Source organism: Loxodonta africana, chromosome 3 (assembly GCF_030014295.1).
Source record: "Loxodonta africana isolate mLoxAfr1 chromosome 3, mLoxAfr1.hap2, whole genome shotgun sequence".
Lineage (NCBI taxonomy): Eukaryota > Metazoa > Chordata > Mammalia > Proboscidea > Elephantidae > Loxodonta > Loxodonta africana.
Genome location: NC_087344.1, coordinates 164,978,137 through 165,266,494, shown reverse-complemented (window position 1 = coordinate 165,266,494; position 288,358 = coordinate 164,978,137). Strand labels below are relative to the sequence as shown.

The 288,358-nt window shown below is 40.6% G+C and overlaps 5 protein-coding genes and 1 long non-coding RNA gene across 18 annotated transcripts; 4 read left to right on the top strand and 2 right to left on the bottom strand.

Annotated features, from left to right (window-relative positions):
• Nucleotides 1-61,868: 61,868 nt before the first annotated feature.
• Nucleotides 61,869-102,540, bottom strand: DRAM2 (DNA damage regulated autophagy modulator 2). Of its 6 annotated transcripts, none has more exons than XM_023547460.2 (11): nucleotides 102,414-102,540; nucleotides 101,350-101,417; nucleotides 100,090-100,153; nucleotides 96,068-96,156; nucleotides 94,797-94,956; nucleotides 89,435-89,502; nucleotides 88,092-88,231; nucleotides 70,420-70,597; nucleotides 69,824-69,906; nucleotides 68,463-68,555; nucleotides 61,869-67,921 (listed from the first exon to the last, which is right to left on the bottom strand). In XM_023547460.2, exons 5-11 carry the CDS (start codon nucleotides 94,925-94,927, stop codon nucleotides 67,814-67,816), a joined length of 801 nt encoding a protein of 266 aa, XP_023403228.1. In that variant the 5' UTR covers nucleotides 94,928-94,956; nucleotides 96,068-96,156; nucleotides 100,090-100,153; nucleotides 101,350-101,417; nucleotides 102,414-102,540; the 3' UTR covers nucleotides 61,869-67,813. The 6 variants fall into 6 exon arrangements, with proteins under 6 accessions (XP_023403228.1, XP_023403229.1, XP_003409618.1 ...); XM_023547461.2 differs by having other exon boundaries at nucleotides 96,072-96,156; XM_003409570.4 differs by having other exon boundaries at nucleotides 101,350-101,414; nucleotides 102,414-102,506.
• On the top strand, nucleotides 102,159-163,143 carry CEPT1 (choline/ethanolamine phosphotransferase 1). 5 transcript variants are annotated; one of them, XM_064282421.1, is made up of 9 exons: nucleotides 102,159-102,288; nucleotides 109,809-110,222; nucleotides 117,574-117,721; nucleotides 119,261-119,402; nucleotides 125,255-125,339; nucleotides 139,912-140,043; nucleotides 140,507-140,665; nucleotides 141,186-141,311; nucleotides 141,767-163,143. In XM_064282421.1, the coding sequence occupies exons 2-9, from the start codon at nucleotides 109,884-109,886 to the stop codon at nucleotides 141,884-141,886; spliced, it is 1,251 nt and encodes a 416-aa protein (XP_064138491.1). In that variant the 5' UTR covers nucleotides 102,159-102,288; nucleotides 109,809-109,883; the 3' UTR covers nucleotides 141,887-163,143. The 5 variants fall into 5 exon arrangements, with proteins under 5 accessions (XP_064138491.1, XP_023403225.2, XP_003409619.2 ...); XM_023547457.2 differs by lacking the exon at nucleotides 125,255-125,339 and adding an exon at nucleotides 134,017-134,101 and having other exon boundaries at nucleotides 102,160-102,288; XM_003409571.4 differs by lacking the exons at nucleotides 102,159-102,288; nucleotides 125,255-125,339 and adding exons at nucleotides 102,302-102,691; nucleotides 134,017-134,101.
• Nucleotides 125,346-131,536, top strand: LOC111750496 (uncharacterized). The gene is made up of 2 exons (XR_002785623.1): nucleotides 125,346-125,472; nucleotides 131,380-131,536. It is a non-coding gene; the product is annotated as an uncharacterized LOC111750496 (long non-coding RNA).
• Nucleotides 145,005-167,433, bottom strand: DENND2D (DENN domain containing 2D). Of its 3 annotated transcripts, none has more exons than XM_010589566.3 (12): nucleotides 167,214-167,433; nucleotides 161,914-162,089; nucleotides 161,055-161,167; nucleotides 160,315-160,384; nucleotides 159,523-159,600; nucleotides 157,774-157,914; nucleotides 156,376-156,524; nucleotides 153,375-153,552; nucleotides 150,149-150,190; nucleotides 149,631-149,715; nucleotides 149,060-149,299; nucleotides 145,005-145,519 (listed from the first exon to the last, which is right to left on the bottom strand). In XM_010589566.3, exons 1-12 carry the CDS (start codon nucleotides 167,269-167,271, stop codon nucleotides 145,449-145,451), a joined length of 1,401 nt encoding a protein of 466 aa, XP_010587868.2. In that variant the 5' UTR covers nucleotides 167,272-167,433; the 3' UTR covers nucleotides 145,005-145,448. The 3 variants fall into 3 exon arrangements, with proteins under 3 accessions (XP_010587868.2, XP_023403224.1, XP_064138490.1); XM_023547456.2 differs by lacking the exon at nucleotides 167,214-167,433 and adding an exon at nucleotides 162,695-162,802; XM_064282420.1 differs by lacking the exons at nucleotides 150,149-150,190; nucleotides 167,214-167,433 and adding an exon at nucleotides 162,695-162,802.
• A 26,830-nt stretch (nucleotides 167,434-194,263) lies between these two features.
• CHI3L2 (chitinase 3 like 2) lies at nucleotides 194,264-210,282 on the top strand. Of its 2 annotated transcripts, XM_003409572.4 has the most exons (11): nucleotides 194,266-194,836; nucleotides 198,536-198,565; nucleotides 199,104-199,305; nucleotides 199,608-199,664; nucleotides 202,171-202,321; nucleotides 202,882-203,006; nucleotides 203,418-203,547; nucleotides 204,778-204,960; nucleotides 206,724-206,840; nucleotides 207,644-207,783; nucleotides 209,159-210,282. In XM_003409572.4, the coding sequence occupies exons 1-10, from the start codon at nucleotides 194,797-194,799 to the stop codon at nucleotides 207,779-207,781; spliced, it is 1,173 nt and encodes a 390-aa protein (XP_003409620.2). In that variant the 5' UTR covers nucleotides 194,266-194,796; the 3' UTR covers nucleotides 207,782-207,783; nucleotides 209,159-210,282. The 2 variants fall into 2 exon arrangements, with proteins under 2 accessions (XP_023403231.2, XP_003409620.2); XM_023547463.2 differs by lacking the exon at nucleotides 199,608-199,664 and having other exon boundaries at nucleotides 194,264-194,836.
• Nucleotides 210,283-266,385: 56,103 nt separating this feature from the next.
• CHIA (chitinase acidic) lies at nucleotides 266,386-276,828 on the top strand. The gene is given in 13 exon segments (XM_064279972.1): nucleotides 266,386-266,419; nucleotides 268,698-268,727; nucleotides 269,511-269,715; nucleotides 271,228-271,281; nucleotides 272,385-272,550; nucleotides 273,583-273,707; nucleotides 273,889-274,012; nucleotides 274,306-274,491; nucleotides 275,414-275,533; nucleotides 275,620-275,765; nucleotides 276,536-276,570; nucleotides 276,573-276,596; nucleotides 276,599-276,828. Coding segments are annotated over 13 exon segments (1,479 nt in total).
• The last annotated feature ends 11,530 nt before the right edge of the window (nucleotides 276,829-288,358 follow it).

Here is a 288,358-nt window from a genome sequence, read left to right as displayed (position 1 = left end):
CCAGATACCAACCTAGTAAACGAACTCTCAAGGACTATCCAAAACCAAAGGAAAGGAATTATAACAGGGAACCAGAGAGGTTAATCTGTAAATGACAACAACATCAGAACAATAAAGGAGGGAATAAACGATGTAGTTGTAGAACTTTCCAATGGGACTGAAGGCAAGATGATACCAACTAATGATAGACTGGTTCAAACCTAGGAAGATAAGCTTAAATTTCAAGGCAACCAGAAAGAAAGTCAACAAACCTACTCATCAAAATAAGAAAAACACAAAATCCCAATAAAAACAAAATCTACAAAAACAAAAGAAATAAAAAGAAATCCACAAACAAAAGGAACTCAGCACAGGAGAGTAAGAGGAACAAAGAAAACGTCAGCACCACACACACACAAAAAAAAGCACTACAAAATGGCAGCAATAAACTCACACCTAACAATGGTTACACTGAATGTAAATTGCCTAAATGCACCCATAAAGAGACAGAGAGTGACAGAATGGATTAAAAAACAGGACCCACCCATATGCTGTCCACAAGAGACACACCTTAGAAACAAAGATGCAAATTTATTAAAAATCAAAGGATGAGAAAAAATATATCAAGCAAACAGCTATCAAAAAAGAGCAGGAGTGGCAATACTAATCTCAAATAAAATGGACTTTAAAACAAAATCCACCATAAAAGACAAAGAAGGGCACTATATAATGATTAAGAGATGATCCATCATGAAGTCTTAACCATAACAAACATCTATGCACCCGATAACAGGGCTCCAAAGACAGAAAACAAACTCTAACAGCTCTGAAAAGAGAAATTGACACTTCCACAATAATAGTAGGTGACTTCAACACACCACTCTCAGTAAAGGATAGAACATCTAGAAAGGAACTCAACAAAGATACAGAAGAGCTAAAGGGCACAATCAGCCAACTTGACCTCACAGACATATATAGAACACTCCACCCCAAAGCTGTAAAGTACACAGTCTTTTTCAATGCACATGGAATGTTCTCAAGAACAGACCACATCTTAGGCCGCAGAGCAACCCTCAACAAAATCCAAAACATTGAAATAATACAAAGTATCTTCTCTGATCACAATGCCATTTAAGTAGAAATTAACAACAGGAAGAACAAGGAAAAAATCAATTACATGGAAAGGGAATAACATCCTGCTTAAAAACCACTGAGTAATAGGAGAAATCACAGATGGAATAAAAAAAAATTCTAGAATCAAACATGAATGAAAATAAATGATACCAAAACCTTCAGGACACAGCAAAGGCAGTCCTCAGAGGTAAATTTATAGCAATAGATGCACACACCAAAAAAGAAGGGAAAAAATCAAAACTTTAGCTACACAACCTGAACAGAATAGAAAGAGAACAGCAAAAGAAGCCCACAACCACCAGAAGAAAGGAAATATTAAAGATCAGAGCAGAAATAAGTGAAACAGAGAATACAAAAACAATAGAAAGAATTAAAAAAAAAAAAGTTGGTTCTTTGAAAAGATCAACAAAATTGACAAACCACTGGCCAAAATGACAAAAGAAAAACAGAAAAGGATGCAAGTAACCCAAATAAGAAATGAAACGGGGGGACATTAAAACAGACCCAGCTGAAATAAAAAGATCATAACGGAGTATTATGAAAAACTATACCACGACAACTTTGAAAACCTAGAAGAAATGGACAAATTTCTAGAAACACACTACCTACTGAAACTAACACTAAATGATGTTGAAAATCTGAACAGACCCATAACAAGAGATCGAAAAGGTAATTTAAAAAACTCCCAAAAGAACAAAAAAAGAGCCCTGGCCCAGACGGCTTCACCAGAGAATTCTACCAAACATCCAGAGAAGAGCTTACGTCAGTACTACTCAAACTATACGTCGCTATACTTCCAAATTCAGTCTATGAAGCCAGTATAACCCCGATACCAAAACCAGGCAAAGACATCACAAAAAAAGAAAATCTCTCTCAATAACTCTCATGAATATAGATGCAAAAATTCTCAACAAAATTCTAGCCAATAGAATTCATCATCATATCAAAAAATAACACACCACAACCAAGTCACATTCATACCAGGTATGCAAGAATGGTTCCAAATTAGAAAATCAATCAGTGTAATCCACCAGATAAATAAAAGAATCACATGATTATCTCAATCGATGGAGAAAAGGTATTAGACAAAATCCAACAAATATCCCTGATGAAAAATCTCAAAATAGGTATAGAAGGGAAATTTCACAACATAATAAAGGGCATCTCTGCAAAAGAAATAGCCAACATCATTCTTAATGGAGAGAGGCTGAAAATATTCCCCTTGAGAACAGGAACAAGACAAGGATGCCCTTTATCACCACTTCTATTTAACATTGTGTTGGAAGTTCTAACTAAAGCAATAAGGCAAGAGGAGAAATAAAGGCCACCCAAATTAGTAAGGAAGAAGTTAAACTGTCCCTATTTGCAGATGATATACTATGCATAGATAACCCAAAAGACTCCACGAGAAAACTACTGGAACTAATAGAAAGATACAGCAGAGTAGCACGATACAAGATAAACACAAAAATCAGTTGGATTACTATGTACCAATAGAGAGAATGATGAAATCAGGAAACGAAACTATTTATAATAGCTCCTAAAAAAAAAATAAGATACTTAGGAATAAATCTAACCAGGAATGTAAAGGACCTATACAAAGGAAACTACAAAACACTACTGCAAGAAACCAAAAGAGATCTACATGAGAGGAAAAACATACCATGCTCATGAATAGGTAGACTTAACATTGTGAAAATAAAAATTCTACCCAAAGCGATTTACAAATACATTCCAATCTCAATTCAAATACCAACAACATCCTTTAAAGAGATGGAAAAACTTATCATTAACTTTATATGGAAAGGGAAGAAGCCCCAAATAAGTAAAGCACTATTGAAGAAGAAGAATAATGTAGGAGGACTCACACTACCTGACTTCACAACCAACTATACAGCTACAGTAGTCAAAACAGCCTTGTACTGGTATAAGGACAGATAAATTGACCAATGGAACAGAATTGAGAACCCAGATGTAAATCATTCCACTTATGGTCTCCTGAACTTCGACAAGGGCCCAAAGTCCATCAAATGGGGAAAATACAGTCTTTTTAAGAAAAAGTACTGGCAAAACTGGATGTCCACCTGCAAAAAAATGAAACAGGACCCATACCTCACACCATATACAAAAACTAACTCAAATTGGATCAAGGACCTAAATATAAAGCCCAAAACTATGAAGTTCATAGAAGAAAAAGTAGGATCACCGCTACAGGCCCTAATACATGGCATTAACAAGATATGAACCACAACTAACAAGACACAAACTCCAGAAGATAAGCTAGATAACTGTTATCTTCTAAAAATTCAACACTTATGCTCATCAAAAGGCTTCACCAAGAGTAAAAAGAGAACCTACAGATTGGGGAAAAATTTTGGCTATTACAAATCAGACAAAGGTCTAATCTCTAAAATCTACAAGAAAATCTAACACCTCTACAGCAAAAAGAAAAATAATCCAATTAAAAAATGGGCAAACCCCATTAAACAAGGTCCTCACCTACCCACATCAGGGAACTAAGGACTGGTGGCTCCACTTGGGTCGCCCAGCCACCCGCGACAGGGGTCCAGGGATAACTGGTACCTCCCAGTCCTTACAACAAAAACTTTGGGTGCCCATGGTCCCTCTGCAGAGCCCACCCACCAGCAAGCTCTAGGGAACAGAGACGCGTTTTCCTCAGAGACACTTGGGGGTCAGTTCTCAGCACCCTGCCTTGTTCAGAGCATGACCCCTGCTGCAATCAGATACAGGTATATACGCCAATCACCCCACCCCTCTAAGACTGTAGGACAGAGCCTGTACCACACACTTGATATCAGCTACCTGGAAACCTAAGCTGAATTCATACAACAAAACTGAACGGACTCCTAGACTGATATGCCTGATAACAGCGCTGGCCAGCTGGGGACAGGACACCAGAGCTCCAAAGGTGAACACAATCAAGCTAGCTCACTCAAGCAACCCATAGGGGTACACCAAAACAAAACAAAGCAAGCAGCTATGACACAGTAAGCAAGCATAAACTAAAACAATAACTTATAGATGGCTCGGAGACAACGGTCAATATCAAGTCACATAAAGAAACAGGCCATGATCACCTCAACAGGCTCTCAAAACAAAGAATCCATGGATCTTTTAGATGAAAGTGCATTCCTGGAATTACCAGATGCAGAATACAAAAGTTTAATATACAAAACCCTTCAAGACACCAGGAAGGAAATGAGGCAATACACAGAACAAGCCAAGGGGCACACAGATAAAGCAACTGAAGAAATCAGAAAGATTTTTCAGGAACATAACGAAAAGTTTAATAAGCTGGAAAAATCCATAGACAGACAGCAATCAGAAATTCAGAAGATTAACAATAAAATTACAGAATTAGGTAACTCAATAGAAAGTCAGAGGAGCAGAACTGAGCAAGTAGAAGCTAGAATTTCTGAACTTGAAGATAAATCACTTGACACTAATATATTTGAAGAAAAATCAGGTAAAAGAATTTTAAAAAATGAAGAAACCTTAAGAATCATGTGGGACTCTATCAAGAGAAATAACCTATCAGTGATTGGAGTACCAGAACAGGGAGGGATAACAGAAAATACAGAGAAAACTGTTGAGGATTTGTTGGCAGAAAACTTCCCTGATATTGTGAAAGATGAGAAGATATCTATCCAAGATGCTCATCGAACTCCACATAAGGTAGATCTTAAAAGAAAGTCACTAAGACATATTATAATCAAGCTTGCCAAAACCAAAGATAAAGAGACAATTATAAGAGCAGCAAGGGATAAAAGAAAACTCACCTACAAGGGAGAGCCAATAAGAATAAGCTCGGACTACTCCGCAGAAACCATGCAGGCAACAAGGCAATGGGATGACATATTTAAAAAATTGAAGGAAAAAAATTGCCTGCCAAGAATCATATATCCATCAAAACTGTCTCTTAAATATGAAAGTGGAATTAAGACATTTCCAGATAAACAGAAGTTTAGGGAATTCATAAAAACCAAACCAAAACTAAAGGAAATACTAAAGGGAGTTCCTTGGTTAGAAAATCAATAATATCAGGTATCAACCCAAGACTAAAACACTGGGCAGAGCAACCAGAAGTCAACCCAGACAGGGAAATCCAAAAAAAAAAACAAAGCAAGATTAAAAAAAAAAAGCCCAACACAGGGTAAAGACGATGTTATTATATAAAAGAAGACAACATTAAAATAATAAAGAGGGACTAAGAAATGTAATCATACACCTTCCATATGGAGAGCAAGATACGGCGATACAAAGAAATAAAAGTTAGTTACAAATTTAGAAAAATAGGGGTAAATAATAAGGTAACCACAAAGGAGACAAACTATCCTACTCATCAAAATAAAATACAAGGGAAAAATACAGACTCAGAAGAAACAAAATCAACAACAACAAATATGAGGAAAGGGCAACATATAAAGAAAATCTACTCAGCACATAAATACAAGTGGGAAAAAGAAGCTGTCAACACACAAGAAAAGACATCAAAATGATAGCACTAAATTCATACCTATCAATAATTACCCTGAATGTAAATGGACTAAATGCACCAATAAAGAGACAGAGAGTGGCAGAATGGATTAAAAAACAAGATCCATCTATATGCTGCCTACGAGAGACACACCTTAGACTTAGAGACACAAACTAAAACTCAAACGATGGAAAAAATATATTAAGCAAACAATAATCAAAAAAGCAGGAGTGGCAATATTAATTACTGACAAAATAGACTTTAAAGTTAAATCCATCAGAAAGGATAAGGAAGGACACTATAAAATGATTAAAGGGATAATACACCAAGAAGATATAACCAATTAAATATTTATGCACCCAATGACAGGGCTGCAAGATACATAAAACAAACTCCAGCAGCACTGAAAAGCGAGATAGACAGCTCCACAATAATAGTTGGAGACTTCAACATACCATTTTCAGTGAAGGACAGGACACCCAGAAAGAAGCTCAATAAAGACACGGAAAATCTAAATGCCACGATCAACCAACTTCACCTTGTAGACATATACAGAACACTCCACCCAACAGCAAACAACTATACTTTCTTTTCTAGTACACATGGAACATTCTCTAGACTAGACCACATATTAGGTCATGAAGTAAGCCTTAGCAGAATCCAAAACATTGAAATATTACAAAGCATCTTCTCTGACCATAAGGCCATAAAAGTGGAAATCAATAAAAGGAAAAGCAGGAAAAAGAAATCAAACACTTGGAAACTGAACAATTCCCTGCTCAAAAAAGACTGGATTATAGAAGACATTAAGGATGGAATAAAGAAATTCAGAGAATCCAATGAGAACGAAAACACTTCCTATCAGAACCTTTGGGACACAGCAAAAGCGGTGCTCAGAGGCCAATTTATATCAATAAATGCACACATCCAAAAAGAAGAAAGAGCCAAAATCAAGGAACTATCCCTACAACTTGAACAAATAGAAAGAGAGCAACAAAAGAAACCCACAGGCACCAGAAGAAAACAAAAAATAAAAATTAGAGCCGAACTAAATGAAATAGAAAACAGAAAAACAATTGAAAGAATTAACAAGACCAAAAGCTGTTTTTTTAAAAACTCAACAGAATTGATAAACCATTGGCCAAACTGACAAAAGAAAAACAGGACAGGAAGCAAATAACCCGAATAAGAAATGAGATGGGTGATATTACAACAGACCCAACTGAAATTAAAAGAATCACATCAGATTACTATGAAAAACTATACTGGAACAAATTTGAAAACCTAGAAGAAATGGATGAATTCCTAGAAACATACTACCTACCTAAACTAACACAAACAGAGGTAGAACAACTAAATAGACCCATAACAAAAGAAGAGATTGAAAAGGTAATCAAAAAACTCCCAACAAAAAAAAAGCCCTGGTTCGGATGGCTTCACTACAGTGTTCTACTAAACGCTCAGAGAAGAGTTAACACCACTACTACTAAAGGTATTTCAGAGCATAGAAAAGGATGGAATACTACCAAACTCATTCTGTGAAGCCACCATATCCCTGCTACCAAAACCAGGCAAAGACACAACAAGAAAATTATAGACCTATATCCCTCATGAATATAGATGCAAAAATCCTCAACAAAATTCTAGCTAATAGAATTCAACAACATATCAAAAAAATAATTCACCATAACCAAGTGGGACTCATACCAGGTATGAAGGGATGGTTCAACATTAGAAAAACAATGTAATCCACCACATAAATAAAACAAAAGACAAGAATCACATGATTTTATCAATTGCTGCAGAAAAGGCATTTGACAAAGTTCAATGCTCATTCATGAAAAAAACTCTCAGCAAAATAGGAATAGAAGGAAAATTTCTCAACATAATAAAGGGCATTTATACAAAGCCAATAGCCAATATCACCCTAAATGGAGAGAGCCTGAAAACATTCCCATTGAGATCGGGAACCAGACAAAGATGCCCTTTATCACCACTCTTATTTAACATTGTGCTGGAAGTCCTAGGCAGAGCAATTAGGTTAGATAAAAAAATAAAGGGCATCCAGATTGGCAAGGAAGAAGTAAAAGTATCTCTATTTGCAGATGACATCATCTTATACACAGAAAACCCTAAGGAATCCTCCAGAAAACTACTGAAACTAAAAGAAGAGTTCGGCAGAGTATCAGGATACAAGATAAACATAAAAAATCAGTTGGATTCCTCTACACCAAGAAAAGGAACATCGAAGAGGAAATCACCAAATCAATGCCATTTACAGTAGCCCCCAAGAAAATAAAATACTTAGGAATAAATCTTACCAGAGATGTAAAAGACTTATACAAAGAAAACTACAGTACACTTCTGCAAGAAACCAAAAGAGACTTACATAAGTGGAAGAACATACCTTGCTCATGGATAGGAAGACTTAACATTACAAAAATATCTATTCTACCAAAGCAATCTATACATTTAATGCAATTCCGATCCAAATTCCCAGGACATTCTTTAATGAGATGGAGAAACAAATCACCAGTTTCATATGGAAGGGAAAGAGGCCCCGGATAAATAAGGCATTACTGAAAAAGAAAAACAAAGTGGGAGGCCTTACCTTACTTGATTTTAGAATATTATATCGGCACAGTAGTCAAAACAGCCTGGTACTGGTACAACAACAGATCCATGGAACAATGGAACAGATTTGAGAATCCAGACATAAATCCATCCACATATGAGCAGTTGATATTTGACAAGGCCCCAAAACAGTTAAATGGGGAAAAGACAGTCTTTTTAACAAATGGTACTGGCAAAACTGGATATCCATCTGCAAAAAAATGAAACAAGACCCATACCTCACTCCATGCACAAAAACTAACTCAAAATGGATCAAAGACCTAAATATAAAATCTGAAACGATAAAGATAATGGAAGAAAAAATAGGGACAACCTTAGGAGCCCTAATACATGGCATAAACAGTATAGAAAACATGATAAAGAATGTAGAAGAAAAACCGATAACTGGGAGCTCCTAAAAATCAAACACTTATGCTCATCTAAAGACTTCACCAAAAGAGTAAAAAGACTACCTACAGACTGGGAAAAAGTTTTTAGCTATGACATTTCTGATCAGCACCTGATCTCTAAAATCTACATGATACTGCAAAAACTCAACTGCAAAAAGACAAATAACCCAATCAAAAAATGGGCAAAAGATATGATAGACACTTCACTAAAGAAGACATTCAGGTAGCTAACAGATATATGAGGAAATGTTCACGGTTATTAGCCATTAGAGAGATGCAGATCAAAACTACAATGAAGAGGCGGGGCCAAGATGCCGGACTAGGTGGACGCTACCGCGGATCCCTCTTGCAACAAAGACTCGGAAAAACAAGTGAATCAATCACATACATAACAATCTACGAACTCTGAACAACAAACACAGATTTAGAGACGGAGAACGAACAAATACGGGGAGACAGAGATTGTTTTCAGAGCCAGGAGCCAGAGTACCAGTAAGCGGATTTTCTGGAAAAACTAGTTTCCCAGTGATGGCTCGGAGACAGCAGTCCATATCAAACCACATAAAGAAGCAGACCATGACAGCTTCTCCAAACCCCCAAACAAAAGAATCAAAATCTTTCCCAAATGAAGATACAATCCTGGAATTATCAGATACAGAATATAAAAAACTAATTTACAGAATGCTTAAAGACATCACAAATGAAATTAGGCTAACTGCAGAAAAAGCCAAAGAACACACCGATAAAACTGTTGAAGAACTCAAAAAGATTATTCAAGAACATAGTGGAAAAATTAATAAGTTGCAAGAATCCATAGAGAGACAGCATGTAGAAATCCAAAAGATTAACAATAAAATTACAGAATTAGATAACGCAATAGGAAGTCAGAGGAGCAGACTCAAGCAATTACAATGTAGACTGGGACTTCTGGAGGACCAGGGAATCAACACCAACATAGCTGAAAAAAAATCAGATAAAAGAATTAAAAAAAATGAAGAAACCCTAAGAATCATGTGGGACTCTATCAAGAAGGATAACTTGCGAGTGATTGGAGTCCCAGAACAGGGAGGGGGGACAGAAAACACAGAGAAAATAGTTGAAGAACTCCTGACACAAAACTTTCCTGACATCATGAAAGACGAAAGGATATCTATCCAAGATGCTCATCGAACCCCATTTAAGATTGATCCAAAAAGAAAAACACCAAGACATATTATCATCAAACTTGCCAGAAACAAAGACAAACAGAAAATTTTAAAAGCAGCAAGGGAGAAAAGAAAGGTTTCCTTCAAGGGAGAATCAATAAGTTCAGACTACTGAGCAGAAACCATGCAGGCAAGAAGGGAATGGGACGACGTATACAGAGCACTGAAGGAGAAAAACTGCCAACCAAGGATCATATATCCAGCAAAACTCTCTCTGAAATATGAAGGAGAAATTAAGATATTTACAGATAAACACAAGTTTAGAGAATTCGCAAAAACCAAACCAAGGCTACCAGAAATGCTAAAGGAGATTGTTTGGTCAGATGACCAATAATACCAGGTACCAGCACAATACAAGGTCACAAAACAGAACGTCCTGATATCAACGCAACTCAAAAAGGGAAAGCACAAAAACAAACAAATTAAGATTAATTCTAATAAATAAATAAAATAATACACATAACAGGGAATCATGGAAGTCAATAGGTAAAAGATCACAATAATCAAAAAGAGGGACTAAATACAGGAGGCATTGAACTGCCAGATGGAGAGTGATACAAGGCGATATAGAACGATACAAGTTAGGTTTTTACTTAGAAAAATAGGGGTAAATAATAAGGTAACTACAAAAAGGAATATCAATTCCATAACTCAAGAAAAAAGCCAAGAAAAACGTAGCGACTCAACTAACATAAAGTTAAACATTATGAAAATGAGGATTTCACAATTTACTAAGAAAAACATCTCAGCACAAAAAAGTATGTGGAAAAATGAAATGGCCAACAACACACATGAAAAGGCATCAAAATGACAGCACTAAAAACTTATTTATCTATAATTACACTGAATGTAAATGGACTAAATGCACCAATAAAGAGACAGAGAGTCACGGACTGGATAAAGAAACACAATCCATCTATATGCTGCCTACAAGAGACACACCTTAGACTTAGAGACACAAACAAACTAAAACTCAAAGGATGGAAAAAATATATCAAGCAAACAATAAGCAAAAAAGAAGAGGAGTAGCAATATTAATTTCTGACAAAATAGACTTTAGACTTAAATCCACCACAAAGGATAAAGAAGGACACTATATAATGATAAAAGGGACAATTGATCAGGAAGACATAACCATATTAAATATTTATGCACCCAATGACAGGGCTGCAAGATACATAAATCAAATTTTAACAGAATTGAAAAGTGAGATAGACACCTCCACATTTATAGTAGGAGACTTCAACACACCACTTTCGGAAAAGGACAGGACATCCAGTAAGAAGCTCAATAGAGACACGCAAGACCTACTTACAACAATCAACCAACTTGACCTCATTGACTTATACAGAACTCTCCACCCAACTGCTGCAAAATATACTTTTTTTTCTAGCACACATGGAACATTCTCTAGAATAGACCACACATGAGGTCATAAAACAAATCTTTGCAGAGTCCAAAACATCAAAATATTACAAAGCATCTTCTCAGACCACAAGGCGATGAAACTAGAAATCAATAACAGAAAAACTAGGGAAAAGAAATCAAATACTTGGAAAATGAACAATACCCTCCTGAAAAAAGACTGGGTTATAGAAGACATCAAGGAGGGAATAAGGAAATTCATAGAATGCAATGAGATTGAAAATACTTCCTATCAAAACCTCTGGGACACAGCAAAAGCAGTGCTCAGAGGCCAATTTATATCGATAAATGCACACATACAAAAAGAAGAAAGAGCCAAAAGCAGAGAAGTGTCCCGACAACTTGAACAAATGAAAAGTGAGCAACAAAAGAACCCATCAGGCACCAGAAGAAAACAAATAATAAAAATTAGAGCTGAACTAAATAAATTAGAGAACAGAAAAACAATTGAAAGAATTAACAAAGCCAAAAGCTGGTTCTTTGAAAAAATTAACAAAATTGATAAACCATTGGCTAGACTGACTAAAGAAATACAGGAAAGGAAACAAATAACCCGAATAAGAAACGAGAAGGACCACATCACAGCAGAACCAAATGAAATGAAAAGAATCATTTCAGATTACTATGAAAAATTGTACTCTACCAATTTGAAAACCTAGAAGAAATGGATAATTTCTTGGAAAAACACTACCTACCTAAACTAACACATTCAGAAGTAGAACAACTAAATAGACCCGTAACAAAAAAAGAAATTGAAACGGTAATCAAAAAACTTCCAACAAAAAAAAGTCCTGGCCCGGACGGCTTCACTGCAGAGTTCTACCAAACCTTCAGAGAAGACTTAACACCACTACTACTGAAGGTATTTCAAAGCATAGAAAAAGACGGAATACTACCCAACTCATTCTATGAAGCTACCATCTCCCTGATACCAAAACCAGGTAAAGACTTTACAAAAAAAGAAAATTATAGACCTATATCCCTCATGAACATAGATGCAAAAATCCTCAACAAAATTCCAGCCAATAGAATCCAACAACACATCAAAAAAATAATTCACCCTGATCAAGTGGGATTTATACCAGGTATGCAAGGCTGGTTTAATATCAGAAAAACCATTAATGTAATCCATCACATAAATAAAACAAAAGACAAAAACCACATGATCTTATCAATTGATGCAGAAAAGGCATTTGACAAAGTCCAACACCCATTTATGATAAAAACTCTTACCAAAATAGGAATTGAAGGAAAATTCCTCAACATAATAAAGGGCATCTAAACAAAGCCAACAGCCAATATCACTCTAAATGGAGAGAACCTGAAAGCATTTCCCTTGAGAACGGGAACCAGACAAGGATGCCCTTTATCACCGCTCTTATTCAACATCGTACTTGAAGTCCTAGCCAGGGCAATTAGGCTAGACAAAGAAATAAAGGGTATCCGGATTGGCAAGGAGGAAGTAAAGCTATCACTATTTGCAGATGACATAATCGTATACACAGAAAACCCTAAGGAATCCTCCAGAAAACTACTGAAACTAATAGAAGAGTTTGGCAGAGTCTCAGGTAATAAAATAAACATACAAAAATCACTTGGATTCCTCTACATCAACAAAAAGAACACCGAAGAGGAAATAACCAAATCAATACCATTCACGGTAGCCCCCAAGAAGATAAAATACTTAGGCATAAATCTTACCAAGGATATAAAAGACCTATACAAAGAAAACTACAAAGCTCTACAACAAGAAATTCAAAACGACATACTTAGGTGGAAAAACATACCCTGCTCATGGATAGGAAGACTTAACATAGTAAAAATGTCTATTCTACCAAAAGCCATCTATACATATAACGCACTTCCAATCCAAATACCAATGTCATATTTTAAGGGGATAGAGAAACAAATCACTAATTTCATATGGAAGGGAAAGAACCCCCGGATAAGTAAAGCATTACTGAAGAAGAAGAAGAAAGTGGGAGGCCTCACTCTACCTGATTTCAGAACCTATTATACAGCCACAGTAGTCAAAACAGCCTGGTACTGGTACAACAACAGGCACATAGACCAATGGAACAGAATTGAGAACCCAGATATAAATCCATCCATGTATGAGCAGCTGATATTTGACAAAGGACCAGTGTCAGTTAATTGGGGAAATGATAGTCTTTTTAACAAATGGTGCTGGCATAACTGGATATCCATTTGCAAAAGAATGAAACAGGACCCATACCTCACACCATGCACAAAAACTAACTCCAAGTGGATCAAAGACCTAAACAGAAAGACTAAAACGATAAAGATCATGGAAGAAAAAATAGGGACAACCCTAGGAGCCCTAATACAGGGCATAAACAGAATACAAAACATTACCAAAAATGATGAAGACAAACCCGATAACTGGGAGCTCCTAAAAATCAAACATCTATGCTTATCTAAAGACTTCACCAAAAGAGTAAAAAGACCACCTACAGACTGGGAAAGAATTTTCAGCTATGACATCTCAGACCAGCACCTGATCTCTAAAATCTACATGATTCTGTCAAAACTCAACCACAAAAAGACAAACAACCCAATCAAGAAGTGGGCAAAGGATATGAGCACACATTTCACTAAAGAAGACATTCAGGCAGCCAACAGATACATGAGAAAATGCTCCCGATCATTAGCCATTAGAGAAATGGAAATTCAAACTACGATGAGATTCCATCTCACACCAACTAGGCTGGCATTAATCCAAAAAACACAAAATAATAAATGTTGGAGAGGCTGCGGAGAGATTGGAACTCTCATACACTGCTGGTGGGAATGTAAAATGGTACAACCACTTTGGAAATCTATCTGGCGTTATCTTAAACAGTTAGAAATAGAACTACCATACAACCCAGAAATCCCACTCCTCGGAATATACCCTAGAGATACAAGAGCCTTCACACAAACAGATATATGCACACCCATGTTTATTGCAGCCCTGTTTACAATAGCAAAAAGCTGGAAGCAACCAAGGTGTCCATCAATGGATGAATGGGTAAATAAATTGTGGTATATTCACACAATGGAATACTACGCATCCATAAAGAACAGTGACGAATCTGAAACATTTCATAACATGGAGGAATCTGGAAGGCATTATGCTGAGCGAAATGAGTCAGAGGCAAAAGGACAAATATTGTATAAGACCACTATTATAAGATCTTGAGAAATAGAAAAAACTGAGAAGAACACATACTTTTGTGCTTACGAAGGGGGGAGGGAGGGAGTGAGGGAGGGAGAGGGGTTTTTATTGATCAATCAGTAGATAAGAACTGCTTTGGGTGAAGGGAAAGACAACACTCAATACAAGGAAGGTCAGCCCAATTGGACTGGACTAAAAGCAAAGAGGTTTCCGGGATAAAATGAATGCTTCAAAGGTCAGCGGAGCAGGGGCGGGGGTCTGGGGAACATGGTTTGAGGGGACATCTAAATCAATTGGCAAAATAATTCTATTATGAAAACATTCTGCATCCCACTTTGAAATGTGGCGTCTGGGGTCTTAAATGCTAACAAGCGGCCATCTAAGAGGCATCAATTGGTCTGGAGCAAAGGAGAAGGAAGAACACCAAGGTCACACGATAACTATGAGCCCAAGAGACAGAAAGGGCCACATGAACCAGAGACCTACATCATCCTGAGACCAGAAGAACTAGTTGGTGACCGGCCACAATCGATGACTGCCCTGTCAGGGAGCACAACAGAGAACTCCTGAGGGAGCAGGAGATCAGTGGGATACAGACCCCAAATTCTCATAAAAAGACCATACTTAATGGTCTGACTGCGACTAGAGGAATCCCGGCGGCAATGGTCCCCAGACCTTCTGTTGGCCCAGGACAGGAACCATCCCCGAAGACAACTCATCAGACATGAAAGGGACTGGTCAGCGGCGGGGAGAGAGATGCTGATGAAGAGTGAGCTAATTAAATCAGGTGGACACTGGAGAGTGTGTTGGCAACTCTTGACTGGAGAGGGGATGGGAAGATAGAGAGAGAGGGAAGATGGCAAAATTGGCATGAAACGAGAGACTGAAAGGGCTGACTCAATAGAGGGAGAGCAAGTGGGAGAAGGGAGTAAGATGTTTATAAACTTACATGTGACAGACTGATTGGATTTGTAAATGTTCACTTGAAGCTTAATAAAAGTTAATTAAAAAAAAAAACTACAATGAGATTTCATCTCACTCCAACAAGGCTGGCATTAATCCAAAAAAACACAAAATAATAAATGTTGGAGAGGTTGTGGAGAGATTGGAACACTTATACACTGCTGGTGGGAATGTCAAATGGTGCAACCACTTTGGAAATTGATTTGGCATGTCCTTAAAAAGTTAGAAATAGAACTACCGTATGATCCAGCAATCCCACTCCTTGGAATATATCCCAGAGAAATAAGAGCCTTTACACGAACAGATATATGCACACCCATGTTTATTGCAGCACTTTAAAATAGCAAAAAAGATGGAAGCAACCAAGGTGCCCATCAATGGATGAATGGATAAATAAATTATAGTATATTCACACAATGGAATACTACACAGCGGTAAAGAACAGTGAGGAATCTGTGAAACATTTTATAACATGGAGGAACCTGGAAGGCATTAGGCTGAGTGAAATTAGTCAGTTGCAGGACAAATATTGTATAAGACCACTATTATAAGAACTTGAGAAATAGTTTAAACTGAGAAGAAAACATTCTTTTGTGGTTACGAGAGGGGGGAGGGAGGCAAGGTGGGAGAGCGGTATTCACTAATTAGATAGTAGATAAGATCTACTTTAGGTGAAGGGAAAGAGCACACAATACAGGGAAGGTTGGCACAATTGGACTAAACCAAAAGCAAAGAAGTTTCCTGAATAAACTGAGTGCTTCGAAGGCCAGCGTAGCAGGGGCAGGGGTCTGGGGACCATGGTTTCAGGGGACAAATAAGTCAATTGGCATAATAAAAACTATTAACAAAACATTCTGCATCCTACTTTGAAGAGTGGCGTCTGGGGTCTTAAACGCTAGCAAGCAGCCATCTAAGATGCATCAATTGGTCTCAACCCACCTGGATCAAAGGAGAATGAAGAACACCAAGGACAGAAGGTGATTACACGCCCAAGAGACAGAAAGGGCCACATGAACCAGTGACTACATCATCCTGACACCAGAAGAACTAGATGGTGCCCAGCTACAACCGATGACTGCCCTGACAGGGAACACAACAGAGAACCCCTGAGGGAGCAGGAGATCAGTGGGATGCAGACCCCAAATTCTCATAAGACCAGACTTAATGGTCTGACTGAGACTGGAAGGTCCCTGGTGGTCATGGCCCCCAGACCTTCTGTTGCCCCAGGACAGGAACCGTTCCCGAAGCCAACTCTTCAGACATGGATTGGACTGGACAATGGGTTGGAGAGGGATGCTGGTGAGGAGTGAGCTTCTTGGATCAGGTGGACACTTGAGACTATGTTGGCATCTCCTGCCTGGAGGGAAGATGAGAGGGTGGAGCGGGTTAGAAGCTGGCGAACTGGACACATAAAAAGAGAGTAGAGGGAGAGAGCAGACTGTCTCGTTAGGGGGAAAGTAATTGGGAGTGTGTAGCAAGATGTATATGGGTCTTTGTGAGAGAGACTGACTTGATTTTTAAATTTTCACTTAAAGCACAATAAAAATTATTTTTTAAAAATGGGCAAAGGAATCAAACAGACACTTCACCAAAGAAGACATTCAAGCAGCCGATAGACACACGAGGAAACACTTGCGATCACTAGCCATTAGAGAAACGCAAATCAAAACCACAAAGAGATATCATCTCACCCTGGTGTTACTGGCACAAATCAATAAAACAGGAAATAACAATGTTGGAGAGTCTGTGGGGAGACCGGAACTCTTATGCACTGCTGGTGGGAATGCAAAATGATACCATTTTGGAAAACAATATGGCACTTTCCTTAGAAATCTAGAAATAGAAATACCGTATGATCCAGAAATCCCACCCCTAGGAATATATCCTAGAGAAATGAGTCATCACACGAATAGACATGCACACACCCATGTTCACTGTAGCATTGTTCACAATAGCAAAAAGATGGAAACAACCTAGATGCCCATCAACAGATGAATGGATAATCAAACTGTGGTTCATACACACAATGGAGTGTTACACAACGATTAAGAACAACAATGAATCTGTGAAGCATCTCATAACATGGATGAATATGGAGGACATTATGCTGAGTGAAAGAAGTCAGTCACAAAAGGACAAGTATTGTATAAGATCATTACTGTAAAAACTCATGAGAAGGTTTACACACAAAAAGAAAAAATCTTTGATGGTTACGAGGGAGGGGAAGGGTGGGAATGGAAAAACACTAAATAAGACAATAGATAAGCGGTAACTTTGGTGAAGGGTAAGACAGTACACAATACTGGGTAAGCCAACACAGCTCGTACAAGGCAGGGTAATGGAAGCTCCAAAGACACATCCAAACTCCCTGAGGGACTGAATTGCTGGGCTGAGGGCTGTGGGGACCATGGTCTAGGGGAACATCAAGCTCAATTGGCATAGTTTATAAAGAAAATGTTCTACATTCTACTTTGGTGGGTAGCATATGGGGTCTTAAAAGCCTGTGAGCAGCCATCTAGGATACTCTGCTGGTGTCACCCTTTCGGGAGCAAGAAAGAATGAAGAAAACTAAAGATACAAAGGAAAGATTAGTCCAAAGGGCAATGGACCACATCTACCACAGCCTCCACCTGACTGAGTCCAGTACAACTAGATGGTGCCCGACTACCACCACTGACTGCTCTGACAAGGATCACAATAGGGGGTCCTGGAGAGAGGTGAAGAAAAATGTAGAACAAAATTCTAATTCACAAAAAAGACCAGACTTACTGGCCTGACAGAGACTGGAGAAACCCTGAAAGTATGGCCCCTGGACACCCTTTCAGCTCAGTAATGAAGGCACTCCTGAGGTTAACCCTTCAGCCGAAGATTGCTGTAAAAAAGAAATTTTTTGTTTTTTGAAGATTGGACAGGCCCATAAAACAAAATGAGACTAAAGGGGCACACCAGCCCAGGGGCAGGGACTAGGACGCAGGAGGGAAGAGGAAAGCTGGTAATAAGGAACCCAAGGTTGAGAAGGGAGAGTGTTGACATGTCGTGGCATTGTTAACCAATGTCATAGAACAATGTGTGTACTGACTGTTTAATGAGAAAGTAGTTTGTTCTGTAAACCTTCGTCTAAAATACAATAAAAAAAAATTTTTTTTAATTATCTGCCTTAAGCATTATACTCTTTTAAGATCTATCTCTATGGGATCAAATTGAAAACAGCAGCTCCGAAGATTAGATAGAAACCTTAGGGGGCAGTGAACTTATGTTAATGTTGGAGGAATAACTCAGGAAAGGAGAGAATGGTCGCACAACTTGAAGAATGTAATCGATGTCACTGAATTTTATATGCAGAAACTGTTGAATTGGTGTAGGTTTTGCTGTGTATATTCTCAACAATAAAAACCTAAAATAAACTATTAAAAAATTCAATTTCTTAACTAATATATGTTACCCTAGATTTTTTTTCCTGAGTTCCTTTTAGTAATTTTCATCTTTTGGAAATTTTTTGCCTTATATTTTAAGTCAACTTAGAGTTAATCGAAGTCATTCATTCTGAGATAAATTTGTTCATAATATTCTTTTTTTTCTCTCTTTAGGACTGTAGAATCTGTAGTGATGCCCCTCTCTTTCACTCCTAATATTTGTAATTATGCCTTCTCTATTTTTAAAAATTATTCCAGAAAAATGTTCATTTGTTTTAAAGTTTTAATTAGCTTTTGGTTTCATTGACTTTTCTACATTTTATTCATTTTCTTTATTTTTAAAAATATTTACTAGCTCTTTGAGCTTTTTTGTTCTTGCTTTCCTAACTTCCTAAGGTGGAACATAAACCACTGGTTTTAGACCTCCTCTTTTCCTAAAAGAAATATTTAAACCTATAATTTTTTTATAAATTAGCCTCTAAGCATTATTTTGGTTGTGTTTGGCTGTCTTATAGAATATATAATCCATAAATATTGATAGGTTCTTTTCATTTTCATTCAGTTTAAAATATTTTCTGATTTCCTTCGTGATATTTTCTTTGAACTATAGGTCATTTAGATGTATGTTGTTTAATTTTCATATACTTGGATATTTTCCAGCTATCTTTCTGTTACCATTTCTAATTTAGTTCCCTTGTGGTCTGATAATATATTCTGTATTACTGCAATCATTTTGAGTTTATGACTCAACATATAATCTTGTTGAATGTTCACAACTACTTGAACAGAATGTGCATTCAGCCATTATTGTTTATAATGTTCAATAGTTTTTAGTGTTGTTTGAGGCTTCTATATGCTTACTGATTTTTTGTCTCTTTGTTCTACCAATTATTTGTAAAAGGGTTGTTTAAATATTCAACTATAATTTTGAATTTGTCTCTTTCTCACTTCAGACCTGCTGGTTTTTTCTCTGTGTTTCTTTAAGCTGTGTTATTAGGTGCATACACATTTTGTATGGTTATATCTTTTTGATGAGTTGACTCTTTAAGCTTCATAAAATGTTCTTTATTTTGAATAATATCGCTTGTGCTGAAGTCTACATTATCTGATAGTATATAGCCACTCCAGAATTCTTATGATTAGTATTTTCATTGTATAATTTTTTAAAATTTTAACCTATCTGTATCTTTATATAAGGAGCCCTAGCAGTGCAATAGTTAAGTGCTTGGCTGCTAAGTGAAAGGTCAGTGGTTGGAACTCACCAGCTGCTCTGTGGGAGAAATATGTGAAAATCTGCTTCCATAAAGATCACAGCCTTGGAAACCATATGGGGGGAGCTCTACTCTGTCCTATGGGGTCACTATGAGTCAGAATCAATTTGATGTCAGCAGATTTTGTTTTGTTTTGGTGCCTTTACATATAAAGTCTATGTATTGTGAAGAGCATAAATTTGGGTATTTTTTAAAACTTGAAACTGAAAGTTGTAGTTTTTAAAAGCTGTGTTTAGACAACTTACATGTAATAAAATTATCAGGATGAGTAGGTTTAATCTATGATCTTCCAGTGTCCTTCCTATTAGTCCCACTGGTTCTGTTCAGCTATTCCTCTTTGCACTATGTTTTGTGTGCATGGTTTTTTGAGGATTGCAACATACACCCTTATATTTTCACAGTCAACTTACAGTCAATATTTTCCATGTGATATAACAATGTAGAAATTTTGCAACTATAGGTCCTTCCCCCCTCAGATATCACACAAATTGTTCTTATCCATTATAAACCTACAACATATTTTAAAGTATGGTTTACACATTCATATGTATTTTAAAGGAATTAAAAGAAAAAATCTGTATTTGCCCATATATGTATCATTTAAAACTTTCTTCATTGTTCCTGAAGATTTGAGTTTCTTTGTAGTATTATTTCCTTTCAGCCTGAATAGCATTCTTTAATATTTTTGTCTTGTTTTATTTTTAGAGTGCTTTAGGTGAACGTTTACGGCACGAATTAGTTTCTCATTCAAAATTTATACACAAATTGTTTTGTGACATTGGTACCAATCCCTGCAATGTCAGCACTTTCCCCCTTTACCTTTATACCTCAGGTTCCTAATGTCCATTCACCCAGTTTTCATGTCCCTCAATACTTTCTCATCTTTGCTTTTGGGCAAATGTTGCCCATTTGGTCTCATATATGTAATTGCACTAAGAAGCACGTTTTTTTATACACCTGTCTAAACTTTGGCTCCCCCACTCATCTGTCAGTTTGATTTACTGTGGGGGCCTGCATGTTGCTGTGATGCTGGAAGCTATGCCACTGGTATTCAACTACCAGCAGGATCACCCATAGTGGACAATTTTCAGTGGACTTCCAAACTAAGAGACATTACAAAGAAGGACCTGGCAGTCTACTTCTGAAAAAAATTGGCCAGTGAAAAACCTATGAATAGTAGCAGGACATTGATATAGTGCTGGAGGATGAGCCACTCAGGTTGGAAGGCTGGGGAAAAGCCACCTCCTCAAAGTAGGGTCGACTTCAAGGATGTGGATGGAGTCATGATTTCGGGACCTTCATTTGCTGACGTGACATGACTCAAACTGAGAGGAAATAGCTGCAACCATCCATTAAAAATTGGAATGTGGAATATAAGAAGTATGACTCTAGGAAATTTGGAAACCATAAAAAGTGAAATGCAACACATAAACATCGATACCCTAGGCATTAGTGACCTGAAATGGACTGGTATTAGCCATTGTGACTCAGACAGTCATATGGTCTACTATGCCAGGAGTAACAATTTGAAGAGGAATGCTGTTGCATTCATCATCAAAAAGAATATTTCAAGGTCTATTCTAAAGTACAACACTGTCAGTGATAGGATCATATTCATAAGCCTACAAGGAAGACCACTTAATATGACAATCACTCAAAATTACTCACCAATCACTAAGGCCAAAGATGAAGAAATTGAAGGTTTTTTACCAACTTCTGCAGTCTGAAATTGATCAAACATGCAATCAGGATGCATTAATAATTACTGATGATTGGGAGGCGGGACGAAGATGGCTGACTAGGTAGAAGCTACCTTGGATCCCTCTTGCAACAAAGACTCGGAAAAACAAGTGAATTGATCACATACATGACAATCTACTAACCCTGACCATCAAACACAGATCTAAAGAGTTGACCTGAGTGACAGAGACTGAGAACGAACAACCAAGGGGAAGCAACGACTGTGTTTGGAGCCTGGAGCCAGCGTCCCAGTCAGGAAACCTTGGCGCCGGGCTTTGGACCAGGCACAGGGGAGCTGAGCACAGCATCCTGAGACAGCGCAAACACGGGGGGCAGCCCTAGCCCCCTGAACTGACCTCAGGGGAAGCCCAGCCAGTGCATGCAGACAGCGCAGCAACGAGGCTGACAGAAGGAGAAATAACTGGGAGGCAGCGACTGGTTTTGGAGCCGGGAGTGCGGTGTCCCAGCTGGGGAACCTTGGCACTGGGCTTTGGACTGGGAGCAGAGGAACTACCGCAGCTTCTGAGACAGCGCAAGTATGGGACGCTGGCCTGACCCTCGGGGGCAATCTCTACCCAGCCAGCGCACACAGTCGACCCGCCCCTCGGGAATCTCAGATAAAACAGTGATCCCAAGCAAGATAAGTAACTTTGTTTATATTCAGGGTGCTACTCTCTCCTATTTGTCTGAACCCTCCCCTTCCCTTCCCAGGCGGCTTCATTAACCTTGGAATTTCCTGAGCCAGAGAGTGAACTGCTTGCGGTTTTTCTGTTTTTGGTCTTTTCCTAACCCATCCTCCTGGCCTGAGAGAAGCAGCTACAAAAAACCCAGGGTCCAAAAATCCTTCCCTAATTGGACTGAAAAACAGAACCAGCTCCAGCCAAGCATATGTGATCCACAGTCTTGGGCTTTCATCCTTACAGGGAACAAGGTGCCTATTATACTGCAAAGGCAATTCTGATAGGGACCTGACTACAATTGTTTTAGCGGATTACTGGAAAGACAAGTTTCCCAGGTCTGATATCTCTGCATATTCAACAGAGCCCTCACTGACCCACAACAGGGAACTGAGGGCTGAAGCTCCCCCCAGACCACCTAGCCTCCTGCCTTAGGGGTCTAAGGAAGGTGACACCTACCAATCTGTAGAGGTACTTGCATTGGGGGCCTAAGGTACAGCTGCAGAGCCCACACACCAAGTTGCTTTAGGAATAGAGACACAATACCTCACTGACACCTGGGGGAAGCCTGTCAGCATCCTGCTGCGCTTGGAGTGTGAACCCCTGCTGCTACTAGAATCTGGTGCACACAACTATCACCACTACTTCTCTAGGTGGATAGGTGACAGTCTGCTCCACATACTTGATGACCCAAAATCAGATTTTACTCAAGAATAGTGAATGGACTCAGGCTTATATATCTGGTAACAGCCCAAACCAGTTGGTAATAGGACATAAGTGAGTCAAGGGCTACAACATTCAAGACAGCGCAATCTAGTAGCCCATCTACGTATATTGAAAGAAAACAAAACAAGATAAGACTCAGTGAGCAAATATAGAATAAATCACTACAATATCTTAGAGATGGCTTGGAGACTGCAGTCAATATCAAACCACATGAAGAAGCAGACCATGATTGCTTCTACAACTCTCCAAAATAAAGAATCAAAATCTTTCCCAAATGAAGATACAATCCTGGAATTGTCAGATACAGAATATAAAAAACTAATTTACAGAATGCTTCAAGACATCAGGGATGACCTCAGAAATGAAATAAGGCAATCTACAGAAAAAGCCAAGGAACACACTGATAAAGCAGTTGAAGAACTCAAAAAGATTATTCAAGAACATAGTAGAAAAATTAATAAGTTGCAAGAATCCATAGAGAGACAGCATTCAGAAATCCTAAAGATTAACAATAAAATTACAGAATTAGACAACTCAATAGGAAGTCAGAGGAGCAGACTTGAGCAATTAGAATGCAGAGTGGGAGCTCTGGAGGACCAGGGAATTGACACAAATATAGCTGAAAAAAATCAGGTAAAAGAATTAAAAAAAATGAAGAAACCCTAAGAATCATGTGGGACTCTATCAAGAATTACTTCTGTGTGTGATTGCAGTCCCAGAACAGGGAGGGATATCAAAACACACAGAGAGAATAGTTGAAGATCTACTGGCAGAAAACTTCCCTGACATCATGAAAGACGAAAGGATATCTATCCAAGATGCTCATCGAACCCCATTTAAGATTGATCCAAAAAGAAAATCACCAAGACATATTATCATCAAGCTTGCCAAAACCAAAGATAAAGAGAATATTTTAAAAGCAGCCAGGGATAAAAGAAAGGTCTCCTACAAAGGAGAATCAATAAGAATAAGTGCAGACTACTCAGCAGAAACCATGCAGGCAAGAAGGCAATGGGATGACATATATAGAGCACTGAAGGAGAAAAACTGCCAGCCAAGGATCATATATCCGGCAAAACTCTCTCTGAAATATGAAGGCGAAATTAAGATATTTACAGATAAACACAAGCTTAGAGAATTTGCAAAAACCAAACCAAAGCTACAAGAAATACTAAAGGAAATTGTTTGGTCAGAAAACCAATAATATCAGATACCAGCACAACACAAGGCCACAGAACAGAACATCCTGATATCAACTCAAATAGGGAAATCACAAAAACAAATTAAGATTAATTAAAACAAAAAAAAAAGGCTCAAAACAGAGAATCATTGAACTCAATATGTAAAAGATCACAATAATCAAAAAGAGGGACTAAATACAGGTGGCATAGAACTGCCATATGGAGAGGGATACAAGGCGATATAGGACAATACAAGTTAGGTTTTTACTTAGAAAAATAGGGGTAAATATTAAGGTAACCACAAAGAGGTATAACAACTCCACAACTCAAAATAAAAACCAAGAAAAATGTAACGACTCAGCAAACATAAAGTCAAATACTATGAAAAAGAGGAACACACAATTTACAAAGAAAAACGTCTCAGCACAAAAAAGTAAGTGGAAAAATGAAATTGTCAACAACACACATAAAAAGGCTTCAAAATGACAGCACTAAACACATACTTATCTATAATTACGCTGAATGTAAATGGACTAAATGCACCAATAAAGAGACAGAGAGTCTCAGACTGGATAAAGAAACACGATCTGTCTATATGCTGCCTACAAGAGACACACCTTAGACTTAGAGACACAAACAAACTAAAACTCAAAGGATGGAAAAAAATATATTAAGCAAACAATAAGCAAAAAAGAGCAGGAGTAGCAATATTAATTTCTGACAAAATAGACTAAAGTTAAATTCACCACAAAGGATAAAGAAGGACACTACATAATGATAAAAGGGACAATTGACCAGGAAGATATAACCATATTAAATATTTATGCACCCAATGACAGGGCTGCAAGATACATAAAACAAACTTTAACAGAAGTGAAAAGTGAGATAGACACCTCCACAATTATAGTAGGAGACTTCAACACACCACTTTCGGAGAAGGACAGAACATCCAGTAAGAAGCTCAATAGAGGCACGGAAGACCTAATTGCTACAATCAACCAACATGACTTCATTGACTTATACAGAACTGTCCACCCAACTGCTGCAAAGTATACTTTTTTCTCTAGCACACATGGAACATTCTCTAGAATAGACCACATATTAGGTCATAAAACAAACCTTTGCAGAGTCCAAAACATCGAAATATTACAAAGCATCTTCTCAGACCACAAGGCCATAAAAGTGAAATCAATAACAGAAAAATTAGGGAAAAGAAATCAAATACTTGGAAACTGAACAATACCTTGCTGAAAAGAGATTGGGTTATAGAAGACATTAAGGAGGGAATACAGAAATTCATAGAATGCAACGACAATGAAAACACTTCCTATCAAAACCTCTGGGACACAGCAAAAGCAGTGCTCAGAGGCCAACTTATATCGATAAATGCACACATACAAAAAGAAGAAAGAGCCAAAAGCAGAGAACTGTCCCTACAACTTGAACAAATAGAAAGTGAGCAACAAAAGAATTCATCAGGCACCAGAAGAAAACAAATAATAAAAATTAGAGCTGAACTAAATGAGTTAGAGAACAGAAAAACAATTGAAAGAATTAACAAAGCCAAAAGCTGGTTCTTTGAAAAAATTAACAAAATCGATAAACCATTGGCCAGACTGACTGAAGAAATACAGGAAACAAATAACCCGAATAAGAAATGAGATGGGTCACATCACAAGAGACCCAACTGAAATTAGAAGAATCATATCAGATTATTACAAAAAAGTGTACTCTAACAAATTTGCAAACCTAGAAGAAATGGATGAATTCCTAGAAAAACACTAGCTACCTAAACTAACACAATCAGAAGTAGAACAACTAAATAGACCCATAATAAAAAAAGAGATTGAAACGGTAATCAAAAAACTCCCAACAAAAGAAAGCCCTGGCCCGGATGGCTTTACTGCAGAGTTCTACCAAACTTTCAGAGAAGAGTTAACACCACTACTACTAAAGGTATTTCAAAGCATAGAAAAAGACGGAATACTGCCTAACTCATTCTATGAAGCCACCATATCTCTGATTCCAAAATCAGGTAAAGACATCACAAAAAAAGAAAATTACAGACCTATATCCCTCGTGAAAATGGATGCAAAAATCCTCAACAAAATTCTAGCCAATAGAATTCAACAACATATCAAAAAAATAATCCACCACAACCAAGTGGGATTTATACCAGGTATGCAAGGCTGGTTTAATATTAGAAAAAACATTAATGTAATCCACCATATAAATAAAACAAAAGACAAAAACCACATGATCTTATCAATTGATGCAGAAAAGGCATTTGACAAAGTCCAACACCCATTTATGATAAAAACTCTCAGCAAAATAGGAATTGAAGGAAAATTCCTCAACATAATAAAGGGCATCTAAACAAAGCCAACAGCCAACATCCCTCTAAATGGAGAGAGCCTGAAAGCATTTCCCTTGAGAACGGGAACCAGACAAGGATGCCCCTTATCACCACTCTTATTCAACATTGTGCTAGAGGTCCTAGCCAGAGCAATTAGGCTAGACAAAGAAATAAAGGGCATCCAGATTGGCAAGAAGGAAGTAAAATTACCTCTATTTGCAGATGACATGATCTTATACACAGAAAACCCTAAGGAATCCTCCAGAAAACTACTGAAACTAACAGAAGAGTTTGGCAGAGTCTCAGGTTATAAGATAAACATACAAAAATCACTTGGATTCCTCTACATCAACAAAAAGAACATTGAAGAGGAAATCACCAAATCAATACCATTCACAGTAGCCCCCAAGAAGATAAAATACTTAGGAATAAATCTTACCAAAAATGTAAAAGACCTATATAAAGAAAACTATAAAGTACTACTACAAGAAACTAAAAAGAACCTACTTAAGTGGAAAAACATACCTTGCTCATGGATAGGAAGACTTAACACAGTAAAAACGTCTATTCTACCAAAAGCCGTGTATACATGCAATGCACTTCGGATCCAAATTCCAATGACATTTTTTAATGTGATGGAGAAACAAATCACCAACTTCATACGGAAGGGAAAGAAGCCTCGGATAAGTAAAGCACTACTGAAAAAGAAGAAGAAAGTGGGAGGCCTCACTCTACCTGATTTTAGAACCTGTTATACAGCCACAGTAGTCAAAACAGCCTGGTACTGGTATGACAACAGGCACATAGACCAATGGAACAGAATTGAGAACCCAGATATAAATCCATCCACATATGAGCAGCTGACATTTGACAAAGGCCCAGTGTCAGTTAATTGGAGAAAAGATAGTCTTTTTAACAAATGGTGCTGGCATAAATGGATATCCATTTGCAAAAAAAAGAAACAGGACCCATACCTCACACCATGCACAAAAACTAACTCCAAGTGGATCAAAGACCTAAATGTAAAGACTGAAACGATAAAGATCACGGAAGAAAAAATAGGGACAACCTTAGGAGCCCTAATACAAGGCATAAACAGAATACAAAATATTACCAAAAATGACGAAGAGAAACCAGATAACTGGGAGCTCCTAAAAATCAAACACCTATGCTCATCTAAAGACTTCACCAAAAGAGTAAAAAGACCACCTACAGATTGGGAAAGAATTTTCAGCTATGATATCTCTGAGCAGCGCCTGATCTCTAAAATCTATACGATTCTGTTAAAACTCAACCACGAAAAGACAAACAACCCAATCAAGAAGTGGGCAAAGGATATGAACACACACATCACTAAAGAAGATATTCAGGCAGCTAACAGATACATGAGAAAATGCTCTCGATCATTAGCCATTAGAGAAATGCAAATTAAAACTACGATGAGATTCCATCTCACTCCAACAAGGTTGGCATTAATCCAAAAAACACAAAAGAATAAATGTTGGAGAGGCTGCGGAGAGATTGGAACTCTTATACACTGCTAGTGGGAATGTAAAATGGTACAACCACTTTGGAAATCTATCTGGTGTTTTCTTAAAAAGTTAGAAATAGAACTACCATACAACCCAGAAATCCCACTCCTCGGAATATACCCTAGAGAAATAAGAGCCTTCACACAAACAGATATATGCACACCCATGTTTATTGCAGCTCTGTTTACAATAGCAAAAAGCTGGAAGCAACCAAGGTGTCCATCAACGGATGAATGGTTAAATAAATTGTGGTATATTCACACAATGGAATACTACGCATTGATCAAGAACAGTGACAAATCTGTGAAACATTTCATAACATGGAGGAACCTGGAAGGCATTATGCTGAGCGAAATTAGTCAGAGGCAAAAGGACAAATACTGTATAAGACCAGTAGTATAAGATCTTGAGAAATAGTATAAACTGAGAAGAACACATACTTTTGTGGTTAGGAGGAGGGGAGGGAGGGAGGGTGGGAGACGGTTATTTACTGATTAGTTAGTAGATAAGAACTACTTTAGGTGAAGGGAAGGACAATACTCCATACACGGAAGGTCAGCTCAACTGGACTGGACCAAAAGCAAGGAAGTTTCTGGGATAAACTGAATGCTTTGAAGGTCTTTGGAGCAAGGGCGGGGGTTTGGGCACTATGGCTTAAGGGGACTTCTAAGTCAATTGGCAAAATAATTCTATTATGAAAACATTCTGCATCCCACTTTGAAATGTGGCATCTGGGGTCTTAAATGCTAACAAGCGGCCATGTAAGATGCATCAATGGGTCTCAACCCACCTGGATCAAAGGAGAATGAAGAACACCAAGGTCACACGATAACTACGAGCCTAACAGACAGAAACGGCCACATGAACCAGAGACTTACATCATGAGACCAGAAGAACTAGTTGGTGCCCGGCCACAACCGATGACTGCCCTGACAGGGAGCACAACAGAGAGCCCCTGAGGGAGCAGGAGATCAGTGGGATGCAGACCCCAAATTCTCATAAAAAGACCAGACTTAATGGTCTGACTGAGACTAGAGGAATCCTGGCGGTCAGGGTCCCCAAACCTTCTGTTGGCACAGGACAGGAACCATTCCCGAAGACAACTCATCAGACATGGAAGGGACTGGACAATGTGTTGGAGAGAGATGCTGACGAAGAGTGAGCTACTTGTATCAGATGGACACTTGAGACTGTGTTGGCATCTCCTGTCTGGAGGGGAGATAGGAGGGTAGAGAGGGTTAGAAACTGGCGAAATTGTCACGAAAGGAGAGACTGGAAGGGCTGACTCATTAGGGGGAGAGTAAGTGGGAGTATGGAGTAAGGTGTATACAAGCTTATATGTGACAGACTTACTTGATTTGTAAACGTTCACTTAAAGCTCAAAAAAAATTATTAAAAAAAATTTACTGATGATTGGAATGTGAAAGTTGAAAACAAAGAAGAAGGATCAGTAGTTGGAAAACATGGCCTGGTGACAGAAATGATGCTGGAGGTAGCATGATAGAATTTTACAAGACCAATGACTTCTTCATTGCAAATAACTTTTTTCAACAACAGAAACAGTTACTATACATGTGGAACTTGCCAGACGGAATACATAGGAATCTACTACATCTGTGGAAAAAGATGGTGGAAAAATCTCAATATCATCAACCAGAACAAGGCAAGAGGCTGACTTTGGAAGACCATCAATTGCTCATATGCAAGTTCAAGTCAAAGCTGAAGAAAATTAGAACAAGTCCACAAGAGCCAAAGTACAAATGAACATATCCCATGAAAATTTAGAGACCATCTCAAGAATAGATTTGACGTGTTGAACACTAATGACCGAAGACCAGACGAGTTGTGGAACGACATCAAGGACACCATAAATGAAGAAAGCAAGAGGTCATTAAAAAGATAGGAAAGAAAGAAAAGACCAAAATGGACAACCAAAAAGACTCTAAAAGTTGTCCTTAAACATAAAGTAGCTAAAGTGAAAGGAAGAAATGATGAAGTAAAAGAGCTGAACAGAAGATTTCAAAGCGTGGGTTGAGAACACATAGTATTATAATGACACGTGCAAAGACCTAGAGTTAGAAAACCAAGAGAGAAGAACACACTCAGTGTCACGGATTGAATTGTGTCCTCCCAAAAATGTGTGTATCAGTTCGGCTAGGCCGTGATTCCCAGTATTGTGTGACTGTCCACAATTTTGTATTCTGATGTGATTTCACTATGTGTTGTAAATCTGCCTCTATGATATTAATGAGGGGGGATGGGCCGCAGTTGTGTTGATGAACTAGGACTCAAACTACAGGATTGGACTGTGTCTTCAGCCAGTTTCTTTTAGGATATAAAAGAGGGAAGCGAACAGAGAAAGAGGGGGACCTCCTACCATGAAGAAATCAGTGCCAGGAGCACAGTGTGTCCTTTGCACCCAGGGTTCCTATATGGAGAAGCTCCTAGCCCAGGGGACAATTAATGAGAAGGACCTACCTCCAGAACCAACAGAGAGAGAAAGTCTTCGCCTGGAGCTAATGCCCTAAATTTGGATTTTTAAGCTACTTTACTGTGAGGAAATAAATTTCTTTGTTAAAACCACCCACTCGTGGTATTTCTGTTTTAGCAGCACTAGATAAATAAGATACTCAGTGTTTCTGAAACTGAAAGAACTGAAGAAAAAATTTAAGTCTCGAGTTGCAGTATTGAAGGATTCTACAGGGAAAATATTAAACAATGCAAGAAACGTCAAAAAAAGATGGAAGGAATACACTATACAAAAGAAGAATATTAAATGACAAGAAGCATCAAAAGAAGATGGAAGGAGTCACTATACTAAATAGAACTAGTCGATGTTCAACCATTTCAGGAGGTAGCATATGATCAGGAACCGATGGTACTGAAGGAAGAAGTCCAAGCTGCAATGAAGACATTGGCAAAAAACAAGACTCCAGGAATTGACAGAATACCAACTAAGATGTTTCAACAAGCAGATGCAGCACTGGAAATGCTCACTCATCTATGCCAAGAAATTTGGAAGACAGAAGAGATTCATACTCATGCCTATTTAAAAGAAAGGTGATCCAACAGAATGCAGAAGTTATTGAACAACATCGTTAATATCAGACTGAAGTTAAATTTTGCTGAAGATCACTCAAAAATGGCTGTAGCAGTACTTCAACAGGGATTCCAGACAGATTAAGAACAAGATGTGTAACTAGGGATACTATTTCTGATACCAGATGGATCTTGGCCAAAAGCAGAGAATACCAGAAATATGTTTACCTGTGTTTTACTGACTATGCAAAGACATTCAACTGTGTGGATCATAACAAATTATGGATAACATTGCAAAGAATGGGAGTTGCAGAACATTAAATTGCGCTCATGAGGAAACTATCAATAGACCAAGAGGCAGTCATTCAAACAGTACAAGGGGGTACTGCATGGTTTAAAGTCAGAAAAGGTATGCGTCAGGGTTGTATTCTTTCACCACAGTTATTCAATCTGTACACTGAGAAAATAATCTGAGAAACTGGACTATATGAAGAAGAAGAAGTGGGAATCAGAATTAGAGGAAGACTCACTAACAACCTGTGTTACGCAGATGACACAACCTTGCTTGGTAAATGTGAAGACTTGAAGAACTTACTGATGAAGATCAAAGATTACAGCCTTTAGTATGGATTACACAAATTCTCACAACTGGACAAACAGGCAACATCAAGACAAATGGAGAAAAGACTGAAGCTGTGAAGGATTTCATTTTACTTGGATCAACAATCAATGGCCAAGGAAGCAGTCGTCAAGAAAACAAATGAGAGGCAGGGCCAAGATGGCAGACTACTCAGACACTTCTTGTGGTCCCTCTTACAACAAAGACCCCAAAAAACAAGTGAATCAATTATATGACAATCTAGCAGCCCTGAACATCAAAGGCAAAGTTGAGGAATCGGACTGAGCAGAAAGGGAAGGAGAGATGGTTCAGAAGCAGCAAGGAGTTGCCAGGCCTGACCCGGCAAGAACTGGCATCCTGCAGACTGGATCGGCTGTGAGCAGTGAGGCAAGCAGTGGTACGCAGGACATGTTTTCTACTTCAGGAGAGAACAAGCAGTTAGCGGAGAGTCTACTCATGCCTCCAAAACCAGTGAAAAGCAGCGCTCAATCGGCAAAAGTACATGTGTCTAAGCTACCACAGATCAAAAAACGCCCCTTTGAGTAAAACCTCTCCACCATTAACCTGACTCCTCCCTGCTCTGCACTGGGTCCCAAGCCAGCTTCAGAGATTGCTGAGTCCCCTGGGCCAGAAGTAGGACCTGTCACATGCCCAGACCCACTCTCCCAGCCGTGGAGAGGAAAAAAATGAACAAAAGGAAAAAATAATCTGTCGGTTCCCCTAAACCGGAAATTCAGGGCACAAACAGCTCCTTTCCACAGGCACAGGCATAAGGGGTCCACGGACTTTGAATGCCTTTCACACCTGCATAGACCTGTGTGGGCCCATTTCAACAGTGTAGGCCTTCATTAGCACAGTACAACAGGGTACATACCTGAAGACTAACTTCAACTGTTTCAGCTAGATGGTTGAAAGGCAGGTTTGTGACATTTGACACTGCTCTGCCTATTAAGCAGGGGCCTCACCTACCCACATCAGGGGCCTGAGAACTGGTAGCTCCATCTATGCCACCTAGGCATCCATGACAGGAGTCCAACAATAAGTGGTGCCTCCCAGTCCTTACGGCCAACAGCACTGGGTGCCCACAGCCTGGGTGCAAAACCCACCGACCTACATGCTCTAGGGGACAGGGACATGCTATCCTCTCAGACACTCAAGGGCTGCTGTCAGCCCCCCGCCTTGCTCAGCCTGTGACTCCCTACTGCATCCAGGTACCTGTGCCTACACAAATCACCCCTGCCCATCTAGGACTTTAGGTGAAAGCCTGCACCACACACTTGGTGACTGACAACCCGGGCACCTGAGCTGAATGCATACAGGAAAAGTAAAACAGACTCCTAGACTTACATACATAGTAACAGATCTAACAACCCGGTGATAGGACATTAGAACTTCAAACTAGGCCACATGAGCAGCCTATCTCGGCATATCAAAAGAAAACAAAACAAGAAGCTAGGACACAGAAAGCAAACACAAAATAAATTAATAAAATAATTTATTGATGGCTCAGAGACAACAGTCAATATGAAATCACGTAAAGAGGCAGACGATGATGGCTTCAGCAAGCTCTCAAAACAAACAATCAAGAAATCTTCCAGATGAAGAGAACTTGTTGGAATTACTGGAGATAGAATACAAAAGATTAATATATAGATGTCTTCAAGAGATCAAGGATATCAGGTCAAATGCAGAACAAGCCAAGGAACAGACAAAGCAACAGAGGAATTTAAGAAGATGACAGAAGACCATAATGACAAATTTAATAGGCTGCAAGAATACATAGACAGCAAACAGAAATCCAAAAGATTAACAATAAAATTTCAGAATTAGACAACTCACTATAAAGTCATAGTAACAAAATTGAGGCAATGGAAGTCAGAGTTGGTGAGATTGAAGATAAAGAATTTGACGCCAACTTATTTGATGAAAACTCAAATAAAAGAATGAAAAAAAATGAAGAAACCCTAAGAATTATGTGGGACTGTATCAAGAGGAATAACCTATGAGTGACTGGAGTACACGGAGGGGAGGGATAACAGAAAATACAGAGAATTTTTGAAGATTTGTTGGCAGAAAACTTCCCTGATATTGTGAAAGATGAGAAGATATCTATCCAAGATGCTCATTAAACCCAACACAAGGTAGATCCCAAAAGAAAGTCACCAAGACATATTATAATTAAATTTGCCAAAACCAAAGATAGAATTTTAAGAACAGATAGGGATAAACAAAAAGTTATCTACAAAGGAGTGTCAATAAGACTAAGCTCATACTACTCAGCAGAAACCATTCAGTAAAGAAGGCAGCGGGATGACATATTATAAAGCCTTGAAGGAAAAAATTGCCAGCCAAGAATTATATATTTAGCAAAATTGTCTCTCAAAGATGATGTTGAAATTAGAGCATTTCCAGATAAACACAAATTTAGGGAATTTGCAAAAACCAAACCAAACTTACAAGAAATACTACAGGGAATCCTCTGGTTGGAAAATCAATAACATCAGATAACCCAAGACTAGAACACAGGACTGAGCAACCAGATATTAATCCGGATAGGGAAGTCGCAATAATAAATCAAAGCTAAAACACTAAAAATAGGGAAACAGAGACATCATTATGTAAAAGACAACAATATTAAAACAAAAAAGATGGACTAAAAGATGCCAGCATAGATCTTTCATATGTAGGGGAAGTCAAGGAGATATCAAGAAATAAAAGATTGGTTTAAACTTAGAAAAATAGGAGTAAATATTAAGGTAACCACAAAAGAAACTAAGAACCCTAAATATCAAAATAAAAAACAAGAAAAACATAAAGACACAGCAATTACAAAATCAGCAATAATGAAAATGATGAAAAGAAAGTACATAAAGAAAAATGACTCGGCACAGAAAATTAAGCAGAACAAAAAAATTGTCATCAACACAAAAAAAAACATCAAAATGATAGCACTAAACTCATGCCTATCAATAATTACACTGAATGTAAATGGACTTAAATGCACCAATAAAGAGACACAGAATATCAGAATGGATTAAAAAAAAACACAATCCATCTATATTCTGCCTACAAGAGACACAAGTTAGACTTAAAAACACAAACTAAAACACAAAGGATGGAAAAAATGTATCAAACAATCAAAAAAGAGCAGGAGTGGCAATATTAATTTCTGACAAGCTAGACTTTAAAGTAAAATCCACCACAAAGGATAAGGAAGGACTCTATATAATGATTAAAGGGCCAATATACCAGGAAGATATAACCACAGAAAATATTAACACACTCAATGACAAGCCTCCATAAAACACTCTTACAGCATTGAAAGGAGACATAAACAGCTCCACAATAATAGTAGGAGACTTCAACACACCACTGTCAGTGAAGGACAGAACATCCAGAAAGAAGCTCAGTAAATACACGGAAGATCTAAAGGCCACAATCAACTAACTTGACCTCATAGACATACACAGAACACTCCACCCAACAGCATCCAAGTATACTTTCTTTTCCAACACACATGGAACATTCTCCAGAATAGGCCACACATTAGGCCATAAAGCAAGCCTTAACAGAATTCAAAGCATTGAAATATTACAAAGCATCTTTTCTTACCACAAAGCCATAAGAGTAGAAATCAATAACAGAAAAAGCAAGGAAAACAAAATCAAACATAGGGAAACTGGACAACACCTTGCTTAAAAAACTACTGGGTTATAGAAGAAATTAAGGACGGAATAAAGAAATTCACAGAATCAAATGAGAATGAAAACACATCCTATCAGAACCTTTCAGACACTGTAAAAGCAGAGCTCAGAGGTCAATTCATAACAATAAATGCACACATCTGAAAAGAAGAAAGGGCCAAAATCAAAGAATTAACCCCACAACTCAAATAGAGAGCAGCAAAAGAAGCCCTTGGGAACCAGAGAAAAGCAAATAATAAAAATTAGAGCATAATTAAATGAAATAGAGAATAGAAAAGCAATTGAAAGTGTTAACAAGACCAAAAGTGGGTTCTTTGAAAAGATCAACAAAATCAATAAACCATTGGTCAAGCTGACAAAAGAAAAACAGGAGAGGAGGCAAATAACCCAAATAAGAAATGAGATGGGCGACATCACAACAGACTCAACTGAAATTAAAAGAATCATAACAGAATACTATGAAAAATTGTACTCTAACAAATTTGAAAACGTGGAGGAAAGGGACAAACTTCTAGAAACACATTACCTACCTAAACTAACACAAACAGGTACAACAACTATCTACAGGCATATCAAAAGAAGAGATTGAAAAGGTAATTAAAAAACTCCCAACCAAAAAAAGCCCTGGCCCTGATGGCTTTGCTGGAAAATTCTGCCAAACACTCAGAGAAGAGTTAACACCACTACTACTAAAGGTATTTCATAGAATACTCCTAAACCCATTTTATGAAGCCAGCATTTCCCTGATATCAAAACCAGGTAAAGACACCAAAAAAAGAAAAAAAAATTGCAGACCAATATCCCTCATGAATTTAGACACAAAATTTTAGCCAATAGAATTCAACAACATATCAAAAAAAATAATGCACCATGACTATGTTGGATTCATACCAGGTATGCAGGGATGGTTCAACATTATAAAAACAATCAATGTAATCCACCACATAAATAAAACAAAAGATAAGAGCCACATGATCCTATCAATTGATGCAGAAAAGGCATCTGACAAAGTCCAACAAACATTCCTGATAAAAATTCTAAACAAAATAGGAATAGAAGGGAAATTCCTCAGCATAATAAAGGGCATTTCTACAAAGCCAACAGCCAGCATCATCCTAAATGGAGAGAGTCTGAAAGCATTCCTCTTGAGAACAGGAACTGGACAAGGACGCCCTTTATCACCACTCTTATTCAACACTGTGCTGAAGGTCCAAGCCAGAGCAATTAGGCTAGAAAAAGATACAAAGGGCATCTAAATTGGTAAGGAAGAAGTAAAAGTATCTCTCTCTATTCACAGATATGATCTTATACACAGAAAACCCCAAACAATTCACAAGAATACTACTAGAACTAATAGAAGAGTTCAGCAAAGTACAGGATACAAGATAAATACAAAAAAAATCAGTTGGATTGCTCTACATCAAGAGAACAAGAAGAGGAAATCACCAAATCAATACCATTTACAGTAGCCCCCAAGAAGATAAAATACTTAGGAATAAATCTAACCGGAGATAGAAAAGACCTATAAAAAGAAAACTACAACACATTACTGCAAAAAAACAAAAGAGACCTACGTAAGTGGGAAAACATACCTTGTTCATGGACAGGAAGAATCAACATTGTGAAAATGTCTATTCCACCCAAAGCATCTACAGGTAGAATACACTCTCGATCCAAATTCTGAAGGCATTTTTTAATGAGATGGAGAAACAAATCATCAACTTTATCTGGAAAGAGAAAAGTTCCCAGATAAGTAAAGTATTACTGAAAAAGAATAAAGTGGGAGACCTCACGCTGCCTGATTTTAGAACCGATTATACCTCCACGGTAGTCAAAACAGCCCAGTACTGGTAAAACAACAGATACATTGACCAATGGAACAGAATTGAGAATCCAGATGTAAATTCATCTGCATATGAGCAACTAATATTTGACAAAGCCCCAAAGTCTGTTAAATGGGGAAAAGACAGTCCTTTTAACAAATGGTGCTGGCATAACTGGATATCCACTTGCAAAAAAAATGAAACAAGACCCATACCTCACACCATGCACAAAAGTTAACTCAAAATGGATCAAATTCCTAAATATAAAATCTCAAATGATAAAGATCATGTAAGAAAAAATAGGGACAATGCTAGGAGCCCTAATACATGGCATAAGCAGAATACAAAACATTACGAACAATGTACAAACACCAGAAGAGAAACTCGATAACTGGGAGCTCCTAAAATCAAACACTTATGTTCATCCAAAGACTTCACCAAAACAGTAAAAAGGAAACCTACAGACTGGGAAAAAAAATTTTGGCTACAACTAATCCGATCAGCACATAATCTCTAAAATCCACAAGATACTGCAAAACTTCAACAACAAAAAGACAAATAACCCAATTAGAAAATGGGCAAAGTATATGAACAGGCGCTTCACCAAAGAAGACATTCTGGCAGCTAACAGATACATAAAGAAAAGCTCACTATCCCTAGCTAGGGGACAAATGCAAATCAAAACGACAATGATCTACCCTCAACAAGGCTGGTATTAATCCAAAAAACACAAAATAATAAATGTTGGGAGGTTGTGGAGAGACTGGAACACTTATACACTGCTGATGGGAATATAAAATGGTACAACCATTTTGGAAATCAACTTGGCGCTTCCTTAGGAAGCTAGAGATAAAAGTACCATATGATCCAGCAATCCCACACTTGGAATATATCCTAGAGCAATAAGGGTCCTCACATGAATAGATGTAGGCACACCCATGTTCACTGCAGCACTATTCACAATAGTAAAAAGATGGAAATGACCTAGGTGCCCATCAACACATAAACGGATAAACAAATTATGGTATATTCACACAATGGAATACTACGCAATGATAAAGAACAATGGTGAATCCCTGAAACATCTCAGGACATGGATGACTCTGGAAGACATTATGCTGAGTGAAATTAGTCGCAAAAGGACAAATATTGTATGAGACCACTATTATTGGAACGCAAGAAAAGGTTTAAACACAGAAGAAAACATTCTTTGATGGTTATGAGGGTGGGGAGGGAGAAAGAGGGGTATTCACTAACTAGATAGTAGACAAGAATTATCTTAGGTGAAGGGAAGGACAACACAATACAGCGCAAGTCAGTACAACTGGACTAAACCAAAAGCTAAGAAGTTTCCCGAATACAACCACTTTGCAGGACAGAGTAGCAGGGGTGTGGATCTGGGGGCCATGGTTTCAGGGAACATCTAAGACAATTGGCATAACAAAGTTTATTAAGAAAATGTTCTGCATCCCAGTTTGGTGAGTGGCATCTGGGGTCTTAAAATCTAGGAAGCAGCCATCTAAGATGCATCAATTTTTCCTAACCCACCTGGAGCAAAGAAGACTGAAGAACACCAAAGACACAAGGAGAATATGAACCCAAGAGACAAAAAGGGCAACATAAACCAGAGACTCCATCAGCCTGAGACCAGAAGATTTAGATGGTGTCTGGCTACCACTAATGACTGCCCTGACAGGGAACACAACAGAGAGTCCCTGATGGAGCAGGAGAAAAGCAGAATGCAGAACTCAAATTCTAGCGAAAAGACCAGACTTAATGGTCTGAGACTGAAGGCACCCTAGAAGACATGGCCCCTGGACTTTCTGTTAGCTCAAAACTAAAACCATTCCCAAAGCCAACTCTTCAAAGATAGATTGAACTATAAGACATGAAATAATACTTGCAGAGTGTGTTTCTTAGCTCATCTAGGTTCATGAGACTAAATGGGCAGGTCCTGTCCGGACATGAGATAAAAAGGCAGAAAGGGATAGTAGACCAGTTGAATGGACACGGGAAATACAGGGTGAAAAGGGGGAGTCTGTTGTCACATTATAGGGAGAGCAAATAGGGTCCCATAACAATGTGTGTATAAATTTTTGTATGAGAAACTAACTTGAACTGTAAACTTTCACTTAAAGCACAATAAAAATAAATAAATAATCACCTAAACAGTCAACGATTACTTTAAAACAAAGATGAGACTATAAGGAGGCAGGAAAACTACTTTAATGGACATGGAGCAACCAGAACGGAAATAATGAAAATGTTCACCCATTGTGATGAATGTAATGAATGTCACTGAATAATTCGTGTAGAAATTGTTGAATGGGAACCTAAACTTCTGTGTAAACCTTCACTGAAAACACAATAAAGTATTATTTTTTTTAAAAAAGAAAACATATGAAGCATCGCTTTGGGTAAATCTGCTGCAAAAGACTTCTGTAAAGTGTTAAAAATCAAAGATGTCCCCTTGAAAACTAATGTGCACCTGACCCAAGCCATAGTGTTTCAAATCGCCTCATATGCATGTGAAACCTGGACAATGAATAAGGAAGATCAAACAAGAATCAATGCCTTTGAATTATGGTGTTGGCGAAAATATTGAATATACCATGAACTGCCAAAAGAATGAACAAATCTGTCTTGGAGAAAGTACAGTCAGAATGCTCCTTAGAAGCAAGGATGGTGAGACTTCGTCTCACACACTTTGGACATGTTATCAAGAGGGGTCATTCCCTGGAGAAGGACATCATGCTAGGTAAGGTAGAGGGTCAGCAAAAAAAGAGGAAGACCCTCAACGAGGTAGATTGACACAGTGGCTCTAACAATGAGCTCAAGCATAATAATGATTGTGAAGATGGCACATGACTGTACAGCATTCTGTTGTACATAGGTCGCTATAAGTTGGAACTGACTTGATGGCACCTAACAACAGAAAAATAGTAAATGGTGGAGCCTGGTTGCACAGTGGCTAAGAGCTTAGCTGCCAACCAAAAGGTCGACAGTTCGAATCCACCAGCTGCTCCTTGGAAACCATATGGGGCAGTTCTACTCCAACCTGTAGGGTTGCTATGAGTTGGAATCAACTCAAGAGCAACAGGTTTGGTGTTGATTTGATTATAAATGGTATTCTTTTCCTGACTTCCTTTTCAAAGTTCTCTTTGTCGGTGTATGGGAATCCAACTGAATTTTGTACGTTGATCTTGTATCCTGTTACTCTGCTGAATCTTTCTGTCAGTTTCAGTGGTTTTCTTGTGGAATCTTTGGGGTTCTATATGTATAGGATCATATCACCTGGGAATAGGTATAGCTTTACTTTTTCCTTTCCAATTTGATGCCCTTTATTTCTTTTTCTTGCCTTATTGCTCTAGCTAGGACTTCAAGCACAATGTTAGATAGAAGTGATGATAAAGGGTGTCCTTCTCTTGTTCCTGTTCTCAGGGGGAATGCTTTTGGCCTCTCTCCATTGAGAATTATGTTGGCATTGGATTTGTATAGATGTCCTTTATTATGTTGAGGAATTTCCCTATTATTCATATTTTATTGAGAATTTTTATCAGGGATGGGTGTTGGGCTTTATCAAATGCCTTTTCTGCACCAGTTGAGATCATTGTGATTCTTTTGTTCTATTTATGTGGTGATTACATTGATTTTCTAATGTTGAACTATCCTTGAACACCTGTATGAATTCTGCTTGGTTGCATTTTTTTTTTTAATATGATGCTAAATTCTATTGGCTAGAATTTTGCTGAGAAATTTTGCAACTACATTCATAAGAGATATTGGCCTGTAATTTCCTTTCTTTCTTTTTTGGTGTCTTTGCCTGGCTTTGGTATCAGGGTTATGCTGGCTTCATAAAAAGAATTTGGGAGCATTCCTTCCTTTTCTATCCTCTGAAGTACTTTGAGTAGTACTGGTATGAGAACTTCTCTGAATGTTTGGTAGAATTCTCCAGCGAAGTCATTCAGGTCAGAGCTTTTTTCTGCTGGGAGTTTATTACCTCTTCAATCTCTTGTTATGGGGCTGTTCAGATTTTCTACCTCAGTTCATGTTAGTTTAGGTAGGTAGTGTGTTTCTAGAAATTTGTCCATTTCCTCTAGGTTCTAAAATATGTTGGAGTACAGTTTTTCATAGTATTCTGTTATGATCCTTTTTATTTCAGTTGGGTCTCTTGTAATGTCCCCCATTCTCATTTCTTATTTAGGTGATTTGCTTCCTCTTGTACTTTTGTTTTGTCAGTTTGGCTAATGGTTTGTCGATTTTGTTGATCTTTTCAAAGAATCAACTTTTGGTTTTGTTGATTCTAGTTTTCTGTTCTCTTTTTCATTTATTCTGCTCTAATCTGCATTACCTTCTTTCTTCTGGTGGTTGTGGGCTCCTTTTCCTGTTCTGTATTTGTTAGAGTTGTAGGGCTAACATTTTGATATTGGCCCGTTCTTATTTTTTTATGTGTGTGTTTATTACCATAAATTGACCTCTGAGCACTGCCTTTGATGTGTCCTAAAGGTTTTGGCATGATATGTTTTTATTCTCATTTGATTCTAGGAATTTTTTTTAATTCTCTCTTTGATTTCTTCTATTACCCAGTTGTTTTTAAGCAAGGTGTTATTTAGTTTCCATGTATTTTTTTTTTCCTTGCTCTTCCTTTTATTGATTTCTACTTTCATGGCATTGTATTCAGAAAGAATGCTTTGTATTATTTCAATGTTTTGGATTTTATTGAAGGTTTGTGGCCTAAAACGTGGTCTATTCTGGAGAATGTTCCAGATGTCTTGGAAAAGGATTTGCTTCTATTGCATGTTCTATATGTGTCTACGACGTCAAGACGGTTTGACTGTGGCCATAAGATCTTTTGAATCTTTGCTGAGTTTCTTTCTAGATATTCTGTCCTTTACCAAGAGTGGGGTGTTGAAGTTCCATTAATTATTATATAATGTCCTTCCTTGTCTTTGATTTGTTTTGCCTTAAAGTCTATTTTATCTGAGATTAATATTGCCACCCCTTCCATTTTTTTGGTAACTGCTTGATATATTTTTTTTCCATCCTTTGATTTTTAATATATTTGTCTTTGTTTCTAAGGTGTGTCTCTTGTGGACTGCATATTGATGGGTCATTTTTTTTTTTAATCCATTCTGCCACTCTCCTTTTTACTGATGCATTTATGCCATTTACATTCAGTGTGATTATGGACAGGTATGAGTTTATTGATGTCATATCGTTGTGCTTTTTCTTTTTTGTTTTTGTAGTACTGACATTTTCCTTATTCTTCTTAATTTTCTGTGCTGAGTTCCTCTAGTTTGAGGATTTTTCTTTTGTTATTATAGATTTTGTGTTTACTGAGTATGTTTTTCTTTTTCTGTTCTCATGAGTATGTTTATTAACTTTCTTTGTGGTTACCACAAAATTTATGCTTATCTTCCTAAGTTTGAACTTATTACTTGGTATCGCCTTGACTTCCTCTCCATTTGAAAGTTCTATACCTACACTGTTTATTCCCCCTTTTATTGTTCTGATGTTGTCATCATTTACAAATTGACATCTGTTTCCATTGTTTCAAAGTCTTTTAGCTTTGTTTTAACATCAAGAGCTCTTTTTTTTTTTTTTTTTTTTTACTTAGGTTGATATCTGGCTGACTCTGTCCTGTGTTCTAGACTCCAGTTGTTGTCTGATGTTTTTGTTTCTTTAACCAAAGGACTCTCTTTAGTAATTTTTTTTAAAGTTTAGTTTGGATTTTATGAATTCCCAGAGGTGACAGAGAAAGCCTTCCCCTGGAGCCAGCACCCTGAACTGAGACTTCTAGCCTACTGGATGGTGAGAGGATAAACTTCTCCTTGTTAAAGCCATCCACTTGTAGTATTTCTGTTACAGCCACACTAGATGACTAAGACACACCCCACTGCCTTGTTGTTTGCATAGTTTCTGCTGAGTTATGACAGCATAGTCTTATTTTTTCCCCTCAGTAAGTGACTTTTTGTTTTTCTCGTGCTGCTCTCAGGTTTCTTTGTCTTTGGTTTTGGCAAGTGTGATTATGATATGCCTCGGTGACTGTTTTGTGGCTTATCCTATATGGCGTTTGCTGAATTTGTTGGATGGTAAGCTTTTCATCTTTCATGATATTTGAGAAATTTTCTGCAAGGAAATCTTCAACAATCTTCTCTGTGCTTTCCCTTTGCTCCCTCTGTTCAGGAACCCCAACCACATGCAAATTTTTTCTCTTGATTGTATCCCACATAATTCTTATTCTTTCTTTGTTGTTGTTCTTTTCCCTGATTTATCTTCAGACAAAGTGGCATCCATGGATTTGTCTTCAGTCTTGCATATTGTCTTCCATTATTTCAAATTTTCTCCTAAAATCTTCTGTTGTGTTTTCCATTTTTGAAATTTTGTTGTTTATCTTTTGAATTTCTAGTTGCTGCTTTTGTATGATTTCTAATTATTTATTCCGATGCTTTCTTCTTGTATTATTTTCCTTAACTCTTCTATTGCTTTGTCTATGTTTTCCTTGATTTTGGCTATTTTTCACTGGTTTAGTCTGTGTTTCCTATGATTTTGTCTATTTTTTTCCTTGGTATTCTCTGTGTTTTCTTTGATCTCCTTCCAACTCTCTCAGAGAGCCTTAAATATTAATCTTTTGAATTCTATATCAGGTAGTTCCACTTCCTTTTCCTCTACTGGAGGTTATCTGAGTCTTTATTTTGGTCACTTGCTGGAGAATCTTGTCCTGCTTTTTTATGTTTTCATATTGTCTGCTGTCTCCTAGACATTAAGGTATTGTTTTCTTCATTTATTGATTGTTCATTTGTTTCATCCAGCTTTTTCATTTTGTCTTGTTAGGGTGAGCAGACCAGGTGTGCTTTGCTGCCTGTTTGTCCGTGGGCATGATGGCACTCACCACCTCGTCTGGGTGAGCAGGGCAGCAGCAGGCAGGGAGAGCCCACTTCTCTATACACTGGTTTGATGAGATGGCCGACAGTGGACTTGGTGGGGGTTGTCTGCCTCCTGATGATGGCACAACAGTATGGGAGCATCCACAGCCCTTTGCCAGATGGGTGGCAGTGTTAGATGAGGAGTGGTCTGGGCTGTCTTTCCACCATTTAGTGGCTGGTCTACTCACCAGAAAGGTGAGAGATGGGGAAGCATTTTTCTGTAATTATTGGGTGTTCTGTGTCCTGTGGTGAGCTCCATGAAGTTGCCTTCCTGTACTCCCTGTCCAGGGTCATTGTTGCCTGTGCTTCAAGATGGCAACGCTGTGCCATGTTAGTTGGCAGGGGACCTCTACTCCGTATCTCTCCTCATTCTGTTTTCTGTCAGTTTCTTCTTCTATTTGATGTTTGATCTATTTCTGTATTCCTTCATTTGATACTTACAGTTCCAGAATTGATGTTTATATCTGTTTTATTTAGTTTTTCAGGACTTTGCTGTAGAGGGATGGCATGGTGCATCTGTCTAGGGCACCAAGTTGGCTCCACCTCCAAATCCTTTAATATTATTTAGAGCAGAGGTTTGGTAGTGATAAATTCTGAGTTAACAATTAAAAAAAAAATTAAAGATGTTCCACTATCTTCTGGCCTCTATGAATTCTGATGAGAAGTCTGTAATCATTCAAACTGTTGATCGCAATGTAATGTCATTTTCTTCTTGCTTTCAAGATTTTTTACTTTGGTTTTCAGCAGGTTTACTACATTGTACCTACATATAAAAAATATATATAGATAGATATCCTCAAACTTAATCTGTTTAGTGTTCACCAAGCTTTTTGAATTTCTAATTTTGTCTTTCATCAAATTTGAGACTGTTTCTTCAAAAACTTTTTTTCTGTCCCCTTGTCCCTCTCTTTTCCTTCTGGGACTCCAATTACCCTTATATTTAATCTCTTGAAAATGCTTCACAGGTCCCCAAGACTGTTCACTTCATGTTGTTTTTTCTTTCTTCTTCAAATTGGATTTCTATTGTTTTACCTTCAAGTTCACTGACTCATCTGTCATTTCCATTCTCCTATTTTTTAAATTTTCAGATATTAATTCTATAGTTCTAAAATTTCCATTTAATTCTTTTGGTATATTTTATATTCCTTTTTTTTCATATATTTTAAGATTTTTTTCTTTTACCTAATTAAGCATAATTATAATAACTGCTTATAAATCCTTGTCTGATGAATATTATCTGGGTCATCTCAGGGTTAGCATGTGTTGATTCCAAGAGAAATACATTTTCTATTTTTTGGTATGCCAATTAAGTTTGGATTATATGCTGAACATTTTAGAAGTTATGTTCTGGAGACTCTGAACTCTGCTATATTGCTCCAAAGTGTTGATACTTTAAAAACCATGCCATTAACTTGGTTAGGCTCAAATTGTGACTGGTGTCATACCTGTGGAGGGTGGTATTTCAGCTCTCAGTGCAGAATGCCTTTAGTCTGCCCCATATATTTATCATCAAGAAGTCAACAAGGTACACAGAATTTAGGACTCCTCTTCTGTGCAGGGGCAGATTATGCAACGGTGCTTACCTTGGTAACCAGATAATCTGTAGTGAACAATTTCACATTTTTTTACTACATCTAATTCTACTTCTAGCTATGGCTGGCTTCTGTCTCTCTCGCAACGCCACAGTACTTTCCTACAAAATCAAAGCCTCCTTTCAAATTTGGAAACCTGACAAAGAGAATTCAAGTCCCTGATGTTTCACTGGTGAATTGCATCAAGTATTTTGGAAGAAAGAATTATTTTATATAACGTCTTTCAGTTAATGAAGTGGGGCCAACCTTGTTGTTGTCATTAGGTTGTTGAATCAGTTCCAACTCATAGTGACCTATGTACAACAGAATGAAACACTGCCCAATCCTGCCCCATCCTCACAACCTTTGCTATGTTCAAGCCCACTGTTGCAGCCACTGCGTCAATCCATCTCGTTTAGGGTCTTCCTCTCTTTTGCTGACCCTTTACTTTACCAAGCATGATGTCCTTCTCCAGGGACTGATCCTTCCTGATAACATTTCCAAAGTATGTGAGACAAAGTCTCACCATTCTCACTTCTAAGAAGCATTCTGGCTGTACTTCCCCCGAGACAGATTTGTTCTTTCTTTTGACAGTCCATGGTATATTCAATATTCTTTATCAACACCATAATTCAAAGGCATAAATTCTTCTTCAGTCTCCCTTATTCATTTCCCAGCTTTTGCCTGCATCTGAGGAGACTGAAAACACCATGAGTCGGGTCAGGTACACCTTAGTCCTTAAAGTGACACCTTTGCTTTTTAACTTTAAAGAAGTCTTTTGCAGCAGATTTGCCCAGTCAATGCATCATCTGATTTCTTTACTGCTGCTTCCAAGGCCATTGATTGTGGATCCAATTAAATGAAATTCTTGACAACTTAATTTTTTTCTCCATTTATCACGATGTTTATTGGTCCAGTTGTGAGGATTTTTTTTTTTTTTTTATGTTGAGGTGTAATCCACACTGAAGGCTGTGGTTTTTGATCTTCATCAGTAAGCACTTCAAGTCCTCTTCACTTTCTGCAAACAAGGTTGCCATCTACCTATCTCAGGTTGTTAATGAGTCTGTCTCCAATCCTGACGCCGAGTTCTTCTTCATATAGTCCAGCTTCTTGGACTATTTGCTCAGCATACAGATTGGATAAGTATGGTGAAAGCATAAAACCCTGATGCACACCTTTCCTGACTTCAAACTATGCAGTATCCCCTTGTTCTGTGTGAAAGACTGCCTCTTGATCTATATGCAGGTTCCTCATGAGCACAATTAAGTGTTCTGGAATTCCCATTCTTTGCAATGTTTTCCATTATTTCTTATGATCCACATAGTCGGACAACTTTGCATAGTCAATAAAACACAGGTAATCATCTTTCTGGTATTCTCTGCTTTCAGGCAAGACCCATCTGACAACAGCAATAATATCCCTCGTTCCATGTACTCTTCTGAATCTGGCTTGAATTTCAGGCAGTTCCCTGTCGATGTAGTGCTGCAAATGCTTTTGAATGATTTTCAGCAAAATTTTACTTGTGCATGATATTAATGATATTGTTCAATAATTTTCGCATTCAGGTGGATTACCATTCTTTGGAATAGGCATAAATATGGATCTCTTCCAGTCGGCCAGGTAGCTGTCTTCCAAATTTCTTGGCGTAGATGAGTGAGCACTGCCAGCATCGCATCTGTTTGTTGAACCATCTCAATTAGTATTCTGTCAATTCCTGGAGCCTTGTTGTTTTGCCAGTGTCTTCAGTACAGCTTGGACTTCTTCCTTCAGTACCACTGGTTCTTGCTACCTTCTGAAATGATTGTTGAATATTTCTTTAGATACAATGACGGTGTATTCTATTTTCTTTTTTTGCTTTCTGTGTTGTACAGTATTTTGCCCATAGAATCCTTCACTATCGCAACTCAAAGTTTGAATTTTTTCTTCATTTCTTTCAGCTTGAGAAATGATGTGTGTTCTTCCCTTTTGATTTTCTAACTCCAGGTCTTCTCACGTCATTGTAATACTTTGTCTCCTTAACCCACCCTTAGAAACCTTCTGTTCAGCTCTTTTACTTCATCATTTCTTTCTTTTGCTTTAGCTTCTCGACATTCAAGAGCAACTTTCAGGGTCCCCTCTGACATCCATTTTTTTTTAATTAATTTTTATTAAGCTTCAAGTGAACATTTACCATTCCAATCAGTCTGTCACATGTAAGTTTACATACATCTTACTCCCTCCTCCCACTTGCTCTCCCCCTATTGAGTCAGCCCTTTCAGTCTCTCGTTTCGTGCCAATTTTGCCATCTTCCCTCTCTCTCTATCTTCCCATCCCCCCTCCAGTCAAGAGTTGCCAACACACTCTCCAGTGTCCACCTGATTTAATTAGCTCACTCTTCATCAGCATCTCTCTCCCCCCCGCTGACCAGTCCTTTTCATGCCTGATGCGTTGTCTTCGGGATGGTTCCTGTCCTGTGCCATCAGAAGCTCTGGGGAGCATTGCCTCCGGGATTCCTCTAGTCGCAGTCATACCATTAAGTATGGTCTTTTTATGAGAATTTGGGGTCTGTATCCCATTGGTCTCCTGCTCCCTCAGGAGTTCTCTGTTGTGCTCCCTGACAGGGCAGACATCGATTGTGGCCAGGCACCAACTAGTTCTTCTGGTCTCAGGATAATGTAGGCCTCTGGTTCATGTGGCCCTTTCTGTCTCTTGGGTTCTTAGTTGTCGTGTGACCTTGGTGTTCTTCCTTTGCCTTTGCTCCAGGTGGGTTGAGACCAATTGATGTATCTTAGATGGCCGCTTCTTGGCATTTAGGACCCCAGACGCCACATTTCAAAGTGGGATGCAGAATGTTTTCATAATAGAATTATTTTGCCCATTGACTTAGAAGTCCCCTCAAACCATGTTCCCCAGACCCCAGCCCCTGCTCCGCTGACCTTTGAAGCTTTCATTTTATCCCGGAAACCTCTTTGCTTTTAGTCCAGTCCAATTAGGCTGACCTTCCTTGTATTGAGTGTTGTCTTTCCCTTCACCCAAAGCAGTTCTTATCTACTGATTGAGTAATAAAAACCCTCTGCCTCCCTCCCTCCCTCCCCCCTTCATAACCACAAAAGTATGTGTTCTTCTCAGTTTTTTCTATTTCTCAAGATCTTATAATAGTGGTCTTATACAATATTTGTCCTTTTGCCTCTGACTCATTTCGCTCAGCATAATGCCTTCCAGATTCCTCCATGTTATGAAATGTTTCACAGATTCGTCACTGTTCTTTATCGATGCGTAGTATTCCATTGTGTGAATATACCACAATTTATTTACCCATTCATCCATTGATGGACACCTTGGTTGCTTCCAGCTTTTTGCTATTGTAAACAGAGCTGCAATAAACATGGGTGTGCATATATCTGTTTGTGTGAAGGCTCTTATTTCTCTAGGGTATATTCCGAGGAGTGGGATTTCTGGGTTGTATGGTAGTTCTATTTCTAACTGTTTAAGATAACGCCAGATGGATTTCCAAAGTTGTTGTACCATTTTACAATCCCACCAGTAGTGTATGAGAGTTCCAATCTCTCCGCAGCCTCTCCAACATTTATTATTTTGTGTTTTTTGGATTAATGCCAGCCTTGTTGGTGTGAGATGGAATCTCATCGTAGTTTTAATTTGCATTTCTCTAATGGTTAATGATCGGGAGCATTCTCTCATGTGTCTGTTGGCTGCCTGAATATCTTCTTTAGTGAAATGTGTGTTCATATCCTTTGCCCACTTCTTGATTGGGTTGTTTGTCTTTTTGTGGTTGAGTTTTGACAGAATCATGTAGATTTTAGAGATCAGGCGCTGGTCTGAGATGTCATAGCTGAAAATTCTTTCCCAGTCTGTAGGTGGTCTTTTTACTCTTTTGGTGAAGTCTTTAGATGAGCATAGGTGTTTGATTTTTAGGAGCTCCCAGTTATCTGGTTTTTCTTCATCATTTTTGGTAATGTTTTGTATTCTGTTTATGCCCTGTATTAGGGCTCCTAGGGTTGTCCCTATTTTTTCTTCCGTGATCTTTATCGTTTTAGTCTTTATGTTTAGGTCTTTGATTCACTTGGAGTTAGTTTTTGTGCATGGTGTGAGGTATGGGTCCTGTTTCATTCTTTTGCAAATGGATATCCAGTTATGCCAGCACCATTTGTTAAAAAGACTATCATTTCCCCAATTGACTGACACTTGTCCTTTGTCAAATATCAGCTGCTCATACATGGATGGATTTATATCTGGGTTCTCAATTCTGTTCCATTGGTCTATGTGCCGGTTGTCGTACCAGTACCAGGCTGTTTTGACTACTGTGGCTGTATAATAAGTTCTGAAATCAGGTAGAGTGAGGCCTCCCACTTTCTTCTTCTTTTTCAGTAATGCTTTGCTTATCCGGGGTTTCTTTCCCTTCCATATGAAATTAGTGATTTGTTTCTCTATCCCCTTAAAATATGACATTGGTATTTGGATTGGAAGTGCGTTATATGTATAGATGGCTTTTGGTAGAATAGACATTTTTACTATGTTAAGTCTTCCTATCCATGAGCAGGGTATGTTTTTCCACTTAAGTATGTCCTTTTGAATTTCTTGTAGCAGAGTTTTATAGTTTTCTTTGTATAGGTCTTTTACACCCTTGGTAAGATTTATTCCTAAGTATTTTATCTTCTTGGGGGCTACTGTGAATGGTATTGATTTGGTGATTTCCTCTTCGGTGTTCTTTTTGTTGATGTAGAGGAATCCAAGTGATTTTTGTATGTTTATTTTATAACCTGAGACTCTGTCAAACTCTTCTATTAGTTTCAGTAGTTTTCTGGAGGATTCCTTAGGGTTTTCCATGTATACGATCATGTCATCTGCAAATAGTGATAGCTTTACTTCCTCCTTGCCAATCCGGATACCCTTTATTTCTTTGTCTAGCCTAATTGCCCTGGCTAGGACTTCAAGTACGATGTTGAATAAGAGCGGTGATAAAGGGCATCCATGTCTGGTTCCCGTTCTCAAGGGAAATGCTTTCAGGTTCTCTCCATTTAGAGTGATGTTGGCTGTTGGCTTTGTTTAGATGCCCTTTATTATGTTGAGGAATTTTCCTTCAATTCCTATTTTGGTAAGAGTTTTTATCATAAATGGGTGTTGGACTTTGTCAAATGCCTTTTCTGCATCTATTGATAAGATCGTGTGGTTTTTATCTTTTGTTTTATTTATGTGATGGATTACATTAATGGTTTTTCTGATATTAAACCAGCCTTGTATACCTGGTATAAATCCCACTTGATCAGGGTGAATTATTTTTTTCATGTGTTGTTGGATTCTATTGGCTAGAATTTTGTTGAGGATTTTTTCATCTATGTTCATGAGGGATATAGGTCTATAATTTTCTTTTTTTGTAAAGTCTTTACCTGGTTTTGGTATCAGGGAGATGGTAGCTTCATAGAATGAGTTGGGTAGTAGTCCGTCTTTTTCTATGCTTTGAAATACCTTCAGTAGTAGTGGTGTTAAGTCTTCTCTGAAGGTTTGGTAGAACTCTGCAGTGAAGCCGTCTGGGCCAGGACTTTTTTTTGTTGGAAGTTTTTTGATTACCGTTTCAATCTCTTTTTTTTGTTATGGGTCTATTTAGTTGTTCTACTTCTGAATGTGTTAGTTTAGGTAGGTAGTATTTTTCCAAGAATTTATCCATTTCTTCTAGGTTTTCAAATTTGTTAGAGTACAATTTTTCATAGTAATCTGAAATGATTCTTTTCATTTCATTTGGCTCTGTTGTGATGTGGTCCTTCTCGTTTCTTCATCGGGTAATTTGTTTCCTTTCCTGTTTTTCTTTAGTCAGTCTGGCCAATGGTTTATCAATTTTGTTAATTTTTTCAAAGAACCAGCTTTTGGCTTTGTTAATTCTTTCAATTGTTTTTCTGTTCTCTAATTCATTTAGTTCAGCTCTAATTTTTATTATTTGTTTTCTTCTGGTGCCTGATGGGTTCTTTTGTTGCTCACTTTCTATTTGTTCAAGTTGTAGGGACAGTTCTCTGATTTTGGCTCTTTCTTCTTTTTGTGTGTGTGCCTTTATCGATATAAATTGGCCTCTGAGCGCTGCTTTTGCTGTGTCCCAGAGGTTTTGATAGGAAGGATTTTCATTCTCGTTGCTTTCTAAGAATTTCCTTATTCCCTCCTTGATGTCTTCTATAACCCAGTCTTTTTTCAGGAGGGTATTGTTCATTTTCCAAGTATTTGATTTCTTTTCCCTAGTTTTTCTGTTATTGATTTCTAGCTTCATTGCCTTGTGGTCTGAGAAGATGCTTTGTAATATTTCGATGTTTTGGATTCTGCAAAGATTTTTTTTATGACCTAATATGTGGTCTATTCTAGAGAATGTTCCATGTGTGCTAGAAAAAAAAAGTATATTTTGCAGCAGTTGGGTGGAGAGTTCTGTATAAGTCAATGAGGTCAAGTTGGTTGATTGTTGTAAGTAGGTCTTCCGTGTCTCTATTGAGCTTCTTACTGGATGTCCTGTCCTTCTCCGAAAGTGGTGTGTTGAAGTCTCCTACTATAAATGTGGAGGTGTCTATCTCACGTTTCAATTCTGTCAAAATTTGATTTATGTATCTTGCAGCCCTGTCATTGGGTGCATAAATATTTAATATGGTTATGTCTTCCTGATCAATTGTCCCTTTTATCATTATATAGTGTCCTTCTTTATCCTTTGTGGCGGATTTAAGTCTAAAGTCTATTTTGTCAGAAATTAATATTGCTACTCCTCTTCTTTTTTGCTTATTGTTTGCTTGATATATTTTTTTCCATCCTTTGAGTTTTAGTTTGTTTGTGTCTCTAAGTCTAAGGTGTGTCTCTTGTAGGCAGCATATAGATGGATCGTGTTTCTTTATCCAGTCCGTGACTCTCTGTCTCTTTATTGGTGCATTTAGTCCATTTACATCCAGCGTAACTATAGATAAATAAGTTTTTCGTGCTGTCATTTTGATGCCTTTTCATGTGAGTTGTTGGCCATTTCATTTTTCCACATACTTTTTTGTGCTGAGATGTTTTTCTTAGTAGATTGTGAGATCCTCATTTTCATAATGTTTAACTTTATGTTAGTTGAGTCGTTACGTTTTTCTTGGCTTTTTTCTTGAGTTATGGAATTGATATTCCTTTTTGTGGTTACCTTATTATTTACCCCTATTTTTCTAAGTAAAAACCTAACTTGTATCCTTCTATATCACCTTGTATCACTCTCCATCTGGCGGTTCAATGCCTCCTGTATTTAGTCCCTCTTTTTGATTATTGTGATCTTTTACCTATTGACTTCCATGATTCCCTGTTATGTATATTATTTTGTTGATTTATTTATTTTTTTAGAATTAATCTTAATTTGTTTGTTTTTGTGCTTTCCCTATTTGAGTTGCGTTGATATCAGGACGTTCTGTTTTGTGACCTTGTATTGTGCTGGTACCTGATATTATTGCTCATCGGGCCAAACAATCTCCTTTAGCATTTCTTGCAGTCTTGGTTTAGTTTTTGCAAATTCTCTAAACTTGTGTTTATCTGTAAATATCTTAATTTCTCCTTCATATTTCAGAGAGAGTTTTGCTGGATATATGATCCTTGGTTGGCAGTTTTTCTCCTTCAGTGCTCTGTATACGTCGTCCCATTCCCTTCTTGCCTGCATGGTTTCTGCTCAGTAGTCTGAACTTATTGATTCTCCCTTGAAGGAAACCTTTCTTTTCTCCCTTGCTGCTTTTAAAATTTTCTGTTTGTCTTTGTTTCTGGCAAGTTTGATGATAATATGTCTTGGTGTTTTTCTTTTTGGATCAATCTTAAATGGGGTTCGATGAGCATCTTGGATAGATATCCTTTCGTCTTTCATGATGTCAGGGAACTTTTCTGCCAACAGATCTTCAACTATTCTCTCTGTGTTTTCTGTCCCCCCTCCCTGTTCTGGGACTCCAATCACTCCCAAGTTATCCTTCTTGATAGAGTCCCACATGATTCTTAGGGTTTCTTCATTTTTTTTAATTCTTTTATCTGATTTTTTTTCAGCTATGTTGGTGTTGATTCCCTGGTCCTCCAGAAGTCCCAGTCTACATTGTAATTGCTTGAGTCTGCTCCTCTGACTTCCTACTGCGTTGTCTAATTCTGTAATTTTATTGTTAATCTTTTGGATTTCTACATGCTGTCTCTCTGTGGATTCTTGCAACTTATTAATTTTTCCACTATGTTCTTGAATAATCTTTTTGAGTTCTTCAACAGTTTTATTGGTGTGTTCCTTGGCTTTTTCTGCAGTTAGCCTAATTTCATTTGTGATGTCTTTAAGCATTCTGTAAATTAGTTTTTTATATTCTGTATCTGATAATTCCAGGATTGCATCTTCATTTGGGAAAGATTTTGATTCTTTTGTTTGGGGGGTTGGAGAAGCTGTCATGGTCTGTTTCTTTATGTGGTTTGATATGGACTGCTGTCTCCAAGCCATCACTGGGAAACTAGTTTTTCCAGGTAATCAGCTAAAAAAAAATGCAGTCAGATCCCTATCTGAATTCTCCCTCTGGCTCAGGGTATTCGGATGTTAATGGAGCCGCCTGGGGAGGGTGGGGGAGGGATCAGAGAGCTAGGAGTGTAGCACCTCAGAATATAGAGCTGATCCCCACGTTCACGCTCCACCCGCGCCCGCCAAAATCCCGGCGGGACGGCTCCCCAGCTGGGACGCTGCACTCCCCACTCCAAGACCCGTCACTTCCTCCCAGGGACTTCTCCCTCCGGTGCGCCACGCCGCTCGCGCAAACTGGGTGGGCGTCGCCCACACGAACGCCTGGGCCCTCCCCCGGGGTCAATTCTGAGGAATATAACTGGTCCCCGTGCTCACGCCCCGCCCACACCCGCCAAAATCCCAGCGGGACGGCTCCCCGGCTGAGACGCTGCTCTCCCCGCTCCGAGACCAGTCACTTCCTCCCGGGGACGTCTTCCTCCTGTGCTCCGCGCCGCATGCGCGAACTGGGCGGGTGTTGCCTGCACGAACGTCTGGGCCCCCCCGTGTCGCTTTAGGGAAATATAGCTGATCCCCACGCTCGCGCCACGCCCGCTTCCCACCAAACTCTCGGCGGGACGGCTCCCTGGCTGGGACGCTGCTCTCCCCGCTCCAAGATCAGTCACTGCCTCCCGGGTGCTTCTCCCTCCGGCTGCGCCACTACGCCGCCCACGTCAACAGGCTAGGCTCCCTCCCGGAATGAGTTCCGGGGGTAGGGCTGGGCCCCTTGTCTGTGCCTTCTGCCCCCCTGGGCTCAGCCCCAGATTGGGCTCCGAAGGTCACCTGCCTGGTACACTGGCTCCTGGTTCTGAAATCGATCGCTGTCTGCCCGTATTTGTTCATTCTCCGTCTCTAAGTCTGTGTTTTTTGTTCAGAGTTCGTAGATTGTTATGTATGTGATCGATTCACTTGTTTTTCTGAGTCTTTGTTGGAAGAGGGATCCGCGGTAGCGTCCACCTAGTCTGCCATCTTCGCCCCGCCGTCCCGACATCCATTTTTATATTTTCTTTCTTTCCTGTCTTTTTAATGACCTCTTGCTTTTTTCATGTATGATCTCCTTGATGTCACTACACAACTCATCTGGCCTTCAGTCATTAGGGTTTGATGTGTCAAATCTATTCTTGAGATGGTCTCTAAATTCAGGTGGGATATACTCAAGGCCATACTTTGTCTCTCATGGACTTGTTCTACTTTTCTTCAACTTGAACTTGCATATGAGCAATTGATGGCCCCTGGTCTTGTTCTGACTTATGATAGTGAGCATTTCCATTATCTCTTTCCATAGATGTAGTGAATTTGATTTCTATGTATTGGATCTGGTGAGGTCCATGTGTATAGTCACCATTTATGTTGTTGAAAAAAGGTATTTACAGTGAAGAAGTCACTGGTCTTGCAAAATTCTATCATGTGATCCCCAGCATCATTTCTATCACCAAGGCCATATTTTCCAACTACCAATCCTTCATCTTTGTTTCCAACTTTCTCATTCCAATTACCAGTAATTATCAATGCATCCTGATTGCATGTTCGATCCATTTCAGACTGCAGAAGTTGGTAAAAATCTTCAATTTTCTCATCTTTAGCCTTAATGGTTGGTGTATAGATTTGGATAACACTTGTATTAACTGGTCTTCCTTGCAGGCATATGGATATTATTCTATCACTGACAGCACTGTACCTCAGGATAGATCCTGAAATGTTCTTTTTGATGATGAGTGCAACCATTCTTCTTTGTCATTCCCAGCATAACAGACCATATGATTGTCCAATTCAAAATGGCCAATACCAGTCCGTTTCAGCTCACTAATTCCTGGGATAGAGCCCTGGTGGTGCAGTGGCTAAGAGCTATAGTTGCTAACCAAAAGATCAGCAGTTCAAATCCACCACCCGCTCCTTGGAAACCCTATGGGGCAGTTCTACTGTGTCCTATAGTATAGGATCACTATGAGTCAGAACTGACTTGATGGCAATGGGGTTAATGCCTAGGATATCGATGTTTATGTATTCCATTTCATTTTTGAAGATTTCCAATTTTCCCAGATTCATAATGGAATCGACTCAATGGCAGTGGGATACTTTGTAAATTCCACGTTCCAATTATTAATGGATGTCTGCAGTTGTTTCTTCACATTTTGAGTCATGCCACATCAGCAAATGAGGGTTCCAAAAGCTTGCCTCCATCCACATCATTAAGGTTGACTCTACTTTGAGGAGGCAGCTCTTCTCCAGTGATCTTTTGAGCGCCTTCCAACCTGAGTGGCTCATCTTCTGGCGCTATATAAGACAATGTTCCGCTACTATTCATAAGTTTTTCACTGGTCAATTTTTTTCAGAAGTAGACTGCCAGGTCCTTCTTCCTAGTGTGTATTAGTTTGGAAGCTCCACTGCAACCATGGGTGATTCTGCTGGTATTTGAATACTGGTGGCATAGCTTCCAGCATCACAGCAACATATGCCATAGTACAGTTTTAGTACTAAATATCCTACTTAGGTTTGAGATTCTTGGGTCTCTGAATTTATTGCTTTAACAATATTAGAAAATTATTGCCTCTTATTTAACAACTTCTCTCCCCTAACTCCTCTCCTTCTGTGACTACAATTGTACTTATATTAGAATGCTTGATATTATACCAGAAGTCACTGAGACTGGTTATTTCAGCATTTTTTCTCTGTGCTTCAGTTTGGATAGTTTCTATTGCTATGCTTTCAAGTTCACTAATCTTTCTTATTATTTTTCTGCAGTGTCTAATCTACATTTATGCCCATTCAGTAGAATTTTCATTTCAAATGTTTTATTTCTCATCTCTAGAATTTCCATTTGTCTTTTTGGTATTTTCCGTTTCTCTCATGATCCAATTTTGGAGCAAGTATAAGTGAAAAAGTAAGTACAGGTGTTGCCTTAGCCATCTAATGCTTCCATAACAGAAATAGCACAAGTGGATGGCATTAACAAAGAGAAATTAATTTCCTCACAGTAAAGTAGGCTAAGAGTCCAAATTCAATGCGTCAGCTCCAGGGGAAGGCTTTCTCTCTCTGTTGGCTCTGGAAGAAGGTCCTTGTCCTCAATCTTGTCCTGACTGAGGAGCTTTTCAGGCACAGGCACTGAGGTCCCCAACTCTCTCCTGTGCTGGAACAAATGGCTAATTGTAAAGAAAAAATTACCATGCACTCTTATTTCACAGAATACAAAAAATGCATTCTAAACAGAGACAGACCTAATAAAAGCTAAAACTCTGAAACTTTTGGAAGAGACCGTACGAGACAATATTTGCAAACTTAACAAAAAACAAAATCAGTTCCTTTTGCATTGACTCCAACTTATGGCAACCCCATGTTGTGTCCAAGTAGAACAGTGCTCATTTGAGTTTTCAATGGCTGATTTTTTGTAAGTAGATTCCCAGGCCTTTCTTCTGAGGCATCTCTGCATAGACTCAAACCTCCAATAGTTGAGTTAGCAGCCAAATGCCTTAACCACTTGCAAAGCAACAACAACAGATATTGTTTACTATGATGAGCTGACAACTGTATATACGTGTTACCCACATTCTATTCAAGATGGAGAATATTTGAACATCCCCAGAAAGGTCCTCCATGCTCCTTTCCAGTCAATTCCTCCCATGAAGGAACCAGTGTATGACTTCTATAACCCTTGTTTTGTCTGTTCTTATGCTAAAATATCAACATAGAGTATGTATTTGTGTGTATAGTGTCTTTTGCTCAATACAATGCTTCTGTAATTCATCCATGTTGTTGTGCATATATGTAGTTCATTTCTTTCTATTGTCAAGTAGTAAGCTATTGCATAAATACCTCAACTTGTTTATCCATTCTCTTATTGATTGACGTTAGGATTATTGCCAAATTAGGGCTATAATGAATATGGCTGCTGTGAACAGTTTTGTTAGTCTTTTTGTGGAAATGTTTTCATTTCTTTTAGGTAAATTCCCGTGAATGGTTTTTGCAGGGTCACTGAGTAGACGTATGCTTATTTTTATGAGAAACTGTTGAACAGTTCTTCAACTTTGGTTCAACAGCAACATAAGAGTTCCAGGTGCTCCTCATTTTCATCAACATTTTGTGTTCAGTCTTTTTGATTATAGCCATAGTAGTGGGTATGTGGGAGCCCTGGTGGTGCAGTGGTTAAGGACCCAGCTGCTAACTGAAAGGCCGGCAGTTCAAACCCACCAACAGCTCTGAGGGAGAAAGATGTGGCAGTCTGCTTCTGTAAAGGTTTACAGCCTTGGAAACCCTACGTGGCAGTTGTACTCTGTCCTATAGGGTCATTATGAGTCAGAATTGACTCGATGGCAATGGATTTGGTTTTGGTTAGTGGGTATGTAGTGGTATCTCGTTGCAGCATTTCCATTACTCTGATGTTGCACATCTTTTTATGTGCAATCTGTCCACTTGCGTATCTTCTTTTGTGAAATACCTGTTCAAGTCCTTTGTCCATTTTTTTAAATTTAGTTTATCTTTATTAGTTGCAATTCTTTATATATTACAAGTCCTCTCTGTAAGAGATAGGTACTATGAGTACTGGTTTGGCTGTTTATATTCTGAAGTGTATCTTTTGATGAGCAGAAATCTTTAATTTTTATAAAGTCCTGTTTATCATCTTTTTCTTTTGTGTGCCTGCTTAAGAAAACTTTATCTTCCTCAGGGTCAGAAATATAGTCTAGATTTTCTTCTAGAAGATTTATGGTTTAGGCTCTTTACTTCAGATCCACGATGCATCTCAAAATTTTGTAGAGCAGTGAGATAGGGGTTGGGTTTCTTGTTTTTCCGCTATATGCATGCCCTGTTGTAACAGCATCATTCGTTGAAAATACTTTCCTTTTCTCACTGAATTGTCTCAACTCTATGGTTGAAAAATGAATTGACTATGCATGCATGTATCTGTTTCAGGATTCTCTATTATGTGCCACTGGTCTATTTGTCTATATTGCAATATTACACTGTTTTTATTTAACATTATAATACATCTTGAAATCAGGCAGTTAGATTGTTTCGGGTATTCTAGATTCCTTGAATTTCTGAATTTTAGAATCAGCTTATTTATTCAAAAATTCATGCTGGAGTTTTCATAGTTTACATTTAATGTATAGATCCTTAGGAGATAGAATATCTTAATATTGATTCTTCTAATCCACGAATAAGACCTAACTTTCTATGAATTTAAGCATTTAAATTTTTTTCTTGCCCTTCTGTTCTGGCTAAGACTTCTATTACAATGTTGTACAGAGGTGATGAGAACAGGTATCTCTGCCTTTTTTCCAATCTTAGGGAAAAATAATTTAATGTTGTTGTCATTAGGTGCCATTGAGTCGGTTCCAACTCATAGCAACCCTATGCACAACAGAACGAAACACTGCCCGGTCCTGCGCCATCCTCACAATCGGTGCTATGCTTGAGCTCATTGTTGCAGCCACTGTGTCAATCCACCATGTTGAAGGTCTTTCTATTTTCTGCTGACCCTGTACTCTGCCAAGCATGATGTCCTTCTCCAGGGACTGATCCCTCCTGACGTGTCCCAAGTATGTAAGACACAGTCTCACCATCCTTGCCTCTAAGGAGCATTCTGGCTGCACTTCTTCCAAGACAGATCCATTTGTTCTTTTGGCAGTCCATGGTATATTCAATATTCTTCACCAACACCACAATTCAAAGGCGTCAATTGTTCTTCAGTCTTCCTTATTCATTGTCCAGCTTTCACATGCATATGATGCAACTCAAAACACCATGGCTTGGATCAGGCGCACCTTAGCCTTCAGGATGACATCTTTGCTCTTCAACACTTCGAAGAGGTCCTTTGCAGCAGATTTACCCAATGCAATGAAGAAGTCGTTGGTCTTGCAAAATTCTATCATTCAATCTCTGGCATTGTTTCTAGCACCAAGGCCATATTTTCCAACTACTGATCCTTCTTCGTTTCCAGCTTTTGCATTCCAATCACCAGTAATTATCAATGCATCTTGATTGCATGTTCGATCAATTTCAGACTGCAGCAGCTGATAAAAATCTTCTATTTCTTCATCTTTGGCCCTAGTGGTTGGTGGGTAAATTTGAATAATAGTCCTATTAACTGGTCTTCCTTGTAGGCGTATGGACATTATCCTATCACTGACAGCGTTGTACTTCAAGATAGATCTTGAAACGTTCTTTTTGACGATGAATGCAACACCATTCCTCTTCAAGCTGTCATTCCCAGCGTAGTAGACCGTATGATTGTCTGATTCAAAATGACCAATACCAGTCCATTTCAGCTCACTAATGCCTAGGATATCGATGTTTATGCATTCCATTCCATTTTTGACAATTTCCAATTTTTCTAGATTCATACTTCATGCATTCCAGGTTCTGATTATTAGTGGATGTTTGTAGCTGTTTCTTCTCATTTTGAGTCATGCCACATCAGCAAATGAAGGTCATGAACGCTTTACTCCATCCACATCATTAAGGTTGACTCTACTTTGAGGAAGCAGCTCTTCCCTAGTCATCTTCTGAGTGCCTTCCAACCTGGGGGGCTCATCTTTCAGCACTATATCAGACAATGTTCTGCTGCTATTCATAAGGTTTTCACTGGCTAATGCTTTTCAGAAGTAGACTGCCGGGTCCTTCTTCCTAGTCTGTCTTAGTCTGGAAGCTCAGCTGAAACCTGTCCTCCATGGGTGACTCTGCTGGTATCTGAATACTGGTGGCATAGCTTCCAGCATCACAGCAACATGCAAGCCCCACAGTACAACAGAAACGTGGGGGAATTTAATATTTAAATCAGTATTTATATTAGCTGTTGGATTTTCATAGATATCCTTTAAGAAATGGAAGAAATGTCTTCTATTCCTGGTTTGCTGGGAGTTTTTATCATAAATGTGTCCATTTTGTCAAATTACTTATATGTATCTTTTCATATATTCATGTGGTTCTCCTCCATTGTGTGAATTTGGTAAATTATATTGCTGGGATAAACTCTACTTGGTCATGGTAAGTCATCCTTTTTTATATATTGCTGAGTTCTATTTCCTAATATTTTATTAAGTATTTTTGCATTCATACTTATGAGGGTTATTTTTATTTCCTTGTAACATCTTTGTCAAGTTTTGTTATTGGGATTACACTGGTCTTACACGAGAAGTTGGAAATTGTTCTTTACCTTTTCAAAGTTTGTGTAGAGTTTAATACTAATTTTAACCTAATATTTGATTGATCCTTCACGACCAGAGCCTATAGTTTTCTTTGCGGCAGTTTTTCTTTTTTTAATTACAAATTCAACACTTTAATAAATATGGGGCTTTTTTTTTTTGAAGTTTCTACTTCTAGCATCATTTATAAGTTGATTTTTCACAGGCATTTGTCCATTCCATTTAAGTTGTTGAATTTATTGACACGAAGATTACTTTTTCTTTCTTTTTTTTTTTTTTAGGGAAAAAGAAAAAAACTAAGGTTTTTATTTTAAGATCTTTGGTTAAATAACAATTGTTTCTTGATAACTTGTGTTGTAGGGGGAAAAAACATCTCAAAGTTTAGTAAAGCAAAAATAAAGTGTTATTCAGCGTATATTCAAAAAGACAAAAGTTGAGAAGCGGACAAACATGTTGCCAGAGCTATGTCTGCCCGAGTCCAAGGAAATATTACAGAGTAAGCAAGAATGGGAAAACGGGCAAACACGTTTCACAGCCATGTCTGCCTAGAGTCCAAAGAGTATTACAGAGGAGACAAAAGTGGGGAAATGGACAAGCATGTTGCCACAGCCATGTCTGCCCTAGTCCAAGGCATATTACAGAATAAACAAGAATGGGAAAATGGACAAGCATGCTGCCAGACATGTCTGTCTGAGTCTAGAGAATATTACATAATAAACAGGAATGGGAAAACAGACAAGTATGCTGCCACAGCCACGTCTGTCTGAGTCCAAGGAAGGTTGCAGAATCATCGGTATATATTAACATTACAAATGGGCAAAGCCATTTGAAAGCTTCTCTTTTTCAAAGATTGGCTATAAACTGTCACCATACATTTTGAATTGTCTTTCTTAAAGATCATTGGTACAGGTTTCAGTAATGAGTCAGGAGGGTCTTCATTGGTCCAACAAATTTCTGTTCACTAAATGTTAATAGAAAAAGATAACAGTGGAAAGTCTTTTGTGTTCTGGCTTACGTGAAAGTTTCCCTAAAAGATATTTCCAAGATTATTCTATTGTCTTTATACCTCCGGGCCCAGTTGCTGTGTCCTTGTGAGTCCAGCTGGGTCACATTCTGTATGCTCAAGGACAGGGTGTAATAACTGCAGTACTATTTCCTAAATCACTTGTGATAAACTTCTGACAAGTCTGAAAAGCAAGAAAATTTTTTATAAAAGAAAGAGTGCTAAAAAAGGTTTATTTAACATGATGTAAATTACATGGAACATGTTGTTAAAATCAAGAGAAGCGCCTGATTCTCTTTGGGTTAAAATTTCTATGTTAGTATTCCCTCTTGTGTTTTGTCTCATATTACGTAGCAAATGATTGCTGACTTGGTTGAAACTTTATTTTTAGAATCTAGCAACATCAAAGCCAATGGATTAGTTGAAGAATTACTATTCAGGTATATAGAGACTTCATAATCTTAGAATGTTCTTGATATATCCTGACTACATGGCATCATAGCTCAAGATTATTATGTTACATCTGAAGTTCTTTAAAAATATGGTTAATGGTTATTATTGAAAATATTTTCATCTAAAGTTTCTTTTAACTTTTATTTAGCTTCAAGTGAACGTTTACAAATCAAGTCAAACTGTCACATATAAGTTCATATACACCCTACTCCGTGCTCCCACTTGCTCTCCCCCTAGTAAGTCAGCCCTTCCAGTCTCTCCTTTCATGACATTTTTGCCAGCTTCCAACTCTCTCTATCCTCCCATCCCCGCTCCAGACAGGAGATGCCAACACAGTCTCAAGTGTCCACCTGATACAAATAGCTCACTCTTCATCAGCATCTCTCTCCTACCCACTGTCCAGTCCCTTTCATGTCTGATGAGTTGTCTTCGGGAATGGTTCCTGTCCTGGGCCAACAGGAGGTTTGGGGACCATGACTGCCGGGATTCCTCTAGTCTCAGTCAGACCATTAAGTATGGTCTTTTTGTGAGAATTTGGGGTCTGCATCCCACTGATCTCCTGCTCCCTCAGGGGCTCTCTGTTGTGCTCCCTGTCAGGGCAGTCATCAATTGTGGCTGGGCACCAACTAGTTCTTCTGGTCTCAGTACTTTTTCATTCTTGATGTTAAATTTTGCTTTCTCTTTTTTACTTGATCAGTCTTGCTAGGTGTTTTCTCAATTTCAATTATAAAAAAAACTTTTGAGTTTGTTATTTTCACTATTGTTCATGTATTCATGTCCATCACCAATTGCAGAAAAGTTCTCAGTCATTATCTCATCAAAGATTTCTTTTGTATCATTCTACCTTCCTCTGGGACTTCAATTACAAGAATGTTAGGTCATTTGATTTTGCTTTCACATCAGAGATTCTATTTGCTTTTTTCATTCTTTTTTCCTGTCTTTCAGTTTGTGTACTTTCAATTGGCCTGCCTTAAAACTTACTGTTCTCCTCTATGTGCATTCATAAATCATATTCCAGATTTTTCTTGTTCCTAGTAGTTTCCATTTCTCTGCTGAAATTTTCCATCTCTTTATGCATGTTTTCAATTTGATGCTTCAGCATATTTATCATAGTTATCAGTCTGATGATTCCAAAATCTGAGTCATTTCCTGAATTTCCTTCTGTTGACTCTTCTGTATGTGAACATTTTGTACCAAAGAACAGTATGGATCACAGTAAATAATAGTTTGCCAGAAAAGAGTACACCTCTTTCTTTGTCAGGCTCCTGAATGGAAGGGTGAATTAATCTGATCTGTAGTAGCTGAGCTGGAGGTGGCCTTTTTGCAGCTTTAGTTTGATTAACTTTATCACTGGCTTCAACTATTTTGAGTGAATGATCAGGATTTCTTTTCAACAGGCTTGTGACCTAAGCATTGGCAAAATTCTAGTAAAACCTCTATGCTTTTTAGCTGAGCTGCCAGCTTTCCAAACAATGAGGTATTTCTTGTACAACATCCTAATTGCGTATTTTAGCCCTGGTAGTGCAGTCGTTAAGAGCTTGACTGCTAAGCAAAAGGTCAGCAGTTCAAATCCGCGAGGTGCTCCTTGGCAGTTCTACTCTGTCCTATAGGTTCAGTTAGTTGGAATTGACTAGACGGCAACAGGTTTTGTTTTTGGTTGGTAGCATTCTGAAGGAGCCCTGTTGGCACAGTGGTTAAGCACTCAGCTGCTAATGAAAAGGTTGGCAATTTGAACCCGCCAACTGCTCTGCAGGAGAAAGATGTGGCAGTCTGCTTCCATGAGGATTTACAAACTTAGAAACCCTATAGGGCAGTTCTTTGTGCTATAGGGGCACTATGAGTTGGAATCGACAGGACAGCAGTGGGTTTTGGTGTGGGTGGAGCATTCTCTTTATAATCTACTCATGCCCTCAGCTTTCTGTGCTTCAGTTGAACTCTGTCATATTACCAAGCCCTTTGGAGTACACAGTTGCTTACATTGTTAAGACCTAGAACGCCTCAAAAAGATTTTACCTTTGTCTTAGGTCTGTTCTATATTCTTACCTTCCTAATATGTAAATACATTTTTTCTAAAACCAGCACCCTGGCTAGTTAAGAAGCAAGATGAACAGCATGAGACATACAAAGGCACTAATAAGCTGATATTTATTCAACTTTGATTTTGCACTGAGTCTGTACTGGGTACTACAGAAGAGATAAGAAAAGGTATCTTTCTCACAAATTTATTGAGCATTTACAACATGAGATATCATTCTAGGAATCTACAGTATAATCTTACTAATGGGAGTGAATAAAAACAGAGTTTCTTCCTGTGTACCCAGGACAAAAAGGAAATGAGTTTTTCATTAGCAGATAGCAGTATCTGAGAATTTTGATAGTTTAAGACCTCTTATTCTAAAAGGTAAACATTCAACACAAAAATGCTGATTGAATTAGAAATGCCTTATCAGTCCATCAGAGCTTCTGTATCTGATGCTGGAAGAAAGGCACAACCTGAGGGAGGGCATGGCTATCTTCCACTACTTTAGCCTTAGGTAACGGATGAACACACATTCCAAATTTCTCTTTAACTTATTATGAGTAGCTATCTTACTTCTTGGAGTCCCTGGGTGGTGCAAATGGTTAACATGATCAGCTGCTAAGAGAAAGGCTGGAGGTTTGAGTCCACCCAGAGATACCTTGGAAGAAAGGCCTGTTGATCTACTTCCCAACAATCAGCTGGAGTGGGGCACAGTTCTGCTCTACACATGCAGTCACCATGAGTTGACTTGACAACTGGTTTTTACTGGTATCTACCGCTTCTTGAACCTATGAATATTTTCAGTCTGTATTATTTCTGAGGGTAAAAGTTAACTAAATGAATTCAAATACTATCAAAGTAGCATTTTTTTTGTCTTAAAAAGAATTTCTTCACTGTGCTAGTGTATATCTCTAAGACTAATATTCTGGAATGGATAAACTAATTCATGCTCATCCCTACACCTCCTTTCCCACACGTAACTTACAATATTATGTACTTTGATTGTATTTTCCTCTCAGTCATCAGTCTTTACAGGCTGAGGAATATTTCACTTCCCCACCATACTGTGGTCCTTCACAGCTTCAGTTACAGCTTTCTTGATACACAGCAATCGGGACTAAATGCTGTTTCACAGGTGTGGCTGCACCATGATTTTTGGGGACATTAAGTGATGAACCATTCAATCTACCATTGTTTAGTGAAATATCTCCCATATGTTCACTGTCTTTTGATGTAAGTAAACAACATTTATTTTATCCTGTTTTCTATCTTATTAGTCTAGAATGTATTCAGAAATATTACTAACTCCTATATCAACAATTTACTCATAATTGAGAACTCAAGTTCCATTATTTAAGCATTTTTCCTTAAATTGTTCCCTCATACACTTCACACTTGCCCTTGCCACTTTTTCTTTTGGTCACAGACCCATCTCTTCTAAAAAAGACGAACCCTGTTAATCTTTTTGGAAGATTCTTTTGCAAACCAGTTTGCCAGTAAGCACCTTCTAGATGAGCATTTTCTTCTTTTCAATCTTATCAGGGATCTGTAAAGAATTCTTTGCTTGCACAGCCAAGGATTTAAGTAAAATCTATCCAGCCACTTCCACGACCAGAGAATATTGTTTTGGTAGATGAATTCATCATAATTATTTTGAACCTAGTTTTTCTCAACTGCTGAGTTTGTTCTTTAGAATTTAGAGCCTATAAAAATCAATTCCCTTAAAAAGGCTCAAAAATTGCACATTTAAGACTACCTCTACAAGTTTTTTTTTTTTTTTAAAGTAACTATAATTTGCAGTGAAGGAAAACCTAAGAAGCACTTGATTGCAGTTCGAGGTGACTTTTGTTTGATATTGCTCTATCTGCTGTTATTCACAAACTTCTCGGTTGTGTTTATGAATACGAATCCTTATTTCGTGTAACCTATGGTTGGAATAAATCTTTTACCTATAGCTACATCTCCTTCATTGATGATTAAAATCTCATACTAGAGACTACACTTCATGAACCTATTGCAAGCATGTGTGACAGACGAGCTAGAGCCTCTTGTACAAAGCTTATGCAAAGAATGAGCTCATGTGAGTTCCGGTCTGCTTCCCTTTATAGGTGGATTCCAGAGCAAAAATATAAAAAAGACTATAAAACATGTATTCTATGATTTCTGGGGAAGTAAAGAACCTAGAAATATAGTCTTCACTATTTTTATACTAAAGAAGTTTTCAAATCCACAGAGTTCCAGACTGTGCTGATAAAGAAATATAATTAATATGACATAGCTGTTGCTTCAAAACCCAATTTTAAAGGAGTTACCAATGCTGATTACTGCAGGTCCTGGAAAATGTCTCTGATATATGTGCTCCAGACAAAACATGCTTTATAATGATTTACAGAATGTGAAATGCTGGGTTTTGCAGCCTGCTTGATGTCCTTCTGGTTGTTTCTCTTCAATTAAGTAGAAAACTACAATGTTGTAGTCCTTTGATTTTATTTTCTAGGATAAAAAAGCATAGGCATAAATGTTTTAAATGGTCCTCTTGATGATATCCTTTAAAATAACTTATCAAATGGCTTATTTCATGTCTCTTGATTATCAGTATTCATAAATGTCACTGTCAGCCTTGATTAATTGGTTGAAAATTACACAGCAGAGTAAGTGGCGTTTGTGAATGTTTCCTCAATCCCTGAGAATCATAATCATCACAGAAAGATTTTATCCTTTTCATCATAAGTCTCTGGAAAGTAGTCGTGTTCGTTCATTGTTAACTGGGCAAGGAACAGTGTCATACAGTGTTAATCCTTGTAAATTGGCTTCCACCCGTAAAGAAATTTTCTGCAACAGAAAAGAAAATTATACATAGAAGCTTGCCTCTTGAAGACAGACCATATCTTAATTGTGTTCTGTAGACTATCTTTTGTAATTAGGAATGTAAATCAATTCTAACAGGAAACATGCGTGAGACAGCTGTTGTACGGTCAAAGGTATCCCCTTCCTCTCTAGTACCAATTGTTCTGGGAACACCAGCTTTTTCTGATTCAAAAAGTTCCTTGTTTTTCCTTGGTTTCCATTAAGAATCAGCAAACAGTAAATATGAGGAAAACTTATAGAAATGTAGAAAGGACTGATGAAAATCTGTGAAAGAATTTCTCCAAATTAATTGTTTCACAATCCTATTTTCAAGGCTGAACCTTTCTAGCAACTCACTGCTTCTCTCAAAAACAGAAATAATTCACCTGAGAGATTACTCTTCTGGAATCACTGCTCATGGTACCAAATTTTAAACAAAACTGATTTTTGAAAAAGGTTGGAGATTTCCTTCTTGCTCCACCTGAGGGAGAACTGACTGCATAAATCTAATTCTGTGTTTTCTTACCTGAAAATCACGAATATAAGTCAGAAAAAAGCCAACGAAGGAAAATGACATGGACCATTCTGCTGCAGTAGTTATCATGTGAAGCACATAACCCTTGAGTGATACGGGGGAAAAAAAATAATAATTCTGTAAATTTCATTCTAATGATGTACAATTTCTCTCAAGTAAAAAAAGTCAACTATTTATTCAACATAACTGAAGAATTAAAGGGAAGAGGAAAATCCTCCTAAGTGTTAAAAGCTGTATTGGTTTCATCTAGAGTAAATAAAATTTGCATTTGAGTAACTAAGATGAAACAGAAGAGTTCCTATTCTACAATCAAGGAGCTATTGCCTTTCCCAAAGCCACCATGTTCATAAGATACCATTAAAAGACTAATTATGCTCATGATAAACTTAGTAACTGCTATTTTTAGAATATTAAATACATGGATTTATAATTAGAAGAACCTAGTAAATCATTTCATTCATTCATCCTCACAAACATGTCCTATTCAGAGCCGATTCTTAAAAGTTGATTTAAAATAGAATGCCACTGAGTGGTTAGCGAAAATAGATGAACTCATTTTAATATCTGTCCCTCCTCTTTTATTCTCAGAATCAAAGATGTTATTTCCATTCAGAAATCCTCTACATTGGAACCAAAAAAAACCAAACCCATTGCTGTCGAGTTGATTCCAACTCATCACAACCCTATAGGACGGAGTAGGACTGCCTCATACAGTTTCCAATGAGTGCCTGGTAGATTCAAACTTGCCGACCTTTTGGTTGGCAGCAGTAGCTCTTAACCACTATGCCACCAGGGTTTCCAGAACCCAAATGCACAGTCTTTTTAAACTTCCAGGTAACAAAAAAGTGGGAGAAGACAACTTTTCAACGTAGAAAATGAGTATTCTAATGATAAAAGGTCTTAGCTGGATAGACTGTAGACTATATCCACATTTGTTGTTACGTGCTGTCGAGTAGGTTCCAACTCATAGCAACCCTATAGGACAGAGTAGAACTGCCCCCATAGGGTTTCCAAGGAGTGGCTGGTGGATTTAAACTGCTGACGTTTTGGTTAGCGGCCAAGCTCTTAACCACCGTGCCACCAGGGCTCCATATCCAATTTAGAAGGGTGAATTTCTGAAAAAATTCTTGGTCATCACAATTCTCTTCATGCCTTGAAAATGTCCAAGAATCACAGGTGACAGGAGAATATGGATGGTTCTAAATAAACTCTATAATGTCTAGAAAATAATCACAATATACAACTGAAATTCTACTGAAAAAGTTGCATTGCGAGTTTGAAATGAAAAATAAATCAAAATCCATTGCAATAGTCATCTTTAACACAACGTTGTATAGACACTAAGTTCTTACTTTTTCCTCAGGGTTCCAATGGAGTTTCTGTACTATATCAGTGCCAAAATTGCCACTGTACAAAAGGGATGAGCAAGTCAGCACTATAAAGAAATAAGTTACGGAAAAATCTCAGAGATGACCTGTAAATTTAAATTAGACTCAAAACAAAAGATCACTTCAAAGGTCCAGAATGATTCCTCATACATTTGTTGCAAAGGTCCAAACCAATTTTCTCACACACTTAATATTGTAAGCACTTGTAAAATTAAAAATATGACCAGAGGATCACTATAAGATGGTTCTCATAGTCAACTCCCTCCTCTCTGCTCAGTAATTTAGCAATTCTATTATAAGCTCTGCTGGATAGGGCATTAACTCATCCTTCATTTCTTTGAAGTGAGTATGCTCAAGCTGAATATTATCTTTGTTCCTGGCTTAGTTACTAAGGTTCTAGGTACAATTTGAATTCTGTATTTCAGACCCTTTAATTTAGGATTAGCAACCCAAGAATCGCTCCCACAAAAAGGCTGCTTGCAATGTGCCAAGAGTGCCCACTTTAATTTTGTTATTCCATTCTCTTCCAAGTGTAGCCACATTTTTACAGCAAAGGATACTGCTAAACGCACTGACCGCACACCAGATAACCACCAGGAGTCTGATCCAGAAGACTTGCTTGCCATGAATTCTGGGCTGCATTTGGTAGGAAAGGATAGTCTGGACAAACATATATAATGAGCCCAGACCAAAGGTGAGCACAGCTCCACTTACATGTGCGAGAAAAAGGGTTGTTTTCTGAAATAGAAAGAATGAATAAATAAATGAAACTCAGAACACACTGACAACATACTACGTAAAAGCACAAGTCAGAGATTTCAACAGGGCATTCACTGAGTGGAGAAGCTCTGCAGATTCTACAAACAAATAAATCACTTCCTGAAATAATTTTCTGTCATAATACTCAGTATAAATCTGAGGATTACAGTAAAACCAAACTATTTCATATGCCACTACTGAAAATTGATAGCACATACTCATTTATTCTTTTACTCATTTAGTAAAATACTTACTAGGTGCCTGTTATGTGCCAGGCATTGTTCTAAGTCCTTGGATGCATAAGCACTGGTGAATGAAACCAAAACTCCTGCTCACTTACGAGTTTAGTGAGAGAGCACAAACAATAAATAATAAATGTAAAAAATAAGTAAACTACATAGTATGCTAGGTGGTGATAAGAGTTATAAAAAGTAAACAGCTCAAGCTAAGAAGGATTAGCATGGCCAGGAGTGCTGGGGGTAGCGAGTTACAATGTAAATATAAAGACTCAAGAAATTAAAACGCTCTCCCTATGGCTCTAGTTTGACAGGTTTCTGATAAACTATACAGTAAGGGATTATAATAAATTATAATTTTTTTCTCCTTTACCTTACTCTTGTCAGTATCCATTTACATTTTACTTTTTAATATTAAATATGGCTTCTGCTTGTAAGTGGCAACAGCAGCTCTCTAAAAATTCCACATATAAAGATTTTCTGTTCAATCACTGTATTTCACTTGGTTGAGAAGGTACTATACAGCTCTTAGCCCAGAGGGTTCTCAATGACTAAAGTAACGAGAAAGGTTAGGGTTTGGTTCCCTCCTTTTATAATCCGCTGTGCTAATTTACAAACACTACTGCTAGTTCTGAGTCCAATTTTCTTAGTTCAAGGTTACATGGGGTTTCTACTATGTAGAGGTAAAAAATTACAGTTTGTTTTCCAATGGTGTTGGTTTCTTTTTGGAGAGAAGGACTACTTCTATAGGTCTGGGGTATAGTAATCGGCAACAGAAAGGAGCCCTGTTGGGAAGGAGCCCTGGTGGCACAACAGTTAAAGTGCTCAGGTGTGAACTGAAAGGTCCGCAGTTCAAACCCACCGGCTGCTACATGGGAGAAAGATGTGGCAGTCTGCTTCCGTAAAGATTCACATCGCTGTAGAGTCGATTCCAACTCATATCGACCCTATAAGGTCAGAGTAGAACTGCCCCATAGAGTTTCCGAGGCGCACCTGGTAGATTTGAACTGTCGACCTTTTGGTTAGCAGCTGTAGCACTTAACCACTACACCACCAGGGTTTCCTCTGTAAAGATTACAGCCTTGGAAATCCTACCAGGCAGTTCTACTCTGTTTTACAGGGTCGCTATAAGTTGGAATTTGACTTGAAGGCAATGGGTTTGGTTTTTGTTTTTGGTAATTAGCAATAACTATTGGAAAGGGGAAAAAAAATCCACTGTTGCTACTACTATGGGTTAAAAAAGAGACAAAAACAAATATTCAGTATCCACAAAACCTACCACAAAATTATAATATCTTCATTCAAAGTTGTGTGAATTTCTCTATGCATACGGATAAAGGCAGGAAAGATACAGGCAAAAATAAAAACAACTATTTTAGGGCTGGGGGGCACAAGGGAGAATCTTTTCCTTTAAAGGTATTCTCATATATATTGATCGAGCTAAATATAGATACAGTCTGATCAATTCCCACTGCGGCCTGTACACAGTTCCATTAACAAAATTCTATGATTAGAAAGCAAAAATAAAGAATAAAGAGAGAGCATTTACTATATTTTTAAAACTGAAACTGAGGTATAAAAAAACAGTGGTTTTATCCAGCAGTACATCCAATGAATGAATTTAACTTCGTCATTTTAGAAATTGTAGGAAGAAGTATAAAAGCCTGAAATACGAACAGAGCCTCTGAGGATTCCAATTCTATTGGTGCACCCCTTTGACCAAGCCATTTTAGAGAGAAAAATTCTGTAATGATAGAAGTTATGTGTAGAGACAGAAGTGTAACTTAATGATTATCACCCTGTGGATACTGACTAGTTCTGCTAATTTTACATCCATTTGTAAATTAATCCCAACATCCCTCATCAACCATAAACGTGTGGTACTTTGACTTCTCTTTTTGAATTCATTTGTACTATCTACCAGTTCCTTCGTTACGCTAATAAACTAAATAAACTCTTTGGAGTCGTTCTGCTCTGTCCTATAGGGTCGCTATGACTCGGAATCAACTCGACAGAGGCGGGTACTACATTTTTAGAGGCTTGGAGAACACAAAAAAGAAAATCTGAAATATACTGGAGTAATGCTCACAGAAAAGACTTCCCTGAGGAAGTACAGTCTGCATGCCATCTTAAAGATTTAGGCTTGGGGGATGAAGCATGTCCAAGAGGAGACAGCATACGAAATGGAGTTACATTAGCTCATCCTATTGAAGAAAAAAACAACAACAAATAGCCAGTGTACGTACAACAGAGACATCAGGAAGGAGAATGATGCAGAACGAGGCTGCAGAGGCAAACAGCAGCCAGATCATATAAGACCACTGAGCTAATTATGCAGTTTAGCAGTTTATCAATTTTTTTTCCTCTCTTGATTATATCTTTTCATGCAACTTTGGACCTGTACAGCTTTAAGCAGGGGTGCAGGGAAAGTGACAGGCATATTTACTTCCAAAAGATCACTTTGGCTGCACTATGAAGAAATGATTAGAAGGATATAAGCGTGATTACAGAGAAACCACTGAGGAGGCTCTGGCAGTAATCCAGATGAGAGATGATGAAATCTCATTGGCTAAGAAGGAGATGGTACAGAGGGAAATGGACAGATGCAGACGCAATCACAAAATATTTAAGAGGTAAAACCACTAAGTTCTTACTCTATTTAAAACACAGTGCCAGCCTCTCTTCTAAGTCAAACCCTATAACTACAGCACATTTATAGACCTAGTTTGTTCACAATTCATTCTATATGAATCAACTGAAGTTTGTCTCTAGAAGAGAAAGGAAGGACGGAGACGAAGAGGCAATGCACCCACTACTTTAAATAAAAGAGTAAATGTTTACATTTAGAAAGAAAGGAGAACTATTTGATACTGGGGTTATGCTACAGGGTCTGCTTTATAGACAGGGCCCAGAAATGAGGCCATCCATGAAAGAAAGATGAAGAGGACATTCCAAAACTTCAAGAAAAGAGATGCAATCAAGAAAGACAAAGTAATCTGATTCAAAAAAAAGCAATGGGACTCCTGTGGTGAAGGCAAACTGGAATGAAAGCTGAAAATAAAACAACTAAGTATATAATTACAAACAGTCTTAGCAGATAAGTGAAATAAAGATAGAAGACAACTTGGGTAGATGCTATCAGGATAGAAATTTACTGGGTTGTGTAAATGTACCAATTGTTAATGTAAGTAGCATAAAAAATGCCATCGCTGCTGGCACAGTGGTTAAGTGCTCAGCTGCTAACAAAGAGGTCATCGATTAGAACACACTAGCCACCCCACAGAAGAAAGATGTGGCAGTGTGCTTCCATAAAGATTACTGCCTTGGAAACCCTATGGGGCAGTTCTACTCTGTCCTATAGGGTCACTATGAGTCAGAATCAACTCGGCAGCAATGGGTTTGGGTTTTTTTTTTTGGTAGGGGGGTAGGAAAAATATGGCGGTAACTTTGGGATTCATTTTTAGCATACAGATGATGATAATGTTAAATGGTTCCAAGGACAACTGGAGATTTAACTAGGGAACATAACTCTATAGACAGAAGCACCATGCCGTCCCTCTGCAGAAAAGACCCAAAAAACTAAGTAAAACCGATACAAACATCAATCCTGGAACCCTAGGCATCAAATGAAGGAATAAAGAACTTGATCAGGCACCAAATGGAATAAGAAACTAACAGAGAACACAGAACAAGGAGAGCTACGGAGTGGAGGTCCCCTACCAACTAACATGGTATGGATTTGCCATCTTGGACTTCAACCACCAGGAAAAGCAGACAGGGAGTACAGAAAGGCAACTTCACAGAGCTCCCAACAAGAGACAGAGCACCTGGTAACCAGGGATACATGCTTTCCCACTCCCCACTCTTCTTTCCTTACACGGTCTCCACTGTTTTCCAACAGGCCACGGTCACTTGGCCAGAGAGACATCAGCTTACTGCTTCCCAGGTCTGCCCCACCCCCAAAGGCTGGTTCCCCTAGTGCTATTTTTACATTTTTTATTACTGTTTTCTTGGCTTTTTTGTTTCTTCTCTCTCTCTCTCTCCCCCCCCCCCTTCCTTCCTTTCCTTTCTCCTGCCCATCTAGCCCTGTATGCTGTCTCTGTCCCTTCTTGACGGGCTGCACTGAACTGCTTAGCTAGAGCGCCAACAGCATGGCCTCCCTGATTCCGTGCCTCGCCCACCAGCAGGTTCCCTCAGCACCATTATTTTTTCTGTTTCTTCTCTCTCTCCCTCCCTCCCTTCTTTTCCTTTCTCCCACCCACCTCACCGAATATGCTGCCCCTGCCCCTTCTTGACAGGCTGTGTTGTACCACTCAGACTGAGAGCCAATGGTATACGGCCTCCCTGGGTCCGTGCCACCCCACAGGTCAGCTCCTTCAGCACCATATTATTTTGTTCTGTTTTTGTTTCTTCTCCCACTACCCCTTCCTTCCTTTTTATTTCTCCTGCCCAGCTAACCCCCTGTGCCATCCTTGTCCCTTTTAGATGGACTGTGCCACACTGCTTAGCTAAAGAGCAACCAGCATACGGCCTCCCTAAGTCTGTGCTGTTCTCACCTGCCAGGTCCCTTAGTGCCATATTTTGTTGCCGTTGTTTCTTCTCTCTCTCTACCTTCCTTCTTTCCTGTCTCCTGCCCACATAGCCCCATGTGCCTTCTCAAAGGGCCGTGCCATACCACTCAGCTAGAGAGACACTGACAGTCTTTCCAGGATGCACTACCCTCACTGGCTGGCTCCCGCAGAACAATGCCATTTTACTTTGTTTGCTTTGTTCTTTTTGTTTCTTTTTGTCTGCCTTCTTTTTGTTTCTCCCGTCCACCTAGTCCCGTTTGCTGTCCCCTCTTCTATACAGGCTGTGCTGCGCCACTCGGCTAGAGAATAACTGGCACATGGCCTCCCCAGATCTGCAATGCCACACAGGACAGCTCCCTCGGTGTCATATTTTTTATTTTTCTTTATCTTTCCCCTTCTCCCTTTTCCTTCTCCCTCCCACCTAGGCTCTGGGCTGCCTCCACCCCTTCCTGAGGGAATGTGGCAGCTGCGCCACCCAGGGAAAGAGACACCAGCTCACTGCTATCCCGATTCTACCCCACCCCAACAGCTGGCAACCTCATCTCCATATTTTCTTGTTGCTGCTGTTGTTGTTTTTGTTGCTTCACTTTCTCTCCCATCTTTCCTTTCCTATCTCCCACCCACCTAGCACCGTGCGCCACCCACACCCCTTCTCAACAGGCTGAGCCATATTACTCAGCTAGAGAACCACCAGCACATGGTCTCTCCAAGTCTGCCCCACCCCAACGTGCATAGTCTCACCACGTAGACATTTTATTTACTTTTATTTTCCTTCTTTTTTCCTTTTTTTTTGTGCTGTTTTTTCACTCCTGTTTCTCTCCCTACTTTCTCGTAACCACTTAACTACACACATCACATCGTCTCCTTTACCTCCTGCCTATCTGCACTGCATGTGGAGCTCCATGTCCCCGAACACCACAGGAGTGAATTCTGGGACCCCGCCCCACACTCCTCCTTGGCCTCACCCTGCTGGACCTAGTGGTGCCACAAACGACCCATCCCTGAGCCTCACCTGCCACTGGACCTGCCCTACTGCACCATTGCTGAGTGACCCTTCCTGCCCACCTGTACAAGGTGGTGAGAAGTATCATGCCCACAGAAAAGCAAGCAACAAAACATGCCAGCCCGCCTGCCCAGACATAACCAAATAAAGTTTTAAAAAGGACAAAAAAAAAAAACAAAAACAAATCTACAATCAATAAACAAAGAAAATAATTCCTAAATGTCCCGAAGGCAGCAGATAATATCAAAACACAGTTAAAAAAAAAAAAAAGGACAGGATGGCTCCAGTAAGTGACCAAAACAAAATACCAGATGAACTTCCATTAGAAGAAAAGGCACTGGAACTACCTGATAGGAAATTCAAAAGTCTAATATTCAGGGGTCCCCAAGAGATTAGAAAGAGCTGAAGGAAAAAATAGACAAAACCATGGAAAATACAGATAAAATCTGGGAAAACACAGACAAAGCATTCAGAATTCAGAAAAATAATACACGAACAAAATCGTCAAAATAAATAAGCAACTAGAAATCACAAAAAGAAAACTGCAATTAAAAATCAAGACGTCAACAAAATTTCAGAAATGGACAGTACAAAAGAACATTTTAGGAGCAAATTTGAAACAATGGAAAACTAGATCAATGAAACCGAAGACAATTACTTGGATACCATTTTGTTTCAGGAAAAATCAGAGAAAAGAATGAAGAAAAATGAAGAAAATCTGAGAGCAATGCAGGATACAATCAAGAGAAAAAAATTGCATTTGATAAGAGTTCCAGAATACGGGGAGAAAATGAAAAACACAGAGTGGATCACTGAAGATTTGCTGACCGAAAAGTTCCCTAATATCATGAAAGACGAAAAGGTGCCCACGCAAGAATCTCAACGAAATCCAAACAGCACAGAACCCAAAAGAAAGTCACCAAGGCATATTATAATCACACCTGCCAAAAACAAAGGCAAAGAAAGAATTCTGAGGGCAGCTCAAGAAAAATAAAAAGTCACATACAAAGGGGAAACAATAAGACTAAACTCCAATTACTCGGCAGAAACCGTGCAAGCAAGAAGGCAATGAGATGACATACACAAAACTTCGAAAGAAAAAACTGTCAACCAAGAATAATATAGCCTGCAAAACTCTCTCTCAAATACAATGGCAAATTAGGACATTTCCAGACAAACAGAAATTAAGGGGCTTTGTAAAAACCAAACCAAACTTGTAAGAATAATTAAAGAGAGACCGTCAGTCAGAGAACCAACAACATTAGACAACAGCATCAGCCAGAAGCCAACATAAGTAATGAACTCTAATGGATGTAACAAAACTAAAAGATTTACAACAGGGAACTAGAAAGGTCAATCTGTAAATGATAACCATGTAAGAACACTAAGAGGAAATAAATAGTATAGGTACAGAACTTTCAAATGGAGAGGAAGTCAAGGCATTATCAAGTAATAATAGGCTGGTTTAAACTCAGGAAGATGGGGTAAATTTCAATCTAACCACAAAGAAAGTTAACAAACCTACACATCAAAGTAAAGAAGAAAAACAAAGTCTCAGTACACACAAAATCTACAAAAATGAAAGAAACAAAAAAATTCACAAACAAATATAATTTAGCTCAGGAAGGTAAGAGGAACAGAGAAAAAATCAGCACCACAAAAAAAAGGGCACTAAAAAATGACAGCAGTAAACTCACATCTATCTATCAATAATCACGCTGAACATAAATGAATTCAATACAACCATAAAGAGGCAGGGAGTGACAGAACAGACTAAAAAAAAAGAACCCATCAATGTGCTGTCTACAAGAGACATACTTAGAAACAAAGACATAAATATATTAAAAATCAAAGGATGGAAAAACTATGAAGCAAACAGCAATGAAAAAAGAGCCGAAGTGCAATACTAATCTCAGATTAAATAGACATTAAAACAAAATTCACCATCAAAGACAAGGAAAGACATTATATAATGATTAAAGGGACAATCCACCATGAGGACATAACCATAATAAATATCTATGCACCCAATGACAGGGTTCCAAAATACATAAAACAAACTCTAACAGCACTGAAAAGAAAAACCGACAGTGTTACAATAATAGTAGGAGACTTCAACATATCACTCTCGGTAGAGGACGGAACATCTAGAAAGAAATTCAACAAAGATACAAAAGATCTACAGGCTACAATCAATGAACCTGACTGCACAGACATACGTAGAACACTCCTCCCAAAAGCAGCAAAGTATACTTTCTTTTCCAAGGCACATGGAACTTTCTCCAAAATGGACCACAACTTAGGCCACAAAGCAACCCTCAACAAAATCCAAAACACTGACACAATACCATCTATCTTCTCTGGTTACAACACCATAAAACTGAATAACACCTTTAGGGTTGCTATAGGAAACACTGGTAGTGCAGTGCTTAAGACCTATGGCTGCTAACCAAAAGGTCTGCAGTTCAAATTCATCAGGTTTTCCTTAGAAATGCTATGGGGCAGTTCTACTCTGTCTATAGGGTCACTATGACTCGGAATCAACTCAACACAATGGGGTAATGGGGTAGGGTCACTATAAGCTGGAAGTGACGTGATGGCAATGAGTTTTGGTTTTGGTAAAAAATCGCTGAGTAATAAAACAAATCAAAGAGGGAATCAAAAAATTCCTAGAATCAAATGAGAATGAAAACACATCATACCAGAACCTCTGGGACACAGGAAGCAGGTGCTAAGAAGTCAATTTATAGCTGCGGACACAAACATCAGAACAGAAGAAAAGGACAAAATCAAAATGTTAGCTACACAACTCGAACATACAGAAAGAGAACAGCAATAGAAGCCCACAGCCACCAGAAGAAAGGAAATAATAAAGGGCAAAGCAAAAAAAGGAAATAGAGAACAGAAAAATAATAGACACAATCAATAAAACCAAAAGTTGGTTCTTCGAAAGGATCAACAAAATCTCGACAAACCACTGGCCAAACTGACAAAAGAAAAACAGGAGAGGAAGCACATAGCCCAAATAAGAAATGAAATGGGAGAAATTACAACAGACCCAACTGAAATAAAAAGGATCAAAACAAAGTACTATAAAAAGCCATAATCCAACAAATTTGAAAACCTAGAGAACATGGACAATTTTTAGAAACACGCTACCAAACTAAAGTAGCACAAACTGAGGTAAAAAATATGAACAGACCCATAACAAGATAAGAGATTGAAAGGTAATACAAAAACCTCCCACTAAAAGAAAGTCCAGGCCCAGATGGCTTCACTGAAAGTTTCTATCAAACATTCAGAGATCTCACACCAGTACTACTCAAATTATTTCAGAATATAAGAAAGGATGGGATACTTTAAAATTCATTCTGTGAAGCCAGCATAACCCCGATACCAAAACCAAGCAAAGAAACCACACACAAAAAAGAAAATTACATACCAATATCTCTCATGAATATAGATGAAAAAATTCTCAACAAACTTCTAGCCAATGGAATTCAATGGCATACCAAAAAAAATAATACACCATGACCAAGTAGGACTCATACCAGATATAGCAAGAACGGCTCGACATTAGAAAATCAATCAACGTAATCCACCATATAAATAAAGAGAAAGAAAAGAATCGCATGATCATCTCAATCGATGCTGAAAAAGCATTCAACAAAGTCCAACAAACATTCCTGATAAAAACTCTAAATAGGTATAAAAAGAAAATTTCTCAATATAATAAAGGGCATACATGCAACACAAACGGCCAACATCATTCTTAATGGGGAGAGGCTGAAAACATTCTTCTTGAGAACAGGAACGAGGATGCCCTTTATCGCCACCTATTTAACATTGTGTTGGAAGTCCTAGCTAGAGCAAAAAGGCAAGAACAGAAATAAAGGGCATCTAAATTGGTAATGAAGAAGTTAAATTCTCCCTATTTGCAGATGATATGATACTACACATAGAAAACCCAAAAGACTGCACGAAAAAACTACTGGAACTAACAGAAAGATTCAGTAGAGTAGCCGGATACAAGATAAACATAAAAAAATCAGTGGGATTCCTGTACACTAATAAAGAGAACGATGAAAAGGAAATCAGGAAAACAATACCATTTATAATAGCCCCTAAAAAAATAAAATACTTTGGAATAAATCTAACCTGGGATATAAAAACCTATACAAAGAAAACTACAAAACCATACTGCAAGAAACCAAAAGGGATCTACATAAATGGAAAAACATACCATGCTCACAGATAGGTAGACTCAACATTATGAAAATGACAATTCTACCCAAAGAGATTTACAAATACAATGCAATACCGATCAAAATACCAACAACATTCTTTAAAGAGATAGAAAAACTTATCATTAACTTTATATGGAAAGGGAAGAACCCCGGATAAGTAAAGCACTACTGAAAAAGAATAAAGTAGGAGGACTCGCACTACCTGACCTCAGAACCTATTATACAGCTACAGTAGTCAAAACAGTCTGGTACTGGTAAATGACACATACATTGACCAGTGGAATAGAACTGAGAACCCAGATGTAAATCCATCCACCTACAGTCAACTGATCTTCAAGAAGGGCCCAAAGTCCTTCAAGTAGGGAAAAGACAATCTTTTTAACAAATGGTGTTGGCAAAGCTGGATGTCCATCTTCAAAAATATGAAACAGGACCCATATCTCACACCATATACAAAAACTAACTCAAAATAGATCAAAGACCTAAATATAAAGCCAAAAACCATGATGTTCATAGAAGAAAAAACAGAGGCCCTAATACACAGACTAACAGGATACAAACCACAACCAACAACACAGAAGCTCCAGAGGATAAGCTATGTAACTTGGATCTTCTAAAAATTAAATGCTTATGCTCATCAAAAGGCTTCAGAAAAGTGTAAAAAAGGAGCTACAGACTGGGAAAAAAAACTTTGGCTATTATAAATCAGACAAAGTTCTAATTTCTAAAATCGACAAGAAAATCCAACACCTCTACAACTAAAAGACAAATAATCCAATTAAAAAATGGGCAAAGGGAGTGAACAGACACTTCACCAAAGAAGACATTCAAACGGCCAACAGACACGTGAGGAAATGCTCACGATCTCCAGCCATGAGAGAAATGCAAATCAAAACCACAATGAGATACCATCTCACCTGGCATCACTGGCACAAATCAATAAAACAGGCAATAACAGATGTTGGAGAGGCTACAGGGAGACTGGAACTCTTATGCACTGCTGGTGAGAATGCAAAATGATAAAACCACTTTGGAAAATGATATGGTGCTTCCTTAGAAAGCTAGAAACAGAAATATCATACGATTCAGTAATCCCACTCCTAGGAATATATCCTTGAAAAATAAGAGTAGTCACACGGACAGACATATGTACACCCATGTTCACTGCAGCACTGTTCACAATAGCAAAAAGATGGAAACATTCTAGATGCCCATCAATAGATGGATGGATAAACAAACTATGGTACACACACAGTGTAGTATTATACAACAATAAAGAACAGTGACAAATCTGTGAAGTATCTCATAACATGGATGAATCTGGAGGACATTATGCTGAGTGAAATAAGTCAATCACAAAAGGGCAAATATTGTATGAGATCACTACTGTAAATACTTATGAAAAGGTTTATACAAAAAGAAACAATCTTTGATGGTTACAAGCGATGGGAGGGCTGGGGTTGGAAAAACACGTAATAGACAACAGGTAAGTGGAGGGTGAAGGGTAAGACACTATACAATACTGGGGAAGCCAGCACAACCTGTACAAGCAAGGTCATGTTAGCTCCACAGACACATCCAAACTCTCTGAGGGACTGAACTGCTCGGCTGAGGGCTGTGGGGACCATGATCTCGGGGAATATCTAGCTCAACTGGCATAACATAGTTTATAAAGAATATGTTCTACATTCTACTTTGATGAGTAGCATTTGGGGTCTTAAAAGCCTGTGAGTAGCCATCTAGGATACTCCGCTGGGCTCACCCCTTCAGGAGCAAAGAAGAATGAAGAAAACTAAAGATATAAGGGGAAGATTAGTCCAAAGGACTAACGAACCACATCTACCACGGCCTCCACCAGACTGAGTCCAGAACAATGAGATGGTGCCCGGCTACCACGACTGGCTGCTCTGACAGGGATCACAATACAGGGTTCCGGACAGAGCCAGAGAAAAATGTAGAACAAAATTCTAACTCAAAAAAAAAGACCAGACTTGCTGGCCTGACCAAGACTGGAAAAACCCTGAGAGTATGGCCCCCAGACACCCTTTCAGCTCAGTCATGAGACCATTCCCGAGGCTCATCTTTCAGCCAAAGATTTAACAGGCCCAAGGAGCAAAACAAGACTAAAGGGGCGTACCAGCCCTGGGGCAGGGACTGGAAGGTAGGAGGAACAGGAAAGCTGGTAACAGAGATCCCAGGGCAGAGAAGGCAGAGTGTTGACATGTCGTGGGGTTGTTAACCAACATCATAGAGCAACGTGCATACTAACTATTTGATGAGAAACGAGTTTGTTCTGTAAACCTTCGACTAAAGTACAATAAAAAATAAAAAAAGAAAATCAATCACAGAATCCCCCACATAAATAAAAGAATCACCTGATCACCTCAAATGAAGCAGAAAAGGTATTTGGTAAGGTCCAAGACCCATTCCTGATAAAAATTCTCAATAATATACGAATAGAAGGGAAATTCGTCAACACAATAAAGGGCATCTATACAAAACCAAGGAAACCCTAGTGGTGTAATGGTTACGTGCTATGGCTGCTAACCAAAACATTGGCAGTTTGAATCCACCAGGCGCCTCCTTGGAAACCCTATGGGGCAGTTCTACCCTGTCGTATAGGGTCGCTATGAGTTGGAATAGACTTGACGGCAATGGGTTTGGTTTTTTGGTTATATACAAAACCAACAGCCAACATCATTCTCAATGGAGAGATGCTGAAAACATTTCCCTTGAGACCAGGAACAAGACAAGGATGTCCTTTATCATCATTCTTATTTAACATTGCACTGAAAGTACTAGCTAGAGCAATAAAGCAACAAAAACAAATAAAGGGCATCCAAATTGGTAAGGAAGAAGTAAAACCATCTCTATTTGCAGAAGATATGATACTATACAAAGAGAACCCTAGAAACTCCCAAAGAAAACTGCTGGAACTAACACAAATTTTCAGAAGAGTGCCTGGATACATGACAAACATATGAAAATCAGTTCTATTCCTATAAACCAATAAAGAGAACTATGAAAAGGAAATCAGGAAAGCAATGCCATTTACAATAGCCCCTAAAAAAATAAAATACTTAGGAATAAATCTAACCAGGGATGTAAAAGATCTATATAAAAAAAACTACAAAACACTATATAAATGGAAAAACACACCATGCTCATGAATAGGTAGATTCAAAATTGTGAAAATGTCAATTCTACCCAACCAAACCCACTGCCATTGAGTCGATTCCGACTCACAGCACCCCGGAAAGCAATCTACAAATACGATGCAATCCTGATCCAAATACCAACAGCGTTCTTTAAGGAGATGGAAAAACTAATCACTACCATGATGTGGAAAGGAAAGAGGCCCTGGAGAAGTAAAGCACTACTGAAAAAGAAGAATAAAGTAGGAGGCCTCACAGTACCTGACCTATTATACAGCTCTGGTAGTCAAAACATTCCGGTACTGGTATGACAGATACATTGACCAATGGAACAGAATAGAGAACCCAGATGTAAATTCATCCACCTAAGGTCACCTGATCTTTGACAAAGGCCAGAAGTCCATTAAATGGGGAAAAGACAGTCTTTTTAAACAAATGGTGTAGTGGTTAAGTGTTACAGCTGCTAACCAAAGGGTCAGCAGTTCAAATCCACCAGGCACTCCTTGGAAACTCTGTGGGGCAGTTCTACTCTATCCTATAGGGTCGCTATGAGTCAGAATCAACTTGACGGCACTGGGTTTGGTATTGGCAAAACTGGATTTACATCTGTAAAAAAAAATGAAACAAGACCCATGCCTCACACCCTACCCAAAAACTAATTCAAAATGGATCAAAGGCCTAAGTATAAAAACAAAAATTATAAAGATTATAGAAAAAAAAAATAGGGTCAATGCTAGGGTCCCAAACACATGGCATGAACAGGGTAAAACCATAACTAACAAAACACAAACACCAGAAGATGGAGTAGATAACCGGGATCTTCTAAAAATTAAACATTTATGGTTCATCAAAAGACTTCACCAAAAAAGTAAAAAGAGAACCTACAGACTGGGAAAAATATTTTGGCTATGACAAACCTGACAAAGGTCTAATCTCTGAAATCTATAGGAAAATCCAATATCTCTACAACAAAAAGACAAATAATCCAATTAAAAAATGGGCAAAGGATATGAACAGACACTTCACCAAAGAAGACACTCAGGCGGCTAACAGACACAGGAGGAAATACTCTTGATTACTAGCCATTAGACAAATGCAAATCAAAACTAAAATGAGATACCTTCTCACTCTGACATTACTGGTATGAATCAAAAAAACAGACAATAACAAATGATGGAGAGGCTGTGGGAAGACTAGAACTCTTATGTACACACTATCATTTTTGAAAACGATACAGTGCTTCTTTAAAAAGCTAGAAACAGAAATACCGTAAGATCCAGCAATCCCACTAACAGGAATATACCCTAGAGAAATAAGAGCTATCACACAAATAGACATGTGCACACCCATATTCACTGCAGCATTATTTACGATAGCAAAAAGATGGAAACAACCTAAGGGCCCATCAGATGAGTGGATAAACAAACTGTGGTACACACACACAATGGCATACTATGCAATGATAAAGAACAATGACGAATCTGTGAAACATGTCACGACATGGATGAATCTGGACGGCATTATGCCAAGTAAAATAAGTCAATCACTAAAGGACAAATACTGTATGACCACTATTATAAACATTCATGAAAAGGTTTACACAGAGAAAGAAACAATTTTTGATGGTTACGAGTGAGGCGAGGAGTGAGAAGGGAAAAACACAACACTAACTAGACAACAGATAAGTGGAAACTTTGGTGAAGGGTAAGACAGTACACAACACTGGGGAAGTCAGCACAACTTGATGAAGGCAAAGTCACAGAAGCTTCATAGACACTTTCAAACTCCCTGAAGGGACCAAATTACTGGGCTGAGGGCTAGGGACCATGGTCCCAGGGGATATCTAGTTCAATTGGCATAACACAGTTTATGAAGAAAATGTTCTACATTCTACTTTCGTGAGTAGCATCCGGGATCTTAAAAGCTTGTGAGCAGTCATCTCAGATACTCCACTGGTCCCAGCCCATCTGAAGCAAGAGAGAATGAAGAAAACCAGAGGCACAGGGGAAAGATATGTCCAAAGGACTAATGGAGTACAACTACCACAGCCTCCACCAACTGAGTCTAACATAACTAGATGATGCCCAGCTACCACCACCAACTGCTCTGACAGAGACCACAAAAGAGGGTTCCGGACAGAGCTGGAGAAAAACTCAGAACAAAAGTCAAACTCACACACACAAAAAAGACCAGACTCACTGGTCTGATGGAGACTGAAAACACCTGAGAGCATGGCCCCTAGACACCCTTGTAACTCAGCAGTGAAGTCACTCTTCCAGTTCACCCTTCAACCAAAGATTAGATAAGCCCATAAAACAAAACAAGACTAAATGGGTGCATAAGCCCAGGGGCAAGGATGAGAAGGCTGAGGGGACAGGAAAGCTGGATGAATGGAAATGGGGAATCCAGGGTCGACAAGAGCATTGACATGTCGTGGGGTCAGCAACTAATGCAATGAAACAATATACGTATTGTTTAATGAGAAACTAATTTGCTCTGAAAACTTTCATCTAATGCACAATAAGGAAAAAAAAAGGACAATTGGAGTAGAAAATCACTATCTGTATACTAAAAATTCCAAGGAATCTATTTTTTAATACTGATTAGGCAAGGCAGGATCCCATTTGTGGCATAGACAGCTAGCTAGCTGTCCACCAAAATTTCTCCCCTTCCATAGTACACAGCTGTCCCTGGGAACTAATGTCCAATAAGACTACATCTCCCTGCCTTGCTAACGGTTAGCATATGCATGTCAGTGGAATGCTGTGAATTACTTCCAGGCCCAGGCTTTTAAGAAGCCGGTGTGCTTTCTGTATGCTCTCTTTTACAGTTTCAGCCAGCTGGATGCAGAAGACAAAAGGCCTTAGGGAATGACAGGAACTGCCTGTGCCTTAAATCACTGTGGGAGGAAAGCCACCTGCTCACCACAAACACTTGCACTGGATTCGTGTAAGAAAAACTGGTGTTACGTGACTGAAATTTTGGGCTTTCTTTTTTTTTTTTTAATGTGTTACAACAGTAAGCATTCCCCTAATTAATATTCACGTAGACCATACTTATAGAGACTACTAGTATTAACCGTTACTAAAAAACTATGAAAAATAGGGACCAATCTGAAGTATTATAGACAAAAACCGAATATATCTACATATGTGTATTTGTACAGTGGGTGTATTGTTTGTAGTTACATGTCTGAATGGTTATCCAATGTCTAAAAATGTAATCAAATGTCTACATTGAAACTATAAAGGCTCCATAGAGATTAGTTGAAAAGCACCATATGCCAGGATGCAGCCCGAAATATCAGAAATTCATCTGAAAGAATACCAACAGAATGTGAGAGCTTGCAAATACAGTGAAACCTGTGAGAGATGGAACACAACGAGACTGCCTTGTTTTGCCAGGTTTTGCAAATTTTCCCCCTTTGACAGGATGCAGTCTTACCACTTTTCTATGGCTCATTTTAGTGGAAAATATTTCCTTCTCTGACAGGTTTCTGCCTTACATAGGTTATAGCTTTCACAGGTTTTACTATACTTGTTGAAGGCTGACTGCTACTTGAATGTCAAGATGTACTTGAGAAAAAGGGGGAGGCGTTACAGATTATCCCTTTACTTCTTCATATATAGGGCTGGGCACCTAAGAACGCAGGCGACCAATGGTAATATGTAAACAAACCTCTAAACCCACTGCCATCGAGTTGATTCTGACTCATAGTGGCCCTAGAGGACAGAGTTGAACTGCCTGAGAGGGTTTCCCAGGAGCGGCTGGTGGATTTGAACTACTGACCTTCTGGTTAGCAGCTAAGTTCTCAACCACTACGCCACCAGGGCTCCAATATCTAAACAAGTATGTCAAATAGGTAAAGGACTACACATAATTTATTAAGCATATTTTTTAAAAAACTCAAAAATATTGACAACTGAAATCATATCAGTTATAATCTACATAAATTCTCTGTGTGGTCTTGCAGTAATCCTCAAGTGAGTTGTAATCAAGAGTCTGATAACTGTCCTGTGGATCCTAGAAAAAAGTTGAAATAATTTATAGTTGTTCAAGAGATTAACATTATTATTGGGAATGCCTTTTTCTAATTATGAATGTGGTTCTTTTCTAAGAGGGTCAAATAATTTAAAGGGAATGGAATCTATTTTGTTAAACGAAAAAAACAATAGCAGCATGAAATTGTTTCCAGTTTCCTCTTTTAACGTGTGTATTTATATACTTCAGGAAAATATCTATGCTGGGCTAAAACACAAACCTGGAAGTTTGCCACAATAGAAAGTCCTAAGCAACTGAATAATCCAAGTACAAGGCCAGCTTTGTTTAATCTGATGATACGGTTCTCGTCAGGATTCAGAGCATGGACTTGCTTGTAACGAACATAAATGGTAGCAACGCCTGGAGGAGATAATCCAAAAACAACAAAGTAATGGCCGAGGAGAAAGCTGCCAAGAGAGGGCTCACAGAGGTCACAAATCTAAAGAAACACAGATTTTCCTTTTAAAGTTAACCTCGGAGAAGAAAAACACCTGTAGATTTTAAAGAACTTTTAAAGTTCCATTATATACCTATTGATATCACTGCCTGACTGAACAAGTCATTTGAATCGTTTTAACATTTAGGACAAAACTTAAGAGATAAGTTCGATGTTTTCTGAAAATCTCTTAATGATATGTGCTACATAAAACAAAAAATATTTTATATGATCATCAAAGTCAAAAGTGACTAGTTCTAGAATATGGATAAAATGGTCATCGACAAAAAAGATAGCTCAAAAGATCATTACTTCACTCATATCATTCTCTTTCAAATTTACTACAACTTGGCTCAATCAGATACAGCATTCAATTAGACACAGTGCCCAATTATAGAGGGGAAAAAAGCCACTTTACCATCTTATTAGTCAAGGAAGGGCCAAAATGAACTTTCCATTGCAAAAATATTGCCCAAGAACTCAGCAGTGTAGAAAAAGTAATAAAGATACGCTTTAAGTAGTCAACATGTTCATGAAAAGTCAGAGTCATGAGACAAAATTTCTGTAAATTTAATCATTTTCCTGACATTTACTTCGGACCCAAGCAAATAATGGAAAAAAAAAATATTTTAACAAACCATTAATAAAAATTCAGTTCAGGATATAAATACTAAACAGAAATGAAAAGTACTATCACAGGAACTTCATCCCTCTGGAGTTAACACATCACTCAGAAATCAAAACATGCTTCCACCTCTACTCCTAAACTTCTAATTGTCCTAAAGGAATTTAGTTCAGGTTAGTGTGGTCAGTTGCATCTATGGCTCTTTTTCCCCTACTGATTACTTAAGAAGAAGAAGGCTTCGAAGAATATTTGCTTATACTTTACAACTTCTACGTGGATGAACACCTAAGTAGCCCTATAGATGAATAAAGATCTATTTCCATAATTTATAATTTCTAGAAATTGTTCTTTTTAAAGTAGCATACCTGTGATCAATAATTTAGTGATGACATTCCCTCAGGTATAACTAAAAAGTACAAGCAGTGTAAGACAATAAGCTTTAAAAAGGAAAATAGCAATTTAGCTATTATTTTTAATCCTTGAGATCGCTCTCATTACTTACATAAAACTGCAGTAACATTTAACATTGCCCCAAACAAGCATTTTTCTGGAGCTACTGTACCAGTGTCACTGAAAGAAAAAGAAGAAGGAATGTAGATTTCTCACGTAAGATATACAGGGGTATTTCTTCTGAGCAACAAGAAGTAACAGGAATTACTTCAAACCCTATGTCTCTTATCGGTCCAAAAGTTCAATTCTTACATCATTTTATGAAGAGAACATGGAAACTTGCGCTCACAGATATTTGCCTACTTCACTTTCTTCTCACATTGCTTAAAGGTTATTTCTTTCCCACATAACAGAAATCAATATAAATTGATAAAACAAAAAAGTTATACTTGGTGTGTTACGATTATGTTACTGACTTACCATCAGTCAGGCAGGAGTGTTTATCTGTCTCACCAAAAGATTCCCTAAAGATCACAGGCCCTTTCACAATTCTACCTTTTTGTACCTGCGCTGACTCTTTTTTTTGACTCTGCCTAGAATTCAATTAACACCTAATCATTATTCAAAGATTAATTAAAATAAAAATACTAACCAAGCACTTACCATATGCCAGGCACATTTATGGACAGAAATACAGTGGCAAGTAAAATGGACAAAGCCCCTGCCCTCATGGAGCTTACGTTCAAGACCAGTTCTGAGTCCCCTCTTTTCTACTGTCTTTACCACCTCCTCTAGCAGACAATTAATGACTACCACAGCATTCTGTCCACCCATTGCTGTCGAATCGATTCTGACTCATAGCAACCCTATAGGGCAGAGTCGAACTGCCCCATAAGGTTTTCAAGGAGTGGCTGGTGGACCCTCCCAGTTCACAGGATCAACAAAACAATGAAATGAAGCATGGAGTAATACATGAAAAGTTCTAGCATAGTAGCAGGCACATGAGAGACACCCAGTGAATGATAGTGCTTTTCCTTTCCCTCAACCTACTACAAAAATTAAAAAGACAAAAGCTTGGGCCTTCAATAGAGTAGTAAAGAACTAATAAGGATTCTCAGCTAAGGCAATGTAATGGAAATAAAAAAGAAATAGTCATGGCTGCTAAGGAATCCGTAAGGTCTGGTGAACATGTGGATTGGGGGTTTTAAGAAAAGGAAAGTATCAAACATAAATTTTAAGGATTGGTTCTTTGAGCTCTAAAGTTCTAGGAGTCTTTTTCTTAATAAAAATCTGCAATTAAAAAAAAATTCTCTTTAATGAAAATAGAAAAAGAAACAAAAACAATGTATTTGTGAAGGAAAAACAATAAAAGAATAATAAATGATATAAATGATTTTGTTACTCTTTGATTCTCTTCAGAGTGTGGGATTATGGGTTGTTCTTTTTTTCTTCTGCCTTCCAAATGTCCACAAGGTATGAATTTTTCTTTTAATCGGAAAAAAAAAATCCATAATTTTAATAGTTGTACTCCAAATGATGTTCCCATTTTAGATTGTCCCATAAATAAGTAAAAGCACACATTTCCAAGATGGCTGGTTAAGGGTGCCCCATCTTTTGGCCCTGAAACAAAGACATAAATTGGCCAACAAATTAAAACAGCCATGTCCATGACTTCATCAGCATGGTACTTCATTCAACCCAATGGCTACTAAACTGCTTTGATCACAGACCATCAGAAAAATGTCTGAGCATGTCATCTCAAAATACATGTATTTGTTATATTACCATTCCATATATTAAAAGTTGTTATGTATATATACTTTTTTTATATTAAAAGTTGTTGTTGTTGTTGTTGTGTGCCATCGAGTCGATTCTGACTTATAGCGACTCTACACGGCACAGGAGAACTGACCCATAGCGTTTCCAAGGAGCAGCTGGTAGATTCCAACGGCCAACCTTCTGGTTAGTAGCCTGAGCTCTTAACCACTTTGCCACTGGGGTTCCATATTAAATATTAGTCAATTTTAAATATCTTTTTTTAATTAAAAAATACATGAAGAGGTTTCGATATTTTCTTCTTGCACCCAGCGGATAGTCATGCACTTCACTGGGGCACCTGCTTGTAGTCCAGTTGCCTTTGAAGTGAAATTTACATTTGGTCATGCCTTTCGGAAACCCTGGTGGTGTAGTGGCTAAGTGCTACGGCTGCTAACCAAAAGGTCGGCAGTTCAAATCCACCAGGTGCTCCTTGGAAACCCTGTGGGGCCATTCTACTCTGTCCGGTAGGGTCGCTATGAGTCAGAATTGACTCAACGGCAATAGGTTTGGTTAACAGGTTTTTTGGGCTATAACAACTAAATCCTTTGGATAGGGTCTAGTAACAGAAAAGGAACCTTGGAGACCATCTCCTTGTTGCTGTTAGGTGCCATCAAGTCGGTTCTGACTCATAGCTACCCTATGCACAACAGAAAGAAACACTGCCTGGTCCTGAGCCATCCTTACAATCATTGTTATGCTTCAGCCCATTGTTGCTGCCACTGTGTCAGTCCACCTTGTTGAGGGTCTTCTTCTTTTCCACTGACCCTGTACTCTGCCAAGCATGATGTCCTTCTCCAGGGGCAGATCCCTCCTGACAACATGTCCAAAGTATGTAAGACGCAGTCTCGCCATCCTTGCTTCTAAGGAGCATTCTGGTTGCACTTCTTCCAAGACAGGAGACTATCTAGTGTAATTTAATCATTTGGCAGATGAAGGAAATGAGCCTAAGTAAAAATGACTGCTATTGAGTTTAAACATATTAGATTGTTGGAGAAAGATTCCTGGGTAATACTAAGCTCATAAGCGGGGAAAAAAAAAAGGCAAAAGGGCTGGGCAGAAAAGGAAGTGTCTAGGGTGTCATCAGATAATCACATGCAATACCATCAAAGAACTGAAACTCTGAAAAAGAACCCAACAGCCTTTTAAGCAAATTATTAAAAGTTCTTTAAAATGGAAACAGACAAGGTCTCAGAAGGGGAAAAAATAATGAAGAACCCTCGTGAATCTTAAGTATGTATCTTTTCTCAGAGTTACTGAAGAATGGACTGGCTCCTTAAGTACTTATTTCTCTAGCAAAGTAATAAACAGTGATTATTTGCCAAATTATTCCTAGAATCAGGACATTAAATTCTAAAACATTTTTGGGTTTTATAAATCTTCCCAAAGTGTACCTAATTTGTTTATGTTCTTTGTGCCATACCATTGTGGAAACAAATGTAGGTGGTGGAAAGGTTATTTTACAGAGGGTGAAAAATGAATAAATGAAACTGCAACAACAACAAGCTAAAGCATTAGATAGATATACAGATGTAGATATATATACACATATATATACATATGAACCAAACCAAACCCCTTTCCATCGAGTCAATTTCGACTCACAGTGACCCTATAGGAGAGAGCAGAACTGCCCCATAGGGTTTCCAAGGAGCAGCTGGTGGATTTGAACTGCTAACCTTTTGGTTAGCAGCCATAGCGCTTAACCACTGCACCACCAGGGCTCCGTATATGTATATGTATTTACATATTTTTATACAAATGTATACATTTAAAAGAACATACATATATATATATTTCATTTGGTAGTTCCATGGAGACAGGATGTTTCAAAGGCCTCATACAGAAGATGAATACTTTTTTTGGACCTAACCATACCCCAGGTGAAATCATTTTGAAGAGAAAGCTGTAATTGCTAAATCATATTCAATTATGGTATTTTAAAGACGACATTTTCGGAACCTCCCCTCCTTACATAATTCTTTTAACTTTTATATAAAAGTTTAAACTTTAGTTAACTGCAGAAACCGTTTATAATGATCCTGGTTTTTCTTATGTTGCTTGTAAGAACATAAATTGATGCAACCAGTTTAGCAGGGTATCTGGCAAGCACCAAATTAAAAATGATGATGTCATATTACCTATTCAGCAATTCTACTCCTAGGAACCTATGTCACATAAATATAAACACAAGTATGTAAAGTTACAGGCAATGGTATCTTCAATACAGCATTTTGTAACAGAAAAAAATAAATAAAAATAAGCGATTTGTCTATGTCATTTTTTAAAAATGAAACAAAACCAAAAAATTCAAAAAAAGTAAAAGGTGAAGAAAAGAAGAGAGGTAAAGGAAAAGGAGAGGGAGAGAGAAAGAGTTTTGTAAAAACACACATGACAAATCAAACCCAACTCTGGAAGGAGACTGACCAAACCATGAATCATCTCTGGGCAGCAGGCACTGGAAGGGTGTGGGAAAGGACTTTCACTTTTTATTTTATAATCACTCTGATATTGCTTATATTTGTTATAATGTCCACATGTTGCTTTTTTAACTAGAGAAAAAGGGAGTTATGAACATAGCATATGCAACTGAGTAGCCATGCTTCCATCATTAGCAGTTTTGAAATTTCAAATACACTACTGATAAACTTTGAATAGTTAATCTGTCAGAAAGGCCAAGGCAAAATATAAAGAGAAAGAACGCAGTCTCTAGGGTCAAATTACCTGGGTTCGAATCCTGGCTTCTAACAAATCAGCCACTGAAAACCCTATTGAGCACAGTTCTGCTGTGATACACATGGGGTCACCGTGAATGGGCATAGACTGTACAGCAAATGGTAGTTTGGAATCTTGGCTCAAACGTTTACAAGTTCTATGCTCTTAGGCAAATAACCTCTCTGGACCTCATTTCCTCCTCTCTAAAATGAGGATAACAGTTCCTACTTCAAAAAGTTGTTGTAAAGTTTCAATTATTGACGACATAAGAATTCTTAGAACATTATTTGGCACATAGTAAGCAGACCAATAAATATTTATCATTATCAGTATCTTTTAAAATTATTGGTATTGTTTGCAGCATTTTTTAATTTTCAGAGGAGAATAATTCCAATTCTTTCTTCTGAGATAACCTCAAATATTTATTTGGAAGACAAGGCACTAAAGGTGTCACAATTCACTAACTGAATCTTATCCCTCTGTCTCCATATTTCTCTACTACATAAAAAACTACATAGAAAGAGCCAAATATAAGCTCCTTTTTAAGTTCTCTTTATTTTCACAATGCCAACAGAAAATCTGAATTTTAAAATATCAACATTAAACACTGGCTTCTTACAGGTGAAGAGTGAGCTTCTTGGATCAAGTAGACACATGAGACTATGTGGCCAGCTCCTGTCTGGAGAGGAGACGAGAGGGCAGAAGGGGTCAGAAGCTGGCCGAATGAACACGAAAATAGAGTGGAGGGAAGGAGTGTGCTGTCTCACCAGGGGGAGAACAACTAGAAATATACAGCAAGGCATATATACATTTTTGTATGAGGCTGACTTGATTTGTAAACTTTGACTTAAAGCACAATTAAAAAAAAAAATTGGCTTCTATTTAAAATATGAATGAGACGTAAAATAAGGATTTTTCCCATAAAAATAATACATTTCACTCACCTGATATAAGGCAAAACAGGGTCGACATGATGGAGTGTTATTGCAGTAATGTATGAAAAGATGAAAGCTGCAGCAGTCCAGATTACAAGAGCTGAAGGGAGAAAACTGAGGCCTTGCTGAAACCACCACATCTCAAACAGGTCTTCTGAAGCAGAAAAGTCTAGAAAAGATAATTTGCAAGGGTTTCCTCTGTTCCACATTAGCCATCCATTCCCACTATCTTGGCAGTTAACACGCTGAACTGTCCACTTCTGAAATCATCCCGCACACCATCCCCCAACCCTGTTCTCCCTCCCTTTCTCAGTAAGCAAAATCAGGATTCACTCACTTCCCCCAGTCTGAACCTTCTGTCTTCCTCATCTTCCCACATGTAAGCAAGCACCAAATAATGTTTGTTCTATCTTCTAAATTTCTATCCCTTCTATCTTCACTACCACTTATCTATCTAAACCACCATCATCTCTTGGCCAGATTTAATAATCTCCTAAATTGTCCTCCTCCAGTCTTGACCACAACCAGTCTAGGCTCCGCTCTAAAACCACGTGATACTTCTAAAATACCAATCTGACTACATTACTTTCCTATGAAGGATCCCTAGGCTCCACTCTAAAACCATGTGATACTTCTAAAATGCCAATCTGACTACATTACTTTCCTATGAAGAATCCTTCAACACCGTCCCTGTGCCCATACAAGTCATTTTTCCTCCTTAATATGGTCTACAAAATCCTGGCATCACCTGGTCTCTATCTTTCTATATTCATCTTCGGCCACTCTGTTTGCTCCCAATTCCTTGCTCTAGCCATTTTACCATTATAAAGGCAAACATTTAGTGTTTACTATGTGTCAACAATTAAGCATTTTAAACACTTCATTTATAATTAAAAAAAAAAAATTACAAGCATATAATTCAAAAGAATTATAAAGATGCTAAGAGAATTGCCTAAGGTCACAGGGCTAGAAAGTAGTAGACAAAGGATTCAAACCCAGGCTCTTTAATTGCAAATTATTATGCTATACTGCCAGACCAAACTTCTTTCAGATCTTCAAACGGGCCATGCTCTCTTGCAAACCTTTAGATCTCCATATATTGCCATTTCTGTCTGCATGATAGAGTACAATGCTACCACCCTCCCTCCCCCCACTACCACCGGTTAACTCCTATGCATCTTTTAGGTCCCAATCCTTCTAGCTTCAGCTCAGAGTCCCTTTGTTTGCACTAGCTCCATTTATCTGCCCAACTGAGACACTTATCACATTTAACTGTTTACTTGCTTGTTTGGTTTTCTCTTCCTCACTGAATTTTAAGTTCTGTGACAGCAGGAATCAACTGTTTTGTTCACCATTATATTTCCAGCTCCTACATGAGAAGAAAAAAAAAGGTCGAAATACGTACATACATACATGTATATATGTATATATACATGCACATACATAGAGATACATATACACACACACTCCACACATCACTGCTTTCTTCCTTAAATCCCAGGCTGATGTTGTTGTTAAGTAATAAGGAGCCAATAATGTGAATTTTAGAAAACAGTAACATCTTTTTTACTTTTTTTAATTTGTTTTACTTTTGTTGTTGTTGAGAATATACACAGCAGAACATACACTAATTCAACAATTTCTACACATACAACTTAGTGACTTTGATTACATTCTCGGAGTCACGTAACCATTTTCACCCTCCTTTTCCAAGTTTTTCTTCCCTATTAACTCACTGCCCCCTAAGGTTCCTGGCTAATTTTTCAAGTTGTTGTCAATTTGATCCATACAGATAGATATTCATAAGAGTATAATGTTCAAGGCTGACATTCTTTACTAGTTAAGCTAAACTATTGCTTGGTTTTAAGAAGACTTCAGGGGACACTTTTGGTTTAAGGTTTAAAGATTATCTCAGGGCAACAGTTTCAGGGGTTCGTCCAGCTGCCATGAGTTTTTGAAATTCTGTTCTGCATTCCCCCCCTTTTGATTCTACTACAGAATTAACGTATCTTTACACAATTAATTTTTAAAAAATGAATTCAGTTTTAAAAATTACAGCAAATTATTTCTAGGCACATGCAAATAATTTCATGTTTGGAGGAGCATCTTCTCATGGTTTGATGAACTAAAATTATTTGCCATGAAGTTTATAAAAATTCACAGCTCTTACTGTCACAATCCTCCACTGTGCTCAGCTTCCTCATCACAGACGGACCTTCCAAATAATGAAATTTCAATCGCTTTTGACTTTTACTTGTCACTTAGCCTGGTCATCTGATTTGTTACTAAATCTGTACATTCACATCTTGCTAAATAAGTTCCTTTTCCTTTATTCCTAAAGTCACCATTTTAGGCTTGAGTTGAGTCATTTCCTGCCTGAATTATCACAATCTCCTCTTTTCCTATACACTTCTTTTCTTTGTTAGTCCTTAACACTTCATCTACTTTTCCCCCTTTATTTATTTAGTTACCACAATTTCTTGCCAAGATTCCATAATGGTTTCCTTAACATAGGTTTCTAAGACAATAATTCTTACTTTCCATATTTTTTAATTACTTCTCAAATCTTGTTTTTAATTGTTTATGTTTTATTTCTGTAAACATCAATTTGTTTCTGATAACCCCAGTCTAAAGTTCTCAGGAGTCGCGTTCCATTATTTGTCAGTTCGGCCAACCCTTGCACATGTGTTTTATGGTTTCTGACCATGAGTTTGTATTTAGATGATATTAATTTAGATGTATTCTAAAAAGTTTAGATTAATGGTGAGTCATTCCATAGAGGGTTTGTGTTTATTTTTTTCAGGCACCCTGGCATATTACCAACTGAGCCAACTTTTGACCCCTTGGGTTTCCAGTTTTTTTGGAACATGTAGGTATGGAAATTTTAACCTTGAATCTGAGTGATGGCACACCCGAGTTTCAAGTTCTCAGCTGGTGTCTTTATTCCCCCACCTGGAACTGAGGCAAAAAAATGAACACATTTCTTTACCATCTCCTTTGCCAGGAGGGAGATATTTTTCTAACCCACCTCTCACTGAGTAGGTAGACTTTTGAGGGTCCCGGCTCAACTTGGAGGAGGTAGTTTTCCAAGGCCATAAGTTATACAATTTCAAGCAAAAACATTTATATTTTATGAAAATATCACCCTGAAACACAGGTACCATTTACACAGATGACCATGTGAATGGTACCATGTAGAGCTGTGTACCTGGGAGGTTCAGCCATCTGAAGCCTATCTCTCTATCTTGGGTGCTTTATTTCTGCTATCAGCCAAATGCCCCAAAAGGAGCCACAATGCCAGTTTACCACTCTGGTTTAGCTTTCTCTCTGGGTTTTCAGTCCTGGGAATTTCCCTTTCTTTCCCACAACATAAGCGATGCATTTAAAAAGCTAATATACTTTATTCAGCATTTAAGTGTTTTGGCAAAAGAGATTTTCAAAACATTCTGTCCACTCCTTTGCCAAAAACATAGTTTCCCATCCCCCAACCCCTTTTATTGCTTTTGTAGGTCCAAATTCTTCCTACTCATCAAACCAAACTAGAGACTATAAAGGACAGAGCAGAAGTGCCCTACATGGTTTCCAAGGAGCTGCTGGCGGATTCAAACTGTCAACCTTTTTAGTTAGCAGTTGTCATTCTTTACCACTGTGCCACCAAGGCTCCCTACTCATCAACATCGAGCTCAAATGCCATCTTCTGCACACCAAAACCCAAAACCGACCGCCGTCAAATCGATTTCAACTCATAGCGACCCTACAGGACAGAGTAGAACTGTCCCATAGAGTTTCCAAGGAGCGCCTGGCGGATTTGAACTGCAGACCTCTAGGTTAGCAGCTGTAGGTGCACTTAACCACTATGCCACCAGGGTTTCCCTTCTGCACACAATCTTCTCTAATTCTTTTGCTTCTGGAAATTAGCATTCCTTCCTCTGAGAATATTTGACTGTGCACATCACTTACAGCTCATTATATTCTAAACCAAAACAAAAAACCAAATCCAGTGCCGTCAAGTCGATTCCAACTCATAGTGACCCTAAAGGACAGAGTAGAACTGCCCCGTAGAGTTTCCAAGGAGCGCCTGTTGGATGTGAACTGCCGACCCTTTGGTTAGCAGCCGTAGGACTTAACCACTACGTCACCAGGGTTTCCCACTATATTCTACTGCATAAAAATTTATGAGAGTGCCTTAAGTGGATAATATCCTTGATAAGGGACTCCATTTCTCCACATAAGCCTAGCAGAGGGTTTACTCATAGTAATCACTCAATAAATCTTTCTTGAAAGAACAGCCAGAAACAAATCCCCTTCATTCCCAAAACAGCTCATGACTGTTCTATATCAATAAACAGTATTACCATTTTTCTAGCTTATCTAGAGTAACCTTAGGTTCTCTCTTCCAAAGCCTTCACATGATGTCACTAAGGGATGGTAATTCTACCTCTGTAAGTCATTTGCAACCATCTCTTCCAGTTCCCACTGGAATCACTCGATTCAGATTTTTAGTTCTTTCAGCCAAAGTGCTTTTTTTCTTCCCATCTATCCATCCTATATACATTGCCAAATTAATATTTCTAAAGCATTTCTCTGCTCAAAAACTTTTTTTTTACAAAGTTGTGTGACCTTAGACAAGTTTCAGAACTCTCTGTGCCAGTTTCTCCTTTGAAAAATGGAAATAATATCATCAGTACAGGCTGTACTGTCCAATATAGTAGCCATAAGCCATACATGACCATTTAAATTTATTAAAATTAAATAAAATTTAAAAATTCAGTTCCTCAGTTGCACTAGTCACATTGCAAGTGCTCAGTAGCCAGCCAAATGTGCCTAATGTTACTACATAGGATAGTGAAGACACAGAATATTTCCATCATGTGGAAAAGTTCTATTGGACTGAGCTGGACAGTATTATAGGGATTCCACTTCCGTAGCACAAGCAAAACACTAAACACATCGCTGATGCATAATAAATGGTAGGTTTTATTAATATCATCTGTTAAATGGTCTAAAATAGCCCCCTCATAGAGGTTTACTCAAGTACTAAATGAGATGATATATGTAAGGTACTACATACAAAAAAAAGAAAAACCCCATTGCCGTCAAGTCTATTCCAACTCTTAGCAACCCTATAGGACAGAGTAGAACTGCCCCATATGGTTTCCAAGGAGCAGCTGGTAGATTCGAACTGCCGACCTTTTGGTTAGCAGCCATAGCTCTCAACCACTACGTCACCAGGGTTTCCAAGGTACTATCATAGGTGGTCAATAAATGTTTGTTCCCCTTTAGAAAGTGAAAGATGAATTACCTGTTGTACGAGTTTACACAATGTCAGTCTTCAGATCTGCCCAAATCTGCACCTTCTGTAAGCTCTGAAAGTCCCATACAAAGAAAAAAAGAGGTTGCTGTTTCAATCCACATGATCTTAAACATATGCACAACTTCAAGTTCATGCACCAATATTGCTCATGGGCAGAACACTATGCTACAGCATTGTCTGTAGGTTATTCTCCTTAAAGAGTTGATACTTTTTTGTTTTAATAATGATATTGTACTACATGGAATTGAGTAATATTTTAATTCCAGAATATCAAATTATCCTTTCTCACATCAGACACCTTTCACTGGTCTCAAAAGGATAAAAGAAAAACACTGGGTTTCCTTCGACAGAAGAAGTGGCAAAAATGAGGGGGAAATGGTAGCTTACAAGTTTAAGCAAAATAAAATGCTTAAATAGCTAGTGTGTGATCCAATGGAAAGAATACAAGCTGATATCGCGTTTATCTAAATGCAAATCCTAGCTTTACCACTTCCCACTTGTATGATTTCAAGCAAGTTAACTTCTCTAAACTGTGGTAGTCTAATCTGTAAAGCAGGCATCTCAAAGGGTGATTCTGCACAATGAAACAGGATAAGCATATAATAAATACCAGCGGATTTAATTAATTTGGTACAGCTGTAACTAGTCATAGGTATGAGAATGACAATGCTTAATTCTTTTTCTGAATGCATCATCTTGGATTTGTATCTCCTTTGGCTTTAAAGATTCCAGTTGTTTAAACTGACAGTTTAGAGGAGAAAATCAAAAAACCAAACCCAATATCGAGTTGATTCTGACTCATAGTGACCCTTCAGGACAGAGTAGAACTGTCCAATAGTTTCCAAGTAGTGGCTACTGGATTTGAACTGCTGACTTTTTGGTTAGCAGCTGAGCTCTTAACCACTGCACCACCAGGGCTCCATTTAGGGATTCCACTTCCGCAGGGCTTAAAACGCATTACCAGATTGCTAAAGAAAACTGTGAAATTTAAGTGCTTGAACCAGGAAAAGAAGACTGCTACTGCTCATGTCTTTTCACCTTGCAAAGCTGGAAGTCTGGCTGGGTAACTGCTAAACAAGCAAAATTAGAGCTTTAATGGTTAATAGCTCAAGAAACCTTTCAAATTGTTCGAAAATATGCAGGAATAACCTCCACACAGGAGCAAGTTTGTTTTAACGAAAGGTTCCTGCATCTCTCACTTATCATCTATGCTTTCTTTGAAGTTGTAGGAATCAGAAATGCACTTACAGTTTTTAAATTTCACAAATGTTTAAATCCCAGGAATTCCTTTTGCTGCCTCCTTTCAGTAATCACTGCTGAAAAATAATAAGAAGATAGATTCTGGATATTCCAAGTGAACAAGAGAGGAAGCCCCAAAGCTTCTTTTAGAGGTACACAAAACTATCAGGTCCAAAGCAAAGAAAACGGTGATTTTTCTAAAATGTAACTTAGCCGCTTGACAAATGTAATCTTGTTATGGTTAAATCCTAACAAATCTACAAAGTTAAGCAAGTTTTCTTTTATAAACTGGATCAAATGCTACACGGAGAAATGGGGAGAATCCAAATTACAGAGCTCCATTTGGGTACTAATTTACAAATTAAAATTTGAGAGAATAGGGAAAATTATTTCTGGGGTGTGTTTCCTGTGTTTTACCAATGTATCGTAATGTAAAGCACGGTTTTGAGGAAACCCAGGGCTTTCTGTATGAGGCCCAACCACGGCGACAGAACTGCATGCATTAGACTGAGCTCCGTGTAAACACAAGGTCACCAAGGATCTCAATTTCAGACACCTCACGCCTCATGCAATCTGTGTCCCGGTGCGACAATAGGAACGTGACCTCAGTCCCAGTTTTTATGAGACTGGGGCAAAGGTTCTGGGAAACGAGATAAAGGCTAGTTGCCGATTTAAACAAATACAGAGGATTTATTTAGACCACTGCCTTTTTCCGGAGGCGGGAAGCACCCGGGCGAGGACCTAGGCTCCACTTTGCCTGGGGCGGAGATAAAATGCGGGAGGCGGAGCATGGCTGGGCTTGGGACTTATGGAGAAAGGAGGAGGGAAAGGGAGGCTCGCGAAGGGGTGCACAAGACCAGAGACCAGCCTACACCGCCGCCTCTCTCCCGGCCCCCCACGCCCGACCACCTGGCCCCTCTCCGGGGCCTCGCGGTGTCGCCTCTGGAGGTAGAGTTAGCCCGCACGCGACTCGCGCGACCGCCACGGAGATGGGGGGCTCCGGTCTGCGCCCACTTCCCCTACCCACCAGATTCCATCCTCTGACGCACCCCCTTACGCCTCTTTCGGCCTACCTTGCCCGGATAACCCAGCCAGTGCCGGCAGCGGACTCCCGAGCCTGCCCGCAGGATGGAGAAGGGGCGGAGCCCTGGAGCGCGCTCCCGAGCAGCCAGGCCAGCCCCGGGGCGCGCTCACTGCCCGGAGGTGCGCGCTCGCGCTGCAGCTCGTTCTGATCCTGTCTCCCTTTACGGCAACCGCGAAAGTGTCGTGAGCGTGCTGCCGCGGATCGCAGTCACTCAGTCGGCTGGAGCCGGAGGTTCTTATTTCTAGGGGTGTGCCTTTCGGGGTCAGGGTAAGGATGCGGGGCTCCGTACTGGGAAAACTGCGGGGGTGTGAAGGACGTTCTGAGGAGCACAACTCCCAGGAAGGGTGGAGAGAGGGCTGGATGCTCTGGGGTGGGCATTGGTACGTAGCTGTGTACTCCCGCGAAACGAACGCCGCCCTTCTCGCCGGCGCAGGGTGGCCTCGCGCGCGTAGTCTGCCCTCTGGTATCATATAGAGCGATTGATGTGGCGAAGCGTCTGCGCGGGTCCCCGGAGGCTGATGTATGGGAGCCGGGGGGTGGAGGTGGAGACAGCCTGGGCGGGCCGAGGGCTGGGGGCGCTGCCATCGCGGAACCGACCTTGCCTGTCAGGTCCACACCCTCCTGCCCCGGTGCTGCCAAGTCCACAAACCGCCTTGCACACTTTGCTGGGGTTGCCTTCTCTTTGGAGTGTGGTGCTGGTATTTCGCGTCTGGGCCACGCTCCTTGGTCAGCAACTTTTCTACAAATTTTCGCTTATATTGACAGGCTCTGAAATTGCCGGCTTAGGTTTATTTCAGCAGTATTCTTGGAAGGAGAAAGGACACGAAAGTTGCTACTATTTGGTGGTGTTCCCGGGAACACTGGATGAATGGAATTTTTCCACTTAGCAAACGTGTTTAACTTGTTTTTTTGCAGTTCGGTGCTCAGCGTTTTTGTGGCATTTTACCATTTTGCATCATTAGTATTGAATGTACTGTATAATATGGCTTAAAGTCTCTTAGTTGGTCAATAAATCCATGTTTAGTAAGTTCATAATTGTATTTTAACAAACATTTGTGTCTTCTCTTGTACGGGATCAAAGAATATAGATTCACTTCTTACTCTCAAACTAGTAGGAGTGAGTTCAGTAAGTGTGTAAGGAATTGATGAACTTACAAGACAAGTTAGACTGTGGTAACTCTAAAAAAAGGGAGCTTAAAAAAAAAAGCTAAACCCATTACGGTCCAGTCGATTCCCACTCATAGCGATCCTATAGGACAGAGTAGAACTGCCCCATAGAGTCTCCAAGGAGCGCCTGGTGGATTGGAACTGCCGACCTTTTGGTTACCAGCTGTAGCTCTTAACCACTACAGGGTACTTAAAGCATTACTAATTTAGAACCATTGGCGGTCACATAAAGTTCCAGAGTTTGAAGTTCTAAAAGCATTTTGTTGCATGTTTCTTCTGTGCTGAGAAAAAAAAATTGTCGTATCCACTTGTTTATATCTTGTCTTTACAGCCTTTCCACTTAAGAAGTAAATTGGATAAATCTGCCTCTAGTATTATCCTGTCCATTCTTTCGACGAAGGCTTCTTTATTTGTTGTCCAGTTGATAGATTATTACTGAGTATTTACAACTATGGTTTCATAAACTCATTCTCCTTCATGTCTCACCCCCAGTCTCTTTAAAAATTTACATTCTAAATATTAAATATTTAGAATATTACCTCAAACTTTTTTTAATAACCCCAATTACATTTTATTGCATTGTCAGTTTCTTTGTTCCCCGGGCAGCAGTGATTTGTCCTTCCAAGCTGGATAAAGGTATTGGTGATGTTCTTTTTGAGGGTCATGCTGTCCTGTCTTTTTTAAGGGCACAGGAAAATAAGCTATGAAATGCCACACTTTTTCCTGTGCCTTTGAGGCCGTTGTTTTATTTCCTTTTTTAAGGAATGCAAGATTTCACTTGAGCAGTATAGTAAATCTAAGTTGTATTACAGTTTTTGCTTCCAAGTATGCTGAAAAGGCTTTTGTTTTTGTAAACTTGCTCTGTGTATCACTTGTTGAATAATGCTGAACTTAGTCCTGTGAGCCTGTTTCCTTTTTCTATCTTTTTCACTTGCTCTTTATCGTTTGCTCTGCCTCCCTGATAGTGTTGGCCATTAGTATTTTCCTTCGGTGCTGCCACAAAGATTGGGGAGATCTGTGAGCATACTGCCAATTCTGTATAGCTCAAAACTTGGCATCCAGAGACATGGGGTGGGTAGGAGACATTGGGTGTTCGGAATTTCTCACAAGTTAGATACTGTGTGTGCTTATCTTAGGCTCCGCTCAGCTGTTGAAGTTTTTTTTTTTTTTTTAAAGTGGGATACTTGTCCCATGTTCCCCAATCCTGAAATCTACACAGAAATAACATAGGCAGCATGCCATTATCCTCAGCTTCTGTAAGCTTAGGTGTGTTTTAAGGTCCCCAAGTTATGCGTAATTTTCATAAAGGTAATATCTTTGATTATATTTTTGGACCTTTGTTGGACTTTTCAGATAAATATTCATGCCTGCACAAAGAAAATTCTTCATCAGACCATATGTGTTCTACTTGGACTCCCACAAGTTTATTCACAGCGTGTTATAACTTAGCTGTTTACAATACTGCCCCCTTCCCTTTTTGAGGCTCTTGAGGGTATGGATGGCATATTTTAATCTTTCTGTTTCCTCAGGGTCTAGAACAACTAGTTATTCATTAAATACTAGGTGGATCATATTTGTTCATTGCTCACTACATAAATATTGATTACCTACTAAGTGCTAAGTGCTAGGTGTGATAAAAGATCCTGGAAAATAGAATGTTAGCAAGATAGCCATGGCCTCTGACCTCGTGGAGTTTATAGACCACTGTGGGGAACACCCACTCCCCACCAAAGAAAAATTATCAAACAAAAAAAGTTCACCTAAAGGACTGTGATCAGTATTATAGTAAACTGAATTATAGATGGGAATTTTTTATAGTTTAAAATACTCACTTTTACTATTGTGATTTATAGAAACATACCCTTAATTAACAAATAGCTTGTGCTGCAAAATTATAGGTTTCTTTATAGGCTCATAGGTGGCTTCCCTTTACATTCAAAATAAAATCTCAACCCCATGCCATGGCCTAATAAACCTCTGTATTGTCTGGCTCTTCAAACCTCATTCTACCCCACTGTTCATCTGGTTTACTACTGTCCAGCCATCATGATCTCTCAAGTACCTGAACAAGAAAAGCTCTTTCTTGCCTCAGGGCCTGTTCCCTTTTCTTGAAATTTTCTTCCTCGTGCTCTTGGAACGGCTATCTCCTTCTTTTCTACTGGTTTTGGTATAAATGCCATCTCTTCAGAGACTTCATCCACCCTATTTAAAATATGTACCTCCAACTGCTTTCTGGTTTGGCACTTTGTTTTCTTAACAGCATCTGTCACAGTGTGTAATGTTATTCGCTTGTTTACCTGTGTTTGATTGTTTTCCCAGCAGACGTGAGAGCTGCGACCATGTCTGTTCTTGTTCACTGCACTCAGATGTTGGTTGAATGGTTTTGGAGTTTGGAATCCATTTTCCCATAAAAACTGTAAATGACTGGTGGCTAGATTCCTAAGCTAGCCAGCAATAATTTTAATTTCTTACATAAATTTTTTTTTTTTTTTTTTAGTTTCTTGTAGTGCGGTAAGAAAGGGATGTTCTCTCCTTACCTTTAGAGAATAGGCCTGACGCCAGATAAAATAATCTTTATGATATTTGTACCTCCTTTCCATTTTCATGCCCCACATTCTTTTTTCCCTTCACTACATGTAGTTCTGATCCTCCTATTGCAGCTCCCTTGAGATATGCTTGCTTTTTACCTGCTGAATTTCAGAAGCTCTTTTTTCTTCTTCCTGAAGTGGTTTTCATAGCAATAACCTCTGGATCTCAGGTGTGATGGGGAAGAAGGAAGATTGGATTTGGACCTGTGGTAGTGACAGCAACCTCTGTGGCCCTCTGTATGTGTGGAAAGCAGAGTAATCATCTGTATGTCAGGGCTTACCCCATCTGAATTTTTATTTGCAATGTTGTTGCTAATAGTTTCACAGAGACAATGTTGCCAAATTGAAATGTTGGCAAAGAAAACCTTCAAAAAGCTCATAGGCCCTTTTCATATATAAATTATATAATGTCTAGACCTTGAAAGGTTTGTCAAAATGTAGGTTTTTCTAAAAGAAAAATAGAAGAAAAAAAATCGAGGTCGAAGGGGGGAAAAACTCAGAAGGAAAGTATCAGTTTATCAAATAGTCCTGCCAAATGTTCAAACTTAAAACCACTAGGATCAGTTCCTTGTAGCTGTTTAGTGCCAGGAACAGGCCGACACCCTCAATATATCACCTTTAAAAAAAAAAAAAAAAAACAGTAGAAGAATGGAACACTGCAGTAATAAAATACAAATTGGGTTGACCGAACTTTTTATTACTGTTTCCAGTGGAATTCCATAAGAGCCAATTATAGCTCACCAATATGAAAATACGTTACCCGTTTTGACTGTAGAAAGTTTGGCTACTATAAAACAAAGTGTTTTGGTGATTATTGGTGTGTCATCTAAAGCAAGAAGGTTGCCAATTGTTCAATGTTACATAAACATAGTTAGAGGGCAGTGGTGGATCAGTGGTAGAATTCTAGCCTTCCATACGGAGACCTGGGTTTAGTTCCCAGCCTGTGCTCTTCGTGCACCACCACCACCCATCTGCCAGTGGAGGCTTGCATATTGCTGTGACGTTGAACAGATTTCAATGGCTCTTCCAGACTAGGATGGACTAGGAAGAGAGGTTTGAGGATCTGCTTCTGAAAATCAGCCAGTGAAAACCCGTGTGCATCAGCATAGACCAATCTGTAACTGGTCATGTCATGGCACAGAACTGGGCAGCGTCTTATTCCCTTGTTCATGGGGTCTCCATGAGTGAGGCCCAACTTGACAGCAGCTAACCACAAGAATAACAGATATCGTTTAAAAAGAGTTTTAATCAATAGCTTTTTGTTACAGTTGGGGGTGTGTGGAGGAAATTCTTTGAAATAGTAAGAAATGAGTGTTGATTTGCCCTCTTGGTTTGAAAATTATTTTAATATTTTTATTTCAGAGCACTTCAGTTGGTTAAATTGTGGCACTCATGATTTTTTGTTGTTTGAGATTTTTGAATATTTAAGCAAGTTGACAATGGCTATTTTCTGAATCAAGTATTGAAATACACGATCTGGCAGAGAATTTGGATACCACTTTAAACTGTTAATGATTCTGAAATTTTGGAATTTGATATTTATGAGGAGAGGGAAGAAGTATTATAAATCCTGGGCATGGTGATACTAGGTCCATTGTTGAGATGCCCTAGACCCTGTATCACATTCTGTGGTCCCATAGTACTGTGTTCCTGGGAACTTTATATTGCTTTCTGAATAGAAGCATTATGACCAGACAATCAAAGAATACCTCTCTTCGTTCAATGCCACTACCCTTTTAGTTCTTCTAAAATTATTTCATCTTTTTTCTTTCTTTCCTTCCCCATCCCCCCTCCCCCAAATCCTCTTAGGGTTTCTCTTCTTCCTCTTAGCCACTAGCTATGGATTTCCCAGAAGATTCTTTTTTCTTTTTCTATATTTAATCCCTTCAAGAACTCTTCTACTTTCTAATCTTTAGCTTCTAAATTGATGACCTGGAATTGTCATATCATACACAGACTCCAGTGCCAAGTAGAGAATCATCTTGCTGAAAGCAATTTTTGGCCTTATGTCTTGGTTCTTTCCAGCAGTACCAGTACCTGAGGCTAATGAATGGTAGCTGACCAGATCATGAGGGGACTACCTGGGGGCCTGATGCTGACTACTAAGCATCATGAGGCATGATGTATTTATCATGGCCATGTGGTGAGGCCAGTAAGAGCCCTGAGTCCGGAGGCTTAGATGAAGCTTTCTGGTACACAGGAGAGGGTAACATGTCCCCTTTGGGGACATGAAAACTCTGCTCTGGGACCCCTCCACAACCTCACCCTGTATGTTTCATCTTTTGTATACTTTTTTGTTATATTAAAGCTCTTGTCACAGGTATGGTGTTTCCCATTGAGCTCTGTGAGTCCTTTCAGCAAATTATCAGACCCAAGGAAGAAGGGAGAGCTGGCTGGTCTGAAGTGGAAGGAGTTATGTGGACTCCCAGGTCAGCAGCCAGTACCCTCAGGAGGTAGAGGAAAACCCCAAATTTGGGGCCAACAGGCCTGAAGTGGAGGAAATCATGTGGACTCCCAAGCTTGCACCTGGTACCTACTGACCTCGCCTTGGGTAGCTGGGGATGAGAGAGAGAGAGCTGTGAGGGCAGCTGGGGTCTGCACTGAACAGGGAAGGGAAGCTGAGATTTCTGTAGGATGCAGCTGGCATGTGGAGTGGGATTTGTTATCTACCACACAATTTGGTATCAGAGGCGGGTGATCTTAGTCTCACTGGACTGGTTTGCACAATTGGTACAGCAAGCAGGGTTCACCTGAGCGGTCCCTGGCATTGCACAGTCTTTTGTTTTCGTTTCAAACATCTCTGCTTAAAAAGCCCTTGTATGTCTTCCATCTTACCCTCATCTCCAGATCCCCTCACCCTACTTCAAAGTCACCAGAATAACAGATTGATTTTTCTCCAACTTTATCTTGACAGTACCACTGGTGTCTACCTGTTGACTCCTTTTTTCTTCTCCTTTACCCCTCATATTTAATCCGTAAGCCCTTCCTGCTAATTCTTCCTCCTAAAGTAGAAATTACTTACAGATTTGACTTTCTTATTTCCATTGTTACTACCCTACTTTAGGTCCTCACCACTTGCAAACCACTGAGATCTCCATACTAGTTAAGTCCTTTGGCTACTTTCTCCATTCATCTGATGAATACATGCAAATACCCTATTAATCTTGAAATATTGTCATTTTCTTATGCTGCTTAATAACCTATAGTAATTATGGTGTCATTAATGTTTTCTAAAGTGCAAGTACTTCAGGGATTAAATTCAAGGTCCTTTACCAACAATCATCACTTAACCAACTTACAGTTTTTTCTTACTACTTCTTCAGCTCATCAGCCCACTCTGCTAATACATATATACTGTTCTCTTAAAGTTAATGTTTTGTGTTGTTGTTTATCCTCACTTGGAATACTACTTAAAAAAAAAAAAGGTGAGGTTATATGACTTTTTTGGCTCACACCATCAATAGAACTAGACCCAAAAACAGGTCCCTGGTTTTCTGATCTCTAGTTAACATACATAAGCCTATTAGCAGTTTGAAGATTTTTGTTGTTGTTTTTGTTTTTAATGCACTGGTAATTATATAAAATGTAAATTCTGGTTGACAAATGTATTTTATTTTTTATTTTTACAGGTAAAGACCAGCTATAAAAAAAGTTATAAAACTTAAGACAAATTATTGTCTTGAGATAAAAGAAAACCAAGACCCATGAGTGGGCATCGGTCAACAAGGAAACGATGTGGAGATTTTCACCCAGAGTCTCCTGTGGGCTTCGGGCATATGAGTACTACAGGATGCGTATTAAATAAATTGTTTCAGTTACCTACACCACCATTGTCAAGACACCAGCTAAAACGGCTAGAGGAACACAGATATCAGAGTGCCGGACGGTCTCTGCTTGAACCCTTAATGCAAGGATATTGGGAATGGCTAGTTGGTAGAGTTCCTTCCTGGATTGCCCCAAATCTCATCACCATCATTGGACTGTCAATAAACATCTGTACAACTGTTTTATTAGTCTACTACTGCCCTACAGCTACAGAACAGGTAAGAACAGATTTCTTAACAATACGTATCAACATTTGTTAAATGCCAAAACGGTTTAGTTGGGATTACGGGTCATTTTAGCTAAAGAGAAGATAATATGACATCTGTTGTCAACTATTTAAAAATATCCTAGAGCCCTGGTAGTACAGTGGTTAAGAGCTCAGCTGCTAGCCAAAAGGTCAGCGATTTGAATCTATCAGGCGTTTCTTTGAAACCCTATGGGGCAGTTCTGCTGTAGCCTATGGGGTCACTATGAGTCAGAATTGACTCAGCAACGGATTTGGTTTGGCTTTTTGGTTTCACATCCACTGTTGATAAAGCATGTACTGCTCCTCATAACTGCAACCAACCTTATCCTACTTTATCCATTATTAGAAACCAGAAGCAGAGGGTGGGCTCTCATCCTAGTAGGTAAATTAATGTTATCAGGGATTTAACTGTTGCTTTTAAAATCAGAAAATCTGATTTCTTTATATAAAAGATTTATCCCATTTTTTGAAATGGCTGAATAAATTCTTAGCAAAGTTTAAAATGAGAAAAGTCTCTGGCATTTGAGATGGCTATAAATCAATTTTATCAAGTGTTGTCCCCTTCATTCTGTTGAGAATTGTAGAATATCCCTTTGCTCTTGCCGTAAACATGTGTAACAGATAGACCTCAGCTGTATCTCATATTATTTTAGCAAAGCAAAGGTAGTATAAGAAAAAGTCAATATAATGTATTTCTTGTTCCACATCCTGCTTTGTCTGACATTAAGAAAGGAAGCACGCTATTGCTTATGAAGACTCTTTCCCTAAGCCTTCTCAAATCCAAGCCTCTCTACTACTTTTACTATATATAAACCAGAACTAAGCAAAACCAGTTGCCATTGAGTTGATTTCAACTCATGGCAATCCCATGTGTTGCAGAGTAAAACTGTGCTCCGTAGGGTTTTCAGTGGCTGTGACCTTTTGGAATTAAATCACCAGGGCTTTCATCCAAGGTGCTTCTGGGTGAATTTGAACCACCAACCTTTCAGTTAGTAGCTGAGCACTTAACTGTTTGCACCACCCAAGGACTTCTGTTATTATCTATACCCATTACTTAAAACCAAAAACAAAACTGTAACCCTTGATCAGAATGGGTAAATCGATGTTTATCTCTTGTTTTAAACTTTCCTTGTTAAAAAATGAACTAAAGTAGTTAGGTAATGAAAGAGAATTAGATACATTTGTTGTGCCTGTATCACTCAGAATGGTCCAAGACTACAGAAGGCGACCCTCAACTAAGGTTGTTGAAAGTAACTCTTTGAACCATATGGAATTAGAATGGCCACGTGATTCCTTGTTTTGTTTTTAACTTGAAGTAATTAAAAAAAAAAAAAAATAGTGTGTTCAGATGATTTGTCCTTTGAGATATAAAATTACCACCATCCAACCCTCTGTGCCTTTCTGTTTTCATCAGTTCATATCCACATATATCTCTTGAAGTGAATGGCTATCTACAGTTGCAGTTACCTATAAAATATGTTATTTTTGTCTTTCAGATCCTCATTTCCCCCCACTGTTGAATACAATTTCTCATTTACTATACAAATTCAGTCCATACAATTTGTATGGATATATTTCTGGTTTTCCTTCACTTTCTTAACTATCTTGCTTTATATTGATCAGGAAACTTAAACAAAAAACAATATGATTGCTTATGTATGTCTGGGATCCTTTATTACCTGCCCTTTGAGCTGTTTCACCTGGCACTTATGTAAGCCCCTGGTAGAAGAGTTTGGTCTGGATCTCACATGTCCTTAGAGATATAGAACAGCAGGGAGATTCGTTGGTTCCAGTGGAAGCCCTCCAGTGGTCCTAAGCCAGTTCCAGGATGGGGATCGGGGAGTAAGAGCAGGTTCAAAGGTAGCTCAGCCACTGACAGTCATTTATTGAGCACCCAGAGTATACCAGGCACCGTGTTCCCTATAATACTTTTCCTCAGCCTCTGTCCTGAACCGTTTTGGAATTACTAGAATTAATTTTTTGCGGGGGAGACTTCCAGAATGGCAACTACCCTGATCACAGAGAACTTTTCAGAATTATTGCTGGGAGGAATCAAGGTGGAACATGACTGAGCTGCTCTTTGGTACTCTGCAAGGGAAGGCAGTGTCTAACAAAGGATACATCTAGATTTCTTTACAGCTACATGGCAGAAATCCTTGTCAGGCTCAGATCAGAATTACTGAGGTAGGCCGTGGCTGTCTTCCAGGATACACTGTTCCCATCTCTGTGATCTTGAGTAACTTAGGTAAGTTCTCTAAGTCACATTTGACTTGTCTTTTTTAAGCCTTACCTTGTAGTACTGTTACGAGGATTAAGTTGAGGTTACCAGCCACGTAGTGTGTTTAGCAGAGTGCCGAGCATATAATGCTCAATAAAGTCGGTGATTATTTGGAATTTGTCTTGCAGCTTGATATATGTGGCATATGCTTTTGAGTTACCTTTGCCAAATAGGACAGATAAAGTTGTTATCTATTTGAAACAGATGAAAACTAAGCGACCCTGTTACCAGTAAGAGTTCTACCAGATTTAAGTGTAACTTTTTGGAATGTGATCTTAAGAGTTTTTTGTCTTAGTGCTTATTTATTTTTTGTTTGTTTTTATATTGCAGTTTAATGCTTTTGATTTAACTTATTAAAAAATAACTTGTTACATTTTTTTAATAATGAAAAAATGGAAAGAGAAAGTGGCACATTGGTCCATCATCCCACTGCCCAATTAACTCCTATCGATATTAAAAGAGAAAGGGAAAAAATAACAGAAAATTTCACAGAAAGGTATAAAACAAAAAGTAGAATCTTCCCCTTTTTGCCTGCCCATCCATCCCACTCCTACCCTCAGTCACTTTCCTTAAACGTAACAACGTTTAATAAGCTTTTGGTGTGTATATTCACCTGCGGAAAAAAAATCATTCTTGCATCAGCATGCATGTATGTTTATATGTATGTAAACCCCTCAACTCTGTTTCAAAAGCTCAGTAAAACCACATTTCTTAGACTCTTTCATCTGAGTTAACTCACATAAGAACATCTCTGTAAGATCTTGCAAGTTAGTTAATTGTCATATTGTGATGTGATTATTTGCTTTGGCCAGTTCTTTTCCACTCACCCCTCATGGTGTAATGGTTTCCTGACTGATGAGTTCATTCATTCATTCAATGTCTCTTCTAGGCTCTTAACCCAAATAAGACCATACTTATCTCTGAATTAGACGGCTTTCTCCTTGAAACACATCTGAGAATTGTGAAATAATGGAAATAGGAGCAAGTATATGATATTATCGTAGTGTTCTACAGATTCACAGGAAGAGGGAAAAATCCGAAGAACACAAGAAAGTTTTTTTCTCTTTTTAACTATATAATTATTATCTTGCTGTTTTCTGAGATTCTGTGTATACTGTTAATTGAAGTTGTCTCTGTTCTGAAGTAACTCTTTTCCCTATTAGAATCCTAAGTTTAGACTCTAAGAAGTCCCTTGTCTTCTCTAGCAGTGTTATTCAATACAGCTTTCCGTGATGATGACAGTGTTCTCTGTATGATCCAATTTGGTAGCCATAGCCACGTGTAGTTATTGAACACTTGATGTATGGTTAGTGCAACTGAGGAACTGAATTTTTAATTTTATTTCATTTTAATTAATATAAATTTAAATAGCCACACATGACTAATGGCTACTGTATAGACAACACAGAGTTACGGGAACAAGAAGCAGTAGATCCAAAGTCCAGAAGATGGAGTTCTTAGTCACACAGGATTAATTACCCATCAATATGCTTCCATATAAAATGTGGTTACATAACCCCAGGTAGCACATTCAGGATTTGTAACTCTGGCTTTCCAGTCTTCTAATTGCCATTGAGTTGACTCTGACTCATGGTGACCTCATGTTGTGTCACAATAGAAATGTGCTCCATGGACTGATGTTTTTGAAAGTAGATCACCAGGCCTTTCTTCCAAGGCACCTCTGGGTGGACTCCTTTCACTTAGTAGCCGAGCACATTAACAATTTTTACCACCCAGGGACTCTGGCTTAGAAGAGGTGTATGTTGTTGTTAGGTGCTGTCGTTCTTAGGTGCCATCGAGTCGGTTCCAACTCATATGACCCTATGTACAACAGAGCAAAACACGCCCTGGTCCTATGCCATCCTCACAATTGTCGTTATGCTTAAGCCCATTGTTGCAGCCACTGTGTCAGTCCATCTCATTGAGGGTCTTCCTCTTTTTTGCTGACCCTCTGCCTTACCAAGCATGATAACCCTCTCCAGGGACTGGTCTCTCCTGACAACATGTCCAAAGCATGTGAGACAAAGTCTTGTCATCCTTGCTTCTGAAGAACATTCTGTCTGTACTTCTTCCAAGACAGATTTCTTTGTTCTTCTGACAGTCCATAGTATTCAGTATTCTTTGCCAACACCATGATTCAAAGTCTTCAATTCTTTTTTGGTCTTCCTTATTCATTGTCCAACTTTCACATGCATGTAGGCAATTGAGAATACCAGGGCTTGAGTCAGGCACACCTTCATATTCAATGTGACATCTCTGCTTTTTTAACACTTTAAAAAGAGGTATTTTGCAGCCAGTTTGCCAAATGGAATATGTCATTTGATTTCTTGACTGCTGCTTCCATGGGCATTGATTGTGAATCCAGATAAAATGAAATCCTTGACAATTTCAGTCTTTTTTTTCCATTTATTATAATGTTGCTTATTGGTCCAGTTGTGATGATTTTGTTTTCTTGAGGTTGAGGTTCAGTTCGCACTGAAGGCTGTATAGTCTTTAATCTTTTTCAGTAAGTGCTTCAAGTTCTTTTCACTTGCAGCAAGGAAGGTTGTCCGTCTGCATATCCTAGGTTGTTAATGAGTCTTCCTCCAATCCTGATGCCACATTCTTTTTCATATAGTATAGAGGTGTATACTGTGGTCCTTTTAATAGCCTCAATGTCCTAAATTGTGGAACTCTAAGAAAATGTTTAAGAGAAGATCCTTGCCTTTTAATAACTGAGAACTAAATACATCTGTAGCAGAGAAACCCATTCCTATTGCAGGAACCCTTTACAATGCAGAATATACTAAATATTATCTGGAGCTCTGAGTAGTTTTAATTTGCAACTCTGAGAATTTAATACAGTTTAACTTGATAACTGATATCTGGTAACATATCTGTTTTTGTAAAATTTTTTTCATGGCCTGGGTATGGGAAGCTCTGAAAAGTAATTCAAAATTCTCCTCTTCACTCTTAGAGATAACAAACCAGATAAAAGCTCTCCTTTTTTAATGTACAACATTTAAAGTCAGTACCAACAGTTCAATTTCTAGCCAGGAAAAGAGAAATTATGACCATAAATATTGGAAAAATAATGTTCTAAGCACTAACTAACAGCTATGGAAGCAGCAGTCAAGAAATCAAAAGACGCATTGCATTGGGCAAATCTGCTGCAAAGGACCTCTGCAAAGTGTTGAAGAGCAAAGATGTCACCCTGAAGACTAAGGTGCGCCTGACCCAAGCCATGGTATTTTCAATCACCTCATACGCATGTGAAAGCTGGACAATGAATAAGGAAGACCGAAGAACAATTGACGCCTTTGAATTGTGGTGTTGGCGAAGAATATTGTGTATACCACGGACTGCCAAAAGAACGAATAAATCTGTCTTAGAAGAAGTGCAGCCAGAATGCTCCTTAGAGGCAAGGATGGCAAGACTGCGTCTTACATACCTTGGACATGTTGTCAGGAGGGACCAGTCTCTGGAGAAGGACATCATGCTTGGCAGAGTACAGGGTCAGCGGAAAAGAGGAAGGCCCTCAACGAGGTGGACTGACACAGCGGCTGCAACAATGAGCTCAAACGTAACAACGATTGTAAGGATGGTGCAGGACCGGGTGGTGTTTCGTTCTGTTGTGCAAAATGTTGCTATGAGTCGGAAGCGACTCAACGGCACCTAATAACAACAACAACAAGCACTTTGTATACTAGATCATAATTTTCCAAAGTGTTGTTCCATGGAACTTTGAAGAGGTGTATTTAAAAATACATCCTATCCGTGGTCTCATGAGACAGTTCAGTCAGTTGGCATAACATAGTTCACAAAAATCATGATCTGCATCTTAGTGAAGTGAGTAGTGTTGAAGGTCTTAAAAGTTTGCAAGCAGCCATCTAAGACACAACTACAGGTCCTACTTGCGAGGAGCAAAACGGTAAGAAGGTAGCCAAACGCTCAGAGGAGAAACAAGTCTACATACATGAGTGACAACCTTATCTGCCGTGAGACTGGAAGAACTAGACGGTGCCTGGCACTGCCACCGACCGTTCTGACCAGAGTCACAATAGACAATCCTGGAAACAATAGGAAAAAAATATGGAGCAGAACTCAATTCTTATTAAAAAAAAAAAAAACAGACAAACTGAAACAGTGGAGAACAGAGGACTTGCCAGAGACTATCACCCTGAGACACTCTTTAAACCTAGAACGGAGCCTATCCCCTGAGATTACCTTTTAGTGAAATAGAGTGGCACAGAAAGTGTGGGTGCTCTACTTAAAAACCATCTGAATGAGACCAGAAGTTCAATGATTACTCAAAAGCAAAGGTGAAAAGATAAGGAGGCAGGGAAGTTAGAGCACTAGACGTGAAAGAAACAATACAATTAAAGAGGGTGTTGACACATTGTGGTAGATGTAACTGGTGTTACTGAACAATTTGCACAGATTGTCAAATGGGAACCTAACTTGCTGTGTAGACTTCAACCAAAAACTCAATAAAGTAAATAAAAATATGTACCATGCTCTGAAAAATTTGGGAAATGGCAGCATATTGTGTCCCCCTTTTTGGAGAGTCACAGTATGTTTTAGCAGCATTAAGGACTGGAAGAAGTCCTACAGTAGAGAAAGCTGTTTAACATTGCTTAACCCATTGTTTCTCAAATGATTTTAGTCTGGAATATTTTTTTTTTTTTCTTCATGTAATACCTATAAACATCCTGAAGAACACAATTTGGGAAATACTATACTACATTATTCATTAATCGACTTTTAAATCTAAATGTTTGGAGGAATATTATAGAAATCCCCTAGTCTAATCTCTCATGGGATTTTTGTAATATCCCTGTGAAGTACTTATCCAGCATCTACTTGAGCACCCTATAAGACAGAGAATTTAATTCTCTTGAAATTCTAATTGTTTCAAGAAGTGCTTCATTTTGTAACTCTTGGATCTTCTCTTGTGTAACTTCCAGCCAGCATACTTCTCTAGAGAATGATCTGCAGGTAAAAATATGTTAACGTAGTAGCTAATATGTCTTAATGCTCTTGCTTTTCTTATTTTCTTCCACAGGCACCTCTGTGGGCATATGTTGCTTGTGCATGTGGCCTTTTCATTTACCAGTCTTTGGACGCTATAGATGGGAAACAAGCCAGAAGAACCAATAGTAGCTCTCCTCTGGGAGAACTTTTCGATCATGGTTGTGATTCACTGTCAACAGGTACTGTTGTTTTTTAATGTTAACGATGATTGACAGTAGTGAAAGCAAAGTGATAAACAGTGTTAGACTAAATAAGAGGTTGGTGGTGTTATTATAGTTATCAGAATAAATGATTTTGTATTAAATTTTAGTATTTTCAAAAGACTGAACCTGATTAATATTTTTTCATTATTGGCATTATCAGGAAATTTAGGAATTAAGTTCATTTCTGTGTAAGTTATTTTTAATGCTAAATATTGTTTTGTCGTGTTTGTTTTCAAAGTCTTAGGGCATAATTGTCATCATAAAGTACACGGCAGTACAATAGTGGGAGACTAATTAGATAATTTGTGGTCTTTATGTTTAAGTGGCTACATTGTAGGCATTTAAAACTATGTTATAAAGACTTTGTTTATAACTGATAATGTGTTTGGATAGAAAACACTGGGGAAAAAATACATAAAAGTACTAATAACAGATGAGTCACTATGGTTAGGTGATATGCCTTTACTTGCACTATTTGGCAAATTTTTAAAATAATACTTCTGCATATCTTTAGAGGGAAAAAGGAAATTTAGAAATGAAACGATAATTTCTAACAAGTTTTCCTGACAGGAACTTCCCACCTTATGTTTAATTTAGTCCTTCAGTTGGTTTCTTATCATTGGACATGCCTTTTAAAATATTTAGAGAGAAAGAAGTGAAAACTCTAGTTTTACCTCCTGAACCCGGATTTACAAATGTAGATGCATGTTAAAATCATCGTCTCAATATCCAGTCAGCAGTTTGCTTAGTAGAAGGGGAGCAACTAAGCTCTGAGTAAAGGCTAGTTTGGTATCTTAAACCAAAAAAAAAACCAAACCCAGTGCCGTCGAGTCGATTCCGACTCATAGCGACCCCATAGGACAGAGTAGAACTGCCCCATAGAGTTTCCAAGGAGCGCCTGGCGGATTCAAACTGCCGACCCTTTGGTTAGCAGCCGTAGCACTTAACCACTACACCACCAGGGTTTCCAAGGTATCTTAAAAGGTGTTATAATATAACTAGGTGACTGTAGAATGACAGGTATCCTATTTTTTATTTTAAGGGACGGTCATGTTTGCACTATAGTTTGAGTTTCAAACTTTTATGGAAGTCTTTTTGTGTGTCACCCATAATGGTATCTGCTACATAAGAAACAGCAGCTATCAATCTAAAACAAGTAGGTCACTTTATGGATTATCCATGCCTTTCTTCTTGCCTTCAGGCTCTCTGCCTTTTAACTTCTTACTGCTCATTATTACCACTATCACTAAATTGGGAAAGTACTCCGAAAAATAACTATTTTAGTTGCTTTCAAGAACTTTGGTTCCACTAAGTGGTTTAGTGAAAGAGAAGATTTAAATTATGAGGAAAAAAGATAGCGTCGGGATTATGTCTGACTTTCCTGTTACCATAGATAACTGAGAGCAGATTTACATTCTTAGCCTATTTCTTCTTTGTCTTACCTGAAATCATTTCCAGCTCAGTCAAGGTTTGGTATTCAGATTGTTCAGTTTCACTGTGATCTTTTTTCTGCAGTTTTTGTGGTTCTTGGAACTTGCATTGCGGTGCAACTGGGGACAAATCCTGACTGGATGTTTTTTTGTTGTTTTGCTGGGACGTTCATGTTCTATTGCGCACACTGGCAGACATATGTTTCTGGAACATTGCGGTTTGGAATGTAAGTAACAATGATGTTTGCTCGTTCTAATGTGGAGGATGTTGCTTGTAGATATTTGAATATTAGGGGTAGATCAAATTACTAAATTAGTTTGATTAATAAAAGAATCTTAAACTAATTATTATAGTTGTTGCCTAATAATCTTTGCCATATGCCTTTCTGTCATACCTTTTAAAAGGAAATATCAGAACCTTCCAACCAATACTTTTAAAGCAATCTGAAAAACAGTAGCCTCTCCTCACTCACCTCTATTTCTCTCTCTGACAGTAAAATTCAATCTTTTTTTCCCTGCTGTCATTTGCCCTAATACCATGCTTTATTTTACATATAGAAGTGCATTTTTCAGGAAAGATAAATCGTTTCTAAGAGCAAAGATCAACTGTTGTCTTTAAATATCATGGCCTTTATATACTAGGTTTTATTCCTTTCAGATTGTTTTATTAATTAATCTAAAAAAAAAAAGAAAACCAAGCGCTTGATAATTCAGTTCACATGAGAACACCATATAGATTATTTTTGCCAGTGAAATGTCAGAGATTTTCAAAATGAAATACAGACTCATTTCTTTGAATAGTTCCTACCTGATGATCGGTACTTTTCCGTAAATATTCATTAGTAAACCGGTCTCGGAACAAGGTTAAGGATGGTATTCATCAACCAACTGGTATTTAAGTTAGTATCACAGATCCTATTTACACTGCTTAGGTTGTTCTTTTTTTTTTTTTTTTTCATGGTGTAGGATTCAAAGAGAAAGGGCTTGAGAAAACACTGTCTACGCCGTGAAATGTCAAAATGAAAATCTCTGATGGCAGATGACGGGGAACATCTTAACCTAGTCTGCACTGAAGATGAATCATTAGTAGATTTTTAATTTTAGATCTCTAGTAAAGTTAGTTTTCTAGGCTTTGAAAAAGCAGAACGCATAGAAATCCAGCTGTTCACTACAAGTTCAGTTCAGCTGACTTTAGCTAAGCTTGTTTCAATAGAATTTAAGATGTTCTGATAGCAGTAAGTGAACAGTTAATACTTTGAATGTTAACTGTTTAAGAAGCGTGTCTTACAATACTGTCAAAAAAGGGTTTAGAGAATATGTTTAAGGCACATCTCAGTGTGGTACTTGCATTGGAGACGGCAGTGGACGTGAGTGCCCATTTGAAAACTATATGCCTGTGCATTCATCAGTAGTTTATAAAATGATCTCAGTACTCAGAAGATATTGAAGATGTCTGATACCAAAAAAAAGCAGTAATTGAAAATATGCACAGGTGTTTTTTCTCAATGATTCATGTTTTTACAATCTTTCTCTACACTAGGTAAAGCCATAAAATGTGATGGACTTCTAAGAACAGACTTCTAAGATCACTTGATTTGCCCTAATTCAGTTTTAATTTTTAATGACGTTACTGTTTTCAAAAATAGTAAAATTCGTGATACATGAATTTCACGTAGTTTATATTTCATTGATTATTATCTTGCCAGTTAACTTCTAAGCCCTTATTTTGAAAGCCTAGTCATCATCCAGCCCTAACTCATTCTTTCCCTTTCAATAAAGCAGCACCAGTCATATGGGTGGGAACTGGAGGAAGGAGAAAGAACAAAACCATGGAAGTAGGGGAAGAGTAAATAGACAGTGTTTTTAGGAGTGATTTTATATCATAGCTTTCTATTTGCCAGTCTTTGAGTTTTCCTCGTGGTGTATTTCCATTGATGAGCTACGTATTTGGAGAACTGCAAACAGTTGCGTATGGTTGCTTCATAAGATGCCTATAGGGGAGTGGCAGGAGAAAAGGCTGGAGAAGATCCAGATATACTCTGTGATGCCAAAAACGTTTTATCCTAATTCTGTGGGGAAGTTTTACAGGACCTAAGGAAAGGAGATGACAAAAATGCCTTTTAGAAAAGTCAGTTTGGCAGCATTGTAGAGGATGAATTAGAATGAGCTGTGACAGAAGCAGGGAGATCAGGAACAAGTGTCACTGTGATTAAGGTGAAGAGTTGAAGAGTGGCAGCCTCAGCTAGATAGTGACAGTGTTTCTGGAGAGAATGGGACGGGTTGGAGAGAGATATGAGGAAAAACTATAGGACATAGCCTATATTTGAATGTGGGGAATGAATGAGAGGGCTGAGGCTGGAATGCTCCCAGTTTTCTGGCTTGGGTGGTTGCATGGAAGGTGGAGAAAAGGCACTAAAGAAAGAGGAAAAGGATCCTATTTGAAGAGAGAGTTCTATTTAGGATGTGAACATTAGGGGTTTTAGGCATCCAAATAGAGTGAGAATAACAGAAACTTAGAGAGCAAGCCTAGAAAGAAGCTCGTAAAAATTATTGAAAGTAACAGCCAGAGTAAAAAAAAAAATGAGAGCTAAAAGCCAAGAGAGGAAGGAATTTCAAAAAACAATTCTAAATGCTGCCAGGGCTCAAAATAAGGACAGAAATGGGTACATTGAATTTGGCAGTATAAGGCCATCCCAAGTAGTTTCTATATAGTGGTGGGGTAGAAGCCAGATTATGAATGGGAAGTAAATAAGTGGAGACGGTACAGGTTGGAGGAGAGGACACAGGCTTAAAGGAAGGAGGGGTTTTGTATTTCAAATAAAAGAAATCCAGCAGAAAAGGGATTGTAGATACCTGAAAAAAGAGAGTATTATTTATGTAGTAAGATTGCTGAAAATGTAGGACCAGACACGTTCTAGGGTGACAGGACTAGATCACGAAGATGCTCTTCCACTGGGACTGGAGTGCTTACTGATAAATGGCATAAAAAAAATTTTTTTTTTTTTTTTAGAAATATTGAGGCCGGTTTGAATTTAACATCTAAATTTAAATATTAGTACTTTAAGGAGTTGGTTTTGATGTGGGAAAATTGTGCAAAGTTTTCCGAAATACCTCAATTACATTAAAACAACTTTTTTTTAAAATTAAAAACAGGCTACAATATTCATGGAAATACGCTGCTAACGCTTTACATTTAAGGAGATGATTACCAAAATACCAGTATACAGAAACATGTAGAATAATACATTGCGTGCATATCCCTAAAGAAGTCTTTAAATTGCCCTTTTTCAAGAGTGAATAGAATAGGCAAGTGTATAATAGGTTAAATATTGAAATAAAGTTTGTATATGTGAAGGAGAATGTCCAAATTTTATTTTGCTTAATTAGGAAAGAACAAGTTCAACTTTCAAATGTAGTTTGACTAAAGAAATTTTTTAAAAAATCACTTACTTTTTCTTACCTCTTAGAGGAAAGGAAAAGCAGCCTTAGGTACATTTGGAATCTCATTTTAAAACATTTTTATTTGAATTGTTTTATTTTGATATGCTTACACATGACTAAAAAAATTCACGAGGATTTCTCTTTTATATGTAAATAAATTCAAGTTGTTACACTTTTACTGTTGTTGGCTGCCATCGAGTCTGCCCTCAACTCATGGCAACCCCATGCATAACAATGCTGACTGGTCGTGCACCACCCTGTGATCAGCTGCAAATTGGGCTGTTGTGAACAGCAGGGTTTTTTTCATTGCCTGATTTTCAGATGTAAATTGCCAGGCCTTTCTTCCTAGTTCATCTTGGTTTGGAAGCTCTGCTGAAACTTGTTCAGAATCATAGCAACACACAAGCCTCTGCTGACAGACAGGCTGTGCATGGGGTGCGCTGGCTGAGAATCAAACCCAGGTCTCCCACATAAAAAAAAAAAAAAATAGAAGGCGAGAATTCTACTACCTAACCACTAATGCCTTTTAATAACCTTAAAATGTAGAATGTTTGCCAAATAAGAAATTTTTATTTCATCTCCTTAGTCTTTTTAATGCAACTGTTTTTAGTTGCTGTTCAGTTTGTTTATAATATATTGAACAAAAAAGAGGCACAGTAACGTTTGAAACTGTTTTATTCAGAGTAGAAGTCTAGCTTTGTGAGAAGAGAAAAGAAATCCTCCCCGAAATTGTGACTTGTATCTTCCAGCATTTTGCTCTGATGGCAGCTAAAAGCTGCCTGGCACACAGGATATTAATCTGTTCTTATCTAAACACACCCCTGTCCTAACTGCTTCTGGATGACAAGCAGAGACTGACAGTGACAAGTACTACCTATTGGGACCCTTCCAGGTCCAGTTTAGCACTGTAGGATTTTTACCAGCCTGATATGAAAGACAGGGGAGGAAAATGGGGTTTGAAGCTAAAATATGTATATAGGGTTGCTATGAGTTGGAATCAACTCGACAGGTTTGGTGTGGGGTTTTTATGTACTTTTTAGCTTCGGCAAAGCCCATCATGTCCGTGGATTACGTAAGGGATCTCTGAGATTCCTCTGAGGAAGTCTCTGATTCTGTTGATTTTACAGACATTATTTCTCATGACTTACTGCGTATAATTACAGCAAGCAGAATGTCAGTCTTTGCTTCCATTCATTTTTAATTTATGCTTCTAAGATTCTACATTTAAATTCATTAAAAACCCTGCCACCAAAAGTTTATTCCTATGTAAGTAACTTCTGTAATCACTTCCCACTTTTTCTTTTCTGTAGTTAGTTTAAAAAAAAGTTAATAGGCTATGTATTCTATTGGTAGTCTGTCAAATTTAGTTCATCTCTTTATCCAAGGTGAACCAAAAACCAAACCCATTGCCATCAAGTTGGTTTCATCTCATAGCAACCCTAAAAACATACTTATTTGAAGACTTCCTAGTAATTAAAACTGATTCTGTTAATGTATAACCCACTTTCTCTTAGGAAACTTCCTATCGAATACCTGTATATGACCTGCATATCTTTACATGGTTAAGATTGATCACATTAATTATTAAATGCCAGACATTTTCCTTTTAGTTTCTGTATGTATTTTTCTCTCAGAAGTGATGCATTCATTTGAACCCCAGCTCCGCCCATTTAATTCTGTCTCATTGTTATAGATAATGTTGATAGAACAAGCAACTCTCAGTTATTGTAGTAATGTAAAACCCAGATTGCAATTTGGGCTTTCATAAAGTTATTTTTGTTGTTAGGTGCCATCGAGTCAATTCTCACTCATAGCAACCCTGTAGGACAGAATAAAGCTGCCCCTTAGGGTTTCCTAGGCTGAAATCTTTACAGAAGCGGAGCGCTAGTCTTTTCTCCTGTGGAGCCACTGGTGGGTTTGAACCACTGACCTTCTGGTTAGCAGTGCTTAACCACTGCACCACCAGGGCTCCTATATCTCATTCCTCTGTTCTTAATTTTCATTAGTAATGTAGTTTTTATTTAAAGCCTATTCTATATACTGCTACCCTTTTCTGTCACCATCTGTGTTATACTTCTCTAGTGATTCAACTGGGTGTTTTACCACTAATAAACTAATCCAATCTAGTAGAGCATTATAATGCTGGTATGGAGTTAAGGGAAGAGAAAAGGAGAAGATGCTAAACCAGAGATTTTCAGGGAACAAGACAAAGAGATGGCTAATTTGACTTCTGTCCTAATATCCAAAGAAAAGTCACTCTTAACTAGATTCTTTCCCACTTGCACACGTATTTAAGAGACCTATGTCACAAACTATTTACCAAGTAGTTTTATTTCACTTCTGGGTAATTGAGAGTTGACTGCATGTTTTTAGTGCTGATGTTTCCAACTTCGGGTTTACAAGTCATTTATTTGGTGTTAGTTTTAATTTTTTAAACTTTTCTATTTTGACTTGAGTTGAAATACATGTGTATGTATAAGGATATCAATAGTACTGTATAAATTGTATCATTGAATCTTTAGTGTCTTTATAAGGAGAATGCTACATTTGAATCTGTTTTTGCTACCTGTTTTTGTGGGGCTCTTTAGCAGAATCTCTGAGTAAAGTTATTTTGAAATGTTTGTTTCCCTATGCATAGATTCGATGTTACAGAGTCCCAGATCATAATTATAATATGCCAGCTTCTCACAGGAACCCTGGGACCTTGGTTCTGGAACTTCACGGTAACTGCTAGAATACTCATGCTGCCAGTGAACAATGGCGTGAAATCTATAAAGACAGCACCTTTGTCATGCACAGAGTAATTAAAAAATGAAAAATCAAAAGTCTTCCTGGTGGTATTTCACAGACAAACAGGTTATTAGAAAACAATTACTTTTCTAACATAATAGGGCAATAAAAATCCACCCTATTAAACAAATCTTTTTTTAAAGAGTTCTCTTTCCCATTTACTTACAGTGCCTAATAATCGTTTTTGCCCTGTGTAATATTTTTTTAAAACAAATACATACCTTTCCACCCATTAAATAGTCTTTTTTTAGTGTTTATTTTTGAAAACAATAAAGCAAGCAGAGTTTTCCTTAGATAAGTAAGTTGAAAGGACCCTTTTTATTAAGTAGGAAAGATTCTGCTTATTCTCAACTTTTTTAGCATATCTATAAGCAATCTAGTACTGGTTTTTCTGCTTGGATTTTTAATGATTTTGGTTTGAAAAAATATTAATGCTAGAAGCTCTTCTCATTTATATTTGTTTTTTGTTTTGCTCTATGCCGTGCTTTCAAAACAGTATTTCAGCTATTCATGTCACTGTAATCATGTTTTAAACACTCCTTTTTCAGTTTCTTTTTAAGTTAATACATATTCCCTTAATATAATATTAAGTGTAAGTAATAAATCTTTTTCCTCTCAGATTAGAATTGTAATTTGACCTTATGACTTTTTAAAGTTCATAATAATTATGAGATAATGAATAGTCCATTTGGATAGTCCAGAATTCTTAACACTTTAATATGAAATGGTTTATTTATAAGAACGGTAGAGCTTAGATTCAGTTTATTTCGCAGTTCAGGCAGTTCGGGGAGCATATGGAAACCTGACAGATAATTCTAGCAATACAAGCTGCATTAAGTTTCCTGAATTTAAGTCCTCTGCCCCTCTCCAAAAAGAAATTTTTAATATTTTACCATTGCTTCAGTAACACGATAGAAACAGTGAATCTCTTGGTAGCAGAGTACATATTCTTTCTGAAGGGTGAATTGCAGAGTTGTAAATCCATTTATTCAGTAGCAGTAATGTTGACTTTGGGAACAAATTAATAGTGTGAGGTTAATTTTTTTTTTAATAATCAAATTTTCAAAACAAACTTGGAATGTGGAGAATACTGGGAAGTAATATAGATATTGTTTTAGGAGCAAAACTAAAGCATTTTTCAATTGAATTTACAACGTGTTTGCATAATTATTTGTGGAACTCCTTCCTAAAGTAGAATAATATACATAGTTCAAGCTTCTTAGCACCCTTCTACCCTTACCCTGGAGCCCTGGTGGCACAGTGGTTTAGAGCTACGGTGAGCCACAGCTGCTAACCAAAATGTCAGTTTGAATCCACCAGCTGCTCCTTGAAAATCATATGGGACAGTTCTACACTGTCCTATAGAGCCACTGTGAGTTGGAATCAACTCAGCGGCAATGGGTAAGGTAAGAGTACCCTTACCCTGTCTTCTGGTACTTTCTCCAAAGACCTGTAGTTTTATACTCACTGTAATTGTCTAAATTTATAATTTTTGATACTCATTTTTTATTGTTAATTATACTCACCAAAGGTCCTCTCCACCAATGTTCTTAATGAATTTAACAGTCAGAATATTGACTGTAGTGCTTAGTTTTACCTTGTTTGTCTGTAATAACAAACTACCTCATAGAGCCCTTTCTATTAAAATGTTCTGGCAATGAATGCATTTTACATCATGAAAAATGTTTTGGAAAGACATTCTCTTTTCTCCAGATATACTGTCTTCACTTGTATAAGATGCTAACTTGCAGAGATTTTCTTTTGCTTTTAATAATTGCTGGTTTTAATGGATTTGGTCATTGAAATGAAATTATCAGACATACTTTTTTTTTTTTTTTTTAACAAAGTTCAGAAGAAAATAAGCTTCAGAAACAGTTGTTCTCCCTAAATTGTTCCCGGGTGAATGTATTAGCATCTAAACTCCCTGTGCCAACTATTGCCTGATACGTTCTAGCATTTTAAGTAAAATTGTGTTACAGTGTTAAAAGTGCCATCCTGAAATGTGTAGACATCTTAGTGACAGCAAGTTAAAGACTTACGGAGGCAAGGCCAAGATGGCAGAGTAGTCAGACACTTCCTGTGACTAGAAAAAATAAGAGAATCGATTATATATGACAGTCTAGGAGCCCTCAACGTCAAAGACAAAGTTGAGGAGTCAGACTGAGCAGCAGAGGGAGGGACAGTTGAGAAGTAGCGAGGATTTGCCAGACCTGATGTGGCCAGCGCCCTACAGGCTGGATCAGCCGGCGTGCACAGGCTGGGGCAAGCACTAGCAATCGGGATGCGTATTCCACACCAGGAGAGACCGAGCGGCGGAGAGGCTGCACAGGCCTGCGGAACCAGGGGAAGGCAGCACTGAATTTGAGGAAGTTAAGTGTAAGCGTCTAACCTACTGTGCAGGATCGAAAAACCCCTTCTCTACTCTGGGAAGTACCTCTCTTCCATTTACCTGCCCCCTTCCCCATTCTGCTCCGGCTTCAGCGATTACCGTGCCCTCGGGGCCAAAAGTGGGACCTGTCACATACCCTAAGCCATTCTCCCAGCTTTGGAGAGGGAACAAATTAACAAACAGGAGAAAATAATCTGCCAGCTCCCCTAAGCCAGGAACTCAGGACAGGCACAGGCCTTTGCCTAGGCACAGGCATACAGGGTCCATGGACTTTGAATGCCTTTCACCCCTGTCTAACTAGACCTGTGTGGGGCTATTTCAAAAGCAGAAAAAAAAGAGGCCCTCGTTAACATGGTACAATAGGGTACATACGTGAAGCCTATTTTCAGCTGTGACAGCTGAGGGGGAGTGGCAGATTCGTGACATTTGACATCATCCTGCCCATTAAGCTGGGTCCTGACCTACCCACATCAGGGGCCTGAGGACTGATGGCTCTGCCCACTCCACCTAGCCCCCCGTGACAGGGGTCTGAGAATAAGTGGTGCCTCCCAGTCCTTACAGCCAACAGCACTGGGTGCTCAGAGTCCAGCTACAAAACCCACCCACCTACGCACCCTGGGGAACAGCAACACGCCTTCTACTCAGACACTCAGGGACAGCTGTCAGCCCCTACCTTGCTCAGCACATAACCCCCTACCACAGCCAGATACCTGGGCCTACTCCAATCACCCCTACGTAGCTCTGCCTGTCTATGACTATAGGTGAGAGCCTGCACTACACACTTGGTAACTGATGACCTGAATACCTGAGCTGAATCCACACAAGAAGAGTAAACGGACTCCTGGTCTTACATACCTAGTAACAGCTCTAACCACCTGTTGACAGAACGTGAGAGCTTCAAAGACACTAGTAATCAAAGTAGCTCACATGACCACGCTCTTTGGGCATATGAAAACGAGAAGGTAAGACACAGCAAGCAAACATAAAATAAATTAATAACTTATTGATGGCTTGGAGACAACAGTCAATATCAAATCACGTAAAGAGGCAGACCATGATGGCTTCAGCAAGTGACCAAAACAAAGAACAAACCTCCTGGAGGAAGAGAAAGCCTTGGAATTACCAAGATAGAATTCAAAAGATGAATATACAGAGCTCTTCAAGAGATCATAAAGGAGATCAGACAAAATGCAGACCAAGCCAAGGAACACACAAAGCAACAGAGGAATTTAAAAAGGTTATACAGGAGCATAATGACAAATCTACAGGCTACGAGAATCCATAGAGAGACAGCAAACAGAAATCCAAAAGATGAATAAAATTTCAGAATTAGCCCAGTAGAAAGTCATAGGAGCAGAATTGAGGCAATGGAAGTCAGCATTAGTGAGATCGAAGATAAAGTACTTGACACCAATTTATTTGAGGCAAAATCAGATAAAAGAATTTTTTTTAAAGAAACCATAATTATGTGGAACTGTAGTTGGAGAGGAAGAATAGGCCAGTGATACCTTTATTTAACTGCAAGATTTTACTACATGAAGTGAAAAGACTCTCCTTTTAATTCTTTTCTACTTTTTCCAGAGGTTATGAGGGTAGGCCACCCCTTCAATTTGAGACTTAAATTTTATTTCCTCTTATCCTAGGGAACTTGTTCTATTCTAGCCTTGGGCTATATGTTTCTCCTCTTTCTCAGCCACTCGATGAGCTTTTTCTTTTTAGTCCACTCAGGTAATTTAAAGATCATATGGTAGGTAATACTGTTTTAAATAATTTAGCTTATCTCAGAAATAAATGCTTGTACTTGTCTAACACTTAAAAATACTCATGGTTATCTCAGCTGTATTGCTAATGTTATTTAACATTAATCTAAGCTTGCTGTGCCCATTTTGCCCCTTATCAAGGGTAGAAAAGTAAAATATTGGAAGGCAATTCGTTGACTTTCTAGGCTAATCTTCATTCTAGTCCATCTACACCTCACCCCCACCCCCCACCTGGTTTTTCTGGTAAAGCATTTAGTGAATGCCATGCTCTGGTTATACATAATTTCTTTAGAACTTCAGATACACTTACAAATAATTGTTGATCTGTAGTTATCTAGCAATTGCTGTAGGGTTCAAAACACCTTCATATGGATGACTTTTTAAACAAAATGCTTCTTTTTAAATAACAGCTCACAAGTCAAATTGTACAAATCAGAGTTTCTTTGACATGAATTTATCCCTAGTGCATATTTTGTGAGCCAAGCTAGTACAAAAAAAAAAAAAAGCCCGGTGCCATCGAGTTGTTTTCGACTCATAGCAATCCTATAGGACAGAGTAGAACTACCTCATAGGGTTTTCAAGGCTGTAATCTTTACAGAAGCAGACTGCCCGGTCTTTCTCCCACTGAGCAGCTGGTGAGTCCATACCATCAACCTTTTGGTTAGCATGAAAGCGCTTTAACCAGTGCACCCCATGGGCTCCTTAGCCAAACTAATAGCCGGCCTAAAATTACAACATAATTATATTTACTATTTGTAGTTTAACAAAAACATGTTTACAAATTAACTACAGGTATGTCTTTGAAATGGATATGTCACATGTAGAAGAAAAACAGAATAAATTGTCTTTTTTCTGATTTTAGAGAGGAAAGACACAAAAATTGCTGGGGAAAAATGATTAACATGCTTATCAGCTCTTACAGAATATCAGCTGAAATCTCTTTGCATCCCTCAATTAATACTGAGTCTTCTTGTATTCAAACCAAATATACTTGTTAAGTATGTCTCTGAACACTGAGAAATAAAAGTGAAACTTTGAAAATAGAAAGTTTCCTCACAGTTAGGTATCATAGAGTTTGGAGTTGTCATACCCTTTTATCACTTTTAAAAGCCATTTTGCCCTTCTGAGGTAATAATTGCTCTGATCAGGGAGTTTCTGAGCTGCCTTTTTGTGGTGATAAAGGAGCCTTGAGATCCTCACTCCCACTGAAGACATGCTCTGTTCCCTTCCCTGTTCAGAAGTTCAGATTACTCATGTTTACTTAGGACACCTTCTTCTCTGCTGCTTAATAAATTGACCATTAGAGCGTTGTAAGGAATGATTGACCCGAGAGGTTTGTTGTGGGTGTTAAAGGTTATTTTGACCTTGGACTGCCATGTTGATAGTCTTGCCACCCACATCAGACAAATGGGGGAGGTTAGACTCCACAACTGGTTTGCTCTTTTCCATTTTTCTTGTGTGACAACCAGCAGAACATTGGTTTGTTGCTGCCTTGTAGTAACTTAAGTGTGTTCTGACCAGAGTGCTCATTATGGGTTATCCACAGCAATTGGAGGAATTCTTTCTGTCCTCTGACCACATGTACTAAAATAAAAGTAGAAACGCAAAATTATTTTAAAGCAGTACCGGTCAAGGTATTCAAATACCTTCATGGTTCGACAAAAAATTATGTTTTTAGTGTTGCCTCATTTTTCCCCTTTGAAACTTTTAGGCTGTGGACATGTAATGCTATAGATATGAGATTTGTTTTTTCATATATATATATATGTGTGTGTGTATATATATATATTTTTAATCACTCTGATATTCCTTTTCCACTCTCAGTCCCTTGTGTCTTGAAGGACTTTTTGTGATGGTGGCAGATGTTTTGTTCAGTGCCAACATTTGGAAATATTATCACCCATTATTCTCCATTTGAAAAATAATAATTTTAAAAGGTAGTTATTACAGAAATGCCACATTCCTACTTTTGTATAGTATGCTGCTTTCTAGATAACTGTTTCTTTCTTGCATGGCCAAAAGAGATTACAGTGAGCCCTCTCCTAATGTGTTAGAGTCAGTTCAGCCCCTAGTAGAGACCTGTTAGTGGAAGGGGGGAGAAATGATCGATCATGTAACTAGTGCTCTTCTAAACAGAATCATTAACCCGTTTGTTCACTGTTAATCATTTCTGCCCCGTGTCCCTCCTAGCTTGCTTTAGTTTCCATACCTGGGAATGGCCTTGCACCCACACCGTTTTTCATTGAGATTCAGGATTAGAACCACATCTCTAGGATTGATGATAGGCAGTTCTCATGATTCAGCTTCATGAGAGCAGGAGGGGCTGATCCTGGAGTACTGAGCTTTACTCTAAATAGATAAGCAAACAGAAGAATATATTCCCAGCTAGCTACCAACTGGTAAGTTTTCCCTGGCCTCCTCCCCTAACATTAAGGTAGTGTTGGTAAAAATACGACAGTTATCTGAATGGTTTAGAAAATTCTGTCTTCCAAATTTTCCAAACAAGATATTTCATAAAACTTTTCTAGGAAACCCAATTTGGAGCTTTTTAAGGGTTTTTCATGTTTCCTGTTCTCTTTTACATTCACCCCAAGGTACAAAGATTAATTGCATGAGGTTCCCTCCATTTTTATTTTGTAATTCTATACTTCTGGCCCTTCCCCTTCCAAAAGGCTACTTCATATATCCAGCAAAATGTTGTAAGATGTCTACCCTCCTCCACCCAAGACAGAGTCGATCATCTCTGACACCTGCTTAGTCTCCTGAGTCTGCTACTGAGTCTAATTCCCCTTATTGGCAACGCCATTCACCAGGTCAGCTCTACAGATTCTTTTTAGCCTAATTCAGTCCATTTTTTTTTTTTTTTTTAGTAAATGTGTATATGAGGATAACTGCATCACTATATGCTTGCAGCTTAAAAAGCTTCTGTTTTAAAAACATTCTTGGAGCAAACAAAGACCAGTTTTTTTAGTTGTGAGAGACTGGTTTCAACCCAGTTATTTATTACAGGCATGAGAGTCACATATCTTAAGCTCACATTATAGATTATCTGCTTTAAGTATCAGCATTAGAAATGGGGGCTCTATTCTGCTGTAGGAAGTGAACCCCCTTGCTACTGTTGACATCTGTCTTTTTTAGACTGATTACTTTTTTTTGTTGTTTTTAATTTACCTTCTTGGATAAACTATTCACTTTATTCAAAAACTACCGTTATAAAAAAAGATAAGTAGTGAAAAGTTGTCTTCCTATCCTTATCCCCCAGTTTCCCAGTTTCCATACTGTCTTCCCCAATAGGTGACCACTTAGTTTGTAATGTATCCTTCCAGAAATTTGTTATGCAATTACTGGCAAAAATAAAAATATTATTTTTCTTTTTTACACAAAAAGTAGCATATACACCATTCTGCAACATTTTTTTTTTTTCACTTAATGTATTTTGGATATTTTTCCATATCAGTATTTAGGGGAGTTGCCTCACTTTTTTTTTCTTAAGCTGCAAAATATTTCATTTTTTATAGAAGTACCATAATTTATGTGGTTACACTTCCTCATTGAGGGATTTTTTAAAAAAATGTTGCTGTTATAAATAATACTACAATGAAGAACCTTGTACAAATATTTTGTGCAAGCATATCTGTAGGATAAATTCTCAGAATCAAAATGCATTTGGATCCAGTAATCTGAGAATGATAACCACAAGATTATACGAAGTACTAGTCTACAGAAGGAAAGGAATACCAGTTTATGCTTTGCTTTGCTCCTCAATCTTTTTGCTGATACTCTTTTTTTCAGACTTTCAGACTTCTAGTTTCTGCTGCCCCGTTTTTGCATCAGGTTTATCTCTTCTCGACTGTGAGATAATGTTCAGCAACCCCAAAGCTAATTCCTGGCTTCTTCCAGGTTATTCTTTCCAGAAATCTTAGGGTAGTTGACCTAGTAAGGATAATAATTTGATTAAGAATTGGGTGAAATTTTCACACATACACCATAGCAAGATATCTAAAGGGCAGTCAGTTTTGCAAGGTCTCAGTCATTTATGTTACTTTAGTGAAAGCTCACCACTCTTTCCACCTAATACTACAAAGCACTTGTTTCCAGATTTCATATTATACAGCAGTGCAGTGTAATCCTCTGCTTGACATTCGAAATTTATCTCCAGCTCCCATTTGTTTGGTGGGAAAGGTTAAGCTGTAGTTTCAGCCCAAGTTCAATGAGTCAGAAATTTCCTTTGGAAAGGAGGGGTTTTTATTGCTCTGTGAAATTCATCAAATTAAAAGGCTCTGGATTTTACTTGATTTTGTTCATAACAAATTTTTGATGCCTCCTTTCCCCCTTTCCTCAATATTTGAGATTTTTTTTCTATTGTGCATGATAGAGGAATGCTGCTAAGCTTGAAATAATTAACTTGAAGTTGTTTTGAGTAATTCTGCTTTTTTTTTTTGGCTTTTTGTACCTAATCAGAATTGATGTGACTGAAGTGCAAATCTTCATAATAATCATGCATTTGCTGGCGGTGATTGGAGGACCACCTTTTTGGCAATCTATGGTAACTGTTCACATTGCGTACCCATGTAATGCATGTTGTCTTTTGCTTGTCTTTTCTAATATAGTATAATCCAGTTAAAGGATAATATGTAATTATTTTATTCTTTCTGAAGGTGAAAAGTCACAGCAATGGTAGGACATAAACTTCTCTTTAGGGCATGATACATTTTACTGCGTGGAGTTATGTGGTGCATTAGATCCATTCCAGGACTATTGTTTTTGAAGGCTATTGAGAATCTGAGTTATTATTGTCATCTTGTCTAACAGATAAGGAAACAGCAGATGGTACAAAAGTTGACAAACCAGTGACCAGATTAAGTCAGATCTTTCATTCTCCTTCTGGACTACATGAGCCTACTAGTTTTTCTGTCGTATACTTAAAGCTACGTAACAAATTTGGGGTACTAAATTAACCCTGACCCCAAAACAGCATTAATGCTTATTGAAACCAGTCCCATGGGATTATTTTAATAAGTCAGAACCTTGGTTTTCAACCTGACCTGTAATATAGTTACCCCTCCCTGGCACAAAATTTTTCCCACAAAATTCTGAGAGGGATAATATAACATGGGAGCCAAGAGTACAAGGTCTGGAACCAGGCTGGCTGAGTTTGATCCAGGCTGCACTGCCTACTGTGGACTTAATCTGTTATTTAATTCTCTGTGGCTTAGTTTCCTCCTTTGTAAAATGAGGACAATAATGCAGTGAAACCTGTGAGAGCTGGAACTTGTCGAGACTGCCTTGGTTTTCTGAGTCTCACAAGTTTTCCATCTTTGATAAGGTGCAGTCTTACCACTTTTCCATCTGTCCTTTCAGTGGAAAACATTTGAATTTTCCTTCTCTGGCAAGTTTCTGCCTTACACAGGTTCCAGCTTCCACAGGTTTTACTGTAGTACCTATCTCATAAGGTTATTTTGTGAATTGAATGAGGTAATATGTGTAAAGCACTTAGAACAGTGCTTATCAAATAGTAGGCACTCAGTAAAAGCTGTTGCTGCTTTTATAATTGGAACGTATTCTTCTACATTTGAGTCTAAGTAGTTTCTACTCCTTGGTCATCAGTTAACTGCTGATTGCCACCACCACCCCTTCAGAATACAGTATCCATAATTCATTTGATGGAATCAAGTATAAGGGAAATTTACTGAGCCAAAAATTCCTCTTACATAACTCATTTTATGCCAGTAAATTAGGTACTTGAGGATGTGTAATTAACACATTTCCTTAATGCCTTTTGTTAGGGAGGTGGCCATGAGGAAGGAGATGAAGGAATAAAAATAATCTACAGTCAACCTGGAAATTCTGAAACTATTCTGCTATGTACATAGTATATATTTCTCTAGAGACCCTATTGACTTTTGAGACTAATATATAGGAGAGATGAGAATTTTATTACTTTTGCTCGCTAATAGATTAAATAGTCTTATTTTAACAATTTAGCCTTATAGGCAGGAAAGAAAACATAATCCCAAAACCAGATCATAAAACCTAAAGGATCCTACCCACACTCAAATTTTTTATATCCCTGGACTGTATTAACCATTATTTGCATAGGTCTTAATGTCTTCCACCAAAATTTTCTCCATAAAAGTTATTTTGAATATTTTTAACATACATGAATTACCTGTGAAGTTTCAGGATACCACTATCAAAAAAGTGAAATTTCTTGATTATCTGAAAACAAGTCAGAATCTGGTTTATGTATTTAATTATCCTTTTAAATGTGGAGATGCATAAAACATTGTTGTGAATGAAATTATGCATATACATATGTTATACACGTATCTTTATTTCTTAGGTGGTGCCTGGCAATGAATTTACTAAAGGTTGCAGTTAGTTTATGTTGAGTTTTTTGTTTGTTTTCATTTTTTTAAAGACATTTTCATGCACAAAAATTGGTGCATGGTTTATACATTGCAAGAAACAAACAAAAAACCATTTTGTATATTACTTCCCCAAAAGAATATTACCTTTGGAATGTCTTGGAAGTATATTCAATCATATCATTCTTTTTTAAAAAAAGGAGACTGTCATCACTTTGGAAGAGACCCACGTATAATCCACTCATGATTACTTTCACTGGCATTTGAGTCTTTTAAATCTAGTAGTTGGTAAAATATATATCAAACTATCAGATTCCAGTTTAGGCAACTGAATGAGGTGAGGTTTCAGGATTCATTAGGTAGGACTTCACGAACATGTAGTTTAACTTTTATTTCCTCTCATTCTTAAAATGTGCCCTTTAAAAAGTATCTTACACCTAAATAATTCAAGCATGTTGATTTTCCATGAACACTTGGTGGAGACTAGTATCTGTGTTAACATTTGCTATATTTTGGTGGAATTTATTTATACTAAATTTACAAAGAGGCTTTCCTATACTGTTTGGAAGAAAGTCACTAATCTCAAAATAATACTTTCTATTTCTGCTTAAATTTACAAACCCTATAAAAAAATATGCCCATAAGAAAACTAGTCTACCAGCTTAATAATTATTAATAATTGGTTAATTCTGTATTAACCCAAATGACTGAACCAAAACATATATCCCTTATAATCTGGTGAAGGTGTTGAGAATTTAAGATAGTATTTTTCCACCTCTAACCTTTTTGAAAATTAGATTAGACTGATACTATTTGGGTGCATTATTTCATACCATGAATCCCGAGGGTTTTCCTCTGGCTTATAGGGCAGACTCCGTGACCTACCAAAACCAAGCCCATTTTCATCAAGTCAATTCCAATTCATAGTGACCCTATAGGACAGCATAGAACTGGCCCATAGGGTTTTTAAGGTTGTAAATCTTTACAGAAGCAGACTGTAAAGCAGACTTTCTCCCACAGAAAGATGGGTTTGAACCCTCACCATTTGGTTGGCAACTGAGTGCCTCAACCACTGTGCCACTAGGGCTCTTTCCATGACCTAAGAGAGCTCTTACTCTTCCCAGGTCTGGAAGACTGCAGAAACTCTGGGTAGGTCTTAGGTGAATGTGTTTTCAATATGGCTGTCTGGCTATTTCTATAGAGTGGGTGCACTTTGGCCACCATGGATGAGTTCCACAAAATAATGCCAAAAAGAGCACGATCGGGAAAAACAGAATGTGCCCACCTGCCTTGATTTTGAGTGTGGGGTGAAAATGGCAATACTTTAGTGCTTTTTAGTTGTGGTTTCAGTTGGCACCAATATTTAAGGGATTAGCTGATGAGGCTTGGGATTCCTCTGCAACTCTCCCTTCACTTTGCCTCATATTTTCTTGTAGCTAGCTTCCTTTATTGTGGGGACAAGATATTTCTTCATACTCTCAAAACAGTAATTCTCAAGAGAAAGTACAAGAAAAGGAAAAGATCTTAATATTCCTTCAACAAATGTATATTGAGCACCTGCAATATCCAGGGCTCTGCATAGAAAACAAAAATCAATCAAACAAAATCCTATACTCAGGAGCATTTGTTTTGATGTATGTAACTTGCATAGGACAGAACCGATGAGAGCCTAAGAGTGTTTATGGTAATTTGCTTGTAGGTCTATAGCTTGCTTACTTGCTTTGTGGTCCAAGCCACATACTAATTGCCTGGCTTTTTTAATGTTCTCTATTTCTTCTTTCAAAGGGCAACAGTTTCCATGACCCTAAAGCAGTTTCCCCAGATTCCAGATATAGTTGTGATGCCCGTTCAGTTCAATGTGCCACAGATTACTGTTACCCAGAGCTGGCACTCATTCAGTACCTGGCTCTAATACCGGGATGGCCCCTGTACTAGATTGATGCTTCTTTTGGAATCTAGGGGAGTATAGTATTTCTCCCTTTGCCAGAGAGGTCCTTTGTCTCTGTGGAGGGAAGAGGGAGGGGAGAGGACCAGGAAACTGGCCAGAATATTGAATATCAGTCAGGTGCATCAGATTTAGATTGTAATATCCCTGGTTTCCTGAACTAGAGCAGAAAAAATGTCTTGGAGCCCAAAGCAACCATAGTGTTAGTTTTCTCGTCTGTTGAAAACAAGTTTTGAATTTGGGGTGTAAGCACTGGAGATGATTAGGGAAGGAGGAAGGCCATTTAGGATACTCCATAAAGTACTGGACTTGATTTTTAAGTTGACCTGTTTCATTTTAGAAAATTAAATACTACCACAGTACAACTTGAATTTGAGCAGTCTCAATTTCAGTTTTTTGTTTTTTTTTTTAAGAGTTGCAGTTTTGTAAGAGGTCATAGAGTTATGTAAACAAGCTGAGTTCTTCAGAGTTTTGAAGAATTGGAGTATCTAAACATTAAGATTATTGTTTGCCAAAAATCCCCTAAAGCTGAAGTTTTATGCATGCATGAAAAAAGGATATGTCACATTTCCTACTTGATTTTTAAACTGTAGACAGATGACAGTCATAGAAAGTAAGCAGCCCTAGTTAAAATGTTTTTATTTTAAGAACTCATGGCCTGCGTTGTGGGCTTTTGCTATCTTGTTCCTATAGGATTTGTATCTAATACTAGAATATATATTGAATTTACTGTTGTTTCCTTATCCATCCATATTGGACAAAATTTGAAACTTTAGAAAGGCTAAAACCAAAAAAAAAAAAAAAAAGAACCCATTGCCATCAAGTCAATTCCAACTCATAGCAACCCTGTAGGACAAAGTAGAACTGCCCCATAGGGTTTCCAAGAAGTGCCTGGTGGATTCGAGCTGCCAACCTTTTGGTTAGCAGCCGTAGTTCTTAACCACTACACCACCAGAGTTTCCCAGAAAGGCTGAAGGGAGGTACAAAAGGAAGAAAATCTTAAATGATTTTTAAAAATTTAGTACAAGTGTATTTCCTTTTAAATGTTAAGATATCGTGCTTTCAAGATTAAATACCTGATCTTGATGCACTCAGCCGGCCTTACTTTTAAGTAATCAATCCATATTTTTGGTATAAAAAATCAAAAACCAAACCCATCGTTGTGGAGTCAATTCTGACTCATAACGGCTCTATAGGACAGAGTAGAACTGCCCCCTAGGTTTTCCAAGGCTAAGGGATTTGAACTGCCAACCTTTTGACCTTTCATTTACAAGCAAGCTCTTAACAACTGCTCCACCAGGGCTCTGTTATTTTCAGTATAGGACTCTACAACTGAGTAGCCAAAATGTTTACATGCGAGTTTTCCAAAGTAATATATTCCCATGCTGAAAATAGGAATATATTATTTACTTCTGAAAAGTTACATGTTAACATTTTGGCTACTGAGTTGTAGAGCTGTGTTTGAATGTGCTTGATGTGTTTTTTCTCATATATGAGTGCCTTCTCAGTTGCCCTCTGCTTTTGCCCTAACAATTTGGAATTGGGAAGTCTTTGGAGTAGAACTGTTCCATTCTCTAGTTTGTAAATTTTCTAGTCTAATTGCAAATATTTTTTTTATTTTATGCTCCATACTTTCACAATTAGTAATAAACCACAGATTTCGAGGTAGAATTCAAAAAATGCAGAAAGAAAAAGACAAGGTACATTCCTTCTACAAAAAGGTCAGAAGACAACTTGGTTCACTGTTGCCAGACCTCTGGGATACATTAGGTGATCCTTACATAGCTGCTGGTACACAAATTAATAAAGTTGGGTCAGTTAATTTGTAAAGGTTGGTGTCAGGAGAAGTGAGATGAATTTCTACGTTGCCTCATGTCTTGAGACTTGTTATGTACTTATAATGGAAAGGAGAGGGAAATTTTTTATGTATTTACTAAACTAGAGGGAAGGGAGAATATTTGGGAATATGAATGAAATATTTGAGAGTACTGTCTTATGTTAATTTGAATATATTTTAATTGTTCTCTCTCTCTACCATTAAAGATTCCAGTGCTGAATATTGAAGTGAAAATTTTTCCTGCGCTTTGTACTGTAGCAGGGACTATATTTTCTTGTACAAATTACTTCCGTGTAATCTTCACAGGTGGTGTTGGCAAAAATGGATCAACGATAGCAGTAAGTATATCTTTAAGATTTCTAATGATTGTTTATGCTAAGACTTGATTTTGTGGTGGCTTTGTTTATTCATTTGAAATGTATAAAATCATCTGTTAGAGTTTCTGCCTGGCCAAAAAAAAAAAAGTCCAAAACTTCTCAGGTTTATTTGTCCGTGCGTACATTTATATGTTTATATATGCATATATTTGTGCACACACACACACATACACTTATATACATATATATGAAAAAAGTATGAATGCTTTATAAAATAAGCCTGGTCTATTGAGTGAAATCCTCAGTTTGTGCCTAACCTGTCCATGCTGCTACTTTTCTCTAGCTGTTCTGGTGCTCACTGATAGAAACTGCTGGCTGTTAGGCACCATGCAGTTCTCCACGGTCTGAGTTGAGCTGCCTTTCAGCAGATCCATGTAGTAACTGATGAGTGGATACTATTATCTCTTCTCTTTTCACTGTACAGGGAACAAGTGTCCTTTCTCCTTTTCTCCATATTGGATCAGTGATTACATTAGCTGCAATGATCTACAAGAAATCAGCAGTTCAGCTTTTTGAAAAGCATCCCTGTCTTTATATACTGACATTTGGTTTTGTATCTGCTAAAATCACCAATAAGCTTGTGGTAAGCATCCAGGTTTTGTTTTGTTTTTAACTTTTGTCTGATTTTGGTTTTATGGCCGTAGTTTTCATTCCGTAGCATCTGAGCAGTCCTGAAGTTTGCTCTCCTGCAATCAGAATCTCTTCCCATCAAGGTGGGAACTGTTTCTGCTCTTTTGTGACACTACAGCTCAAGGTTACCAGAAGCTCCTTGAGTGTCTACAGTTTTTCTCCCTTGTATCCACAGTTTAATTTGGTCATTTAGTTTTATCTGCTGTCTCCAGCCTCATTGTGGACACTCAAATTAAAGCTCCTGGTGAAAAGCATCTTTTGGAGGCTTATTTGACATGGTGTATATCCCTTTCTATGGGGCATATAACTCACACATATACTTCATGTTGTCGACAAATTTTTAGTTGTAGGAATTCAGATATTGCTAACTAATTCTTAAAACTTGATATTTGAGCACAATACTGATTTACTCTGTAGCTTACAATTTTTCTAATATGAAAATGCGTACATCGGTGATTCTGTTTTATTCATAGGTTGCACATATGACGAAAAGTGAAATGCATTTGCATGACACAGCATTCATAGGTCCAGCACTTTTGTTTCTGGACCAATATTTTAACAGCTTTATTGATGAATATATTGTACTTTGGATTGCTCTGGTAAGTATTATACTATGTCTTATTTCATGATCAGTAGGCTACTTGTTTTCTTGTTTCAGTGCGTCAGTCGTGAGAGATAGATAATATAAAGATTTGGAATGTCAGTCTTGCCTACCTCAAGGCTCATAAATTCCAAATTTCGGACAGTGTGGGCCAATGGCCTATTTCCATAAATGACCTTTTATTGGAACACAGCCATGGCCATTCATCTATGTATTATCTGTGGCTGCTTTCTTGCTATAATGGCAGAGTTGAGCAGTTGTAACGCCTACTGTTTCTCAAAGAGTTTGTTGACCTTTGGTGTAAAGGAAAGATCCATGAGGAAATTCAGTCATTAAATTGTATTTAATTGAAGGTGAATCTGGAGAGAGAAGAAGAAAGTTAGAGGCCATTCTTCTTTACTTTCAGCAAGGGTCTAAGCAGGTCCTGAGAATCTAATTGTATTTTTTTTCCAGGTCTTCTCATTCTTTGATTTGATCCGCTATTGTGTCAGTGTCTGCAATCAAATTGCGTCTCACCTTCACATACATGTCTTCAGGATCAAGGTCTCTACAGCTCATTCTAATCATCATTAATGACGTAATTGGTGTTGTATAGGAAACTTGTGTTTTTTGAAGGAAAGAATCTGAACATATTAAGGAGAATGGGGTGGATAAGAACAAATATAATTTATAATAATCAATGTTGTATAACTTTTATTCTTTGTTACTGGTAACACTCCTTAACTATGCTCTGTGAGAATGGGAATTTCAAGTCCCATCCTGTAAATTGTACATGTGGTCTTACAGGGTTTGGCCCAAGAAAGCATGCAGGAAAAAAATGCCATGTGTTTGTAATTATCCTGGATTCATCATAATATTGTCATGGGGAACCAGATCTCCAGAGGTGGAGATTTCTAATGTAGAATATTTGCAGGTCAAAAGATGGTTGCTTTACAATTTTAACAAATCATCATCTCTTATTGACATCCTTGTTTAGTGTCTTCTCAAGCTTTCTTTTATTAAGCAGCTCAGCTTGTGGCACAGAGATATTCCACTAGCTTGTGAGATGGAACTAGTGATAAAGACTTTGAATTTGGATTGAAAGATTTCCTGTCTTTACCTTGTTGAGGAAGTCATTTTAATTGCTCAAGAAGTAATATCTTTCATGGGCTTGGGAAATCCTGTCAGCATGCAGAAAAATGTGGTAACTTTGTCGATCCATTTTATTTTTTTAAATAAATACATAATCTGAAAGCCAGCTTTCTTCTCAGTGTTATTCAGTGGAAAGATAAACTAAGTTTTAAGGTCTTTTTTTTTTTTTAAAGCAAAATTTATTTCTATTTTTTAATAAATAAGGAAATTCAGTCAGCTGCATTGTCATGATGTGTCCTATGACGTTTCTATTTTGTGTAAACTGTTTAACGTAAAAAAGAAGAACTATGTTTATTTTCCTTCTGAATAAGTTTTTGTTGTATTTGTCACCCTTGCAATTATCGGTCACATAGGACTCTCAAACTTTCCTCCCAGACTTTCACTAATTGCCTGGGCCTCATGATGGGTCACTTTGCATTGTCCTTTTCTGGCTACTCAGTGTCTATACTACAGTTTGAAATGGGAAGCAGGTGTCCTCAATAACTATGAGCCAGATCTGTTTTCAGTATATAGATGGTTGAGTTGCTTGAATGAAGAAGACCATAGAAAAGGTTTAAACTACTGGCTAAAATGAAGTATCTTACTAGTTTTTATTTATACCTGTCTCCATATATTGCATCGTGGATAAATGATAATTGTACCGCCTTGCCTGGCAGCCAGAACTCCCCTTGCTTGCCCTTTTGATGGTTCGCATGATCCCATGTGGATCTGGACTCGCAGTGACAGTTCAGCCCTCAATTTCTCTGTTAGACTGTACAGGAAAGGGGAATCTCTTCTCACCTTTGCTCACTAGCAACTTGTCCAGCATCTAGGGTAGAGAAGCACACATAGAGAAATGCTAAAGTAGATCAAGTTTTAAAAGGTAGGGCAAAGCAGAGAAAAGAAAAATGGTTCATTCTACTTTGTTGGTACATTTGCATCTACTGTCTTATTTCATTATTAGTTGCTAATAACCTACAATGGAAACTGAGGCCTGAAGAGGCTGAATGGCATGCCAGTGTCACATAATGGCTACTTTTCAGAACAGGTTCTAGAATCCAGGTCTTCTGAATCCTGGTACAGTGTTCTCTCCTGCGCCATACTGGGTCTTGAAAGGCTAAAGCTAAACTGAGATGTTGAGGGCTAAGTGAAATATGTATATTCTCCTAGAACCTTTTTCAGCCATTAGGGAATCTGAAACGTGCTCACATACCTGGTGTGTGCTTTCTTCATCCCATCAGATCAAGAGTGCTTTTGTAGTAAACCTCAGCTGGCCCCAGCTCTTCTTGCATATTCAGATACAGTAAAACCTGTGAAAGCCGGAACTTGTGTAAGGTGGAAGCCTGTCAGAGAAGGAATGTGCAGATATTTTCCACTAATAGAGAGCAATAGAAAAGTGGTAAGATTGTACCCTGTCAAAGGCGGGAAATGTGAGACCTGGAAAAATAAGGCAGTCCCGTCGAGTTCAGCTTTCACAGGTTTCACTGTACATTGACTTAGTTTGTTACCTGGTTTTTAGTGCCCTATACCAAATGGTTCCCAAACCTGCTTGGACATCAACATCACTTGAAGGAACTCCTACAGATTGCCAGGCCCTATCCCTGGAGATGATCCAATAGATTTGGGATAGGCCCTCAGAAAATATTTTCATAAGCTTGTAAGGATTTTAGGCCCAGTTCTGAAACCCTTTGAGGTGCAGTTAGGTTTAGGAAACACTGCCTTAAACTACCTTAAAAAATGCAGGTATTCTTACAAGCTGTGAAGAGTAGCAGTGTAGTTAGGGTGGTGTTTATCAGTAGTGGAACATCTGCTCCCTGCAGGAGGCCCCTGTGCCCCCAATGAGATTACACTGGCTTTAACTCCACCTTCCAAAAGCATTTATGTTCTTTATATAGAATTCAGGGACCTCTGAGGGCCACAATCACATATGTAAAAAAGGTAGAATTTTTGAAAGACACTTCTAAATAAGTTTCCCATCTCCTGCAGTGTTTAAACAGAAGCTGTCAGTAGAGGTAGAGAAGGAGGATGGAGCAGGTGACCACTAAACCCCTTGGACCCTTACGATTGTGATCTCTTTTCTTAAAGGGAAAAAAATGTTAATGCAGAGATCCTGTCACTTTTAGCTAAAGAGCTAAAGTGGGCTTCTTGGAACCCTAAATGTGTACAACTGGAGGTAAAAGACAAATCCAAATGAAGTGATAGACAAGTAGGCCTGTTTATGGAAGGGATATAGTGCTCTTTACTTCTCTTGCCTGAAATTCCTACCCTCAAGTTGCTCCTGGACAGCAGTCACTTCCCTGTCGCTAGCAGCCTCTCCTCCCAGGATTCTGAAGAACACACCTGAGTTGAACCAAGGTTCATCTGCCCTGTCCTCCAGTGCTATTGCTCTCACCCATACCTTCTGCCCCTCCTATTAGAAGAGGAAGAACTCCTGAGCCCTGTAATTCTACCACTGCAAACACAGCCCCAGGGTACAGGACCACCAAAACCAGGTCCTCTGCTTTTAGTCCAGTTTATCCTCACATCTATTGCCTTGTTCTTCTGTTCTCCTCCCATAGTGGAAGCCATAGATGCACACAAATAGCAAGAAGGTTTTCATCTTTATTCTCATTCTCACATGTCCACAGACCATTTTCGTATTGAAGAGCTGAGCCTTGGGGCCACAACTGCTTTCTCTGCTTGAGGGTTTTGTACTAGTGGTTCCTGGGAGAGGCCAGTTGCAACAACTTCTAACCAAGCCTCTATAACATCTGTACTACTGTCTCCTTGCTGTGTCACCTCTGCAAAAAACGCAGCTTTCAGTCCAGCTCTGTAAGCACAGGGGCCAGAGCCCTCCAAAGTCCTGAGAAAGTTAATTCCAGGGATCCCAAACTCTGACACCAGCTTGAAGCAAGACCTGGTTACCAGGACTCGGAGGCTGTGGACACTGGGGTGGAGAGCATCACTGAGCCTGCCATGCTAGCAGGGGCCCGAGTCCAGAAATGGCCTGTAGGTCTCTTCACACCTGTTCACCACAGTTCTTATTTCACAACCTTTTCCCTGGTTTCTTCTGTTTCTTTTGTTCCTCATATTCAAGTATTTTCCGCTGGAAATAGCCTGTGGGTTCAGATACAGGTTTTAGAATCAGCTAATCTGCCAGACTATGATGAGCTCAGGCATGAGGGTCAGAAATACTCTCTTTCTAATTCCACCCCACACAAACACACACACTCCCATCCCTGCCAGGATTCCCACACCTACACAGGTGTCTGGAGAGCCAAGGTATTCAATTTGGCCCCCAAAAAGGGGCCCTCAAACAAAGGATAATTAACAGGAATTAGCTCCAGATTAAAACAAAGAGGAAATAATACAGTCCAGGTGGCTGCAGAATATAGCACCTTCTACAAAATGTCAGCCCCCTAAGCATTTTCTTAGGTTTCATGGTATTTCCTTCCAATCCCACTGATACAATTACAGCTATTCTGTGGGCCCCTAGAGGGAAATACTCCCTCCTCCCCTCCTCTTCATCCTTCATACAGTTGCACCTAACCTGAAGGACCCCCCCATGTGTCTGTCAGTTTGTCATAGTGTGGGGGCTTGTGAGCTGAGCTTCCAGACTAAGACTAGGAAGAAGGACCCAGCAGTCTACTTCTGAAAAGATTTAACTAGTGAAAACCTTATGAATACCAGCAGAACATTGATAGCGTGCCAGATGATGAGCCCCTCAGGTTGGAAGGCACTCAAAAGACAACTGGGGAAGAACTGCCTCCTCAAAGTGAGTCAGCCTTAATGATGTGGACGGAATCAAGCTTTTGGGACCTTCATTTGCTGAAGTGGCATGACTCAAAATGAGAACAAACAGCTGCAAACATCCATTAATAATTGGAACCTGGAATGTATGAAGTATGAATTTAGGAAAATTGGAAGCTGTCAAAAATGGAATGCATAAACATTGATACCCAAGGCATTAGTGAGCTGAAATGGACTGGTATTGGCCATTTTGAATCACACAATTATATGGTCTACTACGCCAGGAATGAAAAGTTGAAGAGGAATGGCATTCCATTCATCGTCAAAAAGAACATTTCAAGATCTATCCTGAAGTACAATGTGGTCAGTGATAGGATAATATCTATACGCCTGCAAGGAAGGCTGGTAATATGACTACTATTCAAATTTACACACGAACCACTAAGGCCAAAGATGAAGAAATTGAAGATTTTTACCAATTTATGCAGTCTGAAATTGATCAAATATGCAATCAGGACACATTGATAGTTACTGGAGATTGGAATGCGAAAGTTGGAAACAGAAGGACTGGTAGTTGGAAAATATGGCCTTGGTGATAGAAATGATGCCGGAGATCGCATAATAGAATTTTGCAAGATCAACGACTTTTTTTTCCACCAGTGTAAACATCAACTATACACATGACCTTGCCAGATCGAATACACAGGAATCAAATCGACTACATCTGTGAGAAGAGAAAATGGAAAAGCTCAATATCAGTCAGAACAAGGCCAGGGGCTGACTGTGGAACAGACCAATTGCTCATATGCAAGTTCAAACTGAAACTGAAGAAAATTAGAACAAGTCCACAAGAGCCAAAGAACAACCTTGAGTATATCTCACCTGAATTTAGAGACCATCTCAAGAATAGATTTGATGCATTGAACACTAATGATTGAAGACCAGAGGAATTGTGGAATGACATCAAAGACATCGTAATGAAGAAGGCATGAGGTCATTAAAAAGACAGGAAAGAAAGGCCAAAATGGATGTCAGAAGAGACTTTGAAACTTATTCGTGAACGTCAAATAGCTAAAGTGAAAGGAAGAAATGATGAAGTAAAAGAGTTGAACAGAAGATTTCAAAGAGCGGCTCAAGAAGACAAAGTAAAGTATTATATAATGACATGTGTAAAGACCTAGAGATGGAAAACCAAAAGGAAAGAACATGCTCTGCATTTCTCAAGCTGAAAGAACTGAAGAAAGCCTTGAGTTGCAATATTGAAGGATTCTATGGGGAAAATATTAGATGACTCAGGAAGCATGAAAAGAAGATGGAAAGAATATACAGAGTTACTATACCAACAACATTAGTCAACATTCAACCACTTCGGGAGATACCGTGTGAGCAGGAACCAATGGTACTGAAGGAAAAGTCCAAGCTGCACTGAAAGTATTGTGGCGAAAAACAAGTCTCCAGGAATTGACAGAATGCCAACTGAGATGTTTCAAAAAATGGATGCAGCGCTGGAAGTACTCATTTATGCCGAGAAATCTGGAAGACTACCTGGCCAACCGACTGGAAGAGATCTGTATGTATGCCTATTCCCAAGAAAGGTGATCTCACTGAATGCAGAAATTATCATACAATATCATCAACACCACACGAAAGTAAAATTTTGCTGAAGATCATTCAAAAGTCGCTGCAGCAATATATTGACAGGGAACTTTCAAAAATTCAAGCTGGATTCAGAAAAGGACGTGGAACCAGGAATATCATTGTTGATGTCAGATGGATCCTGGCTGAAAGCAGAGAATATCGGAAAAATGTTTATCTGTATTTTACTGACTATGCAAAGGCATTTGACTGTGTGGATCATAAATTATGGATAACATTGTGAAGAATGGGAATACCAGAACACTTAATTGTGCTCACATGGATCAAGAGGCAGTCATTCGAACTGAACAAGGGGATACTGCGTGGTTTAAAGTCAGGAAAGGCATGAATCAGGGCTGTATCCTTTCACCATACCTGTTCAACCTGTATGCTGAGCAAATAATTGGAGAAGCTGGACTCTATGAAGAAGAACGGGGCATCAGGATTGGAGGAAGACTCGTTAACAATCTGTATTATGCAGATGACACAGCCTTCCTTGCTGAAAGTGAAGAGGACTTGAAGCACTTACTAATGAAGATCAAAGACCACAGCCTTCAGTATGGATTACACCTCAACATAAAGAAAACAAAAATCCTCACAACTGGACCAATGAGCGACATCATGATAAACGGAGAAAAGATTGAAGTTGTCAAGGATTTCATTTTACTTGGATCCACAATCAACATCCATGGAAGCAATGGTAAAGAAATCAAAGGACGCACTGCATTGGGCAAATCTGCTGCAAAAGACCTCTTTAAAGTGTTGAAAAGCAGAGATGTCACCTTGAAGACTAAGATGCGCCTGACCCAAGCCATGGTGTTTTTTCAGTTGCCTCCTATGCATGTGAAAGCTGGACGATGAATAAGGAAGACCAAAGAAGAATTGACGCCTTTGAATTTTGGTGTTGGAGAAGAATATTGAATATACCATGGACTGCCAAAAGAACAAAAAAATCTGCCTTGGAAGAAGTACAACCAGAATCCTCCTTAGAAGCAAGGATGGCAAGACTACATCTCACATACTTTGGACATGTTGCCAGGAGGGATCATTCCCTAGAGAAGGAAATCATGCTTGGTAAAGTAGACAGCGAAAAAGCGGAAGACCCTCAATGAGATCGGTCAACACAGTGGCTGCAACCATGGGCTCAAGCATAGCAACCGGGCAGTGTTTCGTTCTGTTGTACATGGGGTCGCCATGAGTCGGAACTGACTCAATGGCACCTAACAACAACAACCTGGAGGTGGTGACCCTCTCTGGGCTTAGACTGTGTACCTGCAGGAGGTTTCTTGCTGTTTTCAGCTTCTTGGATGAACAGGGAGAAGAGCTGTGTCTTCACAAACTTCTTCACGAATCGGCGGCTGGCCTTGGAGGTCAGAGCCTTATAGAATGACCGTTCTTGGAAGGAGCCATGCCCATTTGCCTCCCGCTTGATATAGGAAGCATAGTGGCCCACCGTCTTGACAAAGAACTGCACAAACGGGCCTGAAACATGTTCATTGATTTGTTCTGAAGCTGTAGGGGACATATAGAGGCCATGTCAGAGGGTAGTAGAAGGAGGAAATTACTCAAACTCTCAGCTCCAATTATGGCTTTCATTGTAAGCTGAAAATTCCTGGGGAAATGGGTGGGTGGGTTTATAATTCCCACTGACTGATTGAAGGGAGAGACTACCATTGCTTAGGAAGAATAAAATCTCATATTCTGACTTCCCTTCGGATCTAGGCCTCTGGGGCTGGCCCAAGGCTCTGCTGTAAAAGTTGATCTTAGTTCTGGAAGGGAATGGTTGGGAATCATGCCCTTGAGCTCCCTGGAGAAAAGCAAATAAGAGGGGCATAGGACTTACTCTGTAACTCTTCGGTCTTCTGACCAAGAGAGTCTAAGATGTCATCCTGAAGTTTGGGTGGTAAAATGTCTTTTTCATCACCAACCTAAGAGAGGACAGGGTTAGCTCAGAGGTTAAGCAATACAGGAGGAAGTGTGGAGCAAAGGAGGCTGGCCTGATAAGGGCATGAATTCTCTACCTCACCCCACCCCCAAGAATCTGTCACATAGGAGAGAAACAACAGAAGCTGTTTCTTGGTCTTCAGCTTGTCTCCAAACATTAGCAATATTCTCTTCTCTTGATGCCTAATGGTACTTGGTTTATATCCTTCGCTCTGAAGTTACTAACAATGATTGCCTTATAGTGAAAGTGTCTGTGTCCTTGTCTATCTGTGAGCTCCCTGAGAGAAGGGAAGTCTAATTAGTGCAGATTCTAGCTCAATAAAGCACTTAATATCCATTGAAATAAATGGAATATGGATGAAGCTAGAGTGATCGAGTTGGTGGTGGGCCTGCATGGGATGGAACCCAGACACTTACCGACATTAAAAAGGTTCCTTCACAAAGATTGACCAGCAGGACCTGAAATCAACACAGAATAGCTTTATCTCTTCCCCTTTTGTCATAGACCTCAGAAGGACTTACCATCTGCATATCTGTGGCTGTACTTTTCAGCCCAGGTAATGACAAAATCAGCATCTTCAATTCCCATTTCCTTTCTGCCACTTTCCCTCACATTCCCCTCTTTGGAAACCTCAATTCCCTCCCTAAAACTCAGAAGCTAGGAAAGGAGTGTTAGGAAGAGAGCCAAGGTAGAAGGGGAATGCAATATGGGGAAACCATAGCCAGTCACTGCCTTAGTAAACATGGATCACAGTCATTATTTCCATATATGGGGCATTTAGTACATGGCACACACGATAAGTGCTTTACAGATATGATCTCATTTAACCCTCCAATAGTCCTGTGAGACAGGTACTACCCCCAGTTTGCAGGTGAGAAAACAGACTCAGAGAAGTTTTGCTAACAAAGAGCAGAACCAGTTTCAAGCCTAGATTGTGCTGTCCCAGGAACTACATTCCTCTCCTCACAGCCTTCAACTCCCTGCCCTCTGATCAACTCAAACAAACGAGAAAAAAAAAAAAAAAAAACAATGCTGGCGAGTTGATTCTGACTCATATCATCCCTATAAGACAGAGTAGAACTGCCCCATACAGTTTCCAAGGAGCGGCTAGTGACTTCAAATGCCGGCCTTTTGGTTAGCAGCCAAGCTCTTAACCACTGTGAAGGACCCTTTAATGCTTGCAACGGCTTTATGTACAATTGCCTGGAGCACTATCTAAAAAAAAAAAAAAACCCTCAGAGCTTTCAGCCTTGTAGCAGGAAACTCAGGAAGAGAGGAAATGGCCCAGGGTCAACAGGAGGAGGAAAGAAAGGATGTGAAGAGACCACTTGTCTATAGGCTGCAGGTGAGCACAGGGCTGGAGTTTGGGGTACCTGAGTACTAATACTGCTAGCTCCAGCACAGCCTGAAGGGCCTTAACTCCACACCAGTGGTTACAAATAGGCAGCCTGCTAACTGATTCCAACTTACAGATCTCTTTCATTGATCCATACAGTATTTCTAAATAATTGAAGTAATTTCCAGTATTAAAATGGGATAATTTAATGTAACATTTGGATTTCTGGCTTCTCCTGAAAAATCAGGAGCTCTAATAACAGTGGTCCACCTCTCTTAAGGACGGTATTCAGATGGAACTGAGTAGCAGCCTTCAAGCAGGGCACAGGCTCCCCAGTTTACCACAACCCCCAAAGGCTGTGTTGGTCACTTAAATGCCTGCTAGGCCCCTCTAGGCTTTTTTGGTTTGTGACCCTTGGTCTTGACAATCAAGTGAATGATCCCTCCATTCTCGCTTCTAAGTGAAAGAGAGTGACTGAAAATATGCCAAAAGACAGAGCAGGCACTGTAATTATCCGTCATCAGGGGAGAAACATTGAACTAGTCCAGGCCTGAAACCACACGTATACGTAGGCTCAGGCTTCATGAAGGAAAGACTGTTCATTTGGGACATTTGAGGAAAGAGTACATGTAAAGAATTTTTTGTGTGAGATTGTTCCCACAGAGCTTTCCCATATTGGAGTACACTACCATCTGTGGAGAAATCCCTTCCAGAGAGCTTCTGTGGGGAGTCAGAGAATCTCCCCAACACCCATCCTCACCTTATGTCCCTCCCCCTTTCCTATCCCTTGCTTATTCACAAAGCAGTTGCTGAGGAATAAAATAGGCCAGAACTCCTGAAGAGCGGGGGTCCCACTGGCCTTCAGGTGTCTCTCCACCTGGCAGTCGGGGGAATAGCTGCAGCTTCTGAGGAGCTGTAGCTGCAGAGTCAGGAAGTTTCATAACTTCCTAGTTGGGACATTTTTAAGTCTTATTGCTAAACACGGGGCTACTACTGTGTCCCACTTAGTCACAAGACTAAGGCAGGTTCAAAGGGCATGTGTACTAAGCAGTTCTGAGAAGGGCGGGAGGGCCAGGGGAACAAGGAAGGAAAACAGCCTTCTTCTTTACTTCCCAGCAATACTCCTGGGAAATGGAATTGCTGCTTTATTAGAGGGGTTTCGGGTTTATCTGTGCTAGGTTCCATTACTGATTGTGTGGCCTCAGAGAAGTCAAGTCAGTTCTCTGGGCCTCAGTTTTCTCTTTAAGTAAAATGGGGAAGACCATACCATTTTAGTATCTACTTCTAGACCCTCCTTTTCCCTTGGTAGGTGCTCTGTCTGAACAGAGTAAGTCAACCATTAGCCAGTATAGACATACCGAAGTAGCTCCTCTGGCTAAGGATATAGTAATACGCTATCCTTTGAAGGTCCTACTGACCTCTTCCTACCCGCAACTCAAAGCACAGCACATGTTTTGAGTTGTTTTTAAACATTACTAAACCAAACCCGTTGCTGTCGATTCCAACTCATAGCAACCCTACAGGACAGAGTAGAACTGCCCTATAGGTTTCCAAGAAGCACCTGGTGGATTCGAACTGCCGAACTCTTGGTTAGCTGCCATAGCTCTTAACCACTATGCCACTGGGGTTTCCTTTTTAAACACTGGGGATACATTTATGCTATTAATGCCCATTTTTACAACAGAGCCCTCTGCTATATCTGGGGCAGAGCCTACAGTCAATAAACAAGAAGCTAATGGACTCAAAGGGGATTTGGACCCATGTCCTCATTAGCCAACTGAGCTCTGAGCAGCTGGGCTAATCAGCAAGATGGCTTTTGCTATAAAAATTTGTATTTTCAAGATTAGACATCAACCAAGACAGTTTGTAGGAAGAAGCCATCAGCTCTCTTCCAAGACACCTGAAGGAACTCCAGTGAGGTGTGTGTTGTATAAACCAGCTGTGATGACCCATTCAGATGGGAGAGGGCACACCCCAGGGACTGCTCATGGAACCTGCTGGGTATAGGTCAGTCTGATGACCTCACAATAAACTGTGTGCTCTTTCTTAAGCCCAAAGGGAAATCATTCAAGAGAGAGGAGCAAACACTTAGCACCAACTATGTGTCAGGCACTGGGCTAGGGGCTTTACAGAGGTTATTTCCCCCGAATCCCTATGAACTGAACAGTTATCCCTATTTCACAAACAAGGAGGCTAAGACCTAGAGAGGTTAAGTGACTTGGCCAGAATCACACAGCTGTTAGTAGCAGAGCTGGGATTCAAATCCAGGTCTGCCTGGCTCTGAATCATTCACCCTTGCTGCATACCTCTTCCATGGGGCTGTCCATAACCTCCTGCTGAAACCGCATTTGCACTCCAACCATGAATGGGGTGGGGCTGCAGACGGTGGCCAGAAGGCTCTCGGGGACGACAGGGATGTAGGTGTGCGCCCAGCTGAAGGGGTAGAGCAGCGCAGCAGTGGCGTGGATGCACTGGGAGAGGGTGCTGGGGACAGAGCACAGGGAACGAGAGTCAGGGGCCCCCAGCACCCAGCAGAGCCACTGCGAGGAGTCTCCCTGTGCCTGCACCCCATCCCCCTACAGAGCCTGCTGCCCACAGCACAGCAGCTGCTACATGTCTGCCTGTTTAGATACACAAAAGCAAATCCGAGAGCGTGTGATGACTTGTTGCTGGAGGGGCAGAAACCAGGAGAGGCTGAGGCTCCACTAATCAAGGATGGGCCTCTACTTGACCCTTATCCTCCCGGTTAGTTTTCTCAACTCTCTACTGGGCAAAAACAAAAGCAAACAAAAAAAGAACCTGTTGCTGTCAAGCTGATTCCGACTCATAGCAACCTATAGGATAGAGTAGAACCACCCCATAGGGTTTCCAAGGAACAGCTGGTGGATCGGAACTGCCGACCTTTTGGTTAGCAGCCAAGCTTTTAACCACTTTACCACCAGAGGCTCTAAAGAGGCAAAGGAAGGAGAGATGTCTTCATTCCAACAGATAACTGATTGAGCCTCTGTGTGCTCAGGACTGTGTTAAGGATACAGCTGCTAGGAAGAACAAGACACTGTCCCTGCTGTCAAGCAACTCAGAAGGTAAAGATGGACACAAACATGGAAACCAACCATTATACTACAGTGTGAAGGAAGTGCATATGGTGTGCCTTGGGGGCATAGCAAGACCTTTTTTCCTTAAGTCTATACATCCTTTATGTATAGATGGCTCCCTCTGGCTACTCTACCAGTACCAGTTGTCATGGAGTCGATTCCAACTCATAGTGACCTAAAATGACCAGGTTGGTGCCTGAGTTAGCTTGGGAAATTCCTAGGTTCCTGGAAGCTCTGCATAGCAGTTCCTACGTGGAAAGTCCCACAGAGGTGGCTCCAATGAAGCATTCCCATGTTATTACTGCCAAAGTCACAACCCAGTCCCGGTCCACCCCACACACAACCCCACTCTCTGTCTTATTTATTCTCCATTAGCTTTCATGGCTCTTCATTTCTTCAGCCAAATTGCCCCCAAGCCAAGCCCAATAAAAACATAGACGCGGAAACCTTGTTTCAATTCCTGGTATCAAGCTAGCACTTCCTGAGTTAGAAACATTGAGTCTCTGACAGTCTAGCCAAGGCCCAGTCTGACTGGAAGTTCCCTCCCTGCCCAAGCTTCAGAGATAGCAAAACAGTGTGAGAAGGAACTGGGGAGTGAGGGATCTCTCCAGGGAATGTTCGTGCCTGGTATTTAAGCCCTGCCAGCTTTTGCCCAAGCCCGAATTACCTAAGAAGTGAAGTCACCTGCACTTCCTGGAAGGCCCAGAATCCCAGCCCCAGCCACAAGAGAAACTTCTCATTTCTGTACAGGGCTGGGCGCGGATGAGGTATTTCTAAAGCAAAAGATTATGCCACTTCCCTCAAGGGTGAGCCTATGACCAGTTCCTATTTGGTTATCACTCTGATTTTTACACAGTTTTCAATTCACAAGTCCCATTCCCTGCCCAAGCTTCCTTTCCTCTGAAACCCATGACATTCAGCCAACCCACTGACCTCTGTTGTTTGAGTCTCTAATATACGTTTTTTCTTTTCTTCCCTAAAATGTAGAACGAGAATTGTGAGCCCAATATCCGTAGCTCTCTCCTACAGGTATCGATAGAAGGCCTGACCCCTACTGCTTTATGATTTTTTTTTTCCTTCTTAAAAAAAATTTTTTTTATTCTGTCATATGCCTCACTGTGTCTCTTTCACAGTTGAAGCACCTCAGAGATGGAGACCACGTTCTGACAGTACCCTGCTTTGGCTACACACAGAGAGTCACTGAACTATGAACATATTATTAACAATGTATTACTAAGCTGCTAGCCTCTGTGTGCCCAGCAGTGTGTTAGGACCTGATGTGCACTAGCTTATTTAATCCTCAGAGTCACTGAGTGGTGCGAACGGTTAACCTCTAACGAAAAAGTTGGAGGTTTGAGTTCACCCAGAGGTACCCTGGAAGAAAGGCCTGGTGATCCAGTTCCCCAAAAATCAGCCATTGAAAACCCTATGGAGCCCAGTTCTGCTCTGACACACCTGCATTACCAAGAGTGGGAATCGACTCCACAGCAGCTGGTTTCATTTAATCCTCACAACCTTATGAGATAGTACAATCGTTATTTCCATTTTATAGATGAGGAGGCCACGACTTCCAGAAGTTACGAAATTAACCTAAGAAGAACCACACAGCTAAAAGTGGAGGAATAGGATTTGAAGCTTCTGTTAATTTTAAACTCTATGCTTTCAACTATTACATTAATTCTGTATTTCCTTAAAGTCAAGGGCTATATTATTTGTATTTATCTTCCTGAGGCTGGACACCTGGCAAACAGCTGACATGCCATAAATGTTTGCTGAATGAGTGAATACATGGATAGATGAAATATGTTTGTCATTAGGATGATGGCTTAACCTCCATACCATTATACGCCTTCCTGCTCTGTCCTCCACCCTCCTTGCCTCCCACAGCTTTTCAAAGGCAGAATCAGATCTGCATCCACCCGAAATGGTCCCCACCTGGGCTGTCCCAGGAAAACTTAATGCTCCTCTCAGAGCTAAATCAAGAGCCTTCTTCAGGCCTGGGCAGCAATCAAGTCTGGAGGCAGGAGCCGGAGAGCTACAGCAGCTGTTTCTCTAGGCTTAATATGCAGGTCAAGGAGCTGGAAGGGCAGTGAGCACAAGGGTCCTACAGCCTGATCTCCTCTGAGAACCGTCTGGTCTGTTCCCTTGAGCCCAGGGCTGCCGGCCAGCTCAGGGGAGCAGTTCAGGGGAGCCATTCAGTGGCTGGGCCTACCTGAGGCCTTCTGCCAGGAAAATGATTCTTCTCTCAAACACCGCAGAGGCAAAGATCTGCAGAATCTGCTCAAAACTGAGACACTGTAACAGAGAACTGAAGTCCACGTGCTCTAGGTGGGAATCCAGGGGCCGTGTCAGGGAGATGAACTGTGGGGAAACCAGAGAGGAAGGGTCACACTGCACAGTCACACAGACCCCAGAACCTGGGTCTTGCTGGCCTCTACTCCATTCTCCCTCATGGGAATGAACCTGCTACTGTCTCCCTGCAAAAATCTGTTGATGGGATTCCCTCTGTTCTAAGGATAACATCGATTTAATCCTTAGCATGGCTACAAGGTCCTGTCTCCCTCTCTGGTCCTACTGAGCACACCCCACCTCCCTCACTATGCCTCGGCCATGTTGGCTTCTTTCTGTCCCTGGGATTTCTCTTCTCCCTTCAGTCTCATTCTCATTCAGGTCTCAGAGGACTTTTTGGCCACCTAAAAGCACATGTGTTTCCCCACTATTTTCTCATGTACTACCCTATTTTCTTTTTTCATCACAATTACACAGTTTGTAATTTAAATGGACTTTAAATGAGGTCAAAGGCCATGTTCATTTTGTTCACCTCTTTATACCCAGAAAATAGTATAGTGCTTGGCCCTGGAGGCACATCGGTTAAGAGCTCAGCTACTAACCAAAAGGTCAGCAGTTTGAATCTACCAGCTACTCCTTGGAAACCCTATGGGGCAGTTCTACTCTGTCCTATAGGGTCACTATGAGTTGGAATCAACTCAATGGCAACAGGGTTTTTTTTTTTTTTGGGAGGGGGTGGGAGAGGATGGCACATAATAAGTATTCAATACTTATTTTCTAAGTGAATGAAAAAAATCTAGTCCCTCCTCTTATTTTTATATGAGGAAACCAAGACTCAGAAGGGCACACAAACTTATCTAGAATACCAGGAGTCTGGGCTAAGTGGCCTTAAAACAATAGCATCCCCACATGGAATGGGTGGAACTCAGGGCATGGGGATGGGTGATGAGAAATAGACATGAACACTAGAAGGTATAAGACAGAGACAAGAGGATAAGGTGGGTGGAAGAGTAAGTGGCAGTTTGAAGTCTGGGGACAAAGTATTTTCTGGCATCATAGGTCTCAACTTCCGTGATAGCTTTATTATAAATAGGAATCTTGGTGGCTTGAACAGTAACTAGGTCCGTGTGGACACCAAGTTGGGAGGATCAGAAAATCTGGGTTTGGTTTTCAGCTCTGCCAGTAATTCTAAGCAAGTCCAGTCCTGCCTGCCTCAGTTTCTCTGTATATTAACCTGGTGAATGTAAGAACAGTGGGAAGAAGTGCCACAGAGGCCTGCTCTCTCTAGCCATGGAGGGTCCCCCCTGTCTTGCTAACCCACCTCAGTGCCTGAGTCAGGGATGAAGCTCTTGAGGGTGACAGTCTTCCCAGGAGCAGGGAAGGCCGCCTCTCGGAGGCCCTGCATGAACGGGTAGATGACCGCCGTGGAGATCTGATGCCGCTTCTCCACTTCATCCAGGATCTGCACAGAAAAGGGCCACAAGAGACATAGCTCAAAGAGGTGCACCGGGTGGGGGGCAGAGATCCGACATGTCCCATGATGAGGGATCTGGCACAGTGAAGCTCCCGTGCTGGTCCAGCTAATCCTCATCAATTCTTGAGGCTTCTCCACCAACTGGTTCTCTCCCTCCCTAGCAGAAACTGGTCTCAAGCCAAATAATCTGCTGTTTATCTCCTACATAAGACCTGCTTTTGCCTAGCCTTCTTTCCCTCTCTCCACCAATCCGCGTCCCTCCCTTCTTACCACCCTTGGTGGGACCGTGTTCATTTGTACTGGTTGAAGTGGGGCCTAGAAGTCTAAGCCTTTTGGGTGTCACTCTGTCCTCCAACTTTCATTGGAGACTCCCAGGGTCGGTTCAACTTCCATCCCTCAGATCACAGCACAGATGAACACTCCCCCTAAGCAAAGGCTGACAGAGTATCCATCCCCCTCCTCCAAGGGTACAGAGTGTACGGAAGCCCTTTTGTGGCCACCAAGACTTGCCCCATCCTATTGGAGGAAATTCTCTTTCATCCTAACTCAAGTATACTGACACTCGTATTAGCTCCAGCAGAAGTCCTGGGAACCTCAACTTCTCTTCTACCCCTCAACTAGTCAGAGGGGATCTTGGGAGGGCCAGAGTCATATCTAAGGCATGGCACATGCCCTGGGCACCACTGAAGGGGGGGCGCTACTGAGCAGTTTCTATTAACCCGGTTCTGCCCAACGTCCTTCCTCAAGTATGGCAGAAACAGAGGCATAGGGGGAGAGGGGCAGTTTCCCCCCGGGCACAAATTCAAGGGGGCACCAGACAAGGCAAGGAATGATATTCCAAGGTGCCACAAACATGAAAGGCACATGAGGCAGCCAGACAAGAAGTGGAAGGTGTTCGCTCGCTGACAAGTCTCCACTATCAATATCTATCTGTTCATCTTGAAACTGAGGGGAGGGGGAGGCGCAACTTAGAGATTGCTCCTAAAACCCCGTGTACTCACCTGAATTGTGGAGGCATGCAATTTAAAGATTTCCCCTACGTGCTGATTACCCTCCCTACGCCCCAGAAGGGGCGCTTTTTCAGTGCTTGCCATTGGTGCTATTGCCTGTAGATACACCTCTGCTTGGGACCCTTATTCTATAATAATTCTCTTCATATTAATTTGGTGCTCTGCATTGTATAACTTCTCATATATCTCCTTATTTGAACCTAACACTAGCCTGTGAGGTATGAGGGTGAGGGGTTATTATATCCATTTCACAGAGGGAGAAATTAAACTCCAGACAGAAGAGTCCTGGCCTGGGGCTCCTCCCATTGTCCTGCTTCAATTCCCTTCTTACCTCCTACAATGGGGAAAATGGCTCTCTCTTCAGGTCAAACGCCCCCCCTCGTTTCAGTTCCCATTTTTTCCCTAAAAGCAATCAAGCCCAAGCCCCTCTCTGCCTCAGTTTCCCCAAGTGGGCCTCAATGCTGAGTCCAGCTGTGGGGGAGAAGCTCCCCTAAGGGCTCAGGGGGCACAGTGAGAGGCGGGGAGCCAGGCTGAGCCTGGAAGGGGAGCAGGACTAACGGGCCCCGAGGAATCCTGTCCACCCTACCTTGGAGAACAAGCCGAAGCAGCCGATGCAGCTGAGGATGCAGTACACTTTGGGAAGGCGAGGGCCGCGGCCAGCAGGCTGGGGAGGGCAGAGAGGTGCCTTCAGTGCTGTGGCTTCCCCAGCTGGGGCTGGAGGGGCTCAAGGACAATGGATGGAGTGCAGGGAATTTATGGTGAATGGTGGGCCACGGGGAGAAAGGCCTGGCTGTGCAGAGGTCCTGCTCATGGACAGGCAGTAGAGAGGCCAGAGTGACCACCAAGGTCAAAGGAAGATGGCCTTGATGGGGCTGGGAGCTCACAGGCAAGCAATGCTGCCTGCAGTGCCATTACCACCTGGGGTCAGCTCAGAGAGGGGGAAAGTGTGTTTTAGATGAGGAAATGGCTAGGAGGAATGCATTGTGGAGGTGACTTGGAGAATCCTCCTGAGACTGAAGAATTGAACCGAGTTGTCCAAATCTTAGCCTATGTTCTGGGAGGCCCAGGAGCCAAGGCCACTCAACCTGGACAGAGAGGGCAGAGAGAGGTACAGGTTGCAGCCCCCCACAATGAGAGAGGCTGTTGACAGCTGGGGAGAGCAAAGACCAGGCATGACTAGCAAAGCTCCCTAGAGGGGTGGGAAGGGGCACTATGCCTCATTCTTGCAGGGGTACACAATGGACACCAACATGGCTGCAGGCGCTGGGCTTTGCTCTCTCTAAACCACCCTTGGTTTTTGCAGCTGAGGCTTGAGCAAGGCCAGCTGTGGAGATGAGCAGTTTGCAGAGAGGAGGGGGCAGTTCTGAGCTGCACAGACCAAGACGCGCCTGCAGTATCCAATCTTCCTGCTCCCGTCCACGTTGGTCAGAACGAAGGAGAATGTCTCCCTGGGAAAGAGCAAATAAGGCTTGGTTTGCATTTGCCCACTGGATTATAAAGCAGAAAGGTGGCCAGCATCAGAGGGGTGGTGAGGGGGTGGGGAGAAGGGCAGAGAGCTGCTACTGAATCAAGGCAGTAGAAGTCCTTACTGGGGGGCCAAGCTCTAAGCATATCATCTCATTTAATTCTCAATCAAAACCACCCTATGAGGTAGGTACAATTATTGTCCCCAGTTAAAAGATAAAGGGATTGAGGCTCTGAGCGGGCATTTGTTACCCAAGGTCGCTCAACTTGTAAGTGGTTGGGCCAAAATTCTAACTCAGGGAACCAAATCCCAGGACTCATGCTGTAAGAGACATTGCTATATTGCCTCCTTAGAGGTCTTCAGCTGAGTCCAGCTTCTGCCCATGGCAGAGCAAAACAGTAGAAGGAGAGAGAGCAGTCAGGATGTCTCCTAGGACAAGTGAAAGGACCTCATCTTCCTCTGGAAGGAGATGACTCCTCTGGAAGGAGATGGCTTATACCCTTGGCCTTGAGAGACCCCAGGCAAGACGTTTTATAAATGAGTCAACCCCAGTCCCCCCCTCCCCCACAGGGGTGACGGGTGCACAGGGGCCACATGGCTCTAGCATTACTCACAGTCTCCACAATCCCAGACTCCCCTGTCCCAAGGCTGACCTGGGATACTCAGTGAGAGGTGCCCACTCATTCCCATCTGGGAAGCAGAACAAGGGGATGGCACTGAGCAGCCGTTCCTCCTCCTCCTGTTGGCCCCGTAGCAGGTTCTCCCGCTATAAGGAGAAGAAAAAGAGGTAAGTGGATTGTGGAGTTGAGGGGAGGAGAGGTTTGAGGGCTGGAAGCTTCTTCTAGGCTCTAAGCTTTCCCTCTGGGATGGGGCCCAAAGGGTCCCTTCACCTGTCACTCTGCACCAGGACTTCATTTTGGGTCTGGCCAGAATGCCCCCAAAATTGAGACAGCCCCTCCCTGGCCAAGTCCACAGGAATTTCAGTATGCCAAAGATCAACCCAGTCAGGAACGGGGATGCACTGTCCCCAACCCCTCACCCAGCGCAGATCAGACAAGCAGGAGCCTGATGCTTGGGCTGTGACCAGAGTGCTGGGCCTTCCTACCAGCTGTGCCTGCCCCACCCATCCCAGGGAGGGGATCCTCATCAAGGTCTGGCAGGAGGTAAGCTTCTCTCCAGAGAAGGGTGACTGAAGACTGAATTTGAAAGAACTGGGAGGTCCCAGAAGGGACTAAAGAGCTACCCCAGTTTCCCGGCTAGGGAACAAGCTGAGGCAGTGCTGGGTGCCTCACTCAATCAGCTCCTCACAAAGCAGTCAGACCTAGATTCTATCGGCGATAACAGAAAACAAGGCCGGGCTAAGAAGGAAATAGAGGGCAGCAGCTCAGGGCAGCTCCAGGCTCAGCACTGGCAGGGTGGGGAGAGGGAAATGGTACCCCCACCACCGCCATTCACATCACCCAATCCTCTGTCTCCCCTCTCACACACCTGCCTCTTGCCATGAGTCCTTACCTTGGGAAACTGGTAGGTGATTGTAGGCTCATAATCATCCCCGGAACGCTTTTGTTTGAGAGAAACCACAAGAAGGTACTCAAAGAAGTGCTGTCCTCCAAAGGGCTTGGGTGGAGGGAGCTCCTGGGCCCTTTCCAGTTCCTTTACAGCTTCCCCTGTATTGTCCTGGGAAGATTCTAAAACCGAGACAAGATAACAGGGCCCAATCTGTATCTCATCTGTCCACGCCTGAGGTGAAGTCTGTGAGAAGCCAGGCACCTTCTGCTGCCTTGCCAGCCCTGAGGCACCTGGAACCTGGCTGCCCGGCACACAGCATCTCAGGTCGCAGAACAGGATCAGACTCAGCTGGGCAGTTTCTAAACCTGCCTTGGAGACTTGAAACCACTGGGCACCCAGAGGTGGAAAGAAACCACTGACTTGGAAACCGAGGACATGTACTGGGGAGGCCACATGGGTGGCCCTATGCTCCAAGGTACTGCAGCAAGTCTGCCTACCTGCGGGTTGCCCAGGTCCTAGCCCAGTGCCTGAAACACAGCATGTCCTGAGTAGATATGTAATAAATAAATCACAACAGGGCCATGTGACTGTGACCCCACAACCCCTACAGAGGGCATGGCTGGCTCTAAAACCAACAGAGGAAACCTCCCAGCCCGGTCACATGGGGGGCCATGTGGAAGTAGAGATATAAAAGCAAGAGGAGAAAGGAGCATTTCAAGGAAGAAACACAGCCCCTCTAAGAGGGTCACCCTGGAAAAAAGGAAGTGGGCTCTCCAGTCCAGACCTGCTCGGAGCCGGGGCAGCCGGTTGCGGAAGAGCCTGAGAGCCCGGCCTACCACTTGTCCTTCCATCTTCCAGGGCCTGAGGGGCATGGAGTGCTTCCCTTTCCTCCAACACAGCCTGGCTACAGAAAGTCTGAGAAAGGGGATCCCGCTTCCGTCGCCAACCACAATTCTGCCATGCTGAGCCACAAACTGCCTTCCAAATAGAGGAGAGCAGCTTCCATGCTGTGTACCCAATGGCTGAGTGAGGAGGATGTGACAGGACCCAGGAAGGCAGCAGGACGCCCAGCACCAACAGAGGCAGCATCCTGGCACAGCAGCTCAGACCTCAGCTCCTCCCAAAAGCCTCAGGGTGTGGTGAGAGAAAAGGTCATGAGCAAACACCTCTAAGGCCCAGCTGCTTCTGGGCTAAAAAAAAAAAAAAAAAAACCGTTGCTGTTAAGTCGATTCCGACTCATAGCGACCCTAAAAAAAAACCTAAGCATTCTGAATTCCTGTCTCCAGGTTGTGTAATGGTTTATTTACAAGCTCAGGATAGAGAAGAATGCTCCATAGCAGATAACATTGGACTGTGGGGAGTGAACAGGGCAGGTCCCAGGGCAAGGATCTTATACCCCCGTAACTTCCTGACCTTTCACTTCTCAATGTATCCAACCAAAAAAACACCCCATTGCCATCGAGTCGATTCAGACTCATAGCGACCCTGTAGGACAGAGTAGAACTGCCCAATAGGGTTTCCAAGAAGCAGCTGGTGGATCCGAACACCCGACCTTTTGGTTAGCAGCCAAGCTCTTAACCACTGCACCACGAGGTCTCTAACACAGTCAATAGCAACTGAAAATCCCCATGCAAGGCCACTTGCTGCTCTCTGGAACTTCCAGGACTTCGAGGCTGCAACCCCGCCCACATGACCAGAGGCTCCCTGCAGGATGCCAGCTGCCTGCCCCTGATTAAGATAAATAGGCTTGGCCCAATAATTATCTAAATGGATACATTGTTCCAGTGAGAGAAGGGAGTCCTATAAATCAATACAGATCTAAAAGTCTCCTCTCCTAGTGGTGGGAGCTAGAGCAAAGTCCACCTCTGAGCTGGAGAGTTACTGATATTTCAGGAATTTCTACAACAAAGTATCTCTCACCCCCTGCAGCACTTCCTAGACTAAGACGGAGAGTTTCCACACTGGGAACTGTTCCAGGGCTCCAGCAAAGGATCCGTTTTCCCTAATAGGAAGCACTGACTCAAGAGATTCTCCCTGGCCCTGAGTGGGAACTATTGTATTTTAGCAGCCTGAGGGTCACCCAGTGGCTATGGAAACCATCCAGGTGATCTCCATCTCCACCCCTACTCCTGCTCAGCCTTTTCCCTGTTGGGTCAGCTGAAAGCAGAGCATGGCCCCTGGGGTTCAGTTGGGAGCCAGTCCTCAGCTGTGTCTGGAGAGAATGGCAATACCTCACCTAGGACTCTCATATAAGCCCTTGAATGAGTAAATGCCTGAGGTAGGAGATAAGGGCTTTTCCTAGGAAGCTGCCTCAAGGAGAAGGCAGGGGTTAAATTGGTTGGTTCCAGCGTCTGCCGCTCCCTCAAAGAATTAGCAGTCCTCTGGGAGGAGGAGGTCTCTGGTGGTACAAGTGGTTTGCACTGGACTACTAACCTAAAGGTTGGCAGTGCAAACCCACCCAGCAGCACCATGGAAGAAAGTCCTGGCAGTCTGGTTCTGTAAAGTTTATAGCCAAGAAAACACTATGGAGTACAGTTCTACTCTATAACACATGGGATCACCGCGAGTCAGAATTGACTTCAAGGCAATGGGTTTGGTTTTTTGTTGGAAGGGAGGGAGGTATTTACTGGAGGAGGGGAGATCGCTAACGTGCTCCTAAGACCACCAGACCAGTTTTTGTGGGACTAGTAAAAACTAAGACTCAGTGTGGGTCTTTCAGTGTCCCAGCCAGGACTCCTAGGAGGAAGCCCCAATCACAGTAAATAATGTTATAAATGCTATAATGGGGGAAAAGGGTGAACGGGGACACTTGGAGTTGTCACCACAGCCATCACCATGCCTTACTCCCAACCTTCAGACTTGCTGCCTAATCCTCACCACCTGTCTGAGCAATAAGCATCTTTCCGACACAGATGGGGAAACTGAGGCACAGAGTAATTCAGGACTTAGTGAGGGCGGGGAAACCCTGGTGGTGGAGTGGTTAAGAGCTATGGCTGCTAACCAAGAGGCTGGCAGTTCGAATCCACCACGTGCTCCTTGGAAACCCTAAGGGGACAGTTCCACTCTGTCCTTAGGGTCGCTATGGGTCAGAATTGAATCGCTGGCAATGGGTTTGGTTTTTTTGGTTAGTGAGGGTGGGGGATTATGAGATGCCCTGCCTTCTGGAAGCATGACACACAAAACATTCCACAGAGGTCTTTGAGAACCAGAATCTTCTAACTGGTCCTTCCAGAACCTTAGGAAACTAGCTCTTTCTCTAAATCCTTTGGGCTTCATTTTTAGCCCATTTCCTCTTGCTTTATCAGGAGAGCCAAGACAGCCGCAAAACTCCTTGATAGAAGAAGTAAAGAAACTTGAGGGCCGAAGCCAAGAAATCCAGAAAAAGAATGTGTTCTCCCCTCTTTCACAGGGGGTTACAACAGGAGAGAAAACTAATATCCATCAAACCCGTATGTTTCATATAATCATCTCTTTTAGTCCCCAGTGCCCTAGAAAGGAATTGTTATCCTGAGTTTTTAGTTGAGGAGGGAGCCACCCTTCCTAGGTAAGCCAGGAGTCTGGTTACACTTGTTCTTCCACTAGGGAGCCCCTCCCACAGTCACTTCAGACATCTCAGAACTGTCTGGAATATAGGTGAGGGGACTTTCTGGGACCTTGATTTGGACAGCTGGCCTTTCCTCCCAGCTTGCCTCTTCTCAACCTAGGACCACTGCCACCACCACCCCCACCAGGATGTTATACACACATACACTTATCTCACCCTCCTACCACAGAACTGTCCTGAGGCCAAAAGGCAAAAGAGGGGGTGTAATATCCCCAGGAAGGTAGAAGACAGTATAGAAGATGGGGTGAAAAGGGCACACTCTCCTGGCCTGAGACGTGCCAGACCACAGGACAGGTAATACTGGGAGCTGGTCTTACAATTCCTCCACTTCCAGGAAGCTCCTACAGGTACCCTCATCAGCCTTGTGTTGGTGCTGGGGTGGGTGAGGACAACTGGATTGTTTTGTCTGGGCTGTGGGAACAGACCTTATCCATTCACACAGACTTCTGAGGATCAGGGGAGGACAGAAAAGACCTGACCAGTGAGCCCCTAGGAAGAGAGTACAACAGCTCCAACCTGCATTCTGCTCCAGTCACTTACAGTCATTCCAGAACCCAGGAACCCAGTGGTCTCTGATCTTTCCCCTTTGATGGAAGTGGAATGACCAGACACTAGGGACCTGTTTTTATGGAGAACAAGTGTTGGAGGAGGAGTGGGGGAGGAGATTCGCAGAAGAAAGGGGAACAGGACAAAAACCAGATGACTCAGAGGTTGCTTCAGTTCAGAGCAGGGAGCATTGACTTTCACCCCCTGGGGTATCCCAGATCTATGGTTTGGAGGGGGGCTCACTCCTCCTCTTGACTTGCCAAAGTTGGAAGGGGTGGGCTGTCTGGAAAGGGCACCTCTTCACTTTTTAATCTGCTCTTATCTCCCGCAGAATGCAGGATCTCTGGGCAAAGTATCTAGGGGTTATGGCCACTCAGCCATAGGGCTGGTTAGTGGTAAGCAGCAATGAATGCTTGTTGAATGAATGAATTCCTAATTGCCTTCCTGCAACAGTCCAGTCCTCCTACTAAGGAGGAAGAAAAGAAATTAATATTGACTTTAAATATAATCCCCACAACACTGGACAGGAAGAATTATCCCCCATTTCTCTGATGAGGGGTTGGGGAATTGGATAAGTGTGATTTATCAAGATCGCACATTTTAAGGAAGTAGCTGAGCCAGGCTCTACCAGCAGGTCTGCCCGGGGCCACACTCTGACCTCACTGCCCCTGGGTGGAGGTGATTTCTGTGGTTGGTAGCTATTTGTGGGGCAGGGGCTTGCATCAGCTCTTAGGAACAGCGAAAAGACCACAGCAGGGTCCAGAGTTACGAGGTAGGGCGGAGCAGCAGGCAGACTTGGGGGTAAGGCGGCGTCTCCCAGGAGGACACCGCTGCGGTTGCACCACAAGCTTCCTGGTTGGAAGGACACGTGGCCCCGAGGCCCCACAACGGTTTCCTCGGATCCGGATCCGCTGCCTCCCCCTTACTCCCTTAGACCTCACCACCCCACTGACCTCCGACCCCGCCCCGCCCCGCCCCCACCTGGCCATTTTCTCTCTGTACCTGCGCCCCGTCTCCAGCCCTTCTGAATCCCCCTCAAACTGTTCCCGATCCCCACCCTCAGTGCCCCCCTCCCCTGGCTCTCCACCCCTGTCAGCATCCAGTCCTTGCCCCCGGCTTCCGCACTGCCCCGGCGCCCCTGCCCGGCACTAACCCCCACGGCCGCGCTTCAGTCTCAGGCTGGCTCGGAGGCGGCGGCCGAGCCCATCCATGGCCCCTCCGGTGCCCGGCGCCCGCTCCAGGGTCCGCGGCGGCCCCGCCCCCCAATCCTCTACCTCCGCTGGCCCCGACACTTTCACTTTCACGCGAGGGTAGGTCGAGGAGACATGCCCGGGGCGGGGCGGCGCACCTTCCGGGCTCCAGCCCAACCCCCGGCGCACCTGGGCAGGCCTGCTCATCTCTGGGTCTCCAGCTGGGCAGCGTAGGGTGACAGAGGGCGCTCGACGCGCGTCCGGGAGGGGGCGGTGCCACCTCGTTCCCACCTCCGTGGGGCACCCCAGGAAGCTTGACTTTTCGAACCCTGCAGTCCTGGCCAGACTTGCGGAGTCGCGGCCAATATCACCCTACTCCTGAGGCAAAGACTGGGAGTGTCCTGTGGACCTCGGTGCGCCTTTCCAGATGGCTCTGAACTAAAGCCAAAGGGGACAGAGTTTTGCTTTAGTTACAACTTCCAATCTCTCCCTCTCTTCCCTTGACATTGCTTTAGCCTCTGGCCATTTCCAGGTCCCTTGTCATATTTGTCCTCCAGCCTTGGGGAGGGGGGGAGCTGAAGGCTGGGAAGGGGCATCTGTCCCTGCGTTGCTCTTTTCTCTATTCCACTATGCTCAAGGAACAGGACCTGAGTTTGTGGCTCCTGAGAACTGGGGCTGTGGCTTAGGGTCCTGATGGTACTTTCCGTCCAACTGTGTTCTTGGGCATATCAGCAAAATGGGGATAGTATCTGTCCTGCCTTGCCCACCCCACAGAGGCGGGGAAGTTAAGGATATGGAAACTCTCTGTAAATTGTCATGTGATGCAAATGTAAGGAATAGGGCAATATATTGGTTGAATATTGTTGTGCCTTTATTGTCCCAACCTATTTTTATTATTTTTACCGCTGTAGCTATCCTCTTCTTTTAATCCCAGTACTGCCTCTCAGCTCCGCCTTCCCCCTTTCTCACTTACCCTGACTTTCAAAAAGCCCAGACTTCAAACTTAAGTTGTTAACCATGACCTTTTGCATCTGCTAAGCCTCTCACTTGCTCTTGGAGGGGTCTTCTCTGGCTCCTCTTTCCCTCCTAGGATATGTATCTGTAGGGGTCAGAAGAGAGGAGGGAGTCAGAGCCGATCTGAAATTCCTCCACTCACGAAAGTTTTAGCCTTAGTTTCAGGGGTGGGAGACAGAGGAAGAAGAGGAGACTAGCAAAAACATGCCTGGGGTCTAAGGCAATGAGCCCAGACCTACAGCCCCCTTCCTCTCCCCATGCATGTCCTCCAGAGGACTCTCTAGTCACGGAGTCTGGGTGAGCAGGAGGGGTGAATCCAGCCCTAGTATTAAACTGTCTAGCTTTATTTAGCCTAGAATTTCTAAAAGTTGCTTCTACCCTGGGCGTGTGCAATTTTGTACTTAATTACACAGCCTGTTTCTGTTCCGTTTCTCTGTGTATTTCCACACCCACACACAAGGGCACATCTCTTCCCCAAGTACTTTCTCTTGGCTGAACCCATGTCTTACACATTTCTGTGTGAGCACGGTAGTTGTTCATGATAAACTTGTCCAGTTGGTTGACAGGTGCCTTTATTGTCCTTACCCATTTTGTAGTGCTCTCAACCAAACTGCTTCCTTCCCTTAAAAACGGATCAAGAAATGTGTGTACATGTGCACCCGAAAGACAAGTACAAGAATGTTCATGGCAGCTTATTCTGGATAGCCTCAAACTGGAAATAACTGCAAATGTCCATCAGCAGTAAAACGGAGAAATTGCGATATAGTCTTACAATTCTTACAATATATTCTTACTATATGGCAGTAAAAACAAATAACCCACTGCTACACGCAATAAGATGGCTACACTTCCACAAACACAATGTCGAGAAAAAGAAGCCAGACACAAAAAAGTACATAATGTTCTACTTACATGGAATTAAAAACAGGCAAAATGAATCTATGATGAGTCAAGATGGTTTTACCTTTAGGGAGAAGGAGGAATTAATGATTGGGAAAAAGCCACAGAGTTTCTGGGGTGCTGGTAATGTCCTGTTTCTTAACCTGGGTGGTGGATGCATAGGCGTGCTCACTACGTGATCATTCTTTGCACTATACGGTATACGCCTACGCACTGTGTGTGCATGAGCCTTTAATTAAAAAAGTTTGGTTTTGTTTTTTAAGTGTTCAGTAGGGCATTTAAAACCAGTTGACATCGAGTTGATTCTGAGTCATGGCACCCCAGTGTGTTTCAGAGTAGAACTGTGCTCCATAGGGTTTTCAATGGCTGTGATCTTTCTTCTGAGGCACTCTGGGTAGATTTGAATCATCATAGCTGAGTGCTTAATCACTCGTGCTACCCAGCAACTCCTACTAGGACATTAAAAAAAAAACAAAAAACAACACCCATTGCTGTTGAGTTGATTCTGACTCATAGCGACCCTATAGGGCAGAGTAGAACTGCCCCATAGAGTTTCCAAGGAGCGCCTGGTGGATTTGAACTGCCGACCTTTTGGTTGGCAGCCGTAGCTCTTTAACCACTACGCCATCAGGGTTTCCATTAGGATGACATTAATGAGGACAGTGAAATGTAGAGGCACAAGCTAGCTGAGTATTAATGGATAAATTGTAGGAAAGTGAGGAAGCGGAGTTAAGAAGTACAATCTACATTTTTGAGAAGCTTGGATAACAATGGGGAAGAGGAAATTGGTCCATAGAGGGACATTTGGATTTAAGGTGGTAGGTTAAGATGGAAGAGAGTAGAACATATTTATGGGCATAAGGGTAGGAACCAACAAGAGAAGAGATTTAAAGACAAGGAAGAGAGTAGTAGATGGAACAAGGCCTGAGAGGAGGGGGTAAGGTGGCAGTCACCGGCTTAGGTAGACATTTTGGCATTAAGTGGGAAAAGAAGACTTCACCTGAGGAAAAGCAAAAGAGATGGGCATAGATGTTGATATGTTTGCAGATGAGGAAGTAGAAGTGAAAGGATACAAGAGGCCTCAGTTTCTACTAAAAGAAAAGGATTTTCTTCCTCTTTTCTTCTAGTAGCTGCCATTCCCCACCCCATCTCTGTCTCCCAGAACCTGGCTGCAAAGTGGAAGAAAATATTCCCAGCCTTCCTTTCTGTGGTGCAGTGAATTACTTAATATGGCCTTAGCCATAGCCTTTGTAACTCCCACCAAATGACTGGATGAGAACTATGCAAATAAGGTGCTTGTGGACCACCAAGAGGATTGGATAGCTTGCTAATAATGTAAATAAGATGCATGGCACCCTTATGGGGGTTGTTATTGTTATTATGTGCCATTGAGTCAGTTCCGACTCATAGAGACCCTACACACAACAGAAAGAAACACTACCCCGTCCTGTACCACCCCTACAATCATTACTTTGCTTGAGCCCATTGTTGTAGCCACTGTTTCAATCCATCTCATTGACACTCTTTTTCACTGACTCTCTCCTCTACCAAGCATGATATCCTTCTCCAGGGACTGATCCCTCCTGATAACATGTCCAAAGTATGTGAGACAGAGTCTCACCATTCTTGCTTTTAAGGAGCATTCTGGTTGGACTTCTTCTAACACAAATTTGTTTGTTCTTTTGGCGGTTCATGATATACTCAATATTCTTCTCCAGTACCACAATTCAAAGGCATCAATTCTTCCGTCTTCCTTATTCATTGTCCAGCTTTCTCATGCATATGAGGCTATTGAAAACACCGTGGCCTACGTTAGTCTTCAAGGTGACATCTTTGTATTTCAACACTGTAAAAGGTCTTTTGGAGCTGATTTGCCCAATGCAATGTGTCTTTTGATGCATTGGGAGTGAGGCCATGCAAATAAAGTGTACAGAACCCTAATGAGAAATTGGTCAGTTTTGCCATCCTTCTAGGCTTAAAAGAGCAGGCAATCCCAGAGCAAAGGGGACTTGACTACCATCAAGAAGAAGAGACAGGAGTGAATCATACTCTTTGGACCTGGATCCCTATGCTGAGACCCTCCTTGACCCAGGAGACAGAGAGAGAGCCGTAATGCCAAAGACAGCAAGAGATGGCAAGAAGCGGCAGCAGAGAAATGGCAGCAGCAGAGACAGCCGGCAGAAGACAGTGCAGTGGGCTCGCTGGCCCACGGAGCAAAGTGGTTACAGTGGATGGGCTGACTCCTTGAGTGAGAGAGCTGAGTGCCTTTGGTCAACAGGCTTACTGGTGTAGTGGGGTGCCTCTGGTCACAGCTTCTCCTCAGCCATCCCTGCAAGCTGATCTCTTTCTGGCCCTTGGCTCCTCAGCCTGGCTTCTGTCCTTCTTGGGCAAGTGTTACTAAGTTCTTTTAGCTCTTCCGATAAGTACCCAGAAGCACCCCACTCTATCAGTAAGCCTTGCCCAAAGGCCCTCAGCTCTAGCTCTGTGGGTTAGCAAGTCTAGCTCTACCAAGTGCCCAGAGGCACCCGACTTCACCAGCAAGCCTCCTGCCTAAAGACACTCAGCTCTCTCACTCTGTGGGCCAGGAAGCCCACAGCACCATCTCCTGCCTGTCTCCGACCTCTGCTGCTGTCGTTTCTCTGCTGCCACTGCTTGCTGTTTTTGGTATTACACCTCACTCTGTCTCTCTCTCCCTGTCTCCTTGTTCCAGAAGATTCTCAGCACAGAGATCCTAGGTCCACCCTTGGCTCTTCTTTCTTGGTGGTGGTGAGATTCTCCCTTCCTGCCTCTGGGATGACTCATTTTAAGCCTAGCAAGTTGGCAAAACTGACCAATCCCTTGTTAGCATTCAGTATACCTTATTTGCATGGTTCCACTCCCACAAGGGTGTCATGCATCTTATTTACATTATTAGCAAGCTATCTAATCCCCTTAGTGGGTCACAAATACCTCATTTGCGTAGTCCCACCCAGGCATTTGGTGGGGAGTTACAAAGGCTATGGCTAGAAGGGTCATATTACGTAATTCACTGCAGCACAGATGGGAAGCCATTGAGAGGTTCTGAAATTTGACATGATCACACAAAGACGAATAAGGCATGATCCCTGCCCTCACAGAGTTTACATTCTTGTGGAAAGATATTACAGTGAAACCTGTGATAGCCGGAACTTGGTGGGCTGCCTTGTTTTTCCAGGTCTTGCAAGTTTTCTGCCTTTGACATGGTGTATACCACATTTCTACCATTGCTTTCTATTAGTGGAAAATATTTGAGTATTCCTTCTCTGACAGGTTTCTGCCTTACACACATTCCAGCTTTCACAGGTTTTACTGTATAATGTGGGATTAAGATAAGCACAGAGGACTCCAGGAATGTGAAGAAGAAACATGCATTCCAGCCTGAAGAATCAAGTCTGCTCTCCAGGAGACAAGACTGGGAGACAAAATGAAATGCGAAAATTGAAATTAATTTTTTTTTTTTCTGAATACAGAACACATTCATAAGAAAAAGAACAAAAAGAATTTAAAAGTGTCTTTTCAGCCCTATTCAGGGCTCTAACCAAACAGTAAACCAGTTGCTATTGAGTCGATTCTGACTCACGGCAACCCAACAGGTCTCAGAGTAAAACTGTACTCCGCAGGGTTTTCAGTGGCTGTGATCTTCCAGAAGTAGATCACCAGTCTTTTCTTCCAAGGTGCTTGTGGGTGGATTTGAACCACCAACTTTTCAGTTTATAGCCAAGTGCTTAATTGTTTGTGCCACCTAGGGACTCCATGACCGACCAACCAATAGGTATACCAATTTCTTTAACAAGCTTAATAAATATTGTTAAACAAATGAATGAATCCCCAGCACAATCTCTACAACATGAGGAAATGTCGATGCATATTTGTTGAATTTAACTATTGTTCTCACACTTTGATTGTACTCAGGGATTTTCCTGTCCTTGTCCATCCACTTAATAGGAACAGATGAAACAAACAAACAAACAGTTGCCGTGGGGTTGATTCTGATTCATAATGACCCTACAGGGCAGAGTAGAACCGCCCCATAGGGTTTTCAAAGCTGTAAATCTTTAGGTTTTTTAAAAATTTTTACTTATTTATTTTACTGTACTTTAGATGAAGGTTTACAAAGCAAACTAGCTTCTCATTAAACAATTAATATACATATCGTTTTGTGATATTGATTGCCAACCCCACGACATGTCAACATTCTTCCCTTCTTGAACTTAGGGTCCCCATTACTAGCTTTCCTGTCTTCTCCTGCCTTCTAGTCCTTGCCCCCGGGCTGGTGTGTCCATTTAGCCTCATTTTGTTTTATGGGCCTGTCTAATCTTTGGCTGAAGGGCCAATCTCAGGAATGACTTCATTACTGAGCTAAAAGGGCATTCAGGGGCCATACTCTTGGGGTTTATCCAGTCTGTCAGACCAGTAAGTCTGGTCTTTTTGTGTGTATGTGTGAGTTAGAATTTTGTTCTATATTTTTCTCCACCCCTGTCCAGGACCTTTCATTGTGATCCTTGTCAGAGCAGTCAGTGGTGATAGCTGGGTACAATCCAGTTGTGCTGGACTCAGTCTGGTGGACGCTATGGTAGCTGTGGCCCATTAGTCCTTTGAACAAATCTTTCCCTTGTGTCTTTGGTTTTCTTCATTCTCCCTTGATCCAGTTGGGGTGAGACCAGTGGACTATTTTAGATGGCCACTCACAAGTTTTAAAACTCGGACACACTCATCAAAGTAGAATGTAGAACATTTTCTTTATAAACTATGTTATGCCGGTTGAGCTAGATGTCCCCCAAGACCATGGTCCCCACAGCCCTCAGTCCAGTAATTTGGTCCCTCAGGGAGTTTGGGTGTGTCTATGGAGCTTCCATGAACTTGCCCAAGCCTATAAATCTTTTTTTTTTTAATTGAACTTTAGATGAAGGTTTACAGAACAAACTAGTTTCTCACCAAACAGTACACACACTGTTGTATGACATTGGTTAGCAACCCCATGACATGTCAACACTCTCCCTTCTCAATCCTAGGTTCCCTGTTACCAGCTGTCCTGTTCCCTCCTACCTTCCAGTCCCTGCCCCAGAGCTGGTGCACCCCTTTATTCCTGTTTTATTCCATGGCACTATTCAATCTTTGGCTGAAGGGTGAAGCTTTGGAGTAGCCTCATTGCTGAGCTGAAAGTGTGTCCCGTGGCCATACTCTCAGGGTTTCTCCAGCCTCTGTCAGGCCAGCAAGTCTGGTCTTCCTTTTTGAGTTAGGATTTTGTTCTACATTTCTCTCCAGCTCTGTTGGGGACCCTCTATTGTGATCCCTGTCAGAGCAGTCAGTGGTGGTAGCCAGGCAGCATCTAGTTGTACTGGACTCAGTCTGGTGGAGGCCGTGGTAGATGTGGTCCATTAGTCCTTTGGACTAATCTTTCCCCTATGTCTTTAGTTTTCTTCATTCTTCCTTGTTCCCCGAAGGGATGAGACCAGTGGAGCATCCTAGACGTCTGCTTGCAGGCTATTAAGACTCCAGATGCTATTCACCAAAGTAGAATACAGAACATATTCTTTATCAACTCTGTTATGCCAATTGAAGTAGACCCTGAGACCATGGTCCCCACACCAAGGCTGTAAATCTTTGCCTTAGCAGACTGCCACATTGTTCTCCCACAGAGCAGCTGATGGGTTTAAACCAACGATCTTTTGGTTAACAGCCGAGTGCTTAACTACTGATCCACCAGAGCTCCTGGTGAAATCTGCACACTGCTCCCAAAAAGCACTGTCCATTCATACCTTTGACACTTTGTTCTACACTAAGTAATTCCCTGAAGTGGGTTTTTTTTTTTTTTCCTTCCTACATGGGGCAAAGGCTTATCATAGTAGGTGTTACAACTAGTGTAAGTCCCCAGGGATATTATTGACTCACTGGAGGTAAGACAGACCTATAGTTCTACCTTAATGCTGAGAAGAGAGGCCTTTTGGAAGACAGGGATGAGCACATAATTCGTCATTGTAGCGGGAGAAGAGGAGGTCACAAGATAATGCAGAACTTTGCAATTCATCAACGATCTGTAGATATTTTTACCTACGATTAGAAATTTAAAAAACCTGATCTTCTGCAAAACTTCAGACTCCCGACAGGGAAGACTTACAATGCTAACAAGCAAAATCTTTCTAAGCATGCAAACAAATCTTATAAATCAAACATACTGAGCTTCTAAATGTAGTGAGCAGACAAAGCATAACCAAGTCAGCTAATGAGAACAAATTATTTTACCCGAATGAACACATTTTACCAAAAATGTTTACCCTGCATGCATGCCTTTATTATCTCTCTGTGTATTTGTGCAGTTTCCCAGAGCTACACATTTTTTTTTTCACTCAACCAAGGAAAACTTAAAAACCAGAATCAGGGCTTGGTCTGAGACTCTGGATGGGAACACAAGGCTTCAGCATTAATTCCAGGATCATTCTAGATGAGCCGTAAATTAATAAGACACATTCTTCTTATAGTAAGAAGACTTTTCAATCTCACATTTTTTATTGTTATGTAGTGCATCCTCTGTCCCCATTTTTATTTTGTGAACAGTAACCTTTTCTAACACTTTTACCAAGATGCCTCCTACAGGAATTTTAATTGATGACTTTGAATTGAATTTCTCTTCTTGCCAGAATTTTAATTGACTAACTTAAACTGAAATTCTCTTCTTACCTAAATTGTGATGAAATCTCTTCGTTGCCTGCTTGTAGTCTGCATCCTCTTTGTACCTCTATGTCTTATTAACTGCCGTACTCAGTTATTTATTGACAGAAAGAGCCTAGAACTGTAGAACGTCAAGTCAGAAGGGGAGGTATGAGAAGCATTAGCATGCTCCAGGCTGTACCAGAGTGCTGGAGCCTCGGCGGGCACGGTCTGAGTAGTGGGAAAATCATCACCTAGAGTACTCGGAGCCTGCCAGTCAGTGAGTGAAGCCTGATCATCATATAGCTGGTTAGTGGCTGTCAGGATCAGAACCCAGGCAGTAGGTGTCCAAGCACCTCCGTTCAGCCTAGGGAGGTTGTCTTAGTTATCTAGTGCTACTGTAACAGAAATACCACAAGTGGGTGCCTTTAATGAACAGAAATTAATTTTCTCACAGTTCAGGAGGCTATCCAAATTCAGTGCGCTGGCTCTAGGGGAAGGCCCTTTCTCTGTGGGCCTGGGGGAAGATCCTTGTCTCAGCTTCTGTAGCTGCTCCATCCATCTGTTCCTTGCTGATCCTCACAAGACATCTCCCCCTACCCCACCCCATATGTGCTTTCTGGTCTCTGTGTCTGTGTCGCTCCTTATGACTCAGAAGTGATTAGGTCTGGGGAACACCTTACACTGATGGGGTCTTTTTCACATAAAAAAAGAAAACATTATTCCCAAATGGGATTACATCCACAGGTATAAGGGTTAGGATTCCAACACATTTGTGTTGGGAATACAATTTAATCACTAAGAGAAGGGATCCATCTGAGGGATAAGTCTTCATTTGTTTACTTATTTTTCCTGTTTTTTTGTTTGTTTTTTTTCACTTAATGAGCGGAGACAACAGACAGCAGTGAGCACTTAGCACTGGGGAGCACATGAGAGATCAGTCAACACTCATTAATTGACTGATTAATGCCACCAACCCCCAAATGTCCACAGCCACCCTGATAATAAAGCCCAAGAAGGTATGACTGCCGTGCCCCATCATTTCCCTTCTCTTCTCTTGCCCCTGCCCAGCCCCGAAAGGAGCAGTGCTGAACAACCTTGTTATACAACAGGGCTGTCTGCTTAGTGACCACGGCATGTAGGGGAAGCCAAGGAAATGTGAAAGAAGGGTCATGGTCACAGTGGGCAGAAGTCTGGAGGGAAGTGAGACAGGTGGTTGGCAGGATTGGCATCATGCTCACAACCATGCCCCCTACTTGGGTTTCAGGGGCTGCCCTCCTTTTCTTTCATTTTGGCTCCTGCAGAGAATATCCTTTTGTATTATGTCTCATGTCTTATTTAAAAAGATGGATGAACACACGTGTGTACATACATATACATACTCACATAGATGCTTGCATGTCTATTTAATTATATGCACCATATTAACACCTGACTTGAAACTGAACACTGCAGAATAGAGCCACTCAAATCCAGTGCCCTCAGGGAGCTTGTACTCTTGGAATTACACACTCATTGAGGTAAGGGCCTGTGTCAACCTCACGTGGATGCCTGTCTTAGTGTCTGTGTGCTGCCATAACACAAATACCACAAGTGAGTGTCTTTAAAGAACAGAAATGTATATTCTTCCAGTTCTGGAGGCTAAAAGTCCAAATCAGGATCTCAGCTATGTCGGTTCCTTCTATGCAGCAGCTGTCTTAGTTTCTGGTGTCTCCCAGCAATCATTGGCATTGTTTTGCTTGTAGAAAGGTCCTTATGTGGCATCTGTCTGCCCCCTGTTTGTATATCTCTGTGCCTTTTCTGCTTTTTTAATGACACCACTTAGAAGTGCTTAGGTTTAGGACCCATTCTACTTTGGTATGACCTCGTTAACATAAAAAAGAAAACCCCTATTTCCAAGCAGGATCATATTTACAGGTACAGGGGTTAGGACTACAACACACACATATATATATTTTTTTAATTTTTATTGTGCTTTAAGGGAAAGTTTACAAATCAAGTCGGACTCTCATACAAAAACTTATATACACCTTGCTATATACTCTTAATTGTTCTCGCCTTAATGAGACAGCACACTCCTTCCCTCCTCTTTTTCTTTTCGTGTCCAATTGGCCAGCTTCTGACCCTCTCTATCCTCTCATCTCCCCTTCAGACAGGAGATGCCAACATAGTCTCCTGTGTCTACTTGATCCAAGAAACTCATTCTTTACCAGTATCACTGTGTATCCCATAGTCTAGTCCAATCCCTGTCTGAAGAGTTAGCTTTAGGAATGGTTCCTGTCTTGGGCTAACAGAAGGTTTGGGGACCATGACCTCTGGGGTCATTCTAATCTCAGTCAGATCATTAAGTCTGGTCTTTTTATGAGAATTTGGGGGTCTGCATCCCACTGCTTTCCTGCTCCCTCGGGGGTGCTTTTTTGTGTTCCCTGTCAGGGCAGTCATTGATTATAGCTGGGCACCATCTAGTTCTTCTGGTCTCAGGCTAATGTAGTCTCTGGTTTTTGTAGCTCTTTCTGTCTCTTGGGCTCATAATTACACTGTGTCTTTGATGTTCTTCATTCTCCTTTGCTCCAGGTGGGTTGAGACCAATTGATGCATCTTAGATGGCCACTTGCTGGAGTTTAAGACCCCAGACTCCACTCTCCAAAGTGGGATGCAGAATGTTTTCTTAATGGATTTTATTATGCCAATTGACTTAGATGTCCCTGAAACCATGGTCCCCAAACCCCTACCCCTGCTATGCTGGCCTTCAATGTATACAGTTTATTCAGGAAACTTCTTTGCTTTTGGTTTAGTCCAGTTGTGTTGACCTCTCCTATACTGTGACTAAAACACATATTTTTAGGAGACACAATTCAGTCAATAATAATGCTCTTATCGGACTTTTCTAAGAGCCAAAAGGGCTCCAACCTACTTCATCATTTCTCTACCTCTCATCCACCTTTAAGTCTCTCTAACGAGCCTTCATACTTGTTAGAGATACCACCTCAGCCTGCAGGGGCATTTTCACACCCTACATGCCTGTAGGGTTCTTTTGAAGATCAAAGGAGAAGTTAAATATGAAAATATTTTGGATAATTTGAGTATTTGAGCTAATATTATTGCTTCATACTCCAATGGGTATATGTAATAGAGTTCACTGGCATCCTTGCAGCTGAGAGGAAGCAGAATTCAGTAGTAATCGGCACCTGATGAACCACATGAGAAGTATGAGGGCTGAGCAGCAATCACATTATAAAAACATGAGAAACCATGAGCATCAGATTCCCAGAGTGAATGTGGCTATGTGACTAAAAACTGCTCTGTTTTGCTTTCTTTCCTTTTTTGGTAATATATGAAGGAAACCACATGCAAATTGGTATTTATTCTGTAGGCCCAGGTACCCATTCTCTTCTTATCAGGAAGTTGAAAGTATTGGTTGTCCTAGCAACAGAGGCCTGGTTGCAGAATGAGTGGGAGGTTAAGGTTGTTTACCAGCTTGTTCTGGGGAAGGGTAAAACAGCCACCCACAGCACTAACCAGAGGAAACTGCCTGTTCCCTAAGGTCGCTGTGGGGTTTCCTGTCAGAGCACCTGGTACCCCAGTTCACGACAGGGGCCCTCACCTCAAAGTCTTTCCATAGACGGAGATGAGAGGGTTTGTAAATGACCGACCAACCACCTCCCAGGTCAAATCCAGACTCCTTCTTGTTGAGTCTAGGGAACAGACCGTAGGCAACAACAACACTGGACATTGAGTCAGGAATTTCTGCATTTAAATCCTACCCCTACCACTTGAAAGCTGTGTGGCTTCTTCTCTGCAAAGTGGAGAGAGGCTGTAATGCTCCCTGTTTGTGAGGACCCATCCATTTTAATTTTTTTCCTTTCCTTCCCAGTTCCCTGGGACCCTTCACTACTCCTCTTTTACCCCCAGCTGAATCTCAAAACTTTTCTTACTTTATTTTGGAGAGCAATTTAGTTTTGTTTCATTTTTTATTCTCTAGACCAGTTCCTAGGACCTAACCTTTCAGAACCGACAATCCAAGTGTTTTATTAAAAAAAAAAAAAGTTCTCCAAGAGGAATTCTGCCTCTAGCTTTAAAATATCATGCTTTCTTTTTTTCCCTCAGTGATATATTCGTTTTTTCACTCCATACTTCCCTTGTTTCTCAAAATGCCATATATGAATGAGACAGCCAGTCAGGCCCGTCATGTTCAGCACAGACTTCACTGGTCTCCATTGCACTGCTTCCCTCACAGACCATTATTTATGACCTGAAACTGTGACCTCCGCCCCATATTCCTTTATGCCCTTTTATCAATCAGCTTATTTATGAAGTCTTCCATAACCACAGTGTCATTGTGTCAGCATCACGTCAATACATATTTATCATATATACCTCAGGACAAACATTAGGCACAGTGGAAAAGGGAAAGAGGGGATTACTTTGCAACAAAATTCCAAATAACAATAAACCTCAATGCCCATCACCAATCCACCACCATGCCACTTCTTCCCTGCTAAAAGAATTCCAATTTTTTCAAGTACCAGTAAAAATCTTCTGACTTTAGAAAGGGGAGACCCCTTACCCTGGCCATAAGAAATGAATTGTAATTTACCTATATAAGAATATAGTAATCTCATTCTTCTAAATTTGGTCACATGACCTAATCCTGGCCAATGAGGTATAAGGGGAAGTTTGCTGGATGTAGCTTCTAGGAAAGCTTTTGCTTACTGGGTAAAAAGAGATAAAAACTGGCAGGGCGCCTTTTGTCTCTTTGCCATTTTTTCTTATCTGGAATACAGTGACATGATGCCTGGAAGTACAGCAGCCGTCTTGGGACCATGAGACAAAAGAAAAAGGACAAAGAAACAATCTGTTAAAGTATGGTTTAACAGAAAGATAGCAAGAGTCTAGAATACTAGTGGCAACCTTCAGCAGCTGACCAGTCTTGGTCTAACCAGTTATGTGAAACAAATAAACCTCCATTTGTTTGCGTTTTCTGTTATGCATGCCTAAATGTAGTCCTAACTGATACTTAGTTCTTGCCCTCAGGAAACAGTTAATGGCTCAGTTCACACATCTTAGTATCACTCTTGATTCCAACTCTGGTGCCTCAACAAATGTAGCCCATTCTTTCATCGAAATATGATCTATATTTCAACCACTTCTCACTTTTCCTCCCGTCATTAAAAAAAAAAAAAAAAAAACTGTCATTAGTCTGGTCTAAAGCATCGTTATCTCCCACCCAGAATATTGCAGTATTGTCCTAATGGACCACCTGTGTCTACCCTTTCCCCCCTTCTGCCTATTCTCAACACAACAGCCAGAATGATCTAATTAAAATCTAAGTCAGATAGTATCAGTTCTCTGATCAAAACTCTACAATGTTTTCCCATGCTACTCAGAGGTAGAAGCCAAAGTCTTTAAAATGAGTTATAGGGCACCTATGTGATTTAGCTCCACAGTGGATTCAAATCCTGGCCTTGCCATTTATTATTTATACAATAACCTTTCTGAGTCTCAGATTTTTCCCTTGTAAAAGGACAATAATATTAGCACCTACCTTATAGAGTTGTTGTGAGGATTAAGGGAAGTGATACACTTTCAGTTCCAAAAATTTTTTCTGGGGCTCCAGTGATGCAAGTATATTGGGCCTCCTGATATTGCCCTGAAGATCACTAAGCTTCTGTTCATTTTTTCTTTTCTAGCTTTTTATTCCTCTCTTTTTCTTTGGTTTAGATAGTTTCTATTATTCTGTCTTCAAGTTCACTGATATATTCTTCTGCAGGATTTAATCTGTTTTTCAACCCATCCAGTAAATTTTTCATTTTAAATATTGGGTTTTTCAGCTCTCGAAGCTCCATTTTTTTAAATTTTATGTATTTTGTTGTTGTTAAGAATATACACAACAAAACATAAACCAATTCAACAGTTTCTACATGTATTATTTAGTGACACTGATTACATTCTTCAAGTTGTATAATCATTCTGATTCTCTTTTTCTGAGGTGTTCCTCCCTCAGTAAAATAAATTCACTGCCCCCTACTTTTTTTTGTCTAATCTTTCCGGTTGCTGTTGTCAATATGATCCCATTAGATAGTTCTTAAAAGAGCATAATGCTCAACACAGACACTTTTTACTAGTTAAGCTAAACTATTGTTTGGTTTTAAGAAAACTTTAGGGGATATTTTTGGTCTGAGGTTTAAAAATGATCTCAGTTCAATGGTTTCAGGGGTTCATCCAAACTTCAGGGCTCCAGGAAGTCTGGAGTCTATGAGAATTTCAAATTCTGTTCTGTATTTTCTACCTTTCAGTCAGGATTCTTCTATGGAACGCTTGATCAAAACGTTTAGTAACGGTAGCTGGGCACCATCCAGTTCTTCTGGTTTCATGGCAGAGGATGAAGTTGTTCATGGAAGCAATTATCCATGCATTCCATATCCTTCTTCTATTCCTGACCCTTTTTCTTCCTCTGTTGTTCCATGTGAATAGGGGCCAATTGTGCCTTGGATGGCTGCTTGCAAGCTTTTAAGACCCCAGGCTGTACGCAATGAACTAGGAGGTAGAACAGAAGCACCAAACATGTTATTAAGCCAATTAATTGGGATGTCCCATGAAACTATGACCCTAACCCTCCAAACCAAGAAGCTAAATCCCTTGAGGTTTTTAGTTGTAAACAAGCAGCCCCAACAGCTACTCTTTTTCTTGTCATTGTCGTAAATATATCTATCACACAACTTTTGCCAATTCAACCTTATACAGGTGTACAATTTTTTGTTTTTAATTGTACTTTGGATGAAGGTTTACAGAGTTAACAAGTTTTTCATTAAACGATTAATACACATATTGTTTTGTGACATTGTTTGCCCACCCCACGACATGTCAACTCTCTGCCCTCTCTACCCTGTGTTCCACATTACCAGCCTTTCTGTCCCCTTTTGTCTTCTTGTCCTTGTTCCCGGGCTGCCATACCCATTTTGTTTTATGGGCCTGTCTAATCTTTGGCTGAAGGGTGAACCTCAGGAGTGACTTCATTACTGAGCTAAAAGGAAGCTCCATTTTTCTACAGTTTTTCTTAGTTCATTCATGTTTTCTTTTGCTTTGGACATATTTATAATAGCTGCTTCAAAACCCTTATATGTTAATTTTTGTCATTCTGGATCTGTTTTTATCGACACATTATTCTCCTAGTTATGGGTCACATTTTCCTGTTTCTTTGCATATCCAGTAATTTTTTTATTGGATGTTGAACATGGTGATTGTTATTTATGAAATGTTTAGATGTTGTTGTTATCTGTCTTATCTGTTGTTGTTAGGTGCCATCAAGTCGGTTCCGACTGAGAGTGACCTATGCATAGCAGAACGACACACTGCCCAGTCCTGAGCCATCCTTACAATTGTTGCTACGCTTGAGCTCATTGTTGCAGTCACTGTGTCAATCCACCTCGTTGAGGGTCTTCCTCTTTTCCGCTGACCTTGTACTCTGCCAAGCGTGATGTCTTTCTCCAGGGACTGATCCCTCCTTACAACATGTCCAAAGTATGTAAGACGCAGTCTTGCCATCCTTGCCTCTAAGGAGCATTCTGGTTGTACTTCTTCTAAGACAGATTTGTTTGTTCTTTTGGCAGTATATTCAACATTCTTCACCAACACCACAATTCAAAGGCTTCAATTCTCCTTCGGTCTTTCTTATTCATTGTCCAGCTTTCACATGCATACGATGTGATTGAAAATACCATGGTTTGGGTCAGGTGCACCTTAGTCTTTAAGGTGACATCTTTGCTTTTCAAAACTTTAAAGAGGTCCTTTGCAGCAGATTTACCCAATACAATGCGTCTTTTGATTTCTTGACTGCTACTACCATGGCTGTTGATTGTGGGTCTAAGTAAAATGAAATCCTTGACAACTTCAATCTTTTCTCCATTTATCATGATGTTTGTCTGTCAGTTTCTTGTACTGTGGGGGCTTGCGTGTTGCTGTGAAGCTGGAAGCTATGCCAATGGTATTCAGATGCCAGCAGGGTCACCCATGGAGGACAGGTTTCAGCTGAGCTTCCAGACAAAGACAGACTAGGAAGAAGGACCCGACAGTCTACTTCTGAAAAGCATTAGCCAGTGAAAACCTTATGAATAGCGGCGGAACATTGTCTGATATAGTGCTGGAAGATGAGCCCCCCAGTTTGGAAGGCACTCAAAAGATGACTGGGGAAGTGCTGCCTCCTCAAAGTAGAGTCGACCTTAATGATATGGATGGAGTAAAGCTTTTGGGACCTTCATTTGCTGATGTGGCACAACTCAAAATGAGAAGAAACAGCTGCAAGCATCCATTAATAATCGGAACCTGCAATGTATGAAGTATGAATCTAGGAAAATTGGAAATCATCAAAAATGAAATGGAACGCATAAACATCGATATCCTAGGCATTAGTGAGCTGAAATAGACTGGTATTGGCCATTTTGAATTGGACAATCATACAGTCTACTATGCTGGGAATGACAACTTGAAGAGGAATGGTGCTGCATTCATCGTCAAAAAGAATGTTTCAAGATGTATCCGGAAGTATAACGCTGTCAGTGATAGGAAAATATCCATACGCCTACAAGGAAGACCAGTTAATACGACCATTATTCAAATTTATGCACCAACCACTAGAGCCAAAGATGTAGAAATAGAAGATTTTTATCAGCTGCTGCAGTCTGAAATTGATCGAACATGCAATCAAGATGCATTGATAATTACTGGCAATTGGAATGCGAAAGTTGGAAACAAAGAAGAAGGATCAGTAGTTGGAAAATATGGCCTTGGTGATAGAAACAATGCCGGAGGTTGAATGATATTGAATGATAGAATTTTGCAAGACCAACGACTTCTTCATTGCAGATACCTTCTTTCACCAACATAAATGGCCACTGTACACATGGACCTCACCAGATGGAGCACACAGAAATCAAATTGACTACATCTGTGGAAAGAGACGATGGAAAAGCTCCATATCATCAGTCAGAACAAGGCCAGGGACAGACTGCGGAACAGACCATCAATTGCTCATATTTAAGTTCAAGTTGAAACTGAAGAGAATCAGAGCAAGTCCACGAGAGCCAAAATAGGACCTTGAGTATATTCCACCTGAATTTAGAGACCATCTGAAGAACAGATTTGACCCACTGAACACTGGAGACCGAAGACCAGTCGAGTTGTGGAATGACGTCAGGACATCATACATGAAGAAAGCAAAAGGTCATTGAAAAGACAGGAAAGAAAGAAAAGACGAAGATGAATGTCAGAGGAGACTCTGAAACTTGCTATCAAACGTCAAGCAGCTAAAGCAAAAGGAAGAATTGATGACGTAAAAGAACTGTCTTATCTAGTGCTGCTATAATAGAAATACCACAAGCGGATGACTTTAACAAACAGAAGTTTATTCTCTCACAGTCTAGAAGGCTAGAAGCCTGAATTCAGGGTGCCTACTCCAGGGGAAGTCTGTCTCTGTCTGTGGACTCTTTAGAAAGGTCCTTGTCATCAATCTTTGCCTCGTCTAGGAGCTTTGCAGAACAGGGAACTGGAGTCCAAAGGACATGTTCCCTCCTGGCACTTCTTTCTTGGTGGCAAGAGGTTCCTTGTCTCTCTGCTCACTTCTCTCTCTTTTTATCTCTCGTAAGATAAAAGATGATACAGGCCACACCCCAGGGAAACTCCCCTTACATCTGATCAGGACTGTGACCTGAGTAAGGGTGTTGCATCCCACCCTAATCCTCTTTAACATAACCTAATCTTACCTCATTAACACAGGCAGAGATGAGGATTTACAACACACAGGAAAATTACATCAGGTCACAAAATGGAGGATAAACAAACAATACTGGAAATCATAGCCTAGCTAAGTTGACACACATTTTGGGGGGACACAATTCAATCCATAACGTTGTCCTTTAAAGAGTGATAAAGTTTTTCCTAGCAGGCAGTTAATATACTTGCAGATCAACAGATCAACTTGAGCATTTGTGTGTGTGTGTGTGTGCGTGTGTGTGTGCTTTAGGTGAAAATTTATAGTGCAAATTAGTTTTTAACGTCAGCATTTTGAAGCCAGTGTTTGAGCTTTGTTAGGCAGGTCTAGAGTTCTCTTTACTCTAGGGGTGTTGTAAGAGTAAATTCCGTCTCATGGTGACGCCATGTGTGTCGCAGTAGTCTTGTGCTCCATAGAGTTTTCAATGGCAGACTTTTTGAACTAGTCACCAGGCTTTCCTCTAAGGTGACTCTGGGTGGACCTGAACCTCCAAACTTTCAGTTAGCAGTCAAGTGTGTCAATTGTTTGTATGACCCAGGGACTTCTCTACTAAGGTTTAATCCTCCTGAGGTCCTGCTTAAATTTCTTAGTTTCTCAACCAGGACTTTCCCCTCCGACTGGTCTTAAACTGAATATCTCCCAGCGCTGTGAAAGCTCTAGTGGTTGTTCAGCTTTCAGATCTCTCATGGTGCTTTATTCTTTGGTAATTGTTCTCGGCAAAGGATAATTATATCCTCTGGGTAAAGAATCTCACTCTATATAGGCACAAATTAGTATTTAGTCGAAGACTCAAGTAAACCCCTGCATATTTCGGAAGCTGTTGTTCTGCATTGTTCTTTCATCTGGTATTCTGTTGCACAATTTCTATACACCTCAGCTTCTTCAAACTCTAATCGTGTCTCCTTAGCTCAGTGAGATTCATGCTTTCGGATCCCCCTCTTCATGCAGAAGTTTGGAAACTCTTCCCAGGCAGAAATATGGGGTAGCAGTAGGGTCTATTTCATTTGCTTTTCTTCTTTCAGGGATCACTGTCCTGCACTGCATGTTACCTTATGTCCAAAACCAATTTTTTTTTTCATATATTTAATCTAGTTTTGTAGTTTATGGTGTGAGACTTCTGGTTGAACCTGGTACCGGTTACTCTGTCATGACTGAGAGTAGCCACAAACACTAAATGTGTAATGCATTTCAGCCTCCATGCTAGTTACTACGAAGCCAAAATAAGTTAGAGTACATTAGCATGTGGTAGAGGAATTGAAACTCAGAGTAAGGAAATAATTTGACCAAGACAAAGCTGTCTTTAGAGCTAGGAGGAGAATCCAGGTGTTTTGCCTTCTCAAGCTGTTCTTTCACTTTCAAGCCACATCTTCCCTCCCCCAATTTAACTCCTCTGAGCAATTCCTTTCCCCAGTTATCTACTCCTCTTCAGTTCCAGCCTTCTAGCACTTGGGACTCTGATCTCTTCAGCCAACTTCTTTCTGATACCTCCATTTGCTCCATTCAGACTAGCTGGAAAGGGTCTTTCAGACCCAAATACACCAGACATTTAAGAGGGAATGAGACCCCCTCTGGAAGAAAGATGTAGCAGTCTGCTTCCATAAAGATTTATAGCCTTGGAAACCCTACAGGGTCGCTATGAGTCAGAATCAACGTGACGGCAGTGGTTTTGGTTTTGAAGACCCACTCACCCTGTCAGGAGCCAGTGAGATGGGCTTTCTGATTCTCTCCACTCTGACATCTGCTTTAGATTGGTCCCAATGGTCCTTCCACAGCATGCAATAAGATGGGCCCATGTCTGTGAAAGTGTGTCGTGAACAGCAGCACCTAAGCAAATGGGATTCATAAAAACATAGAGCACTAAGCATCTGCCTCTGTGTGCTTCTGTTAAAGGAGAATAATAATAGCATCTACCTTATAGAGTTGTTGTGAGGATTAAATGCAGTGATAAGCTGTGTTAGGGGCTGAGGATCACCAATAAAAGGTCTTTCTTCTCTCAAGGAGCACTCGTTCTAGGGACCTGCTGCCCAGCTGCATGGGTGAAATTAGTAGACAGCCTTCTGCTGCCAGTTTTTCTGAGTCTGCCACAGATGCAGAAGTCCTTGGGTGATACAAACAGTTAAGTGCTCAGCTACTAATGGAAAGGTTGGCAGTTTGAATCCACCCAGAGGCATCTTGGAAGAAAGAGCTAGCCATCTGCTTGTGAAAGATCATAGCCACTGAAAACCCTACAGAGCTGCAGTGCAGTGAATTACTTAATATGGCCTTTCTAACCATAGTCTTTGTTACTCCCACACAATGATTGGGTGGAATTATGCAGATAAGTTGCTTGTGGTCCACCAAGTGGATTGGACTGCTTGCTAATAATGCAAATAAGGTGCATAGAACTGTGAGGGGTGGAACCATACAAATAAGGCATATGTAACTCCAGCAATGGGTTGGTCAGTTTTGTTGTCCCTCTAGGCTTAAAATGAACCATCCCAGAGGTGGAAGGGGACCTCCACCACCACCAAGAAGAAGAAATGAGAGTGGAGTGAGTCCTTTGGACCTGGGACTGAGATCCTCCTGGACCCAGGAGACAGAGAGATAGAAAACTGTAACACTGGAGAGAGCACAAGACAGCAAGAAGCAGCAGCAGAGAAATGGTGGCAGCAGAGGGAGCAGAACCAGGAGACTGATAGGAGACAACATGGTGGGCTTCCCAGCTCATGGAGTGAGAGAGCTGAGTGCCTTCGGGCAGGAGGCTTGTGGAGGAGTGGGATGCCTCAGGGCACTTATTGGTGGAGTTAAAGAGCTTTGTAACACTTGTCTGAGCAGGACAGAGGCTGGGCCAGAGAGAGAGGCCCCCCTGCAGGCATGGCTGAAAAGAGGCTGTCCTGATCAAAGAACTGTATCCTGAATGCTCCCTAATCCTGAATTGTAACCTGTTACTTCCTTAATAAACACCATAATGGTGAGTATTGTTTGTGAGTTTTATGTGGCCACTGCAATGAATTATCGAACACAGCAGTGAAGTAGAGAGTACTGTGAGAGGGACGGCTGGTGTCAGAACTGGTAAAAAGGTCGGAGAGAAGAGGTATGTCTGACCTCCGCCTCATAGGAATCAGCCTTGGGCTGTTGATGTTGATAATGGTTCTCCTTCCCCCTTGTGAAGTTAGAGAAGATGAGGCACCCCCACCACAGGATTTTCTACTCTGAAACACAAGAGGTTACCATGAGCGAGAATCAGCTTGATGACAACTGGGTTTTGTTTTGTTTTTGGCCTCAGATACAGACACCCTCTCTTGCCCAAGGTCAAGTATTTGGTGACTAAGCGAAGTAGGGGTATAAACCCCCAGGCATTTTGCTGAAGTGGGGCAACACTGATGGACAGCACTTATTCTAGAGCTCCCCACCAGATTGGCCGAAGTTTTGTTAGCGCTGCATCATGATTCAGCTCCCTCTGCCCAATTTTGCTCCCTCCCTCTTCCTTTTTCAGGTGTTGATTTCTGATAAACGACTTGTGCCTGAACTCTGACTCAAGTCAGCTTCTGCATGACCCAATCTGTGACATAGGGAATAGCCACTGGGCTTTGGCAGCTACCATCTAGTCCGGATTCCTTGCAGCTAGGGCCTCAAGGTCAGGCAGAGGATGGTGCCTAGGGAAAGGTCACACTGCTACCACAGGTTTCGGCTCTTCACAACTCTCTACCTCCCTTCTTTATCAATGTGAAAGAAAATTGAAATAAACATCAAGGAAGTATTGGAAAACAATAGATAATATTTACTGAATGTACACTGTGAGCCAGGCACTATGCTAAGTGCTTCAAATGCATTGTGACATTTAATACCTGCAGACAATCTGACATGTGAGGTTCGTGGGTAGATGGCGTGTGATCATCTCAGGCCTCTTCCAGGATCCTGGCCCCATCTTCTGCAGCATGAGCCCTTGAGGACAGCTTTGTTCTCATCTCTGGCTACTGCTCACCTCCTCTCTCTCTCCTTCCTCCTCCAACTCTCATTTCTGTAGGTCGGGCAGTTCCTGCTCAGGCCTGACTAGCAAATCAGATGCACTTTCAGTCCCCAACCCCCATCCTTGAAAAAAGGAAGGTCAGAAGCTCTCAGCCCACATCCTGTATTTGAGCAAAGTTCCCACAGGTGGTTCAACCCAGACAAGCCTTTATGCAAGATCTTTCAGCTTGCAGCCAACCTAGCAACCACCAATCTGGGCTTCCACGAAGTCATTCAATCGCTCATCAAAGATCGACTGAGTTCCGATGGTACACAGGGGCCATAACAGGTGCGGAAGTACAGATGAATCATCCGTCCATTAATCCTTGCACTTGTTCATGTAAAAAAAAGAAAAATCAAATCCACTGCCATCGAGTCAATTCCAACTCACAAGGGTTTAATAAGCTTCTATTTTGTTTGAAGCACAAGTCCTGAAGATATGGTGAGCAGCAAGAAATAGTCTTGACCTCATATCCCACGTAGTGGAAGGGTGAAAGGTCAGTTCATTATGAAACCACTTCATTACAGGGCAGTCTCTCACACAAAGTCCGGAAGAATGTACAAAACAGTTTTTTAGTTTAGGTTTAATAATATCTTCTCATGCAAAAAGGGTTCCTAGCTTGTTTTCTTCCTTCTTAGTTCTTCACTGGAGTCCCTGGGTGATGCAAATAGTTAAGGTGCTCCTCTGCTAACTGAAAGGTTGGCAGTTCAAGTTCACCAAGGTGCCTCAGAAGAAAGGTCTGGAGATACGCTTCAAAAAAATCGGCCATTGAAAACCCTATGGAGCACAGTTGTGCTCTGACACACATGGGATTGCTATGAGTAGACTCGGCAGCAACGGTAGTTCTTCACTAGGCCTGGGTCTTTCTGTGTAGACTCCCTGTGTCCCTCACAGATTCACTGCTTTCACTGGGGAGCAAATACCTCTCTCAGGACCTACCCATGCTTCTCTCTCCCCCATGAACACTTGACCTCTTTTAAGGTCCTTCCCCTTCCTGCCTTGTCTCTGTAGATGGGCCTCTCTTAGCACAGATCTCTCTGTTCTTATGCTGAGATACGTTAAGAGAGCCTGCCTCCTTCTCTACCTTGAGGCCCATTAACAAAAGTCCTGTTCTGCTACATCAAGTTTAGACCTGAACCAGGCTGCAGGAATAGAGGTCGGGGGTGCCAAGCCGCAGAAATATGAGCGTGTATGCGTGTTGGGGCAAACAAGAAAAACCCATTTGGCCATATTTAAAACAGAGAATCTCATTCCTTTTCCTGCATTTTCCCCTTTGGCCTTCCCTGGTGTTCTCCCTCTGCTTCCTCCTTCTGGGGCCATTCCTCTTTCCACAGTCAGAAAGGTCACGACATCATCCCTCTCTCCCTACCCATCCTCCCAACTTCTCTGAGACTTCTGAAACCCAAGAAACCAGAGGTTGCAGAAGACGGTACCTACCCAGCAAGTGCAGCGCCGCCTGCCAGCCACCACCAGAGGGAGCTACTTTCCTGGCCTCCTGCTGTGGGGGCCCGTTCCCTAGTCCCAAATCCAGGCTTGGTGCTTGGGAAGCACTGCAGGGACCTGGACCCAGGATTTTATCTGGACCTGTGACAGTGTCTCAGTTTAATAACCATCCTTCATGTGCATTGCCTTCTTCTGGCGGAACTGGGATCTACAGTTCCTCCTCAAGCAAGTCCCTAAAGCACATTTCTGACCCAACATTGGGTTAGTAACTGTTTGTTTTCCCTCCTTCAGAAACTATTGAAATCCTACCCTGAGTATTGTAGTAAGCCTCCTGGTTTACCAAGCTCTAACTCAGCAAATGTGATTATCTCAGAATAGCCTCAAACTTTAGCTAATCCCAGGGGTTCCTACCTCTGACTGCAGCTGGTGTTTTGACACTGGTCCAAGGACCACTATTTGGGAACCATTGCCCTATAGGGTATACCCTCTCCTTTTCTCCAAAGTGGCCTGATGAACTCTAAGGTTATTATCAGCTTTAGTATTCTGTGATTAGGTAATCACACCAAATGACTTAATTAAACAGTTTATTTTATTTTATTATTTTGAGGCTATAAGGAGCCCTGGTAGTGAAGTGGTTAAGCAGCTCAGCTGCAAACTGGAAGGTTGGCGGTTTGAATCCACCAACTGCTCCACGGGAGAAAGATACTTTTGTACAGATTACAGTCTTGGAAACCCTATGGGGCAGTTCTACTCTGTCCTATTAAGACAGGGAACAGAAAACAGGGAACAGAGGGGCCCCCAAATACGCAAACGAAGTAACAGGAAATGGCCCAGAGCCCAGAAACAAAGCCATTCCCCAGAACAGTGGGGCAGGGTATCTAAAAACAGCCCACAAACTTCTTTAAAGTTGACTTTCAGAAACAGCTGGAGAAAACTAGCCCCAGGGACATGCGCAGAACATCCACCTGTGACCGCTGTGTGATCTTCCACCAGGGGCAGTGAGGGGCTGCAGCAGCAGCTGAGAATCGAACGGGGAGAGAGACAGCGTAGGCGCGATACCCCATAATAAGTCCTGCTACGAATCCCAGAGGCCTCCGGGACAGGCGCCATCTTAGAAAGCCGCTGTGTGAGCACTGCAGTTAACATATCCCCACCTATGCCTGTGAATAAACATGAATCTTTTCCCACCCAAGAATTTTTAAAAACCTGGGTGGGTTTTTTGTTCTGTGAGACAGGGGTAAGCATTGCTTTAGGCCCTCCTTGTCTTTGCTTTCAAGCCTCTTCGATAAAGCTTTGACCAGTAAGAGGCAAGAACCTTATTCCGGTAACACTATAGGTTGCTGTGAGTTGGAATCCACTCAATGGCAATGTTTTTTTGTTTTGTTTTGTTTTTTTTATGTCACATGTAACGCATCTGGGAGGACCCTTTTAGATATGGTCCTATGCAAAAGAAAATGTTCTCAGGAAATGTGTGCGATATAATACAATGTTAAAAATTTAACAAACAGAAACAAAATTATATATACAATGTAAAGCATTGTATACAATGTAAAGTATGTATACAATTAAAATGCACCTATAATCAATGAATGGAATATAGAGGCAGAGAATTAAAAAAAAAAAAACTAACCTGAGTACATATGGGAATCTGTAGCATTGAATGTGGCTTTTCACATTGGTAGGGAAAAGATGAACATCTAATAAGTGATGCTGAGACATCTAGATAGCTATTTATTAAAAAAAAAAAAAGCTGGATCCACTTGCACTTTTAAAAATTAATTCCACATAGGTCAAAGATTAAAACGTAAAAAATAAATCAGAAAATATTAGGTGGAATCACAAGTTAAAAAATAATACATATATGTATATATACACACACATATATATAAAATCTTGGACCAAGACACCAAAGCCTGAAGCCATGAAGAAAAAGACTAATTATTAACTATATACAAGTTAAAAATGCTATGGCCACGAATACCAAAACCAAAAGGTAAAGACAACCTGGGAATCTATATTTGCATCATGTTTGACAAGTTTTATTTAATATATAAAGCAGGGCTAATTTATTTATTGTATTAAGATCTCTTCCAAATAAAGAAAAGAGGAGAAAAATCCAATAGAAAAAGGGGCAAAGAATATACGAAGGTAAGTGCCCTGACAAAGAAATGACGCATCAACATAAATGATCACACTTACTCAAAGAATGCAAATTAAAACAATGAGGCAACACTTCACCTGTCAGATTGGCCAAGATAGCAAAGTTGAATGCTGTACAACTTCTTTGGAAGGCAGTTTTGCAGTAGCTATGAAAATTAAAAGGAGTCCTTGTGGGAAGTGGTTGAAACAATTGGCTGCTAACTTAAAGGTTGGTGGCTCAAACTCACCAGCTGCTCAGTGGGAGAAAAATGAGGCAGTCTGCTTCTTTAAAGATTACAGCGTTGGAAATCCTATGGGGCAGTTCTACTCTGGCCTATAGAGTCGCTGAGTTGGAATTGCCTTGACAGCAGTGGATTTTGTTTAGGTTTTTTTTTTTTTAGTAAAATTAAAAAAGGCAAAGGCTCTTTAATCCATCAATTCCATTGTTAGGGATTTGTCCTATAGAGAGGCTCATACATATGTAAAGGATAGATATTTTCAACGATGTTCATTTTAGCATTGTTAAATAACAACAACACAGAAAATCTAAAAATAACCAGCCACAGCTCCCCCATAAGCCCCTGTTTTTTCTGGTCTGTGCCTCCGAACGGCAAACTTTCAATGCTGGGGACACCTTGCTCTTCCCTGGGCAGGATTTAAAACAGATCTAGGTCATTTTTCTCTCTCAAGTTGACAGACAACTGGTAATGGGAAACCAAATGTGGGAAGGTTCGTTAGACTAGCGTATAGCGTGAGAACAAAAACAGAGAGACAGAGACACACAGACACACACACACAGACACACACACAGAGACACACACACACACAGACACACACACAAAGAAAGAGAGCCAATTTAAGAGGAGATTGGAGAGGGCTAGGCATGGACCAGAACATGCAGGGCCTTGAGAATCTGAATCTTTGAATCTGGAGTACGATTCAATTCTAACAACTTAAGGAGTGTCCTCAATAAACGTTTGTCGAGGATACCCCACCCTACCCCACCCCCACTCGTTGTACTTAATTGCACAATCAGGTGGGGAAATAGACATAAACACCAATACAATGTAGTAAATGTTAGAATGAAGATACGAAAAGAAATCTCTCTGAGTAGAGGAACCAGTTAACTCTGCCTGGGTGAGAAGCCTAAAAGGCTACACAGAGAAGGTGATAAAAGGAGGTGGTAGGCGAATAGCTGCTGGGCTAGACCATCTAGGCTGATAAGATGTCTGACTAAATAACCGAGAATAAGCAGGCCAGAGGTGATGTGAATGCAGAGGGAGGAGAAGGAAAGAGGACAGATCCTGGATGATAGGGAAGGTAGGTTTGAGGGCATGAGGGTGATACAAGGAAGAAGGGCCATGAGTGCGAGTGCGACTAGCTACCTTTCAGGGTGGGACCGGATGAAAGGGCCCTTCAATGGCCGCCCCCATCGCATCTTTCTGACAGGTAAAATTTGATCTGCTCAAACCTGGGTCTCATTGCCAGGAAGTTGCACAAGGCAGCTGTGCTTTGGGAAGTCCCTGCAATCTCCTGCACTTCTTGCTTGCTTCCCATAGAACAGGCTGTGGCAACCTCAGAGCATAAAAGGCCCAGGGTATGTGCATCCCAGAGGCAGCTGGCCAGGAATATGGAGGCAATCAGCATGGACCAAAAGTCTCTCTGGGCAGGTGAGCATGGGGACGGACGTTAGTGAAGAGGCAAGGGGTAGATAGACCCTCTGGAAGAAGTGATCTTGTTCCTCTTCTGAGAATTCAGCCTCTCTGTTTACCTCCTACCCAAAACTATTGAGTTAGTGCAACTGTCCTAGGTGAACCATCGGATCTTTCCTAAATGGATAAAGGATCAGCAGCAGTGAGCAGAGTTCCCTGGGGCACCTGAGATGAGCTCATTTTCACTGAAGTGCCTCTTGACCAAACTGGAGCTCAAGTCAGGACAGAGACCAAGCTCTCTTGATGTATGAGTATTGTCTTGGGAGTCACATTGTTATTGCAATTTCGCAAGTTAGAGTCGCCAGCTGCAAACAGCCAATTCTTGAAACGGGTGAGGTGGGTAGCAAGAGCTTTGTTATATATAGATATATGGAGACAGAGGGGAATGATCTCCTCCTAAACCTGTCTCAAGAAACTGGAGGCCAGCTGGGGTTTTATAGGGAAAAGGGGAAATGGGTTTTAGGAACTTATGGAATGTCCATTCTCTTTCTGTGCAGTTTCAGTGGTCACATCTCAAACATGTTGATCTTTTCCTGCCAGTATCCCATCAGCCCAGGTGGTGACTGGCGCCATCCTAGTGAGCATCGTCCTGTTTGACAGGCTTAGATCTATATCACTTGTTTTTCCATGGTCCTAGGGGAAACATTGGTTAACTTTTAACTTTTAGATGAGCTAACAGCAAAATCGTACTTGGAGACAGAGACAGGCTAGGGAAGGGAAAAAAAAATGGCACAGGTACTGTTCAAGATATGGCTGAGCAGCCTGTTCCAACATCTTTCCTGTGTGCTTTGGGTACATTTTAGAGCTTTAGGGGAGCCCCATATTTCTCATCAGCTAATGGTTTGTTGGATTAAATGTTTTCTAAAATCCCCTTTTTGGTTCAAAAGTTCTGATCCCAAACTCTCTGGCTTACAGAATGGCTGAGAATTTGGATGAAGGTGGGGATGAGGTTGTAAATAAACAGAGCTGGGAGCTCTACTGGCAATGATTAAAGTGCTTGGCCACTAACTCAAAGGTCGGAGCTTTGAACCCAACAGCCACTCTGCAGGAGAAAGATGCAGAAGTCTGCTTTCATAAATATTTACAGCCTTGGAAACCCTATGGGAGAGTTCTACTCTGCTCTATAAGGTCACTATAAGTCAGAATAGACTCCGTGGCAATGGGTTTGGGTTTTGGTTATGGGTAAATAAGAGAAATTAACAAGGAGGGAAAGAGATGTGTCTAATAGAGGAAAAAAAAAAAAAAAAACCCGTTGCTGTCAAGTCGATTCCGACTCATAGCAACCCTATAGGACAGACTAGAACTGCCTCACAGGGTTTCCAAGGAGTGCCTGGTGGATTCCAACTGCCGACCTCTTGTTTAGCAGTCGTAGCTCTTAACCACTACGCCACCAGTAGAGACAAAGGAGCCATTTTTTTTTTTTTTTTTTTACCACAAATTGCGGGTTCAAGCCACCTGCCGCAAAGACAATACTGAGACAGGAGGAGGTAAGCAGTAAGAGTTTTACTGAATACGGGTATTGAAGAGACGGAGGGGGTTAAATTTCTCCCAAATTCTGTCTAGTTCTAAAGAGCTAGTGGAAGAGTTTCATAGGGAAAAGGTCAGGGTTACCTAATGTTTTGAGCACGTAGTCCACAGATGGTATTATACATCACAAAACAACTACAAGAAACTCTTTATTAAACTAAAGATATGCATGTCAGGCATCTGGACTCTAATCAGTATGTTTGTTACAAGCTGAAAAAACTCATAAGAATCTCTCAGTTAGTGGAACTGTTCTGCCAAGTCCACTCTGGCTGAGATAGGGAGCAAGAAAGAAAGATGTAGATTAAAAATGTCAGGCAGCTTTCCTAGCTGCCGTCTTATAGGCTGAAGGCCATTTCTCAAGAGAAGAAAAAAAGGAGAGAGACCAAGGCCACAGGAGCTGAGAGAGCTCCGCACCCCTTTGGAAGAGACCGGCGCAGCAGGTGTAATAAAAAAATGTTTAGAGATTACTTACAGCATCATTACGTTAGTCATGTCAAGCTCTCAATCACCCATTTTGAATAGGAGAAAACATGTTGTAAGGTATTAGGGTTTTTCTTATGTTTAAGAGTGGAACAGGCTGCTCAGCTATATCTTGAACAGAACCTGCGCCATTTTTTAAAAGCTAGAGATTAATCACAGCTTATACAGCTATACTAAAACAAACTAGAAAATATATTCCCCCCTTTTTTTTTTTAATATTTAAAACACTAGAGAAAATGTATTTTCTCTACTTCAGTTTAATTTGCCCTTACCTCTTTCTTCTTTCACTTTGTCTTATACTCTCACGCCATGAGAGGCCCACTTGGTAGTGGCAAGAGCCTTTGGTGTTCCTGTCGATGCGTTCAGCCCTGTACAGAGGCGGCACTTTTGGGAAGGGTTCTAAAAGCTGGCTCAAGAGCAGATTTTGCAATCAGAATTTTTCCTGATCACTTAACGGGTGCATGGAGAACCAGCTTTGTGCCTATTCTGGCCTCTGCCTGAAAAACAAAACAAACTAGTTGCCATCTAGTCAATTCTGACTCATGGAGATCCCATGTGTGTCAGAGTAGAACTGTGCTCCACAGGGTTTTCAATGACTGTGATCTTTTGGAGGTAGACTGCCAGGACTTTTTTCCAAGATGCCTTTGGGTGGATCTGAACCACTGACCTTTCAGTTAGTAGCTAAGCTCTTAATCATTTGTGCCACCCAGAGATTCCTGCCTTTGCCTAAAAGGGATGTGAATTGGCAGGAGAGAAGCCTGGATCCCTGTTTCCCAGCCCCGTGCTCTGGGAAGGAGACACCAGTTCCAGCAACTGTGTCAAGTGAAGTTCTCTCTCCTTTTTAACTGCCATTTTCTCCATTTTCAGACCCCCAAGTTGTCTTAGTATGAGTAAGTCTGAACAATGTTCCCATTAAAGGAACCACAGTTCAAGGAGTCGTGCCCCTTGGGTGAAGTGTCCAGGACTCAGAGTCCTGCTCTTTCTCTCCATTTAGGAGGGTAAATTAAGGATAGAATGATCTCACTGGTCCTTCTAGGAGAGGTGTCCTGTGGGGAAGAGGCTGGGTATGACCTCAAACATGTTAGCTTAGAACACTACTAGAGCTGGCTCACACATCTCAATTCATCTTGCCTTGTTTTGAGTTAGTTGCCTATACGCAGGTTGACCATTCATCTCAATTTGCCTAAAACACTCCTGGCTTAAGCTATTGCCCCAGGGTAATTGTTAATAATGTCCTTTTTACTCTCCAGAGTGTTCCAGTGGACAGTAAACCGTAAGATCACTTTACCTATACACCTATCCAGCTCCTCACTAGACTGTGAGCTCATTGACTGCAGGATGGCATCAACTTCATTTTAACTTCCTCAATGCCCAGGACCACACACAGGGCACATGATTCAATAAATGTTTGTTGGTTAAATAAGTGAATGAGCAAATTAGATAACAGTTTGGAAAATGTTTCTGCCTAGGATCTCAGGAAAGGCACCTAAGGGCTGGGGACCTCATGGCCCTGTAAAAAGACCACAGCAGCTGTGTCTGAAAAGCCCAGAGGAAATTAGGCTGGGCACACCCATGTGCCCACCACCATTGTCTGGGAGAGAAGAACCAGATATAACTCAACAGATTTCCCTTTCTACCCATCTCCTACAGGTATAGTGGTCTTGCTGCTGCTTCAAGGGGGTGAGTAGCCTATGAGTCACTACTGCTTGGGTCCCCTTACCATTTCTGATGTTTGGTTTCTGTCTCTGCTTTGTTCTGTTTTTCTCTTGATCACTCTCTGACACTAATATATTTATGCCTCTGAGATTTTGTTACTTCTTGTGCATTTGTGGTTCTGGTTCAATTTTTGAGTCTGTTTTTCTCTTTGTCTCTCTCTTCCCTGTATATATAACTTTAATGTTGTATGTGTATGTGTGTGTACACACATACACAGCATAGATCCTCTCTGTTTCTCTGCTTATCTTTGTGTCATTCATCCAAACGTACACACCGAAACTTAGTGCTCCGTGGTGGTTTACATATTGAAGGTATCTCTATCTCTCAATGTATTTCTTAACTGGAGTTTGAGAGCCAGTACTAACGGCTCAGGTTGAATGACCATCAGAGGCTCTGGCTGAATGAACAAAGGAAACAATGGCTGTTTTGGAGAGAAGCTTGTGGTTTTCTGGGCTCTAAGGCAACAGCGCTAGAATCTCTGGCTCTCTTCACTTTACTCCAGGATCTGCCTACCGACTGGTTTGCTACTTTACCAGTTGGTCCCAGGACCGGCAGGAACCAGGAAAGTTCACCCCTGAGAACATTGATCCCTTCCTATGCTCTCACCTCATCTACTCGTTTGCGGGAGTCAGTAACAACAAGATCGTCATCACCAGCAAGAACGATGCAGTGCTTTACCAGACCATCAACAGTGTCAAAACTGAGTCAGTAGGCTGGGGGTGGGAGCATCTAGGGTGGGTTTTGGGGGAGGGGAGTCAGTTTTACACCAGTGCCTAAGGCCAACCCACCAACCACCTTATTTATTCATTCATTTAAATGTATTTCCTTGGGTGTAATCCTGATTCTACCTAGTCTTTTCTTCTCCCCAATGCTCCATTCTTTCACTGAACTTAGCTGCTAAGCAGCCACATTTTTCACTTCAGGAACTCAAACCTCTAGGCAAAGGTTTCCCTGTCAGTAAAAAAATAGTAATGATAATAATAATCAGCTTATTCTTCTGCTGCAGGAATCCCAAACTGAAAATTCTCTTGTCTATTGGGGGGTACGAATTTGGTTCTAAAAGGTAAGACTGCAATCTCTGTTTTTTTTGTTCATTCTCCTGGGTAATTCTTATCATCACCACTTTTCCTCCTCTGGAAAAGAGACATTGAACTAGGCACTGAGGGGTCTTCCCTTGGCCCAGGTGGTAAAACTGGTCCGAGTTCTGTCACCACGCTGAGGCACAACACTAGGTTTTCTGGTGTCTATATTAAAAAAAAAAAAAAAATTTTTTTTTTTTTTTTTTTATAATAACTCTGCAGGAGTTTAGCACATGCCCAGACACTTATGGCCTGGGGAAAACTGAATGGTGAGCAGAATTCAGTAAACTCTCAGTAATTTATATGAAGGTTTTTTTTTTTTTTTTTACCTTGTGAATTATAGGGAAATTACTTTAATTGAGAAATGCGATTTTTTAAATTACTTAAGGGTTTCACTGCACCATGGAGGTGGAAGGGGGTAGGATATTTTCACTTAAAAACTGGGCCTTGGCCAGCAGGAGCCTATGGCCCTTGAAGCTCTAGGTCATGGTCGTGTGGCCCAATGGCCAGAAAGAGCACAGAATGGCATACCAGACAATCAAGTCCACTTTGCTTAAAAGTAAATAGCCATTAACATGAAACAAACATTGTAAATTATAGTTCCTAACATATGGAAATGATACTCCATTTACATCAACAGCTAAATAAATACAAGTACCTAAGGATAAGGAGGAAACCCGGTGGCGTAGTGGTTAAGTGCTATGGCTACTAACGAAAGTGTTGGCAGTTCAAATCTGCCAGGCGCTTCTTGGAAACTCTATGGGGCAGTTCTACTCTGTCCTGTAGGGTAGCTGTGAGTTGTAATCCACTCAACAGCACTGGGTTTGGTTTTGGTTTTTTGGTTAAGAATAAGGAGACCTGGTGGCACAGTGGTTTAGAGCTCGGCTGTTCATCAAAGCGTCAGCAGTTCGAATCCACCAGCTGCTCCTTGGAAACCATATGGGGCAGTTTTACTCTGTCCTATAGGTTTGAGCTGGAATCTACTCAACAGCAACACGTTTGGTTTTTTGATTTACAGAAGGATGAAAGGCAACGTTTTTGCACCCTTCAACAACAGTTAATCTAATTTAAAATTTTTCTGCTTTAATTTAAAAAAAGGTGCAAATGTTTTAAAAAATCCAGGCATCTTAAATTCAGCCACCCGAGGCTTTCAGATTTCAAAAGTAGCCTTCTGATAGTACAACTTCCTCACGGGGCTTGTCAGTATTCAGTTACAACAGGAGTAGGCAGAAAAAAGAACTAGGTGCTATAAAACCTATTTAGATGGTTGACCTAGGGAAAGTTACCAAACCTCTCTGAGCTCAGTTTATCCATCTGCAAAATGTATATAACAGTAACTACTTCATAAGGTGGTTATAAGAATTTCTAATGAGATAATACTTGGCGTGTGCCCGGCTCAGTGTTACCATTCAATGAGTATCAACTCTTCTTCCTTTTTCTTTTCCTTCTTTGGTCCTGAATATTTGTATCTATGAAATAACGGATGGTATTAGAAATTGTAGTAGTATTTCTGAAGTCTCTACCAGTTCTCAGATTATGGAATGCTTAGCAACTCAATTTCCGCAGCAGAAAGAAGAAAGACGAGGTTACCTGACTTACTTGGGACTGCATCAACCATATCATGAACTCCTTTCAATTATGAGTGGGTTTCAATGGCAATGATCCTTCTAATTCTCAAATTTTTCCCTGTTATAATACTTGCTTAATTTGTTATTCAATTAAAAAAAGTCTTCATCATTCATTCTTACATGCATGCATCAATGCATTCATTCAATAGATGATTTATTGATAAATTGAGTGCCAGTTTAGTAATTAAAGCCAGATTTAGACTTTGTAGATAGACAAATCTGGTTTGGGTTTCCCTTTAGCCATATATGCAAGCCATATGACCGCAAGCAAGTTCTTTAAAGTTTCTAAGTCTCAGTTTTCTTTAACTATGCAATAGGAATAGTAATAGAAACTACCTTAGGGTAATGTTGTGAGGCCAGGCAACACATATAAACTGTTCAGCATAGTGCTGGTATGCAATAAGGTCTCAATAGTTGGAATAACTGTGGTTATATTATTGCTAAAACCAAGCTTTGTGGTGGGTGGTATGCAGAATATAAAAAATGTATAACACACAGAAGTGATTAGGTTTAGGGCTCACCCTAATCTGGTATGACCTCATTAACATAACAGAAGAAATTAAGATTTCCAAACAGATCGCACCCACAGGTACAGAGTCCAGAGCTTCAATACAACTTTTGGGGGACACAATTCAATCCACAACATGACCTAATCAATTATCAGTCCCAAGAATCATCCATAAGCCCATAATGCTTGCCTTTGTCTCCCCATCTGTATCAAAAGGATAAGGAGAGAGATGGGATAGACAAACGGTGAGAGGATATTGGGGAAGGAAAGACTATTTTAGAATTTCTGTGAAAATTGTTTTGCTAGAGGTATTGCCTATTCTTTCCAAAGAACACCTTTATTGCTTCTACACAGATTCCACCCCATGGTTGATTCTTCTGCATCACGCTTGGAATTTATCAACTCTGTAATTCCATTCCTAAGGAGCCATAACTTTGATGGGCTGGACATAAGCTGGATCTACCCAGGTCTGAGAGACAGCACTCGTTTCACTGAGCTGATTCATGTAAGCCAAATTCATGTAAAGGTACATTCAGTGCCTTTAATATGAACACACCAGGAGAGGGGAAAAGAAGAGCTTGAGCATTGTGGGAAGACACAGCCTCTGCCTTCAAGAAGCCCCCACTGATGAGGAAAAGCCCTTGGTCCCAGTTTAGAGACAACACGAAATAACAGAGTCCCCTTCTATAATGACAAAACAACACCCATATAAGAGTATGGGGCCATAGAATGAATTCCCGGGGTGCTGAGATAGCCTCATAGAAGAGGGTTCGCTTCAGCAGATTTATCAGAAGACCCAGACAGTTCTTTCTTGGGTGTCCTCACTTTTCTGGATACAGTGAGGCTGGGGCATCCTCCTCCCTCCCTCTGCCTGAGGTGTCCTCTTCCACACTCTCCAATATGGAGCATTCCTGGGCAGATACAGGCACAAGGCATCACCATCTGGGGGTAGGGGGGAAATGGTTGACCCCTTATGTCTAATGAGGTTTGAGAAACTTCATAATCCCACACAAGAATGTTAGCCCTGTACTCTGGGAGGGGGATCTGATGCCTTGTTTTTCACAGGAGTTAGCAGAGGCCTTTCAGAAGGACTTCATAAAATCCAGAAAAGAGAGGCTTCTCTTGACTGCAGGAGTATCTGCAGGGAGGCAGGAGATTGATAACAGCTATCAAATAGAGAAACTGGCAAAGTAAGTATGTAGGAACACCTCCATCCCTTTGTCTCCAGCCTGGTCCATGCAAGTGATGCTCATTGGTATGCCTGAGGAATGGGAGGAGGAGGGGGAGCATGAAGGTCACTGCCCTAATCCCACACTATTCAGTCAGGAAGTTCTTCTTCGTGACTACTTTCAGTCCTCTAGCTGTGGCACAGTGGTTAAAAGCTGGGCTGCTAACCAAAAAATTGGCAGTCCGAGTCCACCAGCCACTCCTCGGAAACCCTATAAGACAGTTCTCTGCTGTTCTGTAGGGTCACTATGAGTTGGAATCAACTTCACAGCAACGAGTTTGATTTTGGTTTAACTGCACTCGAAACCTGTTGTGTAAAATTGTTTCTAGCTCTGCTCATCACAACATCTCCTCCTTTGCTTTCGGCACTTCAGAGAACTAGATTTCATCAACCTCCTGTCCTTTGACTTCCATGGATCTTGGGAAAAGCCCCTCGTCACTGGCCACAACAGCCCTCTGAGAAAGGGGCAGCTAGACAGAGGGACAAGCTCCTACTACAATGTGGTGAGTTGTGCAGAGGAAGCATAGTGGGATCCTGGGTGCTCAGGAGGAGTTGAGGAGAGCTTTGTACATCTAGAGTCATGTTCCTCTCAAACTGAGGAAGTGCCCAGGAGGGACTCAGGTGACCCTGAGGACTAGTACGTACAGGAGACATGCTTTAACCAGATGCCATTAAAATGCCACCCAGAAAATGTCAGAAGACTTGGTAGTTGCCATAAGTTCTGTGTCTGGCTCAGTGTGTCACCCATCCCAGTCTTCTCTGAGTTCTGATTCTTCAGTACATTTCCTGGTCCTACACAGATGTACAGAACTTGGTACCCTTCAGTGCCTGTCCATATTCCCCATTTAATTTGATCTTCAGAATAACTCTGTGAGGCCAAGTGGGCAGAAAATGTTACTCCCACTCACAGACGATGAAAAGGAAGCCTAGCACATTCAGTGACAGCTCAAGGTCACCCATACAGCCACGAAGGTCCCAGAAAGTGATGGGAAATGGAAAGTCTAAGCAAAAAATTTCACCCTCAGCAATTTTTAGTGTTGCTGTTGTTTTGGTACATATATATGGTTGTGTGTTTCTAAAATTTTGGGAGGAAAAATGTTTTCTGAGTTGCATTTTTCCTGGCCTTCACATTTACAGTGACAGAATTGGTCAGTCCAGAAGTGGATCTTCTGATTTCTAGTTTGGGTTTTTTAGGACTCCACATGGTGAAATCACATCAGCCTCTCTCACTCCTTCCTCAATATTGGGCTATTTTTAAACATCGAGAGAGATCATTGTCTAGCACCTTATTTTGTTCTTGAGGGCAAGATGGCCAAAGCTAGTCTTTTACTTCCTGATCTGACCCCTTGGGTCCAAGGTCTTTGTGAGGCCTCACAGGCTAAGAGTCTGACAGTCATCTTACCCCATCTTTCTCAGTAAGCACCATTAGCCACAGTATAGGCAAATTCCATGGCAATTGACACGAAGGAGAAAGACAGACAGTTGACAACCTTGATTTCATGTTTTCTAGGTCACTTGCCTAATTTTTTTTTTTGTGATCCACTGTTCAGCTTTCTTTCATGACCTAGAAAAAGCTGAACTAGTCTTTTAGTGCCAGCAAACCTTAAATCATTAGAATAAAGCACTCTGGTCCTGGTGGGACTGTCTACACTCTACTGATGCAGAAGGAATTTGGAGGGGGGGTTAAGAATGGACACTCACACCCTGTGCCTCAGTTTATCTTCCTTTTCTAGGCATATGCTGTGGGATATTGGATAAATAAAGGAATGCCATCAGAGAAGGTGGTCATGGGCATCCCCACGTATGGACGCACCTTCACACTGGCCTCTGCAGAAAACTCTGTGGGGGCCTCTGCTTCCGGGCCTGGAGCTGCTGGCCCCATCACTAAGTCTCCAGGCTTCCTAGCCTATTACGAGGTACCTGAAAGCTCCCTGGGCCCTCAGCAATCTGGATCAGATTCTGCCCAGTAGGCAGATAGATTTGGCATCACTGAGATTGTTGTCAAAATTGCTCAGTCTGTTAGACCATCTCCTCATTCTAAGGAAATAAATAAAAGGCACAGGGAATACTGGAAATCAACCAACAATTCAATCAACAGACACCCTGGGAGTGCTCTTATATCCCAAATACTGGGTACTGTGAAAGCTAGAGATAAGTAATTCTCCATTCTTGTCTCAAAGGGCTGACCGTCAACGTGGGAAGAATGCAGAATATAAATATAACTAGTCAAACAAGAATTTAAAAACAAGATAACTATAATGTTTAATAAAATTACAGAAGTATTTCAGAATAAGATGTGATTAAGTGGCCAATGAGTGGCACACACGGCTAGGAGTTCAGTGATGGGTGACTGGGGAAGGGTCCATGGAGGAGGAGGTATTTGTGCTGGGCCTTGAAGGATGCGTAGGAGTTGATTGGGCAGATAAAAGGATATCATCCTACATCCAAGGATCCTTTCTTGTCTCCCCTTGCAGCCCTAACTTGACCTGTCATCATGGGTGTGGATATACCACGAGCCCATGTTGAGTGACTTGGCACCCACTCAAGGACTCAGTCATTGTACTGTTCGGTCTTTCACTTCACCATTCACATGGAAGACTGAGGCACCATCAGTTCATTTGGCAAAGGGGAAAGGGACATGGGTCATCATGAAAGTCCTCAGTGAATCTGAGGCTCCCTGACAGATTGGAGGGAGGGAAGGAGAGAGAATGACCCACCCCTAGGTAGTTCTAAGTTGATAGTGGTAACATTCTTAATATAAAGGTCAAGAACGGTCATTGGTCACAATCTGTTGGTAGAGTTTTACCATGGACCACTGGATATGCACTTCCCCATCCCACAGAAAGTTTAATTGTATTGCTCAGTTTATCACTTTAGGTCTTAATTATAACTTTGATAAATTGATATTTATGTAAGTATTCAACTGTCTATTTCCACCCTAACTAAGGTAAGCACAGTATAAAAAACAAAAAACCCAGTGCTGTGGAGTCGATTCCGACTCATAGTGACCCTATAGGACAGACAATCTAAAAACATTCCAAAATGAATTCTCTATGTCACATGGGGATATATTTTTTTTTTCACTGAAGATTTATCCTTTTTAGTTGTTTTTACTTATGCTATTAGAAAGAGAAAGTGGCTGATGATGGAAGGAGGTATCCCAGGATAGGGGAGATTGGGAATGGGACAGAGTGGTTGGGATTAAAATGAGGATAATCTACAAGGTGGGAACTGATGTTTATGGTCATCATAATACTTCACATATGTACAGCACTTCACTGTATTCGAAGTTTTGTGTGTGTGTGTTTAACATGTATTAGTTCATTTGATCCCAATAGCAATACTATAAGGAGACATTATTATAATTATTCCCATTTTGCAAACAAAAAAATGAGATGGTTGATTGGTCAGTGCTAGAACCTGATCTGGAACTCAAGTATTTTCTGATTTTTAGCTGCTCATGATTCTTCCTGATGAGGCCTTAGCATAAGCAATTAATGGTGGTTCACCTCGAACCATTCATTCTGTACAGTGTATGGGGTCATTTCCTTCATTGTCTGGTCCTTGGGATAAAGGTTCTGATATTTTCCACAGCCCCCTAGTGGCTTACCTGCCCTTTCTACCTCAGTAAGTTTCAAGAAGAGCCCATCACGGACCCCTTTCTTTCCCCACTCCTCAGATTTGCCAGTTCCTGCAAGGAGCCAACATCACAAGAATGCAGGATCAGCAAGTTCCCTATGCAGTTAAAGGAAACCAGTGGGTCGGCTATGATGATGTGGAGAGTGTGGAGACCAAGGTAGGTAGGCAAGAGGCTCTGGGGGTGGGAGAATAGTCTTTTGAGTGGGGAATGGGATGCTTGGTGAAATGCCCTGGTACTCTGTGTTGAGAGAAGAATCTGGGACCCCAGTCTCTAGGAAAGGAACTAGTAGGCTCCGTAGCCCAAGTTGAGTGGTGACGCTAAGCCATACCTTAGTGTGGAGCTGCGGTACAGGCAGGGTAGGTAGAAGGGATGCCAGAAATAATTGGAGCTTGAGAACAAATGGAGAAGTGAGGGGTGGAGAAAAGTGAGGAGTGAAAGGAATGAAGGAGACAATGCTGTCTATACAGAGTGGTTATCTACCTTGTCAGTCATCTGAGGACAAGCCCTTTAGTCCTCATGGACTACCTACAAGGAGTCTTCAGCTTTCTGAACCTACCAGTTCTTAGACCTTTCTAAGACACTTGTTTGCCTTCTAATCTTGGGGCAGGCAGGTGTTATCAGTGTAATTGACAAATACAGCTCTCTTGTCTCAATCGTGGCTTCTGGTTTTTACCTCTGATCCTGGAGGGTTTTCAGACATTCCGAGAATGCTGGACCTGGGGTGTGGTGGCTCCATGGGCCATGACAAGAGGTCATTAATAGTGGATGGCTCTCTCATGCTCTCATAAGCAACCCTGAGCAACCTGAGCTCACCCTTCCCTTCAGGAAGTCCCCAAGTCCATCTAACCTATAAGTCTATTGTTGAACTCTAATCTCAGACCCTTTTCTGAACCTGACTTGGGTTATGGGCCTTTAAGGGCCTCTTCTAACCTCCTGATGTATGTCTATGCTTCCCTCAGGTTCAGTTTCTAAAGAATTTAAACCTGGGAGGGGCCATGATCTGGTCTATTGACATGGATGACTTCACTGGCAAGTCCTGCAGCCAGGGTCACTACCCTCTTGTCCAGGCTGTCAAAAGAAGCCTTGGCTCTCTATGAAGGTAACTGAGTTGGGGCTGGGGCTGGGAGTGGTCAGAGAGGTGGCGAGAAGGGAGTACAGGAGATTGGGGGAGATCATCTACACATATTTAGGCCAGCCCTTTCTTATGCCATCTTGGACCTTTAGCCTTATTTTCTGATCAACTAAGCTGGCTCTGTCTGTTTGGTATGCTTCCCGTAGACATTTTTTAAAATTTCTTTTTTAAAAAAATTTTATTTTTGGTGAGAATATACTCAACCAAACATACATTCATTCACAATTTTCATGAACAGTTCAATAAGATGGTTACATACTTCACATGGTGTCACCATTCTATCTCTACCCATATTGTTAAAAAAAAAAAATTTTTTTTTTTACATCACCATTAATTTAGGCTCTCTGCCCTTAAAGTTCTCTTCTGTACTTTAGGTTAACTGTTGTCAGTTTATACTCACATAGATAATTCTTCATAAGAGTGCTATGCTTGAGGCAAACATTCTTTATTAACTGGGCTAAATTGTTATTTAACTTAATGATGGCTTCATGGGAAAGTTTCAGTAAAGGTTTAAAGATTATTTCCAGGCATTAGGTTCAGAGGTTCCCCTGTCTCAATGGATCCAGTAAGTTTGGTTTCCATTTGAGTTTTAAGTTCTGTTCTGTGCTTTTCCTCCTTTTGATCAGGATTCATCTATTGAGTTCTTGATCAAAACATTCAGTAATGGTAGTCAGGCACCATCCATTTTTTCTGGTCTCATGGTAATGGAGGTATTCCACAGACTTTTTGAATATTAACAAAAATAAATTGAGCTATCACTTATTGAGCATATACTTGAGCTAAGGACTTTGTTTACATGTGTAGTGGGGGTAAACGTTGATTCCACCACAATTCTGGTTACAAAAACATCAGTCTGTTTTAATTTTCTAAATTAAAATGAATCTGCCACCATTTCCTCAATTGGCTGGACTAATGAGGAGCCCAGTCTCAGTCACTACGAATGCTCCCTCCCCTCATCCACAGTTGTTCTTACTTAGTCTTATGTTTGCAAGGTCATTATTGATATGCTCTTGCTCAAGCCTACCCGTTACCTTGAGGAAGGTGACTTTGCTGCTCCTCCAAACCTGGGCTCCATGTTCCCTGGGTGCACTGTGTATCCTTCTTGTGGAGAATATACCCATTCTTGTGACGGGAAGAGCTATTGTTAACCAGCTAGCCTTTGTGAGATCCATTGTTCCAGCACAGGAGCTTTTCCTGGAAAAGGGCCCAGGACAGCAAGGAAACTCCTTGTCTAGATGACTGAGCTGCTCCTTTCTAACTCTGATCATCTGTGGTTCAGTAACTTGATTCAGGCCTCAGGTTACTGACTTGGCCTTTGAAGTATTCTTCCTTTTGTTTCTAGGCTTCATCTACAGATGAGCAGGCAAGGTGACCTTGTTGCCTACTCATTCTCCAGGAATTCTCGTGTGGGGTTCACCTTGCCAGACTGACCTCAAGATCTCTGTTCTCCGAGCTTTCCCCTGACTTTCTCCCAGACCAAAAACTGGGCCTGGCTTTGGACTCCGGCAGCTACTGACTTGTCCTGAGGCACAATAAGAAAATATTTGTGCTCCAGCAAGTGTGGCTTCGTTTGTGCAATCCTTTACCGTGTGGGGAAACCCTGGTTAAGAGCTACGACTGCTAACCAAAAGGTTGGCAGTTTGAATCCACCAGCTGCTCCTTGGAAAACTTACGGGGCAGTTCTACTCTGTCCTATAGGGTTGCTGTGAGCCGAACTCAACAGCAATGGGTTTGGTTTTTTTTTTTTTTTTTGGTTTACCCTGTGGTGTAAGGCAGTCCTACCCCTACCGTTCGTGGAACCCAAGGCTAGAGTACAAGTGGAGTCTTGTATGTCGTATGTCTAAATATTTAAAAGAGCTAATGAGCTGTTAAAATATTATTTATATTTTAACATTGACAAATATGCCTTCATAACAGCCTAAAAGATCTGATTTGAATTTAGAATTCTCAGTCTTCTCAGAATTCTGCACCAGAATTCCCTTCGTTCATGGATTGAATTGTGTCTTCCAGAAACATGTGTTTCAATCTGGCTAGGCCACGATTCCCAGTATTGTGTGATTGTCCACCATTTTGTCATCTGATTTGATTTTCCTATGTGTTGTAAATCCTACCTCTATGATGTTAATGAGGCAGGATTACAGGCTGTTATGTTAATGAGGCAGAACTCAATCTACAAGATTAGGTTATGTCTTAAATCAGTATCTTTTGAGATATAAAAGAGACAAGTAAGCAGAGAGATAGGGAACTCTCATACCACCAAGAGACAAGAGCCAGGAGAATAGCCCATCCTTTGGACCTGAGGTCCCTGCACTGAGAAAGAAGCTCCTCAACCAGGGGAAGATTGATGACAAGGACCTTCCTCCAGAGCCAACAAAGAGAGAAAGCCTTCTCCTGGAGCTGACACCCTGAATTTGGATTTGTAACCTACTAGACAGGGAGAGAGTAAATTTCTCTTTGTTAAAGCCATCCACTTGTGGTATTTCTTTTATAGGAGCACTAGATAACTGGGACACCTTCCTTCTTCCAGCTCTGACTTGCAGAGCAGGGATCTCACATACACACACTGTGGACATCTCAGCCTTTGCATCGCACTTTGTCTATACCCCTGACAAAGAGCCTCAGGGCTGGGTCTGTGCCCGCCAGTGGTGTGCTCCACCCTCAGGATGAACCCAGGGAAAATCCTGTGTAGGTCCTGAAAGTGGGCATGGGCTGTCTGGGCAGGGAGTTCTGGGTATCTGGATCGCGTTTTAGAAGGGGATGGATGTGAGTTCCAGGTGGATATGCCCCAGCCCCGAAGTCTCCCCACCTCATGAGGAGGGTGCAGCTGGAGGAGGACCACAGTGGAACCCTCTAAGGCAAAGGTCCACAAACTATGCCCTGGGCCAAATTCAGCCCACTGCCAGTTATTGTAAATAAAACCTTATTGGAACCCAGCCACACCCAATTTGTTTACATAATGTATATGGGTGCTTTCCTACTACCGAGTTGAGAACTTGCAGGTCATATGGCCCTCAAAGCCTAAATTATTTACTCTCTGGCCCTTTATAGAAAAGTTCACCAACCCCTGATCTAAAGTATGGTGCCCAAGATAGGGATTCCTCTTGCTCAGGCATAAGGCTGTTTCTGGGTTCAGACGCTCTAATTTCAGGATGATCTGTGTTTTTCCCATCCTCTCCTTTCCCTTCCAATCCTTTCCTTGTTAAAAAATCATTTTTATCCTAATGACTGAAACAACACTTTCATGCGTATATTTGATCCTCATGATTTGTGAACTAGGTTATGTAACCCCCATGCAGATGAGCTAACTGGGGTTCAGGAAATGTAAGATCACATGTCTAATAAGCAGTGGCAACTAAATCAAATCTCAGAACATGGCAGCACCATGTTCTGTGGAAGACAGGCTTAGAGGCGGTGACCTGATCTGAAATAGAGGGTAAGAATACTAGAGAATTAGTTCTAAAATGGCTTTTGAATGGCCCCATACTTTTTTTTTTAATTGTACTTTAGGTAAAGGTTTACAGAACAAACTAGTTTATCATAAAACAGTTAGTACACACAGTGTTCTATGACATGCCAACACTTTCCCTTCTCAACCCTGGGTTCCCTATTATCAGCTTTCCTGTTCCCTTCTGACTTCCAGTCCCTGTCCCAGGGCTACTGTGCCCCTTTCATCTTGTTTTGTTCCGTAAGCCTGTTCAATCTTTGGCTGAAGGGTGAACCTCAGAAATGACCTCATTACTGAACTGAAAGGGTGTCTGGGGGCCATACTCTCAGGGTTTCTCCAGTCTCGGTCAGGCCAGCAAGTCTGGTCTTTCTTTTTGAGTTAGAATTTTGTTCTGCATTTTTCTCCAGCTCTGACTGGTACCCTCTATTGTGATCATTGTCAAAGCAGTCAGTGGTGGTAGCCGGGCACCATCTAGTTGTACTGGACTCAGTCAGGTGGAGGCCATGGAAGATGTGGTTCATTAGCCCTTTGGGCTAATCTTTCCCTTGTGTCTTTAGTTTTCTTCATTATTCCTTGCTCCCAAAGGAGTGAGACCAGTGAAGTATCCTACATGGCCACTCACAGGCTTTTAAGACCCCAGATGCTATTCACCAAAGTAGAATGTAGAACATATTCTTTATAAACTATGTTATGCCAGTTGAGCTAGATATTCCCCAATATCATGGTCCCCACAGCCCTCAGTCCAATAGTTTGTTCCCTCAGGGAGTTTGGATGTGCCTATGGAACTATCATGACCTTGCCTTGTACAGGTTGTGCTGGCTTCCCTAGTATGGTGTACTGTCTTACCCTTCACCAAAGTTACCACTTATGTATTGTCTATTAAATGTTTTTCCATCCCACCCCTTCCCTCCCTTGTAACCATCAAAGATTGTTTCTTTATGTATGGAAACCTTTCCATGAGTTTTTACAGTTGTGGTTTCATGCAATATTTGTCCTTTTGTGATTGACTTATTTCACTGAGCGTAATACCCTCCACATTCATCCATGTTATGAGATGCTTCACAGCTTCATCTTTGTTCTTTATTATTGTGTAATACTCCATTGTGTGTATGTACCACAGTTTGTTTACCCATTCATCTGTTGATGGGCATCTAGGTTGTTTCCATCTTTTTGCTGTTGTGAACAATGCTGCAGTGAACATGGGTGTGCATATGTCCATTCTTGTGATGACTCTTATTTCTCTAGGATATATTCCTAGCAGTGGGATTACTGGATCCTATGGTATTTCTATTTCTAGCTTTCTAAGGAAGCACCATATCATTTTCCAAAATTGTTGTGTCGTTTTGTGTTCCCACCCACAGTGCATAAGAGTTCTAATCTCCCCAGAGCCTCTCCAACATTTGTCATTTCCTGTTTTATTAATTTGTGCCAGTAATGCCGTGTGAGATGGTATCTCATTGTGGTTTTGATTAGTGTTTCTCTACTGGCTAGAGATTGTGAGCATTTCCTCATGTGTCTGTTGGCCGCCTGAGTATCTTCTTTGGTGAAGTTTCTGTTCATTTCCTTTGCCCATTTTTTAATTGGATTATTTGTCTTTTTGTTGGAAAGGTGTTGGATTTTCTTGTAGATTTTAGAGATTAGACCTTTGATTTGTAACAGCCAAAATTTTTTTCCCAATCTGTAGGTTCTCTTTTTACTCTTTTGGTGAAGTCTTTTGATGAGCATAAGCAATTTTTTGAAGGTCCCAGTTATCTAGCTTATCTTCTGGAGCTTGTGTGTTGGTTGTGGTTTGTAGTCTGTTAATGCCATGTATTAGGGCCTCTAGTGTTGATCCTACTTTTTCTTCTATGAACTACCCCGTTTTTGGCTTTATATTTAGGTCTTTGATCCATTTTGAATTAGTTTTTTATGAGGTGTGAGGTATGGGTCCTGTTTCATTTTTTGCAGATGGACATCCTGTTTAGCCAGCATCATTTGTTAAAAAAGGCTGTCTTTTCCCCATTGGATGGACTTTGGGCCCTTGTGGAAGATCAGGTGACCATAGGTGGATAGATTTACATCTGGGTTCTCAATTCTGTTCCATTGGTCAATATACCTGTCATTATACCAGTACCAGGCTGTTTTGACTACCATAGCTGTATAGTAGGTTCTGAGGTCAGGTAGCATAAGTCCTCCAACTTTATTCTTCTTTTTCAATAGTGCTTTACTTATCCAGAGTTCTTCCCTTTCCATACAAAGTTAACGATAAGTTTTTCCATCTCTTTAAAGAATGTTGTTGGTATTTGGATTGGTATTGCATTGTATTTGTAAATCATTTTGAGTAGAATTGTCATTTTCACAATTTTGAGTCTATCTATCCATGAGCATGGTATGTTTTTCCATTTATGTAGATCTCTTTTGGTTTCTTGCAGTAGTGTTGTAGTTTTCTTTGTACAGGTCTTTTACATCTCTTGTTAAATTTATTCCCAAGTATTTTATTTTTTGGGGGGCTTGAATAGCCCCTTCCTTCTGGCTGAAAAAATATCGGTTGTACATAAAAAGGAGTGGGGGTGGCAAGCCTGGTGGAGACTGAGAGAAGTTAGCCTCCAAAGTCCTCCTAAATGCCACCCCAGTTTCAAGATAGGCATTACTTTGCTTGAGGCACCTCTCTGATCCCTAACTCTTGGGTCAATCCTTTAAGTTCCTTGGTAATCCAGGATCTCAAGAAGAGGAAGAGTGAAGTCATTAAGAGCATAGTCTGGAATCAGACTCCCTGGGTTCACATTCTGGCTTTGACACTAACTTACTGGCTGCATGACTTTGGGCAAGTTATTCATGATATTTTTATGCAAATAACTTGCACTTTCTACATTTGTTTGCCAGCAGTGCCCCCCTCCCCAGGGGTAAGCACTCTTTGCTAATTTCTTTACAGCAACCTGTAAAAAAAAAGATGGCATAGCAATGCTTACTAAAATGCTTCGCAGGGGGAGGGCACAGTTGGCAAATAAACTAAAAGGTGCATGTTATTTGCATAAAAATGGTAACTTCTCTGGCCCCCATTTTCTCATCTGTAAAATGAGGGTAGTAAGAATACCTACCTCCCAGAGCTGTGAGGGTTAATTAAGTTGGTTAATATTTGTAAAACATTTAGGCATTTACTGCTAGCACATCATGAACATTATTGGGGTGTTTATAGTTACTCCTATTATCCTGCTGTTGCACTGGGGCACAAGATAGAGTATAGACAACTGTTCAGCACGTTACCCTTGGCCTTTCATGAAGCCTAAGAGCCCGTTGAAGAAAGGTCTGTGTCTTGGGCTCCAAGCCCTGAACTCTACGGAACCTCCTTGTATACCTACTATGAGGAGAGAACCATTTGCTTTGCAAACATCCGGGAGAAGATTAAGGCAAGTAGGGCCTCTTGTTTGCCTGGAATTGGGAAGGGACCCTGCTCAGCAGTCTCCCCCAAACAACCCCTTTGAGGAGACCTCTCAGTGGAGATCTCTAAGTGGAAGGTATTGCTACACTTCCTCTCGGGTGTACTGGGAGTGGAGCCAGCAGCACCACCCTCTCCTGGATGGGATTCCATCAATATGGGTAATGCCCTGTGGCTGGTGTCAATGCCAGAGGTAAATCCAGGCCTCCTTGGAGGAATGCAGCCTGCTCCTTTGCTCCTCTCACTGCCGACTGGGACTAGGGTACCTTAGACATGGTCTGAAAACCTGTTATGTAGTGTCCTGGTGGGCTGCCTGTAGGGGGCTTCCCTTTCTGTGTGGGTAGCAAAGTCAGAAGCTGGGTAAGGGGAGGCAGATCCTAAACTACCCTAATTCTCCAAGCCTTGATTCATGTGCATTTTTGTACTGGTATTTCTGATTTATATGACTCCTGACTTTCTCCCAGGTCTTATTGCTTCTTCCTTCTGAATCAAAGCCTAATTAGAAATGTCTTTATCCCTGGAGAATTTTTCCCATCCTATGTGAACTGGGTGGTGTCCTTGTTTGCTGCAAATGGTTAGGTTAAGTGCTTATCAACTAAATAAAGATTGGCATTTTGAATCTACCCAGGGACACTTCAGAAGAAAGGCCTGGCGATCTGTATCCAAAAGGTCACAGCAATTGAATATGTGTGGAACACAGTTCTAATCTGACACACATGGGGTTGCCATTAGTCAGAATCAACTTTATGGGAACTGGTTTGGTTATTGGTTTTATTTGAACTGGGCAATCATCAGTTAAACAGAAATCTCAAACCAAAACTTTGCTCTTGAGTCAATTCTGACTCATAGTGACCCTATAGACAGAGTAGAACTTCTGTATAGTGTTTCCAAGGCTGTAAATCTTTTTTAAATTTTTACTGTGCTTTTTTAAGTGAAAGTTTACAAATCAAGTCAGTCTGTCATACAAAAACTTACATGCATCTTACTATATACTCCTACTCGTTCTCCCCCTAATGAGACAGCACACTCTTTCTTTCCACCCTGTATTCCTGCACCCATTCACCCAGCCTCTGCCTCCCTCTACTATCTCATCTCGCCTCCAGACGGGAGCTGCCCACATAGTCTCATGTGTCTACTTGAGCCAAGAAGCTCACTCCTCACCAGTATCATTTTCTCTCTTATAGTCCAGTCCAATCCCTGTCTGAAGAGTTGGCTTTGCGAATGGTTCCAGTCTTGGGCTAATGGAAGGTCTGGAGACCATGGCTTCCAGGGTCCTTCTAGTCTCAGTCAGACCATTAAGTCTGGTCTTTTTATGAGAATTTGAGGTCTGCATCCCACTGCTCTCCCACTTCATCAGGGGTTCTGTGTTATGTTCCCTGTCAGGGCAGTCATCAGTTGTAGCCAGGCACCATATAGTTCTCCTGCTCTCAGGCTGATGTAGTCTCTGGTTTCAGTGGCCCTTTGTGTCTCTTGGGCTCATAATTACCTTGTGTCTTTGGTGTTCTTCATTCTCCTTTGCTCCAGGTGGGTTGAGACCAATTGATGCATCTTAGGTGGCTGCTTGCTAGTGTTTAAGACCCCAAACGACCAGGGCTTTTTTTAATTAAATAGAAGCAGCTTGAAAAATAATGCTTTATTACTCCAAACTTCTTGGAACCTTACAAACTTCTAGCTACTACCCAAGATCTATTGCTGTTATCGAGTCAAGGAGGAGAGAGGTAGGCAGGGGCTCCCCACTATTGTCCCCCTAGGGATAAACCACGGAATGGTGGCTGCCTGACTTCCATTGCCCATACTCCTCCCCAAGGATCCAGCTAGTCTCTTTTGACGTGTGGGGCCTGTTCTGACCCTGCAGTGACTTTGAACCCCAGGCCAGCCTCATTTGTGTGCCAGCTATGCCATTTGCTAAATGTACCTTTAGTCAATAGCCAGTTCACTTTTGAGGTTGTTCTCATGGAGTCTCCATTGTGTCATTGGGTTGATTACCCAAGATGGGAAACACAGATAAGATTCAGAGGGTGAAGGAAAGTTGAACGTTACCCCCTGCCTGTTTGTTCCTAAGTCTTTACCTTGCCTGCTGTAGGGGGCCAGGTACAGGGCAGGAGCGCTTGGTGTGCTCCCTGTAAAAAGCTAGTGAGATCTCAGACAGACCTGGAACTCAGGTTCAGGACATACCACCAAAATGGGCAAGCAGTTGATCCTTGTGGTGAGCCTTTCCCAGGAAAACCTAGTTGAGCTTTCAGGGCAGCTACTTTTTCTCCTTTTATTCACTGTCCCCTTTCCCACTCCTTGTGCTCCAAAGCCTCTTGCGTTGTCTCCTTCTTCTCTCCAGCCTCCTTGGCTTCATAACATCGTAGGTATGCTACTTTCCTAGGACTGTCATAACAAAACCCCACTAATTGGGTGACTTATAAGAACAGAAATTTATTCTTTCACAGCTTTAGAGGCTAGAAGTCCAAGTCAAGGTGTCAGCAGGGCCAAGCTCTCTCCAAAGTCTCTGGAGGAGGATCATTTCTTTCTCTCCCAGCTTCTGGTAGCCCCTCCCATTTCCTGGCATGTAGATGCATCTTCACATAGCTGTACTTCCTCTGTCTGTCTCTGTGTTTTCTCCTCTTTTATAAAAACACCACTCAAATGAATTAAGAACCACCTTACTCCAGTATGAACCCATGTTAACTTACTACATTTTCAAAGACCTTATTTTCAAACAAGGTCACATTCACAGGTACCAGATGTTAGGACTTTAACATATCTTTTGGGGGGACACAATTCCATTCATAACAGTGGGGGAGGAAGGAAGACCCACTGAGCATCTGAAGACTCCATAATGGAGGAAAAGTAGATAACTCTGATGGACCAAGACAAAGCCATTTCCCCATTTGTAAAATGATGGAAGACTTGGGCTTGCCCTTTCCATTCTAACATTCTGTGATTCCTCTTCAGTGTTAGCCACAGAGCAGGAACCCAATGCATGGACTTGATCAAAGATCAATCAACTAACAGATGCAATTAGTAGAAAAAATTATAAGGTTGAGATTTTTTTACATGTGGTAGTCTGGGGGTGAGTCCAAGGGATTGGGGAGGGATGAAGAGAAGACCTTAAAGAGTTAATTGCTGTTTCCCAAGGGCTAACTTTTTTCCAGGAACCAAGCTGTGGCTAGGAGCCCAATGAGAACAATCGCTGGGCTGGGCACAACAGCACATGCTGGTTGTGGCTGGGTGGCTAGGAAGGGAATAAAATTTAGAGGCATCATCTAAGCTGAGAAGCAGAGTGATGTTGGTTCTGGAAATGGTGAGTTCTAGATCTCAGTGTGAAGAGACCACTATGGGAAAGTGCCATCTGCCCAAAACCTCCGTTCTCCACCTTCAATGCCTTCTTTGTCCTTTCCCACCAATTTGCCCAATCTTTAAAAAAAAAAAAAAAATGAGCCCATTAATTCAACAAATACTGATGGAGTGTTGGCTATATGCCAGGCACTGTCCTGGATAGTGGGAACTCAAAAGTAAATCATAGTCCCTGCCCACAAGAAGCTCACTCTCTAGTGGGCAAAACTGTAAACAATTATTTTTCAATGTGTCAGGTGCTGTTATAGAGATAAGGAAGCCCAAATACCAGAAGAACCGAGAGGGAGAACAGGAAACCCAGTCCAAACATCACCTGTCTCGGGAAGTCTTCCATGATCTCTTTTTTCCATGATAACTCTGTGCATCGCACAATTTTATCACTTGTGATTGCATTGCACCTATTTGCTTATAGACTTAACTTCTCCACTAGGCATTGATTTCCTTGAGGACAGGAACTCTGCCTAGTCTTTCTTTTTGCCTCCAGAGCCCAGTACTTAATATGGGTTTGTTGGAAGGATAACAACAAATCCTCCTGGTTCCTGAGCTGCCCGTCATCATCAGAGCTGCCTACATTCACTGAATGCCTACACTAGCCACTTTCTTCAAAAGTGTCACGTGGGGGCCCATGTTGGAAAATGATTTATACAACACAGTGGCCATCAGGCCCCATCTACTGGCCAGTGATGCCCAAGGCCTACTCCTTCCCAGTCAGGGAAAGGGTGGTCCTGGCACCCTCTGACTAAGGTCTCTTTTCCTCTGTAGGGTTGGCCCTCCTGCTGCAGCTGGGTAAGTGCCCCATGTGAGGGTGGGAATGCCAGGGTAACTTGGGGGTTGGAGAAATGGTTCAGAGCAGGGCCCATCTCTGACTTCTCTGACATTTCAGGCACAGCAACCAAAATTGTCAGTTATTTCATTAACTGGAGCCAGTACCACCCTGGGATTATACACTACATGCCTGAGAATGTAGACCCTTGCCTCTGCACACATATCATCTATGCCTTTGCTGGCATGGCCAGCAACCAGTCAAGACCATTGAGTTGAATGATGAGGTCCTCTATGCTGGCATCAGTAGCCTCAAGAACTAGTGAGTTCTGGGCTTGGACTCCATGCTGAGTTGGAGGCTCTCAGTTGGGCATTTCAGAAGTTCCCTGAGACACATGGACATCAGAAACCTTAGCCTTTGAGTGCTGTCAGCAATCACTCTTGTGCCTGGTTGGCAGAGCTGTCAGCATTGTTATCCACAGAGCAGACAGGTTGCTGTCATTTTTCTGGATTATTTTCTCACCAAGTCCTCAGCACTGTATTTTCTGTGTCAAGAAGGTACCATCCACAAGGGATTCATTGTGAATAGCGCCCCCTGAAGTTTGTCAGGCTGAAATACATGCCCTCCAGCAACCTATAAGTTAGCTACTAATTGAAGAAAAACCTAAAATATCCCTTGTGCTAGTAAAAACCTTGGCATATTAATTAGATGGTTACTATGTGCCTGGCATTTTTTTTTTAAGTGCCTGGCATTAGGCTAGGTGCTTTTCATTTATTATTTTACTTAACCCTCACAATAAGTCGTATGAGTTAGGCATATTAAAACCATTTTTTAGTTGAGGAAATAGTTATAGAGAGGTTAAAAGCTTTCCCTAGTCCACAAAACTAGTAGGTAGGAGAACCCAGGAGTATCTGATCAGTTCATCAGACAGGTTAACTGAAACTTTGGTTCATCTGGGAATCTAATGGGTAGGTTTTATGGTCAAGCTGACAGGACGTGGGTGCCTGCCAGGAGATACCATGGCATAAAGGAGGTTTGAATCCCGCCTCTGCTATCTTACTAGCTAGGTCATCTTGGGCAAGTTACTTAACCTTTCCGAGTCTCACTTAAAGGTAAAATGAGATTAATAGTTCATGCCTTATAGGATTGTAAGGATTACAGGGACAAAGCATGCAAAATTCTTGACATTTAGTAGGCACTCAGAAAATGTGAACACTTCCATTGCCTCTACTCCTTGCTCTTTCCTTTGAGGGACTCAGATTTTCTGCTTTCTTTGCTCTAGCTCCAGCTCACATATGTTTATGCTAAGGAACTGTTTTTAGGTTCCACATCCTCCTGGGTATACTGCCTCTTTTTCCCCAGAAGCTCACTGCTACACCAGGATCAATCAGCCCATTGGCAGAGTTGGAAATCCACTCAATGAGCATTTATAATGTGCCCTAGAGGTACCCATGGCAAGAGGGCATTTCACTCCTATAGAAAGCTTTGTTCCCAAGACAAAGTAACAGACCTTGGGGCATCACTGGGCTTGGGTGTGGGATGTGAGGGCAGAGAGACTAACATCTCCTAGCCAGTGGAATTCCATTCATATTGGTACTTTTCTCACTCCAGCAGCATGGAACTGAAAACCCTGCTGTCTGTTGGTGGCTGGAATTTTGGAACCCAGGGGTAAGACCTTGTTTTAGTGGCTGAATCAGCCCCAGGTTACTCAGTCTTTTCTAAATTCCAAGGGCTCTGAGTTTCTCTGAAGTGGATGGCCCCTGGCTCTCAGACCTCAGTTTAGACATTTCAAAAATCCTTCTCTGATCAGCTCTTCCTGAACTCTGACTCACCTCCATCATACCTGTTGTTGTATGCTGTCGAGTTGATACCAATTCAGAGTGACCCTACAGGACAGAGCAGAGCTGTCCCTTAGGCTTTCCAAGGCTGTAATCTTTATGGAAGACTGTCACATCTTTCTCCCTTGGAGCGCGTGGTGGATTTGAACAACTGACCTTTCAGTTAGCAGATGAGTGCTTAACCATTGGGCTATCAGAGCTCCTACATCGTAGCTCTTACCACACTGTACTTTAATTGCCTCTTTACCTTCCTCTGTATGAGCTCTTCCAGGGCAGAAACTCTATTTTATTCTCCACTGTCACTACATCACTCACTAAATGTTGAATGAATGACTGAATAACTGAATGTGTGTCCAGGCAAATAGTCAGAAAGCTAAATGACAAGGCAGGGTCTTGAAGGAATTAGTACACTATTTTTTTCTCAAAAAGTGCCCTGTGTGAGAATTTCATTCTTGGGAGAGTCCATGTCAAAACCCATCACTGCCACTAAGATCATGACTCATTAATTCCAGATTCTCTAACAGGGTGACCACTGCTGAGAGCCAATAGACCTACATCCAGTGGGCCATACAGTTTCTGAGGAAGTACAACTTCGATGGGCTGGACATTGATTGGGAGTATCCTAGCAATCATGGCAGCCCAGCAGACACACAGCAACTCTTTACTATCCTGTTGAAGGTGACTCCCTCTCCTCTTAGTCCAAAGAACTTAGGACCTGGCCCACAATGTGCTAGGGATAAAGTCTCTTTCTATCTGGCGAGAGGTTCTGAGAGAGGCTGAATACACCTCAGCCCAGAGTGTGGCCCTCATCCTTCCTGGCCCAAAGCCTGATTTCTTTAGTACAAGATCAGATCATTCTTTCAGGGAAAACTTACATTGGGCAAGTTAGAGAGACTGGTGCACGATAACATGTTGACAGTTAATAGATTTACAGTGAGAAATATAACTGACAAAGGGACTGAAACATTCATACCCTCTCTATCTCTAGGCACAGATCCACATGGGAAGTAAGATATCCCTCAAATATTTCCTTGGTGAATGACATCTACACATGTTGCTCCAGGCTCTGATAAAATCCAGTTGCTATTCAGTTGACTCTGGCTCATGGTGACCCCCCATGTGTCAGAGTAGAACTGTGCTCCATAGAATTTTCCATAGCGGTTTTTTTTGGAAGTTGATTGCTAGGCTTTTCTTCTGAGGTACCTGAGGGTAGACTCTCACCTCCAATCTTTTGGTTAGCAGCCAGGCATATTAATCATTTGCCCCACCCAGGGACTCCTCCAGACTCAGATAGATAGGTGGATGTGTGTATTGCCAGGGTAGGGGTACTCCTGTTGCCAGGACCAGATGTAAAATTATTGGGTCTGAGTGCCCTCTTCTCTGGGCAGAACCTGACTAAGCAGAGATGTTTACTTTGATACTCTTTTATATCCTCTTCTTCCATGACTGGTTTCTAATTATTAAGTTAATCATGCACATTTTGAAGGGCTGGGAGCAATTTTTATCTTATAATATAATCTTTTTTCTGCTCTGGCTATTATTTGTTAATTTTCAAGTTTAGCTCTTGGAGGATAACCAAATTCTCCACATTTCCAGGTTCCTGGGAGACAGCTCTCTGTTGTCCACAGGGACCAACAACAGCTGATAAGAACAAAGAATTCTAAACTGAGCACTCTGAAGCTTTCTTCATAAGAATCGTGACCCTGTCACCTGCTTGCTGGGAACCTCCAACCTGAATCCAGTGTCCTCCATTTCACAGGAAATGTATGAGGCTTTTGAACAAGAGGCTTTCCAGAGGAGCAAGCCCAGGCTGCTGATTTCTGCTGCTGTGTTGGCTGGCAAAGGTACCATTGAGACTGCCTACCAGATCCCTGAGATGTCTAAGTAAGTAAACCCCAAGCCAGGGATCCTAGGCTCAGAGTTCAGCAAACCCGAGACCCTCCCCATAGAGTGACTGGAGCCCAGATACCACTGGCCAATGCTCAGGTACTCAGGATGGAGATGGCTCTACCCCAAAGGAGTAAGATGACCCCAGAGACTGAGGGAGAGGCATGGTAAGCCAGCATGAACCCTGACCTTGTTTCTAAGTCTGTTTCCAAGGCTCTCTGTGGTGAAAGGCTATTTGGAGAAGGTTAGATTTTACACGTCTACAAATCTTGAAGGTCTGAGTGCAGGTATTGATTATGGATTGAGTGCCTTTTATGTACAAGTTGTTGTTGGAATAAGGGTAAGGGTTAATGGAATAAAGAATAATAATACATCTCCCTATGGCATAATCACAAACAACACATTTTGTAGGTTCAGAAGCTTTAGTGGCACAGTGGTTAAGTGATACAGCTGCTATCCAAAAGGTCGGCTGTTCAAATCCACCAGCCGCTCCTTGGAAACCCTCTGGGGTGGTTCTACTCTGTCCTATACGATCTCTATGGATTGAAGTTGACTTGACCTCAATAGGTTAAAAGCTTTTGTGGGGAGTAGGATGGAAAGCCTTATTTCCTTTGGGTCATTTCTCTCCTCCTCTCTCCTTCTCTCCAACTGCCCAAGGTATGCGGACCTCATCAACGCAATGACCTAAGGGGCTCCTGAAAAGCCTTCACGGGAGAGGACAGCCTCCTGTTTGCAGAACTCAATGACTAGGGAGTCTACAAATACTTTAATGTGGTGAGTGAGGAAAATAGGTTCAAGACAGCAAGTCCTAGCAGATATCTTCAAAGCAAGTCATGAAACCTCTAATCCAGGACTAAAGGGGAAGCCAAGGAAGTTGGATGGGCTGAATGAAGAAGACAAGTGTTGATCAGAGAGAAAACTAAGAGGCCTGGTTCTTCTCCTCTCTCTTAACCTAGCTCATTTTACCTACTTCCCTGTTCCTATGATTAAGTGTATCAATTTATCTTTTACACCAAAGGAAGTAGAATAGTATTTGGGATAATCCCAAATATTGGAGAAGTTTTTAAGAATATGATTGTCATTTGTGCTAAAAGTACATTTTATAATCCATTCTATTCCCACTCTTTTTCCTGTTCTCTCCACCATTTTTTTTTATCCCATGAGGTTTATATTTCTAATCTGTATGGCTTAGCCAGCTGTAACAATGTCTGCCTAATGATTAGTAGGTGGTTAAGAGGACTGGATATGATTTCAGTAAAGAATTCAAACAGAGATTTAAAAATTGAAATAGAAAAATCTCCCAGGTGGGCATCTCATGCTCAAATAACTCTGAGCTGTGGCTTTCAGCCAAGTAGGGAGACAAATGATACATGGCTGAATTCCAGTCATGCTCCAAATGCTAAGTCCAGTATGAGGGGAGGAAAGATATGAGAGAACAATTCATTCCCAGTTGACACTGGGCTCTGCTACCTAAACAATGGGCCTATTGACTGAGGATGCCTCTGACACCCATTCTAGAAGGGGGGTGGTGCTCCTTTCCTTTCTGCTGGGTTGGATTGTGGAAGGAGCTTGACAGGATGATGTATCCGCATTTGTCAGGAAATTGTGTAGAAAACCCAGGCTATTCTACCAGCCTTTGGGCATGTGCTAAACTGCTTCCTCATGGTATCACCTCACCTCCTTAACTTGCTTCCAGGAATATGCAATGAACTACTGGAAGAACCAAGGTGTCCCTGCTGAGAAGCTGATGGTGGGCTTTGGTGCTTATGCCCGCACCTTCACTCTCATAAACCCTGCCAACCACATGGCCTGGATGCTCCCACTTCTGGCCCCTGAACAGCCAGGCCATATACCGAAGTAGGAACTCTCACCTACTTTGAGGTAAGGGCCTCAGAAGGCCCAGGGAACCAGGGAGATCCATTCTCTCTGTTCCAAAGGATTGAAGACACTTCCATGGAGAAAGAATCCAGACTCTGATTTCTAATAGAGGGTACCCTTTTGATTGGCTGCTTTGAGTGTGTTACTGTGCTTGAGTATGTGGTAGGGATAAAACGTCTTGAAGATCAGCCTTTCAAAGTCTATGTGCATTTTTAATACTAGTGGTAGTTCATATTTACTGAGTGGAAATGGAGAGCCAGGCTCTGTTGTAAAGTGATTTTTATATATCATCTCATTTGCCCTCAAGGTGTTCAAGGTCACAGAGCTAGTAAGAGGCAGAACTGAGTTGAAACCTAAGTTGTCCAGGTTCAGAATCTCAGATCTCAACCATTATGCTCTGCTATCCCCTTGTTAACTCTTCTGAGACAAAAACTCTCTCAAATAAGAACATTTCAAAGGGAAACTGGGCACAAGGCACAAAGAGACTGCTTTGTCCATTGTCACACAGAAGGCTATTGGCAGACACAGGACTGGATTTCATGGATCGACTCTCCATCCAGCCCACACTGCACTGGCTCGCTAGACTGAAAATCAGGGTGAGGAGCTGGATGAAACTGGAATGATGTGTTCTTAATCCCAGCAAAGGGTGTGGTGGCAGCGGTGTATCCCAGGAAGGAAAGGGAGTGTCTTAATCATCTAGTGCTTCTGTAACAGAAATACCACAAGTGGGTGGCTTTAGCAAAAAGAAATTTATTCTCTCACAATCTAGTAGGCTACAAGTCCAAATTCGGGGGTCAGCTCCAGAAGAAGGCTTTCTCTGTCGGCTCTGGAGGTAGATCCTTGTCATCCATCTTCCCTTGTTCTGGGAGAATTTCAGCTCAGGAACCTCAGGTCCAAAGGGCGTGCTCTGCTCCCAGTGCTGCTTCCTTGGTGGTATGGGGTTCCAAACTCTCTGCTTGCTTCCCTTTCCTTTAATCTCTTAGGAGATAAAAGATGGTGCAGGCCACACCCCAGAGAAACTCCCTTTACATTGGTTCAGGGATGTGACCCGGTAAGGGTGTTACGATTCCACCCTAATCCTCTTTAACATAAAATTACAATCACAAAATGGAGGACAACCACGGAACACTGGGAATCATGGCCTAACCAAGTTAATACACACATTTTTGGGAGGAACATAATTCAGTTCATGACAGGGAGGGAAGAGGGAACAGTGACCAGAGCAGAGAGGGGCCCACCTGCGTCATGACTGATTCTCTTTCACTTGCCCCAGATCTGCTCATTCCTGAAAGTAACCAGTGACATGTGGAACACCCCTCAGGAGGTCCCCTACGCCTACAAGGGGAACGAGTGGATTCAGTATGACAACCCCAAGAGCTTTACCCTTAAGGTAAGGCCCTCCACGCCCTTTGTCTGCATGGCTGGGGAGAGGGTTAGGGACCTGCCCTCATGATGCCCTTGAGCTGCAAGGCACAAAGAGGCTGTTTTGTCCATTGTCACACAGATGGCTACTGGCAGACACAGGGTTGGAATTCCTGGCTCATCTTTCCGTCCAGTGCATGCTGCACTGGCTCACTAGACTGAAAATCAGGTCAGAAGAGCTGGGGTGAAACTCAAACTATGTTTTCTTATTCCTAGCAAAGGGGGTGGTGGCCTTGGTATATAGCAGGAAGGAAAGGGAGGGAAGAGGGAGAGACAGGTTACCAGAGCAGAGAGGGGCCTATCTGAGTCAAGACTGCTCCTCTTGTACCTGCCCCAGGTCTGCTCATTCCTAGAAGACATCTAAGAGAGGCATGGTGAGGTAAGCCAAGGCCCAGGATCCAATGGCCCAGCTACAGAGCCTGGAAATTGGAGCAGCCCCTCCTGTCCTATTTGGTAGCAGTTGGCTTCCTTCCTTCCTTCCCTTCGCTCCTGCACCTTCTCCTCCTCCCATTCCCTGAGACTCTCCTTTGGCTCCCTCACCTGCTCCGTTCTGGTCTTATTCCAACCCTCCTATTTGTCCTTCCTCAGGCATGCATTCTTTCTCCTGCCAAAGGCCACTGCGTAGATCACAGTGTTTCCTTGTTTGCTTACAGCAAATTCCTACGGGTTGTCAAGGAAAGTCAGGAGGCAGATATCCCCTGCGTCTTGAGGCTTCTGCCCACTGGTCTTTACATATTCATGTCTGGAGAGGATATGACTACTGCTTACAAACCTCAGGGCCCTTTCCATCTATGCCTTCATGTCTGGAATCCTCTCTCTTTGCGCAGACACTTTGCTGTGTAAAGTGTTCTATATCTCTTATGACATCACAGCCAACCCAAGCCCCAGCTCAGACAAGCCTTTTCAGAAGGTTGTTTGTGATTTCAGAGGGCAAAGAAAAAAGGCTGATTGGAGCTCAAGGCCTTCTTTCCCCCTGACTTCTAGTACTAAAATCTTCTGTTGTATAAAAATATGTCCATTGATCCCTGAAAGTTGCTCAGGAAAGCCACTCGCTTTCCCTTCTCCCCATGAGTGGTCATGATCCTTGTCAGCCTGCTGCAGTCACTCACTGCACCTGTGCAAGGACACCTCACAGCCCCCCACCCCTCTCCCCCATGGTGAGTGGTTGCTAAAAAACAGCTTTGGAGGGGTCATTGTCTGGGCCATTGACCCAAATGATTTCATGGGCACTTTCTGTAGACAAGGCAAATACCCTCTCATGAATGCCATCAAATCTGCCCTTGGTGTCTCCACTCCCAGTAAGTAGTGATTGCTGCCTACCAGCCATGACATAACACATCAGATATGGTTAAGAAAGAGGAAAAGACAATCCAGAGCTCCTCCCAGCCTGGCTTCAAGGAATTCTCCCTGCAGATCTTCCACCCATCCAACATGACTGTGGGGGCTGCATTTAGGATCCAGAAAGACAGACCCAGGTAGCCTGCCTCGGGCAGCTGTTGGGTGATGGCCCTACTGAGAGAGGGAGGACCTATCAATATTCCTGAGGGTTGTCCTCTGGGGACCTGCCCAGCGGAGCCTCAATAAAGTGGTCTGAACAGATTAGAGCCTGGGGAGGGGGAGAAAAAACAAATCCATTGCCATTGAGTCGATTCCGATTCATAGCGACCCTATAGGACCTAGTAGAACTGGCTCCTAGGGTTTCCAAAGAGCGCCAGGTGGATTCGAACTGCCGACCTTTTGGTGAACAGCCGTAGCTCTTAACCACTGCGCCACCAGGGTTCAGAAGTGCCTTGTCTCCTATTCCCTACCCGCCCAGTTTCAGCCATTATAAACTTTGCAGAGCGAAGAGGACAAAGCAAGCGAGGGATTAAAAAGTTAAGAGGTGAGGAAAGGGATGGGAAGAAGGAAAAACCTGAAGGTGTCCATCTTGTACCTGCCCAGAAGCAGGAAGCAGAGTTACAGCTGATTTCAGCACACAATTCTGCCCTAGTCCCAAGGGCCAGGGCAAGGGGTGCTGGAAAGCTGGGGAAAAGCTAGTGCTGACCATTGGGCCTTTGTATCAGGTCTGCAGGTTCTTTTAGACTCTGTGTAATCTTCACAGGCACTTTGGGAGACAGATGTTACTAGTCTATTTAAAAAGAATAACATAATTATGCAGCAATTACTATGTTATGTATCATGCACATTGTTATGTATCATGCACATTGTTATATATCTCACACCTACCATCTCCAGGAGACCACGGCCCACTCTTCCTCAAAACAGTCACACTGCTAAAGACGCTGAGCAAGACTGTAGCTCTCAGAGCAAGAAAGCTATGCCCGCTTATTGGGGGAAGTCTGAATTGCACCTTTTCTACAAAACTGGCACAAACAGTGAGCAGAACCTCTGGAGGCTAATCGCCCTTCCTCCTGTCTCACTAGTTGAAGTATGAGGAGGGTGTCTGTAACATCTCAGACAGTCCCGGTTTTCAACTGTTGTTTCCACTATCCCTGTCATTTAGCAACTTTGCTGGTTTTTAAATTTTATTATCAAATGTTTTTATTCTCAGGTGTATTAAAGTTATGTAGAATGGGGTTGGTACACCTGCACTTTATGCTTTCAGTTTCTGCCATGGTCTGTACACAGAATTTTTACTTTAGCACATGGTTAAATCTGAACGTTCACCAGGGTTACGGACTGAATTGTGTCCCTCAAAAATACGTGTTGGAATCTTAATGTCATACCTGTGGATGTACTCCCATTTGGGAATAGGGTTTTCTGTGTTATGTTAAGGAGGCTATATCAGTGAAGGATGTGTCCTAAACCTAATCACTTCTGAGGAATACAAGGAGCAGCGTAGACACAGGGGAAACTCTAGTGGTGCAGTGGCTAACTGCAAAAACTTCTAACCAAAGGATTGGCGGTTCAAATCCACCAGGCCCTCCTTGGAAACTCTATGGGGCAGTTCTACTCTGACCTATAGGGTTGCTATGAGTCGGAATTGACTTGACAGCAATGGGTTTGATATAGACACAGGGATGAGCCAGCATAGAATGGAAAAGATAGAAGTACACGTGAGGATTGCCAAGAAGCGAAGGAACACTGGGGCTATAGAAGCTGAGACAAGGATCTTGTTCCAGAGACAACAGAGAGCTTTCTCCTAGACCCAGTGCCCTGAGTTTTGACTTCTAGCCTCCTAAATTGTGAGAAAATAAATTTCCGTTCCTTATGGTCACTCACTTGTGGTATTTCTGACACAGTAGCACTAGGAAACTAAGACAACCAATGATAAGCTATCTCTCTTTTCCTGGCCTTTTCTGAGAACGCTTAAGTTACAGTTCCCTCTCAATGACTGCTTATAGGGTGCTCACTGATAAGCTGAAGTGTGCTGTAATAGAAGCAGCTAGGGACAGCTATCTCCTCTCGTCTCTAGTACTACAAGGGTGGTATTGATGATGCTTCCCCTGCCAGTCCCTTGGCGGACCAACCAGTTGTGCCATGGGCTGAACCATAGCCTGCGAGATGCACAAAACCATCAGGCTACCAGTCAGAGGGCCCAGCAGGATGTGTGGGAAATTATGGGTTAGGAGTATGTGAAACTTGTTCGGGGAATTGGAAGCCAAACAGGCCTACCGCTGAGCTTATAGAGGGTAGTCTGAATGTACTTGGTACAAGAGTTTTGTCATTTATTGTGTGGTTCAAATCTGCCACCCCTTATTTTATTGTTTGGCAACACTTCTTATTTTTTAAGTGTACTCTTGTCAGCAATGAGCTCAAGAAAATAAAAGTGCCTACACAATGAAAAATTAAGCACACTGACTTCCCATTTTCCGAGAAAGTTGATAATGAATGTGTAAGTTTCATGAGATATATACCACTCCCCATGGGCACTGTTTGATGCTACGTGAAAACCAGACAACACAAATCTGCTGAATAAACATCGCATCTACTTCAAAAGCAGTAATTATTTTAAGTGGATTTTGCCTAAAGAGGATGATTTAAGAAAGGTGGGTGCCAAAGGTGTTCTTCATATCACTCAGTGAAGCGTGAATTTCATTTAGATAGATCAAATGGCTGACGTTCCAAATGAATTTCTCTCTTTTTCTTTTCCAAGTTTTGTGTATGGGTGTGTTTGTGTATAGGAACAAAACTGAAGCAATAGCCAACTTCACAAGCTTTTAAATAATATCAAATGTATATCCATGTCATCGGATGCTTCAGACAGAATATCAGATAAGTTCATTCTAATCATGGTTGGATTTTTTTATCCAGTTCGTGAAATTGAAGCAAAGCTTTTGGTGGTTTATTCCATCAAAAATGAAACATTTGATATTGTCATAAATGATACTGTAAATTCAGTAAGAAAGCACAACATTGAAAATTAAAAATTACTTTTGAGATGATAGTATGAATTCAAATATTGATGGGGCACAATATGTCAAAACAGTGTTTTTTCCAAATTAAAAAAAAAAAAACTTACAAAGCAGAAATGTCCTTGGAATTGATTGTGGGTCACAAATCATTCACGAATACATGCAAAGAAATTGTGATATTCTATTATTCAAAATAAAGGCTGTTAAAATTTTAAATATTTTTATATACACAGGGTAACTAATGTATGTAACTTTTTTGACAAAGCTGATGTTGACTATTACGTGTATATAAAAATATTCTGTAATGAATCTGAGTGTCTCATTATGATATTAAATTTTTTTAAAAATACATACATCTTCTAAATTTTGGTTGAATTTTATTCAAAATCCATTGTAAATCTTTAGTCAAAATATTCAATGAATGAAGCATGAAAAAATTTTAACTTTTGAAATGTTTGTAAGAGAAGAACTTTTAAACATTTCCTTTGGAAAGAATTGAGCAAATCAAGGGAGGAGAGCTCAAATACTATACAATATAATTTTGAAATTCTGTAATTGTACTTTGGAATATTTCAATTTGTGGGAAGAATTTTTTCAGCTACAATTTTAATTGGATAAATTTATTTTCTATCTCAGAATGGAAAGAAACTGAAGAGTTCTCTGATTTAGCACCATCTTAATTTGATGAAGCATTCAAAAGAGTCATAAACTCAGTTAACTTGATAAATTTTGCCTCATGAAGGTTATTTGATTAAAAAAATGTGCTCTGGGTAGAGGCAAAAAGACAGAATCTGTGAAAATACTTGAGTTGAAATATTTAAACATTTTAATAGAAGAAAATCAGAATCAAAGATATCCCCCACTTAGCAGAATTTGCTCTGAACATTTGTAGGGAAAGTATTTCCCAATTAAAATTTCTCCATGAAAAGTTTCTGATCTACAAAGAAAAATCAGTAGAAGATATCAGCCCTTTTAAATTGATTAACCATGAAAAACAGCTTAGAAAATTGCAGACACTATTATGAAAATAATATCAAAAAATAAAAACACATTGAAAAAACTCCATTCTTGAGAAAACTGTCAGTGGCATAGTTGTAGAAATACGGCCAAGAAACTGATTAAAGTATATGAATATATAGCAAGAATAATTATTCAGAATTATTTTATTTTGCTTAGTGTACAGGTATATATTTTATACGTCATAAAAATATTTTTGAAAATACTTTTAATAGTACTATTTTATAAATCCATTAGTATAATAAAAGTTAGTCAATAAAAAATAAATACTTCCAAAATGAAAAACTTTATTTTTGATGCACTTTTTTACTCTCACATGTGTCCAGGTTTTGGAGAAGGGGCCCTCAGCTGTGATCAAATATTTCATTATATATTCAATGTTCTCATAAACAGTCAGCATAAAACAGGAACCCAGATTTGCACGAAGTGCTGGCCCAGTCATTTTGTAAGCTAGCTACAAAAAGAGAACTTGAACTTAGCTTCTTGTGGATTTTTACCTATTTTGCATATCTGGCCCTAGAACAGGAGCCTGCCTAGCTCCTCCACCCTGGGTTTCCCCAGATTGCACTGTGACCCATGTGGCTTGCATGTTAGTTATTTGTACAAGTGTCTGGGCCATTAACGTCTTCATCTTGAGTCTCCTGCCACCGCGGTGAGGGCTCCTTATCTCATTTCCTTGGCTGGGCAGGAAAGAAGACTGGCAAGATCACCTTTGTTATTCCCCCAGTCCCCTTTCTGTGAATATATTTATTTAACAAGCAAATACACAGCTCCTCTATGAGCAGTCCAGTCCTGGGCACTTTATAATCAACAACTCATTGAATATTTGTAACCGTTCCATGAGGTAGTCATGGTTATTACGTCCACTTTGTTGTTGTTCCTTTCTGTGGAGTCACTTCCAACTCATGGTGACCCCATGTGTCAAAGTAGAACTGTGCTCCATAGGGTTTTCAAGGCTGTGACCTTTCGGTAGCAGATTGCCAAGCCTATCTTCCGAGGTGCCTCTGGGTGTGCTCCCAACATCAGTCTTTGGACTAGTAGTCCTGGAGTGCTTAACCGTTTTCCCCACCCAGGGACTCCTTCACAGATGAGGAAATTGTGGCATAGAAAGCCTAAGAGACTCGCCAAGGGTCATACAGCTCGAAAATTGAGACTCAAAGCAGGGAGTCTGGTTCCAGGTGTCTGTGATCTTATCCCACACTCTGCTGTTCTCTGAGCCCAACTACACCAGATCACTCCTCATACCCAGCCCAGTCACTAGCCTTTGGATCTTACTCTGAAGGGAGAGGAAAGGAGAGTGAAGCAGGACAGATGGCACCATCTGATGTTTTAAGAGCCCCTCTGTGACTTCAATACCCACTCCATCCAAGACCTTGGAGCCAGGACGCCGTCCCTAATGTCTGGTTCACCCACCGCGGCCCAGAGGCGGTGCGGAGAGGACAGAGCATTGCCCGCAGGTGGCGACAGACCCGCGCGTCCCAGGAGGGCCAGGGCAGGAAGGTCCTGGAACCATTCGCACCCGTACCCTCTGTGCGGGACCGCGACTGCGACTGTAGCTGACTGGAGGCAACCCCTTTCCCCCAGTGGGACTGGTCCTCAGCCAGCGCGACGCCACGCAGGTGCAGGGCGAGCGCGCGCGCTGGAGCCTCGGCGCTCCCTCCCGTTTCCGCCCCTTTTCATCCTTCTTCCCTGGTGGCGTAATGGTTAAGTGCTATGGATGCTAACCAAAGGATCGCAGTTCGAATCCGCTAGGCGCTCCTTGGAAACTCTGTGGGGCAGTTATATTCTGTCCTATAGGGTCGCTATGAGTCGGAATCGACTCGATGGCACTGGGTTTGGCTTGGTTTGGTTTGGTTTCCCTCTCTTAGGCGGCGCTATGGATGGCCAGGTGGAGGAGAGCAGAGCTGAAGTGACCAGAAAGAGGCGCCGAAATCTCCAATTAGGTGATGAGGGGAACGCAGGCCGCCTGTTTACTGGCTCTCAAGGACAGGATCCGACCGAGTGGGGCGGGCCCAGGGAGGAAACCCCCAGCCTGTTTCCCTGAAGGAGGGACTTACTCTCGGGGCGATTGACGGTCAAGTGATACTCAGCGCGTTGGAGATGTCCGGGATCAGCGCCTTCTGCAATCTACGATTCTCATAACTACGCCCTTCCCTCACCGCTGAAGGTTGTCAGAGACTTTCAAAAACTGGCTCTGGCGGGGCATGTGACATCCCTCAGGCGCTTTGAGCTGTTAAGAAAGACAAATACAGGCCAGAATCCAACGGAAAGAGTGCATAGGATCCTTCAGGCACAGAGCCGGCTAGACGGAGCGCTCCATTCAGGACTGGGAAACTCGCCAGGGGAGTGCAGGCCGCCACAGGCACCGGCTGCTTCCCCCCAACTCACTTTCTCCACCAGGCTGTGGCCAGGGACAGGGGATGGGGAAGGCTCCACCATTCCCAGCAACACGGGGCAGATGGGTGATGCCCAGGGTCTTCAAACCTCCCCTTCAAGAAGCTCTAGATGCCCATATGGCAGGTGGGCAAGTCTTTGGAACCGGACATCCAGAATTAGCCCACTATTTTCTCACATTGAAGGTCACTTCTCCACTCTCGTTCTATATCTTTTTTTATTGCTCTGGGAGTCACCGTTTGGATCTGACTGGTGGCTCCTCCATCAGCTAGGGCAACATTTCTCAAAACGAGTTCCAAGTAATACTAGTGTTCCACAAGCTAGTAATACATCAAAGAGATTTTGGGAAATGCTATCCTATACTGTACTCTTGCTATGTATGGGCCACAAATTTGGTTCTATATTTCTGGTAGCCAATGACAAATGGGAAATGAAATTAGTCACACAATTTATAATGTCCAGAAAATCAGAACAAATAAGACACGTACAAATCTTCTAGACTCTAAGACCAGAAATATACTCCCCTCCAGGACTTTCATAAAGAGAACACTGTAATGTAAGAATCACCATCCTTACAGTAGACACAAAGACCTATTTCATAAGGATGTTCCCTATAACATCCCTCAAAAGAAAGAAAGAGTGTTTTAAGTCCAAAACGCAATCAGTCAGAGCAATCCATGGGGAACCCGTAAAATAAGATACGGTTTTTAGCTCTCTGCTGGCCTCTCTAGAGCTGTGCTGTCCAGTACAGTAGCCACTAGCCACAGATGGCTACTGAGCATTTGAAAGGTGGCCAGTACAAACTGAAATGTGTTCTAAGTGTTGAAATACATACAAGATTTTGAAGACTTAGAAAGAAAGAAAAAAAAAAATACCTGGATAGTTTTATACAGATTGCGTGTTGAAATGATATTTTAGATAGATCAGGTTAAATTAAAAATATTAATTTTACCTGTTTCTGTTTTTTACTTGGCCATTAAAAAATTTAGGTTACATATGTGACTCACATTACCTTTCTCTTGGACAGGGCTGCAATGTTTCCTGCACTGTATACTCTAAGATATGAATAAATATACATATCAATAGTTCAAGAATTTGAGAAACATTGCCTACTATAGCTCCTTCCAGGAGTGTTTTGCAGGATGGTAATACGAGAGCCTTGGAAAAAATTTCCTGCATTAAACATAATTGGGAAATGCCAGGTTAAGCATAAAGGACTTCTCAGAACTCTCAATATAAGGTAAATTATGATTTTCCAAGAAAGCATTTCTCCAACATATTCAACCAGGGAACCCTTTTCGTAATGAAGACCCATTAACACAATTCTGAAGGACAGTTTAGGGAGCACTGGACTAGGGGATAAAGCTTGCAGGCCTTACTCTGGCACATAAATCTCATCGCGCTCTGGTTGTGGTTTAGCGCTCCAGCCTTTTCTCTTGCCTTTTCGCTCCAACTAATATCTAGACTAGTATTTCACCAGTAAGGCCTTACCCAGACTTATAAATCAAATCCCTTGAAGCCACCTTTTTGTGTCAGTTAATTTTTGTTCCTAAAAAACAGCCCTGAGATACAGTGGCTTAAAACAACAACAATTTATTTAGCTCACCATTCTGCAGCCCAGCAACTTGGGCTGAGATTAGCTGGTACGTCTTGGCGGGGCTTACTCTTGCATAGAGATGCATACATACAGATCAACCAGATGACTCTGCTTTTGGGGATTGCCTGGCTGTGAGGTAGGGCCATATGTTTCTCGTCATTCAGCAGACTGCCCCGTTTACTTGGCAGTCAGCATTCCAAGAGTGTGAGAGCAAAAGCTTGGAACTTACACATTCTATTAGTTAAGCAAGGAGCCCTGGTGGTTCAGCGGTTAAGCCTTGACTGCTACACGAAAAGTTGATGGTTCAAACCCACTAGCCGCTCTGCGGGAGAAAAATGTGGCAGTCCGCTTGCTCCGTAGGGTTTCCAAGGCTATAATCTTTATGGAAGCAGGCTGCCACATCTTTCTTCTGTGCCATAAAGATTACAGCCTTGGAAAGCATGTGGGACAGTTCTACTCTGTCCTATAGGGTCACTATGAGTAGGAATCAACTCCATGGCAATGGGTTATAAGCAAATAACAAGGCCATTTCAGATCCAAGGGGTGGAGAGCCTCCACCTCTTGATGTAAGAAGCTAAAAAGTATTATGGCCATTTTTACAAGCTTCCACATTTGTCCTGTAGTCTCATTTTCAAAATAACCCCGTTTCTTGTATTTTACATGCACAGAAGCACAGTTTTGTATCTTGCTTTCTTTCACTTTCTCAGATACCTTCCTATCTTATCAACGTATCAGAGCTACTTTATTCTCTTTTATGGTGACTCTTCACATTATCACTTTGCTGAACTTCCCTTGCTCCCCTCTCTCCATTGTTTTTACCATACCTCAACATTAAATGTTGGCTATTCTGGAAACAATCTTTTCCAATTAAAAAAAAAAAATGTTCTCCCTATCTCTGATCATCTATTTCCTTTGGAATCCATAAATCCAGATGCATTGCTGCCCACTTCTCAAGCAGGATTCCTTTTCTACTTGCTTTAATAGTTACTCTGGACTAACTTCTCCTAGAGTACTTAATTCACCAGATCATAATTTTCTATTTGTTTATCTGTTTTCACCAATGATGGTGAGCCCTATGTCTTATTTACTCATGCAGCTAAGCAACCACACTGTTCCTAACACAAGGTAGACATTCATTAGGTAATTGTCAAATAAACAAATGAACATTAATGAATAAATTGTTTGATATAGATGCATTTCCATGGTATTTACTGTAGGCTATAGCATCTGGTGGAAACCCTGGTGGTGTAGCAGTTAAGTGCTATGGCTGCTAACCAAGAGATCGGCAGTTCAAATCTGCCAGGCGCTCCTTGGAAACTCTATGGGGCAGTTCTACTCTGTTCTATAGGGTCACTATGAGTTGGAATTGACTCCATGGCAGTGGGTATAGCATCTGGCTGTAAGTTTACAGCGGACAAGGACTTTGCCTCCTCCCTTCCAGCTTCTGACATACCTCTTACTGGAAGGATGCCTCCTTTTAATACCTCCTACCTGGTTGGTTTTTAAAGGAAGTATCCTTCCAGTAAAAGGTGAGTCACAGCTGGAAGGAAGAAAGGGAGAGGGCGAAGTCCCTGTCCCCTGTAAGCTTATGGTCAGATGCTGTTGCCTATGGTAAATATTATGGGAGTGTAACTGTATCAAACTATTTATTCATTAATCTTCATTCATTTATTTAACAATCACCTAATGAATGCCTACCTTGTGTTAGGAACCATGTGGGTGCTCCTACCTGGTTTCCTGAGGAGCCCTGGGTAGTGCAGTGGTTAAAGCACTCAGCTGCTAACTGAAAGGTTGGCTGTTCAAACCCACCAGCCACTCTCTGAAAGAAAGATGTGGCAGTTTGCTTTCATAAAGATTGTTGTTGTTTGATGCCGTCGAGTCAGTTCCAACTCATAGCAATCCTATGTACCACAGAACGAAACACTGCCCCGTCCCGTGCCATCCTCACAATAGTTGTTATATTTGAGCCCATTGTTGCAGCCACTGCTTTAATGCATCTCATCGAGGGTGTTCCTCTTTTCCACTGACCCTCTACTTTACCAAGCATGATGTCCTTCTCCAGGGACTTGTCCCTCCTGATAACATGTCCAAATTACGCGAGATGAAGTCTCACCATACTCGCTACCAAGGAGCACTCTGGCTATATTTCTTCCAAGACAGACTTGTTTGTTCTTCTGGCCGTCTACGGTATATTCAATATTCTTTGCTAACACTGTAATTCAAAGGCATCAGTTCTTTTGTCTTCCTTATTTGTTGTCAGCTTTCACATGCATATGAGGTGATTGAAAATATCATGGCTTGGGTCAGGCACACCTTAATCCTCAAGGTGACATCTTTGCTTTCTAACACTTCAAAGAGGTCTTTTGCAGCAAATTTGGCCAATGCAATGCATCATTTGATTTCCTGACTGCTGCTTCCATGGGTGTTGATTGTGGATCCAAGTAAAATGAAACCCTTGGCAACTTCAGTCTTTTCTCCATTTAGCATGATGTTGCTTGTTGGTCCAGTTGTGATGATTTTTATATTCTTATGTTGAGGTGCAATTCATACTGAAGGTTGTTGTCTTTGGGCTTCATCAGTAAGTACTTCAAGTCCTCTTTGCTTTCAGCAAGCAAGGTAGTGTCATCTACATATCGAAGGTTGTTACGAGTCTTCTACCAATTCTGGTGTCATATTCCTCTTCATATAGTCCAACTTCTTGGATTATTTTCTCAGCCTACAGTTTGGATAAGTAAGGTGAAAGAATGCAACCTGACTCACACATTTCTTGATCGAAACCATGCAGTGTCCACTTGTCTGTTAAAATAACTGCCTCTTGGCCCATGTACAGGTTCCATGTGAACACAATTAAGTGTTCTAGAATTCCCATTCTTCGCAATGTTGTCCATAATTTGTTATGATCCACTGAGTCTAATGCCTTTGCACAGTCAGTAAAACACAGGTCAACATCTTCCTGGTAGTCTCTGTTTTAGCCAAGGTCCATCTGACATAGGCAATGATATTCCTGGTTCCAGTACTCTTCTGAATCTGGCTTGAATTTCTGGCAGTTCCCTGCCAATGTACTGCTGTAACTGCTTTTGAATGATCTACAGCAAAATTTACTTGTGTGTGATACTAATGATATAGTTCAATAATTTCCGTATTCTATTGGATCACCTTTCTTTGGAATGGGCACAAATTTCTTGGCACAGAAAAGTGAGTACCTCCAGTGCCGCATCCGTTTATTGAAACATGTCAGTTGGTATTCCGTCAATTCCTGGAGGCTTGTTTTTCATCAATGCCTTCAGTGCAGCTTGGACTTTTCCTTCAATAACATCAGTTCTTGATCATATGCTACCTCCAGAAATGGTTGAACGTTGACCAATTCTTTTTGTTGTAGTGACTATGTATTCCTTCCATCTACTTTTTGATGCTCCCAGTGTCGTTCAGTATTTTGTCCACATAATCCTTCAAAATTGCAACTTGAGGCTTGAATCTTTTCTTCATTTCTTTCAGCTTCAAAAATGCTGAGCATGCTCTTCCCTTTTGGTTTTCTAACTCCAGGTCTTTGCACATTTCTTTACAATATTTTGCTTTGTCTTCTTGAGCCACCCTTTGAAATCTTCTGTTTGGCTCTTTTACTTCATCATTTCCTTCATTCTCTTTAGCTACTCTACATTCAAAAGCAAGTTTCAGAGTCTCCTCTGCTATCCACTTTCATTTTTTCTTTCTTTTTAAAGACCTTTTGCTTTCTTCATGTATGCAGTCCTTGATGTCTTCCCACAACTTGTCTGGTCTTTGGTCATTAGTGTTCAATGCATCAAATCTATTCTTGATATGGTCTTGAAATGCAGGTGGGATATGCTCAAGTTTGTATCTTGACTCTCGTGTACTTGTTTTAATTTTCTTTAACTTCAACCTGAACTTGCATATGAACAATTGATTGTCCGTTCTACAGTCAGCCTCTGGCCATGTTCTGACTGATGATATCGAGCTTTTCCATCCTGTCTTTCCACAAATGTAGTCAATTTTATTCCTGTGTTTCCCATCCAGTGAAGCCCACATATATAGTAGCCATTTATGTTGTTGAAAAAAGGTATTTGCAACAAAGAAGTCATTGGTCTTGCAAAATTCTATCATGCGATCTCTGGCATAGTTTCTATCACCGAGGCTATATTTTCCAACTATCAACCCTTCTGCATTTTCAACTCTCACATTTCAATCACCAGTAATTATCAATGCATCTTGATTGTGCGTTTGGTTAATTTCAGACTACAGAAGTTGGAAAAATCTTCAATTGCCTTATCTTTGGCATTAGAGGTTGGTGCGTAAATTTGAGTAATAGTCTTATTAACTGGTCTTCCTTGTAGCTGTATGGATATTATCCTATCACTGGCAGCATTGTACTTCAGTATAGATCTCAAAATGTTCTTTTTGACGATGAACACAACACCATTCCTCTTCAGTTTTTCATCCCAGTGCAGTAGGTATGATTACTAATTCAAAATGGCCAATACCAGTCCATTTCAGCTCACTAATGCCTAGGATATCAATCTCTCTTAGTTATATAGTGTAGCTATAGCAGAAATACCGCAAGCGGATGGTTTTAACAAACAGAAGTTTATTCCCTCTAGGAGGCTGGAAGTCTGAATTCAGGGCACCAGCTCCAGGAGGAAGGCTTTCTCTCTCTGTTGGCTCTGGAGGAAGGTCCTTGTCATAAATCTTCATCTGGTCTAGAAGCTTCTCAACACAGGGACTTCAGGTCCAAAGGATGTGCTCTGTTCTTGGCACTACTTTCTTGGTGGTATGAGGTGTCTCTGTCTTTCAGCTTGACTCTCTCTTTTATATGTCAAAAGAAACTGATTCAAGATACAACCTAATCTTATAGATTGAGTCCTGCTCTATTAACAGCATAGAAGTTTGGATTTACAACATGTAGAATAATCACATCAGATGACAAAATGGTGGACAATCACAATACTGGGAATCATGGCCTAGCCAAGTTGACACATTTTGGGGGGACACAGTTCAATCTATAGCATGATATAACATTATATCAGACAGTGTTCTGCTATTGATAAGGTTTTTACTGGCCAATTTTTTTCAGAAGTAGACTGCCAGGACCTTCTTCCCATTCTGTCTCAGCTTGGAAGCTCAGCTGAAACCTGTCCATCAAATGTGACCCTGCTAGTATTTGAAATACCGGTGGCAAAGCTTCCAGAATCACAGCAACATGCAAGCCACCACAGTATGACAAACAGACGGGTCTGTAAAGATGACAGCCTTGGAAATGCTATGGAGCAGTTCTACTCCGTCATATAGGGTTGCCTGAGTCAAATGGGTTTTGCTTGACTTTTTTTGGACTTTATTTCCTATGTGCTAATTCCTACAGCTCTCAGCTTTCTTGTGTGTATATCTATGAGTTCCACCTGTTAGAAGCTGTCTCTTCATTAGAGTATTTCTCTTTTGTATGTACTTTATGTGATGAGAGCTTTCTGGAAACAAGGGCTGCTGCCTCTTCACTCCTTCATGTACATTTGAAAAGAATGTGGTTGTGCAACTGTAGCTACATTGTTTAGTATGTCAATTAGGTCAAATTTATTAATAATGTGCTCAGATCTAGACAGTAACTGAAAATTCTCTTTGTTCTATCTGTTACTGCAGAGATACTCTAATGTCCCTTTTTTATCTTTAGTGACGCTTCTTATCTTGAAGTCAACTTTGTCTGATATTAGTATAGCTACCCAAACTTCCTTTAGATTACTGCTTGGGTGATGTATTTTTTCCATTCTTTTACTTCTGTCTTTATATATCCTAGTGGTATATTTCTTATAAGCAACAAATAATAGAGTGCTTTTTAAAAAATATAAAAATTTGGCAATCTTTGGCTTAAAACTAGACCATTTAGCCCATTTGGATTTAATGTAATTACTGGTATAATTGGGTTTAAATGTACATTCCTATGATGTGCTTCCTTTTTGTCCAACGTGGCTTATATTACGTTTTGTCCCCTTTTTTAAAAGAGAAGCAATTGTGAAAGAGAAGGAAAGGAGAATCTTTAAATTGCAGACTAGTTTTCAGCCACATAAATTCTAGCAAAGAATACTTACAAGCTTTGAGAATCTGAACATTTATTCTATTTATTATCTATTTGTTATTTATTATTTATTAAAATCATCCATGTGTTCGCATACCCCTTGGAAATTCTCTTGTATCCCTCCCTATCGCCAGTTGCTATTGAGTTGACTGACTTGTTGTGACCTCACATGTTTCAAAGCAGAATTGAGCTCCATGGGATTTTCAATGACTGTGATCTTTCAGAAGTAGATGACAAAGGCTCTCTTCTGAATGCCTCTGGGTGGATTCAAACTGTCAACCTTTCCATTAGTAGCCAAGTGATTAACAGTTTACACGGCCCAAGGACTTCTTCGTATCCACAGAGGTCAAGTAAACCCCAGATTAGACTATAAGGATTCAAATGAGAATGGTAATCAAGTGAGGTCTGAGATATAAAGCCAAATCATGTAGGGCCTCATTCGATGTGAAACAGAGTATGGACTCAATTCCAAACCCAAAGGAAAGCCTGGGGAAAATTTTAAGCTGAAGAGTGACAATCTGATTTACTGTTTTAAAAGATGCCTTTGAAATTGAGAAAATGTCAATACTACTCCAAACAATCTAAAGATACAATGCAATCTCCATCCAAATTTCAAAGGCATGCTTCAACAAGATAGAGAAACTAATCAGTTGTTTTATGTGGAAAGGGAAGAGGCCTTGATTAAGTAAAGCATTACTGAAGAAGAAGAACAAACAGGGAAGCCTCACACTACCTGATCTTAGAACATACTATACAGCCACGGTAGTCAAAACAGCCTTGTACTGGTACAATGATAGACAGACCAATTCAACACAACTGAGAACCTAGACATAAATTCACCCACGGACAGAAAGGTGATATTTGGCAAAAGCCAAAGTCCATTAAATGGGGAAAAGATAGTCTCTTTAACAAATGGTGCTATCATAACCATCTGCAAAAAAGTGAAACAAGACGCATACCTAATACATACAAAAAACTAACTCAAAATGGGTCAAAAACCTAAATATAAAACCTGAAATGATAAAGACCATGGAAGAAAAAATAGCAACAATGCTAGAGGCCCCAAAACATAGCATAAATATAACACAAACTATAACTAAAAATGCACAAACACCAGAAGCTTCTAAAAATTAAACATTTATGCTCATCAAAAGACTTTAACAAAAGAATAAAAAGAACCTACAGACAGGGAAAAAAAAATTGGCTATGACGTATCCAATAAGAGTCTGCTTGGATACCTCAACAACAAAAAGACAAACAATCCAACTAAAAAATGGGCAAAAGATATGAACAGACACTTCACCAAAAAAGACATTCAGGTGGCTAACAGATACTTAAAGAAATGCTCATGATCATTAGCCGTTACAGAAATGGAAATCAAAACTACAACGAGATACTGTCTCACCCCAACATTGCTGGTACTAATCCAAAAAACACAAAATAACCAATATTGGAGAGGTGTGGGAAGATTGGAACTCTTCTGAACTGCTGGTGGAAATGTAAAATGGTACAACCACTTCAGAAAATGATATGGTTCTTCCTTTAAGAGCTAGAGATAGAGATACCGTATGATCCAGCAATCCCACTGCTAAGAATATACCCTAGAGAAATAAGAGCCATCACATGAGTAGATATATGCACTCTGATGTTCATTCCATTTGCAGCTGTTACTTCTCATTTTGAGTCATGCCCATCAGCAAATGAAGGTCCCGAAAGCTTGATTCCATCCATGTCATTAAGGTCGACTCTATTTCGAGGAGGCAGCTCCTCCTCAGTCATCTTTTGAGTGCCTTCCAACCTGGGGGGCTTATCTTATGGCACTATATCAGACAAAGTTCTGCTAGCATTCACAAGGCTTTCACTGGTTAATTCTTTTCAGAAGTAGACTGCCAGGTCCTTCTTCCTAGTCTGTCTCAGTCTGGAAGCTCAGCTGAAACATGTCCCCCATGGGTAACCCTGCTGGGATCTGAATACTGGTGCCATAGCCCCTACAGTACGACAAACTGACAGACACGTTGGGGGAAGAAGGATTGGTAGTTGGAAAATACGGCCTTGGTGATAGAAATGATGCCAGAGATCGCATGATAGAATTTTGCAAGATCAACAACTTTTTCATTGCAAATACCTTTTATCACCAAACTAAACAGAGGCTATACATATAGACCTTGCCAGATGGAATACATAGGAATCAAATCAACTACATTTGTGGAAAAAGACGATGGAAAAGCTCAATATAATCAGTCAGAACAAGGCCAGGAGCTGACTGTGGAACAGACCATCAGTTGCTCATATGTAAGGTCAAGTTGAAGGTGAAGAAAACTAGAACAAGTCTACAAGAGCCAAAATACTATCTTGAGTATATCCCACCTGAATTCAGAGACCATCTCAAGAATAGATTTGATGCATTGAACACTAATGACCAAAGACCAGTCAAGTTGTGGAATGACATCAAAGACTTCATACATGAAGAAAGTAAGAGGTCATTAAAAAGGCAAGAAAGAAAGAAAAGACCAAAATGGATGTCAGAAGAGACTCTGAAACTTACTTTTGAACGTCGAGCAGCTAAAGCAAAAGGAAGAAGTGATGAGGCAAAAGAACTGAGCAGATTTCAAAGGGCAGCAAGAGAAGAGAAAGTAAAGTATTATAATGACATGTGCAAAGACCTGGAGATAGAAAAGGGAAGAATACGCTCTTCATTTCTCAAACTGAAAGAACTGAAGAAAAAGTTCAAGGCCTGAGTTACCATAGTGAAGGATTCTGCGGGGAAAACATTAAACGAAGCAGGAAGCATCAAAAGAAGACAGAAGGAAGACGTGGAGTCATTATACCAAAAAGAATTGGTCAATGTTCAACCATTTCAAGAGGTAGCATATGATCAGGAACTGATGGTGCTGAAGGAAGAGGTTCAAGCTGCACTGAAGGCACTGGCGAAAAACAAGACTCCAGGAATTGATGGAATATCAACTGAGATGTTTCAATAAACAGATGCAACGCTGGAAGTGCTTACTCATCTACGCCAAGAAATTTGGAAGACAGCTACCAGGCCAACTGACTGTAAGAGATCCATATTTATGCCTATTCCCAAGAAAGGTGATCCAACTGAATGCCGAAATTACCAAACAATATCATTAATACGACATGCAAGCCAAATTTTGCTGTAGATCATTCAAAAGCGGCTGCAGCAGTATATCGACAGGGAACTGCCAGAATTTCAGGCCAAATTCAGAAGAGGTCATGGAACAAAGGATATCATTGCTGATGTCAGGTGGATCCTGGCTGAAAGCAGAGAATATCAGAAGGATGTTTACCTGTGTTTTATAGGCTGTGCAAAGGCATTCGACTGTGTGGATCATAACAAATCATGGGTAACATTGTAAAGAATGGGAATTCCAGAACACTTAATTGTGTTCATGAGGAACCTGTACTTAGACCAAGAGGCAGTCTTTCAAACTGAACAAGGGGAAACTGTGTGGTTTAAAGTCAAGAAAGGTGTGCATCATGGTTGCATCCATTCACCTGACCTATTCAACCTGTATGCTTAGCAAATAATCTGAGAAGCTGGACTATATGAAGAAGAATGGGCGAAGACTCATTAACAAACCTGTGTTATGCAGATGACACAACCTTCCTTGCTGAAAGTGAAGAGGACTTGAAGCATTTACTGATGAAGGTCAAAGACCACAGCCTTCAGTGTGCATTACACCTCAACATAAAGAAAACAAAAATCCTCACAAATGGACCAATAAGCTATATCGTGATAAATGGAGAAAAGATTGAAGTTGTCAAGGATTTCATTTTACTTGAATCCACAATCAACACCCATGGAAGCAGCAGTCGAGACATTAAAAGACTCGTTGCATTGGGCAAATCTGCTGAAAAGGACTTCTTTAAAGTGTTGAAAAGCAAAGATGTCACCTTGAAGACTAAAGTGAGCCTGACCCAAGCCATGGTGTTTTCAATCGCATAATATGCATGCTAAAGCTGGACAATGAATAAAGAAGACCAAAAAAGAATTGACACTTTTGAATTGCGGTGTTCATGAAGAATATTGAATATACCATGGACTGCCAAAAGAATGAACAAATATGTCTTGGAAGAAGTACAACCAGAATGCTCCTTAGAAGCAAGGATGGCGAGACTGCATCTTACATACTTTGGACATGTTGTCAGGAGGGATCATTCCCTGGAGAAGGACATCATGCTTGGCAAAGTACAGGGTCAGCGGAAAAGAGGAAGACCCTCAACGAGCTGGATTGACACAGTGGCTTCAACAATGGACTCAAGCATAACAATGGGTGTGAGCATGGTGAGGACTGGGAGGTGTTTCTTTCTGTGGTACATAGGGTCGCTATGAGTCTGAAACAACTCAATGGCACCCACAACAACAACATGTTCATTGCAGCACTATTCACAATAGCAAAAAGATAGGAACAAACTAAGTGTGCATCAACAGATGAATGGATAAACACACCATGGTACATACACACACTGGAATACTACTCAACTATGAAGAACCAAGATGAATCTGAGAAACATAACATGGATGAATCTGGAGGGCATTATGCTGAGTGAAATGAGTCAGTCACAAAAGGACAAATATTGTATGAGGCCGCTACTATAAGAATTCAAGAAAAGCTTTAAACACAGAAAAAAAAGCATTCTTCGATGGTTACGAGAGTGTGGATGGAGGAGGAGGGGAAACCACTAACTAGATAGTAGACAGGTGCCAACTTTGGCGAAAGGAAGGACAACACACAATATGGAGAAAGTCAACACAACTGGACCAAAGAACAGCATAGAAGTTTCCTAGGCACACTAAATACTTTTAAGGGACTGAGTAGCTGGGGCTGGGGCCTGGGGACCATAGTCTTGGGGGACACCTAGGTCAACTGGTATCACATAGCTCATAAAGAAAATGTTCTACAATCTACTTTGCTGAGTAGTACCTGGGGCCTTAAAAGCTTTTGAGAGGCCATCTAAGGTACATTATTGGTCCCATCGTACCCAGAGCAAAGGTGAATGAAGAAAACTGAAGACACAAAGCACTAAAGGAGCATATGAACTAGAGGCTTCACCAGCCTGAGACCAGAAGAATTAGACGGTGTGCAGCTACCACCAACAACCATCCCACCAGGGCTCACAACAGAGAGTCCTGGACAGAGCAGGAGAAAAATGTAGAACAGAATTCAAATTCACTTAAAAAGGTCAGGCTTACTGATCTGACAGAGATTGGAGGAGGCCCCGAAAATATGGCCCTGAACACTCTGCTAACCCAGAACTGAAAACTTTCCCAAAGCCGACTTTTCAGACAAAAATTAGACAAGCCTATAAAACAAAAAATAGCACATGTGAGGAACGTGTTTCTTAGTTCAATCAAATGTATGAGACCAAATGGCAGCTCATGTCCACAAGCAGGATAAGGTAGGAAGGGACAGGAATTGGATGAATGGACACAGAACCAGGGGTGGAAAAGGGGAGTGTGCTTTCACATTGTGGGGATCGCAACCAATGTCACAAAACAATAAGTGTATACATTTTTGAATGAGAAATTAACGTGAGCTGTAAACTTTCACCTAAAGCACAATTAAAAAAAAAAGTACTCCTTGCCTTGGAGTTGATTCTGATTCATAGCGACCCTATAGGACAGAGTAGAACTTTCCCATAGGGTTTCCCAAGGGGCGGCTGGTGGATTGGAACTGCCGATCTTTGGGTCAGCAGCCATAACTCTTACCCACTGTGCCACCAGGACTCCTGTGCAAAGATGTTGGATGGCCACAAATGACAAACACAAACTATAGCTGTAAAAGGTTTGGAGTTAATAGGTGTGTTTCAAATAAAGAGTACACTTTCTTACTCCAGCAAAATTAAACTCAGTGTAGATATTATAGCTCATGCGGTAGCAAGAGTCATTAGATAGACTGCACATCTGACAAGACCGAAATTGCACCAGAGTTACAAAATTTTTGCACCAAAGAGCATACCCAGAAAGGGATAAACTCAATAAGACAGGATTAGAGATGAAGCACTGCATTTCTAATTTTGTCCATGTTTACCGCCAATATTACATCTCTAATAATCAAGAACGGTGCACGTGGTCTGAATAGCTTTATCTTAGGGGTTTCGAAGACAAGAAGAAGATTTATTAAAGTTTATGTCAATTTAATCATTGTTACATTTCTCCCCTTCTTTAGTAACTTTTACTATTTTGTTTTCACACTTGATGTTCTACAGTTCTATTATTTTAGTTTGTGTTTAGTTTAATGTCTACGTGTGGTTTGTTTCTCTTTAACCTGCTTGGTACTCAATGTACACTTTTCATCCGAAGACTCATCTTTTTTCAACTCTCCGCCTTTATCTCTTTTTAAATTTAAATTTTAGTTTTGGTCAAAATAATTAATAAGTCAAATAAGACTACAAGATTACAAAATTAAAACCGCAGTTCCCTAAAGGATTGATCTTATTAGATATATTTCTTAGCGTCATTAATATTATGTAGCCATTAGCCATTACTACATTTTTATGCAAATAACACCAACCTTCTACATTTGTCAACGGCCCCCTCTTCCTTTGAGGTATTTTTATAAGTGCCACTATGCCCGTTTTTTTTACTTGCTGCTGTTTAAAAAAAATTAGCGTAGCCTGCTTAGGAAAATACCTCAGGCAGAGGGAGGGATTGATTGGTAAACAAACATAGAAGGCGTGCATTATTTGTATAAAAATGTCATATATATGTATATATACACACACACACACATAAATGAAAGAATAGACAGCCAGAGAGAAATGATTTTGTAAATCTAGGGTCATAGGAGAGATGCTATTTTTAACAAAAAAAAGTATATTTAATTTTATTTGAATTTAAAGCTAGAAAATAATAGATCAATTGCTGAGTTGCATATACTTTTTGCAGCAATATTTATTCGACAAATACTTACTGAGCACCTACTATATTCCAGGCACCGTTCTCTGTACCTGGGATACAGCAGTCAACAAAACAGAGAAAGATCCTCATCCACATGTAGCTTGCATTTTAGTGGGAGAGAGAGATATTAAAAAATAAATATCATAAATACATAAATCATGTACTATGTTGGAATCTGGAAGTGTTGTGTAAAAAAGTAGAGGAGAGTAAGGAGGCCTGGGGACTGATGGTGGGGGCTTGCACTTTTAAATTAGGAAGTCAGGTATCCAGTGACAAGAGAAGGTATGTATGTATGAGCAGGACTAGTTTGAGGTGCAGAAAATCTGTGCACTCAGTTTAATGCCCTGCTGTTGCTGTTTAGGAATTCTTAATTTTTGAACACAAGGTCTCACATTTTCACTTTGCAGTGGGCCCCACAAATTGCATGAGTAAATACATGAATGGAGTGAAGAGACCAGTGGTGTGGATATCTAGGGGATGGTGTCAGCAGAGGGAAGTACAAGATGAATTCTCCCTAAGGACGGAGAATTTCTGGCATATTAGAGGAATAACAGGAGGCCAGTATGGTTGGAGAAAAGGGAACAAGGACAGAGGAATAGTGGGAAAAGTTACAGGAGATGTGATCAGAAGGGGGTAGATTGTTTATGGCAGGGATCTGCAAATTTTTTTTTGTAAAGGGCCAGATAGTAAATATTCAGGTTTTGTGGGCCATATCCCCTCTGTCAAAAGTACTCAACACTGCCATCAAAGTATGAAAGCAGCCAGAGATAATAGTTAAATGAATAAGCATGGCTGTGCTCCAATAAAACTTTACGCATTCTGAAATTTGAATTTTATATAATTTTCAGACATAATGAGATATGTTCTTCTTTTGATTTTTAACCTATTTAAAAAAGTGAAAACCATTCTTAGTGTACAGGCTGTACAAAAACAAGTGGTGGTTGGTTTGGGCCCATGGGCTATAGTTTGTTGATCCCTGATTAGGGACTTGGGTAGTATAAAGACTTTTGCTTACTTTTACTTTGAAAGAACAAGGAGACTTTGGAAGTTTTTAAGTAGACAAATGATTTGATTTGACATCTGTCTTAGGATGGGTTCTCTAGAGAAGCAAAACCAATAAAGTATGTATATATACATACATATATATATAAAGAGAGGTTTATATCAAGGAAATGGCTCACACGGTTTTTAGAGGCTGTTAGTCCCAAGTCCAGAGGTAGGAAAGAGAATTCTCCTGATTTACATAACCACAAGGGCTAGTGAATCCAAGACTGGCAGGCCAGACAGCAGTGCTGCCACAGCCTGTGGACAGATGATCAGCAGGTAAGACCACTGGCAAGCTGCTAGCCCAAGTCCCAAGAACAGGAGGCCTGACAAATGGGAGCCAGCTGCAGGGTTCAGAACAAGCAAAAGCCCCGGCAAGGCGATCAGGAAGGAAGTAGGCGGAGGAGGGTGGTGAGATGAAGGCTGAGGGGATGGTGAACTGCCACAGGCCCCACCCCCACCAGTACCACTTAATAGATTCCATCATGAGGGTGATCATGTATCAGATTTCAACAGGGAGGTGATCGCGACGTTATACAACTGCCAAAACAATGAGAATCATGGCCCAGACAAGTTGACACACAATCTTAACCATCACAGTCCACCTATTGTCAACCTGGCACCTGTAGACATCTCCCCAAATTGTACATAATCTCTAAATAAAGAAAAAGTCATACTTGCACCTAACATGATATAATTAACACGTGTATAACTGAAAACGCACTAGCCCCGTTTACATCTTATATTTTATAAGTGAAGAAAACAAAAATATTTGATGCACACATACAAAGCAGAAATACTCATAACAATTACAGTCCTTGTTTCTGCAACTGGTCACATGACTGTAGCTGGTATTTAGAACCACCTTCTTCCACCACCCACTCTTTGCCCCCAGCAAGCACCTCAGCTGATTGTGGTTCTTGTGGTTCTTTGCCTTGTGGGGTGACCCAAACCTTCATTCTGAGCAATGAGTAGTCATGTTGGAATTGGGTTGCTGTAGTTTTCCATTGACTGTAATCACAGGGCATGGTAGTACAAAGAGACGCCCTGAGGAATCTCCTGCATTCCGAACATACTCTTCTTTACCTCCATTGTGTAATATCAGTCTGATTTCCTCTTGGTAGTCAGGATCAATCACACCAGCCAGCATGGTAACTCCCTTCTTTGCCTGTTGATCCAGAGGCATAAGGAGTCCAAGGTGGCCAGGTGGCATTTTTAGCTTTTAGTTCAATGGAATCAGTGATGTGTCTCCAGGTGGGAATATTCCTCTCTTTGGAACTAAGACATCTAGACCTGCAGAACATAAGGTTGTGGGGACAGGAAGCAAAAATCTTGCGAGTGGGTCACAAAGGGTAATAGTGAGTGGTGCCCCTCCCATTTCCACCCCTTGACTCCTGGACCTATGAATCCTGGCTATGGGGGATACAGCACCGTATACTGGATGCTGGTTTAGAGTGTATACAGCCTCCTGGAGAATATTGCCCCAACCCTGCAAGGTATTGCCACCTGCCTGGCACCATGATTGTATCTTCAGGAGGCCATTCGATGGTTCCATCAAGTCAGCTGCTTCAGGATGATGGGGAACAGGGCAAGACCAGAGAATTCCATGAGCACGGGCCCACCGCTGCAGATTCCATCATGGGGGTGATCATGTATCAGACTTTAATGGGGATGTGATCACAGCATTATACAACTGCCAAAACACTGAGAATCATGGCCCAGCCAAGTTGACACACAATCTTAACCATCACAACATCTGTTTTTAAATGATCAATTTGAGTGCTTTGTTAAGAATATTCAGTTAGGAGGCTATTAGAATGATCAGGAGAGAGAAGAAGGCCCAGAAAGGATGGCAGCAGTAGAGATGGTCAGAAGAGATTTAATTTAGGCTATGTTTTTTAGATTTTTTTTTTACAGGTGGTAGGATTTTTTTTAATGGATTGGTTGTTGTTATTGTTGGTTGCCGTCAAGTCAGTTCCAGCTCATGGTGACCCCATGTGTTATAAAGTAGGTTTCCTTGGCTGTAGTCTTTTTTTTTTTTTTAATTGTTGTTGAAAATATACAATATATTTGTTGCAAAACATACACCAACTCAACAATTCCTACATGTACAATTCAGTGACATTGATTACATCCTTTAGGTTGTGCAACCATTCTCATCCTCCTTGTCCAAATTGTTCCTCCCTCATTAACATAAGCTCCCTGCCCCTAAGCTTTCTATCTGACCTTTCAAAGTACTGTTGTTAAATTGAATCCATATGTATAGTTCTTCACAAGAGCATGATGCTCAAGGCAAATATTCTTTACTAATTAAACTAACCTATTGTTTTGTTTAAAGAAGACTTCAAGTGGTATTTTTGGTTTATGATTTAAAGTTTAAAGATTATCTCAGGGTAACAGTTTAGGGAGTTATCCAGCCTCAATGGCTCCAGAAAATCTGGATTCCATGAGAATTTGGACTCTGTCCTATATCCCTTGCCGCCTTTTGATCAGAATTCTTTTGTAGAATCTTTGATCAAAATGTTCAATAATGGTAATCAGGCACCATTCAGTCCTTCCGGTCTCATAGCAAAGGAGGCATTTGTTCATGGAGGCAATTAGCCATACACTCCATTTCCTCCTTCCTACTCCTGACTCTCCCTCGGCTGCTCCAAGTGAATAGAGACTAATTGTCGTGCCTTGCTTGGATGGCCAGCCATTCGAAAGCTCTTAAGACTCCAGGCACTACACAATGAACTAGGACATAGAACAGAAGCACTAAACACATTACTAGGCCAATTAACTGGGATGTCCCATAAAACCATGACCCTAGCACTCCAAACCAAGAAACCAAATTCCATGAGGTGATTGGTTGTACATTCTTAGCTGAAATCTTAATGAAAGCAGATCACCAGGCCTTTTCTTCCATGATACTGCTGTGTGGGTGCGAACCACCAATCTTTAGGTTAGTAGCTGAGTGCAAACCGTTTGTATCACCTAGGAATCTCAAATTGTATGTAGGATGTGGAAAAATTAAAAAGCAGTTCAACATTATGGCCTAAGAAATTAAAACACAGAGTTGTTCTCAACTGAAATGGGAAAGGTGATGGATAGAGTGGGGTTTTGGTGGGAAAGAGCAGGAGTTTGGTTTTGGACATGTTGAATTTAAGATTTTTAGTGAATTTCTAAGTAGGGATGTTGAGTAGGCAGCTGGACACAAAATTTTTGGAGGTAGTTGGTATTTAAAGTTAATAGATTGGATGTGATCACTAAGGAAGGGGAGACATATAGAGAAAGGAGAGAGTCTAAGGACTGAGCCCTGGGCATTCCAACATTCAGAGGCTGGGAAAAAGAGGAGGAAGAAGGAAGACTACAGAAGGAGGGATGAGTGAGATAGAAGGAAAATAGAGTCTAGTGTCCTGAGAGCAAAGGAAAGAAAGGCAAGGAGGAGGAAGTGATCAACTGTGTCAAATACTGCTGCTAAGTCAAATAAGATGGGGTGTGAGACTTGACCATTAGATTTAGCAACTTGTAGGTTATCAATGGCTTTGACAAGAGTAGTTTTAATACATGGCTTGGTGGCAAAAGACCAACTGGGATATGTTTAAGAGAGAAGGGAAGGAAAAGAATTGAATGTGGTAGGAATACACAACCGTTTTGGAATGTTGCAAAGTAAAGCAAAGAAATCAGGTTAAGAAAAAAAGATTATGGAAAAGAGGCTGAATTTATGTTTAAAAGCTCATATTTCAAGAGGTATGAAAGAAAATTTAACTTTCTAGTTTTTATGTTAATATTTTGTTATTTTCACTGATTCAAGATTTTTATTTCCCTTTGTTTTATAGTAGAGCTAAATTCTTATATTTAAAGTAATGCAATATACATCACCAGGATTTATACTGCAGCTTCTGTACTACTGTATTCTTTAATTCATCTCCTTGTTTGTCTTCCAGAAAGGACCCTGCAATTGTTGTCTTCCATTTTCTTGCATATATGAGAATGCTTTGCTGTTGCCTTTATACTTGATCAGCAACTTGTTGGACATAAAATTTTTGGCTCAGCGTGTTCCTCAAAATTTTGTAAACATTTTTTCTTTTTATTCCGGCATCAAACATTGAGCTAGTTCTTTTCCTATGACTTTCATTTACTTTTCTTTCTTTTTTGGTTGGTTGATTTTGTAGTTGAATAGTTTTTTCAAGTACTGCTGTGGCTGCTATAATCTTTGAGTTCCTTCATCTTTGAATGTCTGTTTATTCCCTTTCTACTTGAAAAATAACTTGGCAGAGTATATGATTGGCTCATAATTTCTTTTCTCAGAACTTCGTAGGTGTCGCCATCACCCATCTTTCAGTTTGTTGTGCTGTTGTTTGCTTGCATGTTGTTCTTATGCTAGAAGCTATGCCACTGGTATTTCAAATACCAGTAGGGTCACCCATGGTGGACAGGTTTCAGTGAAGCTTCCAGACTGAGGTAGACTGGAGATCTACTTCTGAAAATTAGTCATTTAAAATGCTATGGACCACAACAGAATATTGTCTGATAGAGTGCTGGTAGATGAAACCCCTAGATTGGAAGACGCTCAAAATACGCCATGGCTGCAACAATGGACTCAATCATACCAATGATCATGAAGATAGTGCAAGACCAGATAGCATTTAGTTCTACTGTACGTGGGGCCACCATGAGTCAGAGTCAACTAACAGGGTGACAACAGCAACAATTGTAGGTGTAGACAAAACCTCTTATATACCATTTCTAATTCTTTCTACCTTACCCTGTAATTCCAGCTCCAGCAACCACTTCTGCGTAAGCCTCTATCACCTTCATGGAGTTGTAGTACCTTGCCTCAAATCTGAGCCATGCACTTCTTGCTTCCTGTGTTGTGGCTTCTCTGCTTAAGCTTTCCACTTATGTAGGTGCAACCTAGACATGCAGAGAGGTTAATGTAAACAATGGAGTCGAAGGTCTCATGGTGTTTCCACCTTTCTTCCCTGATGGCTCAAAAACACATTTCATAAGACTTCTAAGGCAATCCCAAAGGATTGAGCTCCCAGTTGCTCCTAGAATTGGCCAACTTGATAAAGCATTCTTGTATCAGACCCTCCTTTCTTCCCTCTTTCACTACTTGATCTCTTACTCCTGGTTCCTGGATTTCATTCCCAAAGGAATCACTCTCAGTCTCTGCTTCCAGGTAAACTTAGCCTTAGATAGTAGGCATTGCTCCACTGTGTTTTGGCATTGAATATTGTCTTGGGGTATTTGGGACCAGCAAGCACTCACTCCTCTTTGATCAACTCATATCTTCTAAGTTATTTGATTTTTTTTCTTTCTGATGCCTGAAGAATTCAATAACTTCACCAGGGTATACCCTGATTATGATGGTTCTTTATCAGTTTCTCCTGGAAGACCATTAGTAAGGGCTAACTTGACTGATGCCTTGCAGGCTGGTCTCTTGGAAAGGAAGGTAGCCTGCTGCAGAACACTGTAGAAATCAGCCATAGCCTTCAGCCTAGGGCTTAATACAACCAATTCTGGCAGAGAGCTAAGCCAATGGGTCAAGTCTTCAGCCCAGTTTCCACCAAGGAATAGAGCTGTCACAGTAAGAGTTGGATCACATCAGGGAAGGGTTAAGTATTCTCTCAATTGAAGATAGTGAATACGGATGAAGGCCAAGGTTCTGATATATCATACTGCTGTAGATCCCTTGCCTTAATCTAACTAATGAAGATTTTTGTTCCTGAATAAAGAAGCTTAAAATTCCCAACATCAAAGGCCCACGGTCATTCTCTCAGAACTAGATGCTGTCTCTACTAGATTGTGGTGTGCTGATTAAAAATAAGATGATGACTAGAGGATCATGCACCTGCTATTTCTTCAATCTTCCCCCCACCCCACCACTAATAGACACTGTTCTAGAATGCCTAGCATGCACGCTGTTTACCCATTTGCCCTTATGAATGACACTTGGTACAGGGAGTTGGAAGTTGGGCGTGGGGCATCCATCATAGCCTTGAAGTGAACCAAGGTGCCAGAGATCAAAGACTCACACTGAGGATTAGAAAGCTCTTCCTGGGGCCTTGTGGCCTGTCACTTTCAAAAATTGGTATGGCAGTCATGGAGACTAGCCCCCTAAATTCCTGCAGATCCAGAAAAATGAAAGGAGACTGAGTGGTTAAGGTTACCAAGTCTACTATTCCATGATTGTATTAGTGGCCTTGGAGGAAGCTGTGTAAAGGGACAAGGCTCCACTGAGGGAAATCTGAATCAGCATCTCTGATGAAATTACAATTTGAAAACTCTTATTGGTTTAATGTCAAGTGATTTTTACACAATCTTATTCAAGCAGGATCAAATAAGTCACTTCTCTGACTCTGTCCTTATGAGTGGTAAGGTCACAGGTTGTCAGGATGTTAGGCTACTATGTGCCCCAGTTAAATGGGGAGGCTAGGGACAGAAAGGTTTAAAGCATCTTTAAATCTTACTAGTCCCCCCACAATGGGTAAATAAGATAACCCCAAATAGGGCCAAGTGAACCAACAGAATTGCTAGCTGGACTCCCATTGAGGATCCCTCTTAGAAGTCTGTGTGATCATGGATTTTAGATAAAGGGCTCAGACATGATGAATTGTTGGTAGTCTCTATCCTTATGTAGGGGAAAAATACTAGCTTGTGGGTGCCCGCCCAATGACTGCCAAAGGGATAGGTGCAACTGCATGAATAACTTAGTGTATAAGATAGAGGGAAGATTAAGGGACAGCATATCCAGAACACATGATGATAAGGAACTACAAAGTGGACCCCCTTTCTATAAGACTGGGAGAAAAGTGGTTGTTCAAATGGGGTAGCACGGAAGAGTAGACATACGCAACCATCCTACAGGACCCCCTAACTTGATGAGTTATAGGCATTGACTGTTCAACTGGAGATACCTTCCACATAAGCAAAGCATTGGAGGGATAATTCTATTCATTGTTGTAATGCCCAAACCTAATTTTATGGCTATTTCATGTCTTCTATCACTCACAGAGGATGGGAGCAAGAGACTGCTGGAGTAGCCAACTCAAAGACAAACAGTTTAAGCCCGGTGCTCAGTTCCAGCTGGTAGGCTGACTGAGGATTGCTTGCACAGTGCTATAAATGACCTGAAGACAGTCATTCCCAGCAGTAGTCCATCTGTTCTCAGCCATCTGTTAGGAACTTAGGAGCCTGAGGACAGGAAGCTTTCTGGTGCTAAACAACTGTGATTCAGGAACTCAAGCCTAGGTATCCCTTCCCACACCTTTCTTGCTTTTTTTTGTATCTCTCAGCTCTGACTCTCTTGGCAACTGTAAAATCAGGACCCCGCCCTGTACTAAGGAATAGGTAGATATTTATCAGGGTCACAGCTCTCTCTACCTAGTTGTTGATGCCACATGGACACTGAATATCAATTCTTACCCTGGTATTGGCACAAATGAAGTGCTGTGACTATCACATGACCATGGAATGAGACAGTGGTAGTGCCGGATTTTCACCTAGGTGATGCCCCCAGGTTTGGGCAAAATACCATGGATACTTCTGGAAAGAGAAAAAAAACCTTTGCTTGGTAGGAAGTAAACACCTGAAACCATGGGAGGTGAGGTGATGATGCATTCTCATTGTCTTACACTTAGACTCCAGCCCCCCAGGAGAATTATCACTCAAGCTGCCCAAGTTCTTAGATGCAACTCTCACAGATAGTGGCCTCCTCTGATAATCTGTCATGATGCTGACTCTACCATTCAGAATTGATGCAGTTGGGTGAGAGCCAGTGACCATTCTTGTGTTTCTTAATATCACTATCCTCCTAGCATATTCCATTGAGTTACACTACCCAGTAATTGCCAATGTAACTGTCCATGAAAGTTCGTAGGTCTCAAAGCCTAGCAGGCCATGCAGAAGAGCTTTTCTTCCCTCTGAGATGGCACATGTCCCATGGTCATTGGAGTATGCTTGGGAACAAAATTACAATCAATAGCCAGTAGTTTCTTGACACTCATGCTGCAACCCCCAGTGATGTCTTTGTTCAACTCTATATAATGCTCATACCTGTAAGTATGAAGAACAGCCACTGACTGTCTGACCCTGACTACACATAATACTTTCTGTTTTGGATAATGTGCCCCTCAAGGTTTTTCTTTCTGTAGACAAGCATCTTTCTTTTGGTTGCCTCATATGAACAGGTCCTGCGATCTGCAGAAGGTTGACCCAGTTATTTTGAACTTTCTAGGACCGCCTTCCAGGACCTTAAGGCCATTATTTACCCTGGATACAAAGAAGTCACGTTTCTGTGGGGTAGGACTCATAGCACTCTACAGCCTCACTTGTAGCCTTATCTTTGAATGATAGAAAGCAGAAGAGTTCACTTAATATGATGGATGACAGTAAAAATTCCAAAAGATATTAATAAGATAGAACAAAGGACCATGAAATTAAACTAAATTAAGTAGATAGACATCAGCTCTTGAATTTAATTTCAACTAAATTAAAAGTATAACATATTTGTTAACACTTTAAAGAGGACTTTTGCCACAGATTTGAAGAATTCAACACATTGTTTGATTTCTTGACTGCTGCTTCATGGTCATTGATTATAAATCCAAGAAGAATAAAATCACTGACAACTTCAATTTCTTCTTCTTCATTTATCATGATGGTGTTTATTGGTCTACTTGTAAGGATTTTCATTTTCTTCATGTTCAGATGTAATCCATTCTGAAGGCTGTAGTCTTTTACCTTCATCAGTAAATGCTTCATTTTTGCTTTCAGCAAGCAAGGTTGTGTCATCTGCATATCTCAGATTGTTAGTGAATCTTCCTCCAATCCTGATGCTGCATTCTTCTTCATATAGCCTAGCTTCTTGGATTATTTGTTCAGCATATAATAAAAAAAAATTTTTTTTTAATAGCTTGAATACATAAGATGAAAGAATACAACCCAGTTGCACATCTTTTCCAATTTTAAATCACACAGGATTCCCTTGTTGGTTCGAATGACTGCTTCTCGATTCATGTATAGGTTCTGCATGAGCACAACTAAGTGTTCTGGAATTTCCCTCCTTTGTATGTTATCCGTAATTTGTTATTATGCCAGTCACGTCCCTCACTGTACATAAATAACTTGGCATTCTGACTTGGATTGATTGCATGGGTCAGTCACCCAGTCATTTTACATGGAGCTCCTTTAAGCCATGCATGTTGGAAATGAAGAAGTAAAGCTGCCATTATTCTCAGATGATATGACTGACTACTTAGGAAACCAAACAAATGTATATAAAATTACTTGAATTAATAAGAGTATTTAGTAGTGTTTCAGGAATTAAGGTTCTTACATAAAATTTATTTACACAATAAAAAATTAATTACATATATACACAAGCAATAAACAGAAAATACTGTTTAAAATAATTTCACTCATAATAGAGGCAAAGTGAAAACTTTACAAGGATGTGAAAGACAGTTATGGAGAAATGTAAATAATTTTTTCCATGATTTTATTTATTTATATTTAATTGTACTTTAGATGAAGGTTTGTAGAACAAACTAGTTTCTCATCAAACAGTACATACATTGTTCTGTGACATTGGTTAACAACCTCACAACATGTCAGCACTCTCCCTTCTCAATCCTGGGTTCCCTATTACCAGCTTTCCTGTTCCCTCCTGCCTTCCAGTCCCTGGCCTAGGCCTGGTGCACCGCTTTAGCCCTGTTTTGTTCCATGGGCCTGTTCAATCTTTGGCTGAAGGGTGAATCTCAGGAATGACCTCATTACTGAGCTGAAAGAGTGTCCAGGGGCCATACTCTCAGGATTTCTCCAGTCTCTGTCAGGCCAGCAAGTCTGCTCTTTCTTTTTGAGTTAGAATTTTGTTCTACATTTTTCTCCAGCTCTGTCTGGCACCCTCTGTCGTGATCCCTGTCAGAGCAATCAGTGGTGGTAGCTAGGCACCATCTAGTTATACTGGACTCAGTCTGGTGGAGGCAGTAGTATATGTGGTCCATTAGTCCTTTGGACCAATCTTTCCCTCGTATTTTTAGTTTTCTTCATTATTCCTTGCTCCCAAAGGGGTGAGACGAGTGAAGTATCCTAAATGGCCACTCACATGCTTTTTAAGACCCCAGATGCTACTCACCAAATAGAATGTAGAACATATTCTTTATGAACTATGTTATGCCAATTGAGCTAGACTTTCCCCAAGATCATGGTCCCCACAGCCCTCAGCCCAGCAATTTGATCCCTCAGGGAGTGTGAATGTGCCTGTGGAGCTACCATGACCTTCCCTTGTACAGGTTGTGCTGACTTTCCCATTATTGTGTACTCTTACCCTTCACCAAAGTTTCCACTTGAAACTTATATAACTTTATTAAGAAATATTTTGAAAGGCCTAAGTAACTTGAGAAAAGCAACCCAAGTTCTTGGATAGAAAGACTGAATACTACGAAGATCTCAGTCCTCTCCAGATTCATCTATAGAGTCTATATAATTTCAATCAAAATTCCAATAGGGTTTCTCATGAAAATTAACAAGTGAATTATAAAATTGCAATGAAAATGTAAAGGACCAAAATGGCTAAGACATCTCTAAGGACAAAGAGCAGTGGGGGGTGGAGGACAGGAAGCCATTACATATGACAGGTCTGATGTATGATAGAAATGGTATTTTAGATAAGTATGGAAAAGATGGATTCTTCATAAATGATGCTGGGATAATTAGTTATCAATATGGAAAAATAAAATCACATCAAGTTCACATACTATACACAAAAATGTATTTTATTAAGAAGTTAAATTAGAAAGGTGACATTTAAAATTTTAGAAGAAAATTTAAAAGAATATTTATGTCTTCAGGGTAGGAAAGGATTTCTTTCAAACAAGAAACCAAAAAAGAAGTAAGAAAAACTTATATATGTTTTACTACAATAAAATTAGGAATTTCTTTTCATTATAAGGTGCCATAAAGAGTGAAAGGACGAGCCATAGAGTGGGAGAAGATATTTTCAATGCATATAATAGACAAAGAGTTAAAATCCAGAATCCAGAAGGAACACCTATAAAAGACTAATAAATTTGTGAACCACCCAATTAAAAAAATGAGCAAAAGACATGAGCAGACACTTTACAGAAAGCGAAACAAAAATGGCTAATAAATGTTTTAAAAATATTCCATTTAATTAAGATTCTGAGTGGTTGTTTTTGTTGTAAAGTACCGTTGAGTCTGTTCCAACTCATAGCGACCGTATGCACAACAGGACAAAACACTGCCTGATCCTGCACCACCCTTACAATCATTATGCTTGAGCCCATTGTTGCAGCTACTGTGTCAGTCCACCTCACTGAAGGTCTTCCTCTTTTCCACTGACCCTGTACTTTGCCAAACATGATGTCCTTCTCCAGGGAATGATCCCTCCTGACAACGTGTCCAAAGTAAGTAGGAAACAGTCTCTCCATCCTTGCTTCTAAGGAGCTTTCTGGCTGTACTTCTTCCAAGACAGATTTGTTCATTCTTTTGGTAGTCCATGGTATATTTAATATCCTTCACCAACACCACAATTCAAAGGTGTCAATTCTTCTTCCGTCTTCCTTATTCATTGTCCAGCTTTTCTGTGCGTATGATGCGATTGAAAATACCATAGCTTGGGTCAGGTGCACCTTAGTCTTCAAAGTGACATCTTTGCTTTTCAACACTTTAAAGAGGTCTTTTGCACCAGATTTATCCAATGCAATGCATCGTTTGATTTCTTAACTGCTGCTTCCATGGGTGTTGATTGTGGATCCAAGTAAAATGAAATCCCTGCCAACTTCAATCTTTTCTCTGTTTATCATGATGTTGCTCATTGGTCCACTTGTGAGGATTTTTGTTTTCTTTATGTTGAGGTGTAATCCATACTGAAGGCTGTGGTCTTTGATCTTCATTAGTAACTGCTTCAAGTCCTCTTTACTTTCAGCAAGCAAGATTGTGTCATCTGCATAATGTAGGTTGTTAATGAGTCTTTCTCCAATCCTGATGCCCTGTTCTTCTTCATGTAGTCTACTTCTTGGATTATTTGCTCAGGATACAGATTGAATAGGTATGGTGAAAGGATACTACCCTGATGCACACCTTTCCTGACTTTAAACCAATCAGTATCCCCTTGTTCTGTCTGAACAACTGTCTCTTAATCTATGTAAAGGTTTCTCGTGAGCACAATTAAGTGTTTTGGAATTCCCATTCTTCGCAATGTTATCCGTAGTTTGTTATGATCCACACAGTCGAATGCCTTTGCATAGTCAATAAAACACAGCTAAACATCCTTCTGGAATTCTCTGCTTTCAGCCAGGGTCCATCTGACATTGGCAATTATATTCCTGGTTCCACGTCCTCTTCTGAAACCGGCCTGAATTTCTGGCAGTTCCCTGTCAATATACTGCTGCAGCCACTTTTGAATGATTTTCAGCAAAATTTTGCTTGCGTGTGATATTAATGATATTGTTCTATAATTTTTGTAATCTGAGAGATTTAACTAAACCTACACACTGAGATGACACAAATTTGGGAGTCCAATGATTACCAAGTTTGGGCAAGAATGTAGAATAATAGGAATTCTCATCTATTACTGTTGGTAGTGCAAATTGACACAACTACTTTGGAAAGTAAAAATGTCCAGCTAAGTAGTAAATTTTAATATGCATATCCCAGCAATCTCATTCCTAGGCATAACATTGGAGAGACTCTTGTACGTGTGCACAAAGACACATGTGAAAAAGAGTTGTAGTAGTATATAGGGGAGAAAACTGGAATGAATCACATGTTGTCCTATGCAGAATGGATAAGTAAATCACAGTATATTTATATGATAGAATACCATACAGCTGTGAAAATAACCTAACAGAGGTTACTTGTAACAATTTCAATGTTCTCAAGAACAATGCTAACCTAAAAAAGAAATAGTATATATAGTATTTTATTTATTTGCATAAAAGTCAAAACTAATGAATAGTAAAACTAATATACTGATCCATTTATATGAAACTAATATAAAACTAATGAATATATTATTTAGGGATACAGACATTTGTGATAAAATTATAAATAAAGCAAGGGATTCGCTAGCTAGAAATTAGGGATAGTGAATTTCACTCCAGGGAATTGAGGAGCTACAACCCTTGGGGAGGCTTACAGGGTGCTTCAAAGGTAATACTCTTTTTCTTAAGCTGGGTGATGGGCCAGGAGTTTTCGTTTTAACCTTATCTTTTCATGTATTATCCAAATTCATGTGTGTGATAAATTTCACAATAAAACTGAAGGGTACCAAAAATAATACAGGCTTAGTGAAAAAAATTAAACAATATAGAAGGATACACAATGCTGATGATTTTCAATCTTATTCTATGAATGCTTGGATGGGAGGCAAGTTTGATGAACTCAACTGGAACCCATAAGGAGCTCATAAGAAGGAATGCTTTATCTGCAGGTCATTTATTTTGGATTGGGGCGCCAAATTCAATAGAAAATACCTTACCAAATATAAACAGCACCTGGAGCTGATAGAGTTGAATAGGACAAATCTGGGGCTACTGGTCTAGCTGTTTGTTTTGACATATCCTTGATTTAAACCTTGATTTTACACCACCCTGGTTCTTTGTCCCAACCATATTCTCCTGGATACCCCAGGGGAATGCCTCTCCCAGTTCAACCTGTACCACAAACTGGCCTACTTATAGGGAGGCAGTGCAGTGCAAACATTAGATTTCCATTCTGGAAGCAGCTTGTCTTAGGATTAAATTCTGGATCTGGTGATTAATAACATAGATCAATTTTCTAAACTGCCAGATTGGAATGATAGTAATAATCCTCTTTATAGGCTAAATGAAATGATCAAGTAGAGTCTTCTGATGAGCATTCATTGTTTTTTTGCTCACCCAGCATTCACTCTCCATTCTTTTAAAATTTTATCCAGGTGCCCTGTCCTTTCCCCAGTCAAGGGTCTGATACAAAGCTAACAGAACCAGAATATTTCTCTCAGGACTTTGATTCATTTGTGCAGTGATGTATGGATGGAAAATTGGAGTTTATTTATCCTAAAGCACCCTCTCCACCGCCCCACCCCTGCCTCCCCCCCCCAACACACACTTCTCACTCCCAAGAAATGTTTGATCTCTTTCATTTCAGAGACAGGTTCTATAGTCTTACCTTTGACTCTGTGAGCTTTCTCATATCTTTTCAACATATTGATTTGTACTTGTAGCCAGAGCTGGTTTTGGTTGCTTTAAAAAATTAATCCCAAGTGATGAAAGCACCCAGTACAATCTACCACGTAATAAATAGGTGCTTGTAGGAATACACAGAGTCACTGTACCAAAAAGAATTGGTTTACGTTCAACTATTTCAGGAGGTAGCAGATGAGCAGGAACCGATGGTACTGAAGGAAGAAGTCTAAGCTGCACTGAAGGCACTAGTGAAAAACAAGGCTCCAGAGATTGACAGAATACCAATTAAGATGTTTCAACTAAAGGATGCAGCGCTGGGAGTGCTCATTCATCTAAGCCAAGAAATTTGGGAGACAGCTACTGGCTAACTGACTGGAAGAGATCCATATTTATGCCTATTCCAAAGAAAGGTGATCCAACCAAGTGTGGAAATTATTGAACAATATCATTAATATCACACGCAAATAAAATCTTGCTGAAGATCATTCAAAAGTGGCTGCAGCAGTGCATTGACAAGGAACTGCAAGAAATTCAAGCTGGATTCAGAAGAGGATGTGGAACCAGGGTTATCATTGCTGATATCAGATGAATCCTGGCTGAAAGCAGAGAATACCAGAAAGATGTTTACCTGTGTTTTACTGCCTATGCAAAGACATTTGACTGCGTGGATAATAACAAACTATGGATGACACTGTGAAGAATGGGAATTCCAGAAAACTTACTTGTGCTCATGAGGAATCTGTACACTGATCAAGAGTCAGTCGTTCAAACAGAACAGGATGATACTTCATGGTTTAAAGTCAGGAAAGGTGTATATCAGAATTGTATCCTTTCGCTATACTTATTCAATCTGTATGCTGAGCAAATAATCCAAGAACCTGGACTATACGAAGAAGAAGGGGGCATCAGGATTGGAGGAAGACACATTAACAACCTACATCATGCAGATGACACAGCCTTGCTTGCTGAAAGTGAAGAGGACTTGAAGCAGTTACTGATGAAGATCAAAGACCACAGCCTTCAGTATGGATTACACCTCAACATGAAGAAAACAAAAATCCTCACAACTGGACCCATAAGCAACCTCACGATAAACGGAGAAAAGATTGAATTTGTCAAAGATTTCATTTTACTTGGATCCATAATCAACACTCATGAAAGCAGCAGTCAAGAAATCAAACAAGGCATTGCACTGGGCAAATCTGCTGGAAAAGGCCTTTTTAAAGTGTTAAAAAGCAAAGATGTCATCTTGAAGACTAAGGCGTGCCTGACTCAAGCCAGGGTGTTTTCAATCACCTCATTCATATTCATGTGAAAGCTGGACAATGAATAAGAAAGACTGAAGAAGAATTGATGCCTTTAAATTATGGTGTTGGGGAAGAATATTAAACATACCATGGACTGCCAGAAGAATGAACAAATCTGTCTTGGAAGAAGTACAGCCAGAATGCTCCTTAGAAGCAAAAATGGTGAAACCACATCTCATATACTTTGGACACATTCTTAGGAGGGATCAGTCCCTGGAGAAGGAGATCATACTTGGTAAAGTAAAGGGTCAGTGAAAAAGAGGGAGACCCTCAACAAGGTGGATGGACACAGTGGCTGCCACAACGAGCTCAGTCATAACAACGATTGTGAGGATGGCACAGGATCAGGCAGTGTTTCATTCTGTTGTACATTGAGTAGCTATGAGTCAGAACTGACTTGATGGCACCTAACAGCAACAACAGTGTTTGTTGGCAGAATTATTTTCAGAATTGAGGTTCCCCCTCATCCCCCATAGAATTTCATCTAGATTCTCTCTAGTCCTGAGAGTGGGAACCAAATGGCCAGGACCTAATTACCACTGGGCGAATGGATACACTTAGCTTTCAAATGAAGCATGCAGAATCCATATGCTCACCAACGGCATTCCAGACGTTGTCACAAGCAGTGCCATATAAGTAGCACAGGCAATAATGACCAGAGTAATTCAGATGAAGGAGAGATCATTGTGATTCAAAGAGAGGATCTGAGCTGACTTTTGAAGGATAGCTAGGATTGGGATAGGCAGTTAGGAAAAAAGGAAGACATTACAGGCAAGGGATGGAAGGATAGCATGAGCAAAGGGCATGCAAGGCGCGTTTAGGAACAATGAAGAGACCATTTTGGGTGAAGAAGACATTTATTATAGCATAGTGGTAATGGATAATGTTTGAAAAGGTAGAGCGGAATTAATTTCAAACAAGTAATTCTAGAAATGGTCCAGTTGCAAATATTTCTATGAAAAGAGATTCTTTTCAATATCACCACTTCATCTCTGTCCATCAGGGACAAGAAATATTTTTTAGCATCTCTTGGATGTAATTTGAAACTATGGAACACTACAGAGTTAGTTCTCGGTGACCTTCGGAGTGAACATTTTGGGAACCACACATTTTTAGATAAAATTATTATATAATCCTGAGTTGATGTCATTCCAAGCCACAGGTGTGCGTAGAGTGCTCAGGCAAGTAGCACCTAAAGAGGAACAGTTTCTTAGGCACTGATTGTACAAATTGCATATGAATAGTTCTATGAAGAAAAAGTATTTAAGAACCACTAAGAACTTCAAAGAGATTTTATTACTTACTTTTCAATAAAGACTGATGCCAGGCATGAAAAACCCACAACATAAAACTTATCCACAGTCTCTAAGTAGATGCTTATCAGCCCTGGTAGTCGTCAAAAGGGCTGTCAAGATGGTCCTTTCCATGCTGATGGTCTCCACCACCCTTTTCAGAGACATCACATTGCTTTGTCTTTGTTGAGCAGGGAGTGTGGTGATGGGAGTGGGAGGGTATGAGTTACAGGCCCTAGGAGTTGAAGAACTCTTGGGCAGGAGCTCTGTTGATTTATTAATTAGCTATGTACACATCTGGGTTAAATGTTTTTCCACTTGGAAGCCCTCATGATAACCAGGAACTCAGATGGTAGGCATAAAAAGCAAATGCAGGCTCTGCTGGTCTGGTTCAGATGGCAACCACGGCAAAGCTTATTCTCCTCACAGGTGAGTTTGTATTCAGAGACAAAGCCTCATTCTCACCTTATTTCTTTTTCTCTCTGGATCTGACATCGTGAAGCAGTGTTCACACTGCAGCTCCGTGCCCTTCTATTCTCTTTCATTGTCATATAGGATTTTGATTTTAATCTTAGAAATCAATAGAGAGATACTCAGGTTTGTTACACATAAACTAATTTAGTTTATTGCAAGATAATCACTGTAAGGCACAAAAGTAAGACCTTAGGACATTCTTTTTAGAGCCGGAGAGTCAGAATTAACAATTATAATTGTGATGTTAGTTCAATGGTTAGAGTTCAAATCTTTAGATTTCAGGCATGTACCTTTTACATGTGGTCTTGAGAGGAAGGCTTGACCATGGTTCAAATTTGGCAGAGGTCTTTTGTAGCTAGGGTCCGAAGTCAGCAGCAGTGGGCAAAATTTCAGCCTACGCCTCTGGCAGGATCTCAGAGTCCAGAGGGTGATATTTTGTCTCTGCCTTCTAACAGTGAGTGAGCAGAAATTCAGGGTTTATATGTGAATTTCTCATCTTGGCTTCATACGATAAGGCCCATTCATGTCTTCCTGCTACATCAAAGACTATTATGTTATATCTTCTCTCCAGGGTTAGAGATTCACCAAATGTCACTTCCTTTCTTCAAGGTTAGAGATAGGGAGGTTGTTTAGATTTACGTATTAAGGTTAGTTTATGAAGATGAACTGTGCTATGTTTTCTTTTATCAAAGCATACTTGGCAAAGTCAACTTTAAGTTTGTTTACATTCTTCATGTGCTTCTATGTCTAAGTTCAGGAATTTTCTAAATAACTTTCTATTGACTTTTTGTGGTTATTGTTAGCTGCTGCTGAGTTGACTTTTAATTCATAGTGACAAAGTAGAACTGCCCCATAGGGTTTTCTAGGCTGTAATCTTTACAGGAACAGATCACCAAGTCTTTCTCCTGTGGAGCCATTGGGTGCATTTGAACTGCCAACTTTTTGGTTAGCAGCCGAGACCTTAACCGTTGAGCTACCAGGGCTCCTTTTCTAATTACCTACAGGTTTTTGATAACTTATAGTTAACGTTAGAAAGCCTCACAAAGGTAGACATATTTCTATTTCTAAGTTCATATTATGAGTGCTTAATAATACATATTTTGCGAGCATAGTAGTGTCTTATGCCTTATGTGATTTGAGAGCATCATAGAAACATACAGAACATTAATCATTTCAAATTTTCAAGAGAATCCTGACATAAACAAATCAGTCTGCCTCTTGCTCTCTTAACATCAGTGAATTCTACTATCATTTCTGCCTTCATTGATCCCACTGGCATCGTCTTAAAAGAAAGGCTAGTTTTCTTCCAGAACTTGTCTTCTGTCTTCTCTTGTTGGGTTGTTCCTTTTTCTCCATTCATCTCTTTCTGCTACACCTCATTTTAGTTTATATTATTTTTATTTACATGTTTGTGCCTTTGGTCTATCTTTTTCAGATATAAAAATCAATAGGAACTGAGATAGTTATTTATATAAGTTATCTTTGTTTTCAGAATTATTTCTCTTTCAACTTCTATTGTCCCACTAAGTTGATAATGTACTATAAAAATGTCCCTGTTAGAAGTTCAAACGTTGATTCTGTAAATGATTTAGAGCCAAATAGTACCCAGAGTTTATTCTTTGCTCTAGAGCTGTAATTTACAAACTTTTTTTAAGCTTCAGAGCCTTTTCCAAATGAAACTTCAAGTTCAATGTGTAAAACATTCAGAGCAGAAATACTCTAGTAGAAACCAGGAAGAGGCCTCTGGACGCTTACCTCATAGCTCCTAGCTCTTCTCTCTCTAAAGGCTCCAGAAGAGTAGTTCAAAAAGGAAGAAAAAAAACTCCTAAAACTGCAGGAGATACTGAATTCATTGCTTTAGAGAATGCTTTGTCGTTTGGAAGGTTGGGCTTGTCCCAGTTCAGGGAGGTAAAGGGTGGATGGATGCATATTCACTGAGTAGAGTGAATTTGGAATAGTTTCAGTAAGTAGATCTTCCATAGACAGTAGACTTCTGACTTTGCATCAATGACATTTCTTTCTGACTTGGAAGGTGGAAGAAGAGGGTGCCCATTTTTGACTAAGAGAAAGGAAGACCATTTACTGAAAAGCCTGCTTTCTGTCATAACCCAAAGTGCCACTGGAGTTGTAACAGTCTATGCCCAAATAGACTGTTATCCAAGGTCTCAGAATTAGATTCCACAGGTTATAGACAATTGACACAGAGTATATGCTTTTTTTCTCTCTCTCTTAGGTCTGGCCCTTCTGCTGAATTGTCAGCTGGGTAAGTCATGGGCTCTATGTTTGACCTCTGACATAATCTTTTCCCACCGTAAACCTCAATACCCTATAAATTACTTCTGTGAAAAATCTCTGCTTTATATATCGCATGAGATTGATTTATATTCCAATACTATTTGCAAAATAACTATTTGTTGTTGTTGTTGTTAGGTGCCGTCGAGTCAGTTCCGACTCATAGCGACCCTATGCACAACAGAACGAAACACTGCCTGGTCCTGCTCCATCCTTACAGTTGTTGTTATGCTTGGGCTCATTGTGGCAGCCACTGTGTCAATCCACCTCGTTGAGGGTCTTCCTCTTTTCCACTCACCCAGTACTTTGCCAAGCATGAAGTCCTTCTCCAGGGACTGATAAATATATCAAGAGATAAACCATACCAGTGAAAGAGAGATAGGTTTAACTTTGGGGGAATCTACTGTTTTAGATTGGGTGTCACTGCTGTCCTCTTCTGTGTGACCATCTGGGAGTTATAAACTTGTGTTAATTGAACTTCACAGGACTACTGGGCATCTTTTCTCAGAAAGTTCCTAGGCTTATCCAAGATCCCCAAATAAATCTGTCATTAAAAATAATCCATCCCAGGTCATTGACCAGTCATCAAGTTAAAATCTTGAAACTTTTCTGCAAGGCTGTTCATACTAACAATTCCCACACAGAGATCAGGCACCAGAGACACAGGGAGGGAAACAAGGGCAGGGCCAAAATTTGCAGCACATTTCAGTGGCTTTTAAATCAGGCCACTGTCCTTCCTCCTTACTCTCCACAGGTTCTGCCTACCTGCTAACATGCTACTTCACCAACTGGGCCCAGTACCGGCCAGGCCTGGGGCGCTTCAAGCCCGATGGCATCGACCCCCACCTCTGTACTCACCTGATCTATGCCTTTGCTGGGATGAGCAACAATGAGATCACAACCATTGAGTGGAATGACGTGACTCTCTATCAAGCTTTCAAAGGTCTGAAAAACAGTAAGAGAAGAGGGAGACATCTAATTTGGTATCTCCTAGGTCAGGACTTCAGAAACATTAATGTGTAAACCAATCACCTGGGGATTTTCTTAAAATGCAAATTCAGATACAGAGGGTCTGAGGTAAAGAAAAAAGCTGCATTTTTAACAAGCTCTGAGGTGGTGCTGTTGCTCCTGGTTCAGGAGTCACACTTGAAGTGGCAAGGATATAGGTAACATAGCATTGTTGTTATTAGGTGCTGTCGAGTCTTTTCCGACTCATAGTGACCCTATGTACAACAAAATGAAACACTGTCTGGTCCTGTGCCATCCTCACCAATGTTGTTTGCTTTTCCCACCACAGATCTCAGATTCCTGTAAGTTATGCATATACAAATTATCTGCTTCATATATAATATGTAATTTATTTATATTCTAATACTACTTTTTGAAAAAATATACCGAGATAAACCGTAGTACCAAAGGAGATTTGCTATCTACTTTACAGACAGATGGGTTTCACTTTGGGGGAATCTACTGTTTTGGATTAGTAGATATTAAAAAATATACATTGGTTCTATTTCTTCCTTTCTGTGTAAATATCTTTTTTGTGACCTAGGAAATTATAAGCCATCATAGCTTCTCCCTGCAGGGAGTAGGAGGCAGAGAATATTAAAAATCACACACAATTTAACCCAAATAAAAAAAAAAATTTTTTTTTTTTTTATCAGAAGGGTTTCATCTATTTTAACAGAGTTTTATTTTCATGTTAAAAAAAAAAGGGCATCTGGTATTCTTTAATTTCTGGTGTTATTCAGGTTAGTCATATCTAGGAGAATGAGGCTACAATCCATTGTTATCCTCAGTAGTGACGTTATCTTGAATGCAGCTACTGGGATTTAAGTTATGATACCTAATAGGATACAAACCCCTTTAAAGTGGTGCTTCTTGAAGAATGGTTATTTGACCACTTGCGTTGGAATCACATGGGGCACCTGAAAAAAATGCCAGTCCTTCTGTCCAACTGAACCAGAATCTCTGGGGGAAGGGCTATAAACCTGAACTCTAAATGTCCTCCTGCCACTGTGACCCTTGCACTTAATTCTTACATACACTGATGTTTAAAACCATTATTCCAGAAAGAGTGTGTAAGTCCAAGCCAATTAGTATTTGTCAATTGTCACAGCAGTTGAGAAAGTAATTATGCTCAAGCAACATTTACCATTTCAACTGATGAAATAGAATAAAAGGCAATTATGCTTAAGTTATATGTATCAAAAATATTGTCAATCATTCATTAAAAAAGAAGTTCCATAATGTAAATTTCCCTAAGAAACCTTGAGTGCTTTTATGATAATGACACAAAGACCTTATGAAGAAAATTTTCAGCAGTTGAGAAAAATTGTTCTATGGCCCGCCCTATCAAGGCAGCAGCAAAATGTATGACCAGGCCTGATTCTAAAGCAATGTTATTTTAAACAGACGAACTTATATAAAATTTGAAACTTCCGTTATATAAAACCTCTATTTTACAGGAGTAACCAGCTGAAAACTCTCTTGGCCATTGAAGGCTGGAACTTTGGAACTGCCCCGTAAGTCCTCTAGCAGAGAGCCATTTGCAAGAGCCCATTGTGAACGCTGTCCCTTTAGGCTTCACAGTCTAAGAGCATTAAGGGTGTGCATTAAGCAAATATGCTAATTTCTGTTTAATATAAACCTTAGTATGCAATAGAATAGGTCGTCAATATGAAATAGAACATAATTTATTTTATATGTTTAAATTTCGATAGATATTCTGGGATCTCATCCACAGAGATTTAGTTACTGAGATTCCAAAGCAACCTCTTCTTAACGTATTTCAAAAGCACAAACCCTGAAGAGGGTGTAGTAGAGCTCCTATCTATTTACATTTTGGGAGAAGAAAAACTCACATAGACCTTTTGGAGGGTACATGAACTTGGGAGATTATTTGGAGAGAGAACACAGAGAGCTGAGTTAATCAAGTGTTCAAAGCAACAAGTGAAACTTGGGAGAAAGATCAGAGTTGGTTGGATAACAAAATAGAGGGAACATAAGGTAGCATGGCTGGGAAGAGTAGTGTTACAAAGTAAGGACAGGAGAAACCAAGAACATGCTTTAGTCTGAGCTGTGGGTCCCAGTGAAGAACTCCAAGGCAGAAATTGCAGAGTTTGAGCTAGAGCCATGGCTCAGAAAATGTGTGTGGTGCCTGGAGGATATCTACTACAGGGGCCAGTGAGGGAGACACATGTCTCGGGAGGGCTGATTATAGAGCATTGGGCCTGGAAGATAAAGAAGAAGGGATGCCTCTGGACAGACCATGCAGCAAGAGAGCAAGATCTGAAAATAAAGTGAGAGGATGAGTGACAATGATGAATTCACAATGAGCTGAAGGTTTCTAGATCAAAAGAAGTAATACAGTTACTTGATTCTCTGAGAACCCTGAACATGCAGCCTCGTGGGAATGTAATGAAGTGAGGAGGCCAGTGGTCTCACCAAGCTTAGCATCAGCTTGAGATGGGGCACATGACAGCATATCAATAGAGAGTGACCTGGGTCCCCAGCGGAAGGTCAGAGGCACAGGCAGGTGTGTGCCATGAACATATGGATAATGTCAACAGTGACAAGACACCTGGCTGCCCTGAGCTTCTCTTCCCCCCTCCTATCTTTTCCCCAGATTCACTGCCATGGTTTCCACTCCTGAAAACCACAAGACTTTCATTGCCTCAGTCATCAAATTCCTTCGTCAGTATGAGTTTGACAGGCTGGACTTTGACTGGGAGTATCCTGGCTCTCGTGGGAGCACTGCTCAGGACAAGTACCTCTTCACCATCCTGGTGCAGGTGAGGAGGGAAGTAACAATCTTTAGGCCACAAAAATCCATGACCCATTCTTTTCAAGAAGCATCTGGGGGTTTCCAGAGTAAAACTAAACCATAATTTAGAATTATAGAATCCTAGCATTGCAAAGATTTTTAGAGATCATGCATTCATTCAACAAGCCTTTAACAATGACAGTGATAGTGATAACTGGCAAATGTTTACTCTGTGCCAGGCAGTATATTCCATGATATTTTACAAACCATAACTCATTTCATCTTCACATAACTCTATGATATATGTACTATAGTTATCATATTTATTTTACAGGTGAAGAAACTAGGTATAGAGAAGTTAAGTAACTTGCCCAACATCACTTAACTAGTATGTGTCAGAACTACCCATTCAGTCTGATTACAGAGTCCATTACTTCTAACCATTACACTAGACTATTATTACTTAGTGCTTACTCTTCACCAGACACTGGGTTAGGTGTGGAGGTAAAGATAAGAATAAGACACACAGTCCTTGGCTTTCAGGAACACACAATCTAAAGGTGGAAGACTGAAAAACAACCAGTACCTTTTGATAAGTGCCGTGATAGAGGTGTCCACAGAGTACAAAAGTGGCACAGACAGAAGGCACCTCATGCTGCTCTAGGGCAGGATCAGAAAGGGCTTCCTAGAGAAAGCGATGCTTGAGCCCAGTTTTGAAAGAAGTTGTGTTAACCAACTAAGTGAAGGAAGGGACTGGCACAAATGACTTATAGACATATATGGGCCAGTAGATGAGTGATGGATGATGAGGCTCCATAGGTGGCTGGAATCAGATCATGTGGGGTCTTGTATATTATGTTACGAAACCTGCATATTAGGTAGCTGTAAAACTGATTCATATTATCTATCCTATCTGCTTTGTAAGATGTCGAGATACTAAGGTAAGATAAACGTGTGAAAGTACTTTGAAAAAGAAAACATCATACGAGCATACATTTACTATTATTTAGGGAGTTGAAAGCAGCTTCTTAGGTGTCCTACTGTGTTTATTACTCTATAGGAAATGCATGAAGCTTTTGAGCAGGAAGCCAAGCAGGCCAATAAGTCCAGGCTGATGATCACCAGTGCGGTAGCTGCTGGTATCTCCAACATCCAGCCTGGCTACGAGATCCCCCAGCTGTCCCAGTGAGTGATGCACCTTATCTTCAAACTCCTGGAGGCATCGCCTATGCAGGGCATACTTGTCCTTGTTCTGTCTTGCTGTTTACAGACCTTGCTTAGGAGGCTTTGGAAGTGGTATCTTTTGCCTGAATGGGTGTAGGAAATGACCATCACAAATAATTTTTAATCCTTTATCCCACTTCAGATACCTGGACTACATCCATGTCATGACCTATGACTTCCATGGCTCCTGGGAGAGCTACACTGGAGAGAACAGCCCCCTCTACAAGTATCCCAGTGACACTCGCACCAACGCTTACCTCAGTGTGGTGAGCCCCTGCCCAGATTCACATGCAGGCCAAGGATGATGTTGTAAATTATGTGGAGATTCAGGGACAAAAATCAACAGAAATTCTGCAAATGTCTCATTTGGACAACTGTCCTTTTAAGTGGCCTATCATATCACATTAACTATAATTTTACCAAAATATTTGGAAAAAACTCTAATTATTCCACCTGTCATTAGCATCTTCAATTTCACCAGTTAGCACAGGGGAATAGTATAACTAAGCATTGGGCCATCAGCTTGGTGAGGCCTCTAGCTGACCTGCTTCCATTGCAGGAATATGCCATGAATTACTGGAAGGATAATGGGGCACCAGCTGAGAAACTCATCGTTGGATTCCCAACCTATGGACACACCTTCATCCTGAGCAACCCCTCCAACACCAGCATTGGTGCCCCCACCTCCAGTGCTGGTCCTGCTGGGCTCTACACCAGGCAGGCTGGATTCTGGGCATACTATGAGGTAGGTGAAAGAACCCTGGTGGTGCAACAGTTAAGTGCTTGGCTACTAAACAAAAGGTTGGAGGTTTGAACTAACCCAGTGACTCCATGAGAGAAAGATCTAGAGATCTGTTCCCATAAAGATTACAGCCTAGGAAGCCCTATGGGGCAGTTCTACTCTATTATGTGGGATCTCTATAAGTCAAAATCAACTCAACAGCCCTAACAACATCAACAACATGAGGTAGGTAGATTGGGCTGCACGGTGTTCTGTGAATTTCATGCCTGGTGCTGGCCAGTAGGCTTATAGTGAGAATTTGCAGAAATCTTGAATGCTCATTCTGTCTCCTATCTACTTTCTTTAAACCCAGAGCATGACTACACTAAGAAACCCTGGTGGTTAAGTGCTTAGTTGCTAACTGAAAAGTCAACGGTTTGAACTCACCAGCCACTCTGTGGGGGAAAGATGTGGCAGTCTGTTTCTGTAAAGATTGCAGCCTTGGAAACCCTATGGGTGATTCTACTCTGTCCTATAGGGTCACTATGAGTTGGAATGGACTCGACTGAAATGGGAGGAGGATCACTCCAATGCTTAAATTGTTTAAATAACTTGTTCATTTACCTAATTCAATACGAAAAGCACTTAATAATGTGCAATATCCCTTCAAGGATAAGAGCACACACTTGAAGTCATTTATATTAGCACACAAGGGAATAAACTAAATATATCTCTCACATTACTGTGGGCTTCAAAGATCAAACACTAAAAGTAGGGACAACATGAGAGTATATGAAAAGCAAATTGACCTCCTTTGCTGCAGATAAAAACTCAATCAGAAAACCTCAATTGGAGACATGAAAGAAAAAAAAATCAAAGAGCAAGTGTATGTTTTTCTTTCATAGCAGTTATATTTAACAGATTTTAATTTGTTGACTTTTTAAAGATCTGTACCTTTCTGAAAAATGGAGCCACTCAGGAATGGGAGGCCTCTCAGGAGGTGCCTTACACCTATCAGGGCAACAAGTGGGTTGGCTATGACAACATCAAGAGCTTCAATATCAAGGTAAAGTCAGCCCCTCAGGCATGGTGAGGTCCCAGCTCTGAGCCCCAGGAAATAAAATGACTTCTGTTGTCTTCTGTGCTTGAAAGGCTCAATGGCTTAAGCAGAACAACTTTAGAGGTGCCATGGTCTGGGCTATTGACCTGGATGACTTCAGTGGTACTTTCTGTAACCAGGGCGAGTTCCCTCTGATCTCAACTCTGAAGTATGCCCTTGGCCTGCAGAATACAAGTAAGTGACAGCAGGGGAAACCCAGGACATAGAAATACTCCTTCTGCAACTCAAAAGACACTCCTCACTTGTTCCCACTCCCAGTGCCTGGGGCACTTCTTCCCATCTTACCTCACTGCTCTTGCCCTTCTGAGAGACAGGTACTGCATTCTGCCCCTACCCCTGAACTTCCATGATAAGAGCTTTTTGCTCTTATGGGAAACCAGCTCCATTTGAGTAGGTTTTCTAGGTCTGCTAAGTCTTAAAGGTATAGAAGAGCCTCCAGAAATCAATGACCACGGAATGCATGCTAACCTTCATAAGCATCTAGTTCTGTACAAAATCTCTTATAAAAATTCTCTCTCTGCCCTTCTAGAGGAGATTTAACAAGAAATCCTCACCTATGCTCACATATTTCTAATCTGTAATTCAGAGTAAGTACCAACTTCCTAACTTTTTTCCAGCAGTCTCAGAGACTTCCTCTTAGAGCCCATTTGCTCACCACTTATACCCAGATCCTAGAAAGGTCTTTTGCACGTACTGGGTGCTCAGTAAATATTTTTTGAATGATTTAGACAGTATCAAGGGAAGAAAGAACTTTTATATAAAGCCAGGCTGGCTTGAAATCACAGCTTTTTAAAAATTCCTGCATATGGAGCCCTCAGTTTCAAGGATCCAGAAGCTAACTGTACCTCGACTCCAGACCCCTGTCTCCTTCCAGATCTCTTTGCCTTTGGGCAAAGCTCTGAGCCTCTACCGGGCTCACCAGTCTGCTCTTTGTGTTGTATGTTTCAGATTGCACCCCCCAGCTCAGCCCATTGCCCCTATAACACTTCCGGCAGCAGAAGCAGCAGCTCTGGGGCAGTGGATTCTGTGCTGGCAAAGCCAAGAGGCTGTACCCTGTGGCTAATAACAGCAATGCCTTCTGGCACTGCCTGAATGGACTCACATACCAGCAACAGTGCCAGGCCATGCTTGTCTTTGACACCAGCTGTGATTGCTGCAACTGGGCATACACCCAACCTGTGCCCCAATTCCCTACACTTCTCAAAAGTCTCCTTTGCTTAGGACATCTTACTGCTGCCTAGAGCTCTGCAATAAAATCCAACACTAAAACATGAGCGTCATTGATTTTATGTGATTTGGGTGGTGTTACAGGTTGAATTGTGTCCCCCCAAACCATGTGTTGGGGTCCTGATTCCTAAACCTGTGGATGTAATCCCATTTGGAAATAGGGTTTTCCTGCTGTGTTAATAAGGTCATACCAGTGTAAGGTGTGTCCTAAACCTAACTACTTCTGAGTTATAAAAAGCAGATTAGACACAAAGACAGTCAAACCCAAGTGGTAGGGGAACGATAGATACCACATGAAGGTCTCCAAGGAACCAAGGAACACTGGGGCTACAGGAGCTGAAAGAGACAAGGTTTTTACCCCCAGAAAAGACAGTAAGACACCCTTCCCTTAAAGCCGGTGACTTGAATTTGGACTTCCAGCCTCCGGAACTAAGAAAATACATTTTTGTTCTTTTAAGTTACCCACTCACGGTATTTGTATTACAGAAGCACTAGGGAGCTAAGACAGGTGGATGGACAACTTGTCTAGATGTGAAAACACAGGTCGTGCACATAGGAGTAAAGGGACAAAGAAGAGTGTGGGATGAAGTGGTGGAGCCAAGAGCCCTATAGACTTCTGGCTGCTGGAATTGATCTGTATGAAGTTGGAGTCTGTGAGGAGGAAATGTTTGAATGTTGGGCTCATGGATGGAATGAGGACCTGAAGAGGATAGGTCTGTAGTCTGGTGACTGTCCTCAGGGAGGAACCAGAGTGATTCCATAACACCTGGGGGCACAGGCAGTATGCCTGGCTCGCCCAAGGAATGGGAGCTCAGGGCATTACCTCCACTTGGCAGCTTTGGGAAGATCTGTGTACTGGATTCCTTTTGGGGTATCCACCCAGCCCATGGGCCAATAATGTCCCAACCTCTGGGGTAGTCACCAGCTGCTGTGTTAGTACTACAAGATCCCCTTCCCTTAGGTTACCTGATTGACTGGGGTGGACATCAGACTCGAGAGGGCCAATCAGATTACCACACCTTGGAATTTGCAATTGAGATCAAAGAATTGCCTGTCAGTCCTGAGAGTAGCTGGGTCTGTAATATGTAGGTTCAGGAGCTGTATTGAGGCCATATTTGCCACGAGGTCTGGGGAGAAGGAAAAGCTGCTTGGATGCAGAACAAGAAGACTAAAGCAGACCTGCAAAGAAAAGCCACCAAGCAAGATGAACAGAGAAAGAGCACTTATCAATGGCTTTCAAATGGCTGATTCCAGTATCCCTCCTGAGGCCAGATGTATTTCTGCCTTTGGGTTCTATGAAACACCGTTATAATCATATAGTAAATTCCCCTGTGCTGCTTAAGCTTACTCAAGTTTGTTTCACTTGTTTGCAACTGCAAAGACCCTAGCTAATACAATCAGAAAACAATGAGTAATATGTATTTTTTTCTGGCATGCTTACTATGTGCCAGACTCAGTTCTAAGCATTTTGCATGTATTTTCTTCATTTAATCCTCAGAGGAACCTTATGAGGTGAGGCGCAGAGGGGTTGGGAAGCCTACTCAACATCACACAGTTACTACATTGCAGAGCTAGGTTCAAACCCCAGGAGTCTGGCTCCAGAGCTCACAGACTTAACTCTTATGTTTTACAGCTTGCCTTGACACACACATATCAGTGTTCTTGCAGAAGGTGACAGCACTGGTGACAGTGGTAAGGCACACACAGGTTTCTGGATAATGACTATTCATCCATTAACTCACAACCTTTATTGTTTATTGTGTGCCAGATAATGCTCTAGGGAGCACAGTAGTGGTTCAGCAGTAGAATTCTCACCTCCCATGCAGGAGACCCAGGTTTGACTTCTGGCCATTGTACCTCATGCATAGCCCACCACCCCTCTGTCAGTGGAGGACTGTGTGTTGCTATGTTGCTGAACAGGTTTCAGTGGAGCTTCCAGATTAAGACAGACTAGAAAGAAAGGCCTGGTGATCTCTCCCAAAATCAGTCAGTGAATGCCTTATGGATCACAATGGTCCAATTCCCAAATGATCACGGGGATGTCACAGAACCAGGTAATGTCTCATCCCATTGTGAATGGGGTTGCTATCAGTCAGGGGCTGACTCAACTGCAGCTAATAACAGTAAAGTCCTAGGACATGAAGACAAAGTGGTAAATAAAACAAAGACTGCACTCTCATGGAGATTATACTTTGCTGGTGGGGGAATTAAACAATAAATAAGTAAAGAAATGGGAAAAATTGAACAGTGATAGAAAGTAAACAGGGAGGAGGCTACTTTAGCTTAAGCAGTCCAAGAAATCCTCTCTCAAAGGTCCCATATGAAGTTGGCCTTAACATTCAAGAAGAGCCAGCCATCTTGAGATCTGGGAAAATAGTACTTCAGACAGAAGATGCAGCAAGTGCAGTCCTTATGATGGAAATGAATTTGACATGTTAGTAAAAAAGGAGACGAGTGTTACCATGAGGTGGTGAGAACAAAAAAATAGGCAGGGTTAGATCAGGGAAGAACACGCTCAGCATTTCTCGAGCTGAAATAACTGAAGAAAACTTCAAGCTTCGAATTGCAATAGAGAAAATATTGAATAATGCCGGAAGCATCAAAAGAAGATGGAAAGAATACATAGTCACAGTACCAAAAATAGGTCAACATTCACTCATTTCAGGAGGTAGCATATGATCAAGAACCCATGGTGCCGAAGGAAGAAGTCCAAGCTGCACTGAATACACTGGCGAAAAACAAGGCTCCAGGAATTGACAGAATACCAACTGAGATGTTCCAACAAATGGATACAGCTCTGGAAGTGTACACTTGTCTATGCTAAGAAATTTGGAAGACAGTTACCAGGACAATTGACTGGAAGAGATCCATATTTGTACCCATTCCAAAGAAAGGTAAAACAACTGAGTAGAAATTATTGAACAATATCGTTAGTATCACACAGAAGTTACATTTTGCTGAAAATCATTCTAAAGTGGTCTCAGCAGTATATCAACAGTGAACTGCCAAAAATTTAAGCTAGGTTCAGAAGAGGACATGGAACAAAGGATATCACTGCTGATGTCAGATGGATCTTGGCCAAAAGTAGAAAATACAAAAAAGATGTTTACCTGTGTTTTATTGACTATGCAAAGGCACTCGGCTGTGTGGGTCATAACAAATTATGGATAACATTGCGAAGAATGGGAATTCCAAAGCGCTTAATTGTGATCATGAGGAACCTGTACATAGATCAAGAGGCAGTCATTCAAGCAGAACAAGGAGATATTGCGTGGTTTAAAGTCAGGAAAGGTGTGTGTCAGGGTTGTATCCTTTCACTGCACTTAGTCAATCTGTATGCTGAGCAAATAATCTGAGAAACTGAACTATATGAAGAAGAACGGGGCATCAAGACTGGAGGAAGACTCATTAACAACCCGCGTTATGCAGATGACACAACCTTGCTTGCTGAAAGTGAAGAGGACTTGAAGCACTTACTGATGAAGATCAAAGACTAGAGCCTTCTGTATGGATTGCACCTCAACATAAAGAAAATAAAACTCCTCACAACTGGGCGAATAAGCAACGTTATGATAAACAGAGAAAAGTTGAAGTCAAGGATTTCATTTTATTAGGATTCATAATTAAAGTACATGGAAGCAGCAGTCAAGAAATCAAACAATCTATTGCATTGGGCAACTACGCTGCAAAAGACCTCTTTAAAGTGTTAAAAAGCAAAGGTGCCACTTTGAGGACTAAGGTGCGCCTGACTCAAGCCATGTATTTTCAACTGCTTCATATATTCAAGAGCTGGACAATGAATAAGGAAGACCGAAGAAGGATTGATGCCTTTGAGCTATGGTGCTAGTGAAGAATACTGAATATACCAGGGGCTGCCAGAAGAACAAACACATCTGTTACTGGAAGAAGTACAGCCAGAATGCTCCTTGGGAGCAAGGATGGTGAGACCTCATCTCACATACTCTGGACGTGTTATCAGGAGGGACCAGTCCCTGGAGAAGGATATCATACTTGGTAGAGGGTCAGAGAAAAAGAGGAAGACCCTCAACAAGGTGGATTGACACAGTGGCTGCAACAATGGGCTCAAGCACAGCAACGATTATGAGGATGGCACAGGGCTGGGCAGTGTTTCAGTGTGTTGCACATACGGTCACTATGAGTGTTAACCAACTCGATAGTACCTAACAACAATGACAGATCATGCTAGGTCTTGAAATATGGTTAAAAGTTTGGATTTTAGTGTGAGCTGGGAAGATATTGGAAGGTTATAAGCAGGGATGGGTGACAATCTAAATTCCGCATCGACAAGAGGAGGCTGGAATAGGGGTAAAGAAGATGGGAAGATAACACTCACAATGATTGTATCTGATGGATTGACCCCTGAGCACTTATGTGACACTCCTTGAAGCTCGAAGTCGTAGATGTGGGGGCTAGTGTCTTTAATGGGCAAGTAAAGGTAAGAGTATGTTATTCATTGCTGGATAGTATTCCTTTGTAAAGTAAAAAAAAAAATTTTTAACTTTTTTTTGAGATAATTGTAAATTCACTTGTAGTTGAAAGAAATAATACAGAGAGATTCCCACATATCCTTTACCCAGTTTCCCCCAACGGTAGCATCTGGCAAAGCTATAGTATGTTTATCACAACCAGGATATTGACGTTGATATAATGAAGACACAAGGACATTTCCATCACTCATAAGGATTTTTCGTGTTGTGCTTTTATAGCCTTCCTCTACCCCCCTCCCCACCCCAACTGTCCTTAGCCCCTAGCAACCACTAATCTGTTCTCCATTTTATAATTTTGTCATTTCAAGAATGTTATATAAATAGAATCATATGGTATGTAACTTTTTAAGATGGCTTTTTTTACTCAGCAAAGAACTCTGCTTTTACAAAGTACTCTGTACTTCTTTTATAAAGTGAAGCATGCTTTTATTACACAAATAATTATATTTTACATGTAGTCAGGTAACTTTTAAAACTAATTCTATATTCCTTTGGTAAAGTGCAAAAGGCTTTTATTTCATAAATACCAAACCAATAAAAAACCAAAACCAAACCCATTGCCATTGAGTCAATACTGACTTATAGCGACCCTATAAGACAGAGTAGAACTGCCCCAAAATGTTTCCAAGAAGCAGCTGGTGGATTTGAACTATCGACCTTTTGGTTAGCAGCCATAGTTCTTAATCACTGCGCCCCCAGGGCTCCAAATACCAAACTAGTTGCCATCAAGTCAATTCTAACTCAAGGCGGCCCCATGTGTTTCAGACTAGAACTGTGCTTCAACAAGTTTTCAATGACTGTGATCTTTCAGAAATAGATCTCCAGGTCTGTCTTCTGAGGTGGACTCTGGGTAGATTCAAACCACCAACCTTTCAGTAAGTAGCTGAGTGCATAACCATTTGCACTACGCGGGAACTTGGAATAACCATGCCTAATTTTTGTTTTATAAATTTGATTTTTTTTCTTTTTCACGTAACAGGGTATAGTTTTATATGGCCCTGTCTGAGAAACTCAAAGTGCTTCATGAACCTAATTTGTAGACACCCTCTAAGAACACCAGCCAAAATTTGGTTAAATTTGGCTGATTTGTTATATTTCAGTTCAGTTTATTTATTTATTTTTTAAATAATTTTTATTGTGCTTTAAGTGAACGTTTACAAATCAAGTCAGTCTGTCACATAGAAGCTTATATACACCTTACTACATACTCCCATTTACTCTCCCTCTAATGAGTCAGCCCTCTCCCTTCTTCCAGTCTCTCCTTTTGTGAGCGTTTTGCCAATTTCCAACCCCCTCTACCCTCCCATCTCCCCTCTAGACAGGAGATGCCAATACAGTCTCAAGTGTCCACCTGATACAAGTAGCTCACTCTTCATCAGCATCTCTCTCCAGCCAATTGTCCAGTCCCTTCCATGTCTAAGGAGTAGTCTTCGGGAATGGTTCCTGTCCTGGGCCAACAGAAGGTTTGGGGACCATGACCACTGGGATTCTTCTAGTCTCAGTCAGACCATTAAGTCTAGTCTTTTTATGAGAATTTGGGGCCTGCATCCCACTGTTCTCTTGCTCCCTCAGGAGTTCTCTGTTGTGTTCCCTGTAGGGGCAGTCATCAGTTGTGGCCGGGCACCATCTAGTTCTTCTGGTCTCAGGATGATGTAAGTCTCTAGTTCTTGTGGTCCTTTCTGTCTCGGGCTCATAGTTATCGTGTGACCTTGGTGTTCTTCATTCTCCTTTGATCCAGATGGGTTGAGACCAATTGATGCATCTTAGATGGCTGCTTGTTAGCATTTAAGACCCCAGACGCCACACTTCAAAGTGGGGTGCAGAATGTTTTCATAATAGAGTTTATTATGCCAATCGACTTAGAAGTCCCCTGAAGCCATAGTCCCCAAACCCCCGCCCTTGCTCCACTGGCCTTCGAAGCTTTCAGTTTATCCCGGAAACTACTTTGCTTTTGGTCTAGTCCAGTTGAGCTGGCCTTCCCTGTATTGAGTATTGTCCTTCCCTTCACCTAAAGTAGTTCTTAACTACTAACTAATCAGTAAATAACCCTCTCCCACCCTCCCTGCCTCCCACCTCTCGTAACCACAAAAGAATGTGTTCTTCTCAGTTTATACTATTTCTCAAGAACTTGTAATAGTGGTCTTATACAGTATTTGTCCTTTTGCGTCTGACTAATTTTACTCAGCGTAATGCCTTCCAGGTTCCTCCGTGTTATGAAATGTTTCACAGATTCGTCACTGTTCTTGATCGATGCGTAGTATTCCATTGTGTGAATACACCATAATTTATTTAACCATTCATCAATCGATGGACACCTTGGTTGCTTCCAGCTTTTTGCTATTGTAAACAGGGCTGCAATAAACATGGGTGTGCATATATCTGTTCGTGTAAAGGCTCTTATTTCTCTAGGGTATATTCCGAGGAGTGGGATTTCTGGGTTGTATGGTAGTTCTATTTCTAACTGTTTAAGATAACCCCAGATAGATTTCCAAACTGGTTGTACCATTTTACATTCCTGCCAGCAGTGTATAAGAGTTCCAATCTCTCCGCAGCCCCTCCAACATTTATTATTTTGTGTTTTTTACATTAATGCCAGTTTTTTTGGAATGAGATGGAATCTCATTGTAGTTTTAATTTGCATTTCTCTAATGGCTAATGATCGAGAGCATTTTCTCATGTATCTGTTAGCTGCCTGAATATCTTCTTTAGTGAAGTGCGTGTTCATATCCTTTGCCCACTTTTTGATTGGGTTGTTTGTCTTTTTGTGGTTGAGTTTTAACAGAATCATATAGATTTTAGAGATCAGGGCGTGGTCAGAGACGTCATAGCTGAAAATTTTTTCCCAATCTGTAGGTGGTCTTTTTACTCTTTTGGTGAAGTCTTTAGATGAGCATAGGTGTTTGATTTTTAGCAGCTCCCAGTTATCTGGTTTCTCTTCGTCATTTTTGATAATCTTTTGTATTCTGTTTATGCCTCTATTAGGGCTCCTAACATTGTCCCTATTTTTTCTTCCATGATCTTTATCGTTTTAGTCTTTATGTTTAGGTCTTTGATCCACTTGGGGTTAGTTTTTGTGCATGGTGTGAGGTATGGGTCCTGTTTCATTTTTTTGCAAATGGATATCCAGTTATGCCAGCACCATTTGTTAAAAAGACTATCTTTTCCCCAATTAACTGACACTGGGCCTTTGTCAAATATCAGCTGCTCATACGTGGATGGATTTATATCTGGGTTCTCAATTCTGTTCCACTGGTCTATGTGCCTGTTGTTGTACCAGTACCAGGCTGTTTTGACTACTGTGGCTGTATAATAGGTTCTGAAATCAGGTAGAGTGAGGCCTCCCACTTTCTTCTTCTTTTTCAGTAATGCTTTACTTATCCGAGGCTTCTTTCCCTTCCATATGAAGTTGGTGATTTGTTTCTCCATCACATTAAAAAATGTCATTGGAATTTGGATCGGAAGTGCATTGTATGTATAGATGGCTTTTGGTAGAATAGACATTTTTACTATGTTAAGTCTTCCTATCCATGAGCAAGGTATGTTTTTCCACTTATGTAGGTCCCTTTTAGTTTCTTGCACTAGTACTTTGTAGTTTTCTTTGTACAGGTCATTTACATCTTTGGTAAGATTTATTCCTAAGTATTTTATCTTCTTGGGGGCTACTGTGAATGGTATTGATTTGGTGATTTCCTCTTCAATGTTCTTTTTGTTGATGTAGAGGAATCTAAGTGATTTTTGTATGTTTATCTTATAACCTGAGACTCTGCTGAATTCTTCTATTAGTTTCAGTAGTTTTCTGGAGGATTCCTTAGGGTTTTCTGTGTATAAGATCATGTCATCTGCAAATAGAGATAATTTTACTTCTTCCTTGCCAATTGGGATGCCCTTTATTTCTTTGCCTAGCCTAATTGCTCTGGCTAGGACCTCTAGCACAATGTTGAATAAGAGCAGTGATAAAGGGCATCCTTGTCTGGTTCCCGTTCTCAAGGGAAATGCTTTCAGGTTCTCTCCATTTAGAGTGATGTTGGCTGTTGGCTTTGTATAGATGCCCTTTATTATGTTGAGGAATTTTCCTTCAATTTCTATTTCGGTGAGAGTTTTTATCATAAATGGGTGTTGGACTTTGTCGAATGCCTTTTCTGCATCAATTGATAAGATCATGTGGTTTTTGTCTTTTGTTTTATTTATATGGTGGATTACATTAACGGTTTTTCTAATATTAAACCAACCTTGCATACCTGGTATAAATCCCACTTGGTCGTGGTGGATTATTTTTTTGATATATTGTTGAATTCTATTCGCTAGAATTTTGTTGAGGATTTTTGCATCTATGTTCATGAGGGATATAGGTCTGTAATTTTCTTTTTTTGTGATATCTTTACCTGGTTTTGGTATCAGGGATATGGTGGCTTCCTAGAATGAGTTAGGTAGTATTCCATCATTTTGTATGCTTTGAAATAGCTTTAGTAGTAGTGGTGTTAACTCTTTTCTGAAAGTTTGGTAGAACTCTGCAGTGAAGTCATCCGGGCCAGGGCTTTTTTTTTGTTGGGAGTTTTTTGATTACCTTTTCAATCTCTTTTTTTGTTCTGGTCTATTTAGTTGTTCTACTTCTGATTGTGTTAGTTTCGGTAGGTAGTGTTTTTCTAGGAATTCATCCATTTCTTCTAGGTTTGCAAATTTGTTAGAGTACACTTTTTCATAATAATCTGATATGATTCTTTTAATTTCAGTTGGGTCTGTTGTGATATGGCCCATCTCGTGTCTTATTTGGGTTATTTGTTTCCTTTCCCGTATTTCTTTTGTCAGTCTGGACAATGGTTTATCGATTTTGTTAATTTTTTCAAAGAACCAGCTTTTGGCTTTGTTAATTCTTTCAGTTGTTTTTCTGTTCTCTAATTCATTTAGTTCAGCTCTAATTTTTATTATTTGTTTTCTTCTGGTGCCTGATGGGTTCTTTTTTTGCTCACTTTCTATTTGTTCAAGTTGTAGGGACAGTTCTCTGATTTTGGCTCTTTCTTCTTTTTGTATGTGTACATTTATCGATATAAATTGACCTCTGAGCACTGCTTTTGCTGTGTCCCAGAGGTATTGATAAGAAGTGTTTTCATTCTCATTGCATTCTATGAATTTCTTTATTCCCTCCTTAATGTCTTCTATAACCCAGTCTTTTTTCAGGAGGGTACTGTTCAGTTTCCAAGTATTTGATTTCTTTTCCCTGACTTTTCTGTTATTGATTTCCACTTTTATGGCCTTGTGGTCTGAGAAGATGCTTTGTAATATTTCGATGTTTTGGATTCTGCAAAGGTTTGTTTTATGACCTAATATGTGATCTATTCTAGAGAATGTCCCATGTGCACTAGAAAAAAAAGTATATTTTGCAGCTGTTGGGTGGAGTGTTCTGTATAGGTCTATGAGGTCAAGTTGGTTGATTGTAGCAATTAGGTCTTCCGTGTCTCTATTGAGCTTCTTACTGGAAGTCCTATCCTTCTCCAAAAGTGGTGTGTTGTAGTCTCCTACTATAATTGTGGAGGTGTCTATCTCACTTTTCAGTTCTGTTAAAGTTTGTTTTATGTATCTTGCAGCCCTGTCATTGGGTGCATAAATATTTAATATGGTTATATCTTCATAGTCAATTGTCCCTTTAATCATTATGTAGTGTCCTTCTTTATCCTTTGTGGTGTATTTAACTTTGAAGTCTATTTTGTCAGAAATTAATATTGCTACCCCTGCTTTTTTTTGATTGTCGTTTGCTTGATGTATTTTTTTCCATTCTTTGAGTTTTAGTTTGTTTGTGTCTCTAAGTCTAAGGTGTGTCTCTTGTAGGCAGCATATAGACGGATCGTGTTTCTTTATCCAGTCTGAGACTCTCTGTCTCTTTATTGGTGCATTTAGTCCATTTACATTCAGCGTAATTATAGATAAGTATGTGTTTAGTGCTGTCATTTTGATGCCTTTTTGTGTGTGTTGTTGACGATTTCATTTTTCCACTTACTTTTTTGTGCTGAGACATTTTTCTTTGTAAATTGTGTGTTCCTCATTTTCATAGTAGTCGAATTTATGTTTGCTGAGTCCTTATGTTTTTCTTGGTTTTTATTTTGAGTTATGGAATTGTTAGACCTCTTTGTGGTTACCTTAATATTTGCCCCTATTTTTCTAAGTGAAAACCTAAGTTTTATCATCCTATGTCACCCTGTTTTCCTCTCCATATGGCAATTCTATGCCTCCCGTATTTAGTCCCTCTTTTTGATTATTGTGATCTTTTACATAATGACTGCGATGATTCCCTGCTTTGAGCATTTTTTTCTTTTTAAAATTAATCTTAATTTGTTTTTATGATTTCCCTATTTGAGTTGATATCAGGATGTTCTGTTCTGTGTCTTTGGGTTGTGTTGTTATCTGATGTTATTGATTTTCTGACCAATTTCCTTTAATATTTCTTGTAGCTTTGGTTTGGTTTTTGCAAATTCTCTAAGCTTGTGTTTATCTGTAAATGTTTTAATTTCACCTTCATATTTGAGAGAGAGTTTTGCTGGATATATGATCCTTGGCTGGCAGTTTTTCTCCTTCAGTGCTCTGTATATGTCATCCCATTGCCTTCTTGACTGCATGGTTTCTGCTGAGTAGTCTGAACTTATTCTTATTGATTCTCCTTTGTAGGAGACCTTTCTTTTATCCCTGACTGCTTTTAAAATTTTCTCTTTATCTTTGGTTTTGGCAAGTTTGATGATAATATGTCTTGGTGTTTTTCTTTTTGGATCAATCTTAAATGGGGTTCTATGAGCATCTTGGATAGATATCCTTTTGTCTTTCATGATGTCAGAGAAGTTTTCTGCCAACAGATCTTCAGCTATTCTCTCTGTATTTTCTGTTATCCCTCCTTGTTCTGGAACTCTAATCACACACAAGTTATTCTTCTTGATAGAGTCCCACATGATTCTTAGGGTTTCTTCATTTTTTTAAATTCTTTTATCTGATTTTTCTTCAATTATATTGATGTCAATTGCCTTATCCTCCAACTCCCCCTCTCTGCATTCCA

Coding starts and splice junctions, on each gene's coding strand:
- DENND2D (XM_023547456.2), bottom strand. CDS start 162,782: ATGCCCCTCAGGCCCTGGAAGATGGAAGGACAAGTGGTAGGCCGGGCT. Junction 156,525..157,773: donor TCCCTGACTCAGGCACTGAG/GTGGGTTAGCAA, acceptor GTTTCCCCACAG/TTCATCTCCCTGACACGGCC. Junction 149,716..150,148: donor AAGGAACCTTTTTAATGTCG/GTAAGTGTCTGG, acceptor GTCCTCTCTTAG/GTTGGTGATGAAAAAGACAT.
- CEPT1 (XM_064282421.1), top strand. CDS start 109,884: ATGAGTGGGCATCGGTCAACAAGGAAACGATGTGGAGATTTTCACCCA. Junction 125,340..139,911: donor CTTGGTTCTGGAACTTCACG/GTAACTGCTAGA, acceptor CTACCATTAAAG/ATTCCAGTGCTGAATATTGA. Junction 140,666..141,185: donor AAATCACCAATAAGCTTGTG/GTAAGCATCCAG, acceptor TTTTATTCATAG/GTTGCACATATGACGAAAAG.
- DRAM2 (XM_023547460.2), bottom strand. CDS start 94,927: ATGTGGTGGTTTCAGCAAGGCCTCAGTTTTCTCCCTTCAGCTCTTGTA. Junction 70,598..88,091: donor CTATTGTGGCAAACTTCCAG/GTTTGTGTTTTA, acceptor TTTCTATTTCAG/AAAACAACCCTTTTTCTCGC. Junction 69,907..70,419: donor TGCGGTCAGTGCGTTTAGCA/GTATCCTTTGCT, acceptor ATTTCTTTATAG/TGCTGACTTGCTCATCCCTT.
- CHI3L2 (XM_003409572.4), top strand. CDS start 194,797: ATGGAGGCAATCAGCATGGACCAAAAGTCTCTCTGGGCAG. Junction 198,566..199,103: donor CTTGCTGCTGCTTCAAGGGG/GTGAGTAGCCTA, acceptor ACTTTACTCCAG/GATCTGCCTACCGACTGGTT. Junction 204,961..206,723: donor GCTTCCTAGCCTATTACGAG/GTACCTGAAAGC, acceptor CCCACTCCTCAG/ATTTGCCAGTTCCTGCAAGG.